This window comes from Podarcis pityusensis (genome assembly GCF_964106645.2).
Source record: "Podarcis pityusensis genome assembly, chromosome: 6".
In the NCBI taxonomy this organism is placed as follows: domain Eukaryota; kingdom Metazoa; phylum Chordata; class Lepidosauria; order Squamata; family Lacertidae; genus Podarcis; species Podarcis pityusensis.
In genome coordinates, this window is record NC_138030.1 from 23,043,276 (window position 1) to 23,293,726 (window position 250,451).

A 250,451-nucleotide genomic window follows, 5' to 3' on the forward strand; every position below is an offset into this window, starting at 1 on the left:
CCTCCTTGCACAGAAAATAACACCTTCTTGTCAAACCTCTGTAGTTGCCCTCTGTCAAACCACGGTAGTTTATAGCTCTTCTATAGCAAGGACACAGCAGCAAGTAGTTTGGTGGCACCTAAGTCGATTTGATGTTCAGTTCTGCACAGAATCAGGCTGCCTATGTTCTGACTTAGGGGCAGGCAGCATATTCTGATGTCGAATATTAGAAGTAGGTCAGGCTATATGGCCATCTACATGTTTAGAGATGCTCGTTCTCTCCACTGCACTTCATCAAATGCATGGAATGTTGTGTTGAGTTGGCAGGCAGGTGGGCACAAGGGGTGCGGGGCAGATGGGTGGAGCAAGGTAGCTGTGAGGTCAGAGTAAAATGAAATGAAAGAAATACAGACACCATTGAATACATAAATAGTTCAGACTGTGGCAGGAATCCACCTAGCACTCATGGGAAAATGTGACTTGATCTCTTAGAGCAATCAAATGAAACTTTAACAGATGGCACGATAAAAGTCTGTGATTTTAACAGTACAAGTTACTTGTTGTTTACTGTTGTAACAATTGTTTTCTCAAAATTTATCTTCTGCACCATGAAAATAAATAAAACCGGTATGAAAGAAAGAAAGAAAGAAAGAAAGAAAGAAAGAAAGAAAGAAAGAAAGAAAGAAAGAAAGCCATTGATAATTGTGCAAAAGGTTAAATGCACGGAATATAATTAAAGCGACCATTCACAAAGCAATGTTGATGACAGCACAAACATACGGGCATTTATGAATTAATAAATCAGCACATCAGAAAAAACTTTCTGACAGTAAGAGTTGTTTGACAGTGGAACGGTCTCTCTGGGGAAGTTGTGAACTCTCATTTTTCGGAGGTTTTTAAGCAGAGGTTGGATGGCCATCTGTCACGGATGCTTTAGCTAAGATTCCTGCATTGCAGTGGGTTGAACTAAATGGGCCTCAGGGTCCCTTCCAACTCTACAATTCCATAATACTCCATGATACCTGTTGGTGGAATAACAACCCATTATCCTGATTCAGGTCACAGGTGACGGAACTGAACTCCTTAGCATAACTTGAGTCACCCTTTGAAATCCCTTTGTTCATGAATGGCCACCATAGGTCACTAACAGTGTCCTGTGAAGTTGAAATGTTCTTCTACAGGTTTCTTAAAGGGCACCAAAAGCCCCGAGTTCCTAAGCAGTCTATGAGGTTACGGGAACCCGGTATCCAACCCCCACCCAAAATTTAGGACTTGATTGCATCACTATGCAAAGTTTGCTCACACCAACTATTTTTCTGCAGCAGCCACATCAGATGAGGCTTCCATCAGCCCTGCTTCTGTCTGCACAAAGCTGGGTTAATGTCAGTGTTAGATAATTTTGCAAATGATAGTGATACAATTTTAGGCCTGTTGTTTCATTCTATTGGAATAAGAAACATGTTTCTCCCCTGTTTTCATGTTGGGGAAGGACCTTTTATTTTGGTCACAGCCAAGGGAAGACTGTTGGATGCTATAGATTTGCATCCCCCCCCCCCTTCTTGTTTAAAAGGGAGTATTCCTCCTATTCCTTCACCTGGTGCTGCAGCTAAAGAGTGTTATCAGTTCTGGCACAGACATAGCCTTCGCCCCTGCTTTTCAAAATTACTCACCTTTCTGGTGATATGGAGTGACCTCTGCTGGACAAAGGAGGCGATGTTGTCCAGTGATGATTTATCCTGGGATAGCTCACTCAAAAGACCCCCTGATTGGCTGCCCTGGGGGCCATTCAAAAAAAAAAAATTACATGAAGATGGCAATCAGGTGCGAGAGAGGTCATGAAGGCCTCTCTGGATTTTTGTGGAGTAAACTTGACAGCCTTCCAAACACCTATAATCAACTTTAGATGTTGACTAAAAATAGGAGGAATAGATAGATGATTGTCCAAACACAAAGCTTTATCTGAATACTTTTATTTAATTTTTGTGTGCTTTTAGCAACTTGGCTAGAGTAGGCAGGACAAGTTTTCATTAATTTGTTTCAAAGCCGTCTCTGATCCTGAAGGCTCTTGGCTTGTAAATAATATCTGAAACCTGCAATCCCATGCACACTTACTAAGAAGTAAGCCCCAGTAAACTCAACAGAATTTACCTCTGCATAAGCATGCACAGGGTTGACTGTACAGCATATAAAACATGCATTTTAAATCAATGAAACAGATAAGCCACAATTCTTTGGCAGGTAACAGAATAAATAAGTCTACCATGTCTACTCAGAATGAAGTTGCATTGAATTCAATGAGGCTTACTCCCAGGTGCTAGGATTGCAGCCTAAGTTCTCTTCATGCTGGGTGGGAGGTGGGGAGTCACTCACTGACTAAAACCATGCTAGTTGAGAAAGAAGAAAGGCTGATCTTTCTTTTGAAAATGTTACAGTTTGGAGTGAATTCTCTTTTCTTTGAATTGCCCTGGACCAGAACCTCACTGGTAGGCCTCAAAATGGCTCAGTGTCTACCCCATGAGACATAAAAAATCTAAACTAGTAGCTGCACAATTATGGGTGGGGGAGAAATTTGACCACAAACCTACCTAATTCTAATTCCCTGAAACAATTTATGAGCTGAAATGCAACACACTTCTCCAATTTTTCTGATGGTGTTCTCCAACTGAAAAAGTGCAGAAAAATGCATATATTAGGAGAAAGTGTGGATAAAAATGCATATATAAGTGAAAATAAAATGCAAATTGCATGCAAAAAAGTGTGTGAAAGGCAAGTATGCATACAAGAATGTGTATGTTAGGAGAAATTTAATTAAAACCCTAATGAATTTAGAAAAAGATAGAAACCAAAATTGACAAATTTATCAATCCAATTAGTGATTCAGTGGATACAGTAGTTTGGGCCTGGCTTCATATGTCTACCTTGTGTGGGCAATCTTCTTCTTCTTCTTCTTCTTCTTCTTCTTCTTCTTCTTCTTCTTCTTCTTCTTCTTCTTCTTCTTGGTTTATTATTATTATTGGTAGTGGCACCCTCCCTGTGGAACACCCTCCCTTCAGATGTCAAGGAAATAAACAACCATCTGACTTTTAGAAGACACCTGAAGGCAGTGCTGTTTAGGGAAGTTTCTAATGTTTGATGTTTTGTCATATTTTTATTATTCTGCTGGGAGCCGCTCAGAGTGGCTGGGGAAACCCAGCCAGATGGGCAGGGTACAAATAATAAAATTATTATTATTATTATTATTATTATTATTATTATTATTATTATTGCTATGGTAGTTAAACCATTATAGAATTGTGTGTGGGAATAGCTGTCACTGTACCATTAGACTACCCAACAGTAAATGATGACACACACACATTTCGCCAGGGTGATAGCAATGATGGGGATGTAGTTACTTAATCATCGTGTCACTGAAAGGGACAACATTCCTGAGCCGCTGTGAGATCAGAAATACTCATGGTGCTTTGTGAGCATGTGGGGAGCATGGAGAAACATAGAGGGAAAGGTGGATAGAAGGATAATCTTTCATCGTGACTTTAGGAACCAGAAAGAACAAGGCCAGGAAGGAGGAAAAGCACCTGGGTTTTGTTAACCCACTTTCTTGCGGAGTGGCCATAACACAGCCCATGTTTTGCACCTCCAGTTTAAATTGATCAGGTAGCAGGTGATGTGAAAGACCCCTGCCTGGTACCTTAAGAGAGCCATCATCAAGCAGAGTAGACAATACTAAGCCTGAGGGACAAATGGTCTTATAAGGCAGCTTCTTGTGTTCTTCTGCCTAAGTAAGGCTGCATGGGGGCTATCTTCTCCCAGTTGCAGCATGATGCAGATATGGGGTTTAGATATGCCACTCCCAAGGCAATAATGGCTGATGTAGGGCCACATCCAGCCATCAAGGAGTGCTTCCACACATCACTTCTGTATCTGAAACATCACACTAGAAGAGTCAGTGTACATTACTTCTCACGAAGTAACCTGTTGTGTAATTCAGTGGAACCAATATCCACAAACTCCATGAGGAGCCCTTGCCGACCCATTGAAAGCTGAACAAGGTCTCCATATCTCAGTGGGGACACATCACAGAAACCAAGATACAGGAGACAGGGAAGAGAGGATAGGCACGCTTCCATAAGTGTTTGGTAGGCAACTCTTTTAAGAGAATGTTGGGTTCTTGGACTGATCCAGCAAACCTTTTCTTGGCTTCTTTCCTGTTCATTGCAGCCCAGGACTTCTGGGCTAGTTTAGCCCATACAGGGGACACTCAAATACTGCACAACTGGGCATAGTTCTTTATATATACATATATCTGCTGCTTTGCATAATTCTGCCCTTTGAGCACATAAATATCTTGTATTGCTGAGAAAGATCACAGAGTGCCAAGTATGCTGGAACTGCTCAGCAGTAACTGTGACAAACCATAACGGGGCACAAGGTGAGATGATGGTGTTTACCTGACCTCCTGGCAGTGGAGTCACTGCTGCTTACTAGGTGGGAGAGTGGGAGGGACAAGGTGGCAGAGAAGTCAGCACTGTGCAAACCCACCAGCAGAGCCAATGCAGTGCTCCTGCAGATGTGCTTGCACAGTGCCAGCCTCTCTACCGCCCTGGCCCTCCTACTCTCCCTCCTAGTAAGAAGCAGCAACTTTGCTGCCAGGAGATCAAGTAAACACCACCACTCCATTGTTTACTACTGGTGACAAGTAACCCTTCCACTGACATGACCTGCTTATTGAGCATTCAAGCTGATTCATTTACATGACACTGGCACTTCAGTTATGGGTTGTTGCTGTATAATGAGCATTAATTCTGGTTGGTGTGTGCACAGGTTATACGACATTTTCAGATGTTGCTATTATCCCACACTTTGCACATGTATCTGTAGAAAGTAGAAGTGAGCATTATTTTCAATTGCTAGTGCTACTATGCCATTTCTGCAAACCTTACAGATGCAGGAAATGCAAAAGCCAAATTAAGTGCCCTGTCAACTTTCTCTAAGCCACATTTCAAGAAAGTTCCAAACCCCAGTATGATGTGATCTCAACATACAGAACAATCAGTCAGTATATGGCACTATTGTTTTAGTAGCCCTTTTAAGTTGTACAGTACATATTCTTACCTTGTTTATCCCCACTGACAGCTGGGGAACTGAGGTTGAGTATTGGGCACGTTTACACATGAAAGAAGAAGCGTGATATCTACTTGCAAGAGCAAGTCCCAGTTTCTGAGGACAGTAGCCAATGCTAGTCTTGCCAAGAGTGGATCCACTGAAGTTAATGGACATGGACATCTTATGTTGATTCATTTTCAATTAGTCTACTCTGGGTAAGGCTTAGTTGAATACAACCTTAAGACTGCATTTGCACTCCTGTTTACTCTGCATCCAGTGCACTACCATCACTGGTTTGGGAAAATGTGTACACACAACATAAGCCACAATCCATATCTATCCCATTGCTTCTTATTAAAAACTTCATTTTGTTGCATTTCCCCCAAAACCAGCTTCAATCCAAATTGGGGAGGGGGGGGAATCACCTACCTGCGTCTTAAGCTGGTAATGTGTACACAGTGAAAGGATTGTGTGTTCACCACTTACAAGAATCTCTATGGATGTATTGGAGAGGTACTGCAGGTCTGTGTAGCTGATGACGTGAATCCAGGTCTTTTAGGTCCAAAGTCAACAATATATCTAATGTTCCAAATGAACTGAGGGTGTCGAGGAAAGGGGAAAGTTCAGAAGATCAGGTCAGTATGCAAACAATTGTGATAATTTTACCACTTTGAACGTTTTGTGGCGACTAGATCCATGGGAATGAAAAACAAGTATGCTTCTGCTAACACTTAGTATCTTAAGATGAGATCTACCAGAGGTCCAGTCTGCCCAAACTGCACATCCATTCTGGAAGCTGTTCTATAAAAGCCATACACACCCCAAAATGCGTTGGTTGTGTTTATTTGCTCTTGGTGGGAAACAATTTGGAGAAGCTAAAAAAGAAAAATGCATGTTCTTCTTCATTGTCGCTTGTGTGCTAGGCCTGTGACCTGGTCAATGGAAACAGGCCCTCCCCTAATCTGCCACACAGGTGACAGAAGGATGTAAGGTGTTGTTGTGTTCACTGAATCAGACAATTCGCTCACCTGGCCCAGAACGCTCTTCCACTTTGTTGATATAACACTGACTGGTGGGGCTCTCAGGCTGTGCTACCTAATAGCAGGTGATTGAACCAGGTGGTGCAGCATATGAGGTTGGAGGTATCGGATCCCTGGAATTACAATGGTGGCTTGTGCCCATTGGGAGTGGTAGGGCTGAAGATAGGAATACTGGCAGTGGGTGAAGCCACAGTCAATGACAGACAGAGCCATGCTTTGGCTGGTTGCCTGTAAGAAGCCTGGCAAGTGGGGAGTGGTCAAGAGCTGTCTGAGACTGGTGTGTAGACCAGCCTCCACTGACTATAGTGCCTTTCCCTTATGGCAGGCTGGGGAACCTAGTCACCAAAGAGCATCTCCCTACTTTGATGCTTTGAAAAAAGAATAGATGGCAAAACCCCGAAAGAGCTCTGCGTCTTTCCCCAGTGTGATCTGTGACACATCGCTCCCAGAAGGGGCAATGATGACCACTAACCTGGAGGGCTTTAAAAGAGAGTTAGACAATTTCATGGGAAATTAGGTTCTCAACCTGTGGGTCCCCATATGTTGTTGGACTACAACTCCCATCATCCCTGAGCTCTGGCCTTGCTAGCTAGGGGTGATAGGAGTTGTAGATCAACAGCATCTGGGGACCACAGGTTGAGGCTGGCAATCATTAGGCTATTAGCCATGATGGCGATGCTCTGCTTCCACAGATGGAGAAGGCAGCGATGCTTCTGAATAGCAGTTCCTGGAAAGGCCAGGACGGGACAGTGCTCTTGTGCCTGGGTCCTACTTGCAGGTTTCCCACCCGCCTCTGGCTGGCCACTGTGAGAACAAGGTGCCGGACCAGGTGCCCCCCTTTGTTTGTCTGTGAGCTACTGGGGTGCCAGCCGCACACGGCAGTTACGCGGCTCAGATGTGCTGGATCGGGGCACTAGGGGCCTAAGAAATGCACAGCCCCCGACCAACATTCCCCAAAGCAGGCATCCTTGACTGGGGCATCCTCCTCTCCACTTTCTCTTGTCTCTCATCCCTGCCTTTGTTTCCCTCTTCCTCTCTCTCTTTTTCTGGAAGGCATTTGTTTGATGCTGCGCTGAGGGGGTTCGTTCCCTGATTGGTAGGGGGGCGCATTTCAAAGGCCCGCCGGCTGGAGGAGGAGACGGCTGGAGTATTATGCTAATCGGGAACGAGGGACCCGCCTCCCTCTCCCCGGCCGTACGAGGGGAGCCGGGGCTGAACTAGAGCGAGCCGAAGAGCGAGGAAAGGTACAAAAAGAGAGACTTGGCTGGCGAGCGCGGAGCTCCTGCAACAGCGGGCGGAGATCCTCGTCTTCGCTTGGCCAGCCTCGGTTTGGGGAGAGGATCTTTTCCCCGCGCGTCTTAGAAAGCTGGATGAAGAACTTTGCGTAAAGGAGCAAAGCGCAGCTCATCTTCTCCCCTGAAGGGTTTCTCCCCCCTCCTCCAGGCCCCCCCCCCCCGTTTGGAAAGCGAAGAGCAAACTGGCTCCAGCCAAGCCTCCTTCGGCAGATCCTCGGTGAGGGGGGAAAGGGGAAGAGTTCGTCGGAGCCGCGCATCTCCCTCGCTCTCCCGGGAGAACATGAACAGGGCAAGGCGATTCTCGGCGGGAGCTTTCTCTGGCGCGTCCATCTCGCTGCTGTGCGCCCTGCTTGGCCTCGCCGATGCCAAAGGGACCTATTACCGCCACCCCGTGCCCATCCCTTACGGCAACCGATACAACCTCTACACCTCAGGATCGAGCCCCCAGCTCACGCCGGGAAAGCCCATGGGGAAGCACAAGTAAGCGCTGCGCCTCCTTCCTCGCTCCTTCGGCTCACCGAGCTTCCTCGCGCTCCCTCCCTCCTTCCTTCCCTTCCTCTCTCTTTTCTTCTTCTCAAAAAAGACCCGGGTGGGGAGAAAGGATGGCGAGGGTCTCTTCATCCGAGGGACGTTCCTAGCACAGTGGCATTACTGGCCAATTGCACCCGGTTTGTGGCAGTTTCACCCACGGAGCAATTCCTTGGAGGGATATACGTCTGGGTGTGTATGCATAGATGTGCGCAAAGATAGACAGAAACAGACATATGCATGCCTATATAAATAGATATCATGAGATATGTCCAACGTTAGCCTTACTCAGAGTAGACCACTGAAAATAGTGGGAATGACTAATATAGACCTATTAATTTCAGTAGGTTTGCTCTAACTTAGTTGGATACGACCTCCCACTCCCCACTTTAAGGCACAGCGATGTGGGACAAATGATGGAAGTTGGTTGTTTCTGCCTCTTGGTGTAAAGACTCGATCTAAATGCTTTTTTCTTCTGGTCAGTCGCGTATATACCGTTGCCTTTCCCCCTCTCCCTCACACACCCCTTTCCATTCTTCCTTCCACGAAAAGCGGATCTGCCAAAAATTCATATGGATTTTAGCATTCTGGAATGCTCAGAGAAGGGGTGGGTCGGCGGGGAGATACTGCATTGAATGGCGGGGAGGGTGCCCCTTTTCTGGAGAGTTTGCTTTGCACTGCTTTGCTTTCTGCGCAGGAGAGCTTCTTTTGCAAAGAAAAGGAAGGATGCAAATTGCAGGACTGAAGGAGATGTTTCTCTCTCCCCAGCCGCGCCCTTCCACCCATGCATCCATCGCCGATGGTTTTTCTCTTCCTCTCTCGCACACATACCGACAGCAAAGGGAGATTTTCCGTCTGCACGCCGTGAAAACACCGGGCCGAGCACTTTGGCGTCTAACTGCAAGCCGCAGGTGGGGAAGGATGGTTTCTCCAGCCAGCGCTGCCCCGTAACCTTTTGCCTGACTGGCTAAGGACCTCTCTCTTTCTCAGAATTCCTCGGTCTGAATTCATCTCCTAGCTGGGTGGAGCCAGCCAAAGTTTGCACTGTGCTGGAGGAGGAGCGAGCGCGTTGGAGGGGGCATTTAGCCGGGATCAGGCCTCTCTGCCAAAGGCGGAGGGGATCCAGGCGGTCAAATCCAGGGGAGCAGCAAACCCTGAACTGGACTTACTTTTTTAGATATGGGAACAAGAACAAGGGAAGAATGCATTTGTTTCCTGGCGTCCCGCGTCCCCCCCTTTACAGTGCTCAGAATTCTTGGAAGGGGAAAAACGTGTTTCAAATGTGCTTTAAACGTATAGTGTGCACTCAGCCCTAGTCCTGAAGGAAGGTCCCATTGATTGTTTAAGCAGAAGTCACCAACGTGGTGCCCATGGGCACCCATGTGCCCTGAGAGCTTTCCCTGGTGCTCATGGGGTCCCCTTCTGCCACTCCGTCTCCTGATGAAATAAGGCATGAAAGCAGCATTATAGCATAGCAAATAGAATCGGTTGTGCTTGGTTTCAGTGTATCTGTGGCACCCACAACTATTTCTCTGGTTTGCAGTGCCCCAAAGGTTGGTGATTCTGGCCTTACAGTTACTATAAGGGTAACTGAGTGAAGTCATAGATGGAGGACCAGTTCAATTCAGTTGTTCATATTTATCACAATCAATTTTAAACTGGAAAGTGCTTCAAAACTTCGTTGTTTTCCTCCTTTCAACTATGTGAGGTACAACATGATGCTTCTCATGTAATGGGGAACTGAGAGCACTTTCAGGGCTGAGTGGAATCAGAAGGAACAGGGAGTGGGGAGAGATTTTCAGCCTAGCTTAATAACCTACTGGTAGATATAGTCAAGATTAAATTGCATGTGGCCGTTTATTTTGGGAGCATTTGCTGCTGTTGCTTTTTATGCCACACAGTAACTTCAGCAGCATTATCTATATCTGGACAGGACAGTCGCACACTGTCAAATCAAATCAAAGGGGTTTCACAGAATCATCAGCCTGGAAAAGACTTGGGAGATCATTTAGCCTCCAGATCATTTAGGAGCTGTGATGCAGTGTGCAAAGGTCACACCCCCAACATACATTTAAAGCACATGGTTTCCCACTAAGAATCTTGGGAACTGTAGTTTGACCTCCCCCTCCATAGAACTATAATTCCCAGCAGCACTCTTAACAGACTACAGATCCTATGAATCTTTGTGGGGGAGTCATGTGCCTAAAATGTCCTCTAAATGTATGGCGTGGATGTGACCTCAACATCCCTGACAGGTGGCCACCCAGCTTCTACTTAAATATCTCTGGCAAAGGAGATCCCATCGCATCCCGAGGCTGCCAGGTGTGTGCTCACAGAAAGCTGCCTTATGCTGAGTTGGACCATCAGTCCATTTGCTCAGTATTATTGCAACGGTGCTTCTCCCAGGTTTCAGACAGAAACCTGGCAATGCTAGGAACTGAACCTGGGGCTTTCTACAGACAAAAAAGGCACTGTACATTATCGCTGGCATGTAAGTCCATGTAATAATTTATAACAATTGCTGCTCATTGTGTAGAAAGCTTGGCAGAAGTGCTGGTAGTTCTGACCCATAGTCACAAAGGGTCTGAAATGGAGTTGGGGGATAACCCCCTGCTCTCCTTAAATGTCCATTGAACATCCTGCGATGGAGGCTGAGAGATATGGACAGTAAGTTCTTTGAAGGATATGAAATTGTGGTTTGGAAGAGGGCTGCTTCTCGCCTTCTTCTCTTCCTCTCCTCTCCCTCCCTCCCTCCCCCATAGTACATAGAATGTGGGGTCACCCAATGGCAAGGCATTCACCATGGAAGAAAGTTAGGCAAACTGCACAGAATTAATTTTTGGAATTTCCTGTCCTGAGATATGGTGGTAGCTTATATGGCTTAAAGGGGGATTAGAGAAAGCCATGGAGGATAGGCTAATCAATGAATACCCGTGTGCAAAGGCAGCATGTCAATGGACACCAGTTGCTGCTGGCAACTGCAAGGCTTGGAGGGGAGGGGGCTGTGGGTTTCCTGGAAGTATCTGCTTGGGCAGTGTGGGAAATCGGTTGCTGACATAGGTCTGATGCAGCAGAGCTTTTCTTAAGTCTTGAGCACGGATGAATGGATGGATGAATAGTTGTGGGGGCTGTTATGTGTGGATGAGAGAGGGAATATGCATTTGGAGTGGCCCACCTCACTGCTGGGGCTTGATAAGATCAGGAATGAGATTTCACCCCGAGACTTCTGATTTTGAGTCTGTCCATTAGACTGCAGTAGTGGTCACTGAGAGCGCACTTCCTCCCAGTGGTGTAGCGGCAAATTCGGAAGTGCAGGGTCCATTCATGATAGTCAACAGCCACACCCCTTCTGAGAGTATACAGCCTAAGATTATACTCACTGCTATTTTTATAGAAAAAGCGGTGCTGGAACTCACCATGAACGCCTCCCTTGTTCTTTTATAATGGCAATGGCGCCCACCTGAGAGGTGCTGGAACTGAGTTCCGGCAAGTTCCGGCTGGAAAAAGCAGAAGCCCTGATCATGTCATCATTTTACAACAATAATAATTGGGGATGCATTGCAACAATGGGTTCAGATCTCCATATGTTGCTTTTCAACTAGATCTACTATTTTCTGTGCATATATGTGGGCAAATAATTTGGAGTGCTCTCATATCTTTCAGAATGACTTAAGCTGTGCTTTCCTTGAAGTTCCATTGTGCATAACAGGACTTGCCCACCGTTCTCTTGAAATGGAAGCACCTTGTGTTTTCAGTGTTCCTGACTATTTAGGTCCAGAGTATATCATGGCTAAAAGGCTCCCCATTAATTTTTATTAAATGGCTCTAGGATGCTGGAGACAGGAACCCCATTGCAGATATGGAAACACATCTTCAACCTCTTGTGACCTTGGACCACGACACCATGACTTCCTCCCTGATCCTTTCAACACTGAGAAGTTTACATTGTATTTCAAACTGCAGCAGACAATATACTCATAGATGGGATATGAGCAGACTGTAGGCGTGTAAGCCGTGGGTAGGGCTGGGAACTGCATGAGGGTGTCCACTGGAATCCATGCCCTCCCTCTGTCCTACCCAACTATCATAATATTATTCTTGTGTTCATATTCCATTTCCAGCTGTACATCAAGTCTGCTGGTAAGCCTCACATCTTGTCTCCTGCTGTAACAGCTAACCTCCTAAAGGCTCAGAGTGTCTCGCCACAAAAAGTGTCACTCTTAGACTGCAACAATCCTAAGCATGCTTTCATGGAAGTAAGTCCCATTGCAGTAAGTGTGCAAAGGATTGGGATATTAAGTCCATGGTTTCAAGTAAGCATGACTTTTCTATAAGAAAAGAAGCAGCTGGCTATTCCCAGCCACAACTGAGGAGAAGTTGACCTTTGCAGAAACCATCAAAGCAGTCAAAAGGGCCAGACAGGCCAATGAATGATATGTGCTTTGTGTGCTCACCTTACCCAACTCTCCCCTTCCTATACAATGTAGTATACACAGCCAAAGTAGTAGTACCAACAAGGAGAAAGCAGGGCCAAGTTGGATGAAATTTGATGTCCATTAGTCAAGCGGAGGACAAAGAGCAGAGCTCTTCTTGAGGTAGAAGACTAGGATATTGTTGCAAGGGGACTGGACATTTGTAGGTGTGTTACACATCCATGGTCTATATATGCCAGTATTATCTGCTCTGACCATCAGCAACTCACTGAGGTCATAGACCCAGGGTAGGGAGCCTATGGTCCTCCATTTGTTGATGGACTATGGCTCCTAGCATATCCAAGTGTACTGCTGTTGATTACGTTTTTGTTGTTACGCCATCAGCATGCATGGTGCTTTATGGAATACAAAAAGACCCCAGGGCTGGATTCACCATGGTGCAGCATACAGCACAATCAGGGGTTGTGTGCGTATTCGGCATTCCCACTGTGGGGTTTAGAAAAACCAAGAAGCCCTCAAGGAGCTGTGCAGAAGGATGTGAGGTGGGCAAACTGGCCATACCTTGCATGCCATGATTTAATGAAGCTTAACTTAAAGATATGAAGCAAATATATGCAAATGGACTTGATTTGCATAATTTACCCAGGTCAACAAATCCAGCTTTACCTAGCATAACATCCAAGCCTGGTTTAGCTCCAGACCCCTGGCATACTGAAGATTCTTTTGCATCTCTGAGAACTTAACATTATGGAGTGTGGGGTTCTCCTACTCTTTGGTCTCCACTCCTCAGTTCAATTAATTATATATCTCATGTTAGAAGAGCGGGAGCGAAATAAACTCCTAGCCATGTGGAAGGAGCAGCCTGCACTGAAAGCCCACTGTCTGCATGTAAGCCTGGGCGATGTATCACTATATTGTGTCCACCACTGGTTTGAGGGCTGGTCCGCAATGGTGTCTTGACCTGGCAGTATATCGGGTGCAGGCAGCGGGGGGAGTAGCGGGGGCTTCACCCTGGTGCCTCATGGGGCAGGGGCCAATGTTCCTTCCTCTGTCCACTGCATGCTGGGTCAGCAGCAGAGGAAGCCACTTGGGTGCCTGGGGGCAGGGCAAGCCACCCATAGGGGTGGGGTGAGGCGAGCTGCCCATGGGGCAGGGCACACCACGGGGCCTCTAGGGTCTGCCTGCCTCCTCCCACTCAGCCGCCCCACAGCTGGGGGAAAGGTAGCGGGCAGACTGTTTGGGCAGCGCAGAGCCTGCACACACCCAAGCCACTGTGTCTCTCCCAGGAGAGACGCATGGCTCAGGTGTGTTGCAGGCCCTGCGGTGAGTGCCGCCCAGTATTCTGTCACCCCGTCCCTCAGCAGTGACACCCAGGGTGGCCTGCACCCACCGCACCCCCTTCCTCCGCCCCTGCCTTGGGTGCCAACAAGAGTGGTGGAGGCTTCACGCCGGTGTTTTGTGGGACCAGGACTGAGACCAATGCTCCTTTCTTTTCATGGTGTTGGAAACCTGATATTTCCCAGCCCTGTCTACATGCTTTGGTGGACTATAGGTTCTCTGTGTGTGTGTGTGTGCACGCACGCACGCACGCACGCACATGCATGGAGCTTTCATAGGGGTCAGCTGTAACTGGTCTGCCGAACCATCATGTGCCCCAACCAGTCCCTGGGTCTGCACTGCTCTTTTACCTATGAGGGAATCATAGTGAGTCCAGCATGACCCTTACCACTTATATGGCAAACTACATAAAATGGTGCAGGACGCTAATACACTATAACACACTTAATTTTGAAAAATATAATTTCTGTGACAGGGCAGACTATGTATGCCACCTACCCTGCACCCCTTAAACTAACCTGCTGATCTCAGGTGCAGCCCGATCAGTCTGATCCGTTTTTTTATGTGAAACAGAGTGTATGATATCTTTGTTCCAGGCAGCAAAGTGCATTGGGATGGTTCATGTCCTGCTTGTGAGCATCTCTTAGGCATGCCAGACTAGTCTTTGGTCTGATCTGGCAGTCTCTCCTTATGTTCTTACCAAATAATACCAGTTGTTTTGGTTGGAGTAGGGTAAGCTCCTGTCTTTCTGCACTGCTTGGGGGCTTTGGGGAAGAATTCAGTTGGTGACTAGTAGTCTGATCAAGACAGGGCTGCTCTTGTGTTCCCTGAAAGTCTTCTTTGACCTTGGGACACATGAGGTCTTATCTGCTGCCTGCCATAGCTAAGGGCTACTTCCTACAGCTGGGATGGGGATCCTGGGACACCCCAGAAGTTATTGAATTCCAGCTCCTATCAGCTCAAGCCAGCATGGCTAATAGCCATAATAATGTATAATAATTTTTATTAATACCCTGCCCATCTGGCTGGGAGCTGTTTTCCAGCAGCATCTGGAGTGTACTTGGACATGGATGCAATTGTAAATTGGTTTATTTTTATTACACTGTACGTGGCAGCTTATACATTGTAGGGATAACTAACTAAATAAATAAAAATAGCACATGTGCTGCCCATGCACTTTTTGGCATTTTCTCCTTTAAAATGCAAGCGATCCCAGCTCCAGCCATCCCTTGTGTGAAGTGGAATGCATCCGCACACTCTTCCTTCTCGACAGATGGTATTTGTGTTTTGTTTTGGGGCATTCATGCCTAGTATGCACACCCACGCTAAAAGGGCCCCTGAGTGCCCTGCTGCATCCTGTAACCATCCCCATTGTGTCGTCTTTTACTCAGTGTCCCATCTTTCCCATGGGTGGTGCTTCAGAAGACAAAGATGCTCCCTTTGAGCCTGGCTGCGGATTGTATAGTTGACTGGAGCGATCTGTCACCTGTTGAGCCCAGCCACTCAAGGCATGTGCTCATTCGCTCTCATTCTCCCTCCAGTCTGATGAGCTGCTGTTTCAGCTGAAAAGTGCTTGGACTACATAAAATGAAAAGTCCAGGCTCAGCGTATATAGCATGAGAGTCTGACCTTCTCTCTCTCTCTCTCTCTCTCCTTGGAAACTTTTATACTTGCAGTGTAATGAGTTGATTTGTGGAGAGATAACAAGCATAAGTGAGCCTTCATTGTGGCAGTGAGCAGATGTGAAGATCGTTCGTTCCATCTGTCTATTCTATCACTTCCTCTAACAGCAAGCTCAGGTGGTGAGCGCTGACAGACATGGAGCCACAATGAGGTCACCGAGGAGAAAGCAGGCAGTATTGACAGTGTTAAGAAATCCCAAGGTTTGCGGGAGTTAAGAAAATCCAAACCCAAATTCTCTCTCTCCCCCCCCCCCCCACACACACACGGGGCAAAAGCTTTCTCCCCAAACTAGCTCAATGAGGACTGAGCATGTTGAGTAACCACAGTGGCTTAAAGAACATTTTAAGCACATGACTTCTCCCAAGGATTCCCAGGAATAGCAGTTTACCCCTAACACAGCTACAGTTAACACACTTGGGTTCCCTGGATTCTATGGGGGAAGCCATTTGCTCCAAATGTATGGTGAAAATGCAGTCAAGTTTGTTGATTGTCTGTTGTGGGGTCGGGGGATGCAGAAAATTGGAGTGAATAGAATACAGTGGTACCTCGGGTTAAGAACTTAATTCGTTCTGGAGGTCCGTTCTTAACCTGAAACTGTTCTTAACCTGAGGTACCACTTTAGCTAATGGGGCCTCCTGCTGCCGCCACACCACTGGAGCACAATTTCTGTTCTCATCCTGAAGCAAAGTTCTTAACCCGAGGTACTATTTCTGGGTTAGCGGAGTCTGTAACCTGAAGCATCTGTAACCTGAAGCATCTGTAACCCGAGGTACCACTGTACAATGTTTATCCTGCAGAAGGGAATAGCCGGTTTGCTGAAACCCTAAACAGTAAGACTCTTAATGGAGATGGGGATGCCCTTGTTCCATTCTTTTCCTGTCTTCAATCAGCATCCTTTTGTTCCCAGTACAGCAGCCTCCAGTATCCCACTCATAGTGGGCATCTTTCTTTGCAATGGCGTCATTATATGAAGCCCACCACATTTCTTTGGCGAAGCCTCTAACTTACGCTTTTGTAAGAAATGCTGGGACCAATTTTAAATGGACTAGAGTTGGAAAAAATCTCACCCAGACTCATTTTATATGGGTATCTTAAGAGTTCAACCTCTAAGCTTCACATCTATTGTGTGGACTTTGGATTTGGGAGTATATTTTTTCCGTTTGGTGGATGCAAGTGTGTAAGAACTGCCTTAGTGGATCTCATAAAAGGCCCATCTCTTTTGGCAACCGTGGATGAACCCCGCTGGCATTTTTTATATATATAAACTTTTAGCTAACTTCCCGCACTCAATATTCCCCAATAAATCCACTAAAGATTTGCAGCACTTTCTAATGTTGAAGAGATGTTCAGGATTTTTTTCCCTTGTCCTTTGCTATGCATGCCAATTTTCCTTTCCTTTTTTTCTTTTTAAACTGAGTTTCGTTATTATCAAATTGCAAACACATGGCATTCCACTGGCAAATTGTTACAGCGGTTGCTCCAGTATTCCTAACTAGGATTGCAATGAATTTCAGAAGATAACATTGTATGTCAAACCCTCACATTTCAGATTTCCTGTATTTCAAATCCTCAGGTGTCAGATGCACTATGTATCAGGTCTGATAAGGACTGTATTAGCATTTCCTTTCAAATGATGAGATCTCAAACAGGAGACCTGTCCCTTATTCTTACATCATTGCCTACTAGAAACAAAAGGAGGAGTTTGGATTTGATATCCCGCCTTTCACTCCCTTTAAGGAGTCTCAAAGCGGCTAACATTCTCCTTTCCCTTCCTCTGTACTGTATTTGACATTTCCAGTGAGATCTTACACCTTCCTCTGAATAATATCTCTACTCTCAGCATCCTGAGCTTCATCTCTTCCCGTCTGCCATGTCACAGGGACCTACTATCCCCATGATCCCTGAATTCTTTCTCCTGTCATAGTACCATCTGCTACAGCCCCGTGTCCTTAATCCTCCTTTGCAGTTTTGCCATCTTTTACTCACCGCATCCTGAATTTCTCATCATATCCCATATGTTTTCTGTTTGCGTCCAAGAATGCTGGTTTGAAATACTGTCTCAAGTCTCCATCTGTCCAGCACTATACACCTGCAGTCTTCCCTCACTGTGACCTTTCATGCAGAATCTAGCCTGCCTTTGATTGCTTAAGCATAGAACCATAAAAAGCCAAAAGATGATTTAGCCCCATGCTTCTGCAGCTGGGTGTGACTGTCAATGCAACTGGGTGTGACTGTCAATGCCACTAACAAGAACAAACATTATTTCTTTTTTCCGTAGTGTGGTAGTCAGCTAAGTTTATAGACGATAAATTATTGGATCTAATTTAGTTATGCTCATTGATTTCAGTTGGTCCCCTCTGAGTAAAATTTAGTTGAATAGCACCCATTCTCTTCCCTTTCTTTGGGTCAGTGGTATGGCATCAGTGAACTGGTTATTCCCAGAGAACCCTTTAGCTGGAGAAATCACCCGGCAAATAAGTGGGCAATTGCAGGCAATTCCTGGCCTGGAGTTTTTGGAAGGGGTTTGGGAACCAGATCCAGCAACCAGATGTTTGACCAAATCTTGCTTTGTTTCAAATGCAGGAGCTACTGTGCGTATGTGGTGCAGAGGAATGTAACTTGCACCCTTCAGGATGGAGCAGAGAGCTACGTGAAAGCCGAATATCACAAGTGCAGCTGGGGACCCAAGTGTCCTGGGAAAGTCCTGTAAGTAAATGTTGGGTTGCAGTTGTAGCACGGTAGGGACTACAGAGGACTGTCAGCATCTTCTGACATGGTCAGAGGAAGCAGTTGCCTCCATAGCAACTCCTGTGGATTAAACGTCATAATAAGTAGCAGCAGATGTCCAACACGCATGAACATATTTTTTCCATTTTCCTATCAAATCTCCTCCCCTTATTTCTCTGCCTGTCTGGCCATTGCTTTCTTTGCTGCCGCAAGGGAGCCCTGTTGAGCAAATGTGCCACATGTAACCTTTCTAGGCACCATTGGCTTAGCTGCTATGATGTCACAGAAGTTAAATCTAGTAAACTAATTGCTAAGGGTGGACTTGGGGGACCTTGGGAGTGGAATTCTCATCATTCAGTGCTTAAGAACTGCCTATGCGCCATTCTCATTGTAGTTGACAAGATTGATTGAGTGATTTTAGAACTTGCAATGGAAAACCATTGAACAGAGACAGACAGCTGACACTTGCTGCTTGTGGTATGTGATGCTTTATTTAGGGCAAACCAGGCAGCAGCTTCCCATGCTCCCACTGGGAGTTTTGATTTCCCATGTCATATATTTAAGTGACAGAAGTGCTCTTGTATCGTGCAAGCTTAAAACTTGGAAGGGTTCTTATGCTTGCCTGTTTCCAGCAAAAGGCCCATGCTAGCCAAGAGTCCAAAAACAGCTCAGCATGACCGTGTATTTCTTGGAAGTTCACCCAAATATAGCATAAATCCTTCGCATGCTGTGGAGTAGGTCCAAAGCACCGTGAGTGGAAGGAAAATACCCGTCAGCACCATTCCACAAACACTTGCACAAGAGAGTTCATGCAGTGCTATCAGAGGTGGGTTCAATAGCAGTTCTTGTGCTTCTGCTTGCGCAAGAGAAAACACAGTTAGGAGAACATCTTAGGAGTTAGCTTCACCATTTTTATGACCAGGTGGAATACAGTCTTTCATTGAGCAGGCAATGTCTTCCGTATGCAGAAAGGCACTTCCCGATTTTATATTTCCAGACAAAGGAATGGCAAACAGAGCTATGAATGTGAATGTATCAACTCAGTACTGCATATTTAAGGCTGCAATCCTATACACACTTGCTTGGGAATAAGTCCCTTGGAACTTGGTGGGACTTACTTCCAAGCAAATGTGTTTAGGGCCAGGCTTCTAACAGATGCATTTCATTAGCAGGACTGAGGGGTAAAACATGCAAAGCTCTGATAGGGACTTAGAAAGCTCCAAATGGCTTTCAAAGTGTCTAGGGAGAGTTTATGGGATGTGGGTGGCGCTGTGGTCTAAACCACTGAGCCTAGGGCTTGCCGATCGGAAGGCTGGCAGTTCAAATCCCCATGAGGGGGTGAGCTCCCATTGCTCGGTCCCAGCTCCTGCCAACCTAGGAGTCCGAAAGCACGTCAAAGTGCAAGTAGATAAATAGGTACCACTCCAGCAGGTGCTCTGTGCACTGCTCTGGTTCGCCAGAAGCGGCTTAGTCATGCTGGCCACATGACCCAGAAAAACTGTCTGCAGACAAACGTCGGCTCCCTCAGCCAGTAAAGCGAGATGAGTGCCGCAACCCCAGAGTCATTCACGTCTGGACTTAACTATCAGGGGTCCTTTACCTTTTTTTCTTAGGGAGAGTTTGGGACAAGATAGTTTATGCCTGATTGTGTTAAAGATGGAGGGAGTTGATTGAGAAAAGCAGACCCAAGCCAAGTTAAACACTTCTAGTTGCCCATCTGTGCCACCTCTGGTTGGGCAGTTATATGTAAATATGGCATACTTCCTAACCGTTTGGCTATTATTATTATAATTACTGTTATTTATATCCCACCTTTGGGGGGTAGAAGTTTGTCTACAATACATCCAATTAATTAACCCACTGAAGAAGGAAATGGCAGTTTTTCCACCCTGGCCAGTTAGGTAATTTTAGACTCTGGAGTGTTACAGAGAAGTGAGTCTCTCTAAAAGGGAACGTGTTCACTTACTTCAAACCAGCCTTGCTGCATTTGAGCCCTCTTGTTCATTCTCCTGAGTGGGACCCTGGGCTTCTGCCCCACAGTCCTACTACCATGGCACCACCATCCCCACCCTTTCATAACAAGCACAGGGCATTTTTTTAAAGGATGTTTTTTCGAACCAAGCGAGTCCTGCCAGTTGAACTTTCTACATAGCTTGGAAGACCGAGAAAGAGATGTAGCTTTTTCCAGCCACTGGGGCCACTGGTAACTGTTTATCCAGCTGCAATAAATACTTCCTGTTGCTGACATGTGGAGTGGAGTTTTTTGCACTTTGAAAGGACATTTTTTTCCTGAAAAGAAGCAGCCTCCTTTCTAAGTGAAAGCAGCACTTAAGGGCAACATGGCACAGCCGAGGCACCTCTATGCCAACTGCCTTCCCCCTTTAACCCGCAAAAGGTTCTGCTCTCTTTACAAGCCTGACTCCCTGCCAAGAGAAAGAGAGAGAGGTGGGCAGTGGCCCAGATGTCTGCAGAGAGCCAAGCCGATGGCTCGCGCCAATGTTGTTGTTGACAGTGGGTCAGCTGGGCAGCTTTCTCTGGACTCAGCAAGATTTCCAAGCGGGTTTATGCGCACCAGAGCTGTTTTCTTTTTTAAACTACCGCTGTAACTTGGAGGCTTCTGCAGGGAGCCATAATCTGTAAAGGCCTGCATTCTCCAATCCCACTCATCTCAATCAATGACAGAGAGAACAAACAGACATTTACGGCAGGTTCTGGTACAGCCTGGAGTTCTGTGGCAGCTTCCCAAAAGAGGGCTGCCAAAGAAGGAGCCTCTTCCAATGTCCAGTGGCTCACCGGAAAAATAACAACGGACTCATCCAGTCCGAAGCACATCACCGCAAACAGTTATCATAGGAACATTACATAAGAAGGGCCCTGCTGGATCAGGTGGAAGGGCTGTCTATTAAGCCAACAAACCTGTTTGCCGACAGATGCCTATATGTAGGGCTGTCTCTGAAGACAGTTCAGAAACTTCAGCTAGTGTAGAACCAGGTTGCTCACTGGTGCAAGATGGTTTGAGCATATTACACCGGTCCTGGCCCAACTGCACTGGCTGCCAGTTAGTTTCCAGGCCCAATTCAAAGTGCTGGTTTTGACCTATAAAGCATTAAACAGCTCAGGACTTCAGTACCTCAAGGACCACCTCTCTCCACCTGGACCCTGAGATCATTACCTGAGGCCTTTCTTCATGTGCCTCTTCCACAAGAGGTCCGGAAGGCAGCAACACAAGACCAGGCTTTTTCTGGAGTAGCTCCCCATTCATGGAATGCTCTCCCCAGGGAGGTTCAGCTGGTGCCTTCAGTATACACCTTTAGGCACCAGGCGAAAATGTTCCACTTTAACCAGGCCTTGGGCTGATTGACATCTGATACCCTTCTCAATGTGCTGTGGAACGGGAGTCTCTTGGGTTGTCTTTTTGTTTTTATTATGCATTTTCTGTTTTTTATGTTGTGACTTTATGTTGCGAACTGCCCTGAGATCTACGGGTATAGGGCGGTATCCAAATTTAATAAATAAAACTAATTTTTAAAAATACAACGGAACCTCAGCTCCTGAATGCCTTAGGAGCCGAACGTTCTGGCTCCCGAAGAAACAAAAACTGGAAGTAATTGTTCTGGTTTTTGAATGTTCTTTGGAAGCTGAACACCTGGCTTCTGCAGCTTCTGATTGGCTGCAGGAAGCTGCTGCAGCTAATCAGAAGCTGCACCTTGGTTCCCAAACTGTTTCAGGAATCGAACAGACTCCTGGAATGGATTAAGTTTGGGAACCAAGGTTCCACTGTATGGGAAACCCACAAGCAGGACATGGGTCCAACAGCACTCTCTCATATGTTCTCCAGTGACTTGTCTTCAGACAGTGGTTTGGTGCCTCTGATTCTGGATGAATAGTGGCCATTAATAGCCTTATCCCACCCCTCCCATGGGACGCAGGTGGCGCTATGGGTTAAACCACAGATCCTAGGACTTGCCGATCAGAAGATTGGTGGTTCGAATCCCCGTGATGAGGTGATCTCCTGTTGCTCGGTCCCTGCTCCTGCCCACCTAGCAGTTCAAAAGTACGTCAAAGTGCAAGTAGATAAATAGGTACCGCTCCGGCGGGAAGGTAAATGGCGTTTCTGTGTGCTGCTCTGGTTCGCCAGAAGCAGCTTAGTCATGCTGCCACATGACCCGGAAGCTGTACACCAGCTCCCTCGGCCAATAAAGCGAGATGAGCGCCTCAACCCCAGACTCGGTCACAACCGGACCTAATGGTCAGGGGTCCCTTTACCTTTACCTTTACCCCTCCCACAAATTGGTCTAATAATCCCCTTTTAAAGTCATCAGATGGGGGGCGGGGTGGTAGTTCTTGTGACTAAACCGGCACTGAGATGTAGTGAGTTAAGCCAAGCCGTGATGCCTATGAGTGTGTGGCAAAGTGGTCATATTTCCATCATGAACCAGCACCACTTAATTCCTGAAAAGAATGAAATGTTGTGCATCCAATCAGGGATACATCCAACCTAATCCACAGCATTTTCTAGAGGATTACCATTAGCCTTACAGATATGTAAAAAATTAGCTTAATAGCATGAAATATGCATGTGTGACAACAAGGAGCGCGGTATAATCTGGCTCGAGGCATCTTGTTCAGGAACCGCACAGCTGATTTGTTTTGTGTCCAACCTGGAACCAATTGGCTCAACTCACATTATTATTATTACAGTGGTACCTCAGGTTACATACGCTTCAGGTTACAGACTCCGCTAACCCAGAAATAGTGCTTCTGGTTAAGAACTTTGCTTCAGGATGAGAACTGAAATTGTGTTTTGGTGGTGCGGCGGCAGCGGGAGGCTCCATTAGCTAAAGTGGTGCTTCAGGTTAAGAACAGTTTCAGGTTAAGTACGGACCTCCAGAATGAATTAAGTACTTAACCTGAGGTACCACTGTATTACTTTAGATTTCTTACCTGCCCTTCACACCTTAAGGTTCCAGGGCAGGTTAGAACAACGTAAGGATACAATATTAAAATCGGCTAAAACAATTTGCAAGCTGAACAACAGAGTGTTGGTCCTAAAAATATGCATCTCGGGGTCAAAGGACTGAATAAACCGGTGCATGTTCAGCTGACAGCAAAAACTGCATAATGAAGGTACCAGATGGACCTCTGCAAGGAGGAAATTCCACAGTTTAGGGGCTTCCACAGATAACAGGCTGCTCAGGCTGCAACCCCCCTAAAAAAACTTCTGAGGTTGGTGACACTTCCATGTGTTCTTGGCATATCAGAACCAGATGTAATTGGTTCCAATCATATATCACAAGCACTTTTTGGGTCGGGAGAACCAGTCCTTCGGTATATATGCAACATGCATACACAGGTCCACGAATGTTACAATCTATGCATCTTCAAGGGCGGATTCTCACATGAATATAAATCATAAATGTGGTGATCCTAAACTGATTTATTGGCAGGTAACACTCACTGAAAGCAGTGGGGCTTCTCAGCAAACACGCTTAGGATGTTTCTGGCAGTGTCATAACACCTGGTGATCTATCACTCAAGGTCTGGCAGCTGAGCGCATGAGCTGCCTTCACAGGAAAATATGACAGTGTTTTGAAGTCATGTTACATGAGATGAAAAGCTCTGCTTTGATCAGTGATAGCTGTTTCGAAGACAAAGCTCATCGCTTGTTATTACACTCATCAGGTGATGTACTTGGATGCTTTCCCTGTAATGTCCACTACAGTACATGATTGTGGAAGCCCACTGCATTTTAAAATTCTTCATTTTATTTTATTTTTAAAAAAAATGTGTACATGAGTAGGACTAAAACCCCAAACAACCCTAACTCATTTATTTGCTGCTGCTGCAAATTTTAAGTTCTGATCATTAGAATTGGCCCTTGAAAGCTGGCCTGCAGCTTTGAATAGTCAGTGCAACTTAAAGACCAAAATGGCTCTGGAGTGCTGATTAATGTTGCCTAATGCCTGAGCTCAGTGGGGTTTCATATTGGACTGTAAGTGCCATTTCTGCTTTTGTAAATCTCCAAATGAATCCGAACTTCAATGTCTAAAATCCCTGGTAGAGGACATGGATCCTGAGATCACGTTAAGGGTAGCCAAATTCTGTGCGATTGCCATAAAACTTAGGGAACAAGCTGTGTTATCATAATGATTAAGGCCTTAAATGATAATTTTAGGTTATATGTTAGTGACTAAGTTTTAATTTATATATATATATATATTAACTGTTGCTATAGCTGTATTGTCCCTGTTATACCTAATTGCAATTTCAAATGTATCCCTATCGTGTTTTATGACTTCCTTGATATTGTATGTGGGCTAGAACTGGTCTGTGACCGAAATAATAAAAATTCATTCTGCCTTTGTAGATCACATTCCTTTCCCTAAGCAGTGTAAAATGTGTTAGGCTTTATGGGTAAGCTACATGCACCTATGTAGCTGTGCATTTGAGTTCAAAAGACAAAATCAATAATTCAAAATCAATAAAATATTAAACACACATATACACACAATCCCTGCATTTAAAGACTACATATTTAAGGATTACATATTTCTCTTTAAGCTGCTTTCTCCAACCTCTGGTTTATGAATCCCAGATGATTAAGTACTACCTCTTAGAGTGTCTTGAGATTCTCCACTATAAATGCAAAAGATTATCATTACCATATTCCCTGGGCAAAGGATCAGAAGAGTGATAGTACAGGCAGGACATACAACTGCTGGGCAGCTGCTGCCCTCTAGTGCTAAAAGACAACACTTTTAAGATTTAATATCATGTGCGGCTTAGGGTGGAGAGACAGATACATTTCCCACGCAGAGAATCATAGAGGGTTTGAGAAGAGATCAGAAATAGATAGGGATGAGTGCATCCATCAGTTTCAGTTTATCTCAGTTTCTCATTTCTCCATCCTTAAGATCAGTCCTCCACATTTCCACATCAAATTGCATTTTTTTTCTTTAAAAAAAAAATACTCTCCTGAAAATTCACCAGCATTTTAGTTTAAATTTCTCCTAATATACAAACAATTTCCCATAATATAATGCTGGACCATTGATCTGATCCAGCAGGCTTATCTGATGCTTCCACGAGAGGAGAGATATTGTTTTCCTATACAAATTATGGTAATTATTTCTAAATTTGCTCTATACATATGAATTACCAGGTGTGCACACTTTATGCATGTGTTACCTATCACTGATGCAAACTGTGTGTGAGTGCTGCCAAGATTTCCTTGACCTACACATTACGGAAGCTGGGATGCAGAGGCTCTTAATCTTGCTCTGCCTTCTTTCCTTCAGGTACCGCACGTTCTTCAGACCCAGGTACAAGATTGGCTACAAGACAGTGACTGAGATTGTGTGGAGGTGCTGCCCAGGCCTCATGGGAGAAGGATGTCACGACAGTCCCACTGACCAGCCAGGGCTTCTTCCCCAGCACCCCAGTCCCAAGTTGCCTCCTACTCAGAAGATGTTCCCAGGTGCTAGAGTTCCCCCTCACCCCAAAATTCATGCAGACTCATTTCCAGGACCAAAAAAGAACCACTACGGTGAGTCGCAGCTTCATTTGGATTGTCTGTTGAGTTCCATTCACAGAATCCACTGGCATGGCTGACACAGGAAGCTCGTGGGCTAAGGATGCAGATAAAGAACACGTCTCACCTGTCAAGAAGGTCCCTGCAGGGCAATGCTGTTTTTCCAGAAGAAGAGGGGCTGGAACTCACCATGAACACCTCTCTTGCTCTCTTAGAATGGCAATTGCACCCACTTGAAAGGTGCCAGAACTGAGTTCTGCTTGAAAAAAGCCCTGCTGCAGAGGATGATTGAGGGCCATAAGCTGTACAATGTGAATCAGGCCTTTCCTGATCCTTCTCCAGATGTCACTTTCCGGCAGGACTGGGCAACTGTGCTGGGCCCGGGGGTAACCCAAGTAACGTGGTCCAGTTCTGGTCCCAAATCCAAGGGTTCCATGAAGAGTCAGTCCGACAGGGCCAAGGCAGGACACGAGGCAAGGTCAGGCACAGGATCACAGGCAGGTTCTGGCAAACAACAACGTTGCTCCCGCAACCTGGGGCGGGGTCCAGCAGGCTTTTATCTCTGTCAGGGTAATGGCTGGTCTTGATTCCCCGGTGACTCACCACCCTGTCTTGCCCGAAGGCAAGCACTCCTCCTGCGAGTACTCAGGTCTCTCCTTCTCTCAGACCTGAGTCTCTACAGCTCGGGAGATGTCGGTGGGTTACTAGACCCAGAGACGGCCTCAGCCTCTCCTGACCCAACTGGTAGTGGAGCAGCTGTAAGTGATTGCCCAGCTGAAGGCAACGAGGTAATCCCCGCATCTGGAGCCAGGGCAGGCTCAGGCCCCTGACTCGGCCCAGCTGGTGCTTGTTGCAGGGGAACCTGTGCAGACTGGGGCTCTTCAGAATCAGGCCCCAGACTAGGCTCAGCTGCTGCCTGAGGCAAAGGATCCGGTGTGGACTGAGACTCCTCTGGCTCCGAGTCCGACCCTGAGTCCCAGGCCATCACAGGAACCTTTTTCAGCCCAAGGTTCATATTCCCTCAATAATAACCTTACTGGGGCTAAATTCCAATGATGGGCTGGGTGACTGGGGACGGTGAGCATATTGATGGAGGTGGTGCATATTTTTCTGCAGTAGTCTACATTTCAAATGGAGAAGTCAGATTACCTTTATCCTCCATCCAGGCAAGCAAGATTGCAGTTCAAGGACACATTCCAGCCAGGCAGAAGCATTTGAGGAGGACAACACTGTGTGGATGTTGTGCAAAACTTGCTACTAGCTATGATGGCTATGGGTTGCCTACATGGTTGAAGGCAGTGATGTTTCTGAATGCCAGTTGCTAGAAACTGCAGGAGGGAGAGCGCTCTTGTGCTCAGCTGCTACTTGCAGGTTTCCCACAAGCATCTTGTTAGCCACTGTGAGAACAGGATGTTGGACTTGATGGGCCACTGGCGTGATCCAGCAGAGCTGTTCATACATGTGCTTTCCACACTAAGTGTGGGTCCAGTTTGATTCCAGTAGGTTTATAAGCATTTTGTAAGTAACTTTCTTCATTTGTGACGAACTGGAAAGTCTAGGCAGCCGCCTCTTGTACATGCCCTCGGATAGGGAAATTGTGCCCCTGATTATAACTGAGGTTTGCTTCTGCTTGTTTATAGGTCGAAAAATGCCTAGTGTGTTTGGAGACCGACTAGATCGGCTAGAGGATGAAATCAGACGTCTCTCACAGTCCTATGACACCCTACACAACATGGTGAATGGCCTGGGAGACCACTTGCGGCTTGCCATCCAGGAGGACACCAGTAAGATGATTGGATCACTGATGAACAGCCCAAGTGTGCCTGATTCAACCATGGGGTTTGGAGTCATTCCTGATGGGATTGTGGATGCCGCAGACAAAGCAGACCTCTCCCCTTATCCACCAGTGGGTGAGATCCTAAGCAAAGTGACTGAGATGAGTGATTCACTGAAAACCAAGACTAACTTGCTGGACGAGGTGCATGGCATGGTGCTGGACCACGATGGACAGATCAAACACCTGCTGGAGTCAGCCCGGCCTTCTCCTCTCACCTCCATTGATATGCTAGAAGATTATGTGGACAGCAGGCTTAGCAACTTGCGGGTGGAGCTGCTGGATGGCTTTGAGAAGAAGCTGGTGAACATTCAGAGCACATGTGACTACCGGATCAAGGAAGTCCAGCAACAATGTGAGGAAGAGAAAGCTGCCAATCTCCGTCTTCAGCAGACCCTGGATGGAAAAGAGCTGGAAATCAAGAAGGAGATCTCCCAGCTGGAAACCCAGATCCAAGGGCTGACCGTTGTAGAAAGCTGCTGTAGCAACTTAAACTACCTCACCAAACGGATGGATATCCTAGAGAAGGGCTTGCACAGTATTTCTGAGTCTCAGAAGAATCTACACTCCAGGTTGGACAATGAACTGTCCACTGTTACCTTGGGAAACATAGTTGAAGGGCGCTTTGAGGACTTTGAAGCCAGGCTGAATTTTACAGAGAGGGAAATGGGAAGTTGTTGCTCCAGTGTAGAGGACAACATGAGAGGTCTGTTGGGGTCAGAGCTGGATGGCACAAGGACATTGTTTGAGGACAAAATGCGAACCTTGGAGGAGAGATTTATAACCATTGTAGGAGATGTGAACAATGTCAGCTCCACAGTGGCGATAGATGGGGCTGTAATGCCCCTCTTGGAAGGGGAGCTTGCTATCATAAGAAAGGGAACAGATGAGAAGTTGGAAGTACTCCAGAGTCGGCTGACTACCTTAGAAAGCACATGCTCATTGGGTTGCATGGCCACCTCCAAAGACGTAGAGATTTTTCGCACAGAAATTGAGGACTGCCAAAGCAAGAACCAGGATTTACTGCTCAGAATGGACAGCAACTCTGACCTGCTTCGGAAACTTAATGCTACTATCCTGGAAATCCAGAGGCGGATTGAAGAGGAAGCAGCTGAGTCCTTGCAAGGTGAGATCACTCTGTTGAAGATCAACCTGAACACCATGAGCAAGTCCTTAACTGGGCTGAAGGATTCTGTTTCTCAGTACTCAGACACGGTGCTCCACGTCAACTCCTCTCTGGACGAGCGCGAGCGCAAGATAGAAGATGAGGTCCACTCCATTCAAGAGAAGATCAACAACCAAGGCTCCCAGCTTCTGTTCAGCAACAAGCGAGTCCTCAACCTAAAAGGAGACCTTGAAAGGCTCAAGTCCAGAATCATCAGTGATTTGAGCAACTGCAAGAGTGTGGCTCATGGCCTGCAGAAAGAAGTGCTCCAGTTTGATGACCGCGTGGCCCAGGTGGAGGACATGTGTGGCAGACTGGGCATGGTAACGGGAAGCCTGGACCACATCAAAAGTGAGCTGGAAAATAACGCAGGAAGTATGTGGGGCTACATGGACCATATGAACGCAACCTTAGCTGCCCACTCTCAGGAAATAACTGTACTCAAAGATAACTTGTTGGACTGCCAGGCAAAAGTCACGGAACTAGCTGAAGACATCAGCCTCTTAGAAACCAAGCTGCAAGGCAACCAGCATTAGCTATGTCAAACCCAAAGTGCAACTAACTTATATCATGCAGGCTCCAATGTGATGATACCAGGATCTTGTTTTATTTTTGTGGGGTGGGGAGGTTACTAAATCTTAAAAGCTGCTATAATCCCATCCCTCACTCCGCCCCCGGAAGAACGACATTTTCCTGCTACGGTTTAAGCTGTACATTTGCCATTACTGTATTCTCTGTGGATATTTAGCAGCTGTACGTATGTAGCAAAGTGCCTTCCCATAGAAGGGGTCACATTGGGTTACATTTCCAATATGCGGTTCAGTTCAGGAAGAAACTGGAGAGGAAACAGACCTATCCATAGGATTATTTGCTTTGGGAATAATGAAAAACCTGCTATTTAAGAGCTGGGGCAAAGAAAATCGGTTCTTGGCCATTATATCTATCTACTCGATGCAAAGGTCTGGTTCAGGGACCATTCTAAGCAATACTGCCAGCTATGAGAAACACTTTGGTTTTAGCTAAGACTTTCCCCCACTTCTGTATTATACATGTGTACAAAACCTGGACTGGAATTCTTCATGGCAGCGTTGATTGATACAAGCATAAGGAACACTCAGTTCAGAAATCAACAGGTATTGTATGGGTGCATCCAGGAAGAGAACACCCTATATTCACTATCTTCTCCTCCAATGCATTCATTGCTACAAAGTTCAGGACAGTTTTCTGACAGTTGTTGTTCTCAAGCACTGTGAGTGCAGAATGCGCTTTATATGAAAGCAGCGGGGGGCAGGCTGAATGCACCACCTGAATGCACCACCAAGGTAGCTCCATATCTGTGTCCATAAATGCATGGCACACCTGATCTGGATTCAGTCCCTGGGGGAGGCCATAGTTCTGCCTGATCCCCCAGCTAATCTGCAATGGGGAAATGCTCTCCCCTTGAAGCAAAAGGGGAGCAAACTGCTGATACGGGAAACTCAGTCCTAACTGGAAGACAAAGGGTTAATACCTTCCCACTCCCACACAGAGGCCCTGATCCTAGCGATTGTGCTAAATAATTGCATTAAACCTGCACTGAAGGACACAAATATGAAGCTAATGTACCATCAAGTCTGGCCCTTAGGTGGCTTCCTGTAAGCCTAGAGACTAGCAGAAGGAAGCACATGAACTTCTCCATATGGTGCTGTAGGAACGCTATGCTGTCACTCCCTGCCTTTGTAGAGAAGGAAGGAGGGAGACATGCAGGTCAAAAGATAAAAGACCAACCTGTTTTGAACAAAGTTCCTCTTCAGGGACACTCTTGAACACACAATGGCAGTCCTACGGTTGTATCCAACTAAGTTCTACTCAGATTAGCCCCGCTGAAATTATTGAATGTGTTAGGTCCATTCATTCTTGTGAGTCTACTCTGCATATGACTAGCACTGGATGCAGCCCCCGGTGCTCTAGAAGCACTGTGACGATGGACTCTGCAATTGACTCATTTCACAAAGTGCTTTCTTATATCTATCCCAACCTCCTCAGAACCTCGGCTTGGGGTCCTTGAGAGATGGAGAAATAACTTGCACCTGTAACCATCTCTGGTGGTGAAGCAGTTTATCCATGGGAAGATTTCATATACACCCTGTCATGTTTCAATCCACTTACTGTGTGCGTCAACCAAAACCCACATATTAGCACAGCCATGTACAGTAGGTGGGGCTGGCTCAAGATATTACCCCCAGCATCCATTGTGTGCAACTGCCCCCTTTGCCTAATGGTAGCACTGGCCCTATCAGGGGTGGGGAGAAAGAAATTTGCCCCACTGCCATACTAATGCTATGGGCATACAGGGCAGCACAACAACAGGTGCATTTAAATGTGGCAGGCTGTGCATTGGATGCCTACACTAGTGTTTCACTAATAGGTCCATATTACATATAAACTGGGCACCAGTTTGAAATGTGGGATAGAGATCAGACGGGCTATGCAAATCCGAAAAAAAGAAACTCCTTATTTAAAATAGGAGTTTATATAGTATCACAAAAATCAGAAACTATCCTAATCTACAACCTATTTCTTGTAGACTGCTGGTTGGGAGTTTTCTGTGAGCAGAGTTTGAGAAATAATGGTTATGTGACTATCTCTCAGCAATGGTGCTAATGTCTGCATTTATTTCTTAGCCGGGAACTTGAATATTTCAACATTTTTCACAGTTATCTGTTTTCTTCGTTTAAAGACTAAATCACTCTGTGATTGCTTTCAAGAAACAGGGCATTGTGTCACTTTTGAAGAAAGACTCTGACATTCAGTTGCTGGTCCTGATGGGGTTTCTGCCAATGCTGGTAATGGATCCTGTTCAGTACAGTTTGTATTTTTTTTTAAAGATATTGTACATTTTGTTCAGATTGTAAAAGTTGAATGACTGTTTGTACTGTTGGGCAGGAGGGAGAAAGACTCTCACCAAGGTTTCCAAGATTGGATTACTGTATCTTCTAAACATAAAGAGCCACACACAAAAACCCCCACCTACAAAACATGAGGTTTGAGTTACTGAGAAAATCAAACAACCCCCGTCTAGAGTTTGTTTTCCAGATTGCTGGTGGGATATGTGGGTTGCTATATATGGATAAACAGGTGTAGGTTCGTAGCAGTTACAGTATCTACAGCTCTTTGCGTGCAACCACTGCCCAACATTTTCACCACTTGTGAGAATGAAATCTTTGCTGTTCCTTGAAACCTGCAAGATGCCACTTCCTGCAGCTTCTTAGACATTCCCATCTGGGGCTCAGTTCCTTAAGAGCCAAAATCCAAATTAGCTGAATGCATGAGCATTGTTTTCAGTTGTGTAGACCCAGTACTGACCTCCATATTGGCCCAATAGAAGCATAGTTCAAACAGTCTCAGCCTTTATCAGAGCAAGGATTGCGAAGGGGCTAAAGGCCAAGTTACAGATAAAGAAGGAGATTATATAAAAAACCCTGGGGTTTTTTGTTGTTGTTGTTGGGCTAAAAGCAGCAGGGAGATTAGAGAAGTTAAAAAAACCCATTTGGATCATGTCTGTAGCATGGATGGGAAAGTGCTTTAATTGTTAGCAAAACAATACTGAGCTTGAATGCAAAGTTAAATGTCCATGGCCAAAAGTATTAGCCATGCAGAAGGAAAGATTAATAGCATGGCTAATGGAAGCTTTGGCAGGGTGTTTGCGTGGGTGGATCAACCAGGGGCATGACAATTGAGGAAAACAGCATTATAGTGAATGGTTAGAGATGATGGGATTTCTAATTCAGCAACATCTGGAGAGGACCACAGCAGGTTTCTCATCCCTCAAGAGATTTGACTTGTGAGTCAAGCAGAAAGACCCCACTACAAATCTCACAACCAGTTAGCCTTTGGCAAGTCACTCCTCTCAGTTGCATTTTGTCTTCTCTCTACTAAAACAGCTCTACGTACAGCAGCAAAAAACAAAACCAAAACCAAAACCAAAAAAACCCAACCACATATAAAAGGATGTCACATAGAGGAGGGAGAAAGGTTGTTTTCTGCTGCTCCAGAGAAGCGGACACGGAGCAATGGATCCAAACTACAAGAAAGAAGATTCCACCTAAACATTAGGAAGAACTTCCTGACAGTAAGAGCTGTTCGACAGTGGAATTTGCTGCCAAGGAGTGTGGTGGAGTCTCCTTCTTTGGAGGTCTTTAAGCAGAGGGTTGACAACCATATGTCAGGAGTGCTCTGATGGTGTTTCCTGCTTGGCAGGGGGTTGGACCCGATGGCCCTTGTGGTCTCTTCCAACTCTATGATTCTATATTGGGGGAAAGAGCATGTGCTGAACACAAACTACCACTCATATCTGCTTGGAACGTGAAGGTTGGGAGGCATGCAATGGGCTTTGAGGTTTCTTTCTACAACCAAGAGGTATATAAATTCCATGAAATAAATTATGAAATGAAAGGGGAAAATAATTTTGCGGATCAGAGCACTTTCCTCATGCTGTTCTGTGCCCGCCTGTAGCTAATTAAAGGGCCAAAGTGTTTGTCTATTAAAAAAACAACCCTGAAATATTAGATTGTACAGATCTCAGCAAGGAAAGATGTCTTGCTGCTTTTTTTCCTGAAGCAGAGGTAAATGCAACTTGGGGGAATGAGAAGCAGAAATATTTTCAATAGAAATATGGCGAAAGAATCAGTCTTCTGCTTCAAATTGTAGCCCCAGAGGCTTCAACATGTATGATTTGAAAAAAGAAACGACATGGAACTATATATAATGTAGAGTTCCATTCATAGGCTGGAGGTAAAGCAAGTCAACCCATCAGATTTCCTCCAAATATGCTAGGATTTTGTGATCAAGGACAGGGCTATGTCTTTAAGCTGGGTAGGTAGCAGCTGCTTATTATGAAAGCATCTGGAGTTTTAAGGCTAAGAGAGGTGGAAACCTAGCACATTCTTTTCACATGACACTGGCAATGAATTAAATAGTGAGGCCATTGATGGGCTGCTACACCTGCCACCAATATGGGGACACACACACACACACACACACACACACACACACACACACACCTTTTGCTCTTTCTCCTAGGGAAAATTTCAAACCAAATAATCCATGCTGCACATAATCTGGTTTTAAGATATGTTGGCCCTATAAATGAGGAAGCCAAGGCTCCCCCAGACATTGATAAACTCCAGCTCCCAGCAGCCCTATCTACAATGACCAATGGCCAGGGATGGTGGGAGTTGGCTCCTATTGGCACACTGAGAACTCCTAGGAGCCAAGGTCCCTAAAATATTTGAGGGGGCCAGGTGCCCCCGAAGTTGATGAGCTTTGCCATTCAGAATGGTGTGTGTGTGGCATTATGGGAGGGCAACACCAATTGTCCCACATCTAGAGGGCCAAAGGTCCCCCACTTCCCTGTAAATAAATAAATAAATAAATAAATAAATAAATAATAAAAAATGCTGCCCATGTGACTGGGTTGTCTCAGCCACTCTGGGCAGCTCACAACACTCTGGGTGGCTCCTGTTATGGTGATAGAAACTATTTCAAAGGAGGATAAAGTTGCAACTAAGAACTGGAAATCTATTGCTTGGGACAGCAGCAAATGGAAAGCCACTGGTGGCAGCAAACTGAATAGTTTTAAATATGGACCCAGGAAAATATTTTATAATAAAGTCAGAATATTGGTTCATCCAGCAGAGTAACATTGATTCAGATAGGCAGTGGCTCTGTGTAGTGTATCTTGGGCAGAGGCATTTCCCATCCGATGTTTGTCACTGGATGTGCCCAAGATTGGAGTCCCTCCCTCCTAGTTGGGTGGAAACACAGATTTGATGGAAACCACGAGAGATGCACAAGATGTTTCAGATATGCAAAAAAACTTTATTGCTGCATCTGCACAGTAGAGTCCTTTGGCTCCAACTTATAGTAGCTATAGTCTAATCTACCCCTTTGTGCATTGAAGTACCATCTAGTTTCACAAAAGGAGGTACGTAAAGGTGAGGTAGAACAAGAATTGGTGCCTAAGGTTAGAGACTATCTTCACAGCAATGTTCAGGAGGGAGGGGAGCCCGCAGAACTCCAAAGTGCCCCAGAGTGACTTGACTACTTCTCCACTTCTTCATCATCTATCCTTATGTGCTTCCTTCCACCTTTCCCCTCCCAACTGCTAATCCAAGTACTTTAAAATGCACATTATTTTGGGGTGGGAGTGGAGGAATGCATCATCATACATCTATGGTGCCTTCCCATACAAAACACACCCAGCAACAACAACGACGAAACAAAAAACCCCATATGCTACACACACCTTGCGGTATGAGAACAACCACACCCAGTACTTCAGGTATTATTAAACATGGGGCTCATAGTAGTTGAGTTGTCATTGTTTCTGTCTGACTTTCATCGCTGATCAAACCGGATTTGCTAATTTTTTGAAATGCTAAGATCAATACCTGAGAACCGAGATGGCAGTAGTTGTGTACAATAGCAAAATTAGCACCTTCAGCTCTTTGGGGGAGGGAGGGACACACAGCGAGACTCAAACAGATAGACCACCCCATCAAACATCATTAAGGCACTTAGTGTCCAGGCACATATTGATGCCATTACTGAATACTGACCACAATCCAGAGAAGAGCTATATGACAAAGCCAGAGGAATTCATTATCCCAACAGGCCGGAGCTCCTAAATGTCCATTAGGTGAGTATTCTTCTCCTGTTCTTCCATCCAAAGCTTGTGGTTTCTGCAGCCATCAACTATGCAAGTCATCAGGCAGAAACGGGAGGGGGGAGACTACCAGCCATTATTAATATTCAGTCAAACCCACTATCACCAACTCTTAAATGCACCTAGGTTACAAGGTTGCAGGTAAAATGCATTCTGTCATGCGGCATAAACACGTTTGTCAAACCCTGGGTTGGGAAATGTATCCCCCTCGCCCCACACAAATGGGAAATGGAGTCCTGGGTGTCCCCCCTCTCCCTGCTATCTGAATGCTCAAGTATTGCACATACAGATGCTACAAGAGGTGTCTGCTGCCTGTCCGTCATACTAGAGGACCAACAGTGAAAGATGCTTTGGAATGTTGTTGGCTCTGCATCACAAGGCAAAATCTTCAAAGTCAACAGTGGCCAATGGAGGTCTCCAGTAAGAGAACTGGCTGAATTCTGGGGAAGCCAATGAAATGCTCACATCCTTGCCAATAGGTGGAAACAGGAGCTCTACCACCTCACTCAGTCGGTCATATCTAGAAAAAATAGAATATAAAGGATTAAAGACAGCAAGCCTCCTTCCTTGCACTCTCACCCACTGCCCTGGAAGCACACATCTCCCTTGAATTTCAGTAAGGCAACACATAGAGTTTTATCCACATACAGGGCAGGTAGAAACAAGCTGTCACACTACCAGCTGGCGATCAGGACAAGCAAAAGGGTGGGAGCAGACATTACATCCACACTGGGGGTGCCATTTTCAGTGGCAAGTTCTTTCATCCACCTATTACTTTTAGTAGTGCTCATCAGGTGACGCAATGACATTGCAAGCTTCCACTGTCACCCTCCCCCATCAATGACTGCTGTTGATCAAGGGAAGAAAACCCAAGCATCACACTGTACCATGTGGCATTTAAATGTTACTGGGGCAGGAGGGGAAACTGCTGTTCTGGCTGCAGAGTTTGCTTTTCCTGGATTTTTTCATGCATACTGGTGTGGTATAGTGAGTAGCATGTCAGACTGGGACCTGGGGAACCAAGGCTCAAATTTCCACTCCATCATGAAGCTCTTCAGGCAATCAAAGGGCAGTCACCCTCTCTTAGTTTAACCTATTTCACAGAGTTGTTTCAAGGATATTAATGTGGAAAACCATGTATGCCACCTTAAATTCACTTGAGGAAAGGCAGGATATAAACGTAACAACAACGTTAAAAGCACCATGTCTACAGTCTGGCAAAGAACTTCAAATTCAATGCAGGAAATGTCTGGATAAATTTGAAAGCTTACGTTGACTTGTGGATTTTTATGTGCTCCTGTGTCAATTCCCCCTTGGGGTTCACAGTGAATATACGAGTTTCTGGTAACGCCACTTCTTTGTAGGCATGGACATCCTGCTCAGGAGGAAATAGAGAAAGACCAAGGTCACGGCAAGGCAGGAATTGCCCACAAGGAAGACCCCCGCCCCCTTCACACACTAGGTGACCCCCACTCACATTTGGTCTGTTCCCAAAAGCAGCGTGGAAAGGCTGCTTGTTGCAGCCAAAGAGGTTCCGGATGTCAGTCAAACAAGCAATTTTGAACACCTCTGGCTTCTTCTCAATCACTTCCCTGTAACAATGGTGGGCAGACATTTCATTAGTACATAATAATAATTATTATTTATTATTTATACCCCGCCCATCTGGCTGGGCTTCCCCAGCCACCCTGGGCGGCTTCCAAAAAAATATTAAAATACTGTAATACATCAAACATTAAAAGCTTCCCTAAACAGGGCTGCCTTCAGATGTCTTCTAAAAGTCTGGTAGTTGTTGTTCTCTTTGACATCTGGTGGGAGGGCGTTTGACAGGGTGAGCGCCACTACCAAGAAGGCCCTCTGCCTGGTTCCCTGTAACTTAGCTTCTTAGTACCACGGCGGGGTGCTGCTCCCACCCATCCCCTGGCCAAATAAGGTAAGAATGTAAGAGAAAAGAAGAAGAATCGACACCAGCTTTCTACAGCCTGGCACCCTCTAGAAATTTTGGACTGCAGGTCTCATCTGCCCAAGTCAGCACTGTAGCTCGTTACAGCTGGAAGGTGTCAGGCTGGCAGTAGCTGATATACCCATTGCATAACAGAATCTAAGAAACAAAACCAAAGGGGGACGGGAGGTCAGACTGACTAGGCTTTAGCCTACATACACAATTGCTCCGCATTTTCTCCCAATAAATCAGTGGCTGCCAACAGTTATTTTGGGAACAAGTAAAAGTTCTTCAGTTCAAGACACTTGTAAGTATGGGTAAAACATTAGTTAAATGAAGGCCATACATTTTAACACCTTACAAAACAAATTGCAAGACAGGAGTGCCTGGCATGCTCTGGTCCATGGGGTCACGAAGAGTCGGACATGACTAAACAACTAAACAACAACAAAACAAATTGCACATTTACAGTTTGGATACTTTTGGAAATCCTCTCCCTTGAAAGATGTTGTCTCTCATATTTCAAGGGGAGACCTTTGTGGCTTATTAAGGATTTATTATCTGAGTGTTGGTATGTATGGATAATTGTTTTATTGCAAAAAAGAATTCTGTATTGTTAACACTTTCTTTTCTCTTTAACTTGGTTTTCAGTTGCAATGTGTGTGTGTGTGTGTGTGTGCGCGCGCGCGCGCGCATGCAAGCACGCACACTAAAGATCATTTGTATCTTTGTTGGTTGAGTCTCATATTCCATGCATTAAAGAAAAAAACATTCCAATGCATAAAATGTTTCCCAAATATATCCCCATGTGCTTAATTAGCTGCCTGTCCTTCTCTACATTGGAGAAGACAAATCAAGCAGAAAATGGTGAAACACCAAAGTCCAGCTGCATAAAGCAAACAAGCTGTGTCGCATCAACACATGGTGAAGGATGGAAAACGGAACTTACCTATGGAAGGCTGAGATGAGACTGCTGGGTGCCAACAGTATGGGACCTTTTGGGAGAACACAGCCCTGGTCATTGACGCATGTCAGGTATCCTTTGGTGATATGTGCCATGCCAATGGATCTGGCTGAACAGTAGAGAAACTTGTATCCATTCCTGGAACGAAGGTATAATTAATACAAGGAAAATATCTGCATAATGTCCAGACCCTTTGGGTCTCATCCACACCATATAAACACTTTTATACCACTTTAACAGTCATGGCTTCTCCCAAAGAACTCTGGGAGCTGTAGTTTGTTAAGGTCCTCCCAGCAGCTCTCAGCACCCTTTACAAACTACAGTTCCCAAGATTCTTTGGGAGGTATGCTATGAATGAAAGTGATTTTAGTCTCCACCTCCAGTTTCAATGGCTTGACTTTAATTACTCACATTCATTCCTTACTCTTAGAGTAAAGCAAGGTTGTAGTTTGGAGCACTGAAATATTTCTCAAAGAACCCTCTAGTGCCAATAACATTTGCCTTTCAAAAGTCATTGTCACCCCTCTCCCATTCTGCTGCTGTTTCATTGCCCTTGTCATATTGGAAGAAAGTGGGATATAAACAAAAGAATATATGAAAACAATAGTAGGGACATAGGAAAATAGTACCAGCAGAAAGAAGAAGAAGAAGAGTTTGGAGTTAAGGAGTCTCAAAGCGGCTAACATTCTCCTTTCCCTTCCTCCCCCACAACAAACACTCTGTGAGGTGAGTGGGGCTGAGAGACTTCAAAGAAGTGTGACTAGCCCAAGGTCACCCAGCAGCTGCATGTGGAGGAGCGGAGATGCGAACCCGGTTCCCCGGATTATGAGACTACCGGTCTTAACCACTACACCACACTGGCTCTCGAAAACAGACATTGTTGAAAGGAGAATGGTTTTTTAAAAAATCACTTCCTAGGAGATGAGTTGTCAAGAAGTATAAAACCTCTTTAGCCAACTGAGCAAGAGGAAAAGAAGAAAATAACATTTCTTCCTAACTTGCAGAATTTGATATGCTGAGCAGTTGCAAAACATATCTGAATAAAAAAGTATATCCTACTCTCCAGTGATTTTACATAAGTAGACCCTGCTCTCACCTAAGGGACAAGTTTACCACCAAAGATGGACTACAAAGTAGCTACAACTTACAAGTGGATTTTGTGAAAGAGCTTTGCAATGCCTTGGTGGGTCCAGTCTTTCCCAAGGTGTGGCAAGATATGCCCTAGAGCATCAGACCTAATGGGAAGAGGAATAATGAGAAACACATATGCATATAAAACAACTATGAACTCCTTGCAGTGTAGCTCATGGTTCAGGGTCTACCTTATAGTGAAAATCTGGTGACCGTTATATGTTGTTATGTGGGATTGGCAACAAATTGTTACAGAGCTTCTTCATTTCCTAAGGGAAGAGCTTCTGCTTAGACTTTCAGTCCGGCACTTAGCCATGCCATCCTCCAGGACAGCATTAGCTATAAAAGGCCCAAGCAATCCAATCTAACCACCCACCTTCCACTAGTTTTCCATTTTTCTTTTCCAACTGATACTTAACATTCCATGGCTGCTGGAAACATGTGAGCCTGTACAGTCCTCATTAGGTTATTTGGGGGTGGGAGCTTTCACTGCCCATTTCAGTACTTTGTTTTTGTTTCCCAGTGCATGCTGACACTTTTGTTTCTCAGTGGCCCCATTTTGCCTCCAATCCTGCTGGCATGGTGGCACCATGTTCAATGTTAATGGGAGTGATGCCAAAGGGACTTACCTGGTGATAGTTCCATCAATGTCAGAGATCACCACCTTGTCATCCCAGTTCCATAGATAGATGTTGGCTTCACAACGACATGTGCCCTGGTACTGAGTGGTCACGCTGAACACTACCTCATTGACACCATCTCTCAGGTTCAGACTTTTCTACAGTAAAGTGAGAATTTTTTAAGAAACCAAAAAACACACACACCATGTTCAGCATCTGTCCATTGCTGTTAGTGTAGATTAGCCATCACATAGTGGATTATTATTATTTTATTTAAAAAAACAGTCAGGGGAAAAGGGGTTCAATTGGTGGCAATAATGAAGTATGACCTACACCATTCTTATACCTCTATATCTCTAAGTGACTTATAGAAAACTGAAGCAACCACAGACAACATAAACAAAAATATTACAAAAATACATGAGGTTACAGGGAACCAGGCAGAGGGCCCTCTCGATAGTGGTGCCTGCCCTGTGGAATGGCCTCCCATCAGTTGTCAAGGAAATAAACAACTATCTGACTTTTAGAAGACATCTGAAAGCAGCCATGTTTAGGGAAGTTTTTAATGACTGATGATTTAATGTATTTTTAATCTTTTGTTGGAAGCTGCCCAGAGTGGCTGGGGAAACCCAGCCAGATGGGCAGGGTATAAATAATGTATTATTATATAAAAATGTTTATATATATCAGTATTAGTTCATTTTCCTTCTGATATACCCTCCCTCTCAGCCTCCAGGTTCTTACTCCAGGTCCAAACAAACTTTCAGACCTCTCACAAATGTCTCATAACAAGAAGTGTTCCTAGTAACAGCAGACATCACCCTAGTCTCTCAGTCTAGACTAGCTTTTCACGGGCTGTCCCAAGGTGGATAGTATGTCCTCAGCCTGTCCACTGCTGTGTCTCATTCAACTGCACTCTCCACACCAGGTTCCAGATACAGCAGGTTTGTTGAGTTTCCCAGGGGTCCAAAGGCTGGGGAAAGTGCCCTCCTTTACTCATAGCTCTTTCTTCACCCTCTGTACTCTCCTCCTCCTCCAGCTTGCAATGATAATGGGAGCTTTTTTCTAAAGGCGATTGCCATGTCCTGCCAAGATTGCCATGTCCTTACCAAGATGGTGGGGAGCAGAGAAGGCTTTAAATTTATTGTCCTCACGTGCTGCAGTTCCAATGACAATCACTCATAACTTCAGCCTAGTACAGTGGTACCACGGGTTAAGTACTTAATTCATTCCAGAGGTCCCTACTTAACCTGAAACTGTTCTTAACCTGAAGCACCACTTTAGCTAATGGGGCCTCCTGCTGCTGCCGTGCTACCGGAGCACAATTTCTGTTCTCATCCTGAAGCAAAGTTCTTAACCCAAGGTAATATTTCTGGGCTAGCAGAGTCTGTAACCTGAAGCGTATGTAACCTGACATAGCACTGTATTTAATTTAAAAAACAAAACAAAACTAGAGCTGCTGATCTTACACCATTAATGTGATGTGTAGGTAGGCCCTTAACATCCAAAAGCCATTGGGATCTAACACATAGTTAAGGGGTTTGAGCTGTAATTGGGAAGGACCATCCAGAAATTCCAGTGAGGAAGCCTGTTTGGAGGCCCATCTCTCAAAGCAAAGAAGTCACATACAAAAGGCAGCAAGGGGGGAAAGAACCCCTTAAAACTACATACAATTTGATCTGAAGAGAGCCTTAGGGATTTCTTGTAGGTTGGAAGAAACTTCTGCGTGAGAGCATCTGGTACGGGTCTCTCCCCTCGGCCTGAGGATATAGAGTCGTCATCACTGGATGAACCATCATCTCTTCTGCAGTACAAAGAAGCAGAATGAGAATTCAAGAGTGAAAATGGGGCAAAGATCAAGAATAGCAGCCAAATCCCAAAGAGAGGGAAAATGGCTATTCACTATTTGAGGGAAAAGAGAGATGTTACTCTACATAATTCTGAGGAATCTGAAATGAATCAAGGTCATCACCTAAGCCACTTGTGGCCTTCTAGAAGGTGCTGGGTTCCCAGTTCCCACCAGTCCCAGCCAGCACTGCAAATGGTCATGGATAATCAACTCCCATAGTTAGTAAACTCTAGCAACATCTGGAGGGCAAAGAGTTCTCATTCCTGTCCTAAGCAGTTACCAGCAAGCATAGACTTGCCTAGATGTTAAGTAGTAGATGCTACGTAAAAAAGTGTGACAAAATTCATGGAGGGTGTTGCGATCAATGACCATGATGGCTATACTCTGCCTCCATGGTCAGAGGCAGTGATGATTCCAAATACCAGTTGCTAGAAGCCACAGGAGGGGAGAGTGCTGTTGTGTTTGGGTCTTGCTTTGTGAGTTTTCCACTGTGAGAACAGGATACTGAACTAGATGGGCTATTGGCCTGATCCAGCAGGCCCTTCTTACGTTCTTAAGCATTGTTCTCCAGAGGCTATAATACAACATCCAGAATACACTTGGGTCTAGAAAACACAGCAATCTTCCTGAAGGGAGGAGAAACCAAGAGCAGAAGCATTTCATAGAACCATTGTCAGGCAAGGTTCCATGTTAAACAATGATAGGGAAGGGAAGGAATGTTTGTAGCTCAATGATGCAGCATCTGCTTACAGAAGATCCCAGTTTCAATTCCCAGAATTTACAGGTAAGGCTGGGAAAGGCTCTTTGTCTGAAACCCTGGAAAACTGCTGTCAGGAGATGCAGACAATACAGGCGTATGTGGCCCAATTGAGACAGGGATTGAGGGTTTTGCAAGATTTAAAAATAAATATGGTTTCCTCATTATAACTTTTAAAAAGCAAAAAAAACAAAACCAGTAACTTTGTCCTTTGGTATCCTGAACATTGCTTCACCTCAGGGCATGCTGACATCTTACCTCCGCAGTGAGGAATTTGCTCTCCTAGATTTCTGTGCACTGGATTCATGCTGTGAACACAAGAGATTGGAAATCACTAATCTTCTTTAAGCAACAGTTCAAGCAGAAAACCAAGGTCTCAGGCACACCACGAAGAAGCAGGTGCAATGGCATCTCCAAGCACAGACAAATATACCTAAGAAAATATTCTTTCCTCAGGGGTGAAGGAACTTGTGAACCTCAAGCTATTGCTGGATTCTCAACAGCCTTAAAGAGGAATTTAAAGGAGCACAGGTCCCCTATAGTGTTCACAACGTGGCACATTTTCATAGGCAATAATCCTAATTTTAATGCTGAGGAATCAGTGGGAGGAGGATCACCCAACCAAGTATGGCCATGTGAGCTTGGGTATACTAAGAGCACTTTAACATAGCATCCCCAACACATATGGAAGGAACAAGTCTGAAAATGGGCCCTTAGCACTTTTTAATAATGCAGAAAGGTGAAAGTGAAAAGGTGACAACAGAGAGATTGCCTATTTATTTCTGGTAGACAGAATCATATTGGATTCAGAGTCAGCCCTCCTCTGCCGGAGGATGTTTGCAATTCTAGCAGCTAAGCTATCATGTTGTGGGGAAGCTAGGCCTTTGTATCTGGTATTTTGATGTTGTAATGACACAGACATTTTATTTATCCACTGATGTCTCACAGGGCTCGAGTCAGGAGGTGCTGTGTGCTATTTGGGGGGGGGGGGAGGAATGCTAGTGAAGCTGGTGAAGAGACAGGGTGACTAAAGGACATTGACCTGAGAAGCAGGAGCCTGAGGAAATAATGGCCAGTGGAGACAGCAAATTCCCAGAATTATTTGGTCAGGGGGGAGCCAAACCTGATTAAAGTGGCATATCAGCACTTTAAATGTAAAGTGTGAATGTGACCTCTGCCTCCTCCAAATCTACCTCTGCAGCACTGAAGAGACTGCATCACACCTTTTTCCTGTGCTTGAGTAAATGTTAGAATTTTATCCAAATGCAAAATGTTCCACTTTCACATTCATGTTAGCTAATCCCAAGTTGAAGTTCAGCTCCAGATCAGTTGCCTACAGAAGTTCAGTCCAAAATGTTGCAATGCCACAGAGCAACGTTTCCTTCTTGCAGTGTAACTTCATAGAATCATGGTGCACAAAGTACCTCCTCATGTGAAAGTTCTCTTCGCCGCCAGGAAAACCACCACCTGCCCCCCTTCTTGGGCATCTTTTCCTTCATGAGCCTGTCGACAGTACTCTGATGACATGAAGAGAGAACGAGTGGTGAATTAGGTTCAACCCCAAATGAGATCATCCACATACCATGACAGGATGTTCTTACTACCTTAATTAAAAACAGCAATTGATGAGTCATACAGATGTAGGATATGCCCTAGATTCCAAAGCAGCCAGTATCAAATGCTTAGGCCCCATCCACATTGCACATTTAAAGTAGTATTATTGCACTTTGAAATAGTCACAATTGTCCACAAAGAACCATGGGAACTTCAGTTTGCTAAGGGAGCGGAAAGAAGACCCCTATTCCCCACACAGAGCAACAATTACTATCCCAGGAGAAGTAGTATGACCAAGCAGGCAGAGAGCCGCCAGAATGAACAGCTGATCAACAAGTGCTGGCACAGAACTAGCACCAGCTTGTCTTCCAGACCAGAAGTGCAGAGAATTATGATGTGTTTCAAAGGTTTACTGAAGTTTTGTGGGGTGAGAAGATGAAATTTAGCCAAAGAGAATGTCCATGCATATAGAGACAGGACATGTCAAATTCAGCTTAGAAATTCTTGCTCTAGAATACAGGTACCAGCTTGTCAGTGATCAGGAATGCAGGAGGTAAGAAAACTTCTGCTGTGTTAAGACTCCAGCTAGGTGGAGACTCCAGCTATCAAGGTGGAGACTCCAGCTATCAAGGTGGAGACTCCAGCTATCAAGGTGAAGTGAAAATAAAGGCTTTTAAAAGGCCTGTAAACCAACCAAAGTCAGAAATTGGTACTCATAGCCACTGTGGCCTGTGACAATGATGGATCCAGGAATAACCCCATGCTATACACTTGTTCCTTTCCATCTAGAGCTGGCTGTCTTCAGATATTAAACGTCTGTGCCAAAGCATTCTTTGAGTTTTGAGACCTATGAGCTTAAGTAAGGCATTTCAGTTCTCCAACTTTGTTTAGACTACTTACCTTGGGAAGTTCCTTTTGGAAAGCTTGTAGGGAGAGGAGCATAGGGGCTGCAACTGCCCAGTTATAATATCTGCAAGCAAAGAGAGGGGAAGAAATTTCACTCTGCCTATAGCCCCATTCATGTGGTAGCAAAGCATTGAGATATGGATGTACCAGTGAGGATGCAGCATGAAAAGGCATGCATTCAGAACACTCCTACACACAAACACCTGGGCTCACTGACACCTTATGGGGTATCCAAACTATTATACTTCCACAACATATAGAAAGGTGAAATCTGGTGTGCACTGCCCAATACAACTCTAAAAATGGCATATTGGTAAGGTTTTCCTCTGGACAGTACAACATGAATTCTACCCCATAATTGCAGCCATCCGCACATGCACTACAAGCCAAGCCCAGCACACCTTATTTTTACTGTTGTCAGTGACAGTGAGCTTATAATGAAGGGCTGTGGGACTTCATACATGTCAGCAAACTTTAGATTGCACAGGGAGTATTTTCAGCGCAGACAGAACACAGCACACACAGCAGAATAAGAGAGGAATGAAAGTCCCACCTTCATCTTTGATGGATGTGGGTAGTGGGAGGCAGGTTTCTAGGAATAGCCAATAATTTCTCTAGGCTCACATAATGGAAGCTGGTTAATGCATGCATGTTTGCACACGTAAAGCGGTTATGGGGGGGGGGAGCAGAGCAGAAAGTGCTCTTTCTACTAACTTCTTGTGGATCTGGATCACCAAATTTGGGTCCTCGAGTATTGCTGGGTTCTCCAAAAACTCTTGGTAGGAAACTATGTGCTTCATGAACTTCTCAGCTAGAAATGGAAGGGAGAGAGAAATACATGCCAGTTGGCCAGCAACCCTCCAGCAACTTGCAAAGCTAGTGGTGGCTGCTAACCAGAGGATCATGATAAACAAGGAGCCGCTCCCCCTTGCCAGCGGTAGGGTGGAGCCACCCCCTCAACTCCAGCATCACTGCAGTTTACTGAGACAGTGCTGGGGCAGGACAGCACTGAGGATGGAGATACACCCGTGAAGCCAATCTGGCACTCCAAACTGTGCACTTGTACAATCCCGATTGTGCTGCCCCCTCCCCAGCCCCTCCAGGTAAGCTGCAGTGCTGACAGTGTCAGGAGGGGGGCTTTTCCCCACCACACCGGCCACTGCTGCCCAAACTTTTGTTGCTGTTATGACAGTTATCCTGCCATGGTTTCCCGCAAAGAATCCTGCAAAATACAGTTCCTGGGGAGGACAGAAACTTAGACCTAATAAGGTTTGTAGTGTAGATAAAGGTAAAGGTAAAGGTAAAGGGACCCCTGACCATTAAGTCCAGTCGTGACAGACTCTGGGGTTGCGGCGCCCGTCTCGCTTTATTGGCCAAGGGACCCGGCATACAGCTTCCGGGTCATGTGACCAGCATGACTAAGCCGCTTCTGGCGAACCAGAGCAGCGCACGGAAACAGCGTTTACCTTCCCGCCGGAGTGATACCTATTTATCTACTTGCACTCTGACGTGCTTTCGAACTGCTAGGTTGGCAGGATCAGGGACCGAGCAACGGGAGTTCACCCCGTCGTGGGGATTTGAACCGCCAACCTTCTGATCAACAAGTCCTAGGCTCTGTGGTTTAACCCACAGCGCCACCCGCGTCCCTTTGTAGTGTAGATATGTTTCCCCAAATTCCCCTTTACTAGGGCTCTCGTTCCACACAAGCATATTTCCATTTTAAGACACAGCCTGGCAAGGAGTCATAAGGCAAATCCACTATGGTGTGTAGACCACCAGCTGGCCTGCCATTCAGTTTCACTTTCCCAGCAGCTTGAAGCAGGTTTTCTTTTTTTTAGCCTCAGCTGGGTTCTGCATAACCAGCTGCAAGGAAGGTGGGTATGTACCATGCAGAAACAGAGTGTGCCACCCCTGCCTCCTGCAGTCACCACTCTCTCCTAGGAACAAAAACAGTAGTGTGTGGCAGACAGTGCTCCCCCCTCCAAACCAAAAACCGGGCAGCATCAAACACCCCCCCCGTCAACCAAGGAACAAAAAGTCCAAACCAATCTGTTATGATTGGCAGGAGGCCTTAGTGAGCACAAAGATGTGCCTGAAGGCCTTGTGAGGCACCACACACTAGAATTATTCCCTCTCCTTCAGACGTACCATGAGATAATTCCCCATCATCCCCAAGACCTCCACAGACAGACAGCAGCATGTGAGGCACCTGGCTGCTTTCTGAAGGCTCCGAGAGATTATCTGCGCTGTTGTCAACAGTAGTAGCACCGCCACCATGCAGGTGCTCAGAAGAGAAGCTGCCAGGGTCAGATTGTACTTGGCCACTCAGCTCAGCATCACTGACAACAGAAGAACAAAGCATCGATACCATGCAGGCCACTCAGTTACTACATTTCTTTCAATAATTGAACAAAAGTGAGAAAGGAGAAGGCAGCAGGATCCTGGTATTTTAGGAAGTTCTCCCTGGTTTTAATTATCTGGTCGGTAATATTAAGGTTCATTCTTATTTCAGAATGTTGCAGTTACACTCAAGCGCACAGCTTTCTCAAGAGCTGTCAAGCCACCAACTCAAGAGAGCCACTTTGACTGACACGGGTGGTGCTGCGTCTGTGGGCGCTCCCATTTCAGCCCAGGTATCACACGGGCTTCTGCGCACGTGATACATTCCAACATCATGCGGATGCTGCTTATATGGTATGTAATCACATAATCACAGGGTGGATAAACATCCAATTAAAATATATATAAATATTACTCTTGAAAAAAAAGAAATGCAAATGCCATGTTTCCCTTAAAGAATAATTTGGCAAATATTAAATGATCAGAATATAAACTTGTTGGTAAAGAGCTGGTTTGCTCATAATGCTAAATCATGGTTTAGCAATATGTGCATGGGCACTGGGGTTCTGCCTTCTCCCTTCCTCTTCCCTCTTGCAGCACAGCCATGAGGAGACTGGAAACATTTGCTGCAGTTTGTCATGATGTCCAAAGTGTTGGGATACTGCCAGGGAGACAAAGTCCATCATGGCCCCACAAGTCACCTCCGGACGATCCATCGATCTCCCGTAGATACAGTATCAGCAATTAGTGACACGAGCTCCAGAAATAGCCTGCCACATTCCAGAACTCATGCACGCTCTATCAGCAGATAATGCACAGCGAAAGACGCACTCAGGAGAGCATTATTTACAAGTTTTATTCAGCGTTGATCAGAACAAAGAAAACATGACTGTCAGCTTCAGTGTCTCTGACACAGAGAGAGCGAAAGCAAAGACACAACAGAAACATCCTGTGAAACAGGAAATACGCAGGCTGTGTGACTGCTCCCTTTTAAGGTGGAACAGAAATATCCTAACACAAAGCAGGGCAAACTACAATAGGTTTTTAACTATGGTTTGTCCAAACAAGCTAGGACAGGGGTCGGCAAACTTTTCTCTCTCTCCCCCTCTCTCCCCCAGCCCTTCCTCTCCCCCTGCTTTCCTACCTCCTCTGCCACTCTGCCTGCCGTTGGGAGCTGGCAGTGGTGGCGGCACCTCTCCTTTCCGAGCCAGCTTTCCCGAGTGCCAGGCTCCAGCCAAAGCCCCATGATGCACCTGTCACGATGCCCACAGCGTGGCCATGGACAGAGAGGCCGGCAGGCGGGTGGCAAGTCTGGGCTGCGCCTCAGCGCGTGGGCAGCGAGGCTTTGGATTGGCTGGCTGCTGGCACCAATCAAAGCCCAGCTCCCTTCCTCTGCAGGGCGGGGAGAAGCCAGGAGGAGGGAGGGAGGAGGGAGGAGGTGCTGCTGCAGTGGGGGGGGGGGGTGGAGGGGAAGAAATGGCACCCAAAAAAATTTGCAAAAAAAAATGGCACAGCCCGAACGATCCAAGCAGCGATTCCAGGACTGTACGCGGGCCAGATCCAGAGGGCAATTGGGCCTGTTCTGGCCCGTGGACCTTAGTTTGCTGACCCCTAAGCTAGGATCATTAATGTTTTTTAAAAAAATAATTACATCCATGAGTTGGCACAAGACATTGTGCTACCTGAGTTAGGCGGGCCTCCCCTCCACCATAGTTTAGACCCCACATGTAAGCTGCTTTTGCCTCATGGCTTCCTGAGCTTGTTCTAAGAAAAGGGCCTTTCCTCAGAGGGAGCCACAGAGATAAGGCAGCATGGGACAGCTCCAGCATCACAGCTTTTCTGCAATGGCAGGCAATAATGGTCACTTAAACCTTATGGCTCTCTGTGACTTATATTAGAGCTGACCCTCATGCAAATGAATACAAATTATTTTGCAAACTTTTTTTTATTTATTTAAGAAAGTTAAGACACCTTTTAAAGCATTTCCAAAATTGCTCAAGAGAGGATGCTTTCTACTTGGTCTGGACACTATCTAATAAAATGTCCAAGACAGATGCAGTAGAATATGTACATATTTAGTGCTGGTCATGTTTGGTGGAGTCTTCTTTCAATTTCCCAAGAGAATAGTTTTAAGATACGTTAATTTCATTAGGAACCATGGTGAAGAACATACAGAAATGAATACACCAACTCATGACAGCTTGATGATGCAATAGCTGTCAAGCATCTTGAAAACAGGCTTCTTCATACATCCTTGCATATACTACGCAAGAATTATTGAACGAATCATGCTTCATACCTTTTAGGGAAATAAAGTGCTATTTGATCTGCATCCAGGTTTGAGAGATCCTCCAAGTAAATATCTGTGGGTCCCAGATGAGAGCTTCTCCTCATGGAACCTGATCCAAAAAGAATTATCATTTCAATAAGAAGACTTTGCTCAACAGACATTTCTGCAATCATTCCCTCTAACAGCAGACTTCAGTGGTCAGAGCCTATCATTTAGGAACCAAAAGGGGTGGTTCAGAAATAAGTCAAGTGGTTTGTACATACTTCAGGGACTCCCTAGATATGAACAAAATTGTAAATTGAAAGAAATACTTTTTTAAAAAATCCACAAAACAAGTGAACGAGCCGTTGTCCAGTTTCTTCATTGTTTCCGTGGCTAGCTCAGTAGCAGCTTACAATATACTGGAGGTGAGCATTAAGGTTAAGGGAGGGAGGAGAAATGCACACCGTTGTTTTCCATTAAAAAAGCAAAAGTTCCCCTCCAGAACATTACACACAAAGAAAGCTATATGGTGGCAGAGTTAGTCCCAAGCTGTATTCAGTGATATAACACAGGGGGTGACAGTTTTAGGAGTAGGAACAACAACAACAAAAAGTCCTGTCTGTGAACTGCAGATAGAACTATGAATCTTTTGTTCCAGGTTGGAGCCATAAACAGAAACACTCTTTTAGGCGGGGTGGGGATAAGCTGCAACATTTTGTCGTAGCTCCCATTTTGCACACATTTTACATGTCTTCAAACTTGTCTTACCCCTTCTCTTCTCCTGTTTCAACTCTGGGCTGCTGCAGGGCTCTGGGTTTGTCAAACTAGCTTTCCTTAAGGATGGCGCTTCCACATCCAAAATTGGTTCAATAATCTCCTCAACTGATGCTATTCCTTCATTCTCTGCAGCAGTTGCTAGGACTTGCATATCACTTGAAAGGCCGGGAGTAGTTTGTAGAGCACTGCCAATGGGTTGAATGGAAGAACGGGTCTCTTCACTCACTGGGAGGCCATTTCCAGAAGGAAAGACAGGTGTCGGCCTAACTACAGGAGCGGCTGGAGAACACGATGCTTCATCAGAGTCTTCCATCTCAAGGTCACTTTCTGAGTCTGGTGTAATGGCAGTGAAGTGAGTCGTCTCACCTACAGGAATGGTTGCTGCTGGAGTAATGGCTGCTGTCATGGAGACACTTGCGGCAGACTTTGCTGCTTCTACTCTGTCAGATTTGCTCACCTTAAAGGAGGAGAAATGTCTTGAGTTTGGATCACAAAACAGCACAAAAAGAGGAAATGCAGGATTGTTTTCAGAGGCTAGATATGTGACTGAGGCTAGATAGAAATCTGTGATTTCTATGGCTTCCACAAGTGGGGGGGTAGGTGTGGGTGCACAAATGATTGGGATTTTTTGTTTGTAATAACAATAAAAAACAGTGTGCATAATCAATTTATGACATTTCAAAACAGATAACTCTTACTAGAACTCAAACAAAGGAGGACCCAAGAGCCACAGTGAAAGGAAAATGAGAAATTTATTCATCTCTAATAACCATCAGAAATAAGGGATTCCTGAGGAAGAATCATGTGGTTTGCAAAAAAACACACAGAATCACATATGCAGCCATTGTAAATGGTACCCTTTTGCTTAGATCACTTTGTAATAGAAGTCTTTTGAAGAATACCTCTCTTCCACTACAGATTACACATCAAAGTAAATACTGTATTCACAAAGCAGATGGGCCCAAAAGGCACTCAAAGCATCTAAATATTGTTTCTAGAGTAGGAATTACACTTTCCCAGTTTGGCAAGGGCAATTTAGTTAGAAATAATATCGCTAATGCTAAAAGTAGCATATGAAATACACAAAGTAGTGCACACCAGAGTTCCCTTTCGAACCACACTCACCTCAGGCAACCTTCCCCATGACCACTGCATGTGTGATTCAGAGCAAAGTGGCATTTCAGGATTTCGGATCTCCAACTCAGAGTCACTTTTCGGGGCTGATGCGCAGTTTGGAGGAAGGCTGTAAAAAGAACATAAAAGCAAACACTTTTTACTAGCTGTTGTGGAGAAGTCTACTGGGGCAAGCAGGGGCAGGGCATCAGGCAAAAGGAAAAAGGGCTTGGCCCAAGGCATTTCTCGTCCCAAGCAGTTCTCCTGACCTGAAACTCATCAGGATAACATAAGGAGAGCCAGCAGGATCAGGCCAACAGCCCAGCATCCTGCACTTGCAGTAGCTACAGGGCCATCTTTAACCTGGGGTGCCGAATGTGTACCGGTCCCTCTCGGTTGGCAGCAGTGAGAAGCAATGGAGTGAAAGTCCCCCCCCCCCCCCGTCGCTCTGTTACTCCGTAGCGTCAAATATTCCCAACGACTCAGGAAAGAAAAGCAGTTTTTCCTGCTGCGTCATTGTTACAAGTGAGCAATCCCCTCCCCAAAAAAAGCTCAACAAGTTTGAGTTCAATAAAAGTTAATAAGGGGGTGGCTAAACTAAATTTGGGACGCGGGTGGCGCTGTGGGTTAAACCACAGAGCCTAGGACTTGCCGATCAGAAGGTTGGCGATTCAAATCCCTGCGACGGGGTGAGCTCCCGTTGCTCGGTCCCAGCTCCTGCCAACCTAGCAGTTCGAAAGCACGTCAAAGTGCAAGTAGATAAATAGGTACCACTCCAGTGGGAAGGTAAACGGCGTTTCCGTGTGCTGCTCTGGTTTGCTAAAAGCGGCTTAGTCATGCTGGCCACATGACCCGGAAGCTGTATGCCGGCTCCCTGGGCCAATAAAGAGAGATGAATGCCGCAACCCCAGAGTCGGTCACGACTAGACCTAATGGTCAGGGGCCCCTTTACCTTTACCTTTTAAACTAAATTTGGGGGCACTGTGTGGATCTTTGCACCCCAGTGGCACATAAAGAAGGCCCTGAGTAGCTAACCATTACTGCCTTTGACCATGGCAGCATAGCATAGTCATTGTGGCTAGAGAGATGTATCCTCCTTGAATTTATCTAACCCTCTTTTAAAGCTATCCAAGTTGGTGGCCATCAGTACTTCTTGTGGGAGGGTATAACATTTGGACTCCCATGCTTCTGGCCAGGCTAATGGAATATCTCACTCTACCTCCAAACAGCTTTTTCACATGTGCTCAAGGGGCTGTATTAACACCTGGGCTTTTGGACCTTTCTTTTTTAAACAGTTTAGCCTTTGGCTCTCTGCTGCATCATATACTGACCTCTGTAGGGGAGCTAGCTCTCCATCAGAATAGGGATAAGCTTCTTTAGGTTGCAGAGCTCCAGCTCCTTCATTCTGAGTGTCAGTGAACGAGTAATACATTGTGTTGCTGGTAAGGAACATTACAAGGAAAATTAGGTACAATGACAAATAAATAGTTCTTAACTGAGTGCTGAAGTGTCTCCATAGGCCCTATTTGCATGGCTCTGTTTTACATTGACTTAGCATTACTCCCACGGCAGAATACAAACTCAGAGCATGTCATCTGCAAGTTTTTTGCATGTATTTCTTCTATGCAGCCATGACATGGGAAGTTCATGTTTTTGCTTTCAAGCCACATTTCCAGTCCTCCAAATAATTACAGTGGTACCTCGAGTTAAGTACTTAATTCATTCTGGAGGTCAGTTCTTAACCTGAAACTGTTCTTAACCTGAAGCACCATTTTAGCTAATGGGGCCTCCTGCTGCTGTTGCGCTGCCGCAGAACGATTTCTGTTCTCATCCTGAAGCAAAGTTCTTAACCTGAGGTACTATTTCTGGGTTTGCAGAGTCTGTAACCTGAAGTGTATGTAACCTGACATAGCACTGTATGGGGAATTTGGACAGACCTCTAAAACAAAACCACATAGCCTGTTATAGTTTCTTGACATTAATCTTGGATGATCACCCAGTATGTTCTGAGATACCATATGGGGAAATTCATCGGCATGGCAATGCGTAAACCACCTATGACTCTACAGTCTAAATGATGTCAAGAGAAAAGTAGGATGTGCTCAATTACTACTTTTTTCTACAAAGCAAACATAGCACATGATCAGTAGCCTAGAGAGTACCCTTACTGTTCTGACAAGCAAAATACAAACCAATTAGTCACACAGATATCCCAAGGAAAGACCCCGCAAATGTCGTAATCATTACACTGTAAAAAAGCTGTGTGTTTCCTTTTCTCTCAGCTTAAACTTCTAATAGGGCTATGAAGTTTGACAATTAAATTTAGAGTGTGCACACAATGTGTGATAATATACTGTACATTCAGCGCAGGGGACTTTTGATGGCATTGAACAAACACAGCATTATCCTCATGTTGTTCCTGTCCCATGCCATTTGTCAATCAAAGTGCATTCTTATATGGTTATAATCAGTGCTTTTTCCCCCCTTAAAAAATGTTTAGGAGTACTCTCATTTTCCTACTTATATTGAAATACTTCCCCTCAATGAGGCCAAACTTAGATTCACAAAATGTTTAGGGGTATGCGTACCCCCAGAAAAAAGCACTGCTTATAATCAATTTTGTGCTGAGAGAGCACTTTCTCAGGTTACCCCTTATATACTGGCATTGCAGGGCTGTGCCACTCCCTTTCACTGTAATTTCCTAAAAAAGATGCATCTGCCCCACCTGACCTCTGACTACTAAGGAGCTTTAAACAGTCGTCTAGCCCCAGTAAATGCTCTCCTGCCCAACCCCTGAACTCCCAGCAGCAAAGCAGCAAAACAACAAAATGTATTGCACAGCTGCAAAGCTGGTGCAAATACCAATGATGGCTGGCCTTTGCAGCAATTCAACACATGATGGCAATCCAAGTTTTGGTTACAACCTACTTACTTGGAAGTCAACAGCTTCCGCTTCTCCTCCAGAGATTTCTCACTTTCAGTCCCTCCTTCTTCTTCTTCTGAAGTGGAGTCTCCCAGTGACTCCCTCTTCTTTGGTTTCTTCTTGCGCCATCTTTTCTTGCGAAGGGCTGCTTCTGAGCCCAAGACGTCAGGGTTTCCATGCAAGCTGGACGATCTGGACACAGGCTCTGCATTTTTCTCCAGTGGGATGGGAGATGTGCACATGGAAGTGGGGATGCTCTCCTGGAACAAGGGGAGGGGCGCACACAAAAAGGCTCAACCTCTGACCCAAGTTAGGAGCTGATTAAACTATAAAGCAGAAACGGGGAACCTGTGACTCTCAATGTTGTAGAACTTCACTCCCCATCAACCCCAGTCAGAAGTGATGGGAGCTGTAGTTCAGCAGCATCTGGAGGGCCACAGGTTCCTTGTGGCTACTATAAAACCAGGCAAATCAATACCTAGAATGGCAAACGGAAGGAGAATGCACTGTGGCCTCTACAACTGGTCAGGAGTCAAAGGAATGCTGGGAGGTTGAAACTCCTCCCTCCCAGGAAACAATCATCACAGCAAGGGGAAGAACAGCCTGACTCCATGCCTCATCAGCCAATGAAAGAGCAGCTGCAGGGAGCCTTCTCCCCCACTCATCTCCACCAGAAAGAACATTTGGCTTTAATGGTATGATGCTCTGAGACTATGCAGTAGAAATGAAGAACACTCAGGACCCCATATATTGACTTGAGGAGTAAGGGCTATTGATGTGCATCTGCTATTGCAATCTCTTGTAATATACCTCGGGGATCATTTCATTGAATGCTAGGTATAAATCCATAGAAACAAACAAAGATAAACCTTGGATAAAATTGCAAATTTATGTGTTAGGGCTCATTCTGACTGTCTTTTGTGCTGTGCTTTCCAGTGCTTTTCCAAGCGCATGTCTGAACAAAGATCCATATAGTTAAAGCTATGGTTTTCCCAGTAGTGATGTATGGAAGTGAGAGCTGGACCATAAAGAAGGCTGATCGCCGAAGAATTGATGCTTTTGAATTATGGTGCTGGAGGAGACTCTTGAGAGTCCCATGGACAGCAAGAAGATCAAACCTATCCATTCTTAAAGAAACCAGCCCTGAGTGCTCACTGGAAGGACAGATCCTGAAGCTGAGGCTCCAGTACTTTGGCCACCACATGAGAATAGAAGACTCGCTCGAAAAGACCCTTATGTTGGGAAAGATTGAGGGCACAAGGAGAAGGGGACGACAGAGGACGAGATGGTTGGACAGTGTTCTCAAAGCTACCAGCATGAGTTTGACCAAACTGCGGGAGGCAGTGGAAGACAGGAGTGCCTGGCGCGCTCTGGTCCATGGGGTCGCGAAGAGTCGGACACGACTAAATGACTAAACAACAACAACAGCCTCTGAATTGGAACAAGTGTCAATCTGCAAAAACCCTGATTGTTCTGATTCAGTGGTAATCAGCAGGTTTTCCCAGGGAAAGATGTAAGGACAAAGACAAAAAAACAAAAAACAGCCCACTTAGACACAGACCTGGAAAGCACAATGCAAAAGAAAGACTGGATGAGCCCTCAGTGTCAAATGCAAAGGAGTATCAGGCTTTATGATCTATCTGGGAGACCAGTGCAGGAAGAATTTGGAGTCCCATTCCTTGCTTCATCCCAGGGATTGAGGTGCACAGGCTATTAAGACAGAATTGCTTCTCTCATTTGTTATGGTGAACTTTGGCATGATGGGAAGTTAGTGATAAAAAGGCAGGGGCATTTTAAGAAAGGCCCTTCCTTCCTTTTTTGGCCACTGTTGTAGGACCAAATTCTTGGACTACTATTACTGCCAGAGAGTGAAAAAACCCCAGGATATAGAAACAGGTAGTGAGGATAGCAAATGAATAGAGTGCAGAGAGAGGGGGAAAAGAGGATAACTTCAACTTTTTTCATGTATTCATTAGGGGACAATGAACATACATGGGGGTGGGTCATTGCTTGAAAGCTGCCCCTCCTAGTTTACATTGTTGGTAATGAACAGCCGAAAGACATCTATAAAATACTTTATCAGCTGCTCCACCTCTCTGAGTGAGCTTAGAAATACAGGAAGCCTACTATACAGTGCCACAAAGTCAGAATTCGGGACCCAGAAAATTTCAGCAGAGAATTATGATGGGCTTCAGAGCACGTTTCTCTGAGGATCCATTTAATAGATGAACTTTTTTCTCATGAACTTTTTCCCCTGAAGAGAAGCTCCTCTTTCATACAAAGCTTTGGACATCTATTGAAATGTGATCACTTCTTGTTGAATGAGCCAGAAGAAGTGCCTGGCAAAGTCTCAAAAGGCGGATAGAGTTGTCCGATTTCAAGAGAACAGGGCTTCAGAAAGTAGCTAAAACAGACAAAATATATCTAAAATGAGTAAATATATGCAGATGGTATTGATTTGCTATGCTCCAGAGAATCAGGGCCTTCTCAGTGCCAACTTCGCACACATTGTAGTGGTTTCGAGGAATAGAACAGAAAAACCCTGTTGCAGGAGGTTACCAAGATCACACCTGCAAATTTGCTTTCCCCCAAAATGTAATTTGTTAGAGGAATTGTAACTCTGATGGGTAAAGTTCCCAGGATCCTTTGCGGGAGGGAAAGCAGTGTGTTTTCAATGTGACCCAAGAAAGGGCCAAGCACTGGACTAGCAAAAAAAATTAAAAGCAAGACAAGAAATCCAGTGGATTATGGTCTGAGATATAGGTGGAATTTATCAGGAGGAATTTATCCAGATTGTTGAGAGGCATGGCCAAGGACTTGGGTAATCTTTTTGTCATATGGTGCTCTGTGTGAGGCAAAAAAACGACACCTCTAAATGGATCTTCTCAATTTTGTGCCCCCTCTGCTTGTTGCCCTGTGCAGGAAAACCGCCCGCACTACCCTAAAACTAGTGATGAGGACTTCAGGAGTGAGAAGGCAGGCAAAGGAGTATTGGGAAAACAACAAGCCTTCAGTGTAGTCTATTTGGAAGCTGAAAAGTTGAGGGGTAGTTTTTAATGTCTTTTCTAATGTTACTATCTTCCCACCTTGCGTTCCTCTGACTCCTGGACAAAAAAGGCTTCTCCATTGTCACCCAGCTTCATGTGCAGATTGACTGGCTCGCCATTAATTTCAATGTCAACCTAAAAAAAAGAAGGTTAATTGTTTTTAGCCTAGGAAGCAATCCCAGAAAAGTCAATGGTGAAGTGAACACAAAAAGCATTCTAACCGCTTTCCATATCTGGGACTTAGAGATGTATGAGGAATTTGATCTTTGTGAATTCCAAGACTAAACTGACCTCATCAGCATTGTGAGGAATACTTATCCCCTGCCTTTCACACTTCCAAAATATTCCAGTGCTTCAGCTCAAAAAACAATAAACCACACAGGGAACTTTATGCATTGGGATGACATGCAAATATAGTGCAGTTAATTAACAAACACATTCAAAATCATTTTAAAATGCACATTGTGAAAGACGATACAACAGAGAAATTTATTTGTATTTTGATAGATGTTGATGAACGTTTTCATTTTTCATTTCTAAAAATGAATTTTCATGCAGGTTATTCATAAACACATATTAGATTAGTGCATAAACAGCACAGCATGGAATTGTGTAATGTTACCTCACCAACTTTGCTATGAGTTACTGCTTTTTATAGCAAGAGAATAAAATTAAACCAGGCACTGCTTAGTTTATAATCTCAGTCGAAACACATGCACATGCAAATTCATAATTGTACATGCTAGACTTTTTCAGGCTAAGTGAAAGAAAAACAGTCCGGCCTGTTTCTTTTCTTTCTTTTTTAAAAATAAAAAAAGATCAGCCTGGCTGCAGGCCTGGTTTTACTGTGAGAACTTTGACACAGCACATTCCAGTGATATAATTCTAATTTAAATGGGGGCTTGCTTTCCAAATGAACAACTGCCTCTAGCGTCCAAGAAAGCACCTCATCTGTCCAAGCCATAAAACTAGCCTTTCTCCATCATGAACCCTCTTTAGCGGCCCATGCTTCCATTTTGTCCCCTACCCCCTACATTAACAGGACTTTGGTCACAGACAAGGGAGAAAATACACTTAGTCACATTTCCTTTCATAAATATTATGCTTCACTTAAACCCCATCGTCACCAATGAGCATAGCAGATTTGAAATTGCAGGAAGCCAGTGGAAAGGTTGAAGTACATGTTGTACCTCATTGTGTATATATATTTTTAAAAGGTCAGGAACAATGTGGCATGAGATAAAGCAACAAGCAAGCTCATCTCCCCACACAGCAGGCACATCTTTGCGCAATACGGATCACTTGGCTGCATTGTGCAGAACACAAGTCCAATTCAAAAATGGCCCTCAGCAGGATGCATGACAAGTACCCACCTCCGCTGTAAAACTGGTAATAAAATAAAATAATAATAATAATAATATAATTTATTATTTCTACCCCACCCATCTGGCTGGGTTTCCCCAGCCACTCTGGGTGGCTTTCAACAGAACATTAAAAACAGAATAAAACTTCAAACATTAAAAACTTCCCTAAAGAGGGCTGCCTTCAGACGTCTTCTAAAAGTCGGATAGTTGTTTATTTCCTTGACATCTGATGGGAGGGCATTCCACAGTGTGGGTGCCACTACCGAGAGGGCCCTCTGCCTGGTTCCCTGTAACCTCACTTCTCACAGTGAGGAAACCGCCAGAAGGCCCTTGGAGCTGGATCTCAGTGTCCGGGCAGAACAATAGGGGTGGAGACACTCCTTCAGGTATACTGGGCTGAGGCTGTTTAGGGCTTTAAAGGTCAGCACCAACACTTTGAATTGTGCTCGGAAATGTACTGGTTATGTTGTTTGAGCCAATGTGACCTTGGACCAGTGTGTTTCTAAATTGTGCTTTTGTGGCTTCCCATATGTCTCACAGGAGACGACTGGACAGGTAACAAATTTGGGCTCAAGGGTTAATGGAAGTTCAACTTTTCCTATTTGGCAGGCATGTTTAGAGAATTTTTAACCAATAGTCAATCTATAATGTGAGATAAGTCTGAAGTTCTGAATGGCACTTGAAAACTATGGCCCATTCATACAATCTTTTTAGCATGGCAGTACTGTACACAGATTACTAAATTTGCTCAAATGTCACAAGACCAGTAATCCATATGGTTTTGTGCTGAAAAGACTGTATGAATGGGCATCCCCCACACAAGTTACTCATTTTTTTATTTAGCAAAATAGTAAGTGATATATACATCTAAGTGGTTTGCAATGCTGTCTAAAATACACATTTAAAATACCAATAAAAAGCAAATATTTTAAAGAACTAAAAAAATACATACAAAATAAAATTAGTAATTTAAAAACACTCATGGCTGCTAAAATCACCTGCCTGGATAGCCTTGCTGGGACTAAAAAGTTGTTAGTAGATGCCAAAAACAAAATCAGCTTCCCAGCAATAATCCATAACCCATATCCTGCAACAATAAGGTTACTAAGCATAACGTTGTGACGTTGTGGTGGAATTTGGTAGTTTCCACATTTGACCTCCTTGATCTTCAAGCATATTAGTCCTTGTCAACACACATCAAGTGTCACTTACCACTTTCTCACTGGAATGCAGAACACGTAGCTTCCCAAAGCGCACATGGAAAGGTGAACAGAGGAAGGAGCCATCTGGTTGCCTCACCACAATGACATCAATGCAGCCTGTCAGGGTGGCTGGGTTCAGGCCCTTATACAGCTCCTTCACAGTGCCAAACACCGTTTCAGCGAGCTGCCCCACATAGTTCATTGTCCGAGACTACAAACAGAAAGAAGGAAGAGACAGATTTTTTAAATTTTTCGAATAATCATGTAATACAGGGTCCCCATCCCATGGATGCCTTGTTGTCTAGGAATGCTTCCACTGGTATCACTGGGCAGGTCCCACAGACTCCGAGCTTCCATTTTAAGAAAAAGAAGTAATGACTTATCCCCACTTACCCTTCCTCTCCTCTTTCCAGGCACGGTCCACACTTCAAAGGTCTGTGTCTGTGCACCCTTTCCTTGGGAGGTCTCCTTGTGAAAACCTGCTCTTTAAAGCTCAATCAGAGCAAACGGCAATTTGTGGAAAACCTGAATAGACATTTGCTCTGAATGAGCAATAGAGAGAGGGTTTTTGCAGGGAAAATTCTTGGGCAAAAACAATGCCCTTGGACACAGAGCGTTTCAGTGCAGACCTCTGCCAGGAAAGAGCGAGGCAGAAGATAAGTGTGGATACGCCCTTTGTCTCTAGCCTCCTAGAAAGAAAGCTACGGGGCAAAATGTGCACATACCTTCTAACCAGTTTATCTGACATAAGAGTGACAGTGATGTGTATTTTTCCTGGTACTAAGGAATGCTCCCTGTTATTAGACAGTAACACCATCACAGAGAGAGCGGGAGAGCGAGAGGGAGGGGATGAGAATAATCTGTATTCTGTAATCTCCCACAATCGGGGCATAACTGACTTCCTATGGCAAGGATGAAGTTGTCAGGGATAGTTGCCTCTCTAATTTTGCTATGCTGTGCTCTCCATAACAGCCAATTTTGGGTTATGCTTTATCCCCATTGCAGCCATTTTAGGACCGGCACCCCCAGCACTCTTCCAAAATTCAAAATGTACCCATAGGTCCAAAAAGGTCAGCAACTTTTAGTATATGGCACCTTGAATCCAAAGGAGGTGTTATGCCATTTCTGGACTACTTTGTGTTGTATATGTTACTATCTGTTCTGAGAAGGATCTGGAAGTTCAGCCACGTCCCAGCTCTAATTTTATAAGGTTTGCAGTGTGGGCAGTTACCACTTGGCAAACAGTCATCTATAGTCAGCCATTGTGATATGACTCCTGAAGCCTAAGGACACCACCAATGAAAGCAGACATATTAGGCTTTCCTGCTTCCTAAACTCATTCTACGGAATGCATGATGGATGATTTTACACATCGGAAGTTACTGATTCCAGGGTTCTGTGTCACCCAAGATAACTAGGAGATTCAGCTGGTAAGAAGGATATCATCAGTGACATATGAATAATGGCTTCCTGAAAACAAGAGGTTGCAAATGCCATGGAGCCAACAGATACATGACTATAATAGAGAAACCAAATAGTTTCCCCTAAGCCATCTTCCCGGACAGGCTAGTTTTCCATTTTAAGAGCCACTGGGTGTGTAGAGAGGTTTAAATCCAGTTGGGCCACACCTGCTGGGTAGAATGACTAGCTGAACAATATAACACAACACTATGGCCAATAACAATGGCACTAAACACTATTTATAGACTAATACAAATGATCAGGGTAGAATGACTAGGTAGGAGAACATCTAAGCACCCGCTCTTACTCAATTCTCCCATGCAAGTATCTCCCACAAACATTTTGATGTTAAGAGGCAAACTCAAGTTTCGGAATCTTGTGCTTCCCTTGTAATGTCTAGTTCTGCTTTCAGGATACAGAACCAGCAAGTGGGATAGAAATAATACACGTGTCCCTAACTAATATTCCTAGGTGTCTCTGAAGCATTGCAATGGAAAGAGACAGAATTAGAACCACTTCTGTGGGCCCTTTGCTCCCTAAGGAGAATCAGCATGCCTGCTACTCAGCAAAGTGAAGATTCATTGGCTAGGGGTAGTGGACTGATGTACCTATGCTAGCTTCTATTTTCTGCCTAGATCCAATGCCCTATCTCTAAGCATGAGATTTTTAACAGACACCCCAGAAATGAACATTCAGCAACTGTTTCGCCAGCCAATTAATTATATGGGTTTTAGCTGATAAATCAGTTTTATTGATGAAATTTACATATAGGTAAAACATTGGTTCTGAAGCAGCACAATTTGATTTTAGAGGATGCACACAAATGTCATAGCAGGTATAGCAGGAAAAGGCATGTCTGCCTATGCAAGAGAAACGGGAAATGCCCTTTGGCCTTCTATTTTTTTATGTTTGTAAAATTTTAATCAAGGGCACCTTTCTAGTCAATTAAATTTTATATATATATATTAATCCATTCAATTCAACCAATGTGGCAGCATTGCTCATTAGCTGAGTTTTCATCCTTGACATCCGAGAAATTAAGATCAGGAACATACAGAATACTTGAAGAAACTTGCACCTCGGCAGAGCGAGCAATTCCAGTGTTGATCAGTGTTACAACTTTGTTTTTTATATGAGTCACCCGGTGTGCACTCGCGTTATTCATGGGAAAGGCTTTGAACCATGTAATTAAGTCATGAGGAGTTATTAAGAAGACTTCAGATGTCTATAGTAACCATGCATTGATGCCCCTTGGCTGTGCCAGTACACTACACACCTATGCAAATTAAGTAATCATGATGCACTTTTCTTACACTGAAGATGTCATTACAAGCTTATTTTACATAAAACACATAATGGACAGCATAGGCAGAAGCCTTAGTCGTTATTACAGTCTATAGCAAAATGGACAAAGAACTGCTTTGACCTTGACTGTATGTGGAACAAGTGGAAGAGCTATGGGGCAGGAAAATATGCGGCATCCTCCATGGGGCTCCCTGTAGAATCAGGAGTAAGTCAGCCCACCACCACTCTTACTCCTAACACCCATTACACAGGAAACATAATGCTCTCTCTGATATGAGCAGCCATCTACAACAATTTAATTTCATCTAAAAATGAATGGGGGAACTAGTGAAGAGAGATGGTAGCATAAAAGTCACTGGTACATAGGAAGTTGCCCACAAATGGAACCAGAGACTTACCACTGCCAATTCATGCGGAAACATTAAGGTAAACCACCACTCCCAATTAATAGGTAATAAGATGTACAATTAAAATAATAATCCAGTGCTAAAATAAGGCATCATGTAGGAATAGAATCATCTTGGCAACTGATTTAATAACTCAACATCCAATCGCAGTTCAAAAATACTTCAGTTATCCTTCAGTGTGTGAAATGGCTTACTTTCTTTTTGGTATGAAGTGGCCGCATGGAATTATTTCATAGGAACTGGCACAGTCAAATTAAGCGTAGTGCTACTTGTACATCAAAGATGCAATATTCATCTTCATTCAAATCCTTGGGTCTCAGGTCACCCACTTGCGCACACAACCTTTTCCTCACGATGAGATATACTACAACAAAGCAGCCATTAAAGGCGTGATAACACAGAGCAAGTCAAGACCATTTGCCCAAAGGCTGAATAGTTACCTACCAGGGATGCTGGAGCAGCGCATTTCCTGCATTGTGGAAAACTAGATGACCTTTGAGGTTTCCTTCAACTCTGCGATTCTATGACTGATTCTCAAGGATGTCATCTGGCAGCAGTTTATTCCCCCAACAGTTACTAATGGACACCAAGGTCCTGACATTTCCATTTCTTATTAAAGAGCCTCATGGAAAGCAAACTCTAAATAATGTCTCTGTGTGTTTCTGCCCCTTTTGTGAGTTCATCTTTTTCAAATGGCTCTCACTTGACAATCTATAAATGGTCACTGGGGAGGAAGTAACATCACAGGGACTTGATTTATTTGGTACACAATGTCATTTAGCAGTGCTCATTTAGACTTTTCAACCCTGCAACATTCCATAAAAGAAAATAAGAACAAGTGTGTATTTTGTAACATCCTGTGTGCTGTGCTCATTTGTTCAGCCACAGTCAGCAATGTATTGATGTAAGGAAAAAGAGGGTATTTGTTACCCACATTGTCCCACAATATTTAAAAATGAACACTGCTCCATTACACTACATAGAGCCTGGGTCTGATGTCCAAAGTGTTTTGAAATGGTCAAGAAGAAATTGGGATTGTGCCTGTCATGGGCGTGACCAGGATTTCTGTTGGGGGGGCGCAGAACCTCAGTTTGCTATGTATTTCTATTGATTGGTGGGCAACAGCCCCCCCCCGCCCTGCCTTGGCTATGCCCATGGTGCCCAATTGCTCCATCCCTGACCTCCATTTTTGTGCAGGAGCTTACATGAGTGCTAACACAAAGTGCTGGGCACATGACTTGTGTCCTGAAAAAATACAGAGTGTTCTAGTGTTACCCTAAATGCGTGTCTCAAGAAGTAAGATACACAGGAGTCCAACCAAGCTCAGTGGGGCTTACTTGGGAGGGTCGAGAGAACCCCTGGACAGAATTCGGGGGGAGAAGAGGCGGTCATTCTATCAGCCAAATGCTTCCACTTGGGGATCTTTCTCCTTAATGCTACCATGAATTAAGTATATGCAGCACTTCAGAATGCAATAGCCACAGCAAGCAGAATACAAAAAGACACCCTCCAGCAGCAAAACTTTTGTATCCTTAAAAAACACCATTTACCTACAACAGTGATCCGCTGTTGGGAAAAGAATGCGCCACTGCAACTATTATACAATTACTGTATGTGAACACACACACAAAATCCATGAACCCATGGAAATGCCCACAGCCATATGAAGAGCATCTCAAACACACACACACACACACACACACACACACACACACCGCAAAGTAAGCTGCTTCTTACCCAGCAAATTTGGGGCAGTTTCACATTGCCTCCCTCCCTAGAAAGAAACCCACCTCTGCTGAGCAATTTGAGAGAGCTGATCTTGCTCCCAAGCATCTCATAAGGCCGTCTGGAATCTACACTGAGCCAAACTGAGCCAGCATGAGGACCAGGCTTCTCTTTCTAAGCAGACAGCAGAAGAGCTGCAGGTGTTTACCTTTCCTATCCTGCAAATATCAAGGATAAAGTGATTCCTAGAGAGGCAGGGGGAAGGGGCCCTGGCTGACTCTGGAAACTTCATTGCCTCTGTCAGCTCCATGCTGTTCAGAGCCGAGAGAAGGTCATGAGACAGTCCCCTTGCCACAGTAACCTGCTGAGCTGAGCATTCTTTGGTGCAATTTAATTGGCAGCTATGCAGGCAAGCTCACAGCCCATAGCACAGAAACTGTTAGAGCTCCCCTCTCTGTCCTCAACAGTTATGCTCACCTAAAGTCTTGAGGGCAGCTTTGGAAAGCATTCATAAATAGTGTGCATGTGCGCAATTGTGTAAAATCACACATGTTACTACATTGTTGTGGGCAGGGTCCTTGGTTATAAGCAACTGCAGGACAAGCAAAAGTCAGCAGCAGGGGCTCTTTTCTTAGATCTCCATGCTGGACAAAGCCATCAGAGGCCTGCAGTTTGCACCCATAAAGAAAGCAACATGCATTTGTGGCAGAACGGTATATTTGTGAACTTCCAGCAGAGTACTCTAGAACAGTCATCTTCAACCTTTTCAGATCCAGGGCCCACTTTTAACCCAAACATGTATTTGAGGAACCATTTCTTAATCTTTTATCATATAATTGCATGGTGGTCATGCTCCTGTTGTGACCCAGTTTAAGAGACACAGCTACAGTGGCCAGCTGAGAGGCTGGCAAGCTTAGCTGCAGGTTCAAGTTCAGCCATAGGTAGATCCCAGGCCTGGGGTTGTGGGAAGACTGTCAAATGACAGGATCCAACACCAAGAGCTAAAAGGTAGAGGGTATACTCTTAAACCCGGGGCTGGTTGCCAATCTGATGCTCTCCAGATGTTGTTAGACTGAAATTCCCATCATTCCTGGCCATTGGCTGGAGATTATGGGAGTTGGAGTACAACATCATCTAGAAGACACCCCAATGAGCTACCCCACTCTTAAAAAATGGTAGTGGTTCATTAGAGCAGAACACAGGAGAAGAGACTGTAGGCCTTCTGTTACTATAGGATAGAAAGTGGTAGGAGTCAGAATAACAGGTCCCAAGGCCCACTGTAATTTCTCGAGAAAGCCACCTCAACCTTCTGCATTTCTGACTTTTTATACAGGCAGCTGATGATGTTGTCATGAGCTCATCAGTGACTATAGTTCTGTATCAACCTTTAGATAAAACAGGAAAGGAATGCTTCCAGTGAGCCAGAGCTATGAAGTCAGTGAATCACATTAATAAATGATCCGCCTTCAGAGTCATGGAGTCTCGTGGAAGTCGGACTTTAGAACTCTACCCAGGCTTGAAAACTTTAGCTATATAAAAGGCTCAAAAGGAGGCCTAAATTTTGATAGGACCAGCAAGTGTCTTACCTGGCTATGAAATCTTACTAAGAGAAAGTTACATCTGTATGAGGGCATTCTAGACACATTGTAAGGTCTATCAGAAAAGTGTAAAAACTTATCTGAAGGCCTGTAAAGCCTACTGGGAGGAGGAGTTTGAACTTGATATCCTGCCTTTCACCCCCCCTTAAGGAGTCTCAAAGCGGCTAACAATCTCCTTTCCCTTCCTCCCCCACAACAAACACTCTGTGAGGTGAGTGGGGCTGAGAGACTTCAGAGAAGTGTGACTAGCCCAAGGTCACCCAGCAGCTGCATGTGGAGGAGCAGGGAAGCAAACCTGGTTCACCAGATTACGAGTCCACTGCTCTTAACTACTACACCACACTGGCTCCCAAACAACCACCAGAAAGAAAGGCTGGCATGAAACTGCAAAGTTTTTTTAAAAAATGTACAAGCAAGAATACACACCAATTGGCTACTTCTTCATTATTTTAAGGTAAGAGAGCAGAAACAAACTCCCAAGCCTCCCACAGTGGGTGTTGCAACAAAAAGGCCCTGGACCAATTACCCTGCAATTTGGTATGTTTAAACCACTTTGAAGGGGCTCCTGTGCCCATAAATTTCATCTACTTTGGCCAAAAGGAGAAAAGGATATAACCTTTTTTAGATTTCCTGTTATACTGAATAGGGAAACACAGTGGTTTTATTTTATATAGAGTTACACAGGAGCTGAATTGCAGATCAAAGGGATAACACACAGAGTGACTCAAACAGGCTGCAAATGCACAGATAAACACACCTAGTATTTATCTCAGACTTGAGCACACTGAAACTTTACATTCATTGGAGCACACACTTTTCAGAGGTAATACCCAGGGCTCCAAATTTTAAAATTACCTGGTAGAAGAGGCCAATAATTCAAATTCCTGAAAGCTGTTTGCAACAACACTCATAAGGGAACTTCAAATCCACAGTGGTCATTGCTGCTTTCTAGTACAGCTCCACCAGAGAAGGCTTTCCCGGCTATTGCACCTCCATGCAGTAAAGGGAGAGACAGACACACCAGCTGGGTTTCTGTCTGTCATTAGTAATTAAAGGCACAAGTGCCCTGCCAGAAAACAAAGCAGGAACTCTAAAGCCAGTCCCTGCTAACAAGAAATTCAGCCGAGGCTTGTTCTCCCTTCCTGAACTGCTAAGTAGGCCAGGATGGCAAAGAAAGCATCCTGTACCCTTATCAGTGTCAATGCTGTGAAAGCCTTCTCTGGTGGAGCTGTACTAGAAAGCAGCAATGACCACTGTGGATTTGAAGTTCCCTTATGAGGGAACTTCATTATTTTCTTTATCCACACACTAAGTACCTGCAGGACAGCCACATGGAAAACAAAGCATTCTTCTCCCCAGTACACTGAGCAGAACAACCACATTTTGTCATGATCATGCACCAGTATTTCTAAACTGATCAGCCCTTTCTGCAGTCGAGTACTTCACTCCTAGGCTACTGCTGTCCTTTGCATTTGCCACCCATCTTTCCTTCACCTGGTGACTGGCACACCTTAGAAAGAAGCTCTACTCCGATCTCCCTATCTCCACCTACAACTTATTAAATTGGGTTTCCGTACATGCTCGGTGTATTTGACTCAGTTCTCCAACATTGCTCATAGGACATCTGTAGCAACTTCACACACCACCCAACAGCTGAGTGGTAACAACACAGCAGGTAGAAACATGCAATGTTTATCTGCTGTCTTTCAACAACTCCCGCGGAAATGAGGCTGGCCTGTCTCACTGGTAATCTATCAAGCCAGGTGCAGGCCACAAGGAGCTTAACAGCCTTTCTGATTTTGCTGACTGGCCATAGCACAAGAACAGGCTAGCTGTCAGGTAGTCGGCAAGCAACAATGCATAGCTTGTGCGCTGCTTGGTGAAGGGCGATAGGTCACTCATCGAGCATCTGCTTTGATTGCAGAAAGGTGCCAACTTCAACCCCTAGCAACTTAACTTAGAGCTGGGAGACATCCCATCTGAATCTCTGGAGGGCTGCTGTCAGTGTAGGCCATATTGAATTAGACCAAGGATAGCCAATGTGGTGCCTGCCATATGTTGGTCTCGGCAGTATGGCCAATGGTCAGGATTAATGGGAGGTCCACCACACCTGGATGACATTATATTGGCTACACCTGAGCTAGATGGACCAGTGGTCAGATTTCCTATGTTCCTATATTTGGATTCATGTGTTGCAAGATGTGAACAGACCTTCATTAAGGGATGCCATACAGTTGTATTAGAAATTGCCCCATAAACTGCTTGTTACTCCCATATAAAACAGTCATAATATTGCTATAGATGGTTATATGCTGAAATAGGTGTACAACATTGTGATTTTTATTCTAATAATAAAGTGAATTGTTCCCTTTAATATTGTCTGAAAACAATTATAAGAAGAGGGCTGCAGCTGAGACCCTGGGAGGCATTAAAGTAATACAATGACTAGTGCAAGAGGATTTCCCCATCTTCTTCTGCCCATTACCAAATCTGCTCCAAAGGGTCGGAGCAATCACCAGACCAGATTTAGGGGGTACATGGGGAGGAAGATGGAGAATGCTACGCCACACAAGGAAAAAAGCTTTTTACTGCATTCGCCTTAGTACTACGTTGAATACAGCACCATACATTTAAAGTACATGACTTCCCCCAGACAATCCTGGGATATGTAGTTTGTTCACTGTGCTGGGAATTGTAGCCCTGAACAGGTAAAGCCAAAGTTGTCAACCTGGATAGCAGAAGTGCTTTTTCTGAAGGGAGGCGGTGCCTAGGCACAGCTGAAGCTGACATTAATATTGCACGAAGGAAACATAAGAGGATGCAGCCAGAAAGGCAGCTTCAGGTCAGGACTGGAGCTAAAGGCAAGCCAACAAGGTTTAGATGCGATACAGAAATTTAGTTCTTCCCACAGACCAGAGCAGCAGACAGAGGAGCACCAGGGAAAGGATTAACAGGATTCTACGAAAGGACAGTACATAAAGACAACTTTATTTTTATATTTATATTTCACCCTTTCTCCAAGGAGCACGGGGCAGGCTTAAATGGTCCTTCTGTTCTCCATCCATTTTATTTTCACAACCACCTCGTGAGGCTGGTTAAACTAAGACAGTAAGCTGAAATTCCTTTGGCCATACAGATCTTTAGCCCTACTGAATTTATCCCCCACCATAAAAACCTCAGCTTGCTGTCCAATTTGCAAGCTTTACTCCATCTATGCTATACACATAAAGAAAAAGAAAACATCAAGCAAACAGAACTGTTTCCTCATTGTCCAATATGCCAGACAGTTCAGTGAGATACTTCCTGCACACCAAAATCCCCCACCCCAGGCTGTGTGCCACAATCTTCAAACTGCAATCCTATACTCACTTACCTGGAAGTAAGATCCTCTGAACTCAACAGGTCTTGTTTCTGAGTAGGCATTATAGGAGTCCACTGTCTGACTGTTTCCAAACAAAGCACTACTTGCTTACATTCTCTGCCATAACAGCTCCCCAAATGTACACACACAACAAGGATAGTTTTCCTCGGTATACTTGCCAGCCAGCTTGCATTACCTGGATAGGACCTTCAACCTGACTTCAGTGGTTCTTGGACTTTGAAATGAGAGCAGTCTCAAGATTCCAACAGGTTGCTACCTACAGACACATCTTTTCTGTGCTCCACCTACTTACCTGGTGCTTCCTGTTTTCCTCACACCTGAATGAGGGGAGGAGTCTGTATAACAAGCATTACCAGGTTACTGCGGGCTGAGCCTATGGGGACATCAGAAATCTCTCCTGGGCTTCCTTGTATTAAGCAGCAGATGAGTGTTTGAGCTGCAGGTATTTGACAGTTCAGCCTCTCTCTCTCTCACCGGCTTATCAGACCTGACAGATTGCCACTAATTAGCAACAAGGAGCCCCCTGCTGTTTGATTGATCATTCATTTTGCAGGCAATGGATTTTGCTATGTGATTTCCAAGAGCTGGATTTTCAAGCGGCTTAAGATTTTGCAGAACGACAGAAGTTGGACTCACTTGACTGTGAATGTTTTCGTGGAAGGACTAATTCCGTGTGAGTGTTGCAAGCAAGGTTTAAAAGCTCGGGATTGTGTTCAACTGGGCAACAGTGTGTGTCTCCTGTTGTGTTGCAAGGAAAGAGTATGGACCTATGCTCTTGTAAAGTGAAAGTGCTGAGAATGAGGGTTGCGTTTTGAGCACACGATACATTTAAAGCACATATCTACCCCCTCCCCTAATCCTAGGAACTGTAGTTTATTAAGGGTGCTGGGAATTGTAGCTGTGTGATGGGGAAAGTATAGTTCCCAGGATTCCTTTTGGGGGGAATGTTTCTTTAAATGTCTTTTGTGCATGCAGTTTGAAACAGAGAAATTAAGGAGGTGAAGCTTTTAAACCCATTTAGCACTATCTCAGAAAAAGCTCTACTAAGCATTAAGATAGTTCCATCTGTCTGTCAGTAAAACAGATTGCCTTGGAAGGCAAAGATGTTTTAAAAGATGTTTCTAAACAGAAGCTGGACAGCCACCTATCGGGGATGCTGTAGTTATTGTAGATTCCTGCAATAAGCAGGGATTTGGACTACCAGATGGTTTTCAAGGGCCTCTTTAGACCGGTACTTTATTACAGGTGTATTCTGCAACATGCTCCTTGCCCAGTAATAGTGGATTAATTATGTTTTTGTTTTTTCTGAGATGCTTCCCCACATTGTTGATGTCCGGAGGGGCTATAGTGCAACAAAAACAGGACAAAAATAAACAGCATATGCACTGATTGGAAATGAAATGAAACAATGTCCAAACAATCAGTCCAAAAGTTTTGCAAGCACAAACAACACTGGAAGTGGGATCGCATGTGATCACACCAAGAGCATCATGAATGTGCAATAAAAACGAGGTCAGGAGGGTCCCTAAGATTCCTTCCCATTGTGTTATTCTATCACTTTCCTTCTAGTTTTACCTATCTAGGCCTATTAGGAGTAGATTAAAATCCATAGGCTTTTGGCTTTGAATAAACATTCACAAACTTTTTATTGATAATAATCAGCTAAATAGTTTGAGGATATATACAACTGTGTAACATGCAGAAAACAGCATTTTTAGAGAAAGCAAAGACTGGAACTGAGGGAAGTCGGGTGGGGGTGGGTGGGTTCTGTGGGGGGAGGGAGGGGGAGGGAGGAAAAATGGGGGGGGGAATAAGGATGATATGTTTCTGGATAATATGTTTTGTTTTAATTTGAATAAAAAAGGTTATTAAAAAAACACACCATAGGCTTCAACTGGGCTAGTTGTCCTGTTTCTGTTATTCTGTAATATATTAATTTTGTACTGCATGTGATGTCATAAAGCCACACTTTCTTCTTTTCCTACATTTATATAGCTGTTCTATAAAAGGAGTTCTCCAGATGGCTCACAAAGCATTCATGAATTAGCCCAACGCTTTGTCAAATCCCACCTGAACGAAAAAGTAATGCACAGCCATCTACCTAAAATGAACTCATCCTTGAAGTGTGGGATCCTTACGCTGTCCAAATGCACCTTCTGTGGACAGGGAGGAGATATCAGCACGGCAGTCTTGAGCAATTTTCACAGTTTGCAGACGTACAAAACAAAATCTTTGTACGGGAAACCATAGAAGGGAGGGGAGAAGGAATTCCAAAAGAGCCCAATGAGGACTAAACACACTGACTGGCTCAAAGAGGCATGGGGAAGAAATGGAATGGTGCATTCTGGGAAAGAGGACGGCTGCTGGCTGCTTAGAACCTTTAACGTGAGCCTTCCACACTGCAACGTTTAGTTGCAGCTTGCAACGCCACCACTGAGGGAAGAGCAAGTATTTCATTTCACCACAAGATGGCAATGGTCCATCTCTACCAAGCTATATCGTGGCCTCAACTTTATTGGTTCTTCCCCTCAGTTAGGTACATGCGTTCATTTTCAAAAGAAATCTGACACACACAGAGGAATGCTAAGTATAGGAAGCTGGCAGAGATGTCTGCTTGCACCACTGTCTGGCTTAGATTTCTAGCTTTCATTTTAAAAAGAGAGAGAGAGAGAAAGAGACCTTGTAGAACTGAACACACGAGGCAAAATGTGCAGACACTATTGTGCCCTGTGGTTTTATGAAAAATGACCACACGCCTGCCTTTTAGTGTTTTTGCCCATGAGTGAAGTCTTACTTATAAATGGTTGCTATTTAGGGCAGTGGTACTAACCATAAAGATTTTTCAAGTGTACATACTCATTGCCCAAAGCAAGGACTTACTAGTTCAGTTTGAATTCCTTTATTTGGTCTTCCCTGGTGGAGAAGGGAAAGGAGACATTCAGACTTTTACAGCTCAGCCCTGTACATCAGGGATAGGTAATTATACTTTTCTGTCAAGGGCACATTTCTTCAAGGTAGAGATCAGGGAGAAATGTGGTTTCATTAAAGTTATGCTTCCCAAGACGATAAATGAACAAACATGTAGTTTGCAATATTTATATACTGCTTAATCAACAAAACCCTCTTTGTGGTTTAGATTAAAAAAACCCCAACAAAATATTCATAAAAATACCAATAAGATCAAACATAAAAAACACATTGGCCCAAAGTAGAATCCAACTATAAATCAGCAGTTTTAAAAACAAATGCACCATAAAATTATATGTTAAAAGTGACTTGTCTGGGTAGGCTTGCCTATGCAAAAGGGTTTTCAGCAGGCTCCAAAAGAAATACGATGAAGGAACACGACAATACGCAAGGAGACAGGGTGGGTTGTGGCACTGTTGTCTACCTGAAAGGGGGCTCAGCTGAGTCCTACCAGCTGAAAATGATGCTGATAGGCTTTGGTGATGCAAGGTTTGGATTTCCTACTGCTGGTTTTTGCCATTGAAAAAACGAATTAGCACTCCTACACTGCTGCTTTGCAGATTAGCAGGTGGTGCTGTGGGTTAAACCACAGAGCCTAGGACTTGCCAATCAGAAGGTCAGCAGTTCGAATCCCCGTACCGCTCCAGCGGGGAGGTAAACGGTGTTTCCATGCGCTGCTCTGGTTCACCAGAAGTGGCTTAGTCATGCTGGCCACATGACCCGGAAGCTGTACGCCGGCTCCCTCGGCCAATAAAGTGAGATGAGCACCGCAACCCAAGAGTCAGTCACGACTGGACCTAATGGTCAGGGGTCCCTTCACCTTTTTTAAAGTGGTGCTTTGGGAATCCTTCTGAAGTCTTTCTTCCTGTGTTTTTCCATATCCGCTGCCCCCCCCAACTTCCTCTCTATTAGTTGGGGGGGCAGTATATATGCCATACCTGCCTCCCCCCTCCTTCCCCTGCAGAACCAATAATAGCTCTAGGCAGTGCCTCTTTTCTGGGGGGATGCAGGGGTACGCATACCCCTAAACATTTTGTGAATCTAAGTTTGGCCTCATTTAGGGGCAGAATTTCAATATGAGTAGGAAAATGAGAGTACCCCTAAACATTTTAAAGGGGGGGAGCACTGGCTCTAGGGGAGGAGTATAATTAAATTGAGGAAAGGGCAAGAGATGAAACAGTTGACCATTCAATCCCCAACCCTTTAAAAAACTTTTTTTAAAAAATTGAAATGTTTTCAGTATGACAAACTGGTAAGAGGTTTTCAGTATGAAAAGCCTGAGAGATTCTAATCAGGCATCATCCGTGTCATGTCCTGTTTGGCTGAAACTGAGGGAAGTTTTGTTAGGAGGAGGAGCCAGTGTGGTGTAGTGGTTAAGAGCGGTGGACTCTGGTGAACTGGTTTGTGTCTCTGCTCTTCCACATGCAGCTGCTGGGTGACCTTGGGCCAGTCACACTTCTTTGAAGTCTCTCAGCCCCACTTACTTCACAGAGTGTTTGTTGTGGGGGAGGAAGGGAAAGGAGAATGTTAGCCTCTTTGAGACTCCTTCGGGTAGTGATAAAGCGGGATATCAAATCCAAACTCCTCCTCCACCTCCTCCTCCTCCTCCTCCTCCTCCTCCTCCTCCTCCTCTTCTTCTTCTTCTTCTTCTTCTTCTTCTTCTTCTTCTTTGGAAATCAGAAGCAAGTAGCAGCTGAAATTTCCAGTCTAATCTACATGCCTAGGCACACCTAGGAGTTCTCTTTAAATGAACCAGTTCTAAGACAATGATACTTTCAGTTCCTCTTTGTATTATAGCATCTTCCAAATAGATCCTCATCCTAGTCTAAAGTCAGGCAGATTGATCAGCATAATAATAATAACCATAATCATATTTTTTATTATTATTATTTATACCCCACCCACCTGGGTGGCTCCCAACAGAATATTAAAAACATGATAAAACACCAAACATTAAAAACTTCCCTAAACAGGGCTGCCTTCAGATGTCTTCTAAAAGTCAGATAATTGTTTATTTCCTTGACATCTGATGGGAGGGCGTTCCACAGGGCGGGCGCCACTACCAAGAAGGCCCTCTGCCTGGTTCCCTGTAACCTCACTTTTAGCAGCAGAGGAGTCTAGGCACTGGTGTGGGTGACAGGGTGGAGTGGAGGAAAAGGAGAGGAAGGGTGTTGCTACACTGGAAATGGTTTCCTGTGTGTGCGCACTTTCATACCTTCCAAGTGTCCTGGAAACAATGGGACTTCCCATTTTTCACACGAGATCTTGATGGCCCTTTCAGGGTGAGAGCAAGGTGGAGGTAATGTGACTCGCCCAAGAGTGCATTCCGGAAGACGTGAGTCCTGGTTTTACATCAGAAAAAGTTGGACAGTATGCACTTCACGCTCAATTCTTTACAAAGCGGAACTTCCCATTCCAAAATAGGAAACAACATACAGTACAACCTGTAGGGGGAAATGAAGCAGGAAGATCTGGAGAAATCATTGTTTGTCAGTTATTCATTTTTCTGTTTTGTGCAAATCTTATTGTGCTTTTTAAAAAGCAAAAGCAACAACAACAACAACACAAACACACACACACAGCTGCAGGGCTTGCCAGAAATTGTCACCACCACTGCCAACACTGTTGTTGTCGGGATGTAGGGTGTATGGAAAGGGGAGAAACAAAAATGAATGCTTGATCTAACCCCAGGAAAAAACCGAGACAACCCACCCACTGTCTCGAGTGCCATGGCTTATAGTTGCATTTTTCAAAACCTATCCAATTATCCCTGGGTCAAGGAAACACATTTACAGAGGCAAACTAGAGAAATAGGAACTCTTTAATGGGGGTGTCATGTGGACAATGCAAAATAGGAACACAATCAGCTTCAAATACAGGTGTGGGCAAATCCTACACAAACGTGTCTGAGTTGCAGCTGTTCTGTAATTACAACAGGATGAGACTAAACAGTCTATGAAACAGTCTTCAATTTGAAAAAGGGAGACAGTTGCTTTCTGTGTTACTAACGCTCTCTATTTTCCAGACACTAGCTCAGCAGGAAAATCCACTTCAGAATACAAGAATTAAAGTGGAGAAGTGCCTGCATAGTGTAATGGCTAGGGATGGCTAATATAGTCCCCCCAGATATGACTGGATTCCAAATCCCAACAGCTCCAGCCAGAATGGTCAATGTTCAGGGATGATGAAAGCTGTAGTTCAATGACATCTAGACCACAGGTCTGCCAGCCCTTCCTTAGGAACTGGTGTGTGTGAGAGAGAGAGAGAAAGAGGGGGTGGGGAATAGAGGCATCATAAGCAAAACTATTGAATCTAATTGGCTGGGGTGACCCACATTCTTTAGAGTCAATGACAGTGTGGGCCAATGAGGGCAAAGAAGATGAAGAAAGAAAACTGCAGAGAGAACAGTGAGGTGTAATCAATGTGATGTCCAGATGTCATGGACCTCCCATCATCCCGGACAATTGGCCATGCCACTAGGGCTGATGGGAGTTGCATCCAACAACATATAGAGGGCACCAGGTTGGTTATCCCTGATCTAATTCAGTATTGTCTATGTTGACTGGCAGCAGCCCTCCATGGTTTCAGGCAGGGGTCTCTTCCAGCCCTACCTAAAGGTGCCACGTGCGGAACCTGGAACCTTCTGCACACACACAGATGTTCTCCCACTGAGGCCAGTGCCCTTCAAATGAACACAAAACCATCTGGCTCAGCTCTAACTCCAGATTAATTTCCAGCACACACTTGGCAAGCTATCTGGTTATACTGATGGCATTGCTAGCATGGGCTAAACTTTGGCACTTCAGTTCCTCGGTATTGTAAGAGTATTAGTAATGGGGGAAACCAAGGCAACACCTCTCATGAACCTGTTGTCATTGCTGTTGCTATATCCATTCCAAAGTGGCCCACAGTACAACAGCAAAATATCTAATAACATGCCATTGCATGTCAAATGCTGGTTCCCTAGACAGATACATGGAATAGAAACAAGAAGACGGCAAGATATATAGAAAGAAAGTGTGAGTGTAGCGACTCTTCTCCTGCTGCTTCCCCCCCCCCCAGGGGGGGGACACAAACACTTTAGTGCTCAATCTAAGCCATGGGTAGGCAAACTAAGGCCTGGGGGCCAGATTCAGCCCAATTGTCTTCTAAATCCGGTCCACAGACAGTCCAGAAATCAGCGTGTTTTTACATGAGAAGAATGTGTCCTTTTATTTAAACTGCATCTCTGGGTTATTTGTGGGGCACAGGAATTCGTTCATTTCCCCTCCCCCCCCAAAAAGTACAGTCCGGCCCCCCACAAGGTCTGAGGGACAGTGGACCGGCCCCCTGTTGAAAAAGTTTGCTGACCCCTGATCTAAGCAAACGGCAATTTGAGTTTACTCCAGACTGATGTTTGCTCCGATTCAGAGCTAAAGAGTGAGTTTTCCCAGGAAAAGGTGTGGGGCAAGGGCACAACCGCTTGGACTTGTGCCTAGATAGTGCAGGGCAAGCAGAAAACATCTCAGACCCGTGCTTCCTAGGCATGGGGCAAGTGGGAGCATGGATGAGCCCACCATGCTTCTTTAGCAGTCAGTCCAGGAATCCTGCTTTGGCAGACAAATAGCAAGCAAAAATATACAGTACTCGGGGAGGTGGGGAGTGAGACATTGTTCTGGGTTTGAACAAGTTATTACTGCTGCTGTTGCTTCCACATTGCATTGCTGTGGTCTAAAAAGGAGACACAGCAGCCCTCCCTTAGCAACTGACTCTGTGACACCCTCTCCTTCTCTCTGCTTTACCACACTGCTTCAGGTCAGAGGGAATCCCCACTGAGAGGAGGAGGGACATTTAAAGGGATTTCCCATCCTGCCCACTCTTCTCTCAGGAAGAGCGATAAAGAGCCATTTAAAGACACAGAGAGAGACAGAGGGAGGAAGCCTGGCAAAGTGTGCTGTTTCTTCTCTCTGCCTCCTCTCAGATGGTTCTCTGAAAAGGGGGCTCTGGTTTTCCTCAGAAGATCAACAAAGAGGCTTTTCAAAAGAGGTGATTCAGCAAACAGCAACACAGGGATAAAAAAAATAAAAATAAAGAATGACTGAAACTCGGTGTCAGTTTCCCTGAAGAATGTAAATTCCCATGAAGTGAAACAAAACCTTAGCCAAGCCTGGATGGATTCACTTTCAGGGCTGACTGATTTCAAAATGCAGTGATCATGGATTGTGTGCTTTGGAAAACATCAGGCATTTGTCCACAGTTTTGTTGGGGGTCTCTGAGAACAGGGCAAAGATAAAAAATGTGCACTCAGGAGATGGCCAACTCAGTTTGCTTGGATGTATCAAATGTCATTTGTAGCGCTGGATAGAAATATCAATTAAAACTCATTTAATTGATGAAAAAGATAGCAATTAAATAGTAATAATAATAATAATAATAATAATAATAATAATAATTTGTAATATGTTTATAAAAACTGTGAATGGCAAGCAAACATGTCCATACTCTACAAAGTAGGTTGAAATTTTGGCCTGTTTTTTCTTTGTGGGAGTTGTTACAGGTTGTAAAGGTGAAATCCCCAGTTCTTTGCAACATTGTCTTGTACCCAGAAATAAATGGGGCTATTTTATCCAGCCCACAGCTTTATGGGCTTTTCAAGGGAGGTGGTTCAAAGTTGATTTAAGTAGCTTTAAAGGGGAGAGGAGGTTTAAAAGTCCACCCGACAGCTCCTGGAGTCTTTTACTGATAAAAGTTGGCAGATATTTTCATAGGTTGAGTCTTTTTATCAGGGTAATTTGATCATTGGAGCTCCTACTCACGCAGCAGAGACTCAGTTGAGACTTGACCCGGCGCCATCTTCCCCGGAAGTCCTCTACAAAGTATGTTTTTGCTTCGGAAATATTGCTTTTACCAATATGTAAATATAATTTTTAGCTTAGTCTATTAATTCACATATGAATAACAATTTAAAATGTCTTTAATAAGTATAAAAGCCTAGACATTTCACATATCATAAAATCTATCAAACCTAATTACTCTCTCACATGCATTTCCACAGAAATGTCTTCAAAACCAACAGAGACACTTGTGGCACCTTAAAGACTATAAAATCTATTATGACTTACATTTCTGCAAACTATAATCAGAAGCCATGAAATGCTTATCCTAAGTTACAGGTGCACACATGGTTGTGGTATGGTGGAATTATAAACAATGCTGTCAGAGGGAAATTAAATGCAGAAGGTGCAGACTAAATATAAAGTCACTCAGGGCACATGAGCGATCTCAACTAGTGGGTCATGGGATTTAATGGATGAGTCCTGTGGTTTCTGGTTTTAAGGCTTAGAATCAAATCAGCCTTCACCAATCTAGTGTCTTCCAGTTGTTTCCAAATTACAACTCCCATGCTGGTTGGGGTTGATCAGAGTTGTAGTCCAAAACATCTGGAGGGCACTAGGTGGTGGAGGCTTATTTAAATCAACACTTTTGTTTATATGTTCCTCCCATTCCGTGGGGTCTGATATTGTCTGAGGAGGTTCGGTTGACGGTTCTGCCACTGTTTGAGCTATGAGGCTTCTCAGTGTTGGCTCTCTATCTTTGGAACTCACATCCCCAAGCTCAATGTCAACGTTTCAAATGACAGTGAAGACTATTCTGTTTGGAAAATGAGCCTTTTGCTTTCCTGAGCTGGTGCTGAAATTTTAATATTTATTATTGTATTACCATAAAGTTCTGGGATTGTGGCCAACCAGCAAATTCAATCTGCTACAATTCTCCCTCAAAGAACATAGAATTGTAGAGTTGGAAGGGACCATGAGGATCATCTAGTCCAACATCCTGCAATGCAGGAATCTTTCACCCAGCGTGGGACTTGAACCCCATGACCCTGAGATTGACAGTTTCATGCTATACCAACTGAGCTATCCCTCAGCTCAGTAGCTACCTGGCACCATATTATTCAGCTGAATTCCTGTAGACTTGGGGTTGTCTCCAATGTTAGTTTACTCAGAGTAGACCCAGTAAAATGAATGGACTTCATTGATTTCAATAAGTCTACTATGAGCCTAACTTAACTGGATACAACTCTTCCCTGAGAGATGGTATACCCATCTGCTGACCTGAGTGTTGTGTTCTCATCTCCCACTGCAGTTATTTTAAAAGGAGTCACCCTCCAGTTGCTGCTGCCATCTAGGCCAGAGGCTGCTTCTTTCCTGCTGGTGACAAAATTATTGTAATTTTTTTTTGGGGGGGGAGAAAAAGTTTGCTGTTGCTTTATTACATACTTTTGTTATTATGACATTGTTTTGAATGGTTTCATATGCAGTTTTTTGTGGTCACGCTTTTGTTGGTTGAGTGCATATTAAAAGTGGCATAAAGTGAGTAGTGATTATGACCTGTTTGGTTTTACGATTCTGTTGCATCATTTGCTTATTGCCCTTTGCTGTTAAAGCGTGTATTGACATTTATTGTATTTTTTTTTATGACTTTCCTTCCATAGGGTTCTTTGGAAGCTCTGCTGAGAAGTGGAGCAGCAGAGGTCAAACCATACATACATCCACACCATGCATTTAATGCACATTGAAAGCACATGACTTTCCCCAAAGAACCCTGGGAACTGTAGTTTGTTAATGGGGCTTGGGAGTAGTAGCTCTGTGAGTGGCAAACCACATGATACTTTGGGGAAAGTCATGTGCTTTAAGTATATGGTGTAGAAGTTAAGTCTCAGTATTTATGTTATTAATTTTAAGTATGGTAGCATTGAATTGATATTTGACCCAACTCAAAAAGCTGAATACACACCATGGATTTAAAGTGCATCACTTCCCCCAAAGAATCATGGGAGTTGTAGTTTGTTAAGGGTGCGAGGAATTGTAGCTCTGTAAGGTTCCCAGGATTCTTTGGGGGAAATTATGTGTGGTGTGCACACAGCCTAGGAATCTTAAAAGATATATATAAATATATAAAATATACCCTTTATATACTGAAAGCCCCTGGCATCCCCAGCTAAAGGGATCAGGTTATGGGACAAATCTTTGAGAGATGCTGTCAGCCAAAGTAGACAATATCAGGTAAGCTGACCTTGTATAAGGTCCTTTTTTCCTCCAGCCTCCATGCAGGCAGAGCCCCACCTGTTAGGTGTGGTGGCACATGCTACTGTTTGCACCATCATCTAAAGCAGATCTTCAGGGTGAGGCAGTTAAATATTGTTGTCCCATTGAAATCAATAGATGCCATTCCAGTGACTCAGTGCAGGGTGAAGACTGTAGTCAGGTGTGCGCAAATACATCATTATCTAAACAGGCTGTACTGGGAAGCCATCCTGAAATGGAAATAGCAGGAGTGCAGGAAGTATATTGGCACATATTTTTATTTATAAAGTCACACCCGTATGTATGAAACAAGTTTATGTTCTTTTTAGCCTGAACTCTACAGGAGAGACAGCTTGAAGCCTGATAAATTGTACCTTTAAATAAAAAATGGTAAATACATTGTTTGTAACAAAAGTAACTGGTTGTAAACTGATGTGTTACTTTCTGAACCTACTATTTCCCCCACCCCCCCCACCCGCAAGTGTTCTCAAGATAAACAGTGTCTGTTTTGGTTATTTTAGTGTGTGTGTTTTGTTTCATAGACATCGTATTTATTTCAATAATTATAATACTATGTTGCGGTCCTATTCTCACTTGACTGGAACTAAGCACCATTACGCACAGTGGGGCTTACTTCTGAGTAAACATGCATGGTTTTTGCCCTGCATTCATAGTTAATCCCTTCTTTTTGAACCTTGCCCCAATGAGAAAAGTTTGCATTTTCGAAGCCATTCTCTGGAATATGAATAAACTACAAAACTGTCCCCGTATTGTCACATTGCTTGGTCTCATTACACAAAAAACTGTCCCTGAAGGATGAATTGCCTAAACTGCTGTCCTGTTGAAGTTAATAGAACTTACTGCTGTCCTGTTGAAGTTAATAGACATGCACAGCATTCCACTGCTTAGGAAGCCACAAGCTCCTGTTCTCTGAAGGTTGTTTTTTTTTAATCATTTGACAAGTACAGTGGTACCTCGGGTTACATACGCTTCAGGTTACATACGCCTCAGGTTACAGACTCCGCTAACCCAGAAATAGTGCTTCAGGTTAAGAACTTTGCTTCAGAATGAGAACAGATATTGTGCTCCGGCGACGGCGCAGCGGCAGCAGGAGGCCCCATTAGCTAAAGTGGTGCTTCAGGTTAAGAACAGTTTCAGGTTAAGAACGGACCTCCGGAACGAATTAAGTATTTAACCTGAGGTACCACTGTACTGTATCTGGCAAACATATGCCTTGAGACAGTACACAACAGAAAACAAAACAAAAAACAGACTAACAATTTTGTGAACATTTCTGACAAATTAGAATAGTTTCAGAAAATGACACAGTTGCTTACAACCAGCTACACTAATTACAAACAATCTAGCCATCTTTTTTAAAACAACAACACTACTACTTTTTGCTAGGCTTCTCTAAATATCAGCTGTTTCCATTTCTGGCCCTCTACAGAACTGTATGCACTCCATGTTCCTACTGAGACCAGAGTCTGCCTCCCAGTGCCCTATTTTCAAGGAGTCTTTCCCCTGGTTTGTGGCTTATCAAAAGTGGTGATGGAAGGGGACACAACTTGGCCAACCATGGCCCAGATGAGATCAGCAGCCAATGGTACTTCCCCTTGCTTCTACCAGTTTATAGTGCAATCCTAACTTACTCCCAGGTTAAATTTAATGTCAATTTAAATAGCCTTGTTGGAGGGTGGGTTACATTGTCACACTGCAAGTCAACTAGGGGACAAGTAGTTGAGACCTGTGTGCTATGCTAATACCTGCACTCATCCACATGGCAGCACACTCCAAAACTGTCCTTTCACAAATCCCCCTTTTCTTGCTCCCATGTGTCAGGTTTTAAGACCATGTGCTTTTTTTAACCCTATAAAGGGGTCACCAGCCCTTTTAGGGTTGTCATCCTGTGCACTTCTGCTGCCTGAGGCAGCCACCTCAGGAGGCCTAATGGCAGAGACGGCTTTGGGTCTATGGGCCTGGTTTGGAGGTTCCAGCTGGTGCAAAACCCTGTGGCGGCTATATGGCTTTAAAAGGATTTAGACCAATTTATGGTGACAGTGGCCAGACAAGTAAGTTCTACCTCCACTGTTGGGAGACAGTATGCCTCTGAGAATAAAAGTTGTTGGGAATCACAACTGGGGAGAATTCTGCTGTGCTCTGGTCCTGCTGGCCCACAGCTTGGCCACTGTGAGGACTGGAGGAGCCCTAGTCTTGATCCAACAGGGCTCTTCAGATGTGAAGCATTGTGCCCCTTTTGCCATAGCTTGCAGGCAGGGTCAGATCTACTATGAAACCAATAAAGCTTAAGCTTCAGGACCTCTAATCCCATAGGGGCCCCATAAGCAACTCTAGTCCACATTGTTTAAAAACATTGGGTTTAGTGGACCCAATTTGAGTCGCATGCCTCAAATTGATTTGTTGTTGCTGTACGTATTTCAACCACCACAAAGTTTGAGGGTCAGCAGCACAGAGGTTGTAAAGGTGTGATCTGTCATGGAACAGCCCCATTGAAGAAGATAGCAGTGGTTACTCAGAGACCTCCTTGCTGGCCAGGGGTGCCAACTTGAATAAAATGTTTGGGGGGGAGGGGCAGGTAAGCCCCACCACACATAATCGATCACATGACACGGAGCACACACACTATTTGAATGGCAATGAATGCCCAGAGACCTCCTTGCTGGTCAGGGGTGCCAACTTGAATAAAATATGGGGGGCAAAGACCCCTGGACCCCTATGTTGCTGGTCGCTAAGGGGTATCCCAAATGTAGGTCCCGCCGTTGCAAATTTCTGCTCTGCTGAGCTGGGGGCCACCAATCTTGTTTTCTTTTAATAAAAGGAGGATTTAAAGACTATTTAGCTAAATATTTAAAGACTGTTTAGCTAAATATGCTAAGATAACCTAAATAGAACTTCTTGCAAGTACCAGATTGGCCTAGGGTTTAAATATGTGATGTTATAGAATAATATGTCTAAAGTTAAACTGAAAAGAAAGAAAGATGTTAATTGACTAAGTAAATTTTATGTGAAAATAGTTTTGGAAAACTGTTACAACCATATACATTGAAACTCAGCTGGGGGAGTCGAGGAAGTCACCCAACAATGTAAACAAAAGTGGAATTAATACACTTAAGATTTATGTTTGTTTGTCTGTTTATGGAAAATCAATAAAAAAATTTGGAAAATAAAATAAAAGGAGGAAACGTGGAAACAACTGCTGAATTTGAGGGGGGGGAAGGGGCGCAGAAAAATGAGAAGCCGAGGGAGAAAATAAGAAGCAACCTCCCCTCTCGCCGGCTGAGCAAAGCAACGTCGCCCAACTCGACTTTAGCCAGCACGGCGCATGCGCACGCCCCGGCCCCGACTCCGGTGACGTCAGCCCTCCCCTCCAGGCCCAGATCCCTCCCTCTCCCCCCGCCCTCCTCGCGGCCACTCCAGATTACAGTGTTGCCAATCGGCGCTGTTTGCTGCGCCCGCCCGCGCCGCGCTCGCCACTCCGCCCGCCCCCCGCGCTCCTTCCCACTTCCCAGCATTGCGAGCCCGCTGAGTCCACTCCCTCCCGAGCCTTACGTCGGTTCGGCAGCCCCCCCCCCCACGCGCCGTCCCTCCTCCTCCTCCTCCTCCCTCGCACAGGACGGAGCCGCCGTCGGGGCCTCGGCAGCTGGGCAGCAGGACGCGCCTCCTCCTCCTCCTCCTCCTCCCGCCTCGCTCGGGACCCGCAGCCGGCGAAGCCGCGACGGCCAGGAGGTGAGTCCCGCCCGGCGGCGACCCTTCGGGGACTCGAACTCAGCCTCCCCCCTCCCACGTCGGAGGTGCTGCCCATGGCTGGTCCCACTCCAGTAAGTGCCATCTGGGGGGCTCGCACCCCTAAAACCCCCGAATTTCCTTCCCTCTCTCCGTCAGTGACCCCCACACGCCCCCTATTTCTCGCAGACCCTCCCCGTCCATCATGCCCTCTTCTGTCCCCTGGGACAAGCATAAGACCCCCTCCAAAGTCCTCCCCACCACCACTACTACCTTACACGCCCTCGATTCCCACTCATGCCCTCTCCCCCTGACCCTTTTCTTCCCCAGGACCCCCAACCTGGGCTCCCAGGCTGTCATTGCTTCTCCCACCCCTTTCCGGGAACTCCCACCCTGCGCTTCTGGACACGGTTCTTCTCCCACATCAACACATTCCAGGATCCGTGTCCCTTTGTCTTCCCAGAACCACGGCTTCTCTCTCTCCCCCCCCCCCCCCAGTCGCAGGATTCTCACTCCCCACCCACCCCGCACGGGGTGGCCACCCTATCACTCCATGCTTCGAGCCTGCTGTCGTTGATCTTTGGCTCTCCTGACTCTCTTATTTACGCAATCCATACCTACACGTTCTTGTCATCCACACCCACACACCCCTCTGGCCCCTGGACTTTTTAGTAACTTGTCCAATCCATCCTTCAGTTTCCCACTCCTCCATCTCAGCCAGGAAGCTGCCTCTCAACTCCATTCCTTAAATAGCTTTGCTTTTGACAGCCTGGCCCTTGCCTTAAGGAGAATGGCGTGAATTAGAGAGAGAGACTTGCTACCTTTGCTAAACTTTTCTAGGTTTCTGACTTCTATGCCCCTTCAGAAAGTTTTTTAAAAATCTTCTCCATTGGTTTGTTTACTTTTCTTTCCAATCACTGCAAGGGCTATATTTATGGTGACTCTGGTTTCTTCCAGTGCAATCAATTCTAACTACGTCTACTTAGAATTAAGTCCTATTGAATTCAATGGGGCTTACTCCCAGGTAAGTAAGGTTAGGGTTGATCATTGTTTCTCAGTCCCACCAGGATGTTCACTCCTACCCTAAAGTCTTGCTGGATAGCTCATTTTCTTTTGATTACCTGTACCTGGCTACGGGCTACCCAGCCATAATAACACTGACTAACCTTACAGCAGGGATGGGGGACCTAGGATGTTTTTAGATTGCAACTCCCATCAACCCCAGCTGGCATGGCCACTTATCAGGAATTGTGGGAATTGTAGTTGAACAGCATTTAGAGGGCCACAGATTCGCCATACCTGCTTTACGGGATTTTAAAGGATTTCATCTAGATAATGCTTATGAAGCACTTTGAACACTTCCATGAGACACTTGAAAGCACTATACAAATGTTGTTATTGATAATATTTCCTCCCCTTGTTGGGTTCTGTCACTGATCCTAGATCTCATTGCCTTCATATTTTCCCATTGAATTCTTCTCGCACTGTGTTATTTTGCTAGGAAGGAAAGGAAAGCCTTGAGAAATTTTTTTACCTGATCTCTGAGATTGCCATCCCTAGCTATGTAACTCTCCGTGTGTGTGTGTGTGGCAGGAGGGACTGCGACAGAATGTTGTAGCACCTTGAAGACTACAAATTTAATGTGGCCTACGCTTTTGTGGCCTGGAATCTACTTAGATACCTGGAGTATTTTTCCCATTTGACAAGGGTGTGTGCATTTATCAGTGTTTATATAGCCACATGGACAAACAAACATATGGGGGAAAATATAAACTGAGGTCAAATGACCATGAAATACTAAAAAGTACGGTCTGTGGTGATTTTATATATATATATATATATATATATATATATATACAGTGGACATTGTATATTTCCTGGTTTTATTGTACTGATTTTTATGAAGATTATTGTAAACTGCTTTTGAATTCCTAATGAAGGGTAATCTACTTTTTTAAAAATATATATATATGTTTATATGTTTGTGTATACACACACACATGTATGCATACACATATAAAAATATAAAATAGTCAAGCATCAGCTTTATTTGATGAAGTGGACTCTATTCTATGAAAGTGATTCCACATTAAATCTGTAAGTGTTTCAGGTGTCAAAAGATTTTATTCGCTGTTTATTCCAATAGGCATCTCTTAAGGTCAGAAAGCTGTTTATCCTGGAAGTTGCAATAGTAGGAAGGTGTTTTGAAAGTAGGAAAACATGATGCAGAAAAATATTTTTGCAATGTAAAGATTCACTGTATATTGGCATGGCTGTGTTGACTCTTGTTAAAAACAACTGCTCTTTTCAGAAGTTGCCTACATTACGTACAGTTAAAATATATTGTGTAAATTACCTTGTAAGACATCAGTTTAGTACCAAGTTTCTGGTTTTCATACAATGTGGAGGCCTTCCCCCTTCCGCCCCAACACTACACACCCTCTCCCAAATATTTCTGAGGACTAGAAATGTGGATTTTAAACATGGAAGCTAAGATTTCCTCAGTGTGTCAGAAGTTGGTATTTGTTTATTGAGGTGCAGCCTGGAGGTGATACTCATATGCAGTGGGCCGCAGTTGAGAGCAGTTGGTATGTGTGTCACAACAGCATTGAGTTGCATTGTGCATTGCACTTTTGCTTGGCCCTGATGTTGCGTTCATGCCAGCTTGTGGCGAACAGTGTATTTACCTCTGTCATTTCTCATTTATAATCCTGCGCCTCTGTAACAAGCGGCTGCCAGCGCAGTCTGTTTTTGCAACGTGCTGCTAACTTCAAACCGGACACAGCATGGCAGCCGCATTTGGTATATTAAAATAAACCACTGGCATTTTCTCCGGAGCCTTTTCTCCCTTTTTGAAAACAACACCACGTTAAGTACTTAGCTTGACATTGATGCATAAACATAACAGGTTTGTTTTCTTTCAAGTGGCTGTAGCAGCTGCCTAAAAAAGTTCATGACACACTTGGTCTCCGTTGCTTAGAAATTCAAAGAAAATGATTTTTTTGATGGTGTGGTCCGAGCTAGCCAAGAACTTTTTAATTTTTGTCCATTTAAAGCTTCTTTCCCCAATTCCTTATCTTTAGCCAAAAAATAAAGACTCCCAGAATGGCTTGCAAATCACTACCACCCCAAATTTAAAAAATCACAGCCCCTTTTGTAATGACACAAAAAGAAAAAATGATTAGGAGGGAGGAGGAAATAAGCGAATAAGCAAACTCAGGTTCAAGTTATTGGCTACAAGTTATCCTGATGACCAGCTGGAATGGAAAAGTTCAAGTAGAGGAGACACTAAAAGTTCCTGGACTCTGAGCAGCGCCAGTCAGAACTTAGCATAGCCACTCTTCCTTCTCTGTGTGCTATGGTTTTAGTACAAAATAAGATTTTTTTGAAGTGTAATTTTGTACAGAGTGAGTTCAGTTGCCTGTCGAAAATTTACGGACCAGTGGCAGTGTGCTTAAGCCTTCCCTCTTGAAGCACGCTTCCACTCAAAATCTGCCCCAGCTTCTTTTTTCCCTTTGTGGAAGTGTATGGGAACTGGTATATGGTTCGCTGCAGGGCTAAAAGCAGGTGGAAGCAATTTTTAGGGAGAGAGGGAACAATGGACAGGGACAGACTTAAACTCCCACAGGCCCTTCCGCTGCTCCCAATTGTTGCTTTTTCTTTTCTTTTTTTAAGGCAGAGCAAATTTACTCACAATTGCATATAATGAGTAGACTGGTTGCATCCGTCTGGATTCCTCATCTGTATATTAGGAATAATAGTTACTTGCCTTTTTTTGAATTACTGTGATGACAGGTAAGATAATTTTTTTTTACAAAACACATTATGGGTTTTGTATAAATAACAGGGAACAGCAGTGATAAAAACCAACAGAAGCAACTGCTGTGAAATGATTTGAAGATGATCACTTGAAGAATTTGCAGCAATTATTGGAAGCAGCACACATATCTTCCCATCCTAACCTAGGTTTTTCTGCTTCTCCTGATACCGGGAACCAAAACTAATATGTCACTGATAGGAGTAGTGTTGTAATCAGGCCTTCTGCAAGACTTGCGTTGGCAGGCAAGACCTCTCTGGACTCAGGGACCTCTTATTTGCATTTAGCTAGCTGCAGAGGATCTTGGGAACTGGAAATGTTTGAGTGGGATGCCAATCTCAGATGGAAAGAGCGTGTGCTGGGGTCTTGCGTCACTTTCACTTGGATGGTTAACATTTCTGGGAAATGACTGGTCTGGAATTATTATGTTTTAAAAACTCTCCTGCTGGATTTTTTTTTTAAAAAAAAAGAAAGGAAGAAATTCTGAAATCTAATGCTTTATGTACTCCCATAACATTTCTCCTTCCCCCATCAAATCTTTACTTTTTAACCTTTTCTCAATCCCACCCCTCAAGAGTTCTAATTGCAGGTGTTGGGAACAAACACAGTGTAACCATTTATTATTTTGGGCAATATTTTCCCCCATCTGCAATTTTAATTTAGATTTTAGTTTACTCCATGTTCTTTCCATGTAAGCACTTGTATTCTGTTAGTCCCAAACTTGGGATCATTGTGTCCTAAGAAACTTTGCTGGCTAATTCTCCATGGATAGAGAAGAGCCAAAAGTTTTCTCATGTACTGGAACTACTTATGGCGAATGAATTTGATCCCCCCCCCCCCCACCGTAAGAGCATGAAGGATTACAAAACAGCAACAAAATCAAGTGGAGCAGAGAACCTGTGAGGAGAAGAAGGAAATGAACTGAAAGGAGAATTGTGTTTATAGCAGCAGAGAGGCCTTGCTTAATTGTTGCTATGTTAATTAAGTTGGCTGTGTGTTGAAGTGTTGCAATTCTAGTCCAGATCCGATGACGATAATTTTTAAAAATTCATATTCCCTGTTCCCTGACCATCAATTTTACAATGCAGTCGTATGCATCCTTACTCAGGAATAAACCCCACTATAGCCAATGCAGCTTGTGCACAGCAAGACTGTGTTAGGAAAATTTCTTTCGTAGCTGAATGTATGAACATTCCCATTGATACGTTTACAAATCTGTATACATCTGCAGGATATTGATTCAGTTTGTTTGTCATGGACTCCAGTCGAAGTAAACAAAAATGTATGTAAAGCTGCCTTATGGGGGTAGACTCAGGGCTTTTTTCAGAGGAGACTCACAGGAACTCAATTCCGGCACCTTTCAGGTGGTTGCAATTGCCATTCTAAGAGAACGAGGGAGGTGTTGATGGTGAGATCCGGCACCTCTTTTTCTAGAAAAAAAAGCACTGGGTCAGACCATATCTAGCCCAGCTTCGTCAACTTAGACTGGCAGTGGCTTCCCTAACCGGGAATGCATGGAATTGAACATGGGACTCTGTGATTGCAAATGCATAGCAGTGGCTCTCCAAGGTCGTCTAGTTGCAAAGGCTGGATTTGTTTATACTTTTATGTCTCATATTTTCTTCAAGAAGCTCAAAGTGAATTATTTGGTCACCCCCCCCTACATTTATCCTGCACAACAACCCTGAAAGGTAGGTTAGACTGTGAAAGAGTGAATGGCTCAAGATCACACACTGAGCTTCATGGCTGAGTGAGGATTTGAACCCTAGGGTGGTATTCAACTAAGGGCAGGTCCACACCATACATTTAAAACATGTCCAGGACACATTTAAAACACAGAAATCCTGGGAATTCTAGTTTTCCCCACAGAGCTACAATTCCTAGTACTCTTAACAGGCTACAGTCACCAGGATTCTTTGGGGAAAGTCATTCACTTTAAATGTATACTGTATGTGGTGTGGCCCTGCCTTTTATTTTACTCAAGAGTAGACCCAATGAAATTAATGAAGATGACTAACATAGATCCACTAATGTTGAAACTCGGCTGAATACCATTCCTGGCCTCCCAAGTCTTAGTTACTCTAGTCACTATCCTATGGCAGCTCTATATGCTATCTCCAGAATAAGAGGTATTATAAAGAACAGGAAGAGGAGCAGCGGCAGCAACAAGTTAGACATATTGCAAGCTCATGTCCTGCTTGTGGGTTTCCCAGAGGAATCTGGTGAACCACCCTGGGAAATGGGATGTTGGACTAGACAGGTTGGACTAGGCAGGTTTCAGTCTAACCCAGCAAGACTCATATGTTCCTAAGGAACAGAACAAAATAATAACTCTCCCAGAGGGCCCTGAAATAGACACACAATTTGTCTTGTGTTGTTCTTGCTAATAACATATAAACATTATGTGTCATTTACGTAAGAGCCCTGTGAAGAAGATATTCAATGTCTTTGTTATGCTCATTTTGGAACATAGGTGCCTTGGCACCCGAACCATTTCTGCTATTTGGGTTTCTTCATCCGTACTGCATCTCATCTGTCAACGAGAGATGAATTGTTAGAAACGATTGACACCGCAAGACAAACAAGTATTTGTGTTAGGCATCTTATGAAATTTAAATATATTTTCCTGTTGGTTTTAATGTCTTTATAACAGCATGGTGGGACTCCTTTATCGCAAATGAGGAGCTGAAGTGCACTGCATCCTGACAAACCTTGGAGTTGGGATTAGGATGCAGGTCTGAATACAGTTTTGCTGTTGGGTATTGCTGGCTGCCAGCATTCACCTTTCAGAAGACTGTAAACTGGGTATAGGAGGTGTTGCCAGCCCTGGGGTTTCAGCCTCTGAGGAGCTATATGAGCTTTGGTTCTCACTGTGCATTTAATGAATACTTAGAAATTCCTTTCGTGTTACTATGAGGTCAAAGGAAAGGAAGGGTGATTTCCTTGCTTGCCTCAATCAGCCTTTGAAAATCTCTGTGAAGTCGGCTAGAATTAGTCCCTATTTGCAGATGAGCGACTAGAGCTAGAAGGGTAGATTCTCTCAAGGGATTTGAACCATGATTCAAAGTGAACATTGTGCCCACACCTCACATGGAAGTTCTCTGGGTTAATTTTGTGCCCTGTAAACAAGCCAGTGTTGGCTTCTGAAAATAAGTAGTTATTGATATTTCCACAATGGTTGCCAACTGGTACATTTTTCCACAGTGACAATTGGTTGTGTTTAGTGTCTGTTTAGAAGTGGCTGCTTTTAACAGGTTGCCCATTATACAACAGGTTAGAGGCAAAAACTATATCCTTTATTAGTAGCTCTTTTTAACTGTCCTTTATTGCTAACTTTAATATTGTTGGTTTTTTTTGTAAACCTCTTTAAGGTCTGTTAAATAAACAAATCCATTTTACTTAGACTGGGAATAATTATAACCCTCATTTATTGGGTAAGGGTAGTTAGAACAGGAGCAGAAAAGTGAACCCAACACTTCACAAAGTTTGTTTAAAAATTTAGGATTGTGATTGATTGGAATGAGAATTTTATTTATTGGATCAATGCTTCTATTGGGCTAAGAATATACAAAACCTTTTACCTGCTGAAGCACTGTGTTTAGTTAAAAAGTTGGTGAGAAACTCAACAAGAAAAATGTTTCTTGTAGAATATCAAGATGTTCATTCTTGCTTCATCAGTGTCAAGCACCTAGTAGGCTACATACACAACTGTTGGGCTGCAGTTGGTTTTGTGGATCCCATAGGTATTATTGAGAAGTATAGAATCTCAGAACTGTCAGCATGAGATATGCCCCTTGTATTGAACACCAGATAGCCACTGTAGAAGAGTGAACCTTTAAGCGAGAGAGGTGCCTTTACTTTTCTCCAGCACAGCTGAAAGCAAGTGTGTTCAGGTAGACAATGAAATATTAAAGGCACCAGCTGTGACAGCATAAGGCCTTTCAGAAAATCAGTGGCGTGGGTCACCTACAGGCAGCACCACACAGAACAATATGGTTTTTTGTGAAGCGGCCTTCCCATGCTGTTGGCCACATTTTCACCGTGACATTGCGAGCCTTCCATACATCCTGCTTTTAGATACAGTGGTGCCTCGCAAGACGAAATTAATTCGTTCTGCGAGTTTTTTCGTCTTGCGAGTTTTTTCGTCTTGCGAAGCACGGTTTCAATTTTTTCAAAAAAATCTTCAAAAACCTCAAAAAAGGCTACCACACCGCGTGCTATGAGTTGCTCCCCGAAGTCAAGTCGCAACTGCACATCTTCAAGCAATGCACCCTGTATTACTGTAACGGTTTTAAGAAAAAGGAAACAAACTTGCAAGACGTTTCCGTCTTGCGAAGCAAGCCCATAGAGAAATTCGTCTCGCGAAGCAACTCAAAAAACGAAAAACTCTTTCATCTTGAGAGGCATTCATCTTGAGAGGCATTCGTCTTGCGAGGTACCACTGTACTTGTTCATTTCATTGTTGGCAAAAGCATCTTTCCAAAGAGAGTTACCTCATGTCTCGGAAATATGGGTTTGCTTTACTCCTCACATTGGAGTTAGTTTGCTCTGAAGATGTTTGTACACCTTTGTGGCAACACCAAAGCTTTGGTGGTACTGGAAAACTACTGGACACCAGAGAAAAGTGCGTAGGAAAGTTTTTTCCAAAAAAAATTCGGCCCAGCTAAAGGACAGATACCTAAAACTTGTCATCTAGTTCTTGTCATCTAAAACCAGGCATGACTTACTTATTTTAAGGAATAGAAAAAACATTGTACTATGGGTCCATATGCACACTTATGGTGAAGGATTTATATTTACTTCATCAGATTTTTCCCTCCCAGAAATATAAACAAAATCCAACAAGGTGAGATGAAGTTGCCTGGAAGCATTTCTTATGCTCAACAATAATCATTGTGAGCACAGTAGAATATTACTATTGTTTATTAAATTTGTATACTGCCCTTTATCCAAAGATCACAGGATTGTTCACAACATAAAAATACCAAATGAAAACACAAAATAGATAAGAAAACATAAACAAACCAGTAAAACACCCCCCCCCCACACACACAAACACATTTAAAAAGCTATAGAATGTTAAACAGCCAAAGGCCTGGTAATGGAGAAGAGTTTTCACCTGGTGCCTGAATATATGTAATGAAGACTCCAGGAGAGCCTTACTGGGGAGAGCATTCCACAAGTGGGGAGCCACCACAGAGAAGGCCTGTTTGTGTGTTGCTGACTTCTGGGCCTCTTGTGAAGGAGGCACAAAAAGAAGGCCCCCGGTGTTGATCGCAGGGTCAGGTTTGGTTCATATGGGGAGAGGCGGTCCTTGAGGTAATGTTGCAAGATGCGTTGATATCTGTTTCTGAATTCTTGTTTGCGTTTGAAAATGGTTAACAAAATAGCCAATGTATTGTAAGAGGGCTAATTTGGAATGGGCTCTAGCAGTAGAGCATCTGCATTGCATGCAAAATATCGTGGTTTAATTCACAGCAGCTCCAGGTAGGTTTTGGGGGACCCTTGTCTAAAACTCTGGGTGCTGGTGCCAGTCGGTAAAGAGCTGTATGAACTCAGCCGCCTGAGTTATATGAAAGCAGCCACCTGTGTTCTCAGCCTTTTAGTTCTCTTATCAGTTTGTTGCTTTTTCTTCCTTTTTAAAAAAATCATCCTTTTGGTGCAGCCAAGAATGGTTGTGCTAGTTTGAATAGTTCATTAGCAGTAACCCTCTTTTTTTGTCCCTCCTCTTCCCATGTTTACTGAAAATGTGATGCCAATTTAACGTTCTCCCGCTGTGCAGGAGTTTGGGGCATTTTTTAATTGCAGCAGGAGCAGGTATGGTCAGTCCTAGGTTCAGAGGCTCTGTTTTAAGTTTCGTTTTACTTGTGATCAGTCAAATTAACCGCACTGTTCTAGCTGTGGGAACAAGAAGCAGGCATTATCTCTAGTGTGATATTAATCTTCCTGCCTGGTATTTTGATATACAAGTCTAAACCACACTCTCTTTCTGTATTAACAGTGCTGCTTACTACTGCTTCCTGAGCACTGGTTGTTTTTTTTTATTATATAAAAAAGTGATGTCTGGAGCTTGTCTTCTAAGTTCAAGGGGGAGAGCTGCTAATATTTGGGTTGAAGAATTTGTAAGAAAATGAAATCACCTTGGGAAGCATGGAGGCAACATGGAGTGTTTTATTTTCTTCTGAGTCAATAATGACTCAAATGTTCTAGCCCTGTGCTGCAGTCTTGGTGTGCTAATACTGAGCCATCTGGCTCGTAACAAGCTTCAAAACTAAGATATTAAACACTTCCAGATTTGTTAGTTCTCTTTTGAGAATAGTCATTAGTAGGACTGATTTTCCTAACACTTTTGAATTTTGCATACCTCATGAGATGGCTTGTGTTTTGGGCTATCTTCTTGTTTACAGTCTAGTGTTTGAAAAGAAAGAAGATAAGATTTGCAAGAGTTCAGATGTAGACTGGATTGACTTGCCAGAGTTCAGAAGTTCAGCATTGGAAAAGGGAGTTATTGTTTTGTTCTTTCTGTTTAACTATTTGTGTTTTTATATTGTGAACAGCCCTGAGAGCTTCTGATGAAGGGTGGAATGTCAGTCTAATAAATAAAATAAATATATAAAAATAAGTGTTTCCTGACTATCTGGTTAGTTTATCTAAGGGCACGACAACATTTTATGATAGAGCTTCCACTGGGTACCTGTAAATCAATTTGCCAGCAGTAATTGGAGTGGATTCTATGGCCGTTCCAATGTTAAGTCAAACCTAAACTGTCAGTGTGAGTTCACAGGTAGCTGCTGCCTTATACTGAGTCAGATCACAAGTTGATCTAGCTCAAAATTGTACTACTGTGAGGCAGGAGCTGTTTCACAACCAGGAGAGGCCAAGGATTGAACCAAAGACCTTACGCATGCAGAGCAGATCTCTACCACTGAATTGTTTGCTTGTGTTGCATTCACTAAAAATTAGTCTAGCATTCCGAAAACATGCACGGATTCTGTCAGAAAGCTAAGACTCTAATGCTTCAAATTCATTATCATCATGACATGACAATTCTCTCACTGACAGATGTTGCTGAGATTACTTATTTTCATATATCAGGTTGTGGTCTAGGGGGCATATGCCGACAGTTACCCTCAAGTTTCTTGCTGGCATCAAATTGCAAAACTCTTTTACGAATGCGGCATTAACAGAGGGCTGTGCACACACCAGGGCAATAATATGTATGTGGATTGCTGTTCCACTGTGTGCAGTTGTGCAACTTTGTTCACACACAAGTGCTTTCAATTTTATGCCTCTGAAATCGGTCTTGATGTTTCCTGACCACACTAGTGGGTGGTCCTTCATGGAATTTATTTGTTCTGTATGCTGTTGTCCTCTCCCATCAAGTAGTATTTTCCTGTCATCCATAAGTTCCGGAAACCTGTCCAGCTGTGGGCATGCACACACGTATTTGCTTGTCCTTGCAACAGCATCTTTTACATTTCTTTAATTTTTATTTTTGAAGAACAACTTTTCTAGTACAGTGGTACCTCAGTTTACGAACTTAATCCATTCCGGAAGTCCGTTCTTAAACTGAGACGCGCTTTCCCTAATGAGGCCTCCCAGCGCCAGTGCCCTTCCACCATTCAGATTCTGTTCTTAGACCAAGGTAAAGTTCGCAGACCGGGACACTACTTCCATTTTCTGGAGTTCATAAACCAAATCGTTCATAAACAGGACTGTTCTTAAACCGAGGTACCGCTTTTATACCAGATTTGCACAAAACAGCAGTCAAAAATAATGATAATAAATACATTTCCATCTCTCCATGTGCCATGGACCCCTTGGCTCCATCAGAATCTGGAATGCTTTGGCAGACTCAGATGGACCAGTAGGAAGGCAGAGAAGATGGTGTGGTGGTGGAAGATTGAGACCCAGGGTTGGAGAAGAGAGGTCCTTCCCATGTGATTCTAGATGTCAGAGGGCTGGATGACAGGGGTGGAGATGCTCCTTCAGGTATACAAAACAATACCCTAATATTGACGGTGGGGGTGGAATCTGAGCAAGGAGGAGTGCCTGTGTGTATTCTAGGAGCTCTACTGAGCAATGAATTACTGCAGCCAACCTAGGAGCTTTTCACTTTGTTGATGTTATGAATTCCCTTCTGTGTAGAACCATACCCATTTAATTTATATGACAGTACAGTGAAATACAGACAGACGTCTTTGTATAGCTGCTAGGATGGGAAATGCAAACCAAATATACAATACTTTATTTAGCATAGTTCAGCTGAAGTACACAAGTGATAATTGTTTGCAAGAGTGTAATACTCAAATTGCCTTTCAGTATTATTTTGTATTGAATTACAGTGGTACCTCGAATTACATACGCTTCAGGTTACATATGCTTCAGGTTACAGGCTCCGCTAACCCAGAAATAGTGCTTCGGGTTAAGAACAGAAATCGTGCTCCGGCGGCACGGCAGCAGCAGGAGGCCCCATGAGCTAAAGTGGTGTTTCAGGTTAAGATAAGTTTCAGGTTAAGAACGGACCTCCAGAACGAATTAAGTACTTAACCCGAGGTACCACTGTATTAGGAATTTTGATTACAGATCACTCACTCCCCCCACCCTGGTGAATAGGAACTTCTTTCACCCCCAGTTTTTCCAATTTTATTTCTACTTTTCAAGTTTATACATTTCACTAGTTTTATACATTTCACTAATTTTACAATCATTTTAACATTTAAAAACTTGACTTCCTTCCTCCTCTTTCTGCAGTTCCTTAAATTTATTTTTAATATCCTCTGCATATCCAAATTAACTTAATTTGCTCATTTATTCATCTACTTTAAATATATACTCTTATAAAACTGCAGGTTATTACAATAATCATGCCAATGATCTTATCTGTTTACAATTTATCTGTAAATATTCTATAAACCATTTCCATTCTTTTATAAAAAGTTTATTCTTTTATAAAAAGTTTTATAAAAAGTTTATAAAAGAAGGCAGAGGGCCTTCACAGTAGTGGCGCCCGTCCTGTGGAATGCCCTCCCACTAGATGTCAAAGAAAAAACAACTGCCAAAGTTTTAGAAGACATCCGAAGGCAGCCCTGTTTTGGGAAGCTTTTAATATCTGAAGAACTATTGTATTTTAAAATTTTGTTGGAAGCTGCCCAGAGTGGCTGGGGAAACCCAGCCAGATGGGCGGGGTATAAATAATAAATTATTGTTGTTATTGTTATTGTTTTATTATTATCTTGATTTCTTATTCTTCTGGTGAATAGAAACTTCCATGACTGTGAATAACAGAAAGTTTCTCTAGGTTCTAAAATAAAGCTAGACATTTGACCGAGAGTGACTGCCTGCATTTGCTATTATCTTGTGCTTGATATTTGCTGAGGACCATCAAGCTAAACCAACTTATTCCCGAGACAGAATTGTGTTTAATAATCAGATTCCACGTACCTGTCCTTTTTAACCTCTTAAAAGTACTGGGGAACGAATACCTAAGAGTCACCCCCTGTAAAATACTTTATCTTATCTTTGAAAGAAAGAGGACCTCTTATTGCCTGGTAACCTTATGAGGGGGAACTGAATGCCACTTTCTCCCCCCCCATCACTGATTATGTCAGATGTACCCCATTCCAAAGGGCCCTGTACCCCAGAGCTGCTTCAAAACTGTCAGCGATGGTGGGCACACTCTTTTTTTTAGAAGACAAGCTAAATATAGATGTAACTAGCATACCACAGCACAGTGAACATCGGTCTTAAATTTGTATATGGGAAGCTGAATTTGGGCTTTTAAAATTATAAATTGATGAAGTACAGTGGTACCTCTGGTTGCGAATGGGATCCATTCCGGAGGCCCGTTCGCAACATGAAAAGCCGGCAACGTGAAGCGCTGTATCTGCGCAGGTGTGCGGTTTGGTGCTTCTGCGCATGCGCTATTTAGCACTTCTGTGCATGTGCAAGTGGCGAAACCCGAAAGTAACCCTTTCCAGTGCTTCTGGGTTGCTTCGGGACGCAACCTGAAAAAACGTAACATGAAGCAAACGTAATATGAGGTATGACTGTATAGTTATGGTGTAATATATTAACATTGAAGAAACTTATGTATTTCTTTTTGGGGGGGGGGGAGTAAATTCTCTTTGAACCTGTGAAGGAGACATGAGCAAATGGAGTGTGTGGTTTGTTCATAGGAAACCTCATGTAGATTAAGGCAGGTCATGTCCACATGAACATTTGCCTCAGGTTCACAGCCCTTTGACACATCTCAAATGTTGTTGCTACAAAGGGCACAACCAGGAAAGCCAGGAATATGAGATGCACCAAAGGTAGCAGCTGGGGTCGGTGTGTCTGCACAGCCAAATAACACCTAAAAGCAATAGGTGACTAAGCCTATTGCTCTTTAAAATAAGGGGGGAAACCATGGGGAGGCAAGCTAAAAACACCTCTGTATTAGTGGTCAAGCAAGATCAGCTGAGGGGAGTAAACAAGGTGACTATTTTTTTATTAACAAAATAAGTCAGCTGTTTGAGATCATGTTGTGAACTGCCTTGCCTACAAAGTTTCCTTTACTTTCTGCAGCAACTCTTTCATGCAGTCCAAACACCTTTGGTAAGAAGCCTGTAATTATCTGCAGTTGCTTAGGTTTCTAGATCAAATAAAGGTGACCTTACTTTGTGTGTGTGTGTGTGTGTGTGTGTGTGTGTGTGTGTGTGTAGAGTCCATAGCCAGAAAATATAAAGTGTCTCCTCTTTTTAATGGAGAGTCAATTAAACTGACCTAGAGCCAGATTACTGATGTGAATACTTTAGGCTAGGGGCTGTCACTTGAAGAGACTTACTGTCTATATATAACAAATTAGGAAACATAAGCATATTTATTGTACAAAAGCAGACCTTTGGTCAGGGCTCATTTGTGCATGTAGGTTTCCTCATATGTGGATCACTGCCTTTGGTTATATTTATGTAATACCCTGCCTTTTCAAGTATTTCGGCCTGTTTCACATGTAATGGTAAGCCTAACCATGGCTTAGTATGAATTAGCAAACATGCAGGCTCTTGGAGAGGAGAACATGGCAGCTTTTCTCCTCCCCAGTCGTTCTGCTGTTGCACATAGCTAAACTATGGGTTGCTTTAATCCAGGCTTCCTCAACCTTGGCCCTCCAGACTTTTTTGGCCTACAACTCCCATGATCCCTAGCTAGCAGGACCAGTGGTCAGGGATGATGGGAATTGTAGTCTCAAAACATCTGGGGGGCCGAGGTTGAGGAAGCCTGCCTTAATCCACTTCTGGGTTTGTGGTTTAGCTCTCTCCAGACCAAACCATGAGCTGCAACTCAGGTTTGTGAAATAACTGCGGATCGGTTGCCTTTAAATATAGAGAGGAGATGCAGCCAGATCTGGGTGGACCATGTTACTAATGTTGCTAATTTCCCCCATAACTTTAGTCCAGAAAGCTGTCCAAGGGCAGGTTCACCATAGGTACCAATAAGTCCCTATGGCTCTACAGTGCCACCAGTAGGATGTATTCCTTGAGTTTTGAATATGTATCATTCACTCAGGTGAAAATTCATGAACAATTTTCGTGGAGTTTGCTTTTAGACTAAATAGAATGGTTTCATGGACCAGAGTTTATCAATGGGAAGCGACCCTGAAGTTAAATGTTCATTTGGGTGGGGAGGAATGAAGCTTACTAGAAACATTTTTTTTTTTGTGTGTGTGCTAGGGCAGGTCCCAAATCATGTACACATTTATACAAATATGTAATTCATTATCCTCTTTTCAGCAGAAATGTTACTCTTGGATCCAAGTAAGCACAAACTTATTTCACAGTCCAGAATCTTCCTCTTCTGTCCTCCCCCTCAGTTTTTATTGGCACAACATTTTGTTGCAAAATTTTATACTGTTGAAAATTACAAAGTAGTTTTCAAATTATGCTATTGGGTGCAAACTCTCTGGAACATTCCCTAGAGGGGATAGGATTGTGGAATGAAACATCTGCATGTTTTAAAGCTGTGGAGAAAAATAACTATCCCCTCTTTCCCCATCCACACCCATTTCTTTAGAAAACAAATTTGGATAGATTTAAGCCATAGCCCTCAAAACAAAACTTTCCATATTTAAGATAAAATATTTCAAACAGCTTTCTTCTTGCATTTTCAGGAAAAGCTATTGATTTTTAAAATTTATTTTAATATTGCCATTTGTGGGCTATTATTTTAAAATGAAAAATTTCCCCATCTTCCCAAAGTTCTTGTTTTTAGCCTGTAAACTTCTGAGTAGGGAAGAAATACTCTCTGCCTTGCCAGGCAAAAGAGTTTGGTCTGAAGTTATAAGATCAAGTGCAGGTCAAGTTTTCTGCCACACAAGCAAAAGTTTAAAGAGAAGGCAAAGTGATTGAATTTCCCACTGATGAGAACAAATGATATGTTAATTCTGAGACAAAAGGAATGTGGTGTACTTTGCTGCTGTATATGTGAATTGACCTTCCTTTCCACAGCTGTTCATCTGCCTCCCTTTGAAGCTAAGAAACTGCATTTCTAAGCCTAGTATCCAAAGGAAAACTGTTTGTTTTCTGACAATTGCAAATGCAATTTCTACTAAGTTTTACTTAGCCAAATTAGATTTTAAAGGCATGTCTTTACAGTATGGCATTCTAACCAATCAATTAGATTTTTTTTTTAAAAATCCTTCCCTTGTAACTGTACACACAGTGTCTCAGTTGTAACCTGCATCTGTTGAGAAAGACCTATAATGGGACTGAGCCATTGTGCCAGAAAAATAATCTGGAATTTCAGTTTTCTTTATTTAATGCTCTGGCACTTAATTTAAACTTTCTGTATTTAACCTACAGTGGTACCTCAGGTTAAGTACTTAATTCGTTCCGGAGGTCCGTACTTAACCTGAAACTGTTCTTAACCTGAAGCACCACTTTAGCTAATGGGGCCTCCTGCTGCTGCCGTGCCACTGGAGCACGATTTCTGTTCTCACCCTGAAGCAAAGTTCTTAACCCAAGGTAATATTTCTGGGTTAGCGGAGTCTGTAACCTGAAGCGTATGTAACCCGAGGTACCACTGTATTTGCCACTGAAAAACTTAAACTTGTATGGTTAAATAAAATAATACAGTCTCACAATATAATGAGTCATTCAACAATCCAAATTGTTACATCCAGACTAGATGATCACTTAATCTACTAATTCGGAAGATGCTAAATGAATTGGGCTGAACCAAAGTAAAGAAGCCAGTTCAAAAGGTATTTCAAGTAAGTGTCATAAGACACAGAATATACAATTACAGGAGAACATTTTATGTGGCTATTATAAACTAGTCAAGTTGCTGAAAATACAGGCAGTAACTGTGCAATCCGGGCATGTCTACTCAGAAGTTAGTCCCATTGAGTTCACTGGGCCTTCCTCCCAGGTAACCTCATGGTGGCCTCATGAGCCTTCAGGCAATTAAATACATTATAGCAGTTTTGGAATGCCACATATTTGTTATTGCAAATTGGTTTTTGTTTCCCTCTTGGTGTGGTGCTTAACGTTGAATGGTGGTCTGTGAGGAGTCACAATTTGAAATAACAGGTTGGGTGCCTTCATGTATTCTTCTCCCATTAGAATTCCATCACAGATTTGTTCCAAGGGACTGAAGAGAAGTTTAAATGCAACTGTCCTGGTTATGATGGTTTCTGTCCATGTCTTCTGGTTGCAGATGGTTGACCTGCTCTGATCACAGAATTGTCTAGTTGGAAGGGACTCTGAGGATCATCTAGTTCAGGAATGCAGGAATAGGTAGCTGTCCCATATGGCGATTGAGCCTGCAACCTTGGCTTTAGCAGCACCAAGCTATAACCAACAGAGCTATCCAGACAGAAAGAATGGATAGGTGAAGCAAGAGTCTAAGAGAACAGTGAAACAGGGCCAAGGGCCCGAGAAGGAAACATGCCAACGGAAGTGAGTTGGGATACAAAGCAAGTGTTGACATTTAAGAGAGGGAGAAATTCAGGGGAGTAAGAGGGAGAAAAAGCTGGAGGGAGTGGGGAGAAAATGGGCAGAGGAGAGAGTTGTAGAATCATATGGTGATTTGAAACAATCAGCCAGATATTTGGCTACAGGACCTTAGTCTACGCTAATTTCCCCTGTTGCATAACAAGAATTAACAATAAGTAGCCCAGAAGAATGTAAGGCCAGGGCATAGTATGCTCCAGCAGAACTTTTGTGCAGCTTTTCAAAGCAAAGCACCCTCACTCAGCACTTTTCACCACTTGTTCTCTCATTACGTATTAAATTTTTCCTGGCAAATTCTTGGTAACTTCGCAGGTCAAGGACTTGGCATTCAGCTCTGATCGCTTTCCAAAGTGTGTTTGAAATCTTAACCCCATAAACAATAACAAGAATATATGTTTTGTAGACTCTTTTTACCGGGAAACTTTTAAGATGCAAGCTTCAAATAGTTATTGTCTTGTTGCGGGAGCCAGACTTTCTAGTATGTCTCATCTTTGTTGTTGCTGTTGTTGTTTAGTCGTTTAGTCGTGTCCGACTCTTCATGACCCCATGGACTAGAGCACGCCAGGCACTTCTGTCTTCCACATATGTATATATATCTCATCTTTATCTGCGAGCTAATACAGAAATGTGGGCTTGGGCGCCTTCTGATTAACCAAAACATGGAAGAATGACTGTGGGCTGGAAAACCTGAATGAGCCTTCGTAGCGTCTGCTGTGACGTCACAAACCACATTCTGCTGTTATAGTTACCGAAAGGTATTGGAATCCTGCGTATGGAGCTGGGTTAAATATTGTGAGAGTCATAGCTGAGGTGGGGGGGAAATCACAGGAATAGTGGCATCAGTACATTCGCTGCAGAGGTTTAATGCAGAAAGGCATTTTGGCTTTTAAGGGTAGAAATTAAGACTAATAAAGGGGAAAAAGGGCCGAGTGAGTTTGTAAGCTGTTGAAACATACTCCTGAAAAAGTGGTAAGATGCATTTTCCCATCCACTCTGCTTTTAAAAACACTCATTTTTTTTGCTCTTGTTTGTGGAGACATGGGATAGCTGCTTAGATAAACTTGCTCTAAAATATCTGAGACTGCATTATGGCCTCTGTCCCTTCAGTCAAGACAACTGCTGCCATACTTTCATTTTACTGACAACTTTGGAAGGGGGGCTGTAGTGGTTCAAGGGGTTGCTCGTGCATAAGCCGGTGCAAACACCTGGCTGAGTTGCCTGAGTGAACCTTTTCTGTCCGGACAGCCACTCACCCGTGGCTGTCTCAATCGCTGGCAGAATCCGTCAGTGAGCGTTTCTTAAACTTCTTCCAGCAAAGAAGCTCTTGGACGCCTAGTCTCCTCCTACTCTCTCTGCGCGAAAGCCTTCTGCGCAAGGAGGGCGTAGGCAGCGGAGGACCCCTACTCTCCCCACTGGTCCCCGGCAAGGAGTCATGGGACCGCCTCGTCGCTTCCTCCATCTGCCCCCCTTCTCCACTGGTGCTACGCTGATTCTCTTCCCCAGAAGGTGGGCTGCCTCTCCAAATCCAGGGACACTCTCTGGAATCCCTCTGGATCTTGCTCTCTCCCTCCGGCACTGGTGGCAGTTCCCTGACAGGGGCAATTTATAAATATTTACAAATAGGTTTATTATATTTTACAAATATTCTTATGCTGGGTTTAACCAAGGTTGTGTGTGAGAGAGCTTTGATTTTTATATCTTTTGTAAGCTTGTTGTGCACGCTAACCGGCTAGCATCTTGACCCACGCAGTAAGATTTATAAGCAGCTTACCATGTGGCATTTGGCCATCAGAATCCACTCCATTTTTTTGTTCCTTTAATTTTGTAAGAATAATTCTTGGTACTTCCAGGCCACTATACAATATTGATTAACTAGCTTCCCTACAGTTGAATTTGACTGGACTTAACCATCCAGGTGTCCTTTAGCTAACTAGTTTCTGTCCTCATTCTGCCTCCCTCTTCCCCACCTCCCAGTTAGTAAGCTGTTTCTGAAATGGATATTATTGGAATACTTTTGTAGCATCATAACACCAGCACCTAAGCAGCAATTGAAATAATGGTAAAGGTAAAGGACCCCTGGATGGTTGAGTCCAGTCAAACTTGACTATGGGGTGCAACGCTCATCTTGCTTCAGGCCGAGGGAGCTGGCATTTGTTTGCAGAAGAGTAGTTATTATTCTATACAAAATGTTTCTGGGAATCAACCCGCGCTAAGGGTGCTGCTGTGTGTTAACACTGACACTGCCTCCTGCAACAAACACATGGCATAATATATGAATGTTCGGGTCTTTAAGCATCCATGTTCACACTTCATGGAATACTGAATGGGCCAGTGTTCCTTCAAACTTGAATAAAGTTGTACGATGTGCACATTTCACATGTTTGCTGTTGGAAACACTGGTATAATTTCAGTGTCTCAGAGCAATCATTATGTGTACCGCTATCCGGAAGACAGATATAGACAGCAGTAATTTGGGGAAATTAATTGGACTCTTTGGATACATCTGATGCCTGGATTCCAGGCCTGGTTTGTAGGCCAATTTAGCCCACACGGGTTTCTTGTTGGTCCATCTGGCCTATAGGACAGTGTATATATAGTACAGTACACAATCTGTGTGCCCTGATTTCTTAGGATTAGTGCAGGGGTCTCTCCTGGGGAAAGACATCTTTCTTGATCCCTTTCCAACCCCCTACTGCTTCTCACAATGTGTGTTCCAGTTACACAGTATAGCACATAGATGGCAGCATGGGGAACTGTTGCTTGGATGTCTGTTCTTATTAGGGATGGGCAAATGTGTCGGTTTCGGTTTCTCACCATTTGTCATTTTTCGAAACTTAAGTTCAGTTCTCCACTTTATTTATTTATTTATTTATAAGAGGTGCTCGTGATCATTTGTCTGCAAAATTTGCCTAACGTGCACATTTTAAATGTAATTTTACCCAATATGCACGTTTTTGCAAGCACTTTTCATTAAAATGCATTTTTGTAAGTTGTTTTCACTAATAATGTGCATTTTGTGCATGATTTACCCTAGCAGATGCATTTTTGAACATATTACTCCGGTGGTGAGCTGAGTTGCAAAATTCAGAGAAGGACGGTTTTGTTTTGGTTTGCATATTGCCTTTGAACGTGAACCTCTTTGAATTTCTCCCTACCTTTTAGTGACACAACTGAGAACCTCTCATTTCCTACTAGGACATCTGGTGTCCATTGTCAGTTAAGAGGTTTAGCTTTTAAAATTTGTGCAGATGTAGGTTTTATTACGGCAACTGCAGTTTGTGCTCAGTCACTAGAAGTACCTGAAACCTCTGCCACAGTCCTTTAGCCCATCAGTTTTCCCAACAAGAGGCAAAGCATAAGTATCATGTGTTGCTGTTTGAACAGAAGCGACATGATGCTGAGAATAAGTAAGTCTGGGTGTGGTTGGTGCTTGGGTGGGAGGCTTCCTAAGAAGTTGACTTATACTGAGTCTACAACAACAATAAACTAGGCAGACCAGTTTGCCTCGGGAATGAGAATCCTATGCAAACTTCCCCGTGCTCTTGGACTCCAGCTCCCATCAGCCCCAGACATCATGGCCAGTAATTAGGGATGATGGGAACTGTAGTCTAGGAACATCTGGAGAGCCATATATTCCCAGGATTGACTAGTTCAGTATGGGGAAATCATTGAGTTAGCTGACAAGGGCTGGGGCAGGGCAGGGTTATAAAGAGGTTGGAGCTGCAAAGATGCACCAACAGAGCCAAGCCAATGCTCCTGCTGGTGAATTTGCACAGCCCTGACCTGACTGCCACCCCGCCACAGCCCAGCCCTGTCCGGGTAAGCTGCAGTGACAGTGCTGCCAAGAGTGAAGCCAATCCCCATAACACTGACTGCCACTGCCGGTTCCTCATTCCTGGCAGCAAATAGCCAGGTTTTCAAACAAGAATCTTTCCCAGTCCCTTTCTTCAAACTTTAGAATGGACAAAAATCTCAATATTCTGGCAGGTGTATTAATTTGGGAAGTTTGAAGTAAAGCTGATTGTTTTCTTCTTTTCATTTTATTATATTGTGGATTTTTCTTAAAAGAAATGAATTTATCTTAAAGGTTTCTTTCCCTGTATTGTGTGCATTCTTTTGTGTGTGCGAGTTTTACATTTGGTTATACATCTGTCTTTGAGTTTAGTCTCAATCTTTTAAAGGAAACTGTTTGAAGCAACTTACCAGTTCTGAACAGATAGAATTGACTTGCCACTTCGAAGAGAGGAAGCCTATAGTGGAAAGTCAAGCGGAAGACCTATATATAGCCATTGGTTGTAACGGTGTTGGTTTGGTGGTTGTGATTGCTTCTCTAAACAATTTCCTGGCTAGTTGATTGTGGCATTTGGAACCTTTAGCACACAGATGACACAGTGCTGCTGCTGATCAGTATCTGAGTGATTAATGCTTATTCATTTTAATTTTTTCTGGATGCTCCCAAATGAATTATCTGTGAAAGATAATTGGCCAGCATGGTAAAATGGAACTCCAGTAGCCTTCATTCGCACATAATACTAAACCATAGTTTAGCACTACATGGGTGAGATTCCATGAGGCTTGAGTGAAGTGTCAGGTTCACACACTCCCCCTACATAGGAACATAGGTAGCTGCCATGTACCAAGTCAGAACCGTTGGCCCATCAAATTTAAAATTGTCTACACTGAGTGGCAGCAGATCTTTATGGTTTCCAGTGGGACATTCCCAGCCCTACCAGGAGAAGACTTATACTGAGTTTAGTTTTGCTTTCAAAGAATCTTGGCTTAGTGTTAGGGATTGCAGTTTACAACGTGGGTTATGAATTTGGCCTGTTTAACCATTGTTTGTTGTACTCAGGATTGCTTACTGCTGTGGGTCTAACAATATAATTTATAATGGATAAAGGTAAAGGTAAAGGGACCCCTGACCATTAGGTCCAGTCGTGACCGCCTCTGGAGTTGCGGTGTTCATCTTTCTTTATTGGCTGAGGGAGCCAGTGTACAGCTTCTGGGTCATGTGGCCAGCATGACTAAGCTGCTTCTGGCGAACCAGAGCAGCGCACGGAAACGCCGTTGAAGTGGTACCTATTTATCTACTTGCACTTTGACATGCTTTCGAACTGCTAGGTTGGCAGGAGCAGGGACCAAGCAATGGGAGCTCACCCCGTCGCGGGGATTCAAACCGCCGACCTTCTGATCGGCAAGTCCTAGGCTCTGTGGTTTAACCTACAGTGCCACCCGCGTCCCTTATAATGGATAGTTACAGGAAAATAACTATTGGTCATGCCATGATAAAAAGATGGATTCCTGGAGGCTGTAGTGGGGGAAAGAAGAGGAGGCCAGAACCTCAGAACGGATGAAACAAACTCTGATTCTTAGGCTAGGATGCTTCTCTCTCTCTCTCTCTCTCTCTCTCTCTCTCTCTCTCTCTCTCTCGTATGCAGGGATTAGTCCCAACCAGGAGGGCCAGACTGCGTACTTCTATAAAAAAGAGATTTGTCTGCCGCAAAGTGTCCTATGAATATTCCAAGGGGCTGCTGGGATGTGCCTGATTTTTCAGACATATTGTATCCTGAGGGTCTTGGTGGTTCATTTCAGTTTCATTGAAATTGGCAGAACTTAGCGCATGCTCTTAAAAAGTTGCCTAGAAATTTACTAATGCAATCACGGTCTCTTTATTACTTCCAGGGCTAAATCGGGATTGCAGCTGTCAGGACAAAATATCTTATGATGCCTAAAAGGAAAGAGAAGGAAATGCAAAGTGACGCATTAAGAAAACATTGACGTTTTTTCAGGTACGCATTGATCTTGGTATTTTTTTACTTGGCTCTCATACATAGGGTCATTTCAGCCTTTTAATGTAAAGGTCATGTATGCCAGTGATGCAGCGGTAAAGACTTTGGAGCATGAGCTCATGATGACACCAGCCCCATAGCCATGCCCCTAAGGAGAGTTCAAAAATGTAGGCCACAGTGTATGTAGTGTACTCTTGCAGCCGATAATACTCTTGTGTTGCCCCTGATCCTCTCAAATAAAAGCAACTATCAGCAACACTTCTCCTGAAACCTAGCTCTTCTAAGGCTTCATTCAGGCACAGTGTATGCATACCCACATCCCAGCAGCACTGTAGCACAATGCCCAGTCTCAGCTCACAGTCATAGACTTAGCACGAATATGTAAGCATCAAGCGTTCTTGGAGAGGCGATCACAGCCACTGTACTCCTTCCCTGGACCTTCTGCTGCTGCAGCGCTGTGATCTCAGCCATGATTTGGCTTTGTATGTTGCCCAAACCTGGGCTCATGATTTGTCTCTTCCAGGCGAACCATGAACTGTAAATCCAAAAATCAAACATGGTTTGGTTAAGTGTTGTATCAGTTCATAGAAGAGAGCATAGGTGCCAACTCCCTGGGTGCCTGAGCATCAACAAAATTCCCTATGAAGGGGCTGGGTGCCCACAAATTTTGGTGCCAGGGCCATGTGGCATGGCACCCACGGCCCTCGGCACCCATGGTCGTGGGGCCAAGCTGGCACTCCTGGAAGAGAGAGATAGTGTTGTGTTTAGCACATTGGACTTTGTCTAGGAGTGTGAAAGAAATTTGTTTCAGTTTGCATTTAAATGCAGTTCACACTTTCTGAAACAATATGCAAACTGAAATACAGCCGTCCTTCGAAATTCACATTTTTCTGAATTTTGCAGTGTAGTTCTCTAGCTTAAAAAAAAAGTGTACTAAAATGCACAAGCCAGGGTAAAAATTGTCAGGAGCTCGTCCTACTCTTGAGTAGAACCTTGGTAGAGACACATGCTTGACTGGCATGTTCCCTCCCTCCTGGTCAATTGTTTGGGAGCTTCAAAAGCTTTCTTCTGCCCGAACATCACAGTGACCGATGCCAACAGACACTGGCACACTTAGGAATCCACAGAGTCTTTGCAGCTTGCGTAACAGACCTCAGCAACCCAGCATTTTGGCTAATCTACTTTATTTACATATAAACACACACGGAGCACTGCAACATGGCTCCCTCTCTCTCTAGCGTCAGATAGCAAAGAGAATGAACAAAGGACAATAGTCTTACTTCACGGAACACAGTAACACAAACGTCCTGTCTCCGTCACTTCCCACTCTGTGGAGTCAAAACATACACTGTCATGTGAAAGACAACAATTCCATGACTGAAATCACGGAGCTGGAATTCTAACAAAAATGTGCATAAAAATGCATTAGTGGAAATAACATACAAAAATACAGTGGAACCTCTATTTGCGAGCATAATCCATACCGGAGGTCCGTCCAGAGGTCGAAATGGGTCGCTGGGAGAGGCGCCGTTGTGCGTAAGCGCAGGCGGCAATTGCCCGCTTCTGCCCATGTGCGAATGGCGATTGCCCACTTTGCATGTCCAAACGGTGATTGCCGCTTCTGCGCATGCGCAAATGGCGATCGCCACTCCTGCGCATGCGCGAACAGTGGCAAACTTGCCAGTTACTTCTGGGTTTGCCGCGGTCACGACTTGGAATGACCATAAGAAGAGGTGGTGGTAAGTAGAGGTTCAACTGTACATTATATTGGATAAAATTGGCTTTCAAAAATGTGTATATTGAATAGAAAGATGTGTACATTAGGGAAATTTACTCAGAATGCTAAAGAATTTTTCTGAGGATTTTTTAGAATTACAAACAGATGTGGATATGTGGCAAAGCAAATTTAAACTAGGGACAAAGAGAAACGGAGTAAACCAAAGTTGACAGTTCCTTGCATCTCTAGTTTGCGGACAGAGCTATATATACACCAAGCGACCCACCTGCTGAACTGCTGGAGAACTGGAAAAAACATGAACACTAAAGTCCTGTCATGCACAAGCTGCCATTTCATATGCCAGTGAGGCTCATTTGAACGGTTTAAAACAGACTGTTGGATAACTGTGTTAGCTTCTAAGATAAATTTAATGTAAAGAACAGACCGTTAAATGCCTTTTAAAACAGCACAGCAAAGGTTATTGCCAGTAAAGGAGTGAACACAGCATGTTCTATATTCCAACCCTCCCACCCTCAGCCAAACTCACAATGCTGGCAATTACAGCTCCTGCAGATGATAGCATCATTCCTTCTGTGGAAAAAGTACAGGAGATGTCCTCCCCTTTGCTGCACCAGTGAAATATACTGTACTACACAAGTGAAATGCACACAAATATTGCAGTACAGTGGTACCTCAGGTTACATACGCTTCAGGTTACACACTCCACTAACCCAGAAATAGTGCTTCAGGTGAAGAACTTTGCTTCAGGATAAGAACAGAAATCGGGCTCCAGCGGTGCGGCAGCAGCAGGAGGCCCCATTAGCTAAAGTGGTGCTTCAGGTTAAGAACAGTTTCAGGTTAAGAACAGACCTCCAGAACGAATTAAGTACTTAACCCGAGGTACCACTGTATATCAGCGTTCTTGTTATATGTGTCCCCCCCTTTTTTATAGTCGCTATATTCCAATATTTGAAAATTATTATGTAATGAGAGAATCTCCACCTATTTCATCTAAACTTATCAACTAACTGAAAATTAGGCTGCTGCCTTTGCTGTTGTTGTGCCCCCTGCTGTGTCTCCTAGCCTTTAACTCTCCCTCAGACAAGCCATGGGACTGGGGGGGAGGGGAGTTGAATGGAAAGGAGAGAAAGTATCTGAAACTGGTAAATGTGATTCTGCCTATTTCCCCTTCTTTCCTCTCCCGTACAAAGGTAGTTCCTCCTTTTAAGATGCACTGGAAGAATCCCAGTTATGAAATTATCCTCCTGGGAAAGTATGAACAGGCTCTGTCTCTCCCCCACCTCCCATTTTTGGTAGTATTTGAAGGTGTTTTTTTCAAAAAATTCAGATGTTTTTTGCACTTAGTAAAAGGTAAAGGTAAAGGACCCCTGACAGTTAAGTCCAGTCGCGAACGACTCTGGGGTTGCGGCGCTCACCTCGCTTTACTGGCCGAGGGAGCCAACGTTTGTCCACAGACAGTTTTTCCGGGTCATGTGGCCAGCATGACTAATCCGCTTCTGGCAAAATCAGAGCAGCACATGGAAACACCATTTATCTTCCCGCTGGAGCAGTACCTATTTATCTACTTGCACTTTGACGTGCTTTCGAACTGCTAGGTTAACAGGAGCTGGGACTGAGCAATGGGAGCTCACCCCATTGCAGGGATTCGAACTGCTGACCTTCCGATCGGCAAGCTCTAGGCTCAGTGGTTTAGACCACAGTGCCACCCGCGTCCCATTTTTATGCACTTACCTGAGAATAAACAACATTGAGTCCAGTGGGATTCACTTCTGAATAAACAAGCTTAGAATTGCAGTGCATGCCTGCTGCTTTTTTGGGGGGGGGGTGTAATTTTTCATGCCCACTAAATGCTTCAAATGTGTTTATATTGTATTTCCCGCCCCCCTTTATCTTTGGTTTATTTTAATGGCTTTTTACTTGGGATTCTGGTTATAGTATTTCCAAGGGGAAAGCTCCGGTTTATCATTTAATCTAACACCTGTGTGAATCATTGGCTGAAAGACTGCTCAAGGTCATAGTGGTGGTGCAAAAATCAACTTAGTAGCTGCAGCTGCATTGTCTTCCAGCACGTATATCCTCTAGTGCTGGGGAAAATAGGCCCTAGGGCTTGATTGGCTAAAGGGAAATCTAGCAATCTACCCTCCTGTTTCTAGGCCTTTTGGTATATAAGAAACCTGGCCATTGACTTGGTTCTGGGGCTGCATTCAGATGAAGGATCGTGTTGCTCTGTAACCATGTTTGTCTGGATGCAGTTTGCTGGTGCTCCTGTGACTCTAATGGTTGGTGTTAGGATGAGGCAAGTAGTTTTGGTCTGTACCCGAAATGTCGGAAGGGTCTTTCGTTTCTTAAACCACAACTTTAGTATAAAAGGGTTCTCTTTGCTGTCTCTTAATAAAGCATTTGTCTTTATTGGTGTGGTTTCTTACTGTAAGCTGTGGCACCTGCCTGCTTTGCTTGGTCATTGCTACTGAGTACCTTGGGGGCTTGAAAGGCAAGGAGTGGATCATTGTCTCTTGCCTGGCTGGATCCCAAAGGGTGTCCACAAACAGATCTGAGTGTTCCCTGACTCAGATTGGGGAGGGGGGCTTTTCAGGGCTGGTGGCAGTACTAACAGGCAGGGTTGGTTTTCCCTGGGCATTATTTGGTTAGCTAACTCCTTCCCCTAAGCAGCCTCCAAATCTTACAGATGCGTTTTGGGATTCTGTATGGCTTGATATTGTATCTCTGCTACACTCCCATCTGACACTTCCTGTCTTGTTGTGCGTTTCTCTTCTGGGAAAAGAAATCCTCGCTTCAGGTGCAAACAGTCTTGGGTGACCTCCAGCTACACACCTGCACTTTCATTTGCTTTATATCAGTTGTTTGCATTCAGCATTAAGCCCTTCCAAGGATATGTCTGCTGTGGGAAGCAAAATTTACCGGCAAAAGCTGCAAATCCCTGATCAGCCATGAAACGCACTGGGTGACCTTGGGCCAGTCACTGCCCCTCAGTCTAACCTTCCCCACAGGGTTGTTGTGAGGATAAAATGGAGAGGAGGAGAACTACATACGTACAGCACCTTGAGCTCCATGGAGGAAAGGTGGTATATAAATGCAATAAATAAATAACAACTTTTTTCCAGTAGACAAGTTGCTTGTTAGGAGAGGGAGCTTCTTTCAGAGAGCATGCCTTCCATGCTTCATAAGAAATTAGGTATTCTCATTTTACACTGAGTGAGCAAGGTAAGCCAAATGAATGAGATCACCTAGCAAAAGAAGGTTGTATTCAGTGCAGTGCTATGCAAACTTTACGTCAGTGCAAGGATTTCTGCTTGCACAGTGGACCTCTCCCCTGGTGCAACCTCTAAAGCTGTTCTAGGGGTTTTCCCAACCCTCTGGAGCAGATTGGTAAAAGGTATAGTGGGAGGAGAGCGGGGAAGTCCCATTGCACAAGCAGAAATTATTGTGCTTATGGGATACGGTAGTTGCATACACTTAAAACAATATCCTTTTAACACTTTAGATTAGATCAGATTTATTTTCGGTTCCAGAACCAGCCTTTACAACCTCCTTCAAGTGTGTTGATTCCATCAACCAAAAAAATACTACTACTTCTTTTTGCATATACATGTAAATCTGTGCAATGCGTGTCCATCTATGCTGACTGTATAGCACATGTCCCTTCTATTCCCCTGATATTGGAAGCATGTATATCCATGGTTTTCCTCTGAATGCAGTTGCTGTATATTTACTATAGTTTATAAAACCTGACTTAGTGTCACATTGATGCAATATCCGCTCCCCCCCCCCTTTGCTTTTCTCTTCCAGCTTAAGGGGGATGGGAGAACAACTGGTATCTTTGAAAAAACAGAGTTAATTTCATGCGCTGTTTTTATGTTTTTAAAAAACCAAGAAGCTGATAACTGAAGCACCCAAGCTATTCCTTCCTGATGTTCAGCATGTTCTGAATAATGGAGCATGACTCTGAGCATCATCCCATATTCTCAGGACTTGAGTAAATGAATTTACTGTTGTACATGTTGAAAGCTGACTTTGTTTCTCGTAAGGTGATATTCAGTTTTATCACTGCTTGTGATTTACGGAGAGTAGGTCATTGCCAGAGTTCATTAAATCCCAAGCGGGAGATGAGAGCAATGGCAAAGAATATTTGGCCCCACTGGACAGAACCAACCCATTCAAAACTCTCAGGTTCCTTAAAATCTCCGCAGCTTGAGGATTTCACACATCTCAGCCCCAGAAAGAAGCATGTATAGCTGAAACTGGGAGTAAATAATATTTTCTATGCCATGCTGATCTTCCACAAACCAGAAAATGCTTTAAGGCTCACAGGTGATACTTTACTTGTTCTGCCTCAATAGCTATTATGAAAAAAAAAAAAATGGGGTACAGTTGCTCCCCCTCTCAATTCACTTTGCTGTCTGCAACACATGCTGTAGCGTATACCCGTTGTTTGGCTTGACCCCTTCTGACCTTTTGTATCTTGGCACTGGAAATGCACTAGGTCTTTGGCAGAATGCTGTCAAAAGTAGAGGGGGGACTCTTTTGTTAACACAGTGCCAAATCCTGCTTCAACATGGAACAGTTTGTTCTGCTAAAAGAATGAGCCAGTTCAGTGAGCAGAACAACTCAGAGCTGCAAACCAGCATATTCAGAAAACTGAAAAAGTGTTCGGCTATAATGAAGTTGCCTTGAAACCAAGCTCTTAAGAAAAAGAGGGGGGAATAATTGATATTTTCTAAGGGGACAATTCTCTCCCCCCCCCCCATAGTCATTTCAGCTAACCGTAGCATGAAATACATCAGAAATAAGTTGTGCATGCATTCAGAATAAGAGCGGGCTCTTTTGTTACTCCCCATCTCAACATTTTGCAGAAAGCATTCAAACTTTTCTAACTTGGGTATACCAGACCTTCTGTTTCAAACCTCTGTGGTCTGATATATACAAAGCTTGTGCAGTTAATGAATGCCCACTAATAATTGGTATGTGTAATTTGCATTTAAAATGTGACTAATTTCCATGAATGTGGCGGATGCTAGGATCTGGCAATGAATGCCCCTGTTGCCTCATGTGAAATTTCTGGCATGGAGACTGCAAATTAAAAGATCTTAAGCTGGCTATGAAGTTCTAGCCCAGAATTCTTTCTTCTGAACTCCTAAGCTTCTTATGCACCTCCACAGAAGGAATTAGTTTTAATGCTACTATCAAGATTGTCCTCTCATTTGATCAGTGTTATAAAAGCCTGCCGCTACCTGAGTCACCTGGATTTTTGTTATTGCTTATCTTCAATGTTCTGAAACTTGAAACTGATTGTGAGCAAAAAAAAAGTATCACAGCAGATTTTTTTAAGGGAGGGTGGGTGGGAGGCAGCAAGCAGAGCACTTGTTCAGAGAGTTAACCTAAGCTTTGTAACCCTGTTCCTGGTTGTAGGTTGGAAGGGCAATTTACTGAATCAAATGCCAATAGCAAAAGGTATAGAAAAAGGTATAGTGGTGAAGTTTTGAGATAAAAGTTAGGTGGAGGGAAAGAACGTTGGGTCTACCCACAATTCCTGAGAGCCTCTGCATTAAAACAGTACTTGTTCTAAACCAGAAGTTGCGTCAGAGTTGCCTTTCAGAAACCGCAGGAGGGAAGAGTGCTCTAGCACTCAGGTCCTGCTTGCATAGGCATCTGATTGGCCTGTGAGAACAGGATGCTGGACCACTGCACCAGTTGCATCCTCCAAACCAACCTCAAGGGTAGTCCTACAGAGAGATGCAATTACAGATCTATGCAAATGAAAGAAAACTGAAATTTGCTACTTTCATATTGTGCTCTACAAAGAATTGATTTAACAAGAGCAAATAGAGGCAAGCAGCTCCTAAATATTTATGCTGCATGGCCCAATTGGACAAAACGTATCTCTCAACAGTTTGATCCAGATTAAAAAAATAAACAAATCTCCGTTCTGCCCTGGTTTTTGAAATGAATGTGATCATTCACTCAACTGGTCTTTCTGTGCCCATAAACCATCCAAGCGTTTTGAAAGCCAGGCAACATCTACAAAGCACAATTGAAGGATGGGCACAATAGAGCCATTCTTGATACTGATGCAAACTGCGTGGGGCTGTTTTACAGATTAAAGTGGCAGCAGTTCCAGTGTTTACATTTTGATAGTATTATACAAACACTTTCTTTCTTTCTTTCTTTCTTTCTTTCTTTCTTTCTTTCTTTCTTTCTTTCTTCTTAGTGGGTGATTTGTTTGTTTTGGGTGAGCCCCCTGATTTTAACCTTACTAACATAGCAGCTAAATGCTAAGGGTTCTCACCATATTTTCCAGTAATCCTTAAAAAAGCAAGGATATGCTGATATTACTGCCCCCATTTCACAGAGAGAAGGCTGAGGGAGGCTAAGGGTACCATGAGTTCTTAGCAGAGCTGAGAGGCATTGCCTGCACACAGCAATTATGTCACATACACTGGCTCCTTTAAATGACTGTAATGGTGACACAGAAGAGGAGGTATGTCTTATTAGAATACAGTGGTGCCCCGCAAGACGAATGCCTCGCAAGACGGAAAACCCGCTAGACGAAAGGGTTTTCCGTTTTGGAGGTGCTTCGCAAAACGAATTTCCTATGTGCTTGCTTCGCAAGACGAAAATGTCTTGCGAGTTCCTGCGGGGTTTTTTTCCTCCCCCCCCCCTTTTTCCCAAGCCGCTAAACCGCTTATCAGCTGATGGCTAAGCCGCTTAACAGCTGATGCTAAGCCGCTTATCAGCTGATCGTTAAGCCGCTTATCAGCTTATCGTTAAGCCGCTTATCAGCTTATCGTTAAGCCGCTTATCAGCTGATCGTTAAGCCGCTTATCAGCTGATCGTTAAGCCGCTTATCAGCTGATCGTTAAGCCGCTTATCAGCTTATCGTTAAGCCGCTTATCAGCTGATCCGCTAAGCCCGCTAAGCCGCTAATACTGTAGCACTAATCCGCTAAACCGCTAATGGGCTTGCTTCGCAAGACGAAAAAACCCGCAAGACGAAGAGACTCGCGGAACGGATTCTTTTCGTCTTGCAAGGCACCACTGTAAATGCATCTTTTGTTTTGTTTTTTAACCTGATCTGCTTCTGAGCCACTTTGTCCATTTCAACCTGTAATTCAGGTTCTGAGATGCTCTTTATGAACTGAAGGTTCATAACTTTATGAACTGTGTTCCGCACAGGGAATCTAAAAATTGCAGTTCAGTTAGGCTTGCCACTTGATTGCTTATTCCCCCTGCTTCTCTCCTGATGTAATTTCTCGATTCGTCAAACTGGAAGAAGAAGAAGAAGAAGAAGAAGAAGAAGAAGAAGAAGAAGAAGAGTTTGGATTTGATATCCCACCTTTCACTCCCCTTCAGGAGTCTCAAAGCGGCTAACATTCTCCTTTCCCTTCCTCCCCCACAACAAACACTCTGTGAGGTGAGTGGGGCTGAGAGACTTCAAAGAAGTGTGACTAGCCCAAGGTCACCCAGCAGCTGCAGGTGGAGGAGCGGGGAATTGAACCCGGTTCACCAGATTACGAGTCCACCGCTCTTAACCACTACACCACACTGGCTCTTAGCTCTCTGAGAGCAGATAAAACGTTTGAACAAGGAAGGAGCTACCTCCATATAGGTGTTTGTCCAAGCTTGTGTTGTGATGTCAGGCCTTAGTTTACTCATCAACATTATTTTTCAATTTAGTTTTTGGCCTGAAACAAAATTAAGATTTCAGCCCTTCATCACTTGATCACCCTGGCAACATATTCAGTTGGTAGATCATGGGATAATTAAGCTGAATGGTGGAACTGCTGCACAACAGTTTGGCAAGCACTGATTACCAATGCAAGGGAAATGCTACTGCCTTACTTACTAGAAGCATCCTCAGATGTCTGGATGTAAGTGTGCAAAGCTGCATCTCTTGCCCACGATTGGTCTCCCCTTCTGAGTACTTAACATCTGAGCTTCTACATAGGACCAGAGCAGAGCTTCAGGCATCACAGAAATATTGCAATGAATAAGGACGCAGAAGTGGATTCTTATTTAAAAGAGTCAAGTCTCTGAAAGTGGCACAGTCTATGTAGAATTTCTGCAGTCTCCATATTCTTAAAAACAAGAAAATGGATGAAGAAGCTTTGTGAAGTGCAGTTGGATAAAAATCCATTACCAATCTTCCCTCTGCAAAGCAGTTTCAGAGGATTATTGGACGTGTTCTAGCATACTCAGTTTATGTGGGTTGATGACAGCTGAACAGGTGTGGCAGTGGCTCCAGGTAAATTGGAAGCTTCTCCTGAAGTGCACCCCAAATCTTTTTTGTAATACAAAGATTCATGAGCAGATAAATCAATGTGGAAATGGTTCTCTGCTATTAATGGTTCTCTGTATTAGCAAACAGTGATCCAACCAGCTCGGAGGCATGTTTATCAATGCTGTGATCTGAAGATGTATATTTGCCAAGTTTGCATGTGCACCACCACTTTCAAACCTGGGTGCAGGTGATAGGAAATGTCTGAGGACATTCCATGTCTTAGGGCTGCAGTTTGAAGCCTCAACCCGACCTCTTAAATTATGCCATTCCCCCACTTAATCTAGTTGTGCTGCTGTGATTATCTTTGTTCTAGTCTGTGAATTTTGTTGGGGATTTTCGTGCAGGTTTTTTTTTAATGTTATCATAAGTTGCCTTGGGGTTTGTTTTTTAATGACATGAAAACAAATACCTACAGCATTCATGTCAAAATTATGGCTCATTTAGTGTCCCTTTAATTGGATGTTGTTTGAAAGCAGCACTTCATCATAGTTTGTTTCTAAAAATTAAGGTTACAAGGAATTTCTCAGCCCACATGCCTGCCTATATTTGTTTCTGCGAGTGTTATAATGTAATTATAACTTTAACCGGCTTAATACTGATAATTTATTTGATTTTATTTATTAGATTTATATACTGCCCTTCATCATAAGAACTCAGGGTGGTTCACAAGATAAGGATACAAGGTAAAAGCACAAATAAATAGTTAAAAAAACCCAACAAAATAATAAACCCCCTCCCACAAATGCGTTTAAAAGGCTTCCTTACCACCTCATGGGAGGGCACAATGCTGACCCACTCATACACAGTCTATATTTGGACGGGCCTTCCATATGGTCCCAGCAGAAGTAAACTTTTCACAAGATATGGTCCAGCTGCTTATTGGTGCTGCAGGGAATCTGCCTTTGCCATCTGTGCCAGTTGCCACTAGCATGGCAATGTGTATGCCAAGCAAGCTGTCACCAAAAGCTACCTGTGGATAGAATCATAGAATCATAGAGTTGGAAGAGACCACATGGGCCATCGAGTCCAACCCCCTGCCAAGCAGGAAACACCATCAGAGCACTCCTGACATATGGTTGTCAAGCCTCTGCTTAAAGACCTCCAAAGAAGGAGACTCCACCACACTCCTTGGCAGCAAATTCCACTGTCGAACAGCTCTTACTGTCAGGAAGTTCTTCCTAATGTTTAGGTGGAATCTTCTTTCTTGTAGTTTGGATCCATTGCTCCGTGTCCGCTTCTCTGGAGCAGCAGAAAACAACCTTTCTCCCTCCTCTATGTGACATCCTTTTATATGTTGGCACTTCTGGGGTTATTTAGTACACACGCATCCATATTCAGAGGTCAGAGGACTTGATCACTCATGTCTTAACTGCTCTTTGCTTATTATTCTCCCACCCTAGTTGTGTAGGTAAACTGGTACTGAAAGCTCATTAGAAGGAAAACTTTATTGAGTATTCAGTGGTCTTAAGTATCTACGCTCAAATATGGCACATGTTCAGTTTTGGTTGCTAAGCAAGCCTTGGATGAAGATCACACTTTTAATCTTCTACATGTAGACTTTGGCATTGACCAGACATTTGAATGTTTTGCGTTAACAACCCTGCCTTTATTAATTATAAGAAAACAAGCCATTTACAAGCCAGCCGAAAAGGACTGGGGCATTCTTACCTAGCAGTACTTATTTAAAACTTAATTACGTTAATGTATAGATAACTTACACTTACCCAGAGTTCTGCTTTCCTTAATAAGTGTTCAAGGTCATCAAAATAACTTGGGTAGCATCAGCTGTAAGACAGCCATGAGCTCTGTAGGGATGGTACATATTATTTCTTAAAAGAGCTTATGATACTTTACTTATACCCTCCCCCTTTCAACTTAGCTGTCTCAAAGTGGAACAGTTAGTAGGTGTGATGTTAAGTGGGTTTAAAAAAAATGAAATTTCAACCTTCCTAGAATATAAATAAAATCATAGTACGCACTGGCTAACACCATCTGAACATAACTGCTGCTGTTAAATAAGATTATTTTAGCGAGATTAGAATTTGGGACAGGATAGGGGCTGAAACCATCTGACCCCAATGCCTGTATAAAAGTACAGACAACAATTAACATAAACTTTCTTTAAAACAAGGTAAAAATTGGAGAAAAAAATATTAGGCAAGGTAAAGGACCCCTGGATGGTTAAGTTTAGTGAACAATTAGTGAAATTGCCAAACTTAAAAATAAAATAAGAAAGTTTTGAAATATCCCTGAGCAATTGTGATGCTTTTACTGTAGGAAAACAATGTGTAATATAAATTGGCACTGGTTAAAGCAGTTTTAAGTTGTTTATTTTGGAGAAGAAGCCATAGGAAATGGGTACAGCATTTTTTTTACATATGAAAGGTCCCAGATTCCTCCCTGCTGTGGAGGCTAGGGCCCAAACAAATGGATTTAAGATATAAGAAATGAGATTCTGAATAAACATCAGAAAGAACTTTCTGAATGTAAGAGCCGTTCAACAGTGGAATAGCGACTCCCTTGGAAGGTGCTGGACTCTCCTCCCGTGGATGTTTTCAAGCAGAGGTTGGATGGCCGTCGGTCATGGATGCTTTAGTGAAGATTCCTGCATTGTGGGGGGTTGGACTAGATGACCCCTGGGGGTCCCTTCCAACTCTAAAGTTCTATGATTCAACCCTTGGGACCTCCAGTTAAAAGGATCATAGCTTGCAAGTGATGAGGAGGAACTGTCTCCCCGATACACTTAGGAGCTGTTGTCAGACAAGACTGTGCTGGAACATATGGTGGTCTTGGCTCATTGCATGACAGCGTCACGCACCCGTGCTTAAATGAACAAATTCTGAAAATTTAGAAATTGGGCCTAACCTGTTGTGATGTGAAATAAGAAGTGTTGCTCCTAAGCTTGGCTCTTTTGCAACTTGCAAATACATGAGCCCTGTTTGCTTAGTAATCTAAAACATCCTGTGGTCTGCTCAGTACGCAACTCAAGTTGCAGATGCAAGTGTGCACCAGCCTTCTGCATAGTGCTTATATAACTGTTCTAGAGGGAAAAGAAATGTACAAACAGTCCTTTCGATTACATTTTGTCTGGTGTGTTGTCACTGTGCTTAAACTCCAGCTAACTTTACATGAGAGGGCCGAGCAAATATTAACTTTTTCCTCTGGGAATAAGGTCAGGCTGCCACAGTATTCCAGATCTGGCCTTTTTAGTGGTTCAGCCGAATCAAAACAGCTTTCCCTGCGGTTGTTCTGTAAATGACACACTCATCACTGCTTTTCATTTTGGAGACCCAGCCTTCATGGTGCGCTAAAGAACTTAAGGAACATTTAGTCAATCAGTAACTCTGGTTTAGCAAACCAGAATATTATTTAACTCCTCTTTCTTTCTTTCTTTCTTTCTTTCTTTCTTTGCACTGTGGGGCTCTCTTAAACCTTGCCATATGGTTGCCACTTTACAACCAATACGGGGAAGACCCCTGCCCACATCACAGGGTTATTTCGATCGGGGGTTTCAGTCCCTTGCATTTCCAGTGAAAAAGAACCCAGAGTGGTAAGGCTAAGGGACACTGTCTGGGATCCTGGAAAACATTCCAAGTAGACAGTAGTGGGTCAGTTTCTGCACAAGGTAGCTCTGTGTTTTTGTATATCTATCCCAACCACCAGAGTAATGGACGCTTTCCAAGTTGGAGTGATGTCTGAATTCCCGCACAGCTTGTTTGTGTGAAAGTACCATAAGGGTTCGCTCTTCCTTTGCAAAGGTGCCTCTACCCACCACAAGGAGCATGGCTGATTGTCTTGCAGGAGGCGAAGTTTGGGAGAATTCTGGGGTGTATCCATTTTGCGTCACCAAAAGTGATCCTCTTAAGGGTATAGAAACTGCTTATGTCCTCCTGTTCTGAATGCAGTAGAACCTCCGCTTACGTAACCCTCTGGTTACGTAAACTTCGGGATGTGCGCGTGGTAAACCCGGAAGTATTTTACTGGGTTTCGCCATGCGTGTATGCACAGAAGTGGTCCTCAGGTTGCGGAAACCTTGGGATCTGACCAGACCTCTGGGATGGATCCCGTCCGCAACCGGAGGTACCACTGTACATGCATGAACACTGTGGGAATCAGGCAAAGCCCTCTTTAGTTATTCCTATGGATATATCCAGTGCAGTTTAATTATGTTCATGTGCATACATTTCTGGAAAAGGGGCTAGTGAAACTTGCATAGAGAAGCCCTTTTTCTAATTTTCAGCTTGTGTATGTTGACTTTGCTCAGCTGTCAAGCATCTCCCCCCACCATCCATGTACTTATCCCCTCTAGTGTAAATCAGTTATGGAGCTTCTCTTTCACCCTCATAGGCATATAAGGTTCTATAAGTTTGCTTCTGCTAATGTTTGTGCGAGAAACCTGTATCTTATCACCTAATTTGTCCTGCTTCGTTGAGTAATGTGTCAGAAATGTATCAACAAAACAAGAAGTGTTTTCCTCCTTTTAAAATAAAGGTGTCTTTGTGACCTGCATTTGCTACAAAAACCGGCAAGTATAATCTCTGCAACACCAGTTTCTGGAATTGTTTTTGGTTCCAGCATTGATGGTTCCTGCTTGCACACTTGGCTGGCCAGTCTTATAGTGATTTTTCATACATCTAATGCAATTCATTAGATGAATTGCACCCCATGGATGATATCCAATATTAGTCATACTCTGAGTAGACCCACTGAAAATCAAACTTTGATTCCGTCTTTTGTTTAGATTTAAAAACTACATTGTACTTTAATGAAAACAGATATAGTCATCATTACCTGGAGGGGTGGGTAGAGGAGAATCAAAATTATAATACAGTGGTACCTCGGGTTACATATGCTTCAGGTTACATACGCTTCAGGACTCCGCTAACCCAGAAATAATACCTCGGGTTAAGAACTTTGCTTCAGGATGAGAGGCGCAGCAGCAGCAGGAGGCCCCATTAGCTAAAGTGGTGCTTCAGGTTAAGAACAGTTTCAGGTTAAGAACGGACCTCTGGAACGAATTAACCTGAGGTACCACTGTACCTCCATGACAGTTTTAATTTGGGTAACTTTAAATCTTTCCTATATTGTAGGTTGTGTTTTCTCCAAAATATCAGCTATGCCATGATGTGTGGCCAACATATCTGTCTCTTCTTAGCTCTATAAAGACAACTGCTATCAGTTTCTCGGTTGACCAACTGAAATACTGTTTCTTAGTTAACTATCTTATGATGTATATGCAACACAGTATATAACTGAGTAATAAACAGCCTGCGGTTGTGCTGGTGAAAATGTTTAGCACAATATTCTGCTGATACGCTATTCTTTCTGTTTCCTCAGATTCAATGGCCGACCTAAATGGTTGTCAAGACTCCTGACATACACATTTTTCTGGGCATCATGGATTTTCAGGAATATAGCCTGCAAAGCAGTCTCAAAGAGTAGCACCTGCCCTCTAATCTTTTATTATCTTCACTGATTGTAAAAATGGCCAGCAAAAGGAAATCCACAACGCCTTGCATGATACCACCAAAAACACTGGCACTGCAGGAGTCGCAACCAGGCTCTGTTGGAGTTGATCATGAAGGATCTCAACAGTCTGTTCTTCCTGCAACTCTGCCTATTAGTGACACTGTTGTTCACAATAATCACAAAAATGGGCTGTTGTCCAATGGACATAGTGGTATCTTAGATGGTGATACTTACAGATGTATGTATTGCAATTTTGGCTCTCGAGACATTAATCAGTTCCTTGGTCACCTTGATTCTGAGCACATAGACTTTAGCAAAGGCCCGTCCTTTGTGTGTGTGCAGTGCAGTTTCCTGGTCAAGAGTCACAAAGAGCTTTCTTGCCACAACGCAGAGTGCCACATTGGGGAAACTGGCTTAATCTGGAATGTCGTGAAACAAGGCAAGCACGTGGTTGTGGAGCAAACCATTGGAGATGCCAGCAGCAGCCAGGACCTTCTGGGGGACCTCCCTGATGAAGGTCAAGACAGCCAAGCTGAAATTATCATTACCAAAACACCCATTATGAAAATAATGAAAACGAAACCAGAAGTGAAAAAAATCCACACGCTGAAAGAAAACGTATCTAGTAAACCAGTCAAGGATCTAGAGAAAAAAGTTGGCGAGCAGCCATTCACCAATGGACCGGTGCCAGTGAACCAATCATCAACAGGAACAGTTAAACCAACACATGTTGTCAATGGCTCAATAATAGGAAATGTACCTGTTTTGCAGGCAGGCCTCACTCAATTTGTGCAGCTGCTGCAGCAGCAGCAGCAGCAGCAGCAACAACAACAACAACAGCAGCAACAGCAACAACTTCACCAGCAGCTACCCACTTCAAAATCCCTTCCCAAGGTAATGATTCCCCTGAGCAGTATCCCAACATACAATGCAACAATGGACTCTAATAGCTTTCTGAAAAACTCTTTCCATAAGTTCCCTTACCCTACCAAAGCTGAGCTTTGCTATTTGACTGTTGTGACCAAGTACCCAGAAGAACAGCTGAAGATTTGGTTTACCGCCCAGAGGTTGAAGCAGGGTATCAGCTGGTCACCGGAGGAGATAGAAGATGCACGGAAGAAAATGTTTAACACTGTGATTCAGTCCATACCCCAGTCCACCATTACAGTGTTAAATACACCCCTAGTTGCAAGCCCCGGTAGTGTTCAGCATCTCATTCAAGCCAGTTTACCTGGCCATTCTGTTGGGAAACCTGAAGGAGCAGGTGGTGTATTGGTTACGCAACCAATAATATCAAATGGACTTCAAGGGACAACCTCATCTCTTGCAATAGCAGTCACATCCATTCCAAAGACTCAGATAGCAAAGCCGCCTGCCACTGTCTCAGTTTCTAGCACTTCGTCCCCTGTGAAAGTGGTGAGTGCTGCTCCATCACAGCTCACCGCTTGCCCAACTATAACTTCACAGGCATTCTTAGATCCCAGTATATACAAAAATAAGAAGTCTTATGAGCAGCTCTCTGCATTGAAAGACAGCTTCTGTAGGAACCAGTTTCCTGGACATGCTGAAGTGGAGCGGCTTACAAAAATCACAGGCCTTAGTACAAGGGAAGTTCGAAAATGGTTTAGCGATAGGAGGTACCATTGCAGGAACATCAGAGGTGGCAAAGCTATACATGCTGGAGATAATACAATAATAATAGATTCTGTGCCTGAAATTACCTTCACCTCTTCTCCCAAAGCAACCCCAGAATTAACTTCCACGTTGGCAGCAACACCTGCTGTTCACACCCCAGTCCGCCGGCAATCCTGGCACCAGACACCTGATTTCTCCGCTACAAAATATAAAGAGAGGGCTCCTGAGCAGCTCAGAGCGTTGGAAAGCAGCTTTGCACAAAATCCCTCTCCTCCAGAGGAGGAAGTGGACCGTTTGAGGAGCGAAACCAAAATGACGAGGAGAGAGATTGACAGCTGGTTCTCGGAGAGGAGGAAACGGCAGGTGATCAAAGACGCAGAGCGGCAGAGGGACGATGACGCCGAAGACGACTCAGGGGAAGACGAGGGCTCCTCGGACGACTTGAAAGCTTCCAGTGAAAATGGCTCATTGGATGCAGCCACCAGCTCTCAAACGCCAGGAGAGCGCAAAGTAACCCCTATAAAAATCAACCTTAAGAACTTTAAGGTGACTGAGTCAAATGGCAAAAGTGAGGTGCTAGGCTTGAGTGAAGATGTCCAAAGAGAGAACACCCGGAAGCCCAAGCTAAGTTCTAAAAAGACTGCTCAGCAGAGACATTTGCTCAAGCAGCTCTTTGTGCAGACCCAGCGGCCGACAAATGAACAATATGACCAAATATGTTCTCATACAGGACTTCCCAGGACTGAGGTGATTCGTTGGTTTGGAGATAGTCGCTATGGTTTAAAAAATGGAAATTTGAGGTGGTATGAGAACTACAAGCATGGTATCTTTCCTAAAGATCTATCGACCTCCAGTGAGGCCAGCAGGGTGGTCCTGCAGGACTATTTCCAAAAGAACAAGGTGCTTTGTGAAGATGACCTCCCAGGACTGTGTGAGAGAACTCAGATGACTACTCAACAGATCAGGCTGTGGTTTGCCGAAAGGCTAGATGAAGAAAACAGGGGAGTGTCAGACACAGGCAGTGAAGATCAGTCCTCAAGTGTTGGTGAGCCAGCCGGCAGTCAAAAAGGGACAGTCGATGCCTTTTCTGAGGTTTCTGAGAACAGTGAATCCTGGGAGCCTGGAGGTCAAGATGGCAGCTCTGAGCTTGGAGATCCGGAGAGTCATCTGCCTGCTGTTCACTTTGGTAAGTGATTTCATCTTAACTGTTTCTGCTAATTTGGCCCTTCACATTTCAGCATTAAAAAGTGGTTTAAACAAACAAGTGTTGATGATCAGATGAAACTTCAGTAGGAAATCACTTCCCCTTTTTAGAGGGGGCTAAAGATTTCACAGAAATGGAGGGCTGAGAGAGATTTTTTTGGGGGGGGGAATGATGGCACATCAATGTCCTGGAAGGGAATTTCAGTCATAATGCGCAGCAAGGGCCGTTGTTCATTGGTAGAGCAACTGATCTGCATGCAGATGAGGTCTCTGGTTCACTGCCTGGCATCTCCAAGGCATCTGAAACCCCAGAGAGCCACTGGCAGCGGTTCTCAACCTGTGGGTCCCCAGATGTTGTTGGATTACAACTCCCATCATCCCTGAGCTTTGGCCTTGCTAGATAGGGGTGATGGGAGCTGTAGTTCAACAACATCTGGGGACCCACAGGTTGAGAAAGGCTGGTTAGACAGTACTGAGCAATGGTCTAGATAGGGCAGATTCCTATGTTCTGAAAGGGTAAAGGGGCCATAGCCCAGTGGTAGAGTGGAAGGCGTTAGGGTCAAGCCCTGGCATCTCCAGGTAGGGCTGTGGAGAGACTCCTGTCTGAAACCCTGGAGAGCTGCTGCCAGTGAGTTCAGACAGTATTGAGCTAGATCAGCCTTTCTCAACCTGTGGGTCCCTACAGATGTTGTTGAACTACAACTCCCATCACCCCTAGCTAGCAAGGCCAGAGCTCAGGGATGATGGGAGTTGTAGTCCAACAACATCTGGGGACCCACAGGTTGAGAACCGCTGAGCTAGATGGTCCAGTGGCCTGACTCAGCTTCCTGTGTTTTAAGACTGCATCATTCAGGAGAGGGGAATTCTGGTCTGTTACAGATAGAAAAGTTAGAGGAGGGGAAATGAAAGGGAGCTACATAATACAGATAAAGTCAGAAGATAGGCAGGCAAAGAACAACTTCTTAAGCACACAGACTGGTAGCATTGGGCAGGCATTCTAAAGCAGTTCTCAAAAAACAAACGAACACTTCCTTCTCAAAATAGCTGAGGTCATAATGACTTTGTGGGTCCGTCCCCCCCACTCCACAAACTCACTCTTGGCCTTTCTGCCTGCTTATTCTTTCAGTATTGTAGAGTGCATTGTGACACGCCTGTGTGTTGTTTTCAGAAATGGAGTGAACCAGCCCTGCCTCCTCCGAAGGATCTGCTGCTAACTTTGTGAAGACTCAGCAGCTGTGGGCCTCATTCTGAAACTCTGAAGGTCCTGAGGAAACACTGCCATAATGCCAAGATCATCCTTTTGTAAAGCACATTGGGGAGTTAAGCAAGAGGGAACTGATTACTCAAGAAGACCTTATTTTTGTGTGTGGGAAGGGGCTCATTTTTGTATGTTTAGTTTTAGTCTAGCAGTCTGCTGCCTCGTCAAGCATAGGAGCAGAACTGCCACAGTGGCAAAAATTTCCTCTCTCTCAAATAGATTCTCCGTTTTTGTTTTCCAGTGGACAATTTCCTTCAAACTTCCTATGGAAACGGTTTTTCTTATATTACCGAGTGGCCTGCAAACAGGATCATGAATCTGGGGCATTGTGTTAAACGTTATTGTTTCATAGAACTGGACTATCATTGGCATAATACATTCATAATCTTTCAGTGTTTGTTCTCTGAAGGCTGAATCATTGCATATACAGAAAGAGAGAGACAGACAGACATCCTTTCACCATTGAATCTCTAGGTATGGAAATAAAAGCTGCAACTGGCACCCACTCACCAGGGAGCAAGTCCCATTGAATTCTATGGAACTTCTGAGTTGACATAGGGTTGTGCTGCTAATCATGTGTGTGTGTTTTAGGGACAGCTCTGATGAGCAGTATTCCTAGTTTTTGTGCACAAAACCAGGATAATAAGAATATGGCAAATTACAGACATTCTAATTGGGCATTTGTTGCATGCTAGTAGAGTGGAAATCGGGGGGGGGGGTGTCGGACGACAACAATGACCCAAACTCTGGCATCTGTCATTCATTCATCTTATAATGACAAACAATGTGAGACTTTTCTGCAGCAGAATCTATTACTTGAATTAATCTGCAAGTATATGAATCAATGCACTTTTAAAACACATCTAAATCCAGATCCCTTGTTTAAAGCAAGCAAACTTACCAGTAATTTTTTTATTAAGAAGACTGTAAGGGGGAGTGGTGGCCATGAAAGCAATCGTCACATTTTGCATACCCCTACCCTACCTCTGTGTTTGGACCAGAATTGTGTTTTATCCCATACCTTATTTCAGAGGGATGATCTGTTGGAAACTTTTGCCATTTCTCCCATACTTCCTAGCCATTTATGAGCTGCTGCTCCCCCCCCCTTTTTTTTTTTGGTCAAGCAGCTTTGCGCTATCTTAATTGCACAATTAATCTTACATGGTTATAGTAGGTATGCTTCTCCCCCTACCTACCCAAGTCTGGGCCTCTTGTTGTTTTTTAAGTATTTTATTTAATTATTTTAATAGTATGGAAAAATTATAATTTAATGTGCTGGAGTTTATTTGTAGTGGCTGAAAACGTTTATTTAAGTGAGTCAGTTTGGTGGCACTAAGTAACTTATACTGAGTGGTTATAGGGAAGTTTTCCCTTCCTTAGAACCACCTCAGGTATCTTCTCCAGAGGAAGCACTGGATCCATTCCCAGCTCGCTTACTGCACCTATGTTGCAGCCATCCCCAACCTAGTGCCCCCAGATGTTTTGGACTACTGTCTGCTCCAGATGGGCAGGGATGATCGGAATTGTCCTCTCAGAACATCTAGAGGGGCACTGTGTTGATTGAAGGCTGCTGTACTGAGTATATCTCAAGTCTCTGGTTCAGAAAGGTTGTCTTTGTGTGATACTTCGTTCCACCTAAATTTTGTTAGCTTGTGGCTATCGTGTCCTCATGAATTCTTTCCCAAAAAGCATGACTGTATCTTGAGCCTTTAAGTCACAAGTTTGTGTGTTTTGTCCAAGCCCCCTAAAGCACAACATGGTATTTTTCAGTCTCAGAATTCATCTGTGTGCGAATCGGAAGGTGGAAATGCACACATTGCGTGGAGTTCTTGGATTCTTAGTTTGGATCTTTTTCACAACGCAACCACTGATGCTACAATTTGAAGTCACAGCTCATCATGTGAGGAGGGGGACGGTGTCCTCTTAACCCTTTCTCTTTGTATCATGTTTGTGTGAAAACCACGCCTTCCAGCCTGGTTCTACAACTCCCCCCCATCCCGCCCCAGTTCTACCCTTCTCCATACAAAATATATTTGCACACAATAGGAGATACCTTAGTACAGAAGGGGGGAAAATGTGCAGGTTCGCAAGCTCCGCTTATATTATGCAGCAATCCACATATTAAAAGAAAAGGCCTCATCTTTCTGCTTCTGCTGTAAGGTCCAAAGTGGGGACTCATGGCTCTCCCCTTCAGTATCATACCTGAAGGCCATCTATGGCTCAAAGATATTTCCATGAAAGAGGTCTTGTGAGTTCAGCTTCTGCTCTTCATGCTCAAGTAGGAAAAGGAGCCCAGCTAGCTTGCAATGTTAGAGCTTCAAACACAAGAACCTACTCTTAAGACGTAGATAGATTTGCTGGAGTTTCTTTCTGCTTTCACACGAGAGAAGCCTTATTAGCACTTCCATAGCTCTTTTGAGAAACAGTGTGGGATAGCTGCTAGAACCTACTGATGGCATGGCCAGGCCTGTTTATGGTTTACTTTAGAAGCAAGGGGCCTGGATCCAGGGAAAGTTTGTGCAATGAGCTTTGACTAAAATATTGTAGCTTCCTTTTACTGCAATGCCTTCAGAGAACAAATGTGGGTCTTGGGGTACAGTCTTCAAAGGAGATTGTAGGCCACTGCTATAGGGGTGAATGGGAATGAAGCCAAAGCTCTCAAATGAAAGAGCAACCTCATTCACTTCAATGGGAGTGGCACAGGAACAGTTCTTGGCAGTCTATATCCTTGCTTTTCTATGTCTACATACATACAGGTTTGTTTTAAGTATGCACATATACAGTACATATATGCAGTTATTTTATGCATAGCATCAATATTAAAAATGTACATGTACAGATTGCTGTGTAATTGGAAATCTCACTCTGCTCTTAAGAGGGAAAAATAGTTCTGTGTGCAGTTAAAAGGACTTGGCATCAAATTTGAAGTGGGTGTTGAGGTCTACCTAAGGATGGCAGGGTGAAGGGATTCCTAAGGCTGCGATGTTACTCAGAAAGCAGGATGTCAGAGAGACCCAGTTCCACGTAACTGGGTGTACAATTAGAGTAGCCAAGTTTAATAGCAAATCAGACATTTTTATGATGTACTTGGTTTGCAAGCCTTGAGTTCAGGTTTGTGGTTTGCAGACCTGCAACTTCAGTGGACTCTGCGTTAGCTTGTAACTAAGTAGGTATTTAATTTAAATTAATTATCATTTAGGCTGGAACTGTGGCAGAGCATCCCTGGTGTATGCAACAGTCACACACCAACAACACTCCTAAAACATTGTAGGCACTAGCCCTGTGGCTGTACCAGTCTGCAGTGCAGTCATATAGCATGGATCAGTTGAATGCACAGTTCATGGTGGTTCCTACCACATTGGTGTCTGATCCAACGACTGACTAGCTTTGGGCATGCGGATTCCAATGGGGGCACACAACTCCCTCTCTCCAGAGCAAAGGTGGACAGAGGAGCATAATTGGGACTTGACTTGCTGACTTGTACCCAATTTAAAGCCATATTCAGTACCTTAATTTGAGTTTGCAAGACAGGACTGATTCCAAAGAGAGGATGCTATGAGCTAATGCATCCTCTTGCTTCCTCTCTCTAGCAAAACCATAGAGTTTTAGTTGATCTCCCCAGTGGTTTCACAGCTGTGTTTCATGTCACAAGAAGCATCACCGCAATTTTGCACAGGTTTTCTAGTAAGAAGTTCCAACTCTTGAACTATGTAGAAAATTTGGAAGAGGCTTTGCATACTGAAGGGACCCTGGAGAGCTGCTTAGATGAATCAGTGGTCTGACTCAGTATAAAACAGCTTCCTAATTCAAAGAGGCTTGTCATTTTTGTGAGTCTGTGTTTGGAGAATGAGTTGTAGGTCTCTACCCCACCCCACAATACAAAAGCTAATTTTGACAGAGATTGGATGTTTGGTGGTAAAACAGGTCTTTTTTTACACTGATTTATATACATGAATCAGTCTCAGTTGTAGCTAGAAAATTAAATACCATTGTAGAATTTACAGTGGGGAAAAGTTATCCTCACACCTCTCCTAAGGATATTGGAGCACTTTGGTTAGAAATGTGGCTGCTTAGCTAGTGGTAGACACTGTTACATGCTGGGCAGTTAGGCAAGGCACTTAGGAGCCGAATTTCTTGGTGCACTGAGGATGTTTTATTTATGTGTTTCATATTCTGAAAACATTTATCTGCTTCTTCACATTGCATTCTGCTCCTGCCCCCACGTTTCACAAGCGCAGGAGGGAAAGTACTTGGATAGGAACCAAAGTACTCAAGCCCGTCAGTCAGCTTTGCAAATATAATTACATTAATTTATTTTGACTCATTGGCTTACTTTTGAACTTGCATTATGACCTTAAGTTTACTCTTCCTCCCATCGAGTTAGTCCGTGTGCATGTGTGTCTCCCCTCCCATCACAACAACCTGTAAAGCAGGCATGGGGAACCAATATCTCTCCAGATGTTGCTGCACTACAACTCCCATCACCCTTGACCATTGGCAAGGGCTGATGGGAGCTGAAGTCCAACAGCATCTAGATGGCCACTAGTTCCCCATTCAGGCTTGGCATTGTTTGCTCACTCCAGGTCACCTCTTGGGCAGGAATTTGAACCCAAGCCCCCCCAGCCCCAGTTCAATGGGGTGTTCACTACCCTACACTAGCTTTGAGTTGAACAGAGCCACACCACCATATTAACACAAACTTGGCGTCTGTATTGGCTTAGTGAAATCAAGATTAATACTAGTGGTACAGCTTTTGCATAAACAATAACTTGTTGACTGGCTCTCTTGGCGTTGCTCAAGCTGTGAGATTAGGAGGTGCTCAGTAGATGCTTTGACTTGACAATGACACTCCATATGGCCATCTCATCAAATAAATCTTAGCATGATGATGGCATAGTATTGCAGCTAGTGCCATCATTGGCAGTTTCAGAATTTGGAAATGGTGCCAGGCAAGATCATACATACACCAGGTCTTAGAAAGCATTGTTCATAATTGAAACCTTTTTTAAAAAATCTCCTCCCCCCTCCATTTATACAAAATAGGCACATGACAGATGAAATGTGGAGATGCAAAGCATTCTGAACCAGAATGCAAAATGTTTTTAGATCAAGGGAAGGGATTGGAGTGTGTTCAGCTGCAAGCACACAGTGTCTCTTCATGTGGTATTTATTAGTCATACTTGAAATCTTAATTTCATCTGTTCCTGGTTCCCAGTGAAACTTCTGCTAGTAGTTGTTTTTAAAACTGAAAGCCAGTTGAACCACCCTTTGGAATGGGAATAGCACACTGTAAAATTCTTAATAATGGGCTGGTGTGCGTGAGGCTCACCAGTAGAATGAGCTCTGCTTGTGAAGGCGGCTTGTTTAGTCTTTTTACAAAGAGGCAAGCCCTTGTGAGCTTCTAGGAATTTCTCCTGTGCACCCTCTGTTGAACTGAATGAGATCTGTATGTAGGAGAAGACCCACAGCTCATTGGTAGAGTGCATGCTTTGTCTTCAGATGGTCCAAGATTCAACCCTTGCAATCTCAGATATGCAGAAGGTGTCGTCAAAGACCTTGGAGAGCTGCCACCGATGAGAATAGACCAAACTGAGCCAGATGAGGAAATCTACCTGATTAGGTATAAGGCAGCTTCCTTTGTGCAACTTTCTCTCTCTATGGGGCTAGCAGGAAAGCTTCTAGGTCAAGGAATGATGTAAACATAGTGTCAGTGCATCTCTTCCATTAACTAGCAGTAAATGAATGGCTCCCTCATAGACCTAATGAAACCCCAACCCTGAAAGCAGCTTTGAAAATGCACAAGCCTGTCAGAACTGGATTCATGTGTTAATAATTCAGTGTGTATAAAAGGACTGGGTGGTAGATGGATAGATCATCCAAAACCAGTTTGAAGACCATATTGTGATATCAGTTTCATAATTTTTGACATGGCAATTTTGTGTGTGTGTGTGTGTGTGTGAGAGAGAGAGAGAGAGAGAGAGCTGCCTCATGCGGAAGGCAGCGAATCACAAGAGTAGGCACCAGCAAATATCACAATGCAGGAAAAAGCATGAAGCCAGCCTATGCCTCTACAACTGTAACTGCATCCTTATTTCAGACATCATGATATATTGGTATATCGTGATGTGAAGCTGAAAACCAGATATCGCCCAGCTCTAGTGTATAAGCATTGTTTTGCTTGTCTCAGAAATCTAATGTTTGAACTGGCATGCACAATATGGATAATGCATCCCCCCCCCCCCCCCCGCAGAGCCTCTCCATAGTTTGCTCTCAATTTTCTCAACCTCTGCCCCTCCAGCTGCCATTGGACTGCAACACCCATCATCCCTGCCCATTGGCCACACTGGCTGGGTGCCCCTGAATCTGTAAAGCAAATTGGAAAGAGACAAATGGCAGCTGGCCTACTGGATGGTTGTGTGTGTGTGTGTAGAGGAAAGTCCATAAAAAATTAGGGCTCCTACTTTTACTTGATGCCATTTCGCCCTTTTCTCATTTCCAGGTCTTCTGATAATGACAGATGATGTCTGGATCATGTTGATGAAGGATATGTTTTATTTAAAAAATGAAAGTTACTATAAGGGCATGCAAACAGTGGGGTTCTCTCAAGTGAAAAAGACCTCTCAGCAATCTGTGCCAGAGCAAGAATTGTTGCTCTTACTGAATTAGAGCTCCTTCCTTTCCCCACCTGTTGGTTTTATCCCTACCGTGCTTTTCTTCTTATGGAAAAATCCTAGCAGGTAACCTGAATGCCTGGAACAAATGAGTAAGAACATTTGCAGATGTTCCTGGGTAGTTTCTATCTTTAGGATGTTTTTGCTATGGATACCCAGTCAGATGGGTGGGGTAATAAATTATTATTATCATCCATTTTTCTTCAACTTTGGTGAAATTATCTCATAAAGCAGACCGCAACACTTACTGACTTTCAAAGCTGATGGAAAACTGTTGTAAATTGCACCTTCTAATGCACCATAGAAATTTGGTTTATCCCCAAGGTTGCTGTAATGTAGCTGAAAAGGGGCCCTTAGCACCAAGCTTCGGATGGGTGGTGGTCTGCTTTCGTACTGGGGAAAGGGGGGGGGGCTAACTTACAAACTACGTGAAGAAAAATTGGATTCTTTTTGTACTTTTGGTAAAACTTTTTGAAGAGGAAAAAGCTGAAGGTGTTGGTGCGGGTGAATGTCAGTTCTCCTTTGGCCAGAGGGAACTGGCTCCTGGTATGATGGCACTCGCTCCTTTTCAGCAATGACGCCACTTCTGCGAAGTGAACTGCAAGTTTCCCTTCATTTTGTATATGTGGCTATGAGGGTGGGAAGAGCTTGCTTGTACAGTTTGGTGATATGAGACCTTTTTGGTTGTTCCTAATAAACGACGAGGGGGAAAAGCACATTTGTAGCTTGTCAATCTTGGTGGGAGGGGAAGGGGTAGAAAAGAGAAGTGATGCCTGTTGCATTGGGCTGATTTTCTCTGAATTTGTCTATTTCATTATATACCACCTTTGAGGAGTTTCAGTGTACATGGGCCTCACCCTCAGTTTACTTTCACCAACAACCCTGTGAGGTAGGTCCCAAGGTCATCCCATGAATTATATGTTGGGTGTGTACTTGAATCTGAGTCTCCCTGGCCCTAGTATGACAGTCTATTAACACTATAGCCACAGTGGCTCCTTTCATAAAATTGTCACTATGTTGTGGCTGGATTTGGTGAATCGAGATCCATGAATGCAAATTTTCAAATTCTGGTTATGAGATGAGAAAATTATTCTGTCCCCAACAGGTGTATTGACATTTAAGTAACTCACTACCCTGCTGTATAGTTTAGGAGTCCATCCAACTGTTCTAAATTGCAATATAAGCTGCCACTTTTTGAACAATTTGGTTTATTTGCACACCTGCATGGTGACAGTCCATTGTCCCATCCACTTTCCTGTCCATTATAAGCAGGCAACTATAATAAGCCACATACATTGTGGTGCTGTGTGCAGTTCCAGTTGCTGGAAACCACCGGAGGCAAGAATGCTCTTGTGGTCAAATCCTGCTTGCTGGTTTCCCACAGGCATCTGTGAGAGCAGGATGCTGGCCTAGGTGGGGCATTGCCCTGATCCAGCAGGCTCTTCTTCTGTTCCATTTTTTAAGCAAGCTTCCTTGCAATTGAATTTCCTTGAAACACTTGGGACCTTGAGCATCACGCAATTAGTGGGAAGGGTTGTCCATGTGAAAACAGCTCTCCATCTCAGTGAAGTATTCCAAAGTCAGGGCTTTGGGGCTTCCACCAAACAGAAACACAAGGAAAGACTAAAATAAAGTTACTTGAGGATTTTTTATTGTGCAGTCTGATCCGTCCCAGCCAACAGCCAGCTGATCAGAATCCATAGGACAGGAGGAGTCAGGCAGGACTCTGCTCCTCATAAGAGAGTCAAATAATATATAGTAAAATACTGCCACAGAAAATGGAACTTGCCTTTGGAGACTGGAGCATGTTTGCCTTCTGCTCCTGTCTGGGAAGCCCAAATAAAAACAACTCAGTTCTGTTGGAAGGGTGGTATAGCTTCTCTAGTAAAGCACAGCAGCACAACTATCACTGCTGCCACGTCAACATGGAATGACTGGTTAAAGTTGCCCCCACCTGCTCAACCACAGCAGGAAGAAGATGGCCTAATTCCTGTGGCCTGAGTCCATGGACACTTGTAGCGGCTGTCTCAGAAAGGGGGAGATGGTTTGACAATATGCAGAAATCACCCCCTGCCCAATAAGGAGGTACAACAGTGAAGTCAAAGAGCAAGTGAACATTGCCTTTTGTAGTTTTCCTGGCCTGGAAACTTTGGCCTCAGCCACAGTGCCTCTCTTCAGGGAGACCAGGCGCAAGAGCCCATAGCTTCTGCTGCACATACCTGCCCCATTAGTGATGGCTGAAATTCAACAGAATGGGAAGCAAATTAAAAAAAGTTTGTTTCAGTGGCAAGAGCTCTAACTCCTGCAGAGATGCCTTTGGCTCAGGTTTCCCCTCCCCTCCTCAACCCTTTATATCTCAGTCACTTTTAAACAGTAGAATGTAGTCTTCATGTGATTCTGCCTCACACATTTCAATGAACTGGTCACCCAAAGGAAGATTATATAGGTGGCCACTTTGTGTGCCTAAAACCGTAGCTAATGCAATACATGATCCACTTTTAGTAACATTTTGTTTGGGAAAAGACAGACTCGAGGGCCTTGCATAGCTTGAGATGGCCACAGAGGCCGGGCCTGGTAGGTCCTACCAGGATTGTGCTTGACTACCACGAGAAACGCTCCTACTTCCTTCTGCCATGGAAATCACCTCACATTCTGTGCACAAGCTGTGATTAAGGAGTTTAATAACTATAATAATAACACGATAGATAGATCCAGGTCCTGTAGGCTCTGCTCTGAGGGCATTATCCTCTCTATAAACTACAGTCTTGGGGAAGAAGGATGTCGTTGAGAGGCCACTGCATCCAGCCTTAGGTACTGACAAAGACATACACGTTCAGCACACCTAAGTTTACGGCTTGGTTCAGAGGGTCTTTTGCTGCTGTTGAGTTTTTGTTACAGGTCATGGTCAAGACAATGAAACCATTGATTCGTAGATTCTTTTTTTAAAAAAATTCTCCACTTGAACACCCTTCGGAAGAGAAACTCGAAAAGCTGCCTGAAAGTAGGCCAAAGCAGTGACGTTTCCATAGAAACCAGTTCACAGCAATCCGTGAGAATCACAAGCACTGGAGGGTGCTTTACAGCAGGCAAAGGTTGGGTTAGAGGCGGTTGTCCCCATTCACCCGTGTCTTTCGCAGGACCCTGCAGGGAAGGGGAAAAGGGGTTGAAAAACAATACAGCTCTCCAGCAGACTATAAAAATGCAAGTTACATTTGGAAGTGCATTGAGGGATTTCTTCAAGAGCCACGTATCTAGTGACACTGTGCTGATTTTCTAGAGAGGAAAATGTAATGGCATTTTTGTTTTATCCACCTTTGCATCCTGTCCAAGAAACTTCAAGATTTCCTCCTTTTTATCTTTATAACCATTTGTTAGGAAAGTGAGCTGGAGAGGCAGGGATCTGACCTGTCAGGGCCATCTTGTGCACCAGGATTTAATCCCAGGTCTCATCCAAACACATTGTCCACTACAACACACTGGCACCTACTAACCTTATGGGACGTTGCTGGGTGGGTACCAAAGTTTAGTCATGCATTTACTCTATAATAATCAGATAAATTTACACCATCTTCTATGACTGGGAAATGATCGACATGTGAACTGGCTGTTAGCAGCTAGCACCTGCCGTCTCTGAGGCTCGATTCTTACTTTTTGATGCTATGCCTTCTCACGAGGAGCTGTTGCCATGGCAATTTTGCACAGGGAATATTTTGCCTGGCAATCTCATTTTTTTTTCCACTTGAGGGGAAACCACTGAAAATTTCCCCATTCAATGATACATCTCTTGCATACAGAACGAGACCCCCCAGGCCAGCGGTTCTCAACCTGCGGGTCCGCAGATGTTGTTGGACTACAACTCCCATCATCCCTGAGCTCTGGCTTTGCTAGCTAGGGATGATAGGAGTTGTAGTCCAACAACATCTGGGGACCCACGGGTTGAGAACTGCTGCCCTAGGCCATTGTTCCCACCCTCCCACTGCCACACATGGAAACAGTGCATCAGGGCTATTCAGAGAATGAGAGGGGTTCCATTCAGCAGTTCCATTCAGTATGTGTAGTGCCATCCCCAAGAGGCATGCAATGGGAGCAGACCTCTATGTTCCCTGTTCCCATGGGACTAGCCAGCTCGTGGCTTTTGTGGGGGAGGTGGTCGAAAGCACGATATTTCCTCTTGTCCAACATATCCCTGCAGAACTCAGCAGCCCCCTGCCACAATCATTTGGGATGCTGACAGCATTGCAGGCAGTGAGGAGGCTTGCTTTCCCTGTCAGGGAAGGCTGGCATTCCAGCAGAATCAGCCCTCTTCCCAAAACAAAGAAAAATGATAATTCTCCTATCTGGGTGCATGCTTACTGGCCTTTGCAAGGGCAGCCTTATAAAAGCACAACATTTTTCCTTCTGCATGCATGGCTCAGTTGCAAGTCAATAAGCTTCCCATGGGAAATAATACGTTAAGACAAAGGCTCCTTATGCTATGCAACATTTCAAACTCTGCAATACGTAAGGACACCTTGGCCCTGTAGAAGGGGCTGAAGCTCACCACCATAAATGGTCAATTCGCAAATGACTGACTAGGAGACATTACCTGACTTTAAGAATATCAGTCTACCTTGAATATTCAGAGCGCCTCAGCCCTACTGAGCTCACCTTCTGTCTCGATTGTCAAAGTGGTCTGCTAGCTGCTCCTGTGACATCCGGAAATCTTCAAATGGTTGTTGATATCGGGCTTCAAAGGAGCCTTCTCTGGCTCTGCCTCCCGTCTGCTGGCTTGGAGAATCTGCTGACCTGTCTCGGAAGGCCGAAGCTCCAAAGGGGCTAATCTCCCCATTCTCCTGCTTCAGAATCAAAAAGAGAAATAAGTTTTTTAAAGTCGTGACAAGACAGTTGTCACATATTCAACTTTTTCAGCCTCAGCTTAGGGAGTCTTTTGCAGGACGCTGCACAGCTCCATCAATAGTTAAAGAGCGCAAGACTTACTTTGCCAGGGGTGATATCGATTTCCACCAGCAAGGCAGCCAGTTCCAGATCCTCACTGTAGTTGTTCTTCAAAGGCACGGCTCGGTACCCTAAAAGACAACAAAAGGAGCTACAATGGGAGCCAACTAACGGCAGTCAAGTAGTTTCACCGGCCCCATTCACACATCATGGCAAACCAAAGTTACTGTATTACTATGATTGTGTCTAAAAGGGCCTTTTGAAGCCTTAGGCCAGTGATGGCCAAACTTGGCCCTCCAGCTGTTTTAGGACTACAACTGCCATCATCCCTAGCTAACAGGACCAGTGGTCAGGGATGATGGGAATTGTAGTCCCCAAACAGCTGGAGGGCCAAGTTTGGCCATCACCGCCTTAGGCGCAAAGTAAGCAAACTACCATCCCTGGCTTATTTTATGTCAAACCACAATCAATAAACCAAAAACACACGTTGGCTACAGATTATGCTTTGCAGGGAGTGACTCCCCAATTTGCTCCGAAATTAAGTGTGGTTAGGATTGCAGCCTTGCTTTTTTCACCCAATTAACAACAGACGTTTGCAATTTATTACAAAGCAACTTTTCACTGATTGCACAACAACATCTATGCTCCCATGAATCTTATCAGCAGAAATATGCTTCCAAAGATATTGGAAACACCTTTCAACCACATACCTGTCTTCAGGCCTTTAACCAGGAATGTGGCCTGAGCTAAGAAGTTCTGGTCGCTGAACATATCCTCTTCATACACAACAAACCGTAAGAAGGCAAACTCTGGGTTACTGACATGGAAGTGAAACGACTTATGAGCCCAGGCAGGATTCAGGCCATTGTCCACTATATTAAATAAACAAACAAACAAACATACAACGTCTATCATTTCCGGTATTTTAAAAAGAAAGTAGTTCAATACTTTTAACAGTCGTTTAGCTTAATCCACAGTAAGCTGCTAAATCTAGTGTCGCAGAACTCCTTTGTCAACAACGGATTACAGAACTACTCTCTGGAAATTAACTTCCACAGCAGCAGTTTTAAATGGGCCACAGTTCTTCACATTCATTTATTAACCTTCCCAGTTTAAAGTTAGTGAACCTTAGTACAAATCAGATGAGAATTAAAAACAGCTACAACCCACCTCTAACAATGCCCACCTCACTTTGATGCTGCCTCCACTCTGCCACCCTTCACAGCATGTAGAAGACCAGCCCATTTCTTTACAAAAGGGGCTATTTTAAAATGAAGGGTTTTTTGGGGGAAGGAGATTGTCAGGGAACTGCCATCGGAGCTGGAAGCAGAGGGAAGGCTCCAAAGGGATGGCGGAGAGGGTCCCAGTAGGGAGAGAGGGAGCCCGTCTGCTGGGGAAGGAATCAGCGTAACACCAGTAGAGAAGGGGGGCAGATGGGGGAATCGGAGAGGAGGCTCCAAGACTCCTCGCCGGAGACCAGCGGAGAGAGTACGGGTACTCCACTGCCCACACCCTCCCTGCGCAGAAGACTTCCGCGCAGGGAGAGTAGGAGGAGACTTGGCGTCAAGGAACTTTTGTGCTGGAAGAAGTTTAAGAAACGCCCACTGACGGATTCTGCCAGCGACTGAGACAGTCACGATGCTGGAGGCTGTTCAGTCAGAAAGGGTTTAACCAGGTAACCTAGCCAGGAGTGGCGGCAACTTACGCACGAGCAACCCCTAAACCCATTACAGAGATGTATTCACCATGGTTTTGTATAGGGTGTGGCTTGAAGGGTTGTTGCTGGGGAGTGGGGGCAACAGTCCTCTCAATGGAGCAGACCCTCATCCTGAATGCTCCCCCCTCCCAGAGCAACCTTTCAATTTGGGAGAGCGGCGTGACTGTTTTCTTGCATGCCTTCATTCAAGAAACCATGAAAGCCCTGTGACTTTTGCAAGTACCTGATGGGAATGCTCACCTTCCTGCGTCCCTAATCCGTCGTTAACCATCTTCCAGAATCTCACAGCTGTTCCACAGCACCAAGCACCAACCTGTTTGCCTGGAATGGGGGTGCTGCCTCTAAGAGGAGTGTTCACATGTGTTTGTGGCACCAGCTTAATGGGATCTGTTGCTACCCATCATCAAGGAAGAGCAGGTGGTGCACATCATAGACAGGTATGTGGGAAAGGGTGCAATTTTTTCAGAGAGCTGTCCAAAATTTGTCACCACTTTAACTGCCTTCCACAATGAGGCTAAACTGAGACCTGCCCAAGTCCATGCAACCGGGTTCAGGGCAGAGCAGGGACCTGAGGCCAAGCTGTTCAACTCCAAATCCAATGCAATCAGATGGGCTCTCAAACTTAAGCTACCACAAACATGCATGTGTGCACATTTATTGCTGTAGTTACTGTCACAGTTCACCTGCCATTTCCCCCACTTTCCTCCTAAGACGATGGTCTTGGACTCTTTCCTGTCTTACTGAGACACAGCATTCTCTGAGACGCCTTAAGTGTTTCTTCATTAACACAGAACAAAATGCTCCAAGAACTTGCCAGGGCTGCACAAACCGGCTCCTTATTGATGACTAGGCCAATTCGTACAATCAACTCCATGTCTCCATTTCTTTTCCAGCCATCTCAGTAATCTAATGCATATCAAGCAATCTGCTACTATACGATCTCATTTCTGCAGCGGACTGTAGCTTCCACTCTTGGCACCAGAGTGGTTTCCACCCCCTCTTTTGCCTAGCATTTCTTGCATGTCAACTGAGCAGGAAACACTCATTGCCACATCACAGACTGTTTGGAACTGGCCAGTGCTAGAATGAAGCTCAGAAAACCTCACCTTCACACAATGATTTTGAGACATGAGAAAAAGCAGCCCAGGGGCCAGGGTAAGACACGCAACAGGAAGAAACCCCAAATGTCAGGTCACCGAGTACACATATACTTCTGGCGATGAGAAGGAAGCTGGTTCAGTGAACAGGAAACACTTCTTGCCACCTCAAAGAGGCCGCAGTGCGCTTGGGACTGGCTAGTGTTACAGCAAGTCTTTGAAAATCTTGTCTTCACACACTGAGCTGAAAGCATGAGGCCAGAGTAAGATAGCAACAGGAAGGGGACCCCTAATGTAAAGTACACATATACGTCTGGGGATGAGAAGGAAGTCAGTTTACAGGAGTGACAGGAGCGATGGAATATTTTGAGGCCCTCTTCTTAGCTTGAACCAGTGCCAGATTTACGTATAGGTTATACAAGCTATAGCTTAGGGCCCCACTCTCTTGGGGCCCCCCCCAAAAAAAATTTTTAGAAAAAAAACCTGGATGTATGTTTCCAAAATAGAATATAAAAAAACAAATAGAATATAACCCACATACAGCAACAGTGTTTTGTGTTGTGTAGACTCCTATGATGTAAGTAATGGGCCCCGTCTGCTAGCCTGCTCCCTAAAATATCACTGGTTTGCTCATATCTATATATAGGGTGCCTACATTCTGCATGTGCAAATGGCTTTAGATGCCTATTAGGTCCATAAATTACCATATAGCATATATTCATCACAAAAAACAGTGACAATTTGTTGTTGACAAAGGACAGCTGGACATATAAAGGGCCCCATTACCTTCAGTAGCTTAAAGCCTCCTTAAACCTAAATCCGGCCCTGGCTTGGACTTACAAACAACACTGTCATGCCTTGCAACCCGTTTGAATTTTGGGTAGTTCGGATACTCACCCACCATCTCGGTCTTCTGCTTTGCGTTATCATAATCAGCTCCAGACACCTCAACCTCTACGAAGGGGCAAACAATCCCTCTTCCATTTTTCGGAAGGTGTCGTGCCCCGAGGACCTACGCAGGGCAGGTAGGGAAGACAAAATTAGGCCATTGCTTTGCACGGTTTGAGGAATGGCTATGCACACTGCAGCAACAGGCCCATTCCTCGATCTATTGAGGTAACTCCAGCACAGACAACATTTTCAAAACAAACAAACAAAACGTTTCAACCATTGAAACTAAATACAATTGGTTGTGGCCCCTGGACAGCTTTCTCCAACAAGACATAGTAAGTCTGTTGAGAGCCAACACCTATTTGACAGGTGCATGTGGTGCAAAAGTGATGCACGGGCAAACTGAAGAACTGGGGACGAGTTTCATCCCATCCCCAGGAGGCTAAGGTTGCACAAACAAGAGGTTTACTCTCGTCACATGGTGGGTACAGAACTGAAGTCTACACAGGATCTGACTTGATGGCATTAAAAATGCAGAAATGAAGGGGAAACTTTTACAGGCATTTGGCCATCTGATATCTTATGAAAGAGCCTAAAGTCGCTGGCCCTGATCCCATGTACACATGTCTGGGCGGAAGCCCCATCGGATACAGTTGGACTTACTTCCAAGCAAACATGCACAGGGACTACACTGCGAGTCTCACTGAAGCCGCTGGAACAAGTTAGTCATAACTAACTTAGTCCCATGCTTTCAGTGGCTAGTTGATCATGACTGAATTCCAATCAGCATGAACAACCCTAGATAGGATTTAGAAATCTTTTGTCCTGCCTCTCATATGCCCTTTTCATTCTAAATAAAAGTAGAATGACAACAGAATGACAGAATTGGTGGCGTGTGCCAGGACAGGAGCAACAAACAAATCACACTGCTCTTTGCTCCCCTGCTTTGCACTTGACTTAAATCATGAAGCCAGTGTCACAACAATGCTTTTACATTGAGCCCCAGCTAAATACAGAACACATGAGGTTTCCAAGTGGAGGGTGCCACCTATGGGTGGCAAAAGGTTGCATGCCATTTTTCTGCCCCCATAGAATTCCCCTCCGCCCCCACACCGTGCAGTCCTGGTGCGCCTCTGCTCCCTTTTGTCATCTATTTCAAGTCAATTTGCGCTGCTGATTTTTTGCCTGGGTGGCATTGACTATTTGGTTCCATCTCTAGAGGGCTACTCAGCACACTGATGTAAGATGGTCCGTTGTTATTCCGGCTGAGACAAAAGCACCTCCGGCTCAACATTTGGTGATTTGTTTGCTAGGAGAGAAGAGCCTTAGCTTACAAAATTACTGTTATTATTTATTAAATAATACCGCCCTTCATCTGATGATCTCAGGGTGCTTTGCAAGATAAAATACAGGATAAAAATCACAAATAATTAAAACAAAAACAAATCAAAACAATTACCCCTGCCCCCACCAAAACAAACACGTTGAAAGGGCCGTAGAATATTAATCAGCCAAAGGCCTGGTTGAAGAGGAACGTTTTTGCATGGCACTTAAAGGTGTATAATGAAGGCACCAGATGAACATCCCTGGGGAGAGCATTGTGCAAGTGGGGAGCCACTGCAGAAAAGGCCCATTCTCGTGTTGCCACCCTCCGGACCTCTCAAGGAGGAGGCATTTCAGTGCATGGTATTTGTATGAAAAATGAAAAGGGGGAAAAATATTTCAGCCCAAGAGTTGCATTCCCTTGTGGGCAACTTTCTCAGGGCTCCATGCTGGTGGTGGGCAGGGCCAGAGGATCAAGTAGGTGGAGAAATAAATGTATTACACACACACACAAATGCACACAATGTCTCTTCATGATGTAATGTAGCAGTATTCTGAAGGCGGGGGCTGTAGGAGAAGGGACATGTCCACGCAAACCAAAGTCAAAATAAGGCTTTGTTATAGCAGGCATGCAGAGAAGAGCATAACACACAAACCTCAATGGAAATGGAAAGCGGCTCCACCCCCCGCAGAGTGCTCTTGTCAAAGGGATCAAAGATGTCATCCCGCATGTTGCCCGGTTGCAGCATGAAGCCACATCGGCCTCCAGACATAAACAGGGCCTGATTCATCTGCATTGGCTTATCTGCAAAAGCACAGGGGGCTTAGATGAGGAACAGCTCCAGTACTATGCAGTACAATTAAGGACACTTCAGGGCATAACACCCGTGTTCAAATGAGGCCCCTAAGGAAAGTCAGTGCTAACTGGCCAGCTCACAAAACGCTGAACACCTCCGGTGCAGTTTCTTTTAGAAGGCAAAGATAATTAACCATACTGATAATGCTGCTAGAAGGGCACAGTAAAGTATCTGCCGCCACTGAAAGGCTCGTTACAATTGAAACCTGAATAGGCTGAGGCAATATCGTGGTTACTTTCAGACTTCAACACATGCATGCCCATTCCCACATTTTGCAGCAAGGGTAGCCAAAAGGAGGAGGAGGAGGAGGAGGAGGAGGAGGAGGAGGAGGAGGAGGAGGAGGAGGAGAAGAAGAAGAAGAAGAAGAAGAAGAAGAAGAAGAAGAAGAAGAAGAAGAAGAAGAAGAGTAGTAGTAGTAGTAGTAGTTTGGATTTGATATCCTGCTTTATCACTACCCTAAGGAGTCTCAAAGCGGTTAACAATCTCCTTTTCCCTTCCTCCCCCACAACAAATACTCTGTGAGGTGAGTGGGGCTGAGAGACTTCAGAGAAATGTGACTAGCCCAAGGTCACCCAGCAGCTGCATGTGGAGGAGCGGGGAAGCGAACCCGGTTCCCCAGATTAAGAGTCTGCCGCTCTTAACCACTTCACCATAATGGCTCTCAAAACAGTTTCATCCAGGCTTCACTGGACTACAGTTCCCATCTGGGTCAGCATGATGGGAGTTGTAGTCCAACAACATCTGGAGGTTGCCATGTTGGCTACCCCCAGTTTTAAGGTTATATAAATTTGTTCTGAGACAGCATCCTAGCTACGCTGACATATGTAGCAACCCAGAACAATCCAATTTTTTAAAAAACTGCTAACATTATTTATTTTTTTGATTTGTGCACCTCCTTTCATCCAAGGACCACAGGGCTATTCACAACATAAAAATACAATATGAAAAGACAAAATATATAATAAAACAAAAGCAGAAGCAAAGGAAAGCAACAGCCCCCCTCTCCCAGACACATTTCAAAGGCCACAGAGTATCAGCCAAGCGCTTGGTTGAAACGTTTTTGACTGCTGCCTTAATGAAGGCACCAGGCGAGCCTCACTAAGGAGAGCATTCCAGAAACAGGGAGCCACTGCAGAAAAGGCCCATTCTCGTGTTGCCATCCTCCGGACCTCATGTGGGGGAGGCACATGAAGAAGGGCCTCAGATGATGATCTCAGGGTCTGGGTAGGTTCATATAGAGAGAGGCAGTCCTTGAGGTATTCTGGTCCTGAGCCATTTAAGGCTTTATAGGTAAACGTTCAAATGAAGAAGAAAACATAGCCCAACTCCCAATCATAAGCAAGCACAAAAAGCTTTTGCCCTTTATAGTATAACAATGCAAACAGTTGGACACCAGACCATACAGAAGCAATACCTTTTTCCTGCAAAGTAGACATGCCCTAAGTTGAGCTAGACAACCTTGTGCCGTCCAGCTGTTGTGGACCATAACTCCCAGCCAGCATGGCCAATGATGGGACTTGCAGTCCAACAACATATGGCAGGTACCATGATGTATAATCTTGCCCTAAGCTACGGTCACCACAGAGAGGAACCATCATACCACTGCAACAGCCCAGTGCAAAGGGTCTCTCACCTGGTGTCTGGAAGTTGAGTGCCACCAACTGGCTGCCACAGATCCACATAGGCAGAGGATCATAGTTGGAGGAGTCAAGGCGCTGTCCCTTTGGATAGATGCGGGAAAGCTGTAGCCGGTTATATTGCAGAAACTTCTTGCCTTTGATCTTGTTGACATACTTCTCTGCCTTGGTTTCAGGGAAGGAGGACATGTCTCTGTAGCAAGCCCTGTCTGTGCCAATCTCTGTACAGGAAACAGGGCAGACAATGATATGGGGCAGCCTAGGTCAGAATGATCCCACCACAATATTTAACAGGAGAAGAAAGAGCAGTGGGGAGAGAAAGAGCTTTTCAGTTCCACAAATAGATATGAATATTTCTAGTCTTTCTAAAAACAAACAAATCATTCAACTTCAGAAATCTAGAGCCAATTTTCACATCCATAAAAAATTAAGCCATAAGAATCTATGTCCACTTTTTCTTCAGTGGGATTGTTCAAGTTGTGAATTGGATAAACCAGAGTCGTGACTAAATAGTACCATATTTTTCACACTATAAGACGCACCCTACCATAATACGCACCTTGTTTTAGAGGAGAACAAGAAAAAATATATTCTCTCCCTCTCTGCGCAGCGCCTCTCCAGCAAAGCGGGAGGAGAAATGGAAGGGGCTCCATTTCTCCTCCCGCTTTGCTGAAGGGGCGCTGTGCAGCTTTCCCTCTCTGCACAGCGCCTCTGCAGCACTGAAGAGGCACTACACAGAGAGGGAAAGCTGCGCAGCACCTCTCCAGCGAAGCGAAGTCAGAACAGCAAGAGGGATTGCTGTGCAGCAAAAGCAGCGATCCCGCTTGCTGTTCTGGCTTCTGGGATAGCCGTGCCAAGCCTCTTCAGGGCAGGGGGAGCGTTCCTCCTATTGCCCTGAAGAGGCTTTGCGTGGCTATCCCTGATGCCAGGAGAGCGAGAGGGATTGGTGCGCACCGATCCCTCTCGCTCTCCTATCTTCAGCGAAAGCAACGCAAAGCCTCCTGAATGCAGTGGAAGGAGCACTCCCACTGCGCTCAAGAGGCTTTGCATGGCTATCCCTAAAGCCAGGAGAGCAAGAGGAATCGGTGCACACCGATCCCTCTTGCTCTCCTGGCTTCAACGATAGCTGTGCAGACTGCATTCACTCCATAAGACGCACACACATTTCCCCTTACTTTTTAGGAGGGGAAAAGTGCGTCTTATAGAGCGAAAAATACGGTGTATCCAAGGATAATGAATTTGCAATGATTACAAATTAGGTTTTGAACCAATATAGAAAAGAAATACTATATTGCAACTACGGTGTGTTTTTGTCATGGTTGGCAAACACCTTTCAAATACCTACAAGTGAGAGTTTTACCAATCTACCCTGCCAGATTGGCAATGATTTAGAAGCTTCAGCTAAAACATCACAAGGCTGAACTAATGCCAGTAATCAGCTCTAGCTGCGCAATGGGTCACTGCACAGGATTTGGAATCTGCACATACTTTCTTCATCAAAGGGGACAGGACGACAGTAGATGACCAGCTCAGAAAGCTCGAGCGCTATCTTCTTCCTCCTCTCCATCATCTTGCCTTCCGAAAGCTGACAAAGAATAAAAGACATCATTAATTGTATGGGCGGAAGCACTGGCTCAGGTACACGCTAACAGAATCGACATTCAACGAGCAGAAAACAGCAACAGCAGGACAAGTGGATTTCACTGTGGTTTGAAAAGTGCGTGGAATATTGTGAAAAGTGTGTGCTTTTCTACAAAGGCACATCTTCAAGACAGTCAGCAAACCTCTCCCCGCTGCACTCAATCACTTAAATACATATAGCTGGCAGAGACAGCAGGGAACCAACCTCTTGCAGAGATACAAAACATGATGAGTGGAGCATCTCTATTCTGGTCTGTTACTCTTCGGGCATTCCTATATAACCCAGGAACTCAGATATTTAATTTTATTTTCACATTTCATGCAGTGACCACAAAAGCCTTCATAACAAGTTCCTTAACTTTTGCATCTATGGCTTACAAAAGTTTAAGAGGCCGCGTATCTTACCCTGGCATCAGCAGTTTGGGCGGCTTCACGGATCTTCTTCACCCAGTCTAACAGGTCTTCGTGTGTGTCAGCTGCTACATCCAGGGACCATCGTGTGATGGAAGCCATGCTGATAGAGAAGACAAACATGCGGTTGTTCTTTCCCTCTGGGCGGATGGCTGTGGATGAGGAAGGAGCAGAAAAACAAGGATTAGGCCACAGCCTGCCTCAAGACCCTCACAGACACGATCTATACCAGAGTTATAGTTAAAAATTCTCCATAGTATGTAGGTGGTATTGATAACTGATAAAATGAGAAAGAAGAGGAGATTGAAGAAGGGAGGCAGAGACAACATCCTAGTTGGACTGTTTCTGCACCCCACAAGGCCGGATGCAGACAGACTGTTGCCCCAATAGACATCATCTGCCCTGTAAGAAGGAAGAAGGCAGGCTAACATCAGGGCCTTCTCAAGTTGGCTTGTCCCCTGCTCCCCTGGGTCAATTTTACATGGTGTATCATCATTTGTTTTGGTATTTTAAAACTGTAAACTACTTTGGGTGCCTTGTCAGAAAGGCAGTATATAAATGCAATAAACAAAGTCTCTTTGAAAGAAAGGAAGCAGCAATGGTATTTTTAAGAGGTAGCTTCAGTGAATATCAACCTTCCCAGACCAAGGGCCTACATTTAATCCCTGTCCACTCTGACAGGCAGCGTCATCCCAAAGTCTCAGGCAAAGCTTTTCTGCAAAAACACTACCCAATTCTTATTTATTATATCTTGCCTTTCCCCAACAAGCCCAAGTCAGCTAAAAATGCAGGTTTAAACACCAAATCAACAATCAGTATGTTTGAGAATTGATGTTCAGCAGCAAAGGAGCAACTCAGCAGAATGGACAATGAGGTGTGTCACTTTGCACCAAACAATCCTGTTCCAGGTTTGATCTTCAGAACCAGGCACTGTAGATGAGCGGTCTATCCACTCTTCTATATGCCTGTAAGAATCTTATGTATAAATCACTGGTGCACAGATCTTGCCCAATAGTCAGACCCATGAACTCCAGAATTCCACTGTTGCATGACCATCTTCCCGCAGGCAGGCAAGACCCATGCATTTGAAGGCGGCTTGAAATGAGGCAAAACATTCTCATATTCACAGCCCTTGCTAAATAGCTACCCAGAGAACTGGTCCTGCACGGCTGAGCACTTAGCCACACAAGGCCTTTATCCTGGAACAAAGCCTTGGGAACAGAAAACCTGCAGATTAGCAAGGAAAGGTGGGTTCTAAGGAAATAGTTGCAGCCGAAAATCAGCATCGGTTATCGCTTCTTGCCTCTCCTGCCCACCACATAAAGCATCTACTTACCAATCTGACAGGCTGGTACGTCCAGAACTCCTCCAAGTAGGTCTCCCAATGGACTGTTCTCATCTATCTGTTGCTGGAAGCAAGTTCATAGCATATTACTACATTTCTTCACATTTTAGAGTCTACCCTATCGTGAGAACCTCAGGGGAGGCAATAGCACTCACCCACATAAATGCATTCTGTTTTAAAATAGCAAAGTATTCTAAAAATATTCAAAATGCCTATCCTTCCCTTGGCCTCCCCCTCCATTGCCAGCTGACTACTCCCTGCTTGGCAGCCTCCACCGTCCAATATGATTTGTGGATAGCAAATTAGAGCTACTCAGTCCTCTGGGAAAGGACCATCTGACAGTGAATAAATGCTAAAGAGTAGTAAAATTAATTCTGGATAATATTTAGATTTGCCACATTAGAGGGGAAAGAATTTTATTCCAGCGGCGCTTTCTTCTGAGATACCTGCCTGTGCGATTTCATCATACAGTCCTTGCATAGAGGTGTTAACTGTGAACAGAACCAGGCCAGGAAGGATAACTAACACAATCTTTCTCTTATCCACACACAACTCTGAACTGCAGATACTTGCAGCCATGTATTATTAGTTATTGTTTTCATCACTGTGGCAGATAACAACACTTATTTTATTTCGTAACATTTATATACCGATTGTTTGTAAAACAGACAAAAAACCCCTCAAATAAAGCACTTTAAAATGAATGAATTAAATTTTGGACTACAACTCTCAACATAACCTGACTATTGATCACAATGGCTGGGACTTACGGGAGTTGTAGTCTAAAACACATGAAGAACAACCAGATTGCAGAAGGCCAAATTGAAACTAATATACCAATGTAAATGTATTCAGGCAGCAACAGAAGGCTGTCGGCAATGGACTCTCCCTTCATGGAGTTTTGTAAGCAGAGGTTGGATGGCCATCTTTAGCTGAGATTCCTGCATTGCGGGAGATTGGACTAGATGACCTTGGGGATCCCTTCCAACGCTGTGATTCTAAGTCTCACTGGGCAGAGAGACCCAGAGACAACAACAGCAAAGGTCCTCTTCCACATCCCAGCTGAATGTAAACTAGGTGTTTGTGCGATGCATAGGACAACCCATCTGGAAGATCTTATTGAGCAGGCAGGCTCACGTGGAAGAAGGTGGCCCTTTGGGTATTTAGAAGGCCTTATTTCGAGACCAAAACTCAAGCTGAGCTTTCCCCGGGATCTGAAGCTGAAAAGACTCTGGAGCTCTCTTTCCATCTTTCTCCAAACTGAATGCTCACCTCCCTCTCAGGCTCCAAGCCTGTTGGACTAGCTATTTCTTCTACGTAGTTAGATGGAAACCACAGCTGCTTCTTACCGCCACAGTCTCCTCTCCACCTGGAAGAAATGAAAAGATGCAGGTGCAAAGCCATACACGTTCTACACAAAACTAGTGTTATTTTGTACCAAGGTGATCAAAATGCATTGATTAGAACGTAAATGTTTGGCATTAAGCAGACCAACAGAGCTAGCTAGCTATGCACTAAGCTATAGACCTGCCAGTAGTGGAGTGTGCAGGAGGGCAAAAGAGGATACTCTCTTGTTGATTTTGCCTTGATTCCAAGGAATGGAAATAAGTTACCAAATTCATGCCCTATCATACCACTAGCAGAAACACTTCCCTGTGCCAAAGTGTAAAGTGATCTTGACTAAGGGCTGATGCTGAAGTTCAGTAGCAGACCCTGTATCTGGAAACCCTAGTCCAGGCATCCCCAAACTCGGCCCTCCAGCTATTTTGGGACTACAACTCCCATCATCCCTAGCTAACAGGACCAGTGGTCAGGGATGATGGGAACTGTAGTCCCAAAACTGGCAAAGCAGCATGGCGAGTTTATAATACAAGATGGAGAGGAGAGGGGTGGAGAAGTTGTCAGAAGGAGTTGTAAGGGGAAAGTGGTGGATGGGGGGAAGGGTTAAGTCTCCCTTTCAAATCACCTCTACCAACTCTAGCTGCTTTTCAGCTGTTCAGGAGCAACCTAGGTTCCCAGAGTCTGGGAACCAAAGAGTTTGGCTCTAAAAGTGAGGCGGGTGTTCAGCTTCGCATTTTGCTTGTTTAAAACATATAAAAGGGGGAAGTTCTTTTCAAAAGGCATTACCAGAAATGGGAAAGTCAGCAAACGCCCTGTTGCTACTTGGAGATGTGTCTGGGAGATCTTTTTAAAAGGACCGATCATCTGATGATTAAAGGAAACTCACCAGCCTCCTTCTTGCTTTTCCACATTCTGGATGATGGCATTTTTGGTGAAGGTGAGCTCATCCTCCCGTTGAGCCTTATAGTCAAACAAGGCTTTGACAGCACACTGAAACACATACAAAATAATGAGGCCAGGTGATCATGGCAGAAGCCGAGATGAAGTCACATAACACTTATTCCAGCCTGGTGGAATGCTCTGTCTCATGAGACCAGGGCCCTGCGGGATCTGATTTCTTTCCGCAGGGCCTGTAAGACAGAGTTGTTCCACCTGGCCTTTGGCTTAGAATAAGTTTGATTGTCTCCCCCTCTTTCTTTTTCCTTTCTCCTCCTATGAAGAGATTGCACCCTAATGTTTTAATGTTGTACCTTAATCTTTCAAATTTTATTTTAATCAACTTGTTTTTATTATTGGTTGTTAGCCGCCCTGAGCCCGGTAAAATTATTATTATTATTATTATTATTATTATTACTACTACTACCAAGAAATTCTGCAGAAATCCACTTAAAATCAGGTATCAATACCTGCCTCTAAGTCTTTGTGACATGCAAGACCACCGTGGGGGAAAATATACAGTGCAATCAATAGGACAAACTAATGATTGGCCAGGAATTTGCCCACCTTTCAGACTCCCATTACTAGGAGTCTCTTTCCAATTGTGTGTGAAAGTCAGAAGTTTCCATATGCAAATAACTTCATGAATACACTAGTGCCCGGGGTTTAAAATTTAGTGTACTAATGTTTGCAGGGAGGGTAGGCTTTTACATTAAGGCCCCAATGTGCTAATGGTTTGTTAAGAGCATTCTCCAGACTAAAGATTATGATTTATGATGGAGATATGCAAATGCAGCCAAGGCAAGGACTGATCCACAGGGACCACCATGGTGCTGGAGGGCAATATTAACCCTTCCCCTCTGCATAATTTCCCCAATGGAAGCCACCTCCTCATAAGCTGCTACTTGCCCTGGTAGTGAAAACATATTGGCCACACAAGCAATTTATCAGCTGATCTCATCCCAGTCATATCTCGAGGTACAAGGAAAATACCTTGAAGGTTGGCATAGGATTGGCCTCCACATAAAATCCTGGATTCTGACCTTCGTAGAGTGAACCGTAATCTGGTTCCTGGTGAGCAAAGGAAAGAGGATGAGTCTATCTTTATGTTCAGGCATGGATCACAGGAGTTAGAAGAGGTGGCTAAAGCCACTCACTTATAAGGCGAATCTACAGCTTGGAAACAGGTTGAGTCTCCCCCCACGCTATAGAGTAGGGTAAGCAACTTTTTCTAGCCAACTTGCTAGATTCCTATCTCCCCAACCCTTGGTGGGACAAATTTGGTAGGCAGGTGGGGCTGTTTATCTGTCAATCACCAGGTGTTACAGTGACATCAGGCAAAGCTGTACAGCGGTATCTCGGGTTACATACGCTTCAGGTTACAGACTCCACTAACCCAGAAATAGTGCTTCAGGTTAAGAACCATTAGCTAAAGTGGTGCTTCAGGTTAAGAACAGTTTCAGGTTAAGTGCGGACCTCCGGAACGAATTAAGTACTTAACCCGAGGTACCACTGTACTTTGAAGCCCCAGTTGTTGGGATTTCAAAGCGCAGCACAGAGCTGTTTGCAAAAGGGCTTTCAAACAGCCATGTGCTGCTCCTTGAACCTCCAAAAACTAGAGCTTTAAGATCAGCGTGGGGTTGTTTACAAAAGGCTTTTTAACAGACTAGCACTGCACTTTGAAACTCCAGTTTTCAGAATTTCAAAGAAAAGTTCAGGGCTGTTAGAAAGCCCTTTTGCAAGCAGCCTCACACTGCTCTTTAAACACCCAAAAGCCAAGGGTCCAAGGAGCAGTGCAGGGCTGTTTGCAAAAGGAAAACTACTTCCTCCTTCCAACAGCTGGATGGTAAGAGCATGTCTTAAGCTCTCAGTTGTTCCTTTGAAGCCATGCCAATACTTGTCCTGTACCTGACATCTCATATGACGTTCAGTGTGGTGTTAGTGGGTGTGGTTTGGGGGAAATGGCCTCACAGGTCAAATTTGGACCACTAGAGGGCCAAGTCTGACCCATGGGACAGAGGTTCTCCATCCTTGCTCAAGTAGTGGACATCTCACTGAAGAGAGGATATTGTGGATACCAATAGGCTGGTTGACAAATGCAGGTCGGTCTTCTAGCTAGGCAGTACCAGAGATCCAACTATTCCATTTCCATAGAGAAGGGATAGGGACAAGTGAGAGTGATTTTGAAGAATGATTAGATCCCCTGGCAAGCAAAGACTGGGATTTGGAGATTCCCCACCCCTGTCATAGAGCCATATTCTAGAAAAGCAAGAGCAGTTGCGACCACAGTCCCAGGAAGAACGCACTGGATTCCATTCCTAACACCATACTCACCGCCGTCCCAATCTTCTCCAACATTTCCTCATTAATCGGATACCTCAGCTTCATCTTGCGATACAGCGGGTGCTTCTCGTAGTAGCTGATTAAATCCACCAGGCTCTCAAATTCAGAGTTACCCAAAATGACGGTCTGGCCATCCTGCTGGACTCGGCAGTGCTTTATCTTCCCTTCTGCCCTGGGGAACAAAACAGCAGCAGAACAAGTGATCAGTCATTTCCCAAACAACCACTTAACAACGGCTGAAGAGAGTGTTTGTTGCATGATGATTGGGGAGGGGGGATTTACTTTCCTTCCCTACATTTCACAGCCACGACAACACATATATAAGGCTTCCTTTGAAGGTGACCCGGAAACTACAACTAAACCAGAATGCGGCAGCTAGACTGGCGACTGAGAGCGGCTGCCGAGACCACATAACACCGGTCTTGAAAGACCTACATTGGCTCCCAGTACGTTTCTGAGCACAATTCAAAGCGTTGGTGCTGACCTTTAAAGCCCTAAATGGCCTCAGTCCAGTAAATCTGAAGGAGCATCTCTACCCCCATCGTTCTACCTGGACACTGAGGTCCAGCGCCGAGGGCCTTCTGGCAGTTCCTTCACTACGAGAAGCCAAGTTACAGGGAACAAGGCAGAGGGCCTTCTCAGTAGTGGCATCCACCCTGTGGAATGCCCTCCCACCAGATGTCAAAGAGAACAACAACTACCAGACTTTTAGAAGACATCTGAAGGCAGCCCTCTTTAGGGAAGCTTTTAATGTTTGATGGATTACTGTATTTTAATATTTTGTTGGAAGCCGCCCAGAGTTTTATTATTAATTATTTATTTGTTTATTTATTTATTTATTTAAATATAAGGCAGTCCATGGTACCTGGGAGACAAACTACTCACCGAAAGGAGATTGCATAGGAGTTTGGCTCGCTCCTCTTGCGCACCAGAAAGGCCCCATCCCGTGGCACCCGCATCAGCATGCGCTCTGCCAGAGGCCGGGTGAGATTAGCGTGATACCATCTGGGGGGTGAAAATATTGCAATGTAAGTGAATGTAGCACAGCAATATCCTGGACCCCAGGATTAACTCTGTTTCACAGAAGAATACCAAAAAGATCGAAAGCACTTGGCTGTATTGTTTCCTTTGGAGATTTAGAGCCATTGTGGTTTCGTTGCGGAAGCAGGAAACCAGCTAATGCAGCATCACAAGCCAAGTCTTCCTTTTCACTAGGGGCCAGTGCAGAAGAATGTTTCCACTGTTAAGAGGTCAGAAACAGACCACATATGGTCTGTGGGTCCTTCTCTAACATACAAATCCAATCCTTCCCTGTGGCAAATCCATGCTTAAAGGTGACCTCTGCACACATCCCAGCCATGGTGAATGCTAACTAAGGCTCCAAGCTGATCTGCACACACCAGTCAGGATAACCATGGTTAACCTCCAAACGGATGTAGGCAGGTTTTATGCTTAGGGATTTTGTGGCACAATGGGATATTGCAGGCACAAATCTCAAGAATGTTAATTCTCCAAGCTCTTAAGCAAACTTGAAGGAAAGGAAAATGTGGTCCTTTGGCTTCCTTCCTGAGCTCTGCTCAGCTCCATTTCATTTCTCTGCATCTCTAAACTGGGGATCCATAATAGTTCAGAGGTAGATTTTTATTAAAATTAAATGTGTGTCAGCAGGGAAGAAAGCTTTGCAGCTTTAAATAAACAGTGCAGATGAATTTAATGTAAGAGAGCAGTTTGAGCATTCTAGAATACCATTCAGATTAGACTCTTTGGAGACTTCTGGGCAATTTGTCTTTTATGTTAACCAAGTTGTGGAGAATGGCCTGAAAGCACCAGATTTGTGTGTCTGTCCTGCCTTTCCAATGAAATGTTCCAAGGGCCCACATAACAGGATGAAAATTCAATAGTAGACAAGCACATAATATGGAATAACAGCTAAAATAAGACAGAGATAGCAGGTTAAATAGCATAAAACTATGACACTGTAGTTCCTCTTCTGAAGCAAAGTAGGTTAGTAGGGCAAGGATGGGGAAGTGGTGGCTTTTCAGATATTTTGGGGCTATAACTCCCATCAGCCCCAGCCATTGCACCAATGGTCAGAGATGATGGGAAATGATGTCAAGGGACATCCATAGGGCCACAGGTTCCCAACCCTGCAGTAGGGCAATAGAACTGACCAAAATAAAACCACTCCAATTAAGTGTGAGCTATATCCAAAACTCTGTGAGTTAAACCACAGAGCCTAGGACTTGCCGATCAGAAGGTCGGCGGTTTGAATCCCGGCGACGGGGTGAACTCCCGTTGCTCGGTCCCTGCTTCTGCCAACCTAGCAGTTCGAAAGCACATCAAAGTGCAAGTAGATAAATAGGTACCACTCTGGCGGAAAGGTAAACGGCATTTCTGTGCGCTGCTCTGGTTCGCCAGAAGCGGCTTAGTCATGCTGGCCACATGACCCGGAAGCTGTACGCTGGCTCCCTCAGCCAATAAAGCAAGATGAGCGCCGCAACCCCAGAGTCGGTCATGACTGGACCTAATGGTCAGGGGTCCCCTTTACCTTTACCTATATCCAAAATCATCACTCAAGGTGCTAAATTCAGGCTACAATATTCTTGAGTGATCGCAGCCCTAAGGCAACAACTTTATTGGAATTCTGACACAAGCAAAAGGCCAAAAACGCATTGGCTTACTCCTTGCTTTCATGAGCGTTGGTCTGTGGCACAGGTTCAGTCAGCCTCATCTCAAATTCATTGCATCTGAGTGGCACCTGCTGATAATGAGTGATGAGGTCATAAAGACTGTTGAACACCAGGTTATCGGTGAGGAAGAATTTGGGGCTGCCAGCATCCTGCCGGGAATGGATCCGGCAGTGTTGCACTTTCCCATTGCGCCTGCATGCAAGAAAAACAAAGGTCAGCAGTGAAATCCCACGTGTGTTTACACAAAATAAGCCCCAGTCTACTCAGTGTAGCTTAGTCCTTAGTAAATGCATTTAGAATTAGAGCCTAAAATTGCTTTTTAAAATAAAGAAATATTATTTTAGTTACATTTCCCCCCCAAACAATAGCGGACACACTGCCTGAAAACATGAGTGTCATGTGAAGAGTGAAAGTTGCTTATTCGGTAGGGTGGAATAGATTGGGATAGGTTGGTAGACCTTGAGAGTATCCAACCAGCTCTTTGCATGGTTGTGCAAACAACAGGTGGTGAGCAAGAAAGGGGAGAAACAGCAGCACTCAGCTGACGAAAAGGATGAAGCAAAGGCTGCTTGGGGAAATTTCAAATTACACGAAAAACTAAGACCAGGTATCCAGTAGTGTGTGGACTTCAAAAAGCCTGACCTAAACTTCAGTCCTAACGCTACTTATCTTGGAGTAAGCCCCACTGAATATATATGGTTAGAACTGTGCTGTTAAAATGTTGGCATTAATGTGTGTGCATTTACAGGAACAAGTTTCTACCCCTCAACATTAAAACCTCGAAACACCTTCGCAACTACTGCTAAAGCCTTAGAAATCCAAGATGTGGTATGCAACTATTCCAGTAATCAAACAGCAGGGTTCCTTCGCACAGCAAAGCTTCCTGTTCAATCTAGTGACTAACTTCCAAAATGCAATGGACTCAGCATGCTGGCTTTGGATGTGAAAGACAGGTTCACATCCCTTCTCACAGCAATGCATCTCAATGTGTGGCCTTGGGCAAGTTACCATTGTTCTCAAAGATGTGAGGTCAAATAATGTAAACACTGCATAGAATTCAACAGCAATGGTAAGCTAAATAGTAGCACACACACACACACTGCTTCTCAATCTGCCATTAGCCATCTTTTCCCAATTCCTACATAAATTGAATGAATTATGTATCATCCAAGTATTTGCCTAACAGGCAAATTCCATGAATCTTCTGGCGAGAGGGAGAGAGAGATTGTGTACTGCCTCATATCCATTAACCTGTGTCTTTCAGTTACACATCTAGTTACAGAGATAACTGAAGGGTGGATACCATACCCAAGAGTTTCTTACCAGAAAGAAAGGGTGTAATCGCCAACAAAGGTCTCACTCTCTCGCACCAAGAAAGAACCGTCAGGGGCTCCTGTCTCTATGCAGTACTCGGTCAACAGCCTTTCTGCTATGTGGCGCCCATCACGTCCGGCTCCCAGCTTGCCATGGAACCACTTTTCCGTGGAGTGGAGTTCAGTGCTGTTGCTCACCTAGTATGGAAACCAAAGAAGGCTTACCAGCTTAGTTACCAGAGCCATACTACATTGTCTTGAAATTCAACTTCCTCTTCCCAGTAAATCTCCTTCCAGATTTCAGGAATCTAGATTCAGCGCAGGAGGAGACCAGTGTTCTCAGGAGCTTCAGAAATACTCCTCAATGTGCTATTATACCATAAATGGCATACAGCATAAATGGACAAGCAAACTCGAGAGAGACCAAGGGGCATGCAGCCTCTACATCTAACAACAGGCTATAACCAGTATTTGTGAAAACAGTGCACTCATGTCAATGTGCAGGCAGCTGCAGGGTACCATATAATCACAGCTTCACAGGGGATGTTCAATGGGGCCCTTTGTTTATATTTATTTTTGGTGGGAAGTCAATGCATGTTTATTTTGGGATTTAATTTGCTGTTTTTCCTTCTTTTTTATAGTGGCCTTCCTGTTCACCATTTTTTTCACTGCATGAAGATGGGCTTTTCTAATATGATGAGGAGTTCAGTGTTAAATTGGGCCACTACTAATTAACAGAGGGAAAAGAAGACATGATTGGTCTGGCTTGCTTTTAGCCCTTCCAAAAGCGAATCACCATAGCACACTATCATCAATCACTGGATTGAGGGTATTTGAATGAAGATGGTATAATAAGGGAAACCCACTTTCAGTCTTATTTGGTTTGTTCTTTAAGTTTCACACCAATAGGGCATCTTGCGTCCTTTATCACAATACAAAAAATACTGCAAATGCCCATAATGTTCATAGGTGTTTTTTTTAAAAAAATCATGACTGTATTTAATGAATATTTATCTATGCTGCTCAAGGTACAGTGGTAGTATATACCGCCGAGACAGCTGGCTACTGGAAAGGAGGGTGATGAGGCAGCAGGTGCAATGCTTGCTCCTATACTTGCACCACACTGACCTTCTCACCACCTCAACTCTTCAGGTAAGCACAGGTAATATGGCTGGTGGGATGCTAAGTGCACAGTGGTGCCCACCTCCAGCTGCCACTGCTCCATATGTCGCACCCATACAAGCACCTTCTGATGTAGGAAGAGTCATTCCTTCCAGACCTGAATGGCTGAGAAGCCTGAAGATCTGCAGCAGCTCAGAAGAAAAATTGTGGCAAGTTGTTTCACGTACCTCCTTTTGCTCCTCCTCATCCTCATTTCCCAAATCACTGCTTCTCTCTCCAGAGTAATAGATTTTGCTACTAGTCAGGACAAAGTAATGTGGGTTCCAATCCTGCAAACACACATGTAGAAAAGATGTTCATCCTAGAATATTACCCTCAAGACATCAAGTCTATTGGGTTTAGGAAAGGATTGCGGGAAGACCAGAAGTAAAGGGGGGGGGGCTTATCCTGAGACTAACATCAACCAACATGTTGAGACAGCCTTTGGACAAGGACCTGTCTACTTTGTAAGTGCCATACAAAGTAAAAAAATGATAAGCAGCACCTGCCTAAACTCTTCTTTTTTTTAAGTGTCAAATGCTTCCATTTGTAAAATGGAGTCCTATGAATATATTATACAGAGGGATTTGGCTTTGCTTTGTATTACAACATATTTTACTTACAGTCACTGTCCTGCAAAGGCCCATGTGATCATTTAAATAAATGTTCATGTTGGCCAGACCCAAGACACCACTTTTAGCCACATGCTGCCCCCCCCCCACAAGGCCCCTGGCAGCCCTGCCCCAGTTGGCTTGTTTATTCGTTATAGGATGGAGACATAGCATGTGGCAGTACCCAAATGCTGAGCTTTCATTCATCGTTCCATTACCATGCATTCGTTTTAATCATTCTAAGGTGTCATTATGGTCAGGTCTAGGATGCCAGCAATCACTGGCTGTAGCAAGTGAAAAGTCTAGGTGTAACCAGAGTGTCAGTAGAAGTGAAAAGAGAAAGTTTTTGTGTGCATTAAATGGATCACAATACAACTATGGTCGAAAGAGGGGTTACAGCATCCCTTCTCAGTCAGCTTAATTGCTGTTTTGATCATACAGACCAACCAAGTCTAGGCAACTTAGTAGTGAAGCAGTTGAGTCAGAAGCAACAGCAACAAGAAGCTCACATGATTGATGGGGTCTTCGAGGTAGAGGATTCCATTCTTTATTGAGTTGCTAATATCATTCTCTGAATACACAGCTGTGGATGGCACTTCTTCATAAGCACTGCCCTCAGCCAGTTTCTTGTGCTGCAATGAGAGGTATACACCTCAGCTTCTCTAAAAAATGAACCCAAGAGAACAAGACCTGCCTTTTGGATATCTCTAGGGCACCCACAACTAATTATGGGGCACAACAGAGTTTGCACACTAAGGTAATGACCCTGAAGATTTCCTAGCTAAATCCTGCCTGAAGTTCAACTTTGAGAATATTACTAAGGTGAAGTCATTATAGTAGCAAACTTCCCAGCGTTGGCAGTAAGGGAGAGAATTCTGTAGATCTACAACTGTGGACCTATAGGGAACATTCAGTATCTAATGAGAGCTTTCCCCTGAGCTCTCATAAACACCCTAAGGCACAAGATAAATATTAGATTTGTTCCTAGCTCACTAAAGAAATCTAATCTTCATCTCATTTCGTAGGCCATTTATTTGCCTTCACAATGCAATAATTGTGATTCTATATTATTTGTATAAATCCCCAGTACCAGAAAAAAGAATGATATACATTACATATCCAGTTAAACTGCAATAGCTTAAACAGCAAGGATGCTATATTGGTTGGCACATATATAGGAATTCAGTGGGTCACAAAAACAGGGTTGTTGTTTTTTGCAAAAACAGGGTTTTTGTTGTTGTTGTTGTTTTGCAAGATGCATCTTGTAGTCCACAGTATCCCTAGCCAGGCAGATGAATTGTTGTTAGATTTTACAAGCCAACTAGCCTTAGGCAACTTGCAGTAAAGTAGTGTGTTTGAAGCTGTAATGCCAAGAACCCATGTGCCCCACTCCCCATTTTGAGTTCTAGTAGTTATCTCAGCAGCAAAGGCCATGGAAAAGACTTGCCTTTATGAGAATCTTCCTCTTCAGCTGGTTTGGAGATGGAAGTCCATCAGCAGAGATATCTACTGGTTTGGTTAGCAGCATGTCTCCAAAGATCTTCTTAAAGTTCTGAGCCATATTCCTCTGCTGGGCGATGCTGCAGTGATCCTCAATGGACAGAATAACAGGGAAGCTGAAAGCCAAACAAAAACAGCAAGTGATGGTCATTAAGCCAGAATAATGTGGACTGTATAGTCTAGCTGCTAGAGACTATTATTCTATGGTAATTCAGGAGGCACCCATCCCTCAGTATGATCAAGGCTGTGTATATACAAGTGACTCTGTGGGAGCATAGAGAAAACACAGAATGTAATGGGCAGAGTATTCAGCTTCTTCAAAATCTCAGATTAAGGTTTTTAAAAGTTCAAGTTTTTCTTTAAAAAAATATGCTTGAAAGGGCACTAGCAGAGCCTGCTGAAATGTCTGGATCCACATTTCATGTCAAGTGAATTGCAGATTAAAACTTCCAGTAGCTGGAGATGAAGTTTCACTGCCTTGCATAGGTCCTACACCCTACCAAAGATTAGAAAAGGGACACATTATATAACTTTATTAAAAAAAATGCATGATGATTTATGCAAAATAAAATTAATTATGTAGCTTAAATCAGCATGTATGCCAGTTTTTTTCTTAGTTCCATTAAAAAAACAAAACAAAACATTTTCGTCCCAGAGTGATGCTTTGTTGATATGCAAGACCTGTGCTCAGAGACCTCCACTGGTTGTCGATAACCAACTAGACATAGTTTAAGGTGCTGTTATTAATATACAGGGACGCGGGTGGCGCTGTGGGTAAAACCTCAGTGCCTAGGACTTGCCGATCGTATGGTCGGCGGTTCGAATCCCCGCGGCGGGGTGAGCTCCCGTCTTTCGGTCCCAGCTCCTGCCCACCTAGCAGTTCGAAAGCACCCCTAAGTGCAAGTAGATAAATAGGTACCGCTTTATAGCGGGAAGGTAAACGGCGTTTCCGTGTGCTGCGCTGGTGCTGGCTCACCAGAGCAGCTTCGTCACGCTGGCCATGTGACCCGGAAGTATCTCCGGACAGCGCTGGCCTCCGGCCTCTTAAGTGAGATGGGTGCACAACCCTAGAGTCGGACACGACTGGCCCGTACGGGCAGGGGTACCTTTACCTTTACCTTTATTAGTATACAAATCCCTTAACAACTTGAGACCAGTTTGAGATCACTTTGCCCCATATGCCCACTCAAACGCTTCCATCGGGGAACTGGCACTCCTACAGGTGCATGTAATACCTGGTGCACATCTGTAAGAACTTGACCATTTAGTGCAGCAACACCTGGACTTTGGAACTCCCTGCTTATTCAACATCAGCTAAAAACATTCTTGCTTAAACATGCCTTCCCAGATGCTTAGAAAGTTGAGGTAATTTTGAACGGTTTTAGTATTTAAAACTTCTGCACGCTTTAAGGTAGGGTTGTAGATTTTTCTTGATTCTCCTGTTTTATTCTTTCGTAAACCACTTTGAGGTTTCATACAATCAAGCGGTAAATACATTTTATGAAATAAATAAAAGTATGAGCCAAATGCACACTGAATCGTGAGTTGTTTATAGCCCAGTTTTAATATTTGTTACAGAAGGAAGACAATATTTAGGGTGGGGGTGTTTTTACCGACTACAGTGCCAATGCATCATTGCAGACAGAAATACTGTGACAGCGGTTCACATATATAAATTCTAGTACTGCACCCAGACAAGCTGCCACAAGCAATTTAGGGTTTGCATGTCGGAGGCCCTGGAATCCAAGTACATGAGCTGCAAGTTCCTGGAGGACAGAATGCCACAATCCCCGCTTTACTTACTCAGAGGTCACAAAAGCATGTTCCTTGATGGTGGCTAGGACATCGGAAAACTTTATTTTGGTAGTTAACGTGTGTCCGTGATAAATCACTGGCATTCCATCAGGGCCATCCCAGCAGTCAACTAAAAAGGGGAATAATTAAGAAAAGGCATCTAACTCAAGAAATACAAGCAAAGAGTGTTATCATTACAAGGCGGCAAGGCATAGCTATGCAGGAAATCTCTAGTGAGCAAGGAATCTAGAGGCATGCATCATGAGCACTCTGGCAGCCAGCAACCTGGCAGAACACACATTCTAGTGAACAATATCATTTCCTTTTCCTTCTTGATGTCAACATATGTGGAAGTGATGTGTGGAAGGGAAGGCAGGTCAAAGCAGTTTTGTGAATATACGTAGCATACCGCGCACTGGTGATGCTATTGGCACCAGAGAACAAGCTACAGGAAACTCTTGTAATTAAGCGTCCTGGCTTCCTTGAAAAGTTCCTGATGCAGAGAACTTTGGGCTGGGCCTGTGTAGCGACATGTGAAACACAGGAAGCTGCCTTATAGCAGACAGGGCCATCTTTACCCAGGGGTGCAAGGGGTGTGGGGCACCTGGGCACCGAATTCTGGGGGGCGCCAGGTGCCCAACGCTAAGGCCGCCTAAGCTCTTAACTAGCTACCTGTTATGAAATAAAAAATAATTTTGATCAAGCTAGAAAAACAAAATACATATATACCTAGGTATTACCGAAATGTATACCTACTGTTTCACTAAAGGACTTTCGACTTTGTGCGCTCATTTACCAAAGATGCGCCGCACCAGCATCATTCACAATGGCACATTTTAATTTCATCACTTACAGTTCAAATTCGTTTAGAGAAATCATTAAAAAAATAATGTTTATTTTTGCTAATTGTCGGCATTTGTCTGACATAAGCATAATAAAAGTTAATTTGGGGGCTAAACTAAATTTGGGGGTGCTGGGCAGATCTTTGGACCTCAGTGGCGCATATGCTAAAGATGGCTCTGATAGCAGGTCAGACTATTTGTTCATCTAGCCCAGGGCTGGCTACTCTGACAGGCAGAAGCACTCCAGGACTCTAAGCAGGCATCTTTCACATCACCTGCTGCCACTTCTCCTCAATGGGAGACAGAAGCTGCAAACCTCAGTGTGCAAAAGCATGTGTTCTACCACTGAGCTGAAGCCCTGCTCCAAGGCGAAATCACTTCTAGTTGGCTGAAGAAAACAGCCTTGGAGGCATCAATGGGGAAGAGGCCAGCACTCACGCTCAATACAGCGGCATCCCATGCGCAGGCATCGAGCATAAGCTTCCAGCGAAGACTCACTTGAGAACTGGTCTCCTGTCAGGTACCTATCCATGAGAAGAAGGCAGGAAAACTGCTTACATGACCAACAGTGAAGGTCCTATGAACACAGCGATGTTAAAAACAACACCACATACACATCAGTGACTCAAATGCAACAGAGAATTTAAGAGGAGGGTTTGGTGGGGGGTTGTACACTGTACAACTCAGTTTGCATCAGGATAGGCATTAGGTTCATGGTGTCCCAGGCAAGAAGGGTTGGTTGATGTGCTGACATTTTCCTTCTCCCAGCAATGCACAAAATGAAATTAGTGAAGAGGGCTGAGTATAACTCCACCTCACCTGCTTCAGTGCCACAGCACCAAGGCAAAGAATTCCTAAAATTCTTTTAGCAAAAAGAATTCAACGGACTTTGCAAAATGCTGGTGAAGCTACAGAGGTCTATGCAAAGGATCCAAACTAGAGGATTTCAGAGCCAGCTTCACACTTCGTTCCTCCTCCCTCCAGTTTTCCACAAACAAGCAATGCAAGTGCCAATAGCTCAGGCATCTCCAACACAGGTTCAGGAAGCTCTGAGATGACAAAGATTACAAAATGCATGTAACGTAGCTGTGGGAAGTAGCTGCTGTTGAGGGGCAGGGGAGGAATCGGTACAGAAGTCATAGTGCTGGAGGGTGTGGCCCCAACCCAGATCACACACATGAAGCTGCCATTAGCTGCACAAGGTATAACCTACTCTAACCTGAGCAACTACTGGAAATTTCCAGTTGCAGAGGCAACCTGGACTGGGATTACAGGATAAGGGTATTAGGCATCTCACTCATCCCCAGTGCCACAGTATTTGTCCAAAAATGTCCCACTTTAATGACTTCTTTTAGCAAAAATATGGAAATCACTTAAGTAGAAGAAGAAGAAGAAGAGTTTGGATTTAATATCCCGCCTTTCACTCCCTTTCAGGAGTCTCAAAGCGGCTAACATTCTCCTTTCCCTTCCTCCCCCACAACAAACACTCTGTGAGGTGAGTGGGGCTGAGAGACTTCCAAGAAGTGTGACTGGCCCAAGGTCACCCAGCAGCTGCATATGGAGGAGCGGAGACGCGAACCCGGTTCCCCAGATTACGTGACTACCGCTCTTAACCACTACACCACACTGGCTCTCATTCATTCTCAATCCAATCCAATCCAATCCAATCCAAGTAGATGGATTCATTTCAGGTTTTGTGTCATCCTGAGATCCCTTAACTGCTGTTGGCTAACATACTGACCTGCTGGTACAAATGGGAGACAGGTATGAAAGCGGGGGGAGAACCAGGCCAAACTCATCATGCAAATCAGGTTCTCAAAAGTAGAACAAAACAGGGAACATCCTTTATCTTCTTACGTGTTATGCGAGGAAGAAATCCAGTAGTGGGAGAGGGGATTGTTCATGTCCTCAGGACGTACAACGTCAAGCTCCGAGTTCCATATACTGTTCTCTTTGGAAAACAGGAAGGTAAGGAACTGCCCAGAGAGGAAAAAACAAGGGAGGGGAAAACCCACATAAAACACTAAAACAAGGGCAGTTTTTAAATAAGCTTTTAAAATTGTGTTTATTCCTTTACAGCATTTATATGCCACCACTTCATCCCATAGGATCCAAAGGGCAGCAGCACAAAACAAGAATTAAAACCATAACAAAACTACAGTGGCACCTCGGTTTTTGAACGTAATCCATTCTGGAAGACTGTTTGACTTCTGAAACGTTCAAAAACTGAAACTCAATAGCTGACAGCTAGGCTTCAAAGTCTTGCACTCAGCGGAAGCCGCGTTTCCTGTTCGACTTTTGAGGCACATTTGAAAACTGAGGTGGTATTATTATTATTATTATTATTATCATCATTATTATTATCATTAAATGAATTTATATACTGCCCTATACCCGAAGGTCTCAGGGCAGTTCACATAAAAAGATCACAATATATAAAATAAAAATAAAAACAATAACCCAATAATACCCCCCCAAAAGAGCCACATTTTAAAAAGGTATGGGATGTTGATCAGGTCAATCAAAGGCCTAGTTAAAAAGGAACATTTTTGCCTGGCGCCTAAAGTTATATAATGAAAGCACCAGGTGAACTTCCCTGGGGAGAGCATTCCACAGATGGAGAGCCACTGCAGAGGAGACCCGTTCTCGTGTTGCCACCCTCCGCTCGTGTTGCCACCCTCCGGACCTCTCGGGAAATTGATCATATAAGGCAGGGATAGGGAAGCTCTTAACTGGGGACCAGATATGGCCCAAAAGGTTTTTGAACTTGGCCCACAGCATTCCCCCACTTGGCCTTGCTCCTTGCAGAGAAATTTGGGTTGTCAAAATGGGGTGGGACATCAGTGGAAGTTATCCCTCTTAAGCCTAAATGTGGGACCGAGGGTGGTGGGTAAGGAGGTTTGGCAGGAGAGAAGGATGCATATCAGAAGATAGATAAGGAGAAAACAAGAGATAGAATGAAGAGGGGGGCAAGAAAGTGTTGCACTATGCTGCATTGTAGTGTTAACTCACTACAGTGAGCAGCAGTCAGGATAGCTACCTCCTAGCCTGCTTCTTCCTGAAGACTATTACCTGTCCACATGTGCAGTAACACAGGGAGACATGGCAGCCAGGACTGAGGTACCAGTGACCCCTCCCCCCCCGGAGCAGCAGAGAAATGGCAAGGGCAAGAGGAGGGAGGGAGGCCAAGTGTTCATTGGTTCCAACGTGGCCAGCAGGCAGCCTATCAGAGAACAGGGAATTGTAAAGCATCCTAGGGGAACTGTAAAAGGAGCTTGTGCAATGTACCTTCTCACTTCACTTTTCCCCCAGCCCCACTGCAGCCACCCACATCAGTAGATTCTTGGGAGTCTTACCTCATCCAGGGAAAAATAAGGCTCTTCGATTTCCCTCAATGGGTCCTTCAGAAAGTTGAACATGAAGTCCTGGACAAAGAGGAGGTTAGTAGCCCAAAGTTCCTGTAAACACAAGGAAGGAGGAAGACAAGGAAACTTTCAGAAGCCAGATTCTTCCAGCTTATCCAAGCATTCAGTTCAATCCTAAGGTGCTCAACGTTTGTCACATCTATTGCTTCATAAATCCTTAAAATAGCTCTGTAAGGTGGGTCAGTATTATCACCCCTGAATTGCAGATGAAGAGCGAAGGATGGGTGATTGTGTTAGGCTTGAATTGGAATTGCCTAGGCTCAAATCCCTGCACAAACATGAAGCCTGGAGAAGGAGCTATTTCTCAGCTTAGCCTACATCTAGCAAGGTAGCTGGGATGTGGGTGGCGCTGTGGGTTAAACCACAGAGCCTAGGACTTGCCGATCAGAAGGTCGGTGGTTCGAATCCCCGCGACGGGGTGAGCTCCCGTTGCTCGGTCCCTGCTCCTGCCAACCTAGCAGTTCGAAAGCACGTCAAAGTGCAAGTAGATAAATAGGTACCGCTCCGGTGGGAAGGTAAACAGTGTTTCCATGTGCTGCTCTGGTTCACCAGAAGTGGCTTAGTCATGCTGGCCACATGACCCGGAAGCTGTACGCCGGCTCCCTTGGCCAGTAAAGCGAGATGAGCGCCGCAACCCCAGAGCCGGTCACCACTGAACCTAATGGTCATGGTCCTTTTAGCAAGGTAGCTACAAAGAGAAAATGGCAAACCACAGAGGAAGCTGCCCTGATCTTCTTGGGGAATATGTGGAATGGTGGGTTTGTGGCCAAGCCAGAATTTCAACCAGGAACCTCACAGCTCAGAGCTCTTAACCATTATGCAGCACAAGATTTCACCCATCTCTGCTCAAAGCATCACTGAAACATGCCAACATCCAAGCGAGTGTGGCTTTCTGGACAACCACAACTTTAAGCACGTCAGTTTTACTAGATGAAAATGATCTCTATGCAAGGAAAAACAAAATTATAAAGAAAGAGAAATGACAAGAGAAAATGCAAATCAAACCCAAACAACATAGCAGAGGTTGATTGCTAGAGAACAGTGCCCTTTCCATATCATCATTACGGCCATTTGGTTCTCCTTGTGTGCATCCCAAAAACAATCTGTGCACACAACCGGGTACAAAGTGGGGCAGGAAAGTCTAGTTCACCCTGAGCGTAAGAGTTTGAGGCCCCGGCACACATCAGCTGCCCACTAAGTGTACTTGCAGGAAAATAAACAACCTCTCTGGGAATCAGTGATGCACAGAAATTAGCTTCACGTGGACAACAAATCACGTATTCAAGAGGCCCTAAATGACTTTTCACAAGTCAGGTAGACCAATGTAAACCCCTGAAATGGGGTGTTTGGGGCCAAGGAGAGAGTAGAGCTGGGCCAGGCAGTGACCCACTGGATCCTAAGTGATAGACCTGAATAGCTGTTCTCTACTGTGCCAGCATGACACAGTGTAATTACTGCTCCACACCCAGGCTGGTGAGCAACAGGGCTTCAGACATAACAGTGGTTCTGCCACTGTTCCCAAGCCCAGAGCTTGGATTATGCCCTGCGCCAGATAATATCCCCAACTCCCATCAGAGTAATGAAGGAAAGAGGAAGGAGAGACATGGTTTATTTTGCTCTTTGACTTTATGGCTCCCTCTCCTTCATTATGTGCTCAGAAAACAGGCTGTTTTCTTTTTGTTTACTTCTCCAGTGGCATATCGTCCTCATTCTACAATATCAGCAGGATGAAACAGAAATTGTGCTAGTTAGTGAATATCTTAATGCACTCCTGGGACCACTGCAAGCTGGCAGCCGCATGCAACATGAAACAGCTCAGACAAGCACAGAGTGTTTTTCCAGTTTACCTGGTCTATTTAAATTTGAACCAGTGTTTTTTCCCCTAACATAGATTTTATTCTTTTCCGTTTTCTTTGAACTGTTTAACATGGTTGCATTGAGATATATATATATATATTTGTTTACGTTAGAGCAAATGGCACGCAATAATTACATAAAATTAAAACAACCATAAACACTCAAAAAGACATTTCTGAATATATTTTGTATCAGTAACAATTAGAATTTGTGGGAGGGGGAGAGGGGAAATGAAATATTTACTTCACACATGCCTTACTGTGTGGGTACTGTTCTACCATATGCCTCATTATTTGTGCAATCAATAAAGTCACACCAGGCAGAATAAAAATTGTTGTGCTTCTTTGGGCCTCTTGCTACTTTTGATTTTTGTGTCAGTTTTTCCAATAACGTCAAATTGCCAAATTGCATTGTACCATCGTGAACCAGTGTTATTGCAATAAATAATAATGGCAATAGCCATGTTGCATTTCCACACCCAACCACCCATTCTCCCAGTCTCTTCCGAGAGCTCAGAGTGGCCTGCACATGATTCTCAGGCAGCCTCTCTGCCACCCTAGCAGCCCTCATTCGCAGCCAAAGTGTTCTGAATCATGTGACGTCAGACTGTTCTCCAGCCATACAGTTATCTGAAATATTTGCATCCCACTTCCCTTCTGTTTGAAGTGGCTTACGACAAAGAGAAAAGTCTATAAAACAATTAGAAATGCAGACCACTAAAATTCATCTAGATTTAAAACATAAAAATGAGACATAGCAGCACAGAGGTTTTTTTTTTTTAAAAAAACCCACCAACTCAGCAGATTCATGCTGCATTCCTACTAACCAGCTGTCAGGATTAGGACTATGAGAGGGGAAGAGAAATTGGACGTCATGGAAAATCCACTATAGTTCTAAGGCAGCCTAAAGCATCTAGTCTCATTGGCGCCTGGTCTCATCTGGTCTGCCCAGCTCCCCAACCACATCCTGAATCCTGCCTTAATCCCTCATCCCCCTTTCCTCAGGACTACAATAATGAAGGTTAGCAGCATGGTAGAAGTGCAACAGGAGGGTTCATTCAGTTTGTAACTTAAGAGTTATTTCTGTTAGTGTTAAAGTCTACTAGCCAAGAGGGGGACAGGAGGCCTGCTTAGCAACCAGGCATAGTGGCAGGATCAACACTGTGGCAACATATGCTCTGATTGGCTGTGTGCTCCTGAGGGACCTTTTCCTCTGCGTGTTGGGTTCAGTGTTTCCCTGCTATGGACAAGGCCTGGTGTAATGCCTCTCTGTTACTTTCCCCTCAAATTATATACACTGTTTTGGTTCACTTTTGCCCAGTAAAGTGTTATCAGGATTTATTTTCTCTCTGGACTCCATATGCGTTATTTAGGTGACTTCTAACAGAGTAGACCTGATGAGAAGCCAGGTCTCCAAGTAAGAGCACTTGTTTGGTTATTAGTTAATAGTAGTTACATGGGATTTAGATATTGTATTCTTATGTGTCAGTGCAACCTGTGAAATAAGGCACTGCAGTTCCAAATTTTCTAATTGTTACTGTGGCTGAAAGATCCCAATTATTTCTCAGCACCAGTGCAAGGAACCCAACTTTATTTAAAGAACTCAGAATTTTCAATTGCCTATGAGTGGTCACACTGTGTTGAGTGGCATCCAAAAAAAAGCCATTGATTATCACATTGTGCTGCTTTCTTTCTCCATTTCCCTTTCTATTGCACGAACTCACCTTTTGGTATTCTAGCAAAAACATCTGGAACTCCTTCAGTGATACCCTGCAGTGCTCAGATCTCTCTGCACTGCTGGAGGAGGAAGCACAGACAAGACACATTGGTTAGAAAGCATCACCCTACAGAACAAGCAGCTGCTGCACTGAGAAATCGGCTAAATAAGGAAGACAGTGTCAGAGCTGAGATGGATTACTGAAAGCAACTAGGGAGCCTCAACCATCCTCATACATGACAGCCGTGCTCCTTGTCTCTGCTCCTCCCTCTCCCACAGGGCAATAAGGAGTCAAAGAAATCAAAGGAAGAAATAGCAGTGCTAGAGGATCTCTACATAGACATAGATCATTTCCAGATAACCCACTTTACCACTGGGCAAGGACACTGGCAGGCATAAATCTAAATAATCAAAAGATAGTAACAGATCTAAAATGAAAAGTTGGCTGGGTTTTGCATCAGCTAGTTCAATCTATTTGCAAAATTCCAAGTTTTGTGGCCACGGCAACGGGCATAAAAATCACTCCAACTTGTTTGAACGTTGCAGTTTGCTGCAAAATAGATTTATTGCCATGCCAATGGTGAACTAAGAATGGGAAGAGAGAAACCTAGCCTCAGAGTCTGTTTTGAACACCCCTGATTTAGAAATTCCACCACCAAACAGCTCAGCCCAGCATTTTTATAACAAGGCCCTTCATTGAAGACATATTGAGAATAGGGTCCTATTGAGGAAACGAGCAGTCTGCAGTCAAATGTCAACATACATTCATAAACAAGTCTAATTTCCAACCCACTCAACCCTCCCACTGTATATAGGAAAGAGAGCAGTTTACCTTTCCAAGAATGGAATAGCCATCTGCATAAGGGGGAAAAATGCATACATCAGCTGATTCTGCTTGGTATATTCAGTGTCACACTTTACACTTCAGTAAAGATATGCAATGGCTTAATCACAATCCCCTATTATTTTAGGCTGTGCCTGCCATCATTATTTCAGTATACTCACACATGAAATGAATGAAATAAAAGATGTGGGCTGGGGGGACAACTCAATGCCGACACTCATTCTCATCATTGTTTTACTATTATTGTTCTGTTGTTTTATTTGCAAGCCGCCCTAAAAATATTCTTACTGAAGAGTGTCATGTAGTTCTTACATAAAATAAGTTAGAGAGATGCTTGGGGTTTGGAGATGGACAAATGGTGAGAGCTCACATAACACTTTTTTTCTGTAAAAACAAAGATAAAATGGCAAGTAAACTTGAGACCTCTTCCTTTTCAGAACTCTACTGTTTGTCTTTGAGTCCCTTTCTCTCACAATAGCAGGTCAGCAGCACACATAGCAACAGCAAGTCCTGGTCTGTGTAGAGAACTGATGTGAGAGAGCTGGTGATCTTCACTTTTCTGATCAGGGTTACCTGTACACGGCACTAGAAACTAAACTGCAAAAGGTGCTTCCCATTTTCCACCTTCCATTTGTAGACACAGTTTTTTTTCTAGTTAGGGTCATAAGTGCAGGTAAGGGAAATAGTTTGCTATTTGAAATGTGTTCAATTCACATGCTAGATAAAACAAAAGGGAAAGTAACAGGAAGTGAAACAGCACCAAAACAAAAGAGGAGGCATAGACTTTACAAAGTATCAAATATTACGATTAGAAGTATCTCACCCCTTTTTGTGCATTGAACATCAGGCTCTGGTACAACTGGGCAAACTGTCCATATGTGATATCACCATTTCTCTGCTCCACATCCTAAAATGAGAGATTGGGGAGGAGAAAATCCTCTTAATAAATAACACTCGTCCTCAGTCATGTATGACACCTCAGTTCTCCTATTTGTGGAAAACGGAGTGCTGAGATGACTGCGGTATTTTAACACTACAATCCTTGCAATCCACCGATGTGTTTTTAAATATACAAAGTGGGAGTGCATGCCCAGAGTCTCTGAATAGTTTGCTGAACGGTAGAGCATATGCTCTAGCATACGCTCATTCAGAAGCCTCTAGGTTCAAACACTGGCATCTCCAGTTAAAAGGATCAGGTGAACAGAAGAAACATTTCTCTCTCTGAGACCCCACAGAGCTGGTGCTAGCCGGAGTAGACAATGCTGCGCTATGGCCCTTCCCCAGTTGATGCTATGGTGCAGCTGATGGCAATGACTGCAAATAGAACGCATGTTTAAAGGGGCAAAGAATATCGAGCACTTACTGTTAGCCTCTCGCGCAGAAACTTCATGTTAGGGACACGGTAGTTCACTTGTGACAGCATGTTTTTCAGATCCTTTGCAGAAATCCTAGGTGGTAAGGAATAAAATAAATAAATTTTTGGGCATGTTCATGTGGAGCATTTATACCCCTAAGTCCCAGAGACTACCTAAAATACATTTAAAATACAATTTAAAAGCCAAGAGCCGATAGGGAGGGGCAAAAGTACATATAGGTCCCTCCACCGCAGTTCCTGAGATGTTTTAACTGCCACCCTGATGGGTCACAGCTGGCCTCACAGGAAATGACCCTGGCCCAGAAATGGCTGCCAAAGCAGCCAGATGTTCGTTCCTCAGAGGGCAGGGCTTCCTCACTCAAAGTGCTGCTGATGCCTCTCACAACTGCCGTCTCCGGTGTCTGGCCCCAGAGTCACTGGGGGAGCTAATGTGTTTATAACCCCAGTCCTCAGATGCTGCAACTGCCACAGACAACCTGGTTGCTGTCAGGTTCCTAAAATCTGAGCTCTCACTTTAAATCCAGAATAAGAGGCAAATACAATAAAACCGAAGGCAACTCAATGAAAGGAGGGTGATAGGTCAAAACCACCTACAGTCCCTGCAGAAGTGGTGGTTACCTCTAAATATCTCCAAAATTACACACCTCAGAAAGCCTATTAAAGCTGCCACTTCTGCAGGATACTACTTGGGAAGGAACAAGGCCGTAATTCCTGTGGGCCTTTCCCAAACGGCAGATTGAAATCATTTCAAAAGAGCTTTAAAAAAACAAAACACAGCTTGAGAAAAACAGGTCTGTTTGCTTTCCCAGCCATCACTTGGACAGTTTTCAGAAATTGTTTGGGAAATGGTTTCTCTTCAAGCCGCATCAGGAAGAAGAGGAGAAAATAAAGGAAAAGGAGGCAGAGCACTGAGATGTAAGATGTGAGGATTTTTTTTAAAAAGAGGAATGGGGAAAGACATTTTTGAAAAAATCTATTTGTTTGCTGTTGGAAAAAAGTCCTCGTGGGTCTCATGGGTCTGCTTAAGAAAATGGGTTTCCAAACTGCGTTTCAGGTTCACTGGAAGCCTAGCCGGGGTTCCCAGATGAGAAAATAAGGCAGCCTATCCTCAAGGACTGCTCTGCCACATGGGGCCACAGGGGAACACATTCTAGGTTGCGCCAACTATTCATTCAGGGCAGCAGGGAGCCCATGCCCTGCATGCACTTGTGTGCCAAAAATATGACATTGCATTGGGGTTTTGTGGCAGATGTGCAGTGGTTCTGCCACCAATAATGTTAACAGAGTTCTGAAAAAAGTCAAACGTTTGAAAAATGTTGTCTTAAGGCATTGGGTTGTATTCAAAGCAGCACTAAGGGAAATGTTCAAGCAGTGCATGGATTTCTCCTTGCATAACAGAACATTTCACCCACTTCCTCAGCAGCCTCCCTAAATCTTCTGTTTAAGGTTTTCCCTCTGGAGCGGATTTGGGGGTGATGGAGGGGAAATCCCCTCACACAAGCGTAATTCTTGAGCAATTATTTCACTGAATGCCATCCATAATCATACTGAAGTTCACCCCTCCTAACGCTTTTCAAGCCTTATTCTAGTTTACATACACAAGGACATTAGAAGAGCTTGTTGAATGAAGAGAAAAGCCCATCTAGTTCATTGAAGCAGGTGTTTAAATGAAATAAAAAAAACAGCAAAATTGCTTTTAAACTGACTGGGGGCAAGGGGGGGGGAGTGGACAGCGGCTGAGGAAGATTTGGTGTGGCATATAACTTTCCTCCACAGATGAAGATGAAAAATGTTATGATCTTTTAAATTTCAGAGGGGTAAAGCTAGATCTTTTTGTCCTAACAAGCCAGATCTTTATTTTACCCTCCTGCACATATCAATGTCAAGTGACTGACAGGTGTGGCATATACCACCGCAGCAGCGTCAAATTCTCTGCACATCAGCTGATTCAAATTCTGCTTTCTGCAAGCTTTGGACATGCAAGCCAGTTCCCTACAGGAACTCAATGGTACATGTGGACTCCTGACACACCAGCTAATATGTGGGAAATTCAATCTGCCTTCTGCACCTGTGCCTCTGCCTACCCAACACTTATCATGACACCTGACATCCGGTGCACGGCAGGTGCATGTGGGTTTGAGGGAAATGGCCTGGGGAACCTAGTTAGGTCCACGGCCCAGAGGTTATGACTTCAGGGACTACCTTCTTCCCAGCAATCTACATTTTGCTTCCAGGAGCTCATGACTACATTTCTCCATGTCATTGGTGCCAATATGCACCATGACCACCAATTCTGCCCCAGAACTATATACTGGGCTATACAATGGGCAACATTCACAACTTTTGCCCAAAGCAAGCAATTCACCCTGGTGGTCTGCACCCCCAGTTAGCTATATTCCCAATTATAGACTCACCCACTCCCATAAGCAGGCATATGATGATCATTAAAGTGAAATTAGTTGCCACAGATTCAGAATAGGTTATGAACTCTGGATGACACACCATCCTTTTACTGAAGGCCTCTCCACGTATTATGTTAAAGCTATTTAAAAGCCCCCCATTTTCGATAAACTATATTGCCCATGGGTCATTGCTTGGCAATGCCAGGATCATTTGGATGCGACTGGGTATCTAAACCTGTGCCAATGTGCTATGCAGTAAGGTTTCAAAACAGGAACAGTGATTAGTCAACCATTTTTGTCTGCTAGTTACAGATCATTCAGCAACATTTCATTATAAACTGCTGATGACTCTAGAGCAAGACCCGGTAGAGTAATACTGCTATTCCCTCGAGAGATACTCTGCTCTTACCTGGCAAGGAGATTCCAAAGTGTGGTGCATTTCTTCATTGAGTGCATGCATACTGGGCTGTTAACTTAAATGAATTTCAATAACATGGGATAATTGACTGGTCCAATTACCAAACTAGGAAAGTAGAAAGCTGCCTTATAATAAGTCCATGGGTCCATCTAGGTCAGTAATGTCTACATTGACCACTGCTAGCTCTCCAGGTTTTCAGACAAGGGTCTCTCTTAACCCTACTTGGAGATGTGCAAGATTGAAGCTGGGACCTCCTGCTTTTTGAGTTACAGCTTTTTTCCATCAGAGTAAGTTATCTGTCATTAAGAGTTTGGCCTTCTCTGATTGTACAAGTTCAGTTTAGGGGCGTTACTGCCAGCGGCTCTGTGTAATCAACATATTTTACCTTTTCTGCAGTGTGTAATCAAATCAAAGGGGCCTTCTCAACATTCTGATCTTGACCATTTGCTAATTAGCTGAGGTTTACGTTTGTCCAGGGATTCTCTCTGTTCCACAGAGCAAATTGATGTTGAGAGGAGAAACCTAACGATTCAGTACAGTTTGTCAGCCAAATGATGACTGATGAAATCCAAGCAAATCAGTTTCAGATGAGGATTTGCTGGCAAAGAAATCATGTGCTCCTGGCAACCCAGACACTATGGTCCCCTCTCCCCAGGAAGAGAGACTACAGAACTCCCTTCACAGCAGCACAGGAAAGCACTGGACTTAATCCAGTTAAAAAATCCTTCCCAGCTGAACTCCTGAGAGATGCATGTTGCAGACAGACAACCTTGCAGTTTGAGGATTAGCTCCAGTCATTAGGTCAGGAAATGGAACCCAGTAACTACCCATTTATTACTTCCAGATCTCAGTGGGTGAGAAAACAGTGTCTGCATTCCAAAAGGAGGAAGGGGAACTGAGAAACTGAACAAAGGACCAATGGCCACTAATCAGTTTTCCACACTGTAATCATGAGTTCATCTCCCCAACTCACCCCTCTCTCACAAACATACACTCACACACACATCAGTATACAGTGATTTCTGGAACTATAACAGCTGCAAATTCAATGACTTTGTGCAACTCTCGTATTCAGATTATAGTAAAAAACACTCCATGTTGCTGTGCATGTGCAGTGGCAAAGGTTGTATGAACATTCCAGCTCAGAACCCATCCAGGCTGTTTTACTGAAGGCATATTCTGTAGAGGAAAGTGAGGGGCAGATGGGGCTTGTAAACCTTAGCTGCCTTGTGGAGTATCTACACAAATCTTGACTGGAGTCCCTAAGATGGCACCTGGCACACCTCCTTCCAGCAACTCCTGCACCCAAGCTGGTGCCAAACATATTGCTTTGCTTTTATTTGGCTCAACTGTGAGGCCGAGAGAGGAATCTTGTTATCTGGGCATCCCAGGACCTCCATACACACTGCCTAGGCTTGCGCCCTGAGAAGATCACTTCAGGGCTGCTAACATAACAGTTTGACTTCACCCCCAGAGGCACACTCCATTGTCGCTCAAGAAAGATGGACGCCGGCAATAATTCTGCAGCATATTCTTGACTCAATTATAGTGCATTAGTGGTAGATTTATTCTGCTTTAGTTTGTTCTGCAGTGCTTCCCCAATGCTACCACATTACTGCTTTGAAGAGTGGCTACGAAAGTGGGACGAAGATAAAGCAGAACATTTGTAGTATACAAAGTTATGGGATTTCAGTGAGAGATTGGATGGGAAGTGGTGTGGTGTGGCCATTCCAAAACTTCTGCAGGTGCAAATAGTATTGAAAGTGGCATCATGTGTGACTGCTCCAATAGTATCATGAGCACAAATCATAATGAATGTGCAATGAAAGGGGTATCTAGAGGGGCCCTGAGAGCTTGCCAGACAAGCAATCCCACCTACTATTTCCTCACAGAATAAAACTTAAAAACATAAACACCCCCAAACTTCACAAAACACGTTAGTTTCACTTGCCACCACTGAAATTTTCAAGGCAACTAGGGATATTTCTCTCTCTTACAAAACCCAAAATATCTGCTTATCAGCAGAGTGTGCACACCAAAGCGGGCGATGTGGGTAGGCTTAACCCAGCTAATTCCAGGAACTGTATTACTGAATGGCTTTATTCTGAAAGGAATCAAAAACACATGGCGCAAACAAGAAAAGGTAATTTACAATCTGTCTAAGAAGCAGGCTTTCCTCTGCCCACCCCCCACGATGGTAAAAAGGGCATGTCTCTTACTTGCATAATTGCAGGAGTCTAGAAATTAAATGTACATATTCCAAAACCATATCAAAGCCACTGAACACCCACCACTAGTCTCCATTATACTCTATAGCACATGTTCTCTGAGAACAAAGAGCAAGCAAGAAAGAAGTTCAATCAAGGCCAGGAAGTTCAAAGCAAGATGGAACTGGGAAAACATCCTTGAATTTCCGGAGTCCCACCTTTTAATAGGGAAAGCCTTGCTATTTGGAAGGTGTTCATCCACTTTTGGAATATGAACAAACGGATAGTTTACACAGACCCACTTAAGTGCCTTAAAGAGAGGTGTATATCAGGATATAAACCAGGGAGCTTCACTAGACAGAGAGTACCAGATGATACCACCAAGGAGCATCTATGTCAGACATAGGCAAACTCCGGCCCTCCAGATGTGACTACAATTCCCATCACCCCTAGCTAACAGGACCAGTGGTCAGTGATGATGGGATTTGTAGTCCCAAACATCTGGAGGTCCAGAGTTTGCCTATGCCTGATCTCTGCCAAACCTGGCAATTTGAGCCTCTCAACAAGGCTTAGTACCTAATGCAGAGCCTTCTTTGGTGATCTTTGCTAGAAGGAAGAACTTATGCGATAAAAAGCATTTCCTGAAGTATGCGAGGTCTAATTCCAGCTGCTGGCCTGGTGTGCATGCAACCCATGCTGCTTTGGCCCCAACACATGGGTTTACTGTGTGGATCGGGTGCGTATGGGAGGAAACTATATCGACAGCTCAGTTGTCAAGGAAGACTACTACCTCGAGCACACCAGACTTCCCCAGCTGTCCTCAGCCTAAAGAACAGCTTGCAAACTCTGATTGTTCTTTATTTATAAAAATATATTTGCAGCACACCTAACTGCAAATGTGTTGGATCCAGCGTTTACTCAAAGAATCGAAGTACACATGCAGGTTTCAAATAGCAGGCCGACAAGCAAGCAAAAACATGTGAGCAATCCACTGCCAGGTATGTGTGAGCGGTGCCTTCTATGCAACCAGCTTAGCATCAACATAGAAGACATTTCAGCGCTTGCGAAAACCTCATTTATTTTCCCAAGCTTTTTGCTGGCTATTACTACCTGTTGGTTGTATTTATTTATTTTATGTCTACTTTGGTCTACTGGCTGCTTTTGCATTGTAATTTTAATGTATCTTTTTTATTGGACGCTGCCAAGCAGCGGCATAGCTGGGCGCCTGGGGTAAGTGGCGCACAGTGCACCTCACCGCCGCCCCAGTCCTTCCTAGCTGCACCTCTGCTGCCAATAACAGCAGCAGTAGCAGAATGGATTGCACTTAAGCAAAAAGCAGAGTTTCAGTTCTCTCCTGAGGGGCACCCTCAATTATTACTGCCCTGGGGGCCCCCAACCAACTTCAATCTCATATCGCTTGCCAGCATGGCAAATTTTATTTGTTGTTCAGGTTGTAAAGATTCCCTTGATGAAGAGATGGTCAAACACACACACACACACACACACACACACACACACACACACACACAGCGAGAGAGCACCAGTCAAATACACACAAAGAAGATAACTGCCATTCAGATTTTGAGAGACCTTGCTTTGACCATCTAGGTCTCTTGTACAAAAGAGCAGCTTATTTATTCCTCTGGCAACAATGGTTCTTGCTCAAAACACACCAGCCAGTTGCGTCTTCGTTTCTTCGCCCTCTCAGACAAGGGACTGTGGAAACAGGGAAACTCAGAAGACACATACAAACAAGAAGGCATGACAAAGGTTCATTTAGAACACCAGGCTGGCTTATTATATCCACTGAGAGCACTTAGCATTTTTCTGCTTTGCAGGCTGAACCATCCCCTCAAGTCCGCGGAGCAGAGTATTCAGAAAGCAGGTGGCAATAATCTCCTGAAGACACGACACAAACTCATCAATATGCAAATCATGCAAAAATGTACCCCGCCCTCCCTGACAGATGTTGCTCATTATTGGCCTCCACGCTGCGTTGGTGCTGTGGGCTGCCTCTGTCCCAGCTCCTGGTTAAATAACGATCAAGCCAAGGCCTTCTGCCAGAACAGGAAATAGGAAGACCGACTGCACAAGGGAGAAAGGACACAAGCAAGCAGCACAGGCGCCAGGCAGCCTTTGGCACTGGAGACACAAGGGAAATGCAACTTGTATTTATTTGCTAGGGAAAGAGATGCAAAGGGTTTCAAGTTGTGGTATCAAGCAAGTACAGTGGTACCTCCGGTTGCGAACGGGATTCGTTCTGGAGGTCCGGCCGCATGCTGAGGAATTCACAGCTGGAGGACTGCTTCTGTGCATGCGTGCGGCACAGTTTAGTGCTTCTGCGCATGGGGCAAAACCTGGAAAAATACTTCCAGGTTTGCCGCATTCGCATCCCAAAGTTTACATATCCAAAGGGATACATAAGCAGAGGTGCAACTGTACTACATTTGGCAGGTTTAATATACAAACGGGCTCTTGTGCTTTTAGTGGTTGGGCAGAGTAACTTTTGTGAGGTTTCTCCCAGCACATCAGTGCAGTAGTGGGAGAGGATGAACTCTCTAGCATTCCTCCTTCATGGCAGTGGCTTCCAAACCTATCTCAGGGAAGACTCTCCACATTGATTTACTTGCCATCTGTACTGCAAAGGATTCTGGAGGGCAATCTAGGGTGTAGACAGTGCTGGACTTAACTGTTCCCCTGTGCAGTCTAAGAGTGCACCTTAGAATACATCCAACTGTCCCCATTGTGGCTGCAGAACAAGATCAATACTGATGGGAAATGGTTACATTTCAGGAATGGAAGGTCTGAAAGCTGTAATGTAAGCGTGAGCAGAGATATTACCAGCAACATGTAACCCTTTTCCTGTTTGCAAAGGAGAAACGTCATGTCCTAACACAGTGAATTAATTGTGCATTATTCCCTTGGCCGAAAGAAACCCGACTCCCTTAAGAGATCTTTAAATATTAAACCATTCAGAAATGTTTTTAAATAAACAAACATAGGTGCTCAATCTCTGTCTCGCAGGAATACTTTTTAAAAAAATGAAACGGGCAAAACAGATGATCCGGCAGACTACCCAATCCATCAGATGCTCAGTCACCATGGCAACAATGGCATTATTCCTGGTTGCACATGCCCTTGTAAGGTGGAACCTTCGGAAAGTTTTCTTGCAGCATTTATTTTGCAGGCAGGTGGTTTTTGCTGCCGACACCATGTCTAGTTCAAAAGATCAGGTATCAAGGTGATGGGAAAGACCTTCACCTGAGACAATGGAAAGCCAGCGCCAGTCCAAAGAGACAATAATGGGTTAGATGAACTAACCGTCTGACCTAGTGCAAAGTAGCTTCCCGTGTTCCTATTGGCCGGGCCAGGGCTCCAACTCCCATTTTTGCACTCAGTGGTAATGGTTAAAACATTTCATTTCTCTAGGGGAAAAGTTCTTTTTAAAAAATCAATACTGAAAGGTTAATGTACTACTCTCTTAACATCATTAAAGGAAATCTGTGTTGAGTGGCGGAGTGGGGGGACCTAGAGGCAATAGAAGAGGACATTTAAGATGGAAGGGCAGATGGCAAGGCACACTGGCACTGGCACCAAGAGCAGGCTTTTTTAAAAAGGGAGCATTTCGCTCTCTTCTAAACATGACAGCAAATGCACAGCACATTTTTTCTTCTCCATGGACTCAATAGAAGCCAACATGCCAAAGGTATCCTATGTATTCACAGATCCTAAAATAAGTGGTTAATAAGGAGCAGCTTGCAAAATAGAATCATTCTATGGGCTTTTAAATGTGTTTGTGGGAGGGGGAGTTACTTGTTGTTTTTGAATATTTACATTGTGAACCGCCCTATGATCTTTGGATGAAAGGCAGTATACAAATTTAAACAACAACAACAACAACAACAAGAACAACAACAGAAGAAGAAGAAGAAGAAGAAGAAGAAGAAGAAGAAGAAGAAGAAGAAGAAGAAAAGAAGAAGTTGTGAAGTTGTCTTGGGAATGTAAACTTATCATGCTGGCACTACCACGACCAGTTTTCAGATCCATCAAACCGACTGTTCTTCTCACTCAATAACCTCAGGCTGTTTGGAAAGTGGTAGAAAACCCCCAGCTTTTAAGTTACTTCAAGGATTTCTCATTTTGTGGCTGACACTCAGGATGGCCTTTGGTTGGCAAGGAAATCTCCATCAACATCCCATCTCCAGGCACAGACCTGCACATTCATTTTCTCACTTCCTGGCTTCAACTCTTTTTCTCCCACCTCCCTAGACCTATATGATCCTGCTTCACTTATCTTCAGCTTCCCAGCTCTCTTTTGTTTCCTTTCTCTGTGCCAGCCTTCCCCAACCAGGTGTTGTTGGACTACAACTCCAACATCCCCGACCATCATCAATACTGGCCGTGACAGATGAGAGTTGTAGACCAAAACATCTGGAGGGCACCAGGTTGGGGAAGGGTGCTCTCTGCTACTTCTGCCGATAGTACCTCCCCTTTACAGCTCTACACAGGCTTCTTGATCACAACCATGGATTCAGATGGTTTACATATCCAAGAAAAGGTTGCACAATTAATCAATATATCTTTTTAATTAATTAAAGGTTGTCATTGTTTAAACTGATTAATTTATTAAATGCTGCAACCCTAGTTGGTCTAAAATATAATTCCCAATACAGTCAAACCTCAGTTGTCGAACGTAATCCGTTCCGAAAGCACGTTTGGCTTCCGAAATGTTCGACAACCAAGGCGCGGCTTCTGATTGAGTGAATGAACTCAAGCAGAAGTCGCATCGGATGTTCAGCTTCTGAAAAACATTAGAAAACCAGAGCATTTACTTCCGGGTTTTCGACATTCAGAAGTGGAAATGTTCCAAAACAGAGGAGTTCGGGATCCAAGGTTTGACTGTATTTGTTTAAAATTCAAATGTGTGTCTAGTCTTCTTAGTCTTCGGACTGAAGAATGTGCAAAAAGAATCCCCACTTCCAATGCAATGGAACAGCCATAAAACAGAATTGCTGTTTACATAGTTTTCTGGATGCCCCCAATAAATGAGACCACACTGCAAACAAGAGAAACGTTTGCTCTATTTACCTGTCTTCTCTGTTGCGATCAACTGAGTAGAACTGCTTTCGGAGCCACCTGAAACAAAATAGGTTTTGAAATCTTAGTCATTCCAGTGCTGTGCTGACCTTTCGAAGCACAGGTTATCCACAGGTTACCCACAGTTCACTAAAGAATAAATAGGTACAGTGGAAGTATACTCACTAAGCATGGTTGGATAAAGGGGGGGGGAAAGAGCTATACATGATTGGTTTCTACAGTATTGTACAAGGGTTGAATTGCAAATAACCTACGTTGACCTCCAATGCTTCCCTACCCCATGTCTCTGAAAAGCAAAGTTAGAAAGGTTATGCAACAAAATGGTCTGATAAATCCCTGCCACTTGGGACTAGACATGCATAGGATTGCACTGAATCCTGTAAAACTGGGATGGAGAACCTACATCTGACCTTGTGCTGACTTTTAAACCCCTAAACGGCCTCGGTCCTGTATACCCGAAGGAGTGTCTCCACCCCCATCGTTCAGCCCGAACACTGAGGTCCAGCTCCGAGGGCCTTCTGACAATTCCCTCACTGCGAGAAGTGAAATTACAGGGAACCAGACAGAGGGCCTTCTCAGTAGTGGCACCCGCCCTGGGGAACGCCCTCCCACCAGATGTCAACAACTATCTGACTTTTAGAAGACATCTGAAGGCAGCACTGATTAGGGAAGCTTTTAATATTTGATGAATTACTGTTTTGCATTTTAATATTGTGCCGGAAGCCAACTAGAGAGGCTGGGGAAACCCAGGCAGATGAGTGGGGTATAAATAATAAATTATTATTATTATTATTATTATTATTATTATTATTATTACTACTACTACTACTACTACAAAGTAGCTCTGATGACTCTGCACTTTGCTATGTGGATGTGCGACACAACTGGCAATTATTCTATGCTCTGCTGGCCCTGCCCAGCTGTTGTGCCAAAGCCTTTGTGCTATTTTCCGCCATCCTATTACCCAGAAGAGGCTGGCTGGCTGTTTCCTGGTAGCTGCTAAGGAAGACTCTGCGGAAAAGGCAGGACTGATCTCCCCTCCCAAGTCCTGTCCCCATTGGAATGGATGCTTTCACAGACATAAAGAGACACCAGGTGTGGGTGGCAGGGAGAGGGGAAGAAAGAAGAGTGAAGGAACCCAGGCATCCTGCTGATGGGGGTGTCCAGCTTAGCTAAGTGCAACGACAGAGAGGTGGCTGAGCATCTGAGCTACATTATTGAGCAGCATTATTGTGCTTCCGGGAGTGAAAGATTTGGGAGTGCATTTGTTGATTGCCTGGTTGATTGAGAAGCTGTCATGGGGCACAGATCAAGGAAGACATGAAGACACATTCGTAATTCTCTCACCTGTATGGTGGCTTCAGAATCAATCAATCAAGACAATTTCAGGATCTTTCACTCCCGGAAGCTGTAAATTATGGAACTGTACATAAATTTATTATGAAAAGGCAGTGCAGATTTTCTTTTTGGCATGCATAGTCTCAAATATGTTGGCGACGAGAGGGATTAAGTGAGAGCCACCTGCCTGTGTCTTCCTGCTCCCAATTTTTTGATTTACCTTTCAATCTGCAGCGGGGTAGCAGCCTTTAGGGTATCCGCCATGAGCCAGTTCAACCCTTTGATCCACATGCTGACTTCTTCTTCGGATGTGGCTGTGAAAATAAAGAACATGCCGGTCTTGTAAAGATATGAGATACAGGCACTGACCCCTGTTTCCAAGAAGGAAGTCCCCGAGCAGCTGGCCTCCAGCAGGAGGAAGCTAATCCCACCGAGCTCGAGGTTTAATGGCTCTCTGCTTTCATTCATAAACCTCAAGAATATTCCCCGTGTTTCAAATGTTTGTGACTGAAAGCAGCTACCCTTTCTAAACAAATCAAGAATTTATTTTTAATACTCAATGCCAGACCTATAAATAGCTACTTCTCTGGTCGCCAGTGCCCTGGAAGAAGAAGAAGAAGAAGAAGAAGAAGAAGAAGAAGAAGAAGAAGAAGAAGAAGAGGAGGAGTTTGGATTTGATATCCCACTTTATCACTACCCGAAGGAGTCTCAAAGCGGCTAACATGCTCCTTTCCCTTCCTCCCCCACAACAAACACTCTGTGAGGTGAGTGGGGCTGAGAGACTTCAGAGAAGTGTGACTAGCCCAAGGTCACCCAGCAGCTGCATGTGGAGGAGCGGAGACGCGAACCCAGTCCCCCAGATTACGAGTCTATCGCTCCTAACCACTACACCACAAGGTCTGGGCAGTGAGGTGAAGGGGTTTTTCTAAATTGGGAGAAAGTTTGTCGTGGAGACATCCTTCATATCATACACTCTTAAATTATATCCCCATAGTACAGAGGGGACATACTGGCTGCAGCTGATGGGATAACATGAGAAAGGCTGGAGATTCCCTATCCCCAATTTAAATATATTAAAAACCAGATGATTAAGACATTTGAATTTTCTCAAAGCCCCAGTACATCTTTTAAACATTTTAGAAGTAGCAGATAATGATGATGATGAAATAACATTAAAAAAAACCAAAACATCTCACAAATCAATGGTCGATCTTGCAAGCTCACATAGGCTCCCCAAAATGAGTACTGTAACTTAAGTAAACCAAACGTTATCCATTTTGATACTTGCTATGCATTAAACAGCATGAGCCTCACTCTCCAATAAGTATGACAGTTAATGGACACAAAGCAACAACAGGGCTGGCCACAGAGTAGATTCACAAGATAAGAACAAGCATCCATTTGCTCAGAAGCCTCGTGCTCCCTATAATAGCTATCTATTAGCTGCTACCAGCACCCGAGAACCTTCTTCCATCCTCTTGGTATCAGTGCCACCCCTTGCTCCCTCTCTTCTGCTAGAAGCCAGGCTCTCCTGAAGGAAGAGTGGGTTGTGAGAGTGGTGCTTAGAAGGCTGTGGGAGGAACAGGACAATCGTCGTGTATCATCTGAACCTATATTTACCCACTAAAAATAGGAAAGTGGAAAAGAGATCCCACCTTGCAGGCTGAGTGTTTTCAGTCTGAATTCCATGCCATAAAGGATGACAAAACAGTGTGACGGATCTGGCCGGAAAGAGGGATCCTCCTGATATCGGTCAAAGTCTCGAGAGTTTCTTCCTAGACGAATCTCTTGGATTTCACGAATATCAACTGTAAGAGAATAAAAGAAGGGAAAGAGATAAATTATGATGAGGTAAGATTAGGGTGCTTTAAGAAGGCACCTGTGATGTAGGTTCCAGTATCATGTACTGTGTTAGCTAATATGCAATCTCTCAATATGGCTTGATCCTGGATTGCAATGCTAGTTTAGACCTCTGTCATTAAGAACATAAGAACAGCCCAGTTGTATCACGCCAACAGTCTACCTCAGTGTTGTCAACCAGTGTGCCGTGGCACCCTGGGGTGCCTTGAATGGTTAGGGGTACCCCGAGCTACACTGACCTCTGTCCCTCCCTCCCTTCTTCCTTCCTCTGATGCCCTCTCACGTCTCTGCCTCCCAAAGGCTTGCACAGCTGTTTATTGCAGCAGCCCTGGCTACAAGCTCCCCAGGTGAATGGTGCCTCTGGGAGGCACCTCTCTTTAGAGTGCAGAGGGACCAGGGACGGCAACCAGGGCTGTCTTAAGCATATGCGGCACCGGGGTGCACAGATCCACCCAGCGCCCCCCCCCCAGGTTGCTCAGAATTGTTGACCTTCTTTTTAGTAGAGCGCAACAAACCAGTCCGAGACGCGCTCTGGGCAGGCCGTCAAGGTGCGCACAGCAGAGCTGGCTGGCTGCCTGCCTCAGTGGCAACAGAGGAGCACAAAGCGGCGGTGGCAGAGCAAGGCCGGGACTGGGAGCCCTGGCAGGGGGCAGCCAGTGAGCAAACAGAGCCCACAACAGTCAAGCCCGAGGCAGCGGCGGCAACTGAGCAAAGCCAGGTGCCTCATGTAAGCAGTGTACGTGCACTGGGCGGGCCTCTTGACGGCCCGCCAATCCCAGGCACGCAGGAGGCCGGAGCCAGCTGGCTGCCTCAGAAAGGCCTGCTGTGCCTATGGGTAAGACAGCCCTGACGGCAACAACTGCTGCCCAGAGGACTCCCAAGGGACTCTAAAAGGTTGAAAACCTTTGGTCTACCTAGTCCAGTATCCTGTTCTCATACTGCCTACAGGAAGCCCACAAGCAGCACTCTCCCCAGTTTTGATTCCCAGCAACTGGTACTCAGAGGCATACTGCCTCTAACAGTAGAAGAAAAACAAAGCCACTATGGCTAATAGCCATTGATATCCTCCCTGAATTTGTCTAATCCCTTTTTTAAACTATCCAAGTTTTTGGTCATCACTACATTACGTGTGGCAGCGGTTGGTGGGACAAGTGATGGCAGGGTGGCACACCCGGCTTCTCAACAATGAGTGCCACTGCCACTTAGTGATGGGGAGCGGCACTTAGCATGATGGGGGCACAATGGCAGAGCCCATCTGATGATGATCCAACCACTATGCCCACACCACAGTGAGTTCCTGGCATCACCTGTTTCTCCATCTACAATAATAAAGTCACAGCAACATAAGAGATAGAGAAAGGAGGCACCGTAGCCAAAACAGTAGCAAACCAAGACAACCTGTGGTATGGATAGGTGGCTAGTTGCAAAGGAGGACGGGGTGTAAGAGAGAGAATTTCAGCAGGTGTAGCTTCCATGACAAAAGCATACCTGCCAAAATCCACTTATTAAAGGAACAACCCTCCTGCCCCTTTTCCACCTGGTTACTCAAGGTGCAGGCACAGACTAACATCTGCTTGTATATCTTCAAAAGCCTTCTCCGGCTTAAAGGTGTAGCTTTTATTATTATTTCATTGAATAAATTCACGGAATTTATTAAAGCAAAACATCTTGCCAATTTCACACTGGTCACTTCAAGCCCTGCCTGCATTCTAAGCAATTCTAGATTGCTCTGTGGGTCCACCTGGGACCACTAGAGGCCACTGTGACGCATCACAACCTGGTAGCAAATACAGTGGTACCTCAGGTTAAGTACTTAATTCGTTCCGGAGGTCCATTCTTAACCTGAAACTGTTCTTAACCTGAAGCACCACTTTAGCTAATGGGGCCTCCTGCTGCCACCGCGCCACCAGAGCCCGATTTCTGTTCTTATCCTGAAGCAAAGTTCTTAACCTGAAGCACTATTTCTGGGTTAGCGGAGTGTGTAACCTGAAGCGTATGTAACCCGAGGTACCACTGTAATGTCTTTGCACAAAGGGAAAATGCAGTCAAGCAGACACTTCTTAGAGCAGGGGTTGGCAAGGTTTAACCTCGCCTGGGCCGGTTCACTCCAGCGGAGATCCTTCCATGGGCCAGATTGCGTGTGCGAACCCACGATTTCCAACGTCTGTGTCGACGCAATTTTTTGCACCTGCGCAGACGCAATTTCCAGTGCCGCGGAAGCGAGTCCCCATGCTGTGCTGTGCCAGTTTAGCGCAGGACGCAGGGACTCGCCAAGCAGGCAGCTCAGTTCAGGGGTGGCTTGTGGGCTGGTTAAATGACCCCCGTGGGGTGCTTGTGTTGCCAACCCCTTTCTTAGAGCCTCCGTAGGAGCAAATGTGAATGGATGTTTTTCTTTGGACTGCAAAAGCGAGCTGCATGCCAGTGGCGGGTGAAGCCATATGCAAAAGTGGCTGGGGCAATGGATGTGGCTCTTACCTTTGTACAGTAGACTACAGAAGCCACCCAGAAGTCAGCTGTTTCTACATTCCCACCCGCCATGCACATCTCTCCATTCTCCACAAAGGTAAGCAAGAGGCATGATCACTGTTCAAGGCGCATTCCAGACAGGCAAATGGAATTGAGCAGTAAAGGGCGTGGCCTGGGAGCAGTGCTGGCCGGGGGGGGCTGATAGGGAGGGAGACAGGGAGATGGGGACTAGGTGGAGCCAGAGCCAAGGTATATGCAGTGACACCTAATTTGTGTTTTGTCCCCATTTGAGACGACAGAGGAAGAAGCTGGCAAATACTGCCCCCCCCCACTGGTTGTAGGTAAAAGCCCAAAGGCACACTCCTCCACTGTCTCCTGAGACAGACGGATGCCAACATTGTAAGGCAAGTAACTGAAGTTAATGCATCGTTCTCCATGTTTTGTTCCATCCCTTGCTAAAGGGTTCCATTTGCTGCTGTTGAAACGTATACATTTATAACCGATGAGACCACAGGCTTGCCTAAATGCAGATCTAAGGTGGGGATCTTGTACAAACCAGGCAAAACAGTTGCACTCACCCACACATTTCTTTCTAATATTTTTTTTTGCTTTGCTTTGTTATATGCTTTATGCAAAGACACACACACACACACACACACACACACACACACGATCAAGTCAAACACCAGGATAAATTAAGCAGCTTTTATCGGTTGTTAAAAATCCAACAACTGTAAATTCCCTCCCCTCCTTCCTTCTTTCTCATAGGAACACTTTCTCCGCCATCTTTTCGGTCCTTGCTTCCAGGGATTTTTGCACACAGAGTGTCTCAGATAGAGCTGGATGACAGAAAACTGAAACCACAAGCTGCCCTGGAGACTTCCATATAACAGGCCTCCCACTCTCTCCTGTCCCTCACAGCTGCTCTGTCCCATGGTGATCATCAGGCAGGTTTCAAAACCCATCTACTGGCCATAGAGCTGGTTGGACGCCCACTTCAGAGAGAGAAAAACCTTCCTTATTCAAGCAGCTTTTCCCACACCCCTTTCTCCTCTTCCAACCATCCTTTTCCTTAGTGCCTTCTCCTACCTACCAACTGTCTCCTAGCATCTGTTGCTGTGACTCTCCACACATCCATTTTGTCATGCTTAGCCCTGAATCCCCAAACTCGAGGACCTTGAGGAGCAGGCAGGGCCCCTGAGCCCAAGGATTCCCTTGAGGGGCTTTGCAGGTTGGTGCCTGATGAGAAAGCCCTGGAATTCCTGGAGGAACAGCTGGAGTGGTCCTTGAGAGCTTTGGTCCAGGCCAAAGAGCAACAGCAAGGTATGCCTTTAAAGGACCCGAGTCATCAGTCTTCTCATGAGTAGGGCTGGGCAATATCTGGTTTTCAATATCACAATATATCGCCAGCTAAACATTGCGATATCTCACTATATCACGATGTCTGAAATAAGGCTGGAGCTTATAATAATCTGGGGAAAATATTGGGGGGGGGAATAAAAAATCTAAATTTGATGTGTATAATTAAATGAAAATTTACTCAGTGATAGCATGCTTAACTATACCATTAAATATTTCTGGAGAATATATTACTGTTCTGTTAAGGGTTTTATATACCCATAGCAACACCTTGAACTTGGCCCTATAACAAATTGGGAACTGGTGTAGATCAGTGTTAAAAAGTCAGGTAGACCATCTAGGTGCCACTTGCCACCTGAAAACTAAGTTACAGATGGCCATTCAACCTCTGCTTAAAAACCTCCAAGGGATGAGTGTACCACCTACCAAGGGAGTCCTTTCCACTGTTGAACAGCTCTTACTGTCAGAAAGTTCTTCCTGTTATTTACTCAGAATCTCCTTTCTCATCACTTGAAGCCATTCATTTAGGTCCTTCCCCCTCCAGAGCAGAAGAAAACATGCTACCTCCATCTTCCATGTGACACCCATCAGATATTTGAAGGTGGCTACCCTATCTCCTCTCAATCTCCTCTTTTCCAGGCTAAACACACCCAGCTCCTTCAACCATTCCTCATAAGGCTGGGTTTCCAGACCCTCGATTATCTTGGTTGCCCTCCAGCTTGTTAATATCCTTCTTAAATTGTAGACATATCATGCTTAGCCTGATATCAACCTGATATTGTGCTGGGTCTCTACTCTGCCTAGCAAGAGGCAAGGTGTGTGCCTTAAACCTGCATAACAGAAGCAAGAGAAAAGCCATGTGGATCTTATCTTTTGCTGATCTGAATCTCCCTGCTTTGGCAGGGAAGCTTATTTTTATGCAGACTCTGTCTCTAGCAAGAGGTACGGGGCTTGCACCTTGGGATTGTGCAGGCAGAAAGCAGCTTTTACTGCAAAGTAAAGCCCTTTACTCTGCAACCTACCGGGCAGGCAGGGGCTTATGCCTTGCAGATGGGCAGGCAGAAAACGGCTACTTACTCTGAAGGCTTTACTTTGTAGTAAAGTGCTGCTTCCTGCCTGCCGGGTTTGCAAGGCTGAAAAAATAAGAAACCTTTATCGTGGTTCATACCGATAAGAGACAAAGTATTGATATATCGCCCACCCCTACTCATGAGTAAGGAGTCTATTCATGAGTCAGCCCCAATGCTCCTTCACTGCCAGCAGCTGTGGTTAGGCTGCACTCTAGGAGGCCAGAGTATTTAAGACCTTCCCCTTGAGCTTCTCAGCTGTTGTGATAGGCTATTAAACACCTTTCTGTTGCTGGCAGCAACACAGGTCTCTGGCTCCTCCTTCTTTGGCACTTAGTTCCTGATTCTAGTCTCCCTGCCTTGCTGTGTTGTCTGGCCTTGCCTGACTTCCTTTCTTCTGCTTCATGTTTGGGATCTAAACTGATTCTCTGTGCTAGTCCTTGTTTTGTTTGAACTATACTGCATCTGCAACCCTGCCTTCATTGGCGAATACTTTGGTGGAGGCTTATATATTCTATAACTCGAGCTTGATTTCTTCCCAACAATTAACTTTCCTAGTCACTGCGATCTAGTACCAATGATCCTATTTACTCTATGGTTGGGCACACAGATCCAATTTTTCCATGTGTGCTTTTGGAAATGTTTGTCCCTACATACGCACTCTTAATTAGTTTACCATCCTCACCCATGGGCAGTATCCATAGTGTGTGTTCTTGTTCCTCCCCCATAATTTGCATTCCTCATCCTCCCCGATTTCCAGAAATCTGAGGTCCATCATGGGCCTGCATGCAGGTATTTCTTTACCTGTGTGTGTGGCTATCTTATATACATCTGCACAAAACAGTGGGTTTTAAAAGGTGTGTGTCATGCCTGGGACCATGGGTAGACCACCCATCTTGAGTTTCAGAAACTTGAGGTTTCAGGTTTTGGACTTGTGTGCAGATTTTTGTTTAGTTGGGCATGCAGCCAGTTTTTATTTTTTGAGATAAAAGTTTTCAGATATAGCAGACTTGCACAAAATAGTGAGTTATTTCTCACCGCCCCTTTTAAAGTCCTATGTGTTGCATCCTAGTCCTGTTTCTGTTTCATGAAGTCTCACCAGCAGCCTGAGGAACACCTCACCAATGGAGGCAGGGGGTGTCATCCTGCAAAATGTCACCACATATCTGTAAAACATCAACAACAACCCCCATACACAATGTGCTTTTGGATGTCTACCATTGGGTAACATGCAATTTCATATTGGATCTCCCCCCCCCCCACTGCATTGTATGCAAAAAAATCCACATTAAATGGGGGGGGGGGAGGAAGAGAGCAGGCTGCCACTTGGGTGAGGACATCATGTGAACAAACAAAAAATATGCACATATAGGATGTACAGAGGTAGCTCTGGTTACGAACTTAATCCGTTCCGGAGGTCCGTTCTTAAGCTGAAACCGTTCTTAACCTTAGGTACCACTTTAGCTAATGGGGCCTCCCACTGCTGCCATGCCGCCGGCGCATGATTTCTGTTCTCATCCTGAGGTAAAGTTCTTAACTTCCGGGTACTACTTCTGGGTTAGCGGAGTCTGTAACCAGAAGTGTTTGTAACCTGAGGTGTTTGTAACCCGAGGTAGCACTGTATACTGAGTCCACTTTAAACTGCTGTGTGTGCACAGCCTATGTCACATACTCATGTTTTACCTTACTAGCTTGCCACATGTGTGGTAAAATGTAATGTGCACCCACCCCATGACTGGGCTATGTTTCCTCAGACCAGACAGGGGGGAAAGCATAGGGAAGGTTTAATGGTAATGCAGAAGAAGAGGCAGAGGCAGGAAGGAGACAGGAACAGGAAGCTTATGAAACAGTGCCCTGCTTTGCTGTGGAACAAGCTAACCATCTTTCCCTTCTCACAGAGCAATTCCATTTCCCCTCAGTCTTTCCAAACTTTGAGAGATCCCCAGCCTCTCCACCACCTGGAATGAGGCCATAAGCTGGTCCTGGTTCTGCTTCATAAAGTCTCACGAAAGAGAAATCCACCTGTTTCTTATAGGCTCAAAGGGATACATTCCCCTAGACGCATGCACATACAGTGGTGTAACTATGTAGGAAACATTTACTGTTCTGCATTTATCCAGCTGTGTTTCCAAGGCTATGTATTCTAAAATCTAGTATTAGGTATAATAAGCATGCACTTTTGCTTCTCAGGCCCACAAACGACTTGAGGGAATGAAAAAGAAAAATAATTGGGGTGTGGGGGGAAGGAATAATGGAAGGGAACAGCAGAATTCAAAGACTGATGAGGACAACAGCATCTGGTGACAACAAAGATTACTGAGGCTCACATGGGTGTAAAAAAGAGATTGAGCAGAGGAGAGACCATTTATGCTGCCGTCTCACTACTAACAGAGGTTCACGGGATCTTGTTTAACAAAACAAACACAGAGAGAGTCAGGTCAGTATCCTTCCTGGAAAATGACTGTGAAAACCCTCAGTGGAATCAATTAATGACATATGTGACTCACAGTTTTCCAGGCACAAGACATTTCCAAGCAGCACAGAGTAAAAACCCTTTTGCAGACACCCAGGTGTAATGGAACCCCTACTGTAAAAATACAAAACTGTGTTTTTTTTCATCCACAACCTATCATATAAGCATATTTCAACTGGTAAGGCATTGTTTGCTCATGTTTGTTTTACTTTTAAATGTGCCTTTAGAAGTAGAAACAGCTTTGGCAAAGATGCCTCTGCCCAAGACAGCAGGCAAGTATGTTTACCCATGAGCTAACTCTACAGTCAAGCCTAAAGAAGAGATGGAGAAGGGAAGAAGTGAGATGAGGCTACCATCTTTCTGAAGCTAAGCAGGTCCAGATCTGGATGGTAGACTTCCTGGGAGCCATATTTATATTGTGGCTTCAGGACAAGTCATAAGAAGTGATTCATAAAGGATAATAATAATAATAATAATCACTTCCTTGGGTTCTATAATGGAAGGAAGGCAGGGTATAAATATAAGAAAAAAAATATGTCAATTTTGATATATTAACTTATCCAGCGTGTTGACATATCTTTAAAGAACTTGCCATTGTGATGAATTTAACACAAGACTTAAGTTTATTCTGCGCCTTCCTTTTCAATAACACAATGAGTCCAATCTGTTAGGCCCAGCACCAAAAGGAACATTTTGCTTTCCAATGCACACAAAATTATAGCAAACAAGATTTAGAACTACAAGTATCAGAATGTGGAAGGAAGTGGAACTTGTAAAAAATATGAATAAAACAATGTATTGTGCTTTGATGGGTACATATTAATATACATTTGAGCTGGATTAAATCTGAAATTTGCTGTTGGGCTGGCACTCCTATGCTAGCCACATGAGGGTTACTGCCAGCTCTGAGCCCATATGTCCTTATGGCTTTCAGCAGGTGCGTGGAGCCCTTAACAAGATGGATAGGGTGTCCAATTAACCTTACCATGACTTTTTTTTTCATTCAAATACTGAGAAAAGCAAAATGAAGCCCCCTCCCCATAAATCCACACATCCTCTGATCCCTGGAGTGAGTCGAAAACTGCCATCACAAATTGCAGGAGTCAGTCTGCCTGCCCCTCATGTCCTCAGCTACAGCTTTAGATGAAAAATGCAATAGGGATTTAGGAAGCCGCTGGGAAAACGGGCGCACTGAACAATTTCCTCAAGTCCTTTGGGTAAAACCAATGTGTTTTACTTCCGAAAACTCTGAAAGGGAGCTGGGCAGGCTGCAGTAAGGTTACAGAGGCCAATGATATCCAGACACTCAGCTGAACTCAAGCTCTCGTGGCCCAATTCAAGCAAACCAAAGCTGCCCAGTTCCCTCTGAGAGCTTTGGTGGAATGCCAGGCACACCATAAGGGATTGATGAAGTGGCTGCACTGATCTCTAAGGAACAGGACATGGCTGGGTGATAGAAGTAGTGCCAGAAAACTTCCAGCATATGACTCCCCTTTCTGATCCAACATTTAAACAAAGCTGAAATCCTGCCAACTGGCTGTTCAAAAGCAGGTGATGGGGTCTGAATCCAACCCCCCTCCCCTTTGTTCCACACCACCCACTCCTCATTCCCCTGCAATATATAATACTTTTTCAACAGGCTATATGCACACAGTCTCGTGGAACACATAAAACTCAACACTAAGCGTCAATATATCAAACAAGCCATTCTAGGAACCATCACTACTCCATGATTACTAATGCATTTTTGAAATTCCCATTTAATTAGAATCAGAGTCTGAGGACTGCAACTTCCAATTCCAAAAGTCTGCAAGACAGGGAATTGCCTGAGAGGCATGGACAACTATATTATTTTAAGCATTACATCTTTACATTAAATTTTAAGGCTTATACAGGGACAAAGGATGCAATTGTACGTCCTTTTCTGTTTTGGAACATCGGGACATTGAAAAAGGACATATACACACACACACACACACACACACAGCCATCAGAGTTGCTATTTTCTTCTCAGTCTTCCACATCTGTGTAGACAATTATACAGTGGTACCTCGGGATACATACGCTTTAGGTTACAGACTCCGCTAACCCAGAAAAAGTGCTTCAGGTTAAGAACTTTGCTTCAGGATAAGAACAGAAATCAGGCTCCGGTGCCACGGCAGCAGCAGGAGGCCCCATTAGCTAAAGTGGTGCTTCAGGTTAAGAACAGTTTCAGGTTAAGAACGGACCTCCGGAACGAATTAAGTACTTAACCTGAGGTACCACTGTAATGTGTTTCGGTGATAAACTAGCTCAGATAGAAAAGTTAGAAAGACAGAGAAAAATAAGACTGAGGGCAGGCAGACTGTCTCAAAGAAAAAGGTGGCATAAAAAAAACCAAAATGAATGGAGTAGCAGTCAACTAAGTTTTACTTAGAACAGACCCATTTAAATTAATGCACGTGACTAAGTGAGGCCCTCAGCAAAAATAGGTCCCCTACCCCTAACAAACAGCACAACATTATTGACACAGGGTATCCCCTTCTCTTGTCACCTGTCCCACCCAGTTCTTAGATTAGCCTTTGGGTATTTGAATGGCAGAAGATCGGGCACAAATGTTCAGCAGAACTAGAAGCCACTTCCCTTGCACCTTGCCTCAGTACGTGCAGAGTGCTCCCCTTTGCTGCCACCCTTGTGGTTCAAGCTTCCTTCCCACCCCGTTCATTTACCAGCAGGAAAGGCACATCTGCGTGTCAAACAAAGAAGCGAAGAATGGCTCTGCGGAAGCCACTACAGAATCAGATCAGCTACTCCCCCTCTGGTACACCAGGGGGATTTTACCACTCAACTCCACATGCCTGGAAAGTTTGCTCATCCTCAAAGAAAAAAAAAGCCCTCAGGACCATTAATTTCCTCAGCCAAGAACATGGGTAGGCAAACTAAGGCCTGGGGGCCAGATCCAGCCCAATCACCTTCTAAATCCGGCCTGCGGACGGTCCAGGAATCAGCATGATTTTACCTGAGTAGAATGTGTCCTTTTATTTAAAATGCATCTCTGGTTTATTTGTGGGGCATAGGAATTTGTTCATTTCCCCCCCCAAAAATATAGTCCGGCCCCCCACAAGGTCTGAGGGACAGTGGACCGGCCCCTTGCTGAAAAAGTTTGCTGACCCCTGGCCAAGAACAACCAGGTCCCTCAGGTTGCCAGCTTGCAACCCAGAGAATAATCTGTCACTTTCAAAATATACAGAGGTCATGCGAGAGACCACTTTAGAGGAAGGGTCCAAGCTCAGTAGTAGAGCCTCTACTTTGCACCAGGTAGGGTTGGGAGAGAATTCCATCTGAAACCGTGGAAAAGTGCTACAGTTAGTGGCTAAAATACTAGGCTACATAATGGGCCAGTGGTCTGACTCAGTATAAGACAGGTGCCTAGGTTCCTAAGGTATCAGCCAACCCCAGCTTCTCCCAACCATATCATCTTGTTCTTTCTTCCACCATCTCTCCTCATTGCACAGGTGGAATGGAAGGCTGCTCCCTGGGATAGCTCAATTGGTAGAGCATGAGGCATTTAATCTCAGGGTCATGGGTTGAAGGCCCATGTCGGGCAACAGTTTCCCTCATGGTCCCTTCCAACTCAACAATTCTATGATTCGACTATGATTCTGTTAGGAAGGTAAGAAAGGCAGTGGAAAGAACCAGGTGAGGAATCACAGCTAGTTTATTCCTCACCCAAAAACAAACATCTCCAGGTTGTAAATGGTCATGAGGGCCACCTGTCATGGATGCTTTAGCCAAGATTCCTGGATGACACTTGGGGTCCCTTCCATTATTCTATTATTCTAAACAGCCAAATTTCCTGCATTAAAAGCAAAACCTCGAATAACATCCAAAATGAGATGCAACTGCCTTTCTCAGCAGAATACCCACATTTACGCCTTCTAAGTGAAGGTTCAAACAGCCCCAACATGGAAGAAACACCTCAGCTTCATGATGTATCCATAGAATGACAACACGATAAGTGCTAGAGAACAGCAACACATAAAATTATCAGTTTTACTAGCCTGGGGTATCGGGAGATGTATTCCTAGTGCATATTACAGTGGCACAGGTAACACACCCATAAGGGTTGTTATCCAGCTAAAGAACCCTTGCAGCCAGGACACACAAATTATTGTTTGTAGGATTTATGGAGATTATTTTAATCTGCTTGCTTGAACGATCTTGGTTCGGGGCTTGCCCTGTGTTTTGTTTTTGCTTTTACAAAGCTGTCAGGAAATTCTTTGTTCAGTTCTTGGGCTGTGCAGAGGGTAACCTGTAGGAGGATGAATTGTGCCGGGCAGCGGTGGGGAAGAGAGGCGTCACAGGAGGGAAAACGGAAATCTGTGCTCACTTGGGAGGAATATTTTCTCTAATAGAAGGCAAAGCAGCCCACGCATTCACCACGCACAAACCCCCAAAGCAGGAAAACTGTACTTTTAAAGGATGGGAAAGAAAATAAAGCTCATATTGTCAGTAACTACCTGGACTTTACCAGAACAGAGCAGTTACTGTTGACCCCTTTCTGGGGTGCCTTAGGAAACGTGACAAAAATTCCTCGCTCAAATCAATCTGAGTGAGAAACTGGGGACATCTGGGGTGAAGTGAAAGATTTACCAAAACTGCACCAGTTCACCTTTTTTTTCCCTCACCATCACTACCACCACCTCCTTGGTCCTGGTGTTGCTCCCAAGAGTCCTGGTGGCAGGCAGCTGGCAAGGTTTTCTTCCCAGCAGGAAAGTATTACGCTTGCCCTTCATAACAATGCTATGCTATGAAGCCAATTAAGAGTAAGGGCAATGCTTCTTGAAATGGGAAAATAAAAAGCCACCAGGACTCCTGGGAGGGCCACTACGGCTGGCAAAAGCTTGGTACCATTTCAACTCACCTCTCAACCACTCTAGAAAGCACAGGAGGTAGAAATTCAGGATTTGCTGAGGAAGTGGGGGAGAAATGAGAACATTAGCCCTGTACATGAAGAGGGCATGTGTGTACGAAATACTGAAGTTATTTCTGAATAAGCAAAAAAAAATAAATGGTTTTTTTAAGAACTCTGCCCTAATTTCACCTAAATTCTCCCTCCCAATTGTTGCATGAGCTTCTGTGCTGGATTCTACTTACTACTCCTTGCGCTGCAACCCTTTCCTTCTGTCCAGGTCTAGCACACTGGATCCACAAATTTAAGATTGTGACAAAACAAACGCAAGCCTTCCTGACTCTTCCCAACCTGCGTAGCGTCATGCAAGTCACAAATAAACACCGAACACCTCGGCCAACACCAGCCACCCTCCTGAAGGTAAACAGGAAGCCCTTCCAGAGTGGAACTCCTCTTCAGTCTCCAGGCTTTACAGCACACCCACTTGTCTCGAGTACAGCGCTGCTCTTGTTCCAGCAAACAATGATTACTTTAGCCAGGGCCAGAGGTTACCAATCCCACGCACTGGGGTTTGGTTACATAAACATTCATTCTCCCTTGTCAATGCAATCATAGTTGGGTGGAATGAGACTTGAGCAGCTGGAGCAAGATGGCTGGCACGAAGGAGAACGCAGTAGCCCGGGGGTGGTAATTTGTTCCTGTGGTCCAGAGAAGAAGCGGGATGTACATCGGCCTCGACGGGCAACAGATGGACCCACTGCAGAGGTCTAGATATGTAGAACCAAGAGATGGGTGCACAGTGAAGGCCACGGAGCACTTTGCAATATTATACATCCGTATTATTCTCTCAAGTAGGGATGGGTGAATATTCATTTTCGGTTTGTCTCCCGTTTTCCATCTTAAATTATCCATATTTCTACATCAGCTCTCTCAACTGTAGGCAGTGACTTTTAGGTGCATCTGATATGTGTGTGACCATGCATCACGCTGAACCCAGAAGCAAAAATGTAACAAAAAGGGGCAGGGCAGGGCAGAACGGGGTATTTGCAGGCTTTTTAAATGGCGTTTCAAATACCGTATATATGATTTCACTTAAATGCACAGTGCCTTGGAACGTAACCCCCACACAAATTGGGAGTTGCCTGTAAAATATAAAATAAACGAACCTCATAAAAATTGGCAACACTGTGTGTGAATTTCTTACTGTGTATATTTTTATGGTCTGCCTAATATCCACATTTACCCTAATAGAATGCATTTTTGTATGTTATTTTCACTAATATATGCATGCTTTACCATAGCATATCATTATTATTTTTTAGCACATGACTTGGCAGGAGAACTGCACTGCGAAATGCAGATCACTGGGAATTCTGAAGGATAGATGTGTTTCAGCTCGCATATTGTTTCAAAAATGAGAATTTAGTAAGCTCGCCTTTAAATGTAGAGTGCGTCAAATTTCTCCCTACCCCTACTCTCAATTTACACTTTGGAGTCCACATTCATGGCTTCAGAGGCATCATGGTGTAATGGGAATTTCAGTAGGTAATTAGCAAGCCAAAGTCTTAACTTTTCACTTCTCTCATCCATTCCTCCCCCCAATTTCTGCCTTAAACATTCCTTTTGTTATTGCCAATTAGTGCGGCAATGAGATTTATACAAATCCCACTTTTAAGGGAATAAGCAGTCACCCAGTTGCTCATTGCAGCAGAGGCTGTTGTGCCTAGGCAACATCCAGCTCTGGGGATAATCTCCTCAGCACTACCCCAAAAAATATCACAGCTACATTCAGTAATGTGGCATTGAACAGGCCTTGTCTCTACAAATTATTAGAGTTGGCTTCTTTTAGGATGTTTTCTTCAATTACTCCTAACTTAACTATGGCTGGTGCTTCAGTTTTGTTTCAGTCAAGATGATAATCTTGACAAAGTTTCCCAATATTAAAAAATATTACCTTATAATCAATGGGGAAGTATTTCCCTGGCCATTTGGTAAAGTCCTGAAAACTTCCATATTTTCAACAGAAATATTTCAAAGGGAAACTCCAGCAATTAAGATGAAGAGCTGGATTTCATTTGAAAGTTTGAGACAATCAGCCTTGGACCCAATAGAAACTGGGGGTGGCTAGCCCACAACAGAACATGTCTTTCTTTTTAGAGGTTTATGTACACTATTCAGTTTTCTTTGCCAATTCAATTGAGAGTAGTCACACTGACTCCTTTTATCTTTTACTCCTTTTATAATATCTCATCTTCATTTGTGCTCTGTGGCCTGCATTTTCCATCTCATTCTGTAAAAAAATTTTAAATCCCCTAGTATTTCTCATGCAACTGAGGAACTGAGCTCAGACCCACAAAAGCTGATGCACCAATTAATTTGCTAGTCTTAAAATGGCAAGATTTTTGCTGTTTTTGCTTAGCAATTTTTGGTAGCATCTAAGCCCAGTCATGACAAGAATCTGCCCTTCAGTTGTGATGCTTATGAACAGTTCTCTTTTTCTTCCTTGTTTCAAATACTTTTTACACAACAAACCTTGGGTGAGAGTTGATAGAATACTAATTGAAGTTTCAGGAGGAATAGAATTGTCCTGGCTTTAACTGACTTTAATAATAATAATAATAATAATAATAATACCAGTAACACTCCCCATTCCTGTAGGGATGTATCAAAGCCCTTTATCATCTGCTAGTGACTAATCTGGCCTCAGTCATGAGAATTACCACAGAACCACAAACCCCACCCAGCTGTCGGCCAAATACTCTCCAGGCCAGTCGAGTGAGCCACAAGCTGATAAAGGATGCTATGTAAATGGTTTTGCGATTCCAGTCAGCAGAAAGCAGCCAATTTCTTCCTCAGCATGAATTAAAAGACTGCCTGGATTAGACCATCTGGGTACCTAAACTCTTCAGTTGCGATTCTTCATCTTCTGCAATGATGTACTTTTACTTACACACAAACACACACACACACACACACTCAAACCCAAAAGTGGAGCAATAACCAGGACAGGTTGTAGCATGACAAGCAAGAATAATCACACTATTTGAGGTACATTAGGGCACAGATCCTATATAAAATTAGACTGCAGAAGCCTAGGCAAAAAAAAATGTTTAAGTCCATCCAGTAGTATTTGCCTGCAGTACTTTTGTATGGTTGCTTCCCACCCACTCCAAAAAGAACCGTTTGCTATCTATACTAGCTCTGCCACTTCCTGAAAGCGGCCCTTTCCCCCCCTCACTCCAACAATGAGGATGTATCATGACGTGAATCTTGGGTATCAACAGCCATCTTGGAAATTCAAACACGCAATGCAATATAATGTCAACGTTTCCAAAAACCCAGTGCCATTTGGGCTCTCCAGTTCCCACAAGTTTGTTTTTCGCTCTTTCATATGCAACCCTCTGAATATGAACCATGGCAGATCCTTGCATTTAAAAACAGCTTCGAGGGGGCAAATGTAAAGAGGGTGTTATATTGACCTACACCGTTCTCCAGGTCTAAATCACTCCACAAAGCTGGCATGAGCCCCACAGCAATTAACTAACTATCAATGCAGGCACAATGCAGTTATTTCTATTGTTTCTGTGGGTGCAGAGAACTGATAGCAACTTGGAAGCAGGTTGTTTAAAACTGGAAAGCATAAAAGGGTTAACCCTCCCCTTCCCAATGCCACTATCCTGATCCGAATAAGGTTTTTTTTAGTGAGTGAACAAATCAATGGAAGGATAAGAGGACTAGCCATGTTAGGCTGCTGCAGCAAAACCTAGTCTTAGTCTTATAACAACTTAAAGACTTCCTTCCCCGGGACAGCTGCCCAGTGAGGATCCGTAATCAATGTGTTCTGACATCCCGTCCACGAGCTGTAGTGTGGCGATGGAGGTTAAGCCGAATTGTCTTCTGCCATCTGGCTGACCATGCACAGCTCTCTCTCAAAAAAGACAAAACTGAGTTCTATTTCAACTCCTAGGATGAATTAAAGACAAGTTATATAACTTGCAGCATGTAAGGAGTGGGGGGGGGGGTGGATAGACCCATTGGTAGAAGGCCCTTAGCTAGAAGGGGGCAACCTTGTTTAATTTTTTTCAAACTTCCACACTTGCTCCTCTTGCATATTTAAAAATGACATGGAAAAATAAAGCAGTCCCATGCTTGGAAAAAAAGAAAAGAAAAGAAAAGAAAAGAACGGTTTCATTTTAAGAACAGACTTTCAGAACAGCTCGTAAACCAAGGTACCACTGTATATGCAGAGTAATGGGGGGGGGGGGGAATGTTTCCAAATGGAAAAAAATGCAAAAAGCACAATTGAACCAATTCCATTGGAAATAGTCACAAATAACCTTTCCTCATTCCCCAGGGAGACTGCTTTGGACCCCTATTATGACTAAGGATCTGGGGGAACCAACCATAACCCCAATGCAGCCTGAAATGCCCCCTCTTATTGATTTCTTCCCTCCTCCAACCTACCCCAATAACTCGTCTGATAATATCCCAAGCCCTGCCTTGATCCCTGATTCTTCCCCTTCACCCCCTGGACCTCAAGTGGCAGCAGTCACAACAGAAAGTCCAGAATTGCCATACGAGTTTCTGTTTGGTTGTCAGAAGCCTCCGTGAACAAGGGTCTCCTTGAGTCTCCAGAATTCCCCTGGTCTAGCTCTGGCTCAGAGTCCAGTGTCCCCACTAGGTGTGGTCATGAACACACAGTAATCTTCTATGTTAATTAACATGTGTTGTAGTGATAGGAAGCCATGGTCTTTATACAGGCCCAAAGTGACAGAATTACGCTTCCTGATAAACTGGAATTCCCCTTTGAAGTTTCCTTGCTGAAAAATGGCCACTTTCAAGTCAACAGCAGAGTCTCTTGGGTGATTTGACCCCTTCCCCACAGGTTTCTGAACGCTGCCTTTTTTTGAAGTGAGATTTTTGTCCGTTCATTATTTTTGCATAGAGAATGGCCGATTATGTCAAGAATGCAGGGACTGATGGGGAGCTGTCACATATATCATGTTGTAAGACGAGCAGGTAGAGAAACCCTTGATGTGGTGACTGACAATATTAGGCCCCTGAAAAAGTGTTGCTTGAGCAGATACAGGTACAGAGCTGGCATCTGGGTTTGTTGCAAGCTTTGGTACCTGTTTTTGGATCTCTCTCATGTAGCCTGTTGCTGCTGGAGAATAACTCTTTTATAAGGGGCCTGTCATAAGCAGCAATATACCTACAGCCCAAGTCCTGTGAACGGGATTGCCCAAATCATTCATGATACAGTGGAATATTTTTAGCTAGGAGCTGTAGATGACAACAAATGAAACTGCATCACAGGGCTTGGCTATATATAACAGATCTTGTAGTATATTCTGGATGGAAGTGAGAAGCATGTACAGCAGTCAGGGGCATCTGGTGTAAGGTGGTAAATATCTATTGTGTACAGAAGTGGCCACAAAGTGAGTCTGACCCAAAACTGAACCTGCTGGTTATAACACTGCTGGTGCTTTCTCCTTGTACAATGGTACCTCTAGTTACAAACACAATCCATTCTAGGATGCCATTTGCACCCCGAAAAGTCCGCAACTAGAGCGGTGCTTCTGTGCAAGCGCAATAGAGCGCTTCTGCGCATGTGTGAATAGCACAGAACGCTTCTGCGCATGCGGCGAAACCCGGAAGTATATACTTCTGGGTTTGCTGCGTTCGCAAGCAACATGAACCTAACACAACCCGAGGTATGACTGTACTTGAATTGATTCTGATGCCAACAAAGAATGGAATTTCGCCTCTACAATCCAATAACATTTAAAAAACCACTATAATTTATGATGTTTTATCTGTTTATGATGGTCACACATCAGATTTTTCTAGTGACTTAATTTAGGATTTGGATGCACGGTAATCTAGCAGGCCCTTAAAAGTATAAATGTATTTTGCACCACCAGAAATCACACAAAATACATTGTGGGGCATTGAAGGGGGGAAAAGGCTGCTAATAAGCTGAACATACCCTTTGTTGTTTCTGAAAAATCATTTCCGTTCAAAGCTTGCCATGCCGGCAGAATAATTTGCTGAAAGGAAGTCTCATGCGATCACCCTAGTATGTCATCCTATCTGAACTGCTGCTTTGGGAGCCAGATTATTTTATTCAAAGAGCAGCTAAGCAAGATATATGGGCTCATAATGCTCCCTGCTTCTCCCATCAATTTCAGAGCCACGTCAATAAGCTTGAATTGCTGTCTGCTAATTACGCTGTTATCTATTCTACTTCTTATTTTAAATATCAGCTTCAAACTGGAACCGTGTAGACCAGCTGAGAAAATCTAATTGATTGAAAATATGCATCTTGTTTATTTTCTGACCAAGAAATCTGTTTGCAGACAAAGTGAGCCATCTCACCTAGTGTGATCGGTTTTGTTTTGTATTTGGATTTTTGCAATAGGATGCATTCTTGAGAAATTAACCTACAACTGCAGGTGGGTTGATGCACACCATGCAAACAGTTGTTTAATTGTGCATTTAACATCAGAGGAGCAGAATACACACAATACTATTTCCCAAGAGATGCATGCAGTAACATACTACCACTGGAATGCTTATGGTAGCAAACAACCTCACCAGGTCCAAGACAGAGCTGGATAAATTAAGGGAGTGGGAAATAAGTTCCTCTCCAGTTTTCTCTGTTGTGGCCTATTGTGCCAAGACATTTTTGCCACTTGTCACCTACTACCACAACAAAATAACACAATGAAACAAAATAACAGTAACAAAATAACCACCATCAGTCAGAACAAGACTCGGGCTAAATATTTCTTTTGCAACCCAAATCTGACTTTCGTTTTATGCAATGATCACACCTTGAGCCATTCTCCTCTTCCTCAAACCCAAATGCTAGAAGAAAAATTCAGAGTAGGAAAGGGTTGAGAAAAGATGCATCTGCCCCCACAAACTCTCTCACACCAGCAAATCTTAACAGCGTAACCTGTATAATTCTCTGAGCCGGATGCAACACTAACCAAATATGAGAAAGGTGTCTCAGAGGACAAAGATCAATTGATAATGAGAAACTGACATAGCTCTTTCCCCTCCGCATCCAAGACATTTAAGAGCTGCAGTTGGGGGTGGGCGGCAATGGGGGATGAGAAAAGGCAGGATCAAAAGCCGTTCTTTAAAAAGCAGGGCTGCTGTTTGAACCACAAACAGCTTTTTGGCTCAAACTAAAGTCTGGATATATCACAGGAATAAACTGTGCACTCTCACACTGGCAAGGAAATTGTGTGGCGCAATATACTGGTAATGTGGATAGATATTTGCATCTAATCTAAATTAGTAATGCAAAGATGGAAAGGCCTTACACCTACTTTCAGATTGCTAGAAAAAGCCCAAAGGACCGCCCGCCCCCCCATAAGCACAGAGCCTTTTTTTCTACATCTTCTGCCTTAGAGCCTAGTGCCTAAATTTTAAAATATGTCCGATTGTTATATCTACTTTGAATGAGTAAATTTGTAATACAAGAAGAAGCTGCTGGTGTTTTCTTTTTGAAAAAAGGAAATAAAGTTAAGCATTTAGCAAATAATCACATCCACTGTGCACATAAACAGCAGAGAGCTGCATGCCATGAAGCCAAGATGATTGTTTTTTCCTGGACCAGCTTTCAGATTACAAGGAGCTCCTTTAGGGGGAGAGAAATACCTTTGCTACCAAGTACAGTATGTTTTCCCTCCCAAGCTGCAATGCAACGCACTGCCTAACAATTCATTTGGTCCTTCTATACAAGTTTAAAAAGCTATTGGGAAGATTTGATACGTTTGACAAAGATTGCATTAATGCAGGAGTATGTGCACATACAAAAGCAAAGGTCCATCCAGCATTAAGAACTATTGAGTCCCACTGATTTAAATGGGAGAGTTCAGACTTGAATCTCACCCCTTTATAGAATCATAGAATCATAGAGTTGGAAGAGACCACAAGGGCCATCGAGTCCAACCCCCTGCCAAGCAGGAAACACCATCAGAGCACTCCTGACATATGGTTGTCAAGCCTTTGCTTAAAGACCTCCAAAGAAGGAGACTCCACCACACTCCTTGGCAGCAAATTCCACTGTCGAACAGCTCTTACTGTCAGGAAGTTCTTCCTAATGTTTAGGTGGAATCTTCTTTCTTGTAGTTTGGATCCATTGCTCCGTGTCCGCTTCTCTGGAGCAGCAGAAAACAACCTTTCTCCCTCCTCTATGTGACATCCTTTTATATATAAAAGGATTAAAAACAGTGGATTTTTTTATCTGTGCTTAGTTTTGCCTGTATATATACATTATTCTCTCTTTGCGTGTTTATTTCACTTGACACCTTTTAGCTGCTGTGATACTGTGGTCAGTTTAAAAGAACTAACAATAAACGATGGTTTATCCTTACAAGAGCAACCGTAGATGAGCCTTACTGTTCCTGCCCCAACCACAAAGAGATTTCACTTCAGTTTTCAGCAATCTCCCTCTATTTACAGGAGACTCAGCATAGACAGGTGGAAGCTTTCATACAATACACAATTAATTTAGAGAGTCTACAGCCACGAGATGTGAAGACAGCTGCCGGCTTTATGTATTTTAAAATGGGGGTTTAAAATAAATTCATGAAGGATTGGTCTACCAATAGCTACTAGTCATGATGTGGTCAAATGGAACTTCTGTGTTCAGAGACCAGAGTGCCATTGAATACCACTTGCTAGGAGGAAACTGTGAGAGTCAAATTTTGCCTATAGGTTTCCCAGAAGAATCTACAGTAGACCCTCAGGTTACGTCACTCTCGAGTAATGTAAACTTCAGGTTGCGAAAGCGACAAACCCAGAAGTATTTGTCCAGGTTTTGCTGCTCACACATGCGCAGAAGCACACTGCATGCCGCACACATGCACAGGAGCAGCACCTCTGGATACAGATTTTTTGGAGTATGCACAGACCCCTAGAACAAATTAAATTCATATCCAGAGGGTCCACTGTAGTTAGGTCTAGGTTTATTAAATTTATATATCGCTTCTCCCCACCGCCAATGTTCCGAAGTGATATACAGTATAACAAAGTTTTAAAAGATGAAGATAAAATCACATAAATAGATTACAAACTATTTTAACAATGCAGTATCATATCATATCATTGGTTGATCAATCTGGGACATGATAAGACTAGACTATTGTATTTTAATAGTTTGTTGGAAGCCGCCCAGAGTGGCTAGGGAAACCCACCCAGATGGGCGGGGTATAAATAATAAATTATTATTATAGACAGACCCTTGGTCTGATTCAGGAAAACTCATTATGTTGTCATAGTTTCCACTTAAGTACTATATGAAATCAATATGCAGGAAATACATGGGAAAGGAGACGGTATCTAATTCTAAAGAATTCTAAAGAAATGGTGATAAAATCTGCAATCTGGTGCACAGCACATGGTGAAGTCTTATGAAAACCCTGTATCAATCCATGCAGATGATTGAACACTTGCAACCAGAAAAACTGTAAGCAACTTGTCCAAACAGCACAGAAATAAAGACAAAGGGAATGGAAGGAGCTTTACTGCTCTGTTTTTTCTCTCTCTCCACTGTGATTTTGTTTGTTTGTTTGTTTCAGAAACAGGTTAAAAGGTTTCATGATAATAGTACTATTTACGCTGAACTCGAACTTCGTGCCCTTTCATTTAAAATGCAGAAACAAATAAACAGAGCTCTAAAAATCTAAGTTTAAAATACTCCAGCTACGCCTCTCTACTTCTTCCTGTAATAGGTTCCAGCTCTCTGCTGGACCGTCTACCAAATGGCAGATGAAAGGTTCAAACTAAGTACACTCACAATGAAAGCTTTAGATCTTAAGGGATGCTCTGGCAAGAAGAAACCAGAGAAAATCCTAGAGGTTAACTGGTATCTCTCCAGCACCGCCAAGTCCATTTTTTTTTTTTTAATTACAAAACTTTTAGATCTTTACTGTTCCCGAAACAAACAAACAAAAACAACATCCCGAAGCCGCAAGTACTTAGCACAAAAGCACCAGTCTGTCAAGTCATAATTAAACTGGCATGTTCACAGTACTCGGGCGGGCTCTTAATGTGGTCTGCGTCCAAAAAGGACAGAGGTGAAAATGGCACAATATCTCAATGTCAGCGAAAAATAATTCAAAGCACTATTTGAGGCTTCCTGGGTGGTCCTGCACTTCCCTCCCCATTCCATGTCTTCTTTTGCTTTAGGATCACCTTCCTGACCTCAGATCTCTCTCTCCCCACCCCCCTGGAAAACTACAGGCTGATCCAAGTTCAGTTTCATGGTTTTATCAGGCAAGTGTGTCATTATGACCGCTCTGGCACAATTTGTTAAAGCAGATGACATCCTTTTGCCTGAGGATCATTGGAGCTATGGCCCCTTCCAAACAAACCAACTTGTAAGGTAGGTCAATGCTTATTATTCCCAGGTTCCATGGAGCAGGGCTGAGGCTGAAAGAAATCAGTTTGCCCTAGGACAAGGATGGAGAACGACTGACCCATGTACCAGATCCAGCCCATGGCCCCTTTTCGCCAGGGTGGATAAAAATCAATGATTTTTTTAAAAAAATAAAACAAAATAATGGATTTTTAAATTTTAAATCAGATTTTTTTTATTTAAATCAGATTTTTTTATTTAAATCGGATTTTTTTAAATTTAAATCAGATTTTTAAAATAACATGCTTCTGGAGGAAAAATCTTTCTAAAGATAGTTTTCTATTTCAGTTACATTATAGGCCAAAGGCTATTTATCAGGAAATAAGGATTTGTTTTAAGTTTTTCATGTGTGCTAAAACTCAGTCTAAGGTTGTTGCTTTTTTAAAAAAAACATACACCAAACGTTTAACCACATTCAGTTAAGAAACGTGGATACATATGTGTCAGGGAACTGCCATCGGAAGGAAGGGAAGTGAAAGGGCTCACACAGGTTGGGAGAGACTCAGCAGCTGAAGAGGGAACCAGTAGGGGGAGAGGAGCTGGGCTGAGGGAAAGGGAGCTGGAGGGATGGCTCAGAGACACTTCCAGCGAAAACAGTGGGGAGGTTTCAGGACCTCCTGTAGGGACACCCACTCCTCGCCGGAAACTGTCACGCAGAGAGTCCAGAAGACGTGTTTCCGTTAAGGAGCTTTTATGTTGGAAGCGATTCCGAAAGCAACCACTGTCGGAATCTGCCAGCGACTGACGGAGCCACGTTTAAGGGGCTCCGTTACAGACAGAGGTTTGCAAACTTGACCAAACTCTGAGGGACTAGGATTTTACACACAAGCAGCTCATCGTCCCATCACAGCATTCCGACAGTCTTCGTGAGCAGCTTGTGCAGGAGAAGGCATCATGAGCAACCCAGCCGGAACCGGAGAAGCAGGAGCTGGAGCGGGTCCAAGCCTGGAAGAAAGGTACCGGGTGTTGGAGGTCCAGCTAGCGCTGCAGACGGCGAGGCTTGAGGAGAGGAGGGCTCAGGATGCAGACAAAAAGGGGAAAGACACCCAGCTCGTCAGAAAGGTACCAGGATTGGTGCAGAAGTTTGGGGGGGAGCCCAAAGACTATCATGGCTTTCGGACAGAGATGCAATATGCCCTCAATCTGCAGTTTGATGAATTCCCTGACGAGGAATCAAGAGTGGCTTTCGTGATTGGGCATCTTGAAAAGGGGGCGAGAGACTGGGTTAGACCCCTGATGGCAGCGAATAGTGACGTCCTAAAGGACACGATGAAGTTCTTTCGCGCCATGGATCTGATGTTTTCCAGCGATATTGAACAGGGAGTGGTCCGCAGACAGTTAATGGCTTGCAAACAGGGGAGCCGATCTGTCCGTGAGTACTGGACTGAATTCACCATGTTGATCCATAAATTGGGGTGGGATCTATCGGCGGAACCCATTCAAATGCTTTTTGAAGAAGGGCTTTCTTCGGCTGTGAAAGACGAACTTTCCCGGGCGCCCAGGGCGGAGTCTATGGACCAGCTGACCAAATCAGCGCTGACCATAGGAGCGCGCCAGGAGGCGAGAGCATTGGAGAGGCGGGAAGGGAAGGGGGAACGTTGGAAGGAGTTCCGCATTCCAGACATTCCAGAGCCAACTTTCCCGCCGGCAGAGCCGATGGAAATCGGAACAGCGCGCGCGCGCGCAGTTTCAAAGCCCAGTGAGGGGGGAAAGAAGGAGGGAAAAGGCGCCCGGAAATGCTATCTCTGCCAACAGCCAGGTCACTTTGCCAGAGTCTGCCCCCAGAGGAAGGAATGGCAAGGGATGGTAGGAGCTGTGGAGGGAAGAGAGGAAGAAATACCGAAGCAAGTAAAAGCCAACGCCTGGCTGCCACCGTCGGGGCACAGCAGTCAGGCCAAAGAGCAGTGAAAGTGCCCACGCCAGAACCTCCTAAACCCGCCCTAGTGATAGAAGTGGCGCTAGAGCTGCCAAACGGACACCCTCTAAAGATAAAGGCGCTGTTGGACTCAGGCAGCTCCTGCAATTTCATGAGCAAAGAGTTTGCAGCTGAACACCAGATACAGACGATCCCTTTAAGCAACCCCCTGCAGGTGACCACGATCGATGGCAGGGAGCTGTTGGGAGGAGAAGTCAGCTTGCAGACCGTCCCAATGATAATGAAGGTGGCAAGGCACACCGAACTGATAGCGTTTAATGTGGCCACCTTGGGAGGAGCTCCCATTATATTGGGGATGAGCTGGCTAGCGTTACATGATCCGCTGGTGGGCTGGCATCAGAGAGTGGTTTCTTTTGGTTCAGCACATTGCTTAGAACACTGCAAAGAGGGAAAGGGTTTGGCAGGGGCGCAAGCCACCCTAGCAGGGACTGAAGTAACGGAGAACGTGAAGGTACCACGACAATACGCAGATCTCCGCGACGTCTTCAGCGAAAGGGAAGCTGACCAATTACCCCCGCATAGACCCTTTGACTGTCAAATCAATTTACTCCCTGGGGCACAGCTCCCTGTAGGCAAGCTGTACGCCATGTCAGACAGAGAGATGCAGGAGCTAAGAGAGTTCATTGACAAGAACCTGAAGAGAGGGTTCATCAGAGAGTCCAGGGCGGTGGGGGGCAGCCCAGTGTTTTTTGTGGATAAAAAAAACACGAACAAGCCGAGGCTTGTGTGTGACTTCAGGGCCTTAAATGCAGTGTCAGAACCAGTGGCTTTCCCTATGCCCAGGATTGACGACATTTTGACAAGGGTCAGGAAGGGAAAGATTTTTACTAAACTGGACCTAAGGGGGGCGTACAACCTGATACGAATAAGGAAGGGGGATGAATGGAAAACCACCATGTTCACCCCTTTGGGGGCATTTGAATATTTAGTTATGCCCTTCGGCCTACAAGGAGGCTCCGCGTGCTTTCAATCGTTTATGAACCACGTCCTGGGGCCTTTGCTTTACAAGAATTGTGTGGCCTTCTTAGACGACGTGTTGGTGTATTCTGAGAATGAGGAGCAGCATGTGAGAGACGTCAGAGAAGTGTTGAGCAGGCTGCAAGCCAACCAGCTGTGGGTGAAACTGGAGAAGTGTCAGTTTCATACCAAGGAGGTGGAATTCCTGGGGTATCGCCTGTCAGACAAGGGATTGGCCATGGATCCCGGCAAGGTCCAGGCGGTGCTGGAATGGAAAACACCCAAAACAAGGAAGGATGTGCAGAGGTTCCTAGGATTTGGGAACTTCTATCGTAAGTTCATCCGAAACTTTGCCCACCTGACGGCGCCCATTACGGACTGTCTCAGCAGTAAGAAGAAGTTCGTTTGGACTGAGGAGGCGGAGCGAGCATTTGAGGAACTAAAAAGGGCCTTCGCCTCGGAACAACAACTCCTGCATGTGGATTTACAAAAACCGATGAGAGTGGAAACTGACGCATCAGACAGAGCGATTGGGGCGGTGCTTCTGCAGCCAGGGAAGGAGGAGTCAGAGTGGAGACCGTGTGCCTTTTTTTCGCGAAAGCTGAACAAATCCGAGAGGAACTACACGGTGTATGACCGAGAACTACTAGCCATTCATGAGGCGTTCCGGAGATGGAGGCACCTGCTAATTGGCGCACAACATAAGGTGCAAGTGTGCACTGACCACAAGAACCTAGAGTATTGGAGGACGGCACGAGTGCTCAACCAACGGCAAGTGAGATGGGCCCAGGAGTTCTCCAAATTTAACTTTGAGATTTGTTACGTGCCAGGCCCAGAGAACATTAGGGCGGACGCTCTCTCACGCAAACCTGAATATTTGGAGGAGGAGGGAGCACCCGAAGAGAGACATGTCATTCCAGAGGACCGCTGGGTGTGTGGGGCGGCATTGGTGGGACAAAGAGAACTGGTAGAGGAAACAGAGAATGATGAATACGCCCAGAATAAGCTCAGAGGTCTTAGGGGTGAGGGAGAGGAACCAGGGGGTTTCGAGGAAAGAAATGGAGCTTTGTATTACAAAGGGGCACTGTATATCCCTGAAGGAGACTTAAGGGGGAGGGTACTCAAGCAGTTGCACGACAGCCCCACGGCGGGGCATTTTGGACAACACAAAACCATGTGGTTGGTCACCAGGGAATTTTGGTGGCCTAAGGTGAGGGAAGATGTACGGGAGTATGTAAGAGGGTGTGAGCAATGCCAGCGAGCCAAAGGGGAGAGGCGGGCACCGGCGGGGCTATTAGAACCCTTACCAACCCCAGAACGACCTTGGGAGGCAGTGTCGATAGATTTTATGACTGATCTGCCGAAGTCCAAGGGGAAAACAGCCATCATGGTGGTGGTAGACCTACTAACAAAGATGTGCCACTTTGTAGCCTGCTCGCATGCAGTCACGGCGGAAGAGACAGCGAAGTTATTTGTAGAACACATTTTTAGGTTGCACGGGGTGCCATTGAGGGTGGTCTCAGACCGAGGAAAACAATTTACTTCCAGGTTCTGGAGGAAGCTCATGAGCTTACTGCAGGTGGAGGTCAACTTTTCGACTGCCCGGCACCCTGAAACCAACGGGCAGGCGGAAAGAGCAAACGGGGTCCTCCAGCAATACCTGAGGTGTTATGTCAATGACAGAGAGAATGACTGGGTAGAAAAGTTGGCGCTGGCGGAATTTGCCTACAACAATGCCGAGAATGTGTCCACAGGGATGAGCCCCTTCTTGGCTAATTATGGGTGTCATCCCAGGGCTTTCCCAGGGGGAGAAGGGGAGAGATGGGGTGTCCCGGCAGCCGAGCATTTTGTAGAAGAAATGGAAGCAATCCATCGTCAGCTCCAACTCAACTTAGAAAGGGCGAAGGAAGAATACAAGAGGCAGGCAGACAAGAACCGAAGGGAAGGTGAAACCATAAGGGTGGGAGATAGGGTGTGGCTGTCAACCCAAGGGTTGCCGTTCAAAGGAGGTTGTAAGAAATTAAGACCCAGGAGATTGGGTCCCTTTGAGGTCATTCAACAGGTCAACCCAGTGGCTTTCAGGCTCCGGTTACCCAACCACATGAAACTGCACCCAGTATTTCACAGGTCGTTACTGTCACCGTATGAGGGGGGACGAGAAGGGATGGCCACTCGGGGACCGGTCATAGAAGAAAGGGAATGCAGCAGCCATGTGGCAGAAATCCTCGACGCCAGATGGAAGGGGGATCAGGTGGAGTATTTGGTAGCGTGGGAAGGAGAACCGGAGTCAGAAAACACTTGGGTAATGGCAGAAGATATCAATGACGAGGTATTGATAGAAACGTTCCATCAAAGGTTCCCAAGGAAACCTCAGCCTGTGGAGAGGTTCCGGAGGGAATACTTTGGGACCACCGATGAGGAGGAGGAGTTGGAAGGATTCTCGGAATCGGAAGGGGAAGGGGAGATGGACTCTGAGGAGGAGGAGTACTTCGAGACCAGGAACCGCAACAGGTGGAGAGAAGTGTTCGGGACATCGGAAGATGAAGGAAGTTCATTCCGGGGTTTTGCCTCCTCACCGCCCGTAGAGGAGGGGGCGAGAGGGGATGAAGGGGGCCCTGGAGGGGAGGTGGATGTCAGGGAACTGCCATCGGAAGGAAGGGAAGTGAAAGGGCTCACACAGGTTGGGAGAGACTCAGCAGCTGAAGAGGGAACCAGTAGGGGGAGAGGAGCTGGGCTGAGGGAAAGGGAGCTGGAGGGATGGCTCAGAGACACTTCCAGCGAAAACAGTGGGGAGGTTTCAGGACCTCCTGTAGGGACACCCACTCCTCGCCGGAAACTGTCACGCAGAGAGTCCAGAAGACGTGTTTCCGTTAAGGAGCTTTTATGTTGGAAGCGATTCCGAAAGCAACCACTGTCGGAATCTGCCAGCGACTGACGGAGCCACGTTTAAGGGGCTCCGTTACAGACAGAGGTTTGCAAACTTGACCAAACTCTGAGGGACTAGGATTTTACACACAAGCAGCTCATCGTCCCATCACAATATGCTATAATGTTATTGCTTTAGTTAAATAAATTGTTTAAACTGTTATTAAGGAAATGATTATTCTTCTCCTTCCAATAAAGTACAGCAGAAAAGTTGTCCAAATATAAAGTTAACTTACTAAACCTCACAATAATTTCATAATTATCTGTCTATGTATTTCTAAGAGTATAACCAAATCAGTAATTTTTGATATAACTGTAAAAACTACTCTGAAAATGTATTAGTCCAAAAATGAAACCTTCCTCTGGTTGTAAAGATTAAGATTATGCCAGCAAGAATGAGTCTTTCTGTTAAAAAAAATGATTTAAATCAAGTCTTACTGACTAGTGATTTAAATCGTGATTTAAATTGATTTAAATCAAAGCCACCCTGCTTTTCGTCACCAGTTACTCCACCGTGTGGATTCACAGTAGACTAGTTGCAAACCAGCCGGTTTCCAATGCTTATCTCCTTCCTTAGCAACTATGCGGCACCAAGCCAAAAGGGACAAGGCAGATATGTTACCAATGTACCTCCCTGGGGCAGATGACTTTCAAATGGATGGATGTGCAAAGATCCAAGCTTAATGCAGAAATAAAGATTGCTGGCATCATTCGAAGAATCACCTCTGATGCCTTACCTTGGGTGCCAGTAAAAAGTATTCTGTAATATACCAATGCTACAATCCCATGAGACCATCAGGAATTACTTAGCAATTTAATCACTACAGTTTGGATTGAGGTGGGCAAGACCCACATATAAAAGACTGGCTGAACTGAGACTGGAAGACATTGAATATTATAAAATCCATGCACTAGGTAAGGCTTAGAAAAGGTAGGGCAGAGGTAAATATATACAATGGTACCTCGGGTTACATACACTTCAGGTTACATAAGCTTCAGGTTACAGACTCCGCTAACCCAGAAATAGTACCTCAGGTTAAGAACTTTGCTTCAGGGTGAGAACAGAAATCATGCTCCGGCGGCGCAGCGGGAGGCCCCATTAGCTAAAGTGGTGCTTCAGGTTAAGAACAGTTTCAGGTTAAGTACAGACCTCCGGAAGGAATTAAGTACTTAACCTGAGGTACCACTGTATGTGGTGCCTTCTAGATGTCGTTGGACTGCAATTCCTATGATCCCTGACCACTGGCCATGCTAGCTGAGGCTGATGGGAGTTGCAGTCTAACATCTGTAAGGCACAACACTGGCTACCCTTGTTTTATGGCTTTTCAAAAGCTTACCATATATACTCGAGTATAAGCCGACTTTTTCAGCACATTTTTTTTATGCTGAAAAAGCCCCCCTCAGCTTATACTCGAGTGAGGTGGGCAGCAGCGGTGGAGGGACAAGCAGCCCGAAAGGAGCCCTTTCGGCCTACTTGTTCTTCCTCTGCCACCGTTGCCACCACCACCACCAGGTTTGTGGTGTGATGAACCAGCTTATACTCGAGTCAATAAGTTTTCCCAGTTTTTTGTGCTAAAAGTAGGTGCCTAAACTTATATTCAGGTCAGCTTATACTTGAGTATGTTGCTAGTACACAGCCTCTTGATTCTATGGCACTATCTCTGATAAAAGACCAACCCCTCCCATAAGAAGCAACCTGCTGAAGACCTTCCTCAACGACCTTCTTTGGATTCTTGAAAATACTAGGGGGGCGAGGAGAGAGACAATTTCATTCTCCTTTTTTCCTGTTAGCCTTCCAATGCCAGGAGAAGGCAGTGTTGTTTTTCAGAGGCCATTGGGGTGCTCTGGTTTGTAGAAGGCTTCCCCGGCTGTTTTGCTGAGTTCTTTGTAACTGCAGGTTTTGTTTACTGTCCCTGCTGCTTAATTTGTTGTCTGTGTACTATGTTTTACTCTTATGTCTCTGGTTTTAATGCTATTTGCAGCTTCGCTGAGGCTTCAGTTAAAAAAGCGGGATGCAGATATTCAGAAACAACAATGTCCTACACACTGGTAAGTGGGGAGATCTGTCCCAGTTGCGACTAAAAATCTCTTCATTTTCCACTCCCTTTAGAAAAAGAAGAAAACCCCAGAGCATTGTGCCACAGCAGAGCAGAGAATGGGTCGAACCATTGCTATGTCAATGCCAATGGTCCAAAGGGACAAGAATGGGCCAGGTCCAATGAGCTGTCTGCTTCCCCTACCACCACGGCATCAGATCCTATGCACTACTGCATAGTTTTCACTGTTGTTAATCTCTCTTGTATCTTGCTGCTACTGCCCCCACCCCCATGCCAGCGAGAGGACAGAGTGAGCAATTTTCAGTTGCAGATGAAGCAACATAAATTCTAACACTTCCAGTCATTATGTCTGTAAGATGATTTCCATCATCATAGTGTGTGTGTGTGTGTGTGTGTTTAAAAAAGAGTGTGTGCGCATGCCACAATTGAAAGAGGTGGTTGTGGGATTTGAGCACTGTAATTACCAATCCCCACAAGTCCGTTGGCAGCAGAAAGTGCACGCAGGAATCCCACAGAGGGACAGCAAAGTGGCTTGCTCTGGATCAACAGGTGAAGAGCAATTTATCAAAAGGAAAGCTGCTCTGTTAAGCATCGTATCAGTGGTTGGCTAGGCAGGGGGGTGGGGGAAGACAGAAAATAATAAGTACGCATCAAAAAATATAGAAGCACTGCAGCTTTTGAGATTCCAGAAATCTTGAGCTCTCTTTCTGATAGGCACATGCTCTCCAAAAGATAAAGAAAAAACCAAACAAATCACATACAAATGTGTATGCGCATACACACACAGAGGCAATGGTAAAGCGGTTTTTTTGCTTTCCATCACCATTTGGCACCTCTCCCAGTATGTAAACAGGAAAAAAAATCCATCCCAGCAGCTGCCTTCAGCCTGTATCTTCCAACTGAGATAGAACCCACCTCCTCTCTTCCTCTCCAGTATCTGCACCACTTTCCATATTAGACAGAGATACTACTTACGCCTACATTTATGTAACCAACAGACATGGTCATTTCCCAGAGAGAACACATGACTCTTAGTTGGTCTTATGAGGAACATATACACATTTTCATACTTCTTCATACATATTAGTAACAGAGAGAGCTGGGAAGAAATTATGGGACACCAAGTCACAAATCTTGCAATCTTCTTCACAGAATTTTAATTTGAGAGGAAGCCTTGTGCTGATCAGCAGGGCTGACTTCTGAGTCAGCAAGGGATTGGACTGTATGGTTAGTAAAGAAGTAATATTGTCCACTGGCAGAGAGTCAGACTTGAAAGGGTTATTCTGTTAGTCACTATTTCACAACCTCAGCATCCCACAGAGAACAAGGGTCTTCTTCTAAGGGAGAACTATGCTGCAACCCACTTTACAAATTAAAAAAAGGCTATAAGTCTTTTACCTGGCATTCTTCCAGAATTCAAAAAACATTAGTGCAGGTTTCAAATCTGTAGTTAAAAGTTTTGAAAGATTCATTTCAATATCTTGATTCAAAACGAACTGAATATAAGTGGCAACGAACTGAATATAAGTGCAGATGAAAACCTGCTCTTTGATGTCAGAAACCAGCATGCAAACTTTGCGTAAGATATCTTAAGAGGTGCTAAAATGTGTGGGAAACAATTGACTTTCCAAAACTTACAGGTAAAGAACTGTTCAGTGCATTTTACGCTGCTTTCCCAAAGCTCAATGTGGCTTAAAGACTAGAGTAAGATTCAATAATAATTTAAGCCACAAGAACAGGCATGTTATGAACATGTCCAAGAAATCTTAACACTCATCTAACAACGTCTTGAAAGGCCAGGAATTGGACTTTTTCAATCAAATTGCAACCATTATTCAGTTGTGTGGGTTGGGTTGTACCAAATCCTGACACACTGCAAATGCCACCATATTGGGAACAAGCTTTGGTATCTTCTTCTTCAGTGAAATACACAAACTATGCTCCTTCAGACCACTGAAAGCAACCTCTATGTTGAAGGAGTTCAGAAATGGGACAATGGGTGGGGAAATTACTTGATGTGGCTAAAGAAAGACAAACAAGAATCTAACAAAGATATTGCTACTGGGTCATTTGAGGGGGAAAGCACCTTATTGTTTTTAGAGTTAGTTTGCCATTTCTGCTCTCTTCAGCTATAGTCTTTCTTCAGATGCATTAACCAAAGGAAATACGGTCAACAGAAAACCCAAGAAAATTGATTAAATTACTGGCATCATTTTGTGTTAGGAGTCTGTGTTGAGCAGGCATTGGGAACCTTAATCCTAGGAGCTGAATGCATCCCTTGAGATTTCTCTGTCTGACCCTTGGGCATCCTTCCTGGCCACACCTCTCATTGGCCTTGCTCCATACCCTCCTTAAGTACTTCTGTATATTCTTGAACTATGATCATTCTTCTTGCTTGCTCAGATGGAGGATGGAGAGTGGGCATAGAAACATCTGTAGCATAAAGCTAAGAGTCACTTTGCCTCTGGTCCCACCCACCTTGGGCCACCCACCTGGAAGACTTCCTGAAAAGGTTCTCTAGGTAAAGGATAAAGGGACCCCTGACCGTTAGGTCCACTTGCGGATGACTCTGGGGTTGCGGTGCTCATCTCGCTTTACTGGCTGAGGAAGCCGGCGTACAGCTTCTGAGTCATGTGGCCAGCAGGATTAAGCCGCTTCTGGCAAACCAGAGCAGCACATGGAAACGCTGTTTACCTTCCCGCCAGAGCGGTACCTATTTATCTACTTGCAGTTTGATGTGCTTTCGAACTGCTAGGTTGGCAGGAGCAGGGACCGAGCAACGGGAGCTCACCCCATCGTGGGGATTCGAACCGCCGACCTTCTGATTGGCAAGCGCTAGGCTCTGTGGTTTAACCCACAGCATCACCTTGCATTAAAAAGCAGAGATATTCTTACAGGAACTATATTAGCAGCATCCAGAAAAGGGAGGAGGACTCAGATGACACTCAATACTAAGCAGCATTTTAAACGCTGCCTTACGACTCAGATGTTGAAAAACAAAATAAATCAAAAACACCTCTGTTTTTAAAATATGTAAGGGCACTTAAAAGCAACTTTCCTAATGCAGATTTTATTTGACCTGTAACTGATTACTGAACATCTGCTAAGAGGTTTCAGCCAGTCTCACAAAGAAGAAAGTTTCTGCTTGCTTAAGAGGTTTCCACAGCGTTTGGAGAAGAGCAACTTGAGACCACTCATCTGGCAGTCAGGACCCACAGCTGCCTACAACAGCGTTTTATGGCTAAGATTATTTGGTCAGTCCAGGATTCATAACTGCTTCATTTTAACTTTTGCGCTGGCTTTCTTTTGTACAGACTCAGCTGGAGGCTTGCATAATTCACCCGGTTTCCCACGATACAAGCACTCTGAGACTTCTTCCATCACCCACTCAATTCTCGCAAGCAGCAAACGGGATTCTCGACAGCAAGACATTTTTGCTCTGGGAGTGAAGAAAGGGAATGGTCATGTTTAGACTATTATCCGAACCATGGTTTGGAGGCCCAAGAACAAACAACAGTGAGCTTCAGGGTAACATGCTGCCTCCTTCCCTTCTCCATAGTTGTATCTTGCTTTGAGGACAAACGATGGTTGATGCAAACCATGGTTTATCACATGCAGACAGAAAGGTATCTTGTTGGTAATTAGAAGCAGAATTGCTTAATCTCCTCCCTTGACGTACAGCAGAAGGGGAGGAGGGAGTGTACACACCTGCCACTCATATAGCCAATCCATCATCTCAATTCAGCCATGCACTTTTACATCACAGAAGATACAAATGGAAGATTACTTTAGCTCAGCGATGGGAAGCCTGTAGCCCTCCTGATGCAGCTGAACTCGGGCCAACATACCCAATTGTGGGGGATCATGGGAGTTGTAGTTCAGAAGAGTCTGGATGAGCACAGGTTAGCCACCCCTGTTTAGATGAACTACTGAAAATGGAAGCCTAGCATATTCTGTAAAGGACAGGACCAAAGGTCTCCACAATCTTCCCATGCAATCAACACAACCAGCAACTAAGCGCAAATGCAGTGACAAACTGGCCCAGCTACGCACACGAATAGTGTGGAAAAATAATACTCCTATTTTAAAATAAGTGGTGCTACTTCCAGTCTGTTGCTATAGTGATGAAGGGCCTAGCAGAGCAGAGAATGGCTCAAAATGATCCAGCAGTCAAGCAAGTGAGAGGCACTGTTATCAGAGATATGGATTCTGCAGCCAGTTGCACAGCAAAGTGGCAATCGATTTATTAAAGAGAAGACCCTCTCACTTGCTTTCTGCTCCTGTGCATCCTTTTCTCAGCTAAGTGCTTGGCTGGGCATCTTGCGTGGAGTAGCCCTACGAAAGGTTGTCTTAAGAGTAAGCACAGCACATGTAGACCTGTGATGGATGTTGATCATTAATGTGGGGCAGTCCTGCAGCCAAACAGGCCACAGCACTGCTTTTAATGATATATTTAATGAAGCATCATCAATACTCTGCAGGCCTCTTCCCTCAACTATAAGGGGAAGGAGGACAATACCTTGTGGGGCACCAAAACAGATACAGCTGCACTGGCCCTTGGACTGCTATCGCCCACAATATATCCCTGAAGTCATTGGGGATAAAAGAGCCTTATTCATTGCAGTAGTTTAAAGTATTTCCTATTATAGTGTCATCACACAAACAGCCGTTTGATGCTCTTCAGCAATGTAAACCCTGAAAAGGAGGGATAGGATATGCTGGATGAGTAGAAAGAGAGAGTAGATCAAGCACTGGACCCCATGGCTTAACTTTCACTCCTCAGACAGAATCCAGAGCACTGGGTATTAGGGCTTGAAAACAAAAAGACTAGACCGGGGTCAGCAAACTTTTTCCACAGGGGGCCAGTCCACTGTCCCTCAGACCTTGTGGAGGGCCGGACTCTCTCTCACTCTCACTCTCTCCATATATTTCAAAAATGAATTTCTATGCACACTGAGAGGGGGGCAAGTAGTCCTCCTCCCCCCCACACACACACCCCAGCTCCAGCTGCCTGCCTCACTCGTCAAAGGGCTGGTGGCGGTGGCATGAAACGCACTTCCTCCCCGCCTAGAGAAAGAAGGCGCTGTGCTTACCTCCCCAGGGGCTGCCACCACCGCCGCCACCACTGCCACTGCTTCTAGTGAAGCGGGTAGGCAGAGCGAGCTTGTCCACACTGCTCTGTGACCCACAGGAGCACCAGGACAGTGGCAGTGGGAGGAACAGGCTGAGCGGCAGCGGCTCTGCCAATCAAACCAGGCATGGATTCTGATTGGCAGAGACGTCCCAATGCTGCGTTGAGGTAAACCAGGTGCGGTGTTTGATTGGCAGAGTTGCCGCCGCTCAGCTTCTTCCTCCCATCACCATCGCCAGGAGTCTTGGCTTCGCGGCGGGTTCTGCCTTCACAGTGCAGGCCAGATTTGTGAGCCTGGGGGGCCGCATCCGGCCCCTAGGCCTTAGTCTGCCAACCCCTAGACTAGACAGACAGCCTTTCAACAACAACAAAAGTGTATACAGCTTAAGCACAAGACAGAACACACAGTATTCCTTAATGCCTCTGATAATACAAAGCTCATTCTTACATTTAGCCACTGATATTCATATCAATGCATTCTAAGGCCATCATAGAAGAAGGCCTACTTTATTAAATCACTGCAAAAAGCAGAACAAGTGAAGATAGGACCACAACTGTTCCCAAGTTCAGGTACCCTAGCACAAAGGATACTAGCATCTGTCATCATTTACTAATTTTAGTATTCTTCCTTTTCTAGGTGTTACATCAAGCACACCCATCTACTGCACCAGAAAAGGCAATGGAAATGTTTCCAATCTGGTCTTTTCCTTTCAAATACATGGAAGCTAAAGGCAGGTGAGGATTAGGCTGCAATGCTTGAAACACACACACACACACACACACACACACACACGTGCCCTGCATTACTGACTGGCATGCTACGTAAGAGGAGTGGTGCTTAAGAACATAAGTAGGGGATGGCAGGATCACACCAATGGCATATCTAGTCCAGCATCCTGCTCTCTCCCATGACGGCCCACCACATGCCCATAGGAAACCTGCAAGCAGGACCAGAGTACAAGAGCATTCTCTCCCTTTGTGGCTTTCAGGAACTGGTATTCAGAAGCATTATTGCTTCTGGCTGTGGAGGCAAAGAAGAGCTATCATGGCTACTGGCCCTTGATAGGCTTCTCCTCCATGAATTTGTCCAATCCTCTTTGAAAGCCATCCAGGTTGGTGGACAGCACTGTCTCCTGTTGAGTAGCAATTTGTGTGAACGAGCAGCCATCCCAGATGCAACCACTGGCAGAGTGGGGGAACCATTTTTATCATTTCAGCCATAGACCTTTCCACTGGAATCAGTTAATACATCCACGTATAAACTAGCCTCGAAACCACAGTTCACAGTTTTCTCCTTTAGAAGACCTCACCTTACTCCAGAAAGTTGCAGACCTATGGGCCACCCTCATGGATATTCCTCACCTCAGCAAGCAAGCAATTCTTTGCAAGGGAAATCATTAATCTGACACACATCTTGAAAAGTTCACCATGACAAAGTGCTATGCACAGCCATTGGATAGGTGGATAGCATTTGTACTGCTCTACAGTGCTGACATACAATGCTTCTTCGCCTTTATTCAAGCATTTTTGGCCACTTTCACACATAGCACTAAGCCAGAAAACATTGTCCATTAAACCACACAGTGGTATCTCGGGTTAAGAACTTAATTCGTTCTGGAGGTCCGTTCTGAACCTGAAACTGTTCTTAACCTGAGGTACCACTTTAGCTAATGGTGCCTCCCACTGCCGCCGCGCCGTCGTTGTGCGATTTCTGTTCTCATCCTGAAGCAAAGTTCTTAACCCGAGGTACTATTTCTCGGTTAGCGGAATCTGTAACCTGAAGCGTATGTAACCCGAGGTACCACTGTAGTTATGTCTGAACACGGTTTGTTCCACCCAAAAAATTATGCTCACTAAGCCAACAGCAAGCCATGGCTTCAAAACAGCTAGTGATCACAGTGGTTTGGGCAAAAGAAACCATGGTCCTGGATTCAGAAATAATGCTAAACCAACCATTTCATGGTCATCTTTCCTCCTCATGGAGGAATTCCATCCGCTCATGGAATTGAAAGCAAAACAACTGTGAGAAAGAGAAATAGGACCCCGTCAATCACAGCTCAATGCTGTAAAGAAGGAAAATTACTCCCCACACTGAAGCCTACAAAAAAACCTCCATGACAATAATGAAGAGGCGCAAAGGACACATCCCATTTTAAATCTCTTCCTCTGGAAATCTGGCCTGTTGCCTGCTCCCTACCCCCACCCCCAAATTAATGCACATGAAGCTTGGATAGAGATATTAAATTAGAATGATTAAAGGCCCAACTCGCAGGTTTTACAAAAGGATTACAGCTAATCAATCCACCATCCTGCAGAGGAAAAAAAAAATTTGCTTGCAAGGCTGATAAATTGGTGACTAATAGTTAATCTCTAGAGATTAGCATTTCTTATTTTGTCATTTCCAGGAAGGGTAGCTGTGATAGTCTACTTCAGAAACAAAAAAAGAGCAAGAGGAAAAAAGCATTTTAAAAATCAGCAAATTTATTGTGGCAGAGCCCACTGACTCAGATGCATGAACTGTTGTCTTTAGTTGGTGAAGATTATGTATATATATTTTTAATCTCTCTCACTCACTCAAACAAACAAACATGCACAAGTACAAAGCGGGAGGGATGTAAACAGTGAGGTCCAAAAGCATGAAATGCCATAAACTGTATTCTTACATTTAGGTGTCTTTCTGTTTCTATTTCTACACACACCGCAATAAATAAATGTTATGCCACAGTGTATCTATCTGTCTTGAAGGTGCAACAAGACGTTTTGCTGAGTGATATCTAGCTCAAGGAAAGACGGAAAAGAGAGTGTTGCTATCTCAATTGCTCACTACCTAGATTTTATCTGGCATGAGATTCAAGAACCCCAGACCTCCACATTTCATGTATGAAGGACCTCCCTGCAGGGACAAACGGGGAACAAATTAAACTGAAGAGTTGTCAACTATCTCTCTACATTCCAGAGAACATGGAAGCAGAAGGTACTGATAAAAAAGGCAGCTTCACAGAAAATAATATTTGTATTACATGGGATACTGCAGTCTTTAAGCACCTAACAATGAATGGAAGTTCACTGAGGAAGATCTATGAATTAAGTTTGAAAATATACAGACAGTGTATCTGACAGAGGAACTTAGCCTTGAAAATAAATCCAAAAAAAGTTACTGATGCATTGAAATTTATACTAGCCAATCTGCTTGTGCATACCTTACTCATTTATTGTGCAGTCACTGCAGAAAAAATACCGTCCATTTTAAAAAATCTTCCTTGTCTTGTCACCTGGATACAAATATTACTCACCACAGAGAACCAGGCAATTAACTGTTTCCTGCCTGCAGGAATTACACAGTTCGAACGTGCACTCAAAGCTTTCAGAAGCTTTACATTGCTTCAAAAGCTGCACTTTCCCCTTTACTTTTTAAAAAAGGTGTTACAATTTAAATTTTAGAATCTCCCCCCCAAAAAATAATTATAAAAAGCTTTCAAGAGAATATTCAAACTTGAGAATGTGCAAGTCAAAAACCAGTTGCCATGAAATTTATATATATATATATCAATCACTTGAGAAAAACAGGAAATATCTTTTCCTCTTGCAGCTCTGATGTATCAACAGGGCAAGTGGGAAAATTGTGGAATGGTTAGGTGATCATGACTACTTATGTCATCAGGAAGGAGGGGAATGCTTACAACACAATGCATTTTTTAAAAAAGTTATTCTTGCATTGGCAAGTGTCTATACAAATCTGTGCACCATAGTTTGAGCTAAGGGGATATTGGAATTATATGCATGCCAAACACTTGTACTACCCTTTGAGGGTGATACAAAATTCACCATCAGGCCGAGTAAGCTTGCTTTCAGTAAAACCTAAACACCTGCATTACCTTTTACAACAGCAATGGTTGGACCAGTTAAATAACGGCACCTTACAAATGTATGACTAGGGCCTTATCTATTTATTAATCATCAGGAAAGCATAATTGATTCCCCCCTTACACAAACATACACACCCCTACATTTTTTCTATCATACAAGTACCCTGCTGAATCCGACTAAAGGTCTCACCCATCTTCCTGTTTCTCAGTGTAGTTAACCAGATCTTTCTCAAAAGTCAGCAAGCAGAGTATGAAGATAATAACCACCCATCACCATTTATGTATTTAATTTATTTGTAAAATTTATATCCTGCCCTTTATCACCAAGTGATCTCTGGGTGGGTAGCAACCATAAAAATACAGCACTTCATAAAATCAACCAACGCATTAAAACAGAAGCAATGTTGCACAGTTCAGACCACGCAACATTCACCTCCTCCGCTCAGTACACACCAGAACCTTTAGAGCAGTCTTTCTCAACCTGTGGGTCCCTAGATGTTGTTGAACTACAACTCCCATCACCCCTAACTAGCAAGGCCAGAGCTCAAGGATGATGGGAGTTGTAGTCCAACAACATCTGGGGACCCACAGGTTGAGAACCACTGCTTTAGAGGATTACGTCCCCAAAGACTTGACAGAAAAGTTTTCAGATAGTGATGAAAAATAACTAAAGTTGGTGGCAGCTATACATCAATAAAGCTGTTCCATCACCAGGGTGCCATCACCGAGAAGGCTCTGTCCCATAGATTTCACTTGGCAATGCTATGACAAGCAGTAGCTCTCAAAATCACAGCCAGGACAATACAGACAGGGAGGCACTCCTTCGGATAACTCAGTCCTAACCATTCAGGGCTTTGTATGTCAGAATCTTGAATAAGGCTTGGTGGTATGAAGTACGGATCTTTAAGGACCAAGGTTATGTGATCCTGAGCAGGACACCCCCCCCCCAAAAAAAAGTGGTATTCAGCGTTCACTGCCCCTGAACCCAGAGGTTCTATTTACCCATTATAGATAACCACCACTGATAAACCATGAGTTTGTCTACTCTGCAGTATATTTTAGAAAGGCTGTTCTCTATGCATTTGGACACCTCTTAAGAAATTTTGCATGATGGTTCCTGAGATCGAGGAGCAGGATATTGTCCATATTTGGGATACAATTGGATGCTTTTAAAAATCAAGATGGCAGACAGAACCATTCAAATCTCCCCTGGATTTACCACTGATTTCTAAACTGATTTTTTCCCCTGTGTTTTATAATTCCACTGGGCATGAGGCTCCTGGTCTCCTACAAAGTGAAGCCCACAAACATCTCCGCATTGTGGAGCAGGGAATGCCATAAATTATGTGTTGTAGGAAGAGAAGTATTTTCATATCCTCAGAATAATCCCATGGGATAAACTGGGCTGAGATATACTTACTGGCCCAAGATCGGCCAGTAACCTTTGTGCCAGAGGAAGAACACAGCAGAATTCAGCAGCCAGATTATGAATATGAACTAGGCACTCAGACTAGATCACACCCATTATGGTGTGGCTGCACTGGTTGCTAAATTGCTCCCAAGTCCAATTTAAAGTGCTGGTTTTGACATATAAAGTTTTTCATGGCTTGGGACTTTTAGAAGACATCTGAAGGCAACCCTATTTAGGGAAGCTTTTAATATCTGAAGGACTATTGTGTTTTAATATTTTGCTGGAAGCCGCCCAGAGTGTCTGGGAAAACCCAGCCAGGTGGGTGGGGTATAAATAAATAAATAAATTATTATTAATAATATTATTATTATTATTACAGTGGTACCTCTGGTTACGTACTTAATTCATTCCGGAGGTCTGTTCTTAACCTGAAACTGTTCTTAACCTGAAGCACCACTGTAGCTAGTGGGGCCTACCGCTGCTGCCGCGCAGCCGCCGGACGATTTCTGTTCTTATCCTGAAGCAATGTTCTTAACCCAAGGTAATATTTCTGGGTTAGCGGAGTCCGTAACCTGAAGCGTATGTAACCTGAAGCGTATGTAATCTGAGGTACCACTGTATTCTTATTATTATTATTATTAGGACCCCAAAAGCTCACTGACGGATGTTTCTACAATAATGAGCCCCAAAAAAGTTATCTGAGGCCATTCTCTGGGAGAAGAGAGACAGGGCCTTTTCAGTGGCAGACTCCCCTTTGTGGAATGGTCACCTCAGGAAAACTCAGCAACATTTACATCCTCAGTCAAAGGCATTTTTGTTCTACCAGGTTTTTGGGTGCTAACATTGTCGCGGTACTTGCTGCTATTTTCATGGGCAATCTCTTGGGTTTGGAGGTGGTTATCCTTTTGGTGAATGGGAAGAATTTTTTCTTTTCTTTTTAAGGCAGTATAATTGTTGGTCACTTTTAATATATATTACCACTGTAAATGTTGTTGGATTTTTCTTTGTATAAGCCACCATGGAGCAAGTTGCTCTGGGACGGTTCTTGCACAAAACAACTCATAAAATAACCCAAGCCTACGTTATTCTAGGACCAAGATGGGGAAGCTGTGACCCTCCAGCTGTTGGGGCCCCAGATGTTGTTGGACTGCAACTCCCATCATCCCTGACTATTGACTCTGCTGGCTGGGGCTGATGGGAGTTGGGAGTCTGACAACAAGGTCGCAGGTTCACCATAGCTGCCCTAGAACAAATGACTCTTACAAAAATTAGGCATGTAAATCACCACTAGCCAGTCATCGCTATAGTGAGTAAGGATTTCCCTAGGTGACCAGATTTTTTAAAAGCCCATTTGTGTGCTAAACATTTGTGGATTTGCAAAACCAAGAAAGCATTACATGAGGGCAGGGGTGGAGTAATATGCATGCATCTGTTAATTTATTAAGACAATCAGCTGCATCCCCTACATTAGAGGGAGAGTTCATTCAAGCAGGAGCTATGCCTTGCAAGTAATTTACTTGCAAGTAAGTCCAGTTGTGGCAAATGGAGCTTCTTCCCCAGTTCCCCCCCCCCTCCAGGACTCCAGCCTCAACACTCGAAGTACTATAAAGCGTCAAAAAAATGGATGAAAATGCTCATCACATTCCACTCAGGCGCTGCTCCCTAAAATGTGTGTGTGTGTGTGTGTGTGTGTTTTCATACGCCAGACAACTTACTTGCGCCTTCGATTTTGTCCGATCCCCTGCTCCAAATGATCTGCCTGGTCTCCAGCTTCACCTGGAACGTTTTCCTTTCTGGCCTTTGGGACTTTTTGGAGTAAAACAAAGTCATCACGGTGCCCACTTCCAAGCTCCTGGAGAGGTGAACCACTTCGGCTTCGCTTGGGTTGCAGGGTCCATTGGTAAAAACAGACGCCATGGTGGCTTCCCGAGTCCTTTTTCTTCTCTCTTTCTCTCGCCCCCCCCTCGGGTTCAGCAAACGCAGGGCGAATGAAGGGGGGGAAAGGGGGCAGAAAACTTCCCAAACAAAAGAAGGAGTTCAAACGCTTCTTCTACGCCAAAGCTGGAAGCAAATGCGTGGAAAGGGGGGAACCGGGTTGTGGATTTATTTATTTTTTCAACTCCACACCAACATCCTCCGAGCCTTTTCCAACCGAGAAGCAACGAATTTCAAATCTTGGGAAGCCGTCCCTCCAGGGAAGGAGCCAGGATGCCACCACCGACCAGTGTTTATAATGCGAACGGGAGGGAAGAGGCGAACTCCTTAGCCCCGGTCGGTGGGCGCCCTCTTGGGAACCAGCAGCTCTTCGATCCCCCAAAGCGAGAGAAAATCGCCCCTCTCCCCTTCGCGATCATGCACCATTTTCCCTCTGCTTGCTTTCTTTTCTTCCTTCGTTCCTTTTTGGGGTTTCACCCACACCCCCTCCGCGTCTTCTCAAGTCTTTTAAAACGAAAGCGAGCAGAAAGGGAATCGGGCCGGATGGTACGGTGGCGGCGGCGGCGGCGGCGCGGGAGGTAAGAGAAAACAAATATGCATAAAAATCTAACTCCAAGTCGGTCTTCCCCAAGCGCAAGCAAGGCTGGCCGGGGGCTAGAAAGGGCTGGCTGCGATCGGGGGCGGAGAGGAGGGCTCTGGCAACCCCCGCAGCCTTGCTCCCTCCCCCTGCGACTGCCCCTCTTATCCCCGCCCCCCTTCCCTCTTCCTCCTCTGCCAGCCCCCTTTGGCGCTGCCTCGACTCTGCAGGCAGATCTCTCTCTCTCTCGGAATCGATCAGAGACAGGCTGATAAAGATCTCCCTAGAGCTCAGCAAGTAATGGCTGGAAGTAGCGGGGGGAGGAAAACCTCCAGTAATCGGAGTCCATTGCACATTCTTAAATGTCTCTCTTGTGTCGTGCTTTGCAGCAACGTATGCAAGGTCGGAGTGAGGGGGGGGGCGTTGTAGCAGGATTTTCTTTTTCGCATACCGCCCCCCCGGTCCTACCACCCCCACCTTCCTTTCTTTGCATATTATAATAAGGGAGGAGGAGGCTCAGGGTTGGATTCGGACGCCCTCGTCTCCAGATCCTCTCCCCAAAGTGAGCAGGCAGGACTAGTCCGCAGGGCCCAGCGAGAAGCGAAGATTTCCTTAATCCAGTTTTTCCTCCTTGCCTTTGCATGTGAAGGGGGGGGGGCAGAGAGATCAGGAGACTTTGGGGGTGGCGGGTGGGTTTTTCATCCCAGCACAAGTGAGGCAGTGGCACGTTTCTGTTGGGTCTTGTCTTCGCGCGCCCCCACCCCAAATCAAAAGGGAGCCCAGGAGAGGAGTGGTCGCGCTGGAAGGAAGATGGGAGGCGCCGGGCTTCGCAATGCAGGGCCCTTTTTGCGGCCTGCGAGTCTCGGGTCGACTCGCGTCCAGGTGGCGGGTTGGTTGATTGGTTTGTTATTTTTTCGCCTTCTTCCCGAACACGTGACGGCGCCTAAGAGAAGAAGCAGGAAAAGGACGCGGTGGGGTCGGGCGTCGGGATTGTCGCCGCTTGCGTGGTGGAAGGCTGCAGTTGGGACAGGCAGAAGAAGATGCAACAGAGGCAGACACACACGCCACTCCGCTGTGGAATTCGGATCAATGGCTACTGTGTTGTGGTGGCTCCAGTGTTGGACTGGGGAGACCCGAGTTCAAATGCCTGCTTAGCCCTGACGTTTCCCAGACGGTGTTAGGTCAGGCACCCGATCTCAGCTGCTGCTTCTTTCAATACTGTATACTTAATTTTCAAAATAAAAGCTGTTAAGTATGGTCTAGAAGTATTGGTTCCCAATAAACCAAGTACTGCAGACCCCCTACTTTGGAAAATTTTGGTATCTCTGTGGTAGCTTTTGTTATGTGAATGGCGCCACAAACCCCCTGGGGTCCACAGGCCACCAATTGGGAACCACTAGTGCAGAAAACAAACAATAGGGCCTTGAGACAAAAACCTAAAACCAGTAATCAGTGATATAAAAGCAGAAAAGCAAATGAAACGGAAATTCAAACATGTGCCACAGGGTCCATTCTTGTGAGTCAGGGGCGGAAAGATCTCAAAAGCGACATACGTTTAAAATCAATTCTTCTGATTGGAAATCCTCTTAACAGATTTTAATACAGTCATACCTTGGGTGTCAAACGGAATCTGTTCTGGAAGTCTGTTCAACTTCCAAAACGTTTGTAAACCAAAGCGCAACTTCTGATTGGAAGCTCCTGCAGCCAGTCGGAAGCCGCTGAAGCCCCATCGAATGATCAGGTTCAAATAATGTTCGCAAACCAGAACACTCACTTCTGGGTTTGCGGCGTTCGGGGGGAACCAAAACATCCGAGTACCAAGGCGCTTGGGATCCCAGGTATGACTATTGTATTTTTATAGAGCAGCCTGCCCTAGGATGTTATGATGAAGTAATATCAATAATACATACTTTCCCTTCCTTCACCCTAAGGTCCCGAGGTGGATTACAACACAACACAAGTAATGCGGTTTGAGACCAAGTAAAGCCCTTGTGGAGGAGCCTCCTGGGATGTGCAGTGGCTTCGTATGAGGCCTCTCCACGGCCAAGGAGGTTCCTTCATTGGGTCCCCTGCCAACTGCTGTGGTGGGATAGGGGACCTAGGGAAACAGCCCCACAAGAGGAGCCCTTTTGTGCCCTGCCTGGCTGGCCTCTGGTCTCCTCCAAAGAAAAAACACAAAAACACTACAAAAACCAACCTACCTCACAGGGTCGTTGTAAAGAGAAAACATGGAGGGGGAGAACCTTCTACATTGTTCCTTCAATAGAACTTCCAGCTTCAGGGGCTGTATACTCCTGAATGTCACTTGTTGGGGGACAACCCTAGAAGACAGTTTTCGCCTTTAGGCCTTCCTTGTGACCTTTCCAGAGGCATCCAGCTGGCCACTGTCGGAAGCAGAGGTATTGGACCGAGTTGACTTTCAGTCAAGTATATAACTCCATAGGTACACTCAGTTGAGAGAAAGCCGTATTTCCATTCTGAGTAGAAACACCTAGGGTTGAGCTGCTAGTGGAAAGGATACTGTTCAGGGAGAGAAACAGTGATTATTATAAAAGTGGCGTAATAGTACTCTTTTAAGCAGAGAGGGAAAGAAGAATGTAAAGAGCGATGTTTGGTTTCTGTAATGAAAAAAACAAGGATCCATACGTGCTTAGAAGCCATGTCCTCTGCCCTAGAGACCTTTCCCTCTAATATTAGGGGTTGAGATTTTGGGGACTGTGTGTCCTACTTTGCGTAGGCCACTTCTCTAGCTGAATGGCTGTCAGAAGACAGTCTTCTGTTTGAAGGGCTGTCCAGTCCAACCCTGGTTTAACCCTAAGAATGGAGAGCAGATGCCTTGAAGTTGCCCGTCCACCACACAGCTGCACACACACTGTACATTGAAAGCACACACACACACACCCCTCCTGGGAACTGCAGTGTACACCTAACAGAGTTGCAATCCCCAATGCCCTTAACAAACTACAGTTCCCAAGATTCTTTGGTGGGCAGGAGCAAGCAAAATGCTTCAAAAGTATAGTGTGTATACTATACAGAGCTGACGCACAAGTTGTCTTCCTCACTGTGGTGAGGCATTTCTGTTCAAATCATGTTGCTGTTTAGTCGTGTCCGACTCTTCGTGACCCCATGGACCAGAGCATGCCAGGCCCTCCTGTCTTCCACTGCCACCCACAGTTTGGTCAAACTCATGTTTGTAGCTTCGAGAACACTGTCCAACCATCTCATCCTCTGTCGTCCCCTTCTCCTTGTGCCCTCAATCTTTCTCAACATCAGGGTCTTTTCCAGGGAGTCTTCTCTTCTCATGAGGTGGCCAAAGTACAGAAGCCTCAGCTTCAGGATCTGTCCTTCCAGTGAGCACTCAGGGCTGATTTCCTTAAGAATGGATAGGTTTGATCTTCTTGCAGTCCATGGGACTCTCAAGAGTCTCCTCCAGCACCATAATTCAAAAGCATAAATTCTTCGGCGATCCGCCTTCTTTATGGTCCAGCTCTCACTTCCATACATCACTACTGGGAAAACTATGGCTTTAATTATACGGACCTTTGTTGGCATGATGATGTCTCTGCTTTTTAAGATGCTGTCTAGGTTTGTCATCGCCTTTCTCCCAAGAAGCAGGTGTCTTTTAATTTCGTGGCTGCAGTCAGTGATCATGGAGCCCAAGAAAGTAAAATCTCTCACTGCCTCCATTTCTTCCCTTTCTATTTGCCAGGAGGTGATGGGCCCAGTGCCCATGATCTTAGTTTCAAATCATAGTACAGTAATGATTTTGAAATGTGCATATAAATGAACATGTGCAGAACATTTTATGCAGATCCATGTCCTCTTTTACCCACTTCTCTGGCCCTTTTTTTTTTTTACAGTGTCATAGAATTATAGAGTTGGAAATGACCCTGAGGATCATCTAGTCCAACCCCCAGCAATGCAGGAATCCTGCCCAAAGCTTTTCCTAGGTGGACTCAAACCACCAACCTTCTGGTTAACAGCCAGATGCGCTGACTTGTTGCACCACCTGGACATCCTGCTGGGGACTGGTTGTGGTTACTAGCTAAAGTTTTTCTCTTTCTAGCTGGTCGTCTTTGCCTTTAAGATCTACAGTTGCAATTGAAATTATTCACACACACCCCTCATTGCAATTAGGGTTTATTATCAAAATTGACAGACTTTTCAGCTGTTTGCAATGAGCCAATCAAACAAAAGTCGTTCCGACTCAAGCACGCCTGGTGCAACTAATAAAGCCCTTGATTAGTTGCATCAGGTGTGCTTGAGACAACCCCAGTTGTATTGGTGCTGTTGTGAGGGATTCTGTGTAGGGGGTTGAATAACAGTGAGACTGGAGAAGCCAGTATACGTTGCAATTTCAGCTGAATTTGGGGGAACGACTTGAAGCATCCATTATGCTGAGCTATTTCAATTTCTTTTGTCTGATTTGCTCATTGCAAACAGCTGAAAGTGTAAATTTTGATGAAAAAACCCAATTTGCAATGGGGGTTCGAATAATTTTGATTGCAACTGTATATGGAAAGCAGAAGCAAATGTTGCTTTCTCTAGCAAAGCAAAACAACAACAAAACAAAACAAGACTTTCCCCAGCTGTATTATTATCTCATAAGAATGGCCTATTTGATCAGAACAAGGTCCAGCTCTATTGGCCCCAATATTTTGCTTCCAATTACAACCAGCCAGATATTTTTCCTCCTGGGTCTCAAAGTACTTCAGGATTGAATCCTGGTGCACCTGTGTTAAGTGAAACTGTGGGTGGAAGGACTTTTGACTGATTTTTAAAATGTATTTTTATGCTCTGAATGTTTATTAGCATGTGGCTTGGAGAGGGAGAGATCAGATTCCTCATTTAAGCTTTCCCCAACCCTGGGGCTGCAGAAGTAACACCAAGCTCAACCCATGTGGCTCCCTTGATCATCTGCATGACAGATGGGGGTTAAAAAGGGGTCAGTGGGAGAAGCTGCCCTGTCTCAAAAAACTCAGGTGTGATCTCAGCCTATGGCTCAACTCCATGTCCTCATACCCAGGCATGAAATGTTAAATGTGTGATTTTTGTATGCTTCCCGGCTGTCACTATTTGGGGGTGGGATTCAGTCACATACTGGTAAATTCAGCATTGCACAATTCTAGTTGGTTGGGTGGTCTTGTGCAACCACTTCCCCCAAAGACAACTTCCCCCAAAGATCAGGCTTTTTGAGATAAGGAAAGTGATGAGAAACTGCACTAAAAAGTGTGGGGTAACACTTGCTCTGACGCAACATCATCTAACCTCCCTGCAAACCAATCAGGATGAGTGAGCGCTCAGTAAACAGTTTCTGTAGAAACACTAAGCTTGCCATGCGTCAGGAAAAGTCCTGACATGTCCTGGTTTTTGGGTGTAAAAATGGCATTTGGGCGGGGGGCGGGGATTTTACCAAAGTGGCAAAATGTCAGAGAAAACCTGGATGTATGGCAATGCAATGGAAAAAGCAGCGGAAACAGCTCAAAAAGCTTTAAATCATTATTTTGGGGGGAGGTTCTCCCCCCCCCCATGCCCAACAATTTGGGTGGGGCCTTCCTAAAAAAATGCTCAACAACTTAGTGGGTGCCAGGAATTTTAGTTTTTGAAATATGGCAACCCTAGGAAACATACTTTGTGTATATTTGTTTTAAAGTTGCTGGTTTTATTTAGATTTTGATGAATTTTATGTCCTGTTGTTTTTAATGTTTTATTTTATTGGTATTTTCAATGAATATTTCATATTGCATATTGCAAGTGCCCTTTCTGCCTATTCAAAACTGTTGTGTTTTTTTTGTCACATACACAATTACACATCTGCCCTTCTCCTTAATGCTGTGTGTATATGTGTGTGTCTCTCCTCAAACTCAAATGGGCATCTCATTCCCAACTGTCTCTTAATCATTGACTCCCATCAGCCAGCCACTCAGAGATATTAGCTGGACATCTGCCTAGCAAATGGATGGCAGCTGTAACAAAATCAGGTGCTTCTGGTAAGGCATGGGTGAATCTGTCAATTTCAGTTTCTCTAATTTCTCTAGCCTTATGTTCAGTTCTCCACATTTCTTCATCAGTTTGTGGTCTATCTATTTAAATGGGGGAAGGGAATCATCCTGAAAATTCACCAGTATTTTAATGATAATATACCATTTTTGGTAGGCAGTTTGGTCAAATATACACACATTTGCGAAACAATTTCCCCTATAATCATGTATTTTTGTACGTTATGTTCGCTGGTGTTTAAAATGTGTGGTAAAGGTAAAGGGACCCCTGACCATTAGGTCCAGTTGTGACCGACCTTGGGGTTGCGGCGCTCATCTCGCTTTATTGGCCGAGTGAGCCGGTGTATAGCTTCCGGGTCATGTGGCCAGCATGACTAAGCTGCTTCTGGCAAACCAGAGCAGCGCACAGAAATGCTGTTTACCTTCCTGCTGGAGCGGTATCTATTTATCTACTTGCACTTTGACGTGCTTTCGAACTGCTAGGTTGGCAGGAGCAGGGACCGAGCAACGGGAGCTCACCCCATCATGGGGATTTGGACCGCCGACCTTCTGAACAGCAAGTCCTAGGCTCAGTGGTTTAGACCACAGCACCACCCGCGCCCCTGTTAAAAAATGTGTGGTAAGGAACTGCCAAAAAAGGGGTTGACAAATGCCTGGCAGAACACGATATGTGGCTTTGAGGTGGGGGACAGGGTGAATAGTTTGGTGGGTCACAAGTTGTGGAGGCATGCGCTAGAACCCCAACTGAGCAAATGGCAGAGGAAACGTGGTCAGGGATAGCAAGCCAGCCTTCCCCAACCTGGTGCCCTCCAGATGTTTCGTACTACAACTCCCATTAAGTTCCAGCCAGCAAAATCAAATGGTAGGGGTGGTGGTACCTGTAATCCAAAGCATCTGGAGAGCACTAGGTTGGGGAAGGTTGTAATGAGCCATCCGAAGAAACAGCCAGGTAAAGGGAGGCAGTTTCAAACTAAGTGTTAGTCTGTGCTGTTGTGCCTTGTTCTTACTATTGCAATTATCCCCGCCTTCCCTTTGACGTACATGCCCATTGCCTTATGTTTTCATTGCCCTTAGGCTAGTTTGCTTCCTGCTTAATCTAGCCTTCATGGCCTCGTGGATTGGCTTTCAGACAATGCCAGCTCCTCTTGTTCCATCCTTGAAAACCCCCACTTCTTAATGAAATAATCAATCTCACACAAGAAGATCACTAGCGAGAGCTGGAACCGGGACAAAAAGAGGCAGCAGTTAAACGGTAACGATGATTCACGCTTGGTGTTCCTGCTCGAGACATGTTTGTGGACGTCGAAATACCCTGATGTTGGCTCGGGGAAGTCCTTTGTAAAAGCACCATCAAGCACCTCTTCTAGCACATTAAAGAACTTCCATGGTCCCACGCTGACCTGCGCCCTTCTATGCTCCTGAATGGAAGTGATGCCATCAGATATAATCCCTTGCAATGGAACAAGGGTCTGATTCATAGCCAGAGTGGAACAGTGATAAAGGATTTTCACCTGGCAGCACCTGGGCCATAATGTTCCAGAAGATAATCATGCCATTCAAGCAGAAAGAAGCAACAGGGAATTTTGGTTTGTGGCTGAGCTTTGGAGTGGCCTAGTCACTTGAGCAGTTGGCCCAGGAGTACTCCTGGGTGTAATTTTTTTGTAGTGCAAAGAATTGGAAGTGCAGGAATTGCCTGCTTTAGCACCAGGCCAAAACTGCAGGAAGAATTCTTCCAGAAAGCTGATTCTGACATTTCACGGTGGGCTTCCGATTGCTCCTTTGGTGAAAACAGGGTACGTTCACAATCATGCATCAGCTGATGGGCAGTAGGAGGGGGAAGCAGTTTCCATTTGAGTGGCACTCACACTTACAACCTCTAATGTCAGAGGTTGAAAGGATCAGCATGGAGCAAGCTTTGCAAGCTTCCCCACACTCCCCCTTTCAACCTCCAATGTCTCTCACTTTTCTGCAGAAACCAGGGCGCTGCTTTTCGTTTCCTCCTGTGCTATGCTGATTTACTGCAGACCCTTGTAAGTACCCTTAAAGGTAAAAGTAAATGGACCCCTGACCATTAGGTCCAGTCGTGGGGTTGCGGCGCTCATCTCGCTTTATTGGCCGAGGGAGCCGGTGTACAGCTTCTGGGTCATGTGGCCAGCATGACTAAGCCGCTTCTGGCGAACTAGAGCAGCGCACAGAAATGCTGTTTATCTTCCTGCTGGAGCGGTACCTATTTATCTACTTGCACTTTGATGTGCTTTCGAACTGCTAGGTTGGCAGGAGCAGGGACCGAGCAACGGGAGCTCACCCCGTTGCGGGGATTCAAACCGCTGACCTCCTGATCGGCAAGTCCTAGGCTCTGTGGTTTAACCCACAGCACCATCTGCATCCCTTTTGTAAGTACCCTTAGTTATGAATAACAAGACCTGGCTATTGTGGCAGTTTTGTTTGCAATCTTTTATTTCAACTAATAAGGCTGGACCTGCTTCCAAATGAAGATGCACAGGGTTGAGCTGCACGTGTTATATTGTTGATGCTTTTTATAAATGATTTCCAAGCAATAAAAGAGTGCCACAAAGTACCAAGAGTTGCATTTGCATGCTGAGAGTTACAGGCGTGCCAGACATCTTGCCCTTCACATGGACTTACCCAGGTTCAGAAGGGAAAGCTGTGGCAGAGAGAGGAAATGAATCTGCATTCCCCAGGACCTGAGCCAGAAGTCCATCCTTCTCCAGCCTGAAAAGAAGTCTTAGTGACCCTGTGTAAAAATAACTCAGAAAGTGCATCCTCCCCATCCCATATAAAAATCAACTTGCATCTCAGACAGAGGATACATTTCTTTTCCTATTAACACCGGGTTTACCATCGCTTTTGAAAGCACCAAGCCAATTGCAAAGCTGCATTGGAAACAGAACAAAGGGAAGTTTATGGGAATGAAGGGCTGATATGGAAAGTATTTCAGGGGGAGTTTGTGGCTCTCATTCTTTCCAAATCCCCTATTTCCCTTTGCCTCCCCAGCCTCAGAACCAGGCAAAGGAATCTGGATAAATAGAAATAATTAAAACAAAACGGGGGGGGGGGGAATTGCTCCATCGTTGGGTTCAGCCACCCTGACTTTGCACCAGCTTAGTTATTTTATTAATTTTAATAAAAGTTCACCAGACATATTTACTAAGGACAAAGAAGAGACTAAATGGAATGAAAAGTTTAAGAAGCAGCCCTTGAAATAAGTAAAGCAATCAATAAATCTCTCGATGTGAAATCCAGACAGCCCAGTCAACTGCATGGGGATGTGGCTGGATGTAAAGTTTTGAATCGCTGAGAGCTCTGAGCTCTAAATTTGAGAGGGTAATTACCAAATGAAGCCATTGCTGTAACTCCTTAGTTCTCATGCCTTAAGCATCCACCCAAACCTGTGTGCATGTAGCAACTATATTCCTTCCATTCATTTTTGCTCCTCTTCCCTCTCCTTCCTCTGTGGCTTTCCGATGCTGAGTTTTATATGCCAAGCTCCTTGGGGCAGGGACCAGTCCTCTTCCATTCTGTATAGTAACATGAATACCATTAAATATATGTGTGCCTGTGTATAGGATGGTAGCCTGTAGAAGCTTCTGTCTTACCATCAGTGGTGGGTGTATTTTAACTGGATTTTGAATAAATGTGTAATTGTCACTGTTCTGAATTTTATTGTGTTACTATATTCCTTAGTGCAGGGGTCAGCAACCTGCAGCCCATGGGGGTCGTTTAAATGGCCCGTGAGCTGCCCCCGAACCAAGCTGCCTGCTCTGCGAGTCCCCATGTGCTGTGCTAAACTAGCGCAGAGTGGGGGCTCACTTCTGCGACACTGGAAATCACATCTGTGCGGATGCCATCTGGCTCACAGAGCGATTTCTGCGGGAGTGAACCAGCCCAGATGAGGTAAACCTTGCTGACCCCTTCCTTATGGGTCATGCAAACCACCATTCTGAATAATGCTTTATATCGGGTAGGGGGTCTTAGGGATGGGTTTATGGAACCGGGGGGGAGGGGGCGGCCCATAAAGGTTTGGGAACCACTGATTTTGGTAAAGGTAAAGGACCCCTAGATGGTTATGTCCAATCAAATTCAGCTATGGGGTGTGGTGCTCATCTCCGTTTTCAGGCCCACGGAGCCTGTCTGCAGACAGTTTTCTGGGTCATAGCACACAGAAACACCGTTTACCTTCCCACCACAGTGGTACCTATTTATCTACTCACACTGGTATGCTTTCGAACTGCTAGGTTGGCAGACGTTGGGACAAAGCAACGGGAGCTCACCCCATCACACGGATTAGAACAGCCGACCTTATGATTGGCAAGCCCGAGGCCCAGTGGTTTAGACCACAGTGCCACCCACATCCCCACCATTGATGTAGACAATACTGAGCTTGAGAGGTCCATGCTCTGACTCACTGTAGGTCAGTTTCCTATGTACTGATCAGTTAGAAGCCTCATGCCCCTTGGTGTCCTGTTCCTATGACTGAATCCTGCACCACAGTGCCAAATTTGCTAGAGATGTCTGAGGAAGCACTTGCCCCACCAACACATCCGACGCAGCTGCTCACCTGCAGCAGGCAGGCACATTTGAGGGAGGCTAGCTGGCAAGATACAATCTAGCAGCACAGGAAACAGCGCTTTTAAAAACACTCAAGTCGGAGGGTATCTCCGGAGAAATCGTACTCGACAGCAGGGCCCCATGAATTGTGCATAAAAGCCTTTGTCGCTTGCAACAGGAAAAGCCAACTCCATTAGCAGAATATATCACATCAATCTGGGAGCGTAGGAAGTTGCCAGTCAACCCTGCCACAGATGAATACAGAGGATTTGGTACTGAAGTCAGATCTCCTCCTCCTGGCTAGGGATAAGCAGACATATACATAACATGACATTTTGGGCTACACTGATCCGGTGATATGGCACCAGTACTGAAATGGACTCCAAGGAGGAGCCCTGCATAGATTGCCTGAAAGATCACCTACCTGAAAGATTGCCTTCCCTTGCATAGAACTGCAAGGTGCTGTGCCTTACAAAATTTCATGTAGGCTCTATGTAGCCTATGGTTTAAAGGTAAGAATCCTATCCATCACTTCACCCTCTTTTGCCCAATGACATGCAGCCCCCAGTAAGTTGCCCTGGGCTTAAAAAGGTGCCTCCCCCACCCCTGCACCATGTTGCATATACTGTGAAGATTGTGTGTGTGTGTTAAGCAATGGAGGAAGTTATGCATTTTGGACCCTTTGGACAACAGTCTAACATTTGCCAACTTTTAAATTGCAACTGAAGCACCAGCTGCTTTTCACCTTGTGGAGATGCCCTTGTGGAAATTTATATCCATATCTGGTTTTCACTAGAGGCTCATCATCTTTCAAACACAATCTACAGTGGGAGGTGGGGGTAGGGGGTAGGGGGACAGAAGCAGGGCAATTCCAGCCCCTCTCCTGAGAGACCAGTTGCCTCATGCCCTTGCTCAGCTCTGACCTAGCAGCAACCCTTTCTTCACATTACCTGAACTGTTCCCATCCCAGCTGGTCATGATGAGAACTGTAACTTTTAAGAAGTGGTGCCTGAGCTTCCTTTTCCTTCCTCCCCATCTCCCACTTTCCTTCTTTCAGACTGGAATCCTGAAGTCAGAGGAAAATCTTGCTACTGATTTTTGTAAACTGCTATGGGAGCCTTTTTTGGTTCATAAATGAATGAGTGAATGAACAAAAGACTAACCAATCAGTCCAAGAGCTTTTGCTGGTGTGGTGATTCTTTGTTTCCTCTGTGAATCATCACATGTGAGCAATGACATTTAACTAAAGCCATTTTATGGCTTTAGGTAGCAACCGAACACTCAGCCTAACAACATGAGGGGCCATTTCTCAAAGCAAACCAATGATGTTATTTGAAGGACTAATTGCACATCAGTAAACCTAGGTTTGCTACTATGCTACAACAGGGAGTTGCAACCAATCCTGGCTCAAGAATAGTGCACCAGAGTGACACTCATGTTTGCTGTTGCAGGCAGGCATTATTTTTGGGGTTATGCATCACCTTGAAATATGCAATGTGTGACATGTATTGATCACCTTTAGTGATCTCCACAACATCCCTTGAAGTAGGTTAGGCTGAGAGAAGAAGAAGAAGAAGAGTTTGGATTTGATATCCCGCTTTATCACTACCCGAAGGAATCTCAAAGTGGCTAACATACTCCTTTCCCTTCCTCCCCCACAACAAACACTCTGTGAGGTGAGTGGGGCTGATAGACTTCAGAGAAGTGTGACTAGCCCAAGGTCACCCAGCAGCTGCATGTGGAGGAGTGGGGATGCGAACCCGGTTTACCAGATTACGAGTCCACCACTCTTAACCACTACACCACACTGGCTCTTGAGAGGTAATGACTGGCTCAAGGTCACCCACAATGAACTTCCTAGCTGAGAGAGAATTCGAACCAGGTTCCTCCTTGTTCACCACTCTAATCACAACAACATATTTACACTTTCCCACGTTTTGTTAAGTCTGGACCCTTTAAGTAATTCGTGGGGGGAATGTTCACATATATACACTGGTGTTTTCCCAGCTGGCTTTCCCAGTTGAACAAATGATCTTTACCACGAGTAGGCTTTTAGTCTTGTTTTAAACAAATTTGCTGTTTTTAATTGTTTTTATTATCTCATGTGTAAATCGCCTTGAGACGCTGGTTTAGAAGATGAGCAATAAACAAATTGTAATTAATAATATGTATGAGGACAGCAGAGCTTCTCATCTTTGTTAGTAACAGAACAAATCAAAATGACTTGAGGTTCATATTGGGCATAAGTCTGTGATCTCACATGTCTAATAGTGGAAAGTAGTATATTGTAGGTAAAAGGTAAAGGACCCCTGGACGGTTAAGTCCAGTCAAAGGCGACAATGGGGTTGTGGCACTCATCTTGCTTTCAGGCCGAGGGAGCCGGCGTTCGTCCACAGACAACTTTCTGGGTCATGTGGCCAGCATGACTAAACCACTTCTGGCACTATGGGACACTGTGATGGAAGCCAGAGCGCATGGAAACACTGTTTACCTTTCCGCCACAGCGGTACCCATTTATCTACTTGCACTTGTGTGCTTTTGAACTGCTAGGTTGGCAGGAGCTGGGGCAGAGCAACGGGAGCTCACTCCGTCATGGGGATTCGAACCGCCAACCTTCTGATCGGCAAGCCCAAGAGGCTCAGTGGTTTAGACCACAGCACCACGTCCTGCAGTACCTCAAACATGAACGTTGGTGATGCTGCACCTGAAGGGAAATGGTTACTACAGCATTTTTATTTGCACTGGCATGAACACATCATTTCAGTGAGGGAAAATCCCCCAGAACTGAAATCTAAGCAAAGCCTCTGACCTCAGAGGCAAAGCTGTTGACAACTGCATGTTTCTAGATATAAAGTTTTGGGGTACAATCATGGTGTCAAATCATGTGAAGCTTGGAAACAGCTTGCATTTCTTCACTTTACACGTCTCCAGCCATAGCTGGCCTGAAATTCTTTTCCGCAAGCTACCACAGAAAAGAATGGGAAGAGAAAGGCTGCAGCCCTCTCCCTCCAACATCAGCTACAGTGGTACCTCAGGTTAAGTACTTAATTCGTTCCAGAGGTCCGTTCTTAACCTGAAACTGTTCTTAACCTGAAACACCACTTTAGCTAATGGGGCCTCCTGCTGCTGCCGCGCCACCGGAGCACGATTTCTGTTCTCATCCTGAAGCAAAGTTCTTAACCTGAGGTACTATTTCTGAGTTAGCAGAGTCTGTAACCTGAAGCGTATGTACCTAAGGTACCACTGTATTACTGTATTTCAATTTTTAAAAATATAATTCCTTCAAATCCTTGTTTCTCCTCAACATATTCCTTAAAAGCTGCCTTGAGAGGGCTATGGAGGGACAGCACTACCTCTCTCCAGGCAGGCAGGGCTCATCTTATTTCCTTATGAGAATGAGAGATGTGACAGTAGGTGTTCAAACTGAGAAACACATCAATCACCAGGCTTTTCGGAGTCCACATTCAGGCAACGCCTTTATCAGGACCAACCAAAATAGCACAAAGTAGCAAGCAAGCACCTCCATTTCCCAGAACTTTTAATCAGGCTGGATGTTAAGCAAAGCAGGGGTTGGGGTGAAGGGAAGGGGCTGGGGAAATAGCCTGACACTGAAGCCACAAAATTTCCATTTAGTCACAGGTCTCATTTGCCTCTACGAGGTAGCAGATTTGACTAGACTGGGTGCTATGTAGGTTTCAGGTTACACCTAAAGCTATCTGGGACAAATACACCTAAAATGGTTAATTCACTTTAAAAAAAAAAAAAAAAATATGAACCACCAGCACCAACTAGGATCTGTCTCTTTGTTGTTGTCTAGTTGTTTAGTTGTGTCCAACTCACATAGGTTCCTCATTAGGTAGAGAAATGTAACATGGAAGGTTTTTTTATACAATGGTACCTTGGGTTAAGTACTTAATTTGTTCTGGAGGTCCGTACTTAACCTGAAACTGTTCTTAACCTGAAGCACCACTTTAGCTAATGGGGCCTCCTGCTGCCGCCGTGCCATCAGAGCGCAATTTCTGTTCTCATCCTGAAGCAAAGTTCTTAACCCGAGGTACTATTTCTGGGTTAGCGGAGTCTGTAACCTGAAGCGTTTGTAACCTGAAGCGTCTGTAACCCAAAGTACCACTGTATTAGCAAAACTAAAGATTAATTTTAGATACCATTTTAAAGCCAAGAACCCAGCTTGGGAACTTCCTTGTGTGCATATGCCTGTCTTGATGTGCAGCAGTGTGCAGAAATTAGCTGACTCTACAAAGGTAAAAATTCACATTTGTTGTTCCACCCACTTTGCTTCTGGCTCTGCCCAGCACTGGCATGCAGTCCCTAGAAGATTGCTTAGCAAAGACCGTGGCCCTTTGAAAAGTGCTAGGGGACAGTTAATTCTTCACCCACATCCACTGCTATAGCCAAGTCCTGCAAGAACTCTGAAACACAGGCTCCATGTGCAAGTAACTGTTGCCATGTACAGACCAACCCAGTGTGTCCACATAACGGATCCTCCCTGGCATTGATGAATCACATAGAACTGGTCTCTGCAGTGTGTTGCTCCTAGAGTGCATTGCAGTGCTGCTGCGGTGTGAAGAACATAAAAGCTCTGCTGGGTCAGTCCAGTCTTCTGCTCCCAGTGGCTGAGCAGGTGCCCCATAGGGAGCCCCAAAGAAGGATGGGAGCATGGCTGCCCTCTCCCACTCTTGTTCCAGAGCAAGTGGTATTCAGAGGCATACCACCTCTTGACACTACACCAGTTCTAAGCATTAGCTTTGCTTTTGTTCCCTTTTTATAAAATACAAGAATCAAAAGATATTTATTTTCACAATCTCCCTGCTTACCCTCTCTGGGTTGGTTCACACATGCGCACATCCTGCAGTCAATCACAGCTGATGCGCCTGCAGTTCATCACTCAATGCTGCAGTCGCCGAATGAACTCCTTGCCTGCACAATTATCTGCTGTCACTCGACCCAAGTTGTTCAGAGGAAGGCTAGAGCTGGCATTTCTCCCACTATGCAAGTGGTCAGGGTTTTGTGCAAGCTTGCTCCTTAGGGTTTTCAAAATGAGTCATGTGCAACCAGGAAGTAAGATGTTTAGATAGGCTAGAGAACCAACTTGATGCAGTAGTTAAAAGAGGGTTGGCACATCTGTAGCATCCCAGATTTTGTTGGGACTACATTCTTATCACCTGTGACCATTGGCCTTGCAGGCTGGAGGGAAAGAGGTTCCTCATCTCTGGGCTAGAGTGCCAAACGAGGACTGGCCATGGAACTCACTGGAGGACCTTGGGCTAGCCATCTCTCAACTTAACCTCCCTCACAGGGTTACTGTGGGGATAAAATGGGGACTGAGGACTATGCATACAAAATGCACTCCTCAGAGGAAGGGCAAAAGTAAAATGTATTAGGTACATCAAGCAGCTTAGAACATGAACATTGTGGTAGGGACGACACTTCCATCGGTATTAGATGGTGGGAATGGGGAGAATAAAAATGGTTGTGACATCTACATGACTTCTGGCACATTTCTCTGCTGCTCTAAACGTTTTTATGAAATAACTTCCCTTTCCACCATTTCGTGACAGAAGTTGTAGGACACAGCTATTGACCAGATGGATTCTAATCACAAGCATCTCTTTAGGTCCTTCTCCGGAAAGACTCAAAGCCACTCCTGCACTCTTTTCACATCCTCACACCCCTTCCTGGAGACACACAGGGAGTCAGATAGCAATGGCCTACAATGCCTTTTCTTCTTTTGTATTATTTACAGAGCATTATAAATAGAACGTTTTGTCCTCCCACATAGCTCTGGCATTGTCCAATGAAGTGCTTCTGGCGTATTCTGGTCAGCATATGAGAGGTCAAATATTTAAGCATTTTCTTACATTTATAGAACACCTTTCTTCCATTGTGAAACCCAATACATGCAGTCCAGGAAGTCTGCCTCCCAGCCAGGCATTGACCAACCTGACCTGCTCAGCTCCAGCAAGGTGGTAGCATCACGCCACCTATAGACCACACCCTGGGACCATATTATCTCCTTGCGACAGGAGAATTTTGGAATGCTTAGCTATTAGACTCCATCAAATTGTTTTATGAATAATCAACTGTGTGCGCACACAAAAATTATGAAGGTGCAGATACATGATGCCAACTAGAAGCTCCATGAATGTCTGGAGCTCCCATTGTTGGTTACATCAGATGGAATTTTGTGAGCAAATGATCTTCCTGACAGTGTGAACCCAGCACTGCACTGGTACATAGCCCATTTGTTTTGATAATTTGGAATGTTCTCTGTACAAGGCATTTATCTTCTCTAGGTCTTGAACAGTCATTTTATATCCAGCCAATGTTCTCAGGCATATAGGGAGACCTTTTCAAAGGTGAAGAAACAGGGAAGCAATGCATGTATGAAAACACTGTTGATGGAGGAGCCATCTGTATCACCCCCCCTCAATCTTATTGTGTACAGCTGAAGCATCAGCCTTTGCCAACATGGTGCCCTCCAAATATTCTGGATTCTCAGCAGGCTGACCAAACAGACACTGGTTGGGAGTTGTGGTCCAAAAGAAACCTGGAGGACAGCACACTGGTGAAAACTGAGCTACAGTGTCTTCGGGGATATGATGGATATTCAAATGAATGGCGGTGAAGGCAGTGATTCAGCCCTCTTGCTGTACTTATCATCACAGGAACTCAAGGGTGCAGCAAGGGCACTGGAAAACCAAGTTCCTTACTCTCCTGTACCTACCATCATCAGGGCATCTGGATAGCTGCGGGTACTGATCTGATCTTGGCTCCAATTTATTGCTCAAGGGCAGGGTGAACTTCTGAAAGACTGCCTGAGCAGCAGCTAAATTGCTAGCATGCATACTTGTATTTTTCAAGGCTGCCAGGCCTGCGTACACTTTCTCCATGCTCTCTCCCCTACCTTTAGTTGGGCAAGAACTGTAGTTCAATGGTAGAGCACATGATTTGCCTACAGAAAGTCTCACGTTCAGTAGCCAGCTAGTCTAGGTAGGGATGTGAAAAAGTGGAACCTTGGACCACTGCTGCCAGTTAGCCAACCAAGTGGCCTTCAGTCCTTTGGTACATCAAGCTCACTGCCATCTCTAGTGACTGGCAGGGGTTTGCCTGGGGGAATATTCCTAGTCCTGGAGAGGGTGGGGATTGAAGAGTAGACTTCCCACATACAAAGCAGATGCTCTATCATGACTTAGCAGCCCTTCACCATGGGTGCAGAGTTTGAAGGTATAAGGCTGGTTCCTATGCTCATATGCAATGTAGGGACAGTGAACTCCACGTCTAAGCTGCATTTGAGTGCTTGGGGCCAAATCCAACCCTGTTGACTCCGCTGGATGCCAACTAGAAGTGGTCTAGGCCAGGCTAGGTGCATATTATGGAGTTTTTTTGTATGCTGTAGAAAGTGATTTTTGGTTTGTGGTCAGCTTTGGACAGGGAAATGTGTATGCATGTCAATACCCACCATTCTAATGGCAAACTTTGTGCCTAACTTAAACACCATTACGGAAGCACTACAAAGCCCACACGCGCAAAACCAGATGCAGAAATATCAAATGTCAACATGGAATGTTTAGATTCAGGATTTTTGTCAAATGTTAAGAGCTTGGGAAACTTTTGTTCACCACCCGAGTGGGCTCAGAAAACATCGCAAACAATGTCAAAATACAACAAACGTATCTAAAAGACTGTTGAGCACTCTGACCTTATTTAAATGACTGGATGAGAAGAGATGCATTTCTACACTGCAAAATGATGGGGAAACAACTTCATGGCTTAATTGGATCCGAAGCTAGAGAAGCTGCTGGTTCTTAACTATTTATGGAATAGATTCTCCAAGACTGTTGCTATCTCTCATTTGGCAGCATTGTTTCCACCAAGGGCCAATGCATCACTGTATCGAGAGGCCTTGAAACAGATGGATTTCCTACTTGCCTTAAATGCAGACAAAAGGAGGAGGGAACCCCTGGTGGGAAACACTCTCCCCTGGGATTACAGGCTTGTTCTGAGTTTCCTGTCAATAACTTCAGGCACAGAATAATCTAACGCATCTGATTAAGATGGGATGCGGTTGGAGTCAGTGGGGGAGAACATGTAAAAATAGAAAACGTGTTTATAATAGGCAACATTGTTACAACTTCAGAGACATAAGGCTGTTTTCAGAGAACTTACATATTTGCTGCTCTCACCAATTTTACCACTAAAGTTAAAAGAGGTGGGAAGGGGGATCTCCCAAAGGAGATTTTTGAAGGTATTATTGTGGGAAAGACACAGCTAGGCAGAAACCTTCGCTAAATGCCTCTAATGCAGTGGTTAGATTCAAGCTAACTGGGAAGAAATTCCCCATTAGAAACAGAGGGATGAGCACAGCATCTTGGCTAAAGCTGTTGGAGTGATGGGGAGCTGATGCACTCCAACTCCATCCATCCCTGGACATTCACTATCGCTATTGAATTACCCAAATATAAACCATGTCAACTGCTCCGTTCAGTCCAAAGGTCCATGCCAGCAACTTGAGGTTGCTACTTGCATTGCATAAAGGTGCAATTCCACTTGCTAGCCCACTGGGCAATGTGATGAGTAACCACAGTGATAGAATATATTCATCATGCTGTACCATTTGAAATCTGGCACAGCAGTGGATAAGTGCGTGAGCTGTGAAGTCACTGGCTGAGTGGCTTCAGGCAAAGCGCTATAGCCCTGTCCAGATGCCTCACAATTACAAAATGATTGAAAGAGACTTGCCCACATTTGCTGAGCTCGCCACCTCTGCTGTGCCCCTTCTATGTGTTGGGAGGAGGAAGGTTTGAGCTATAT

The 250,451-nt window shown here is 44.4% G+C and overlaps 4 protein-coding genes across 9 annotated transcripts; 2 read left to right on the forward strand and 2 right to left on the reverse strand.

The window, feature by feature from the left end:
- The first annotated feature begins 7,331 nt into the window (after positions 1 to 7,331).
- Positions 7,332 to 31,555, forward strand: EMILIN3 (elastin microfibril interfacer 3). The gene is made up of 4 exons (XM_081009229.1): positions 7,332 to 7,900; positions 17,986 to 18,108; positions 25,428 to 25,675; positions 27,301 to 31,555. The coding sequence occupies exons 1-4, from the start codon at positions 7,701 to 7,703 to the stop codon at positions 29,193 to 29,195; spliced, it is 2,466 nt and encodes an 821-aa protein (XP_080865355.1). The 5' UTR covers positions 7,332 to 7,700; the 3' UTR covers positions 29,196 to 31,555.
- Positions 31,556 to 34,497: 2,942 nt separating this feature from the next.
- On the reverse strand, positions 34,498 to 70,332 carry LPIN3 (lipin 3). Of its 3 annotated transcripts, none has more exons than XM_081009217.1 (20): positions 70,180 to 70,332; positions 60,137 to 60,337; positions 57,600 to 57,695; positions 54,523 to 54,773; positions 52,922 to 53,029; positions 51,603 to 51,720; positions 50,469 to 50,934; positions 49,728 to 49,827; positions 47,237 to 47,427; positions 45,803 to 45,899; positions 45,083 to 45,152; positions 44,053 to 44,145; positions 42,887 to 42,936; positions 41,694 to 41,826; positions 40,032 to 40,180; positions 39,420 to 39,506; positions 38,257 to 38,409; positions 36,843 to 36,957; positions 36,637 to 36,740; positions 34,498 to 35,885 (listed from the first exon to the last, which is right to left on the reverse strand). In XM_081009217.1, the coding sequence occupies exons 2-20, from the start codon at positions 60,326 to 60,328 to the stop codon at positions 35,738 to 35,740; spliced, it is 2,721 nt and encodes a 906-aa protein (XP_080865343.1). In that variant the 5' UTR covers positions 60,329 to 60,337; positions 70,180 to 70,332; the 3' UTR covers positions 34,498 to 35,737. The 3 variants fall into 3 exon arrangements, with proteins under 3 accessions (XP_080865343.1, XP_080865344.1, XP_080865345.1); XM_081009218.1 differs by lacking the exon at positions 70,180 to 70,332 and adding an exon at positions 69,996 to 70,153; XM_081009219.1 differs by lacking the exons at positions 45,803 to 45,899; positions 47,237 to 47,427.
- Positions 70,333 to 84,567: 14,235 nt separating this feature from the next.
- ZHX3 (zinc fingers and homeoboxes 3) lies at positions 84,568 to 135,360 on the forward strand. Of its 3 annotated transcripts, none has more exons than XM_081009216.1 (4): positions 84,568 to 84,876; positions 108,269 to 108,375; positions 123,746 to 126,698; positions 127,884 to 135,360. In XM_081009216.1, the coding sequence occupies exons 3-4, from the start codon at positions 123,893 to 123,895 to the stop codon at positions 127,892 to 127,894; spliced, it is 2,817 nt and encodes a 938-aa protein (XP_080865342.1). In that variant the 5' UTR covers positions 84,568 to 84,876; positions 108,269 to 108,375; positions 123,746 to 123,892; the 3' UTR covers positions 127,895 to 135,360. The 3 variants fall into 3 exon arrangements, with proteins under 3 accessions (XP_080865342.1, XP_080865341.1, XP_080865340.1); XM_081009215.1 differs by having other exon boundaries at positions 84,568 to 84,784; XM_081009214.1 differs by lacking the exon at positions 84,568 to 84,876 and adding an exon at positions 103,379 to 103,555.
- Positions 135,361 to 136,273: 913 nt separating this feature from the next.
- Positions 136,274 to 231,185, reverse strand: PLCG1 (phospholipase C gamma 1). 2 transcript variants are annotated; one of them, XM_081009207.1, is made up of 32 exons: positions 230,258 to 231,185; positions 187,364 to 187,516; positions 185,929 to 186,022; positions 184,362 to 184,409; positions 174,235 to 174,319; positions 173,695 to 173,778; positions 172,860 to 172,882; positions 172,035 to 172,104; positions 168,386 to 168,487; positions 166,887 to 167,005; positions 165,468 to 165,553; positions 164,197 to 164,317; positions 162,341 to 162,509; positions 161,403 to 161,525; positions 160,471 to 160,572; positions 159,132 to 159,319; positions 157,800 to 158,000; positions 156,004 to 156,123; positions 155,110 to 155,290; positions 153,769 to 153,846; positions 152,726 to 152,829; positions 151,771 to 151,867; positions 150,490 to 150,562; positions 149,148 to 149,305; positions 148,590 to 148,686; positions 147,098 to 147,322; positions 145,264 to 145,412; positions 143,291 to 143,405; positions 140,290 to 140,451; positions 139,622 to 139,710; positions 139,292 to 139,479; positions 136,274 to 137,785 (listed from the first exon to the last, which is right to left on the reverse strand). In XM_081009207.1, exons 1-32 carry the CDS (start codon positions 230,457 to 230,459, stop codon positions 137,743 to 137,745), a joined length of 3,849 nt encoding a protein of 1,282 aa, XP_080865333.1. In that variant the 5' UTR covers positions 230,460 to 231,185; the 3' UTR covers positions 136,274 to 137,742. The 2 variants fall into 2 exon arrangements, with proteins under 2 accessions (XP_080865333.1, XP_080865332.1); XM_081009206.1 differs by having other exon boundaries at positions 172,035 to 172,107; positions 230,258 to 231,184.
- Positions 231,186 to 250,451: the final 19,266 nt, after the last annotated feature.

Excerpts from the sequence above, each read along its gene's own strand:
- ZHX3 (XM_081009216.1), top strand. The coding sequence starts at position 123,893 with ATGGCCAGCAAAAGGAAATCCACAACGCCTTGCATGATACCACCAAAA.
- EMILIN3 (XM_081009229.1), top strand. The coding sequence starts at position 7,701 with ATGAACAGGGCAAGGCGATTCTCGGCGGGAGCTTTCTCTGGCGCGTCC. Across the intron at positions 7,901-17,985 it reads AAGCCCATGGGGAAGCACAA|GAGCTACTGTGCGTATGTGG; the intron begins GTAAGCGCTGCG and ends TTTCAAATGCAG. Across the intron at positions 18,109-25,427 it reads AAGTGTCCTGGGAAAGTCCT|GTACCGCACGTTCTTCAGAC; the intron begins GTAAGTAAATGT and ends TCTTTCCTTCAG.
- PLCG1 (XM_081009206.1), bottom strand. The coding sequence starts at position 230,459 with ATGGCGTCTGTTTTTACCAATGGACCCTGCAACCCAAGCGAAGCCGAA. Across the intron at positions 187,517-230,257 it reads GGACAAAATCGAAGGCGCAA|TTGATATTCGTGAAATCCAA; the intron begins GTAAGTTGTCTG and ends ATTCTCTTACAG. Across the intron at positions 140,452-143,290 it reads GCAGAAGACCGAGATGGTGG|TGGACAATGGCCTGAATCCT; the intron begins GTGAGTATCCGA and ends TATTTAATATAG.
- LPIN3 (XM_081009217.1), bottom strand. The coding sequence starts at position 60,328 with ATGAACTATGTGGGGCAGCTCGCTGAAACGGTGTTTGGCACTGTGAAG. Across the intron at positions 53,030-54,522 it reads CGGAAGCTGTTGACTTCCAA|CAACACAATGTATTACTCGT; the intron begins GTAAGTAGGTTG and ends GTTCCTTACCAG. Across the intron at positions 41,827-42,886 it reads GCAAATTCCTCACTGCGGAG|AAGAGATGATGGTTCATCCA; the intron begins GTAAGATGTCAG and ends TTTGTACTGCAG.